Source organism: Carassius gibelio, chromosome B19 (genome assembly GCF_023724105.1).
Source record: "Carassius gibelio isolate Cgi1373 ecotype wild population from Czech Republic chromosome B19, carGib1.2-hapl.c, whole genome shotgun sequence".
In the NCBI taxonomy this organism is placed as follows: domain Eukaryota; kingdom Metazoa; phylum Chordata; class Actinopteri; order Cypriniformes; family Cyprinidae; genus Carassius; species Carassius gibelio.
Genome location: NC_068414.1, coordinates 4,910,502 through 5,191,519, shown reverse-complemented (window position 1 = coordinate 5,191,519; position 281,018 = coordinate 4,910,502). Strand labels below are relative to the sequence as shown.

The window sequence follows — 281,018 nt, the reverse complement described above, 5'->3', positions numbered from 1 at the left end:
GCCTTAAAAACACGACCTCTGCTGCATTGGCCGGGAATCGGACCCGGGTCTCCCGCGTGGCAGGCGAGAATTCTACCACTGAACCACCAATGCTCTATTTCTGCAAGAATTCTACGAATTTATGTGGAAAATGCATCTCTTCAACTGGGTAATATCGACCAATGCTAAAGCTGAACAACTGACAGACAAACTGATCAAGTTCCATGGGTATTTGATGAACTGATATGAGCAAAAGTGTCTCTGAGCAAAGGGGAGTGGGGGAGGTCAATATCAAAAGTGAGAGGCGTTAACTTCTGTGGCCACCAGCTCCCTTAAGAACCACAGGGCACCTCAGCCTCCTGGACTGCACCAGATTTGTCAGTTCTTGCTGGGAGTCATTACCCTGCTCTTCCAACAAGCCACTGTCCAACTGTGACCTTGTAGCGCTGTCTTGGGGATCTTACATTACTTACCTTGCAGTTTATTCCACTTTCATGCAGGTCAGCATTGACCCTGGACATTTTTCTTCTGGTGTTTTTTAGAGACAACAAACAGGTCAGTTTACTCTCATTGGTTTCTTTAAGCATGACCTTTCTTGCCTGCAGCCTTTTTATTGCCTTCAGGAGTTTTTCACAGGTGCATGAGCCATAATTGCTTGTACTTCGTTGAACAAACATGGAAAAGCATTGTCTAGAGTGCTTCCACTAGTTCCCTGTAAAACACTGATAAGTTGCCCACTTCTAAAGTAGCAAGATACACTGCTTTGCTTCTGCTGGGAATTGAACCTGGGTCTCCTGCGCGGGAAACAACAACTCTGACATTCAGCCACCAGTGAGTGAAGCTGCGCTGTACTCGTGGCTCTGGGGACAGCTGCCGCTTATGAAGAACGACTAACATGGCCTTAAAAACACGACCTCTGCTGCATTGGCCGGGAATCGGACCCGGGTCTCCCGCGTGGCAGGCGAGAATTCTACCACTGAACCACCAATGCTCTATTTCTGCCTGAATTCTACGAATTTATGTGGAAAATGCATCTCTTCAACTGGGTAATATCGACCAATGCTAAAGCTGAACAACTGACAGACAAACTGATCAAGTTCCATGGGTATTTGATGAACTGATATGAGCAAAAGTGTCTCTGAGCAAAGGGGAGTGGGGGAGGTCAATATCAAAAGTGAGAGGCGTTAACTTCTGTGGCCACCAGCTCCCTTAAGAACCACAGGGCACCTCAGCCTCCTGGACTGCACCAGATTTGTCAGTTCTTGCTGGGAGTCATTACCCTGCTCTTCCAACAAGCCACTGTCCAACTGTGACCTTGTAGCGCTGTCTTGGGGATCTTACATTACTTACCTTGCAGTTTATTCCACTTTCATGCAGGTCAGCATTGACCCTGGACATTTTTCTTCTGGTGTTTTTTAGAGACAACAAACAGGTCAGTTTACTCTCATTGGTTTCTTTAAGCATGACCTTTCTTGCCTGCAGCCTTTTTATTGCCTTCAGGAGTTTTTCACAGGTGCATGAGCCATAATTGCTTGTACTTCGTTGAACAAGCATGGAAAAGCATTGTCTAGAGTGCTTCCACTAGTTCCCTGTAAAACACTGATAAGTTGCCCACTTCTAAAGTAGCAAGATACACTGCTTTGCTTCTGCTGGGAATTGAACCTGGGTCTCCTGCGCGGGAAACAACAACTCTGACATTCAGCCACCAGTGAGAGAAGCTGCGCTGTGCTCGTGGCTCTGGGGACAGCTGCCGCTTATGAGGAACGACTAACATGGCCTTAAAAACACGACCTCTGCTGCATTGGCCGGGAATCGGACCCGGGTCTCCCGCGTGGCAGGCGAGAATTCTACCACTGAACCACCAATGCTCTATTTCTGCCTGAATTCTACGAATTTATGTGGAAAATGCATCTCTTCAACTGGGTAATATCGACCAATGCTAAAGCTGAACAACTGACAGACAAACTGATCAAGTTGCATGGGTATTTGATGAACTGATATGAGCAAAAGTGTCTCTGAGCAAAGGGGAGTGGGGGAGGTCAATATCAAAAGTGAGAGGCGTTAACTTCTGTGGCCACCAGCTCCCTTAAGAACCACAGGGCACCTCAGCCTCCTGGACTGCACCAGATTTGTCAGTTCTTGCTGGGAGTCATTACCCTGCTCTTCCAACAAGCCACTGTCCAACTGTGACCTTGTACCGCTGTCTTGGGGATCTTACATTACTTACCTTGCAGTTTATTCCACTTTCATGCAGGTCAGCATTGACCCTGGACATTTTTCTTCTGGTGTTTTTTAGAGACAACAAACAGGTCAGTTTACTCTCATTGGTTTCTTTAAGCATGACCTTTCTTGCCTGCAGCCTTTTTATTGCCTTCAGGAGTTTTTCACAGGTGCATGAGCCATAATTGCTTGTACTTCGTTGAACAAGCATGGAAAAGCATTGTCTAGAGTGCTTCCACTAGTTCCCTGTAAAACACTGATAAGTTGCCCACTTCTAAAGTAGCAAGATACACTGCTTTGCTTCTGCTGGGAATCGAACCTGGGTCTCCTGCGCGGGAAACAACAACTCTGACATTCAGCCACCAGTGAGAGAAGCTGCGCTGTGCTCGTGGCTCTGGGGACAGCTGCCGCTTATGAGGAACGACTAACATGGCCTTAAAAACACGACCTCTGCTGCATTGGCCGGGAATCGGACCCGGGTCTCCCGCGTGGCAGGCGAGAATTCTACCACTGAACCACCAATGCTCTATTTCTGCAAGAATTCTACGAATTTATGTGGAAAATGCATCTCTTCAACTGGGTAATATCGACCAATGCTAAAGCTGAACAACTGACAGACAAACTGATCAAGTTGCATGGGTATTTGATGAACTGATATGAGCAAAAGTGTCTCTGAGCAAAGGGGAGTGTGGGAGGTCAATATCAAAAGTGAGAGGCGTTAACTTCTGTGGCCACCAGCTCCCTTAAGAACCACAGGGCACCTCAGCCTCCTGGACTGCACCAGATTTGTCAGTTCTTGCTGGGAGTCATTACCCTGCTCTTCCAACAAGCCACTGTCCAACTGTGACCTTGTACCGCTGTCTTGGGGATCTTACATTACTTACCTTGCAGTTTATTCCACTTTCATGCAGGTCAGCATTGACCCTGGACATTTTTCTTCTGGTGTTTTTTAGAGACAACAAACAGGTCAGTTTACTCTCATTGGTTTCTTTAAGCATGACCTTTCTTGCCTGCAGCCTTTTTATTGCCTTCAGGAGTTTTTCACAGGTGCATGAGCCATAATTGCTTGTACTTCGTTGAACAAGCATGGAAAAGCATTGTCTAGAGTGCTTCCACTAGTTCCCTGTAAAACACTGATAAGTTGCCCACTTCTAAAGTAGCAAGATACACTGCTTTGCTTCTGCTGGGAATCGAACCTGGGTCTCCTGCGCGGGAAACAACAACTCTGACATTCAGCCACCAGTGAGAGAAGCTGCGCTGTGCTCGTGGCTCTGGGGACAGCTGCCGCTTATGAGGAACGACTAACATGGCCTTAAAAACACGACCTCTGCTGCATTGGCCGGGAATCGGACCCGGGTCTCCCACGTGGCAGGCGAGAATTCTACCACTGAACCACCAATGCTCTATTTCTGCAAGAATTCTACGAATTTATGTGGAAAATGCATCTCTTCAACTGGGTAATATCGACCAATGCTAAAGCTGAACAACTGACAGACAAACTGATCAAGTTCCATGGGTATTTGATGAACTGATATGAGCAAAAGTGTCTCTGAGCAAAGGGGAGTGGGGGAGGTCAATATCAAAAGTGAGAGGCGTTAACTTCTGTGGCCACCAGCTCCCTTAAGAACCACAGGGCACCTCAGCCTCCTGGACTGCACCAGATTTGTCAGTTCTTGCTGGGAGTCATTACCCTGCTCTTCCAACAAGCCACTGTCCAACTGTGACCTTGTAGCGCTGTCTTGGGGATCTTACATTACTTACCTTGCAGTTTATTCCACTTTCATGCAGGTCAGCATTGACCCTGGACATTTTTCTTCTGGTGTTTTTTAGAGACAACAAACAGGTCAGTTTACTCTCATTGGTTTCTTTAAGCATGACCTTTCTTGCCTGCAGCCTTTTTATTGCCTTCAGGAGTTTTTCACAGGTGCATGAGCCATAATTGCTTGTACTTCGTTGAACAAGCATGGAAAAGCATTGTCTAGAGTGCTTCCACTAGTTCCCTGTAAAACACTGATAAGTTGCCCACTTCTAAAGTAGCAAGATACACTGCTTTGCTTCTGCTGGGAATTGAACCTGGGTCTCCTGCACGGGAAACAACAACTCTGACATTCAGCCACCAGTGAGTGAAGCTGCGCTGTACTCGTGGCTCTGGGGACAGCTGCCGCTTATGAAGAACGACTAACATGGCCTTAAAAACACGACCTCTGCTGCATTGGCCGGGAATCGGACCCGGGTCTGCCGCGTGGCAGGCGAGAATTCTACCACTGAACCACCAATGCTCTATTTCTGCAAGAATTCTACGAATTTATGTGGAAAATGCATCTCTTCAACTGGGTAATATCGACCAATGCTAAAGCTGAACAACTGACAGACAAACTGATCAAGTTCCATGGGTATTTGATGAACTGATATGAGCAAAAGTGTCTCTGAGCAAAGGGGAGTGGGGGAGGTCAATATCAAAAGTGAGAGGCGTTAACTTCTGTGGCCACCAGCTCCCTTAAGAACCACAGGGCACCTCAGCCTCCTGGACTGCACCAGATTTGTCAGTTCTTGCTGGGAGTCATTACCCTGCTCTTCCAACAAGCCACTGTCCAACTGTGACCTTGTACCGCTGTCTTGGGGATCTTACATTACTTACCTTGCAGTTTATTCCACTTTCATGCAGGTCAGCATTGACCCTGGACATTTTTCTTCTGGTGTTTTTTAGAGACAACAAACAGGTCAGTTTACTCTCATTGGTTTCTTTAAGCATGACCTTTCTTGCCTGCAGCCTTTTTATTGCCTTCAGGAGTTTTTCACAGGTGCATGAGCCATAATTGCTTGTACTTCGTTGAACAAGCATGGAAAAGCATTGTCTAGAGTGCTTCCACTAGTTCCCTGTAAAACACTGATAAGTTGCCCACTTCTAAAGTAGCAAGATACACTGCTTTGCTTCTGCTGGGAATTGAACCTGGGTCTCCTGCGCGGGAAACAACAACTCTGACATTCAGCCACCAGTGAGAGAAGCTGCGCTGTGCTCGTGGCTCTGGGGACAGCTGCCGCTTATGAGGAACGACTAACATGGCCTTAAAAACACGACCTCTGCTGCATTGGCCGGGAATCGGACCCGGGTCTCCCGCGTGGCAGGCGAGAATTCTACCACTGAACCACCAATGCTCTATTTCTGCCTGAATTCTACGAATTTATGTAGAAAATGCATCTCTTCAACTGGGTAATATCGACCAATGCTAAAGCTGAACAACTGACAGACAAACTGATCAAGTTCCATGGGTATTTGATGAACTGATATGAGCAAAAGTGTCTCTGAGCAAAGGGGAGTGGGGGAGGTCAATATCAAAAGTGAGAGGCGTTAACTTCTGTGGCCACCAGCTCCCTTAAGAACCACAGGGCACCTCAGCCTCCTGGACTGCACCAGATTTGTCAGTTCTTGCTGGGAGTCATTACCCTGCTCTTCCAACAAGCCACTGTCCAACTGTGACCTTGTACCGCTGTCTTGGGGATCTTACATTACTTACCTTGCAGTTTATTCCACTTTCATGCAGGTCAGCATTGACCCTGGACATTTTTCTTGTGGTGTTTTTTAGAGACAACAAACAGGTCAGTTTACTCTCATTGGTTTCTTTAAGCATGACCTTTCTTGCCTGCAGCCTTTTTATTGCCTTCAGGAGTTTTTCACAGGTGCATGAGCCATAATTGCTTGTACTTCGTTGAACAAGCATGGAAAAGCATTGTCTAGAGTGCTTCCACTAGTTCCCTGTAAAACACTGATAAGTTGCCTACTTCTAAAGTAGCAAGATACACTGCTTTGCTTCTGCTGGGAATTGAACCTGGGTCTCCTGCGCGGGAAACAACAACTCTGACATTCAGCCACCAGTGAGTGAAGCTGCGCTGTACTCGTGGCTCTGGGGACAGCTGCCGCTTATGAAGAACGACTAACATGGCCTTAAAAACACGACCTCTGCTGCATTGGCCGGGAATCGGACCCGGGTCTCCCGCGTGGCAGGCGAGAATTCTACCACTGAACCACCAATGCTCTATTTCTGCCTGAATTCTACGAATTTATGTGGAAAATGCATCTCTTCAACTGGGTAATATCGACCAATGCTAAAGCTGAACAACTGACAGACAAACTGATCAAGTTCCATGGGTATTTGATGAACTGATATGAGCAAAAGTGTCTCTGAGCAAAGGGGAGTGGGGGAGGTCAATATCAAAAGTGAGAGGCGTTAACTTCTGTGGCCACCAGCTCCCTTAAGAACCACAGGGCACCTCAGCCTCCTGGACTGCACCAGATTTGTCAGTTCTTGCTGGGAGTCATTACCCTGCTCTTCCAACAAGCCACTGTCCAACTGTGACCTTGTAGCGCTGTCTTGGGGATCTTACATTACTTACCTTGCAGTTTATTCCACTTTCATGCAGGTCAGCATTGACCCTGGACATTTTTCTTCTGGTGTTTTTTAGAGACAACAAACAGGTCAGTTTACTCTCATTGGTTTCTTTAAGCATGACCTTTCTTGCCTGCAGCCTTTTTATTGCCTTCAGGAGTTTTTCACAGGTGCATGAGCCATAATTGCTTGTACTTCGTTGAACAAGCATGGAAAAGCATTGTCTAGAGTGCTTCCACTAGTTCCCTGTAAAACACTGATAAGTTGCCCACTTCTAAAGTAGCAAGATACACTGCTTTGCTTCTGCTGGGAATTGAACCTGGGTCTCCTGCGCGGGAAACAACAACTCTGACATTCAGCCACCAGTGAGAGAAGCTGCGCTGTGCTCGTGGCTCTGGGGACAGCTGCCGCTTATGAGGAACGACTAACATGGCCTTAAAAACACGACCTCTGCTGCATTGGCCGGGAATCGGACCCGGGTCTCCCGCGTGGCAGGCGAGAATTCTACCACTGAACCACCAATGCTCTATTTCTGCCTGAATTCTATGAATTTATGTGGAAAATGCATCTCTTCAACTGGGTAATATCGACCAATGCTAAAGCTGAACAACTGACAGACAAACTGATCAAGTTGCATGGGTATTTGATGAACTGATATGAGCAAAAGTGTCTCTGAGCAAAGGGGAGTGGGGGAGGTCAATATCAAAAGTGAGAGGCGTTAACTTCTGTGGCCACCAGCTCCCTTAAGAACCACAGGGCACCTCAGCCTCCTGGACTGCACCAGATTTGTCAGTTCTTGCTGGGAGTCATTACCCTGCTCTTCCAACAAGCCACTGTCCAACTGTGACCTTGTACCGCTGTCTTGGGGATCTTACATTACTTACCTTGCAGTTTATTCCACTTTCATGCAGGTCAGCATTGACCCTGGACATTTTTCTTCTGGTGTTTTTTAGAGACAACAAACAGGTCAGTTTACTCTCATTGGTTTCTTTAAGCATGACCTTTCTTGCCTGCAGCCTTTTTATTGCCTTCAGGAGTTTTTCACAGGTGCATGAGCCATAATTGCTTGTACTTCGTTGAACAAGCATGGAAAAGCATTGTCTAGAGTGCTTCCACTAGTTCCCTGTAAAACACTGATAAGTTGCCTACTTCTAAAGTAGCAAGATACACTGCTTTGCTTCTGCTGGGAATTGAACCTGGGTCTCCTGCGCGGGAAACAACAACTCTGACATTCAGCCACCAGTGAGTGAAGCTGCGCTGTACTCGTGGCTCTGGGGACAGCTGCCGCTTATGAAGAACGACTAACATGGCCTTAAAAACACGACCTCTGCTGCATTGGCCGGGAATCGGACCCGGGTCTCCCGCGTGGCAGGCGAGAATTCTACCACTGAACCACCAATGCTCTATTTCTGCCTGAATTCTACGAATTTATGTGGAAAATGCATCTCTTCAACTGGGTAATATCGACCAATGCTAAAGCTGAACAACTGACAGACAAACTGATCAAGTTCCATGGGTATTTGATGAACTGATATGAGCAAAAGTGTCTCTGAGCAAAGGGGAGTGGGGGAGGTCAATATCAAAAGTGAGAGGCGTTAACTTCTGTGGCCACCAGCTCCCTTAAGAACCACAGGGCACCTCAGCCTCCTGGACTGCACCAGATTTGTCAGTTCTTGCTGGGAGTCATTACCCTGCTCTTCCAACAAGCCACTGTCCAACTGTGACCTTGTAGCGCTGTCTTGGGGATCTTACATTACTTACCTTGCAGTTTATTCCACTTTCATGCAGGTCAGCATTGACCCTGGACATTTTTCTTCTGGTGTTTTTTAGAGACAACAAACAGGTCAGTTTACTCTCATTGGTTTCTTTAAGCATGACCTTTCTTGCCTGCAGCCTTTTTATTGCCTTCAGGAGTTTTTCACAGGTGCATGAGCCATAATTGCTTGTACTTCGTTGAACAAGCATGGAAAAGCATTGTCTAGAGTGCTTCCACTAGTTCCCTGTAAAACACTGATAAGTTGCCCACTTCTAAAGTAGCAAGATACACTGCTTTGCTTCTGCTGGGAATTGAACCTGGGTCTCCTGCGCGGGAAACAACAACTCTGACATTCAGCCACCAGTGAGAGAAGCTGCGCTGTGCTCGTGGCTCTGGGGACAGCTGCCGCTTATGAGGAACGACTAACATGGCCTTAAAAACACGACCTCTGCTGCATTGGCCGGGAATCGGACCCGGGTCTCCCGCGCCGCGGCCTTGAATTGTTTAGCTAAACGGCCCTAAACCGTTTCCCATTCATTCTCAATGGTAGTGCTAAACCACTACGGATGTAATATACTTTCGGCCGCTAGCGCTCTCGTGGCGCTCTTCCGGTTTTGGGCACCGCGGGAAGTTTGAATTCGCAGAAGAAGGAGAAGAAGAAAACACACAACAGCGATCGCCTCCGTTGTTAAATTCAACGCATTCTCAAGCGTCTATCAAAGGTAAGATACTTTACGTGATATCAGCTGACGTTTCGTTACCGTTAATGATGAAATCACGTTGGTAAACTTTGCTCGTTTCTAAACGGTTTACTATAGTTCAGCCTAGATAGATTTGTTTGCAAATTATGAATGAACATAGCCATGATTTACGTTTCTGTGTATTGTTTGTCATCATTAACATGTCATCTGTTGATTACAAGTTGAATTATGAATGAAGTAAACATTATTTTCACTTTTGTGATGAGATTACATGTATTCCACAGTTCAAAAATGTTTTCTGACTATGGTTTTACTATAGTAACCATGATTTAGCCATGTTATTTTAGTAGAATCACAACAATAAATGTACTATTGTTGTTATTGCATTGGCATTATATTTACAGGACAGTCATGAGACTTTAAATGAATATCAGTCTGCCAAGAACAGCAAGATTACTATAGTTTTACAATTAAACTGCATACAGTCTTACAGGATTTAAAAACTTTTATTTGTGAATATCATACAGTCCCAATGCTTACACACACACAGAGACACACACACACACACAAACACACACATACATATATATATATATATATATATAATATTATGTGCTTCAATGTAAGTATTATTTATGTGTGTGAGTGTGTTTGTTTGTGTCTGTAATATAGTTATAATTATTCTTTTTTTTTTAATATTGCTATATTGTTGTTGTTCTTTCAGAGAGCACTGCTTCTTCACTGATTGTGTCTTTGCTGTCATCTTTTCCTGGGACCCGAGCAGATCTTCAGTCAGAGACAGGTGAATATTTAACACATTAACAACAAACACACAAGAGTTCCTGCAGGTTTTAAAGTCTTAAAATGTCTTAATTTACCCTTACACAAATTAATGCCTTAAGAAAGTTTGAAAGGAATGAATGCAGTGCAGATATCTTTCAATCAATATGTAATTTATGATGCAAATGTAAAATGAAGTCTTGAAAAATGTAACACTAATTAAATGAGTTTACTAAGGAGCCTCGCACATGACATGCAGGAAAAAATATAAGGCTAAAACGTGTGTATGATTTACTAATTCATTCCCTCAATGTACTAAAACGTGCACACGATTACTATAGCGTTCCCTCGATTTACTATTGCCAGCAAATTAGTAAAGCATGCACACAATTTATTTATTTTTTTCTTGCATGTCATGTGCGGGGCTCCTTAGTTTACACTTAAAACAATAAAAAAATATTTGTCAATGATTTACTATAACTTTTCTTTGAATTTAGGTGACTTTTTTTCCCTAAATGGCAGATATTACTTCTTGTTATAATCACACAATTCTTTCAAACAAGTCTTTGTATTTCATGTAATTTTGTATCTCCAGTAAATGTATCTTTATTTAATAATATTTATGCATGTTCACTGGAAAACAAGGCAGCATGATTTTGCAGCATGATCTGAACGTACAGTAACATATGAAATGTTGTAGTGTCAAATTAAATTATGAATATCTGTTGGAAGTTGTGTTTTCAAACTCTGAAGTTAATACTACTATCCAGACATTTCCATTTACAGAACATATTTGTGTTTTTCCTCATTTGTTCCTCAAATTTGATTTGCTTGGTTTTAAAAAGGTCTTAACTTCACCTTCATAAACCTGAAGAAACTCTGTTTCCTTACACATTAAACTCAATATTCAGCTTGTTGTAGACCCCACTGGTTCTCTGTCTGTGTCCTCGCTGTCCTCATCTCATGGGTCTCATGTGGAGCCTCACTCTGAATGTTCATGATGCGTAAATTGATCACATGTTTCCCCTCTGTATAGGAGCTACATGTATGTCACCTCTGCATGTGCTGGCCGTACCTGACCTGTGAAGACTGCTGACAGGGTGTTTGTACTGGACAGCGAACGCTGAGCCTATCGACAACGTGCTTAATAAACACCACAGGAAGACATCCTAACAGCACGCTCCATATGAACACAAAACTACACGTCACATTATGTCAAGCACCTGACCACACTGCTGAACACCAGTTCTTCATTAAACATGACTGCAGAGAAGTAAACACCAGGATGTCATTCCAAGACTTTATGGAAATGGAGCACTTTAGACTGAACTGAAGGACACAAAGAAACGGGACTGCAAAAACACGAAAGGCCTGGAGATGAACACGTTGTTCACTTGTGCAGATTTTGTGAAATGGAACTTAGCCAGGATCCAAACAGTCCTCACACACACACACACACACACACAGGCTATCCTGAAATAAGTTCAAAAAAGTTTTTGAAAAAAAGTAAAGCTAAAGTCTTCTTTATTTACCAACATCAGGGCATTGAGAAAGAGGTGACCTGGAAAGAGTCTAAAGAAAAATACGAGATATTAATTTGCAGCTTATTTAGCAATATTTAACTCATGTATATACTGTATATTTTAATTTTTCAGTGTGAGATTGTAATATCTATTTATATTGTCAGAATTCTTTTTTCTATTTAATTATTTTGGCTTGATCTTAAAAGGTGCTAAAAGCATTTAATAAACACAACTGAAAAATACAAATTGCTTCACGAGTGCTGTTTCCACTTCGTATGACTAATATTTTACAGTGTCTATGGTTTTGAAAACTCTTACTTGATCAGTTATCTTAAGTGTGACTTACATTATTCCATCAATCAATTTTCACTCAGTACTTGAATATTACTCAGTTAAATTAAATTTTCTTCAATTTACATTTGAAAAGTAATTTAATATAACCATTTGTGTTTTTATATAATCATGTAATGTATACTAGCATTATTTTACTGTGTTTATTTTATATAATCCTTTGCTTTGTAATCCAAAAAGGAAAGACATAAATTTCAAAAACTTTGTAGCTGTAAGATGTTGTTAAATGTTAGATTTTTTTTATTTATTAAAAAGCATAAAGCTGAGTTTAATAATAGTTTAGACCTGTGTGAGTGGGATTCGAACCCCGGTCCAAATGAATGCATGAAAAAATCTGATTGGCTGTGATGTAATTTCCGCTCTTTGGCCAGCTGCTGCAGTCTGATTGGCTGTCAGCGCATGACAACTATTCGCGGCTGGCCCCCGCGTGGCAGGCGAGAATTCTACCACTGAACCACCAATGCTCTATTTCTGCCTGAATTCTACGAATTTATGTAGAAAATGCATCTCTTCAACTGGGTAATATCGACCAATGCTAAAGCTGAACAACTGACAGACAAACTGATCAAGTTCCATGGGTATTTGATGAACTGATATGAGCAAAAGTGTCTCTGAGCAAAGGGGAGTGGAGGAGGTCAATATCAAAAGTGAGAGGCGTTAACTTCTGTGGCCACCAGCTCCCTTATGAACCACAGGGCACCTCAGCCTCCTGGACTGCACCAGATTTGTCAGTTCTTGCTGGGAGTCATTACCCTGCTCTTCCAACAAGCCACTGTCCAACTGTGACCTTGTACCGCTGTCTTGGGGATCTTACATTACTTACCTTGCAGTTTATTCCACTTTCATGCAGATCAGCATTGACCCCCTGGACATTTTTCTTCTGGTGTTTTTTAGAGACAACAAACAGGTCAGTTTACTCTCATTGGTTTCTTTAAGCCTGACCTTTCTTGCCTGCAGCCTTTTTATTGCCTTCAGGAGTTTTTCACAGGTGCATGAGCCATAATTGCTTGTACTTCGTTGAACAAGCATGGAAAAGCATTGTCTAGAGTGCTTCCACTAGTTCCCTGTAAAACACTGATAAGTTGCCCACTTCTAAAGTAGCAAGATACACTGCTTTGCTTCTGCTGGGAATCGAACCTGGGTCTTCTGCGCGGGAAACAACATCTCTGACATTCAGCCACCAGTGAGTGAAGCTGCGCTGTGCTCATGGCTCTGGGGACAGCTGCCGCTTATGAAGAACGACTAACATGGCCTTAAAAACACGACCTCTGCTGCATTGGCCGGGAATCGGACCCGGGTCTCCCGCGTGGCAGGCGAGAATTCTACCACTGAACCACCAATGCTCTATTTCTGCAAGAATTCTACGAATTTATGTGGAAAATGCATCTCTTCAACTGGGTAATATCGACCAATGCTAAAGCTGAACAACTGACAGACAAACTGATCAAGTTCCATGGGTATTTGATGAACTGATATGAGCAAAAGTGTCTCTGAGCAAAGGGGAGTGGGGGAGGTCAATATCAAAAGTGAGAGGCGTTAACTTCTGTGGCCACCAGCTCCCTTAAGAACCACAGGGCACCTCAGCCTCCTGGACTGCACCAGATTTGTCAGTTCTTGCTGGGAGTCATTACCCTGCTCTTCCAACAAGCCACTGTCCAACTGTGACCTTGTAGCGCTGTCTTGGGGATCTTACATTACTTACCTTGCAGTTTATTCCACTTTCATGCAGGTCAGCATTGACCCTGGACATTTTTCTTCTGGTGTTTTTTAGAGACAACAAACAGGTCAGTTTACTCTCATTGGTTTCTTTAAGCATGACCTTTCTTGCCTGCAGCCTTTTTATTGCCTTCAGGAGTTTTTCACAGGTGCATGAGCCATAATTGCTTGTACTTCGTTGAACAAGCATGGAAAAGCATTGTCTAGAGTGCTTCCACTAGTTCCCTGTAAAACACTGATAAGTTGCCCACTTCTAAAGTAGCAAGATACACTGCTTTGCTTCTGCTGGGAATTGAACCTGGGTCTCCTGCGCGGGAAACAACAACTCTGACATTCAGCCACCAGTGAGAGAAGCTGCGCTGTGCTCGTGGCTCTGGGGACAGCTGCCGCTTATGAGGAACGACTAACATGGCCTTAAAAACACGACCTCTGCTGCATTGGCCGGGAATCGGACCCGGGTCTCCCGCGTGGCAGGCGAGAATTCTACCACTGAACCACCAATGCTCTATTTCTGCCTGAATTCTACGAATTTATGTAGAAAATGCATCTCTTCAACTGGGTAATATCGACCAATGCTAAAGCTGAACAACTGACAGACAAACTGATCAAGTTCCATGGGTATTTGATGAACTGATATGAGCAAAAGTGTCTCTGAGCAAAGGGGAGTGGAGGAGGTCAATATCAAAAGTGAGAGGCGTTAACTTCTGTGGCCACCAGCTCCCTTATGAACCACAGGGCACCTCAGCCTCCTGGACTGCACCAGATTTGTCAGTTCTTGCTGGGAGTCATTACCCTGCTCTTCCAACAAGCCACTGTCCAACTGTGACCTTGTACCGCTGTCTTGGGGATCTTACATTACTTACCTTGCAGTTTATTCCACTTTCATGCAGATCAGCATTGACCCCCTGGACATTTTTCTTCTGGTGTTTTTTAGAGACAACAAACAGGTCAGTTTACTCTCATTGGTTTCTTTAAGCCTGACCTTTCTTGCCTGCAGCCTTTTTATTGCCTTCAGGAGTTTTTCACAGGTGCATGAGCCATAATTGCTTGTACTTCGTTGAACAAGCATGGAAAAGCATTGTCTAGAGTGCTTCCACTAGTTCCCTGTAAAACACTGATAAGTTGCCCACTTCTAAAGTAGCAAGATACACTGCTTTGCTTCTGCTGGGAATCGAACCTGGGTCTTCTGCGCGGGAAACAACATCTCTGACATTCAGCCACCAGTGAGTGAAGCTGCGCTGTGCTCATGGCTCTGGGGACAGCTGCCGCTTATGAAGAACGACTAACATGGCCTTAAAAACACGACCTCTGCTGCATTGGCCGGGAATCGGACCCGGGTCTCCCGCGTGGCAGGCGAGAATTCTACCACTGAACCACCAATGCTCTATTTCTGCAAGAATTCTACGAATTTATGTGGAAAATGCATCTCTTCAACTGGGTAATATCGACCAATGCTAAAGCTGAACAACTGACAGACAAACTGATCAAGTTCCATGGGTATTTGATGAACTGATATGAGCAAAAGTGTCTCTGAGCAAAGGGGAGTGGGGGAGGTCAATATCAAAAGTGAGAGGCGTTAACTTCTGTGGCCACCAGCTCCCTTAAGAACCACAGGGCACCTCAGCCTCCTGGACTGCACCAGATTTGTCAGTTCTTGCTGGGAGTCATTACCCTGCTCTTCCAACAAGCCACTGTCCAACTGTGACCTTGTAGCGCTGTCTTGGGGATCTTACATTACTTACCTTGCAGTTTATTCCACTTTCATGCAGGTCAGCATTGACCCTGGACATTTTTCTTCTGGTGTTTTTTAGAGACAACAAACAGGTCAGTTTACTCTCATTGGTTTCTTTAAGCATGACCTTTCTTGCCTGCAGCCTTTTTATTGCCTTCAGGAGTTTTTCACAGGTGCATGAGCCATAATTGCTTGTACTTCGTTGAACAAGCATGGAAAAGCATTGTCTAGAGTGCTTCCACTAGTTCCCTGTAAAACACTGATAAGTTGCCCACTTCTAAAGTAGCAAGATACACTGCTTTGCTTCTGCTGGGAATTGAACCTGGGTCTCCTGCGCGGGAAACAACAACTCTGACATTCAGCCACCAGTGAGTGAAGCTGCGCTGTACTCGTGGCTCTGGGGACAGCTGCCGCTTATGAAGAACGACTAACATGGCCTTAAAAACACGACCTCTGCTGCATTGGCCGGGAATCGGACCCGGGTCTCCCGCGTGGCAGGCGAGAATTCTACCACTGAACCACCAATGCTCTATTTCTGCCTGAATTCTACGAATTTATGTGGAAAATGCATCTCTTCAACTGGGTAATATCGACCAATGCTAAAGCTGAACAACTGACAGACAAACTGATCAAGTTCCATGGGTATTTGATGAACTGATATGAGCAAAAGTGTCTCTGAGCAAAGGGGAGTGGGGGAGGTCAATATCAAAAGTGAGAGGCGTTAACTTCTGTGGCCACCAGCTCCCTTAAGAACCACAGGGCACCTCAGCCTCCTGGACTGCACCAGATTTGTCAGTTCTTGCTGGGAGTCATTACCCTGCTCTTCCAACAAGCCACTGTCCAACTGTGACCTTGTAGCGCTGTCTTGGGGATCTTACATTACTTACCTTGCAGTTTATTCCACTTTCATGCAGGTCAGCATTGACCCTGGACATTTTTCTTCTGGTGTTTTTTAGAGACAACAAACAGGTCAGTTTACTCTCATTGGTTTCTTTAAGCATGACCTTTCTTGCCTGCAGCCTTTTTATTGCCTTCAGGAGTTTTTCACAGGTGCATGAGCCATAATTGCTTGTACTTCGTTGAACAAGCATGGAAAAGCATTGTCTAGAGTGCTTCCACTAGTTCCCTGTAAAACACTGATAAGTTGCCCACTTCTAAAGTAGCAAGATACACTGCTTTGCTTCTGCTGGGAATTGAACCTGGGTCTCCTGCGCGGGAAACAACAACTCTGACATTCAGCCACCAGTGAGAGAAGCTGCGCTGTGCTCGTGGCTCTGGGGACAGCTGCCGCTTATGAGGAACGACTAACATGGCCTTAAAAACACGACCTCTGCTGCATTGGCCGGGAATCGGACCCGGGTCTCCCGCGTGGCAGGCGAGAATTCTACCACTGAACCACCAATGCTCTATTTCTGCCTGAATTCTACGAATTTATGTGGAAAATGCATCTCTTCAACTGGGTAATATCGACCAATGCTAAAGCTGAACAACTGACAGACAAACTGATCAAGTTGCATGGGTATTTGATGAACTGATATGAGCAAAAGTGTCTCTGAGCAAAGGGGAGTGGGGGAGGTCAATATCAAAAGTGAGAGGCGTTAACTTCTGTGGCCACCAGCTCCCTTAAGAACCACAGGGCACCTCAGCCTCCTGGACTGCACCAGATTTGTCAGTTCTTGCTGGGAGTCATTACCCTGCTCTTCCAACAAGCCACTGTCCAACTGTGACCTTGTACCGCTGTCTTGGGGATCTTACATTACTTACCTTGCAGTTTATTCCACTTTCATGCAGGTCAGCATTGACCCTGGACATTTTTCTTCTGGTGTTTTTTAGAGACAACAAACAGGTCAGTTTACTCTCATTGGTTTCTTTAAGCATGACCTTTCTTGCCTGCAGCCTTTTTATTGCCTTCAGGAGTTTTTCACAGGTGCATGAGCCATAATTGCTTGTACTTCGTTGAACAAGCATGGAAAAGCATTGTCTAGAGTGCTTCCACTAGTTCCCTGTAAAACACTGATAAGTTGCCCACTTCTAAAGTAGCAAGATACACTGCTTTGCTTCTGCTGGGAATCGAACCTGGGTCTCCTGCGCGGGAAACAACAACTCTGACATTCAGCCACCAGTGAGAGAAGCTGCGCTGTGCTCGTGGCTCTGGGGACAGCTGCCGCTTATGAGGAACGACTAACATGGCCTTAAAAACACGACCTCTGCTGCATTGGCCGGGAATCGGACCCGGGTCTCCCGCGTGGCAGGCGAGAATTCTACCACTGAACCACCAATGCTCTATTTCTGCAAGAATTCTACGAATTTATGTGGAAAATGCATCTCTTCAACTGGGTAATATCGACCAATGCTAAAGCTGAACAACTGACAGACAAACTGATCAAGTTGCATGGGTATTTGATGAACTGATATGAGCAAAAGTGTCTCTGAGCAAAGGGGAGTGGGGGAGGTCAATATCAAAAGTGAGAGGCGTTAACTTCTGTGGCCACCAGCTCCCTTAAGAACCACAGGGCACCTCAGCCTCCTGGACTGCACCAGATTTGTCAGTTCTTGCTGGGAGTCATTACCCTGCTCTTCCAACAAGCCACTGTCCAACTGTGACCTTGTACCGCTGTCTTGGGGATCTTACATTACTTACCTTGCAGTTTATTCCACTTTCATGCAGGTCAGCATTGACCCTGGACATTTTTCTTCTGGTGTTTTTTAGAGACAACAAACAGGTCAGTTTACTCTCATTGGTTTCTTTAAGCATGACCTTTCTTGCCTGCAGCCTTTTTATTGCCTTCAGGAGTTTTTCACAGGTGCATGAGCCATAATTGCTTGTACTTCGTTGAACAAGCATGGAAAAGCATTGTCTAGAGTGCTTCCACTAGTTCCCTGTAAAACACTGATAAGTTGCCCACTTCTAAAGTAGCAAGATACACTGCTTTGCTTCTGCTGGGAATCGAACCTGGGTCTCCTGCGCGGGAAACAACAACTCTGACATTCAGCCACCAGTGAGAGAAGCTGCGCTGTGCTCGTGGCTCTGGGGACAGCTGCCGCTTATGAGGAACGACTAACATGGCCTTAAAAACACGACCTCTGCTGCATTGGCCGGGAATCGGACCCGGGTCTCCCGCGTGGCAGGCGAGAATTCTACCACTGAACCACCAATGCTCTATTTCTGCAAGAATTCTACGAATTTATGTGGAAAATGCATCTCTTCAACTGGGTAATATCGACCAATGCTAAAGCTGAACAACTGACAGACAAACTGATCAAGTTGCATGGGTATTTGATGAACTGATATGAGCAAAAGTGTCTCTGAGCAAAGGGGAGTGGGGGAGGTCAATATCAAAAGTGAGAGGCGTTAACTTCTGTGGCCACCAGCTCCCTTAAGAACCACAGGGCACCTCAGCCTCCTGGACTGCACCAGATTTGTCAGTTCTTGCTGGGAGTCATTACCCTGCTCTTCCAACAAGCCACTGTCCAACTGTGACCTTGTACCACTGTCTTGGGGATCTTACATTACTTACCTTGCAGTTTATTCCACTTTCATGCAGGTCAGCATTGACCCTGGACATTTTTCTTCTGGTGTTTTTTAGAGACAACAAACAGGTCAGTTTACTCTCATTGGTTTCTTTAAGCATGACCTTTCTTGCCTGCAGCCTTTTTATTGCCTTCAGGAGTTTTTCACAGGTGCATGAGCCATAATTGCTTGTACTTCCTTGAACAAGCATGGAAAAGCATTGTCTAGAGTGCTTCCACTAGTTCCCTGTAAAACACTGATAAGTTGCCCACTTCTAAAGTAGCAAGATACACTGCTTTGCTTCTGCTGGGAATCGAACCTGGGTCTCCTGCGCGGGAAACAACAACTCTGACATTCAGCCACCAGTGAGAGAAGCTGCGCTGTGCTCGTGGCTCTGGGGACAGCTGCCGCTTATGAGGAACGACTAACATGGCCTTAAAAACACGACCTCTGCTGCATTGGCCGGGAATCGGACCCGGGTCTCCCACGTGGCAGGCGAGAATTCTACCACTGAACCACCAATGCTCTATTTCTGCAAGAATTCTACGAATTTATGTGGAAAATGCATCTCTTCAACTGGGTAATATCGACCAATGCTAAAGCTGAACAACTGACAGACAAACTGATCAAGTTGCATGGGTATTTGATGAACTGATATGAGCAAAAGTGTCTCTGAGCAAAGGGGAGTGGGGGAGGTCAATATCAAAAGTGAGAGGCGTTAACTTCTGTGGCCACCAGCTCCCTTAAGAACCACAGGGCACCTCAGCCTCCTGGACTGCACCAGATTTGTCAGTTCTTGCTGGGAGTCATTACCCTGCTCTTCCAACAAGCCACTGTCCAACTGTGACCTTGTACCGCTGTCTTGGGGATCTTACATTACTTACCTTGCAGTTTATTCCACTTTCATGCAGGTCAGCATTGACCCTGGACATTTTTCTTCTGGTGTTTTTTAGAGACAACAAACAGGTCAGTTTACTCTCATTGGTTTCTTTAAGCATGACCTTTCTTGCCTGCAGCCTTTTTATTGCCTTCAGGAGTTTTTCACAGGTGCATGAGCCATAATTGCTTGTACTTCGTTGAACAAGCATGGAAAAGCATTGTCTAGAGTGCTTCCACTAGTTCCCTGTAAAACACTGATAAGTTGCCCACTTCTAAAGTAGCAAGATACACTGCTCTGCTTCTGCTGGGAATTGAACCTGGGTCTCCTGCGCGGGAAACAACAACTCTGACATTCAGCCACCAGTGAGAGAAGCTGCGCTGTGCTCGTGGCTCTGGGGACAGCTGCCGCTTATGAGGAACGACTAACATGGCCTTAAAAACACGACCTCTGCTGCATTGGCCGGGAATCGGACCCGGGTCTCCCGCGTGGCAGGCGAGAATTCTACCACTGAACCACCAATGCTCTATTTCTGCCTGAATTCTACGAATTTATGTAGAAAATGCATCTCTTCAACTGGGTAATATCGACCAATGCTAAAGCTGAACAACTGACAGACAAACTGATCAAGTTCCATGGGTATTTGATGAACTGATATGAGCAAAAGTGTCTCTGAGCAAAGGGGAGTGGAGGAGGTCAATATCAAAAGTGAGAGGCGTTAACTTCTGTGGCCACCAGCTCCCTTATGAACCACAGGGCACCTCAGCCTCCTGGACTGCACCAGATTTGTCAGTTCTTGCTGGGAGTCATTACCCTGCTCTTCCAACAAGCCACTGTCCAACTGTGACCTTGTACCGCTGTCTTGGGGATCTTACATTACTTACCTTGCAGTTTATTCCACTTTCATGCAGGTCAGCATTGACCCTGGACATTTTTCTTCTGGTGTTTTTTAGAGACAACAAACAGGTCAGTTTACTCTCATTGGTTTCTTTAAGCATGACCTTTCTTGCCTGCAGCCTTTTTATTGCCTTCAGGAGTTTTTCACAGGTGCATGAGCCATAATTGCTTGTACTTCGTTGAACAAGCATGGAAAAGCATTGTCTAGAGTGCTTCCACTAGTTCCCTGTAAAACACTGATAAGTTGCCCACTTCTAAAGTAGCAAGATACACTGCTTTGCTTCTGCTGGGAATTGAACCTGGGTCTCCTGCGCGGGAAACAACAACTCTGACATTCAGCCACCAGTGAGAGAAGCTGCGCTGTGCTCGTGGCTCTGGGGACAGCTGCCGCTTATGAGGAACGACTAACATGGCCTTAAAAACACGACCTCTGCTGCATTGGCCGGGAATCGGACCCGGGTCTCCCGCGTGGCAGGCGAGAATTCTACCACTGAACCACCAATGCTCTATTTCTGCCTGAATTCTACGAATTTATGTAGAAAATGCATCTCTTCAACTGGGTAATATCGACCAATGCTAAAGCTGAACAACTGACAGACAAACTGATCAAGTTCCATGGGTATTTGATGAACTGATATGAGCAAAAGTGTCTCTGAGCAAAGGGGAGTGGAGGAGGTCAATATCAAAAGTGAGAGGCGTTAACTTCTGTGGCCACCAGCTCCCTTATGAACCACAGGGCACCTCAGCCTCCTGGACTGCACCAGATTTGTCAGTTCTTGCTGGGAGTCATTACCCTGCTCTTCCAACAAGCCACTGTCCAACTGTGACCTTGTACCGCTGTCTTGGGGATCTTACATTACTTACCTTGCAGTTTATTCCACTTTCATGCAGATCAGCATTGACCCCCTGGACATTTTTCTTCTGGTGTTTTTTAGAGACAACAAACAGGTCAGTTTACTCTCATTGGTTTCTTTAAGCCTGACCTTTCTTGCCTGCAGCCTTTTTATTGCCTTCAGGAGTTTTTCACAGGTGCATGAGCCATAATTGCTTGTACTTCGTTGAACAAGCATGGAAAAGCATTGTCTAGAGTGCTTCCACTAGTTCCCTGTAAAACACTGATAAGTTGCCCACTTCTAAAGTAGCAAGATACACTGCTTTGCTTCTGCTGGGAATCGAACCTGGGTCTTCTGCGCGGGAAACAACATCTCTGACATTCAGCCACCAGTGAGTGAAGCTGCGCTGTGCTCATGGCTCTGGGGACAGCTGCCGCTTATGAAGAACGACTAACATGGCCTTAAAAACACGACCTCTGCTGCATTGGCCGGGAATCGGACCCGGGTCTCCCGCGTGGCAGGCGAGAATTCTACCACTGAACCACCAATGCTCTATTTCTGCAAGAATTCTACGAATTTATGTGGAAAATGCATCTCTTCAACTGGGTAATATCGACCAATGCTAAAGCTGAACAACTGACAGACAAACTGATCAAGTTCCATGGGTATTTGATGAACTGATATGAGCAAAAGTGTCTCTGAGCAAAGGGGAGTGGGGGAGGTCAATATCAAAAGTGAGAGGCGTTAACTTCTGTGGCCACCAGCTCCCTTAAGAACCACAGGGCACCTCAGCCTCCTGGACTGCACCAGATTTGTCAGTTCTTGCTGGGAGTCATTACCCTGCTCTTCCAACAAGCCACTGTCCAACTGTGACCTTGTAGCGCTGTCTTGGGGATCTTACATTACTTACCTTGCAGTTTATTCCACTTTCATGCAGGTCAGCATTGACCCTGGACATTTTTCTTCTGGTGTTTTTTAGAGACAACAAACAGGTCAGTTTACTCTCATTGGTTTCTTTAAGCATGACCTTTCTTGCCTGCAGCCTTTTTATTGCCTTCAGGAGTTTTTCACAGGTGCATGAGCCATAATTGCTTGTACTTCGTTGAACAAGCATGGAAAAGCATTGTCTAGAGTGCTTCCACTAGTTCCCTGTAAAACACTGATAAGTTGCCCACTTCTAAAGTAGCAAGATACACTGCTTTGCTTCTGCTGGGAATTGAACCTGGGTCTCCTGCGCGGGAAACAACAACTCTGACATTCAGCCACCAGTGAGTGAAGCTGCGCTGTACTCGTGGCTCTGGGGACAGCTGCCGCTTATGAAGAACGACTAACATGGCCTTAAAAACACGACCTCTGCTGCATTGGCCGGGAATCGGACCCGGGTCTCCCGCGTGGCAGGCGAGAATTCTACCACTGAACCACCAATGCTCTATTTCTGCCTGAATTCTACGAATTTATGTGGAAAATGCATCTCTTCAACTGGGTAATATCGACCAATGCTAAAGCTGAACAACTGACAGACAAACTGATCAAGTTCCATGGGTATTTGATGAACTGATATGAGCAAAAGTGTCTCTGAGCAAAGGGGAGTGGGGGAGGTCAATATCAAAAGTGAGAGGCGTTAACTTCTGTGGCCACCAGCTCCCTTAAGAACCACAGGGCACCTCAGCCTCCTGGACTGCACCAGATTTGTCAGTTCTTGCTGGGAGTCATTACCCTGCTCTTCCAACAAGCCACTGTCCAACTGTGACCTTGTAGCGCTGTCTTGGGGATCTTACATTACTTACCTTGCAGTTTATTCCACTTTCATGCAGGTCAGCATTGACCCTGGACATTTTTCTTCTGGTGTTTTTTAGAGACAACAAACAGGTCAGTTTACTCTCATTGGTTTCTTTAAGCATGACCTTTCTTGCCTGCAGCCTTTTTATTGCCTTCAGGAGTTTTTCACAGGTGCATGAGCCATAATTGCTTGTACTTCGTTGAACAAGCATGGAAAAGCATTGTCTAGAGTGCTTCCACTAGTTCCCTGTAAAACACTGATAAGTTGCCCACTTCTAAAGTAGCAAGATACACTGCTTTGCTTCTGCTGGGAATTGAACCTGGGTCTCCTGCGCGGAAAACAACAACTCTGACATTCAGCCACCAGTGAGAGAAGCTGCGCTGTGCTCGTGGCTCTGGGGACAGCTGCCGCTTATGAGGAACGACTAACATGGCCTTAAAAACACGACCTCTGCTGCATTGGCCGGGAATCGGACCCGGGTCTCCCGCGTGGCAGGCGAGAATTCTACCACTGAACCACCAATGCTCTATTTCTGCCTGAATTCTACGAATTTATGTAGAAAATGCATCTCTTCAACTGGGTAATATCGACCAATGCTAAAGCTGAACAACTGACAGACAAACTGATCAAGTTCCATGGGTATTTGATGAACTGATATGAGCAAAAGTGTCTCTGAGCAAAGGGGAGTGGAGGAGGTCAATATCAAAAGTGAGAGGCGTTAACTTCTGTGGCCACCAGCTCCCTTATGAACCACAGGGCACCTCAGCCTCCTGGACTGCACCAGATTTGTCAGTTCTTGCTGGGAGTCATTACCCTGCTCTTCCAACAAGCCACTGTCCAACTGTGACCTTGTACCGCTGTCTTGGGGATCTTACATTACTTACCTTGCAGTTTATTCCACTTTCATGCAGATCAGCATTGACCCCCTGGACATTTTTCTTCTGGTGTTTTTTAGAGACAACAAACAGGTCAGTTTACTCTCATTGGTTTCTTTAAGCCTGACCTTTCTTGCCTGCAGCCTTTTTATTGCCTTCAGGAGTTTTTCACAGGTGCATGAGCCATAATTGCTTGTACTTCGTTGAACAAGCATGGAAAAGCATTGTCTAGAGTGCTTCCACTAGTTCCCTGTAAAACACTGATAAGTTGCCCACTTCTAAAGTAGCAAGATACACTGCTTTGCTTCTGCTGGGAATCGAACCTGGGTCTTCTGCGCGGGAAACAACATCTCTGACATTCAGCCACCAGTGAGTGAAGCTGCGCTGTGCTCATGGCTCTGGGGACAGCTGCCGCTTATGAAGAACGACTAACATGGCCTTAAAAACACGACCTCTGCTGCATTGGCCGGGAATCGGACCCGGGTCTCCCGCGTGGCAGGCGAGAATTCTACCACTGAACCACCAATGCTCTATTTCTGCAAGAATTCTACGAATTTATGTGGAAAATGCATCTCTTCAACTGGGTAATATCGACCAATGCTAAAGCTGAACAACTGACAGACAAACTGATCAAGTTCCATGGGTATTTGATGAACTGATATGAGCAAAAGTGTCTCTGAGCAAAGGGGAGTGGGGGAGGTCAATATCAAAAGTGAGAGGCGTTAACTTCTGTGGCCACCAGCTCCCTTAAGAACCACAGGGCACCTCAGCCTCCTGGACTGCACCAGATTTGTCAGTTCTTGCTGGGAGTCATTACCCTGCTCTTCCAACAAGCCACTGTCCAACTGTGACCTTGTAGCGCTGTCTTGGGGATCTTACATTACTTACCTTGCAGTTTATTCCACTTTCATGCAGGTCAGCATTGACCCTGGACATTTTTCTTCTGGTGTTTTTTAGAGACAACAAACAGGTCAGTTTACTCTCATTGGTATCTTTAAGCATGACCTTTCTTGCCTGCAGCCTTTTTATTGCCTTCAGGAGTTTTTCACAGGTGCATGAGCCATAATTGCTTGTACTTCGTTGAACAAGCATGGAAAAGCATTGTCTAGAGTGCTTCCACTAGTTCCCTGTAAAACACTGATAAGTTGCCCACTTCTAAAGTAGCAAGATACACTGCTTTGCTTCTGCTGGGAATTGAACCTGGGTCTCCTGCGCGGGAAACAACAACTCTGACATTCAGCCACCAGTGAGTGAAGCTGCGCTGTACTCGTGGCTCTGGGGACAGCTGCCGCTTATGAAGAACGACTAACATGGCCTTAAAAACACGACCTCTGCTGCATTGGCCGGGAATCGGACCCGGGTCTCCCGCGTGGCAGGCGAGAATTCTACCACTGAACCACCAATGCTCTATTTCTGCCTGAATTCTACGAATTTATGTGGAAAATGCATCTCTTCAACTGGGTAATATCGACCAATGCTAAAGCTGAACAACTGACAGACAAACTGATCAAGTTCCATGGGTATTTGATGAACTGATATGAGCAAAAGTGTCTCTGAGCAAAGGGGAGTGGGGGAGGTCAATATCAAAAGTGAGAGGCGTTAACTTCTGTGGCCACCAGCTCCCTTAAGAACCACAGGGCACCTCAGCCTCCTGGACTGCACCAGATTTGTCAGTTCTTGCTGGGAGTCATTACCCTGCTCTTCCAACAAGCCACTGTCCAACTGTGACCTTGTAGCGCTGTCTTGGGGATCTTACATTACTTACCTTGCAGTTTATTCCACTTTCATGCAGGTCAGCATTGACCCTGGACATTTTTCTTCTGGTGTTTTTTAGAGACAACAAACAGGTCAGTTTACTCTCATTGGTTTCTTTAAGCATGACCTTTCTTGCCTGCAGCCTTTTTATTGCCTTCAGGAGTTTTTCACAGGTGCATGAGCCATAATTGCTTGTACTTCGTTGAACAAGCATGGAAAAGCATTGTCTAGAGTGCTTCCACTAGTTCCCTGTAAAACACTGATAAGTTGCCCACTTCTAAAGTAGCAAGATACACTGCTTTGCTTCTGCTGGGAATTGAACCTGGGTCTCCTGCGCGGGAAACAACAACTCTGACATTCAGCCACCAGTGAGAGAAGCTGCGCTGTGCTCGTGGCTCTGGGGACAGCTGCCGCTTATGAGGAACGACTAACATGGCCTTAAAAACACGACCTCTGCTGCATTGGCCGGGAATCGGACCCGGGTCTCCCGCGTGGCAGGCGAGAATTCTACCACTGAACCACCAATGCTCTATTTCTGCCTGAATTCTACGAATTTATGTGGAAAATGCATCTCTTCAACTGGGTAATATCGACCAATGCTAAAGCTGAACAACTGACAGACAAACTGATCAAGTTGCATGGGTATTTGATGAACTGATATGAGCAAAAGTGTCTCTGAGCAAAGGGGAGTGGGGGAGGTCAATATCAAAAGTGAGAGGCGTTAACTTCTGTGGCCACCAGCTCCCTTAAGAACCACAGGGCACCTCAGCCTCCTGGACTGCACCAGATTTGTCAGTTCTTGCTGGGAGTCATTACCCTGCTCTTCCAACAAGCCACTGTCCAACTGTGACCTTGTACCGCTGTCTTGGGGATCTTACATTACTTACCTTGCAGTTTATTCCACTTTCATGCAGGTCAGCATTGACCCTGGACATTTTTCTTCTGGTGTTTTTTAGAGACAACAAACAGGTCAGTTTACTCTCATTGGTTTCTTTAAGCATGACCTTTCTTGCCTGCAGCCTTTTTATTGCCTTCAGGAGTTTTTCACAGGTGCATGAGCCATAATTGCTTGTACTTCGTTGAACAAGCATGGAAAAGCATTGTCTAGAGTGCTTCCACTAGTTCCCTGTAAAACACTGATAAGTTGCCCACTTCTAAAGTAGCAAGATACACTGCTTTGCTTCTGCTGGGAATCGAACCTGGGTCTTCTGCGCGGGAAACAACATCTCTGACATTCAGCCACCAGTGAGTGAAGCTGCGCTGTGCTCATGGCTCTGGGGACAGCTGCCGCTTATGAAGAACGACTAACATGGCCTTAAAAACACGACCTCTGCTGCATTGGCCGGGAATCGGACCCGGGTCTCCCGCGTGGCAGGCGAGAATTCTACCACTGAACCACCAATGCTCTATTTCTGCAAGAATTCTACGAATTTATGTGGAAAATGCATCTCTTCAACTGGGTAATATCGACCAATGCTAAAGCTGAACAACTGACAGACAAACTGATCAAGTTCCATGGGTATTTGATGAACTGATATGAGCAAAAGTGTCTCTGAGCAAAGGGGAGTGGGGGAGGTCAATATCAAAAGTGAGAGGCGTTAACTTCTGTGGCCACCAGCTCCCTTAAGAACCACAGGGCACCTCAGCCTCCTGGACTGCACCAGATTTGTCAGTTCTTGCTGGGAGTCATTACCCTGCTCTTCCAACAAGCCACTGTCCAACTGTGACCTTGTAGCGCTGTCTTGGGGATCTTACATTACTTACCTTGCAGTTTATTCCACTTTCATGCAGGTCAGCATTGACCCTGGACATTTTTCTTCTGGTGTTTTTTAGAGACAACAAACAGGTCAGTTTACTCTCATTGGTTTCTTTAAGCATGACCTTTCTTGCCTGCAGCCTTTTTATTGCCTTCAGGAGTTTTTCACAGGTGCATGAGCCATAATTGCTTGTACTTCGTTGAACAAGCATGGAAAAGCATTGTCTAGAGTGCTTCCACTAGTTCCCTGTAAAACACTGATAAGTTGCCCACTTCTAAAGTAGCAAGATACACTGCTTTGCTTCTGCTGGGAATTGAACCTGGGTCTCCTGCGCGGGAAACAACAACTCTGACATTCAGCCACCAGTGAGTGAAGCTGCGCTGTACTCGTGGCTCTGGGGACAGCTGCCGCTTATGAAGAACGACTAACATGGCCTTAAAAACACGACCTCTGCTGCATTGGCCGGGAATCGGACCCGGGTCTCCCGCGTGGCAGGCGAGAATTCTACCACTGAACCACCAATGCTCTATTTCTGCCTGAATTCTACGAATTTATGTGGAAAATGCATCTCTTCAACTGGGTAATATCGACCAATGCTAAAGCTGAACAACTGACAGACAAACTGATCAAGTTCCATGGGTATTTGATGAACTGATATGAGCAAAAGTGTCTCTGAGCAAAGGGGAGTGGGGGAGGTCAATATCAAAAGTGAGAGGCGTTAACTTCTGTGGCCACCAGCTCCCTTAAGAACCACAGGGCACCTCAGCCTCCTGGACTGCACCAGATTTGTCAGTTCTTGCTGGGAGTCATTACCCTGCTCTTCCAACAAGCCACTGTCCAACTGTGACCTTGTAGCGCTGTCTTGGGGATCTTACATTACTTACCTTGCAGTTTATTCCACTTTCATGCAGGTCAGCATTGACCCTGGACATTTTTCTTCTGGTGTTTTTTAGAGACAACAAACAGGTCAGTTTACTCTCATTGGTATCTTTAAGCATGACCTTTCTTGCCTGCAGCCTTTTTATTGCCTTCAGGAGTTTTTCACAGGTGCATGAGCCATAATTGCTTGTACTTCGTTGAACAAGCATGGAAAAGCATTGTCTAGAGTGCTTCCACTAGTTCCCTGTAAAACACTGATAAGTTGCCCACTTCTAAAGTAGCAAGATACACTGCTTTGCTTCTGCTGGGAATTGAACCTGGGTCTCCTGCGCGGGAAACAACAACTCTGACATTCAGCCACCAGTGAGTGAAGCTGCGCTGTACTCGTGGCTCTGGGGACAGCTGCCGCTTATGAAGAACGACTAACATGGCCTTAAAAACACGACCTCTGCTGCATTGGCCGGGAATCGGACCCGGGTCTCCCGCGTGGCAGGCGAGAATTCTACCACTGAACCACCAATGCTCTATTTCTGCCTGAATTCTACGAATTTATGTGGAAAATGCATCTCTTCAACTGGGTAATATCGACCAATGCTAAAGCTGAACAACTGACAGACAAACTGATCAAGTTCCATGGGTATTTGATGAACTGATATGAGCAAAAGTGTCTCTGAGCAAAGGGGAGTGGGGGAGGTCAATATCAAAAGTGAGAGGCGTTAACTTCTGTGGCCACCAGCTCCCTTAAGAACCACAGGGCACCTCAGCCTCCTGGACTGCACCAGATTTGTCAGTTCTTGCTGGGAGTCATTACCCTGCTCTTCCAACAAGCCACTGTCCAACTGTGACCTTGTAGCGCTGTCTTGGGGATCTTACATTACTTACCTTGCAGTTTATTCCACTTTCATGCAGGTCAGCATTGACCCTGGACATTTTTCTTCTGGTGTTTTTTAGAGACAACAAACAGGTCAGTTTACTCTCATTGGTTTCTTTAAGCATGACCTTTCTTGCCTGCAGCCTTTTTATTGCCTTCAGGAGTTTTTCACAGGTGCATGAGCCATAATTGCTTGTACTTCGTTGAACAAGCATGGAAAAGCATTGTCTAGAGTGCTTCCACTAGTTCCCTGTAAAACACTGATAAGTTGCCCACTTCTAAAGTAGCAAGATACACTGCTTTGCTTCTGCTGGGAATTGAACCTGGGTCTCCTGCGCGGGAAACAACAACTCTGACATTCAGCCACCAGTGAGAGAAGCTGCGCTGTGCTCGTGGCTCTGGGGACAGCTGCCGCTTATGAGGAACGACTAACATGGCCTTAAAAACACGACCTCTGCTGCATTGGCCGGGAATCGGACCCGGGTCTCCCGCGTGGCAGGCGAGAATTCTACCACTGAACCACCAATGCTCTATTTCTGCCTGAATTCTACGAATTTATGTGGAAAATGCATCTCTTCAACTGGGTAATATCGACCAATGCTAAAGCTGAACAACTGACAGACAAACTGATCAAGTTGCATGGGTATTTGATGAACTGATATGAGCAAAAGTGTCTCTGAGCAAAGGGGAGTGGGGGAGGTCAATATCAAAAGTGAGAGGCGTTAACTTCTGTGGCCACCAGCTCCCTTAAGAACCACAGGGCACCTCAGCCTCCTGGACTGCACCAGATTTGTCAGTTCTTGCTGGGAGTCATTACCCTGCTCTTCCAACAAGCCACTGTCCAACTGTGACCTTGTACCGCTGTCTTGGGGATCTTACATTACTTACCTTGCAGTTTATTCCACTTTCATGCAGGTCAGCATTGACCCTGGACATTTTTCTTCTGGTGTTTTTTAGAGACAACAAACAGGTCAGTTTACTCTCATTGGTTTCTTTAAGCATGACCTTTCTTGCCTGCAGCCTTTTTATTGCCTTCAGGAGTTTTTCACAGGTGCATGAGCCATAATTGCTTGTACTTCGTTGAACAAGCATGGAAAAGCATTGTCTAGAGTGCTTCCACTAGTTCCCTGTAAAACACTGATAAGTTGCCCACTTCTAAAGTAGCAAGATACACTGCTTTGCTTCTGCTGGGAATCGAACCTGGGTCTTCTGCGCGGGAAACAACATCTCTGACATTCAGCCACCAGTGAGTGAAGCTGCGCTGTGCTCATGGCTCTGGGGACAGCTGCCGCTTATGAAGAACGACTAACATGGCCTTAAAAACACGACCTCTGCTGCATTGGCCGGGAATCGGACCCGGGTCTCCCGCGTGGCAGGCGAGAATTCTACCACTGAACCACCAATGCTCTATTTCTGCAAGAATTCTACGAATTTATGTGGAAAATGCATCTCTTCAACTGGGTAATATCGACCAATGCTAAAGCTGAACAACTGACAGACAAACTGATCAAGTTCCATGGGTATTTGATGAACTGATATGAGCAAAAGTGTCTCTGAGCAAAGGGGAGTGGGGGAGGTCAATATCAAAAGTGAGAGGCGTTAACTTCTGTGGCCACCAGCTCCCTTAAGAACCACAGGGCACCTCAGCCTCCTGGACTGCACCAGATTTGTCAGTTCTTGCTGGGAGTCATTACCCTGCTCTTCCAACAAGCCACTGTCCAACTGTGACCTTGTAGCGCTGTCTTGGGGATCTTACATTACTTACCTTGCAGTTTATTCCACTTTCATGCAGGTCAGCATTGACCCTGGACATTTTTCTTCTGGTGTTTTTTAGAGACAACAAACAGGTCAGTTTACTCTCATTGGTTTCTTTAAGCATGACCTTTCTTGCCTGCAGCCTTTTTATTGCCTTCAGGAGTTTTTCACAGGTGCATGAGCCATAATTGCTTGTACTTCGTTGAACAAGCATGGAAAAGCATTGTCTAGAGTGCTTCCACTAGTTCCCTGTAAAACACTGATAAGTTGCCCACTTCTAAAGTAGCAAGATACACTGCTTTGCTTCTGCTGGGAATTGAACCTGGGTCTCCTGCGCGGGAAACAACAACTCTGACATTCAGCCACCAGTGAGTGAAGCTGCGCTGTACTCGTGGCTCTGGGGACAGCTGCCGCTTATGAAGAACGACTAACATGGCCTTAAAAACACGACCTCTGCTGCATTGGCCGGGAATCGGACCCGGGTCTCCCGCGTGGCAGGCGAGAATTCTACCACTGAACCACCAATGCTCTATTTCTGCCTGAATTCTACGAATTTATGTGGAAAATGCATCTCTTCAACTGGGTAATATCGACCAATGCTAAAGCTGAACAACTGACAGACAAACTGATCAAGTTCCATGGGTATTTGATGAACTGATATGAGCAAAAGTGTCTCTGAGCAAAGGGGAGTGGGGGAGGTCAATATCAAAAGTGAGAGGCGTTAACTTCTGTGGCCACCAGCTCCCTTAAGAACCACAGGGCACCTCAGCCTCCTGGACTGCACCAGATTTGTCAGTTCTTGCTGGGAGTCATTACCCTGCTCTTCCAACAAGCCACTGTCCAACTGTGACCTTGTAGCGCTGTCTTGGGGATCTTACATTACTTACCTTGCAGTTTATTCCACTTTCATGCAGGTCAGCATTGACCCTGGACATTTTTCTTCTGGTGTTTTTTAGAGACAACAAACAGGTCAGTTTACTCTCATTGGTTTCTTTAAGCATGACCTTTCTTGCCTGCAGCCTTTTTATTGCCTTCAGGAGTTTTTCACAGGTGCATGAGCCATAATTGCTTGTACTTCGTTGAACAAGCATGGAAAAGCATTGTCTAGAGTGCTTCCACTAGTTCCCTGTAAAACACTGATAAGTTGCCCACTTCTAAAGTAGCAAGATACACTGCTTTGCTTCTGCTGGGAATTGAACCTGGGTCTCCTGCGCGGGAAACAACAACTCTGACATTCAGCCACCAGTGAGAGAAGCTGCGCTGTGCTCGTGGCTCTGGGGACAGCTGCCGCTTATGAGGAACGACTAACATGGCCTTAAAAACACGACCTCTGCTGCATTGGCCGGGAATCAGACCCGGGTCTCCCGCGTGGCAGGCGAGAATTCTACCACTGAACCACCAATGCTCTATTTCTGCCTGAATTCTACGAATTTATGTAGAAAATGCATCTCTTCAACTGGGTAATATCGACCAATGCTAAAGCTGAACAACTGACAGACAAACTGATCAAGTTCCATGGGTATTTGATGAACTGATATGAGCAAAAGTGTCTCTGAGCAAAGGGGAGTGGAGGAGGTCAATATCAAAAGTGAGAGGCGTTAACTTCTGTGGCCACCAGCTCCCTTATGAACCACAGGGCACCTCAGCCTCCTGGACTGCACCAGATTTGTCAGTTCTTGCTGGGAGTCATTACCCTGCTCTTCCAACAAGCCACTGTCCAACTGTGACCTTGTACCGCTGTCTTGGGGATCTTACATTACTTACCTTGCAGTTTATTCCACTTTCATGCAGATCAGCATTGACCCCCTGGACATTTTTCTTCTGGTGTTTTTTAGAGACAACAAACAGGTCAGTTTACTCTCATTGGTTTCTTTAAGCCTGACCTTTCTTGCCTGCAGCCTTTTTATTGCCTTCAGGAGTTTTTCACAGGTGCATGAGCCATAATTGCTTGTACTTCGTTGAACAAGCATGGAAAAGCATTGTCTAGAGTGCTTCCACTAGTTCCCTGTAAAACACTGATAAGTTGCCCACTTCTAAAGTAGCAAGATACACTGCTTTGCTTCTGCTGGGAATCGAACCTGGGTCTTCTGCGCGGGAAACAACATCTCTGACATTCAGCCACCAGTGAGTGAAGCTGCGCTGTGCTCATGGCTCTGGGGACAGCTGCCGCTTATGAAGAACGACTAACATGGCCTTAAAAACACGACCTCTGCTGCATTGGCCGGGAATCGGACCCGGGTCTCCCGCGTGGCAGGCGAGAATTCTACCACTGAACCACCAATGCTCTATTTCTGCAAGAATTCTACGAATTTATGTGGAAAATGCATCTCTTCAACTGGGTAATATCGACCAATGCTAAAGCTGAACAACTGACAGACAAACTGATCAAGTTCCATGGGTATTTGATGAACTGATATGAGCAAAAGTGTCTCTGAGCAAAGGGGAGTGGGGGAGGTCAATATCAAAAGTGAGAGGCGTTAACTTCTGTGGCCACCAGCTCCCTTAAGAACCACAGGGCACCTCAGCCTCCTGGACTGCACCAGATTTGTCAGTTCTTGCTGGGAGTCATTACCCTGCTCTTCCAACAAGCCACTGTCCAACTGTGACCTTGTAGCGCTGTCTTGGGGATCTTACATTACTTACCTTGCAGTTTATTCCACTTTCATGCAGGTCAGCATTGACCCTGGACATTTTTCTTCTGGTGTTTTTTAGAGACAACAAACAGGTCAGTTTACTCTCATTGGTATCTTTAAGCATGACCTTTCTTGCCTGCAGCCTTTTTATTGCCTTCAGGAGTTTTTCACAGGTGCATGAGCCATAATTGCTTGTACTTCGTTGAACAAGCATGGAAAAGCATTGTCTAGAGTGCTTCCACTAGTTCCCTGTAAAACACTGATAAGTTGCCCACTTCTAAAGTAGCAAGATACACTGCTTTGCTTCTGCTGGGAATTGAACCTGGGTCTCCTGCGCGGGAAACAACAACTCTGACATTCAGCCACCAGTGAGTGAAGCTGCGCTGTACTCGTGGCTCTGGGGACAGCTGCCGCTTATGAAGAACGACTAACATGGCCTTAAAAACACGACCTCTGCTGCATTGGCCGGGAATCGGACCCGGGTCTCCCGCGTGGCAGGCGAGAATTCTACCACTGAACCACCAATGCTCTATTTCTGCCTGAATTCTACGAATTTATGTGGAAAATGCATCTCTTCAACTGGGTAATATCGACCAATGCTAAAGCTGAACAACTGACAGACAAACTGATCAAGTTCCATGGGTATTTGATGAACTGATATGAGCAAAAGTGTCTCTGAGCAAAGGGGAGTGGGGGAGGTCAATATCAAAAGTGAGAGGCGTTAACTTCTGTGGCCACCAGCTCCCTTAAGAACCACAGGGCACCTCAGCCTCCTGGACTGCACCAGATTTGTCAGTTCTTGCTGGGAGTCATTACCCTGCTCTTCCAACAAGCCACTGTCCAACTGTGACCTTGTAGCGCTGTCTTGGGGATCTTACATTACTTACCTTGCAGTTTATTCCACTTTCATGCAGGTCAGCATTGACCCTGGACATTTTTCTTCTGGTGTTTTTTAGAGACAACAAACAGGTCAGTTTACTCTCATTGGTTTCTTTAAGCATGACCTTTCTTGCCTGCAGCCTTTTTATTGCCTTCAGGAGTTTTTCACAGGTGCATGAGCCATAATTGCTTGTACTTCGTTGAACAAGCATGGAAAAGCATTGTCTAGAGTGCTTCCACTAGTTCCCTGTAAAACACTGATAAGTTGCCCACTTCTAAAGTAGCAAGATACACTGCTTTGCTTCTGCTGGGAATTGAACCTGGGTCTCCTGCGCGGGAAACAACAACTCTGACATTCAGCCACCAGTGAGAGAAGCTGCGCTGTGCTCGTGGCTCTGGGGACAGCTGCCGCTTATGAGGAACGACTAACATGGCCTTAAAAACACGACCTCTGCTGCATTGGCCGGGAATCGGACCCGGGTCTCCCGCGTGGCAGGCGAGAATTCTACCACTGAACCACCAATGCTCTATTTCTGCCTGAATTCTACGAATTTATGTGGAAAATGCATCTCTTCAACTGGGTAATATCGACCAATGCTAAAGCTGAACAACTGACAGACAAACTGATCAAGTTGCATGGGTATTTGATGAACTGATATGAGCAAAAGTGTCTCTGAGCAAAGGGGAGTGGGGGAGGTCAATATCAAAAGTGAGAGGCGTTAACTTCTGTGGCCACCAGCTCCCTTAAGAACCACAGGGCACCTCAGCCTCCTGGACTGCACCAGATTTGTCAGTTCTTGCTGGGAGTCATTACCCTGCTCTTCCAACAAGCCACTGTCCAACTGTGACCTTGTACCGCTGTCTTGGGGATCTTACATTACTTACCTTGCAGTTTATTCCACTTTCATGCAGGTCAGCATTGACCCTGGACATTTTTCTTCTGGTGTTTTTTAGAGACAACAAACAGGTCAGTTTACTCTCATTGGTTTCTTTAAGCATGACCTTTCTTGCCTGCAGCCTTTTTATTGCCTTCAGGAGTTTTTCACAGGTGCATGAGCCATAATTGCTTGTACTTCGTTGAACAAGCATGGAAAAGCATTGTCTAGAGTGCTTCCACTAGTTCCCTGTAAAACACTGATAAGTTGCCCACTTCTAAAGTAGCAAGATACACTGCTTTGCTTCTGCTGGGAATCGAACCTGGGTCTCCTGCGCGGGAAACAACAACTCTGACATTCAGCCACCAGTGAGAGAAGCTGCGCTGTGCTCGTGGCTCTGGGGACAGCTGCCGCTTATGAGGAACGACTAACATGGCCTTAAAAACACGACCTCTGCTGCATTGGCCGGGAATCGGACCCGGGTCTCCCGCGTGGCAGGCGAGAATTCTACCACTGAACCACCAATGCTCTATTTCTGCAAGAATTCTACGAATTTATGTGGAAAATGCATCTCTTCAACTGGGTAATATCGACCAATGCTAAAGCTGAACAACTGACAGACAAACTGATCAAGTTGCATGGGTATTTGATGAACTGATATGAGCAAAAGTGTCTCTGAGCAAAGGGGAGTGGGGGAGGTCAATATCAAAAGTGAGAGGCGTTAACTTCTGTGGCCACCAGCTCCCTTAAGAACCACAGGGCACCTCAGCCTCCTGGACTGCACCAGATTTGTCAGTTCTTGCTGGGAGTCATTACCCTGCTCTTCCAACAAGCCACTGTCCAACTGTGACCTTGTACCGCTGTCTTGGGGATCTTACATTACTTACCTTGCAGTTTATTCCACTTTCATGCAGGTCAGCATTGACCCTGGACATTTTTCTTCTGGTGTTTTTTAGAGACAACAAACAGGTCAGTTTACTCTCATTGGTTTCTTTAAGCATGACCTTTCTTGCCTGCAGCCTTTTTATTGCCTTCAGGAGTTTTTCACAGGTGCATGAGCCATAATTGCTTGTACTTCGTTGAACAAGCATGGAAAAGCATTGTCTAGAGTGCTTCCACTAGTTCCCTGTAAAACACTGATAAGTTGCCCACTTCTAAAGTAGCAAGATACACTGCTTTGCTTCTGCTGGGAATCGAACCTGGGTCTCCTGCGCGGGAAACAACAACTCTGACATTCAGCCACCAGTGAGAGAAGCTGCGCTGTGCTCGTGGCTCTGGGGACAGCTGCCGCTTATGAGGAACGACTAACATGGCCTTAAAAACACGACCTCTGCTGCATTGGCCGGGAATCGGACCCGGGTCTCCCGCGTGGCAGGCGAGAATTCTACCACTGAACCACCAATGCTCTATTTCTGCAAGAATTCTACGAATTTATGTGGAAAATGCATCTCTTCAACTGGGTAATATCGACCAATGCTAAAGCTGAACAACTGACAGACAAACTGATCAAGTTGCATGGGTATTTGATGAACTGATATGAGCAAAAGTGTCTCTGAGCAAAGGGGAGTGGGGGAGGTCAATATCAAAAGTGAGAGGCGTTAACTTCTGTGGCCACCAGCTCCCTTAAGAACCACAGGGCACCTCAGCCTCCTGGACTGCACCAGATTTGTCAGTTCTTGCTGGGAGTCATTACCCTGCTCTTCCAACAAGCCACTGTCCAACTGTGACCTTGTACCGCTGTCTTGGGGATCTTACATTACTTACCTTGCAGTTTATTCCACTTTCATGCAGGTCAGCATTGACCCTGGACATTTTTCTTCTGGTGTTTTTTAGAGACAACAAACAGGTCAGTTTACTCTCATTGGTTTCTTTAAGCATGACCTTTCTTGCCTGCAGCCTTTTTATTGCCTTCAGGAGTTTTTCACAGGTGCATGAGCCATAATTGCTTGTACTTCGTTGAACAAGCATGGAAAAGCATTGTCTAGAGTGCTTCCACTAGTTCCCTGTAAAACACTGATAAGTTGCCCACTTCTAAAGTAGCAAGATACACTGCTTTGCTTCTGCTGGGAATCGAACCTGGGTCTCCTGCGCGGGAAACAACAACTCTGACATTCAGCCACCAGTGAGAGAAGCTGCGCTGTGCTCGTGGCTCTGGGGACAGCTGCCGCTTATGAGGAACGACTAACATGGCCTTAAAAACACGACCTCTGCTGCATTGGCCGGGAATCGGACCCGGGTCTCCCACGTGGCAGGCGAGAATTCTACCACTGAACCACCAATGCTCTATTTCTGCAAGAATTCTACGAATTTATGTGGAAAATGCATCTCTTCAACTGGGTAATATCGACCAATGCTAAAGCTGAACAACTGACAGACAAACTGATCAAGTTGCATGGGTATTTGATGAACTGATATGAGCAAAAGTGTCTCTGAGCAAAGGGGAGTGGGGGAGGTCAATATCAAAAGTGAGAGGCGTTAACTTCTGTGGCCACCAGCTCCCTTAAGAACCACAGGGCACCTCAGCCTCCTGGACTGCACCAGATTTGTCAGTTCTTGCTGGGAGTCATTACCCTGCTCTTCCAACAAGCCACTGTCCAACTGTGACCTTGTACCGCTGTCTTGGGGATCTTACATTACTTACCTTGCAGTTTATTCCACTTTCATGCAGGTCAGCATTGACCCTGGACATTTTTCTTCTGGTGTTTTTTAGAGACAACAAACAGGTCAGTTTACTCTCATTGGTTTCTTTAAGCATGACCTTTCTTGCCTGCAGCCTTTTTATTGCCTTCAGGAGTTTTTCACAGGTGCATGAGCCATAATTGCTTGTACTTCGTTGAACAAGCATGGAAAAGCATTGTCTAGAGTGCTTCCACTAGTTCCCTGTAAAACACTGATAAGTTGCCCACTTCTAAAGTAGCAAGATACACTGCTTTGCTTCTGCTGGGAATTGAACCTGGGTCTCCTGCGCGGGAAACAACAACTCTGACATTCAGCCACCAGTGAGAGAAGCTGCGCTGTGCTCGTGGCTCTGGGGACAGCTGCCGCTTATGAGGAACGACTAACATGGCCTTAAAAACACGACCTCTGCTGCATTGGCCGGGAATCGGACCCGGGTCTCCCGCGTGGCAGGCGAGAATTCTACCACTGAACCACCAATGCTCTATTTCTGCAAGAATTCTACGAATTTATGTGGAAAATGCATCTCTTCAACTGGGTAATATCGACCAATGCTAAAGCTGAACAACTGACAGACAAACTGATCAAGTTCCATGGGTATTTGATGAACTGATATGAGCAAAAGTGTCTCTGAGCAAAGGGGAGTGGGGGAGGTCAATATCAAAAGTGAGAGGCGTTAACTTCTGTGGCCACCAGCTCCCTTAAGAACCACAGGGCACCTCAGCCTCCTGGACTGCACCAGATTTGTCAGTTCTTGCTGGGAGTCATTACCCTGCTCTTCCAACAAGCCACTGTCCAACTGTGACCTTGTAGCGCTGTCTTGGGGATCTTACATTACTTACCTTGCAGTTTATTCCACTTTCATGCAGGTCAGCATTGACCCTGGACATTTTTCTTCTGGTGTTTTTTAGAGACAACAAACAGGTCAGTTTACTCTCATTGGTTTCTTTAAGCATGACCTTTCTTGCCTGCAGCCTTTTTATTGCCTTCAGGAGTTTTTCACAGGTGCATGAGCCATAATTGCTTGTACTTCGTTGAACAAGCATGGAAAAGCATTGTCTAGAGTGCTTCCACTAGTTCCCTGTAAAACACTGATAAGTTGCCCACTTCTAAAGTAGCAAGATACACTGCTTTGCTTCTGCTGGGAATTGAACCTGGGTCTCCTGCGCGGGAAACAACAACTCTGACATTCAGCCACCAGTGAGTGAAGCTGCGCTGTACTCGTGGCTCTGGGGACAGCTGCCGCTTATGAAGAACGACTAACATGGCCTTAAAAACACGACCTCTGCTGCATTGGCCGGGAATCAGACCCGGGTCTCCCGCGTGGCAGGCGAGAATTCTACCACTGAACCACCAATGCTCTATTTCTGCCTGAATTCTACGAATTTATGTAGAAAATGCATCTCTTCAACTGGGTAATATCGACCAATGCTAAAGCTGAACAACTGACAGACAAACTGATCAAGTTCCATGGGTATTTGATGAACTGATATGAGCAAAAGTGTCTCTGAGCAAAGGGGAGTGGGGGAGGTCAATATCAAAAGTGAGAGGCGTTAACTTCTGTGGCCACCAGCTCCCTTAAGAACCACAGGGCACCTCAGCCTCCTGGACTGCACCAGATTTGTCAGTTCTTGCTGGGAGTCATTACCCTGCTCTTCCAACAAGCCACTGTCCAACTGTGACCTTGTACCGCTGTCTTGGGGATCTTACATTACTTACCTTGCAGTTTATTCCACTTTCATGCAGGTCAGCATTGACCCTGGACATTTTTCTTCTGGTGTTTTTTAGAGACAACAAACAGGTCAGTTTACTCTCATTGGTTTCTTTAAGCATGACCTTTCTTGCCTGCAGCCTTTTTATTGCCTTCAGGAGTTTTTCACAGGTGCATGAGCCATAATTGCTTGTACTTCGTTGAACAAGCATGGAAAAGCATTGTCTAGAGTGCTTCCACTAGTTCCCTGTAAAACACTGATAAGTTGCCCACTTCTAAAGTAGCAAGATACACTGCTTTGCTTCTGCTGGGAATCGAACCTGGGTCTCCTGCGCGGGAAACAACAACTCTGACATTCAGCCACCAGTGAGAGAAGCTGCGCTGTGCTCGTGGCTCTGGGGACAGCTGCCGCTTATGAGGAACGACTAACATGGCCTTAAAAACACGACCTCTGCTGCATTGGCCGGGAATCGGACCCGGGTCTCCCGCGCGGCAGGCAAGAAATCTACCACTGAACCACCAATGCTCTATTTCTGCAAGAATTCTACGAATTTATGTGGAAAATGCATCTCTTCAACTGGGTAATATCGACCAATGCTAAAGCTGAACAACTGACAGACAAACTGATCAAGTTCCATGGGTATTTGATGAACTGATATGAGCAAAAGTGTCTCTGAGCAAAGGGGAGTGGGGGAGGTCAATATCAAAAGTGAGAGGCGTTAACTTCTGTGGCCACCAGCTCCCTTAAGAACCACAGGGCACCTCAGCCTCCTGGACTGCACCAGATTTGTCAGTTCTTGCTGGGAGTCATTACCCTGCTCTTCCAACAAGCCACTGTCCAACTGTGACCTTGTAGCGCTGTCTTGGGGATCTTACATTACTTACCTTGCAGTTTATTCCACTTTCATGCAGGTCAGCATTGACCCTGGACATTTTTCTTCTGGTGTTTTTTAGAGACAACAAACAGGTCAGTTTACTCTCATTGGTTTCTTTAAGCATGACCTTTCTTGCCTGCAGCCTTTTTATTGCCTTCAGGAGTTTTTCACAGGTGCATGAGCCATAATTGCTTGTACTTCGTTGAACAAGCATGGAAAAGCATTGTCTAGAGTGCTTCCACTAGTTCCCTGTAAAACACTGATAAGTTGCCCACTTCTAAAGTAGCAAGATACACTGCTTTGCTTCTGCTGGGAATTGAACCTGGGTCTCCTGCGCGGGAAACAACAACTCTGACATTCAGCCACCAGTGAGAGAAGCTGCGCTGTGCTCGTGGCTCTGGGGACAGCTGCCGCTTATGAGGAACGACTAACATGGCCTTAAAAACACGACCTCTGCTGCATTGGCCGGGAATCGGACCCGGGTCTCCCGCGTGGCAGGCGAGAATTCTACCACTGAACCACCAATGCTCTATTTCTGCCTGAATTCTACGAATTTATGTGGAAAATGCATCTCTTCAACTGGGTAATATCGACCAATGCTAAAGCTGAACAACTGACAGACAAACTGATCAAGTTCCATGGGTATTTGATGAACTGATATGAGCAAAAGTGTCTCTGAGCAAAGGGGAGTGGGGGAGGTCAATATCAAAAGTGAGAGGCGTTAACTTCTGTGGCCACCAGCTCCCTTAAGAACCACAGGGCACCTCAGCCTCCTGGACTGCACCAGATTTGTCAGTTCTTGCTGGGAGTCATTACCCTGCTCTTCCAACAAGCCACTGTCCAACTGTGACCTTGTACCGCTGTCTTGGGGATCTTACATTACTTACCTTGCAGTTTATTCCACTTTCATGCAGGTCAGCATTGACCCTGGACATTTTTCTTCTGGTGTTTTTTAGAGACAACAAACAGGTCAGTTTACTCTCATTGGTTTCTTTAAGCATGACCTTTCTTGCCTGCAGCCTTTTTATTGCCTTCAGGAGTTTTTCACAGGTGCATGAGCCATAATTGCTTGTACTTCGTTGAACAAGCATGGAAAAGCATTGTCTAGAGTGCTTCCACTAGTTCCCTGTAAAACACTGATAAGTTGCCCACTTCTAAAGTAGCAAGATACACTGCTTTGCTTCTGCTGGGAATCGAACCTGGGTCTCCTGCGCGGGAAACAACAACTCTGACATTCAGCCACCAGTGAGAGAAGCTGCGCTGTGCTCGTGGCTCTGGGGACAGCTGCCGCTTATGAGGAACGACTAACATGGCCTTAAAAACACGACCTCTGCTGCATTGGCCGGGAATCGGACCCGGGTCTCCCACGTGGCAGGCGAGAATTCTACCACTGAACCACCAATGCTCTATTTCTGCAAGAATTCTACGAATTTATGTGGAAAATGCATCTCTTCAACTGGGTAATATCGACCAATGCTAAAGCTGAACAACTGACAGACAAACTGATCAAGTTGCATGGGTATTTGATGAACTGATATGAGCAAAAGTGTCTCTGAGCAAAGGGGAGTGGGGGAGGTCAATATCAAAAGTGAGAGGCGTTAACTTCTGTGGCCACCAGCTCCCTTAAGAACCACAGGGCACCTCAGCCTCCTGGACTGCACCAGATTTGTCAGTTCTTGCTGGGAGTCATTACCCTGCTCTTCCAACAAGCCACTGTCCAACTGTGACCTTGTACCGCTGTCTTGGGGATCTTACATTACTTACCTTGCAGTTTATTCCACTTTCATGCAGGTCAGCATTGACCCTGGACATTTTTCTTCTGGTGTTTTTTAGAGACAACAAACAGGTCAGTTTACTCTCATTGGTTTCTTTAAGCATGACCTTTCTTGCCTGCAGCCTTTTTATTGCCTTCAGGAGTTTTTCACAGGTGCATGAGCCATAATTGCTTGTACTTCGTTGAACAAGCATGGAAAAGCATTGTCTAGAGTGCTTCCACTAGTTCCCTGTAAAACACTGATAAGTTGCCCACTTCTAAAGTAGCAAGATACACTGCTTTGCTTCTGCTGGGAATTGAACCTGGGTCTCCTGCGCGGGAAACAACAACTCTGACATTCAGCCACCAGTGAGAGAAGCTGCGCTGTGCTCGTGGCTCTGGGGACAGCTGCCGCTTATGAGGAACGACTAACATGGCCTTAAAAACACGACCTCTGCTGCATTGGCCGGGAATCGGACCCGGGTCTCCCGCGTGGCAGGCGAGAATTCTACCACTGAACCACCAATGCTCTATTTCTGCAAGAATTCTACGAATTTATGTGGAAAATGCATCTCTTCAACTGGGTAATATCGACCAATGCTAAAGCTGAACAACTGACAGACAAACTGATCAAGTTCCATGGGTATTTGATGAACTGATATGAGCAAAAGTGTCTCTGAGCAAAGGGGAGTGGGGGAGGTCAATATCAAAAGTGAGAGGCGTTAACTTCTGTGGCCACCAGCTCCCTTAAGAACCACAGGGCACCTCAGCCTCCTGGACTGCACCAGATTTGTCAGTTCTTGCTGGGAGTCATTACCCTGCTCTTCCAACAAGCCACTGTCCAACTGTGACCTTGTAGCGCTGTCTTGGGGATCTTACATTACTTACCTTGCAGTTTATTCCACTTTCATGCAGGTCAGCATTGACCCTGGACATTTTTCTTCTGGTGTTTTTTAGAGACAACAAACAGGTCAGTTTACTCTCATTGGTTTCTTTAAGCATGACCTTTCTTGCCTGCAGCCTTTTTATTGCCTTCAGGAGTTTTTCACAGGTGCATGAGCCATAATTGCTTGTACTTCGTTGAACAAGCATGGAAAAGCATTGTCTAGAGTGCTTCCACTAGTTCCCTGTAAAACACTGATAAGTTGCCCACTTCTAAAGTAGCAAGATACACTGCTTTGCTTCTGCTGGGAATTGAACCTGGGTCTCCTGCACGGGAAACAACAACTCTGACATTCAGCCACCAGTGAGTGAAGCTGCGCTGTACTCGTGGCTCTGGGGACAGCTGCCGCTTATGAAGAACGACTAACATGGCCTTAAAAACACGACCTCTGCTGCATTGGCCGGGAATCGGACCCAGGTCTGCCGCGTGGCAGGCGAGAATTCTACCACTGAACCACCAATGCTCTATTTCTGCAAGAATTCTACGAATTTATGTGGAAAATGCATCTCTTCAACTGGGTAATATCGACCAATGCTAAAGCTGAACAACTGACAGACAAACTGATCAAGTTCCATGGGTTTTTGATGAACTGATATGAGCAAAAGTGTCTCTGAGCAAAGGGGAGTGGGGGAGGTCAATATCAAAAGTGAGAGGCGTTAACTTCTGTGGCCACCAGCTCCCTTAAGAACCACAGGGCACCTCAGCCTCCTGGACTGCACCAGATTTGTCAGTTCTTGCTGGGAGTCATTACCCTGCTCTTCCAACAAGCCACTGTCCAACTGTGACCTTGTACCGCTGTCTTGGGGATCTTACATTACTTACCTTGCAGTTTATTCCACTTTCATGCAGGTCAGCATTGACCCTGGACATTTTTCTTCTGGTGTTTTTTAGAGACAACAAACAGGTCAGTTTACTCTCATTGGTTTCTTTAAGCATGACCTTTCTTGCCTGCAGCCTTTTTATTGCCTTCAGGAGTTTTTCACAGGTGCATGAGCCATAATTGCTTGTACTTCGTTGAACAAGCATGGAAAAGCATTGTCTAGAGTGCTTCCACTAGTTCCCTGTAAAACACTGATAAGTTGCCCACTTCTAAAGTAGCAAGATACACTGCTTTGCTTCTGCTGGGAATTGAACCTGGGTCTCCTGCGCGGGAAACAACAACTCTGACATTCAGCCACCAGTGAGAGAAGCTGCGCTGTGCTCGTGGCTCTGGGGACAGCTGCCGCTTATGAGGAACGACTAACATGGCCTTAAAAACACGACCTCTGCTGCATTGGCCTTGAATCAGACCCGGGTCTCCCGCGTGGCAGGCGAGAATTCTACCACTGAACCACCAATGCTCTATTTCTGCCTGAATTCTACGAATTTATGTAGAAAATGCATCTCTTCAACTGGGTAATATCGACCAATGCTAAAGCTGAACAACTGACAGACAAACTGATCAAGTTCCATGGGTATTTGATGAACTGATATGAGCAAAAGTGTCTCTGAGCAAAGGGGAGTGGGGGAGGTCAATATCAAAAGTGAGAGGCGTTAACTTCTGTGGCCACCAGCTCCCTTAAGAACCACAGGGCACCTCAGCCTCCTGGACTGCACCAGATTTGTCAGTTCTTGCTGGGAGTCATTACCCTGCTCTTCCAACAAGCCACTGTCCAACTGTGACCTTGTACCGCTGTCTTGGGGATCTTACATTACTTACCTTGCAGTTTATTCCACTTTCATGCAGGTCAGCATTGACCCTGGACATTTTTCTTCTGGTGTTTTTTAGAGACAACAAACAGGTCAGTTTACTCTCATTGGTTTCTTTAAGCATGACCTTTCTTGCCTGCAGCCTTTTTATTGCCTTCAGGAGTTTTTCACAGGTGCATGAGCCATAATTGCTGGTACTTCGTTGAACAAGCATGGAAAAGCATTGTCTAGAGTGCTTCCACTAGTTCCCTGTAAAACACTGATAAGTTGCCCACTTCTAAAGTAGCAAGATACACTGCTTTGCTTCTGCTGGGAATCGAACCTGGGTCTCCTGCGCGGGAAACAACAACTCTGACATTCAGCCACCAGTGAGAGAAGCTGCGCTGTGCTCGTGGCTCTGGGGACAGCTGCCGCTTATGAGGAACGACTAACATGGCCTTAAAAACACGACCTCTGCTGCATTGGCCGGGAATCGGACCCGGGTCTCCCGCGCGGCAGGCAAGAAATCTACCACTGAACCACCAATGCTCTATTTCTGCAAGAATTCTACGAATTTATGTGGAAAATGCATCTCTTCAACTGGGTAATATCGACCAATGCTAAAGCTGAACAACTGACAGACAAACTGATCAAGTTCCATGGGTATTTGATGAACTGATATGAGCAAAAGTGTCTCTGAGCAAAGGGGAGTGGGGGAGGTCAATATCAAAAGTGAGAGGCGTTAACTTCTGTGGCCACCAGCTCCCTTAAGAACCACAGGGCACCTCAGCCTCCTGGACTGCACCAGATTTGTCAGTTCTTGCTGGGAGTCATTACCCTGCTCTTCCAACAAGCCACTGTCCAACTGTGACCTTGTACCGCTGTCTTGGGGATCTTACATTACTTACCTTGCAGTTTATTCCACTTTCATGCAGGTCAGCATTGACCCTGGACATTTTTCTTCTGGTGTTTTTTAGAGACAACAAACAGGTCAGTTTACTCTCATTGGTTTCTTTAAGCATGACCTTTCTTGCCTGCAGCCTTTTTATTGCCTTCAGGAGTTTTTCACAGGTGCATGAGCCATAATTGCTTGTACTTCGTTGAACAAGCATGGAAAAGCATTGTCTAGAGTGCTTCCACTAGTTCCCTGTAAAACACTGATAAGTTGCCCACTTCTAAAGTAGCAAGATACACTGCTTTGCTTCTGCTGGGAATCGAACCTGGGTCTAATGCGTGGGAAACAACATCTCTGACATTCAGCCACTAGTGAGTGAAGCTGCGCTGTGCTCATGGCTCTGGGGACAGCTGCCGCTTATGAAGAACGACTAACATGGCCTTAAAAACACGACCTCTGCTGCATTGGCCGGGAATCGGACCCGGGTCTCCCGCGTGGCAGGCGAGAATTCTACCACTGAACCACCAATGCTCTATTTCTGCAAGAATTCTACGAATTTATGTGGAAAATGCATCTCTTCAACTGGGTAATATCGACCAATGCTAAAGCTGAACAACTGACAGACAAACTGATCAAGTTCCATGGGTATTTGATGAACTGATATGAGCAAAAGTGTCTCTGAGCAAAGGGGAGTGGGGGAGGTCAATATCAAAAGTGAGAGGCGTTAACTTCTGTGGCCACCAGCTCCCTTAAGAACCACAGGGCACCTCAGCCTCCTGGACTGCACCAGATTTGTCAGTTCTTGCTGGGAGTCATTACCCTGCTCTTCCAACAAGCCACTGTCCAACTGTGACCTTGTACCGCTGTCTTGGGGATCTTACATTACTTACCTTGCAGTTTATTCCACTTTCATGCAGGTCAGCATTGACCCTGGACATTTTTCTTCTGGTGTTTTTTAGAGACAACAAACAGGTCAGTTTACTCTCATTGGTTTCTTTAAGCATGACCTTTCTTGCCTGCAGCCTTTTTATTGCCTTCAGGAGTTTTTCACAGGTGCATGAGCCATAATTGCTTGTACTTCGTTGAACAAGCATGGAAAAGCATTGTCTAGAGTGCTTCCACTAGTTCCCTGTAAAACACTGATAAGTTGCCTACTTCTAAAGTAGCAAGATACACTGCTTTGCTTCTGCTGGGAATTGAACCTGGGTCTCCTGCGCGGGAAACAACAACTCTGACATTCAGCCACCAGTGAGTGAAGCTGCGCTGTACTCGTGGCTCTGGGGACAGCTGCCGCTTATGAAGAACGACTAACATGGCCTTAAAAACACGACCTCTGCTGCATTGGCCGGGAATCGGACCCGGGTCTCCCGCGTGGCAGGCGAGAATTCTACCACTGAACCACCAATGCTCTATTTCTGCCTGAATTCTACGAATTTATGTGGAAAATGCATCTCTTCAACTGGGTAATATCGACCAATGCTAAAGCTGAACAACTGACAGACAAACTGATCAAGTTCCATGGGTATTTGATGAACTGATATGAGCAAAAGTGTCTCTGAGCAAAGGGGAGTGGGGGAGGTCAATATCAAAAGTGAGAGGCGTTAACTTCTGTGGCCACCAGCTCCCTTAAGAACCACAGGGCACCTCAGCCTCCTGGACTGCACCAGATTTGTCAGTTCTTGCTGGGAGTCATTACCCTGCTCTTCCAACAAGCCACTGTCCAACTGTGACCTTGTAGCGCTGTCTTGGGGATCTTACATTACTTACCTTGCAGTTTATTCCACTTTCATGCAGGTCAGCATTGACCCTGGACATTTTTCTTCTGGTGTTTTTTAGAGACAACAAACAGGTCAGTTTACTCTCATTGGTTTCTTTAAGCATGACCTTTCTTGCCTGCAGCCTTTTTATTGCCTTCAGGAGTTTTTCACAGGTGCATGAGCCATAATTGCTTGTACTTCGTTGAACAAGCATGGAAAAGCATTGTCTAGAGTGCTTCCACTAGTTCCCTGTAAAACACTGATAAGTTGCCCACTTCTAAAGTAGCAAGATACACTGCTTTGCTTCTGCTGGGAATTGAACCTGGGTCTCCTGCGCGGGAAACAACAACTCTGACATTCAGCCACCAGTGAGAGAAGCTGCGCTGTGCTCGTGGCTCTGGGGACAGCTGCCGCTTATGAGGAACGACTAACATGGCCTTAAAAACACGACCTCTGCTGCATTGGCCGGGAATCGGACCCGGGTCTCCCGCGTGGCAGGCGAGAATTCTACCACTGAACCACCAATGCTCTATTTCTGCCTGAATTCTACGAATTTATGTGGAAAATGCATCTCTTCAACTGGGTAATATCGACCAATGCTAAAGCTGAACAACTGACAGACAAACTGATCAAGTTCCATGGGTATTTGATGAACTGATATGAGCAAAAGTGTCTCTGAGCAAAGGGGAGTGGGGGAGGTCAATATCAAAAGTGAGAGGCGTTAACTTCTGTGGCCACCAGCTCCCTTAAGAACCACAGGGCACCTCAGCCTCCTGGACTGCACCAGATTTGTCAGTTCTTGCTGGGAGTCATTACCCTGCTCTTCCAACAAGCCACTGTCCAACTGTGACCTTGTACCGCTGTCTTGGGGATCTTACATTACTTACCTTGCAGTTTATTCCACTTTCATGCAGGTCAGCATTGACCCTGGACATTTTTCTTCTGGTGTTTTTTAGAGACAACAAACAGGTCAGTTTACTCTCATTGGTTTCTTTAAGCATGACCTTTCTTGCCTGCAGCCTTTTTATTGCCTTCAGGAGTTTTTCACAGGTGCATGAGCCATAATTGCTTGTACTTCGTTGAACAAGCATGGAAAAGCATTGTCTAGAGTGCTTCCACTAGTTCCCTGTAAAACACTGATAAGTTGCCCACTTCTAAAGTAGCAAGATACACTGCTTTGCTTCTGCTGGGAATCGAACCTGGGTCTAATGCGTGGGAAACAACATCTCTGACATTCAGCCACTAGTGAGTGAAGCTGCGCTGTGCTCATGGCTCTGGGGACAGCTGCCGCTTATGAAGAACGACTAACATGGCCTTAAAAACACGACCTCTGCTGCATTGGCCGGGAATCGGACCCGGGTCTCCCGCGTGGCAGGCGAGAATTCTACCACTGAACCACCAATGCTCTATTTCTGCAAGAATTCTACGAATTTATGTGGAAAATGCATCTCTTCAACTGGGTAATATCGACCAATGCTAAAGCTGAACAACTGACAGACAAACTGATCAAGTTCCATGGGTATTTGATGAACTGATATGAGCAAAAGTGTCTCTGAGCAAAGGGGAGTGGGGGAGGTCAATATCAAAAGTGAGAGGCGTTAACTTCTGTGGCCACCAGCTCCCTTAAGAACCACAGGGCACCTCAGCCTCCTGGACTGCACCAGATTTGTCAGTTCTTGCTGGGAGTCATTACCCTGCTCTTCCAACAAGCCACTGTCCAACTGTGACCTTGTACCGCTGTCTTGGGGATCTTACATTACTTACCTTGCAGTTTATTCCACTTTCATGCAGGTCAGCATTGACCCTGGACATTTTTCTTCTGGTGTTTTTTAGAGACAACAAACAGGTCAGTTTACTCTCATTGGTTTCTTTAAGCATGACCTTTCTTGCCTGCAGCCTTTTTATTGCCTTCAGGAGTTTTTCACAGGTGCATGAGCCATAATTGCTTGTACTTCGTTGAACAAGCATGGAAAAGCATTGTCTAGAGTGCTTCCACTAGTTCCCTGTAAAACACTGATAAGTTGCCTACTTCTAAAGTAGCAAGATACACTGCTTTGCTTCTGCTGGGAATTGAACCTGGGTCTCCTGCGCGGGAAACAACAACTCTGACATTCAGCCACCAGTGAGTGAAGCTGCGCTGTACTCGTGGCTCTGGGGACAGCTGCCGCTTATGAAGAACGACTAACATGGCCTTAAAAACACGACCTCTGCTGCATTGGCCGGGAATCGGACCCGGGTCTCCCGCGTGGCAGGCGAGAATTCTACCACTGAACCACCAATGCTCTATTTCTGCCTGAATTCTACGAATTTATGTGGAAAATGCATCTCTTCAACTGGGTAATATCGACCAATGCTAAAGCTGAACAACTGACAGACAAACTGATCAAGTTCCATGGGTATTTGATGAACTGATATGAGCAAAAGTGTCTCTGAGCAAAGGGGAGTGGGGGAGGTCAATATCAAAAGTGAGAGGCGTTAACTTCTGTGGCCACCAGCTCCCTTAAGAACCACAGGGCACCTCAGCCTCCTGGACTGCACCAGATTTGTCAGTTCTTGCTGGGAGTCATTACCCTGCTCTTCCAACAAGCCACTGTCCAACTGTGACCTTGTAGCGCTGTCTTGGGGATCTTACATTACTTACCTTGCAGTTTATTCCACTTTCATGCAGGTCAGCATTGACCCTGGACATTTTTCTTCTGGTGTTTTTTAGAGACAACAAACAGGTCAGTTTACTCTCATTGGTTTCTTTAAGCATGACCTTTCTTGCCTGCAGCCTTTTTATTGCCTTCAGGAGTTTTTCACAGGTGCATGAGCCATAATTGCTTGTACTTCGTTGAACAAGCATGGAAAAGCATTGTCTAGAGTGCTTCCACTAGTTCCCTGTAAAACACTGATAAGTTGCCCACTTCTAAAGTAGCAAGATACACTGCTTTGCTTCTGCTGGGAATTGAACCTGGGTCTCCTGCGCGGGAAACAACAACTCTGACATTCAGCCACCAGTGAGAGAAGCTGCGCTGTGCTCGTGGCTCTGGGGACAGCTGCCGCTTATGAGGAACGACTAACATGGCCTTAAAAACACGACCTCTGCTGCATTGGCCGGGAATCGGACCCGGGTCTCCCGCGTGGCAGGCGAGAATTCTACCACTGAACCACCAATGCTCTATTTCTGCCTGAATTCTATGAATTTATGTGGAAAATGCATCTCTTCAACTGGGTAATATCGACCAATGCTAAAGCTGAACAACTGACAGACAAACTGATCAAGTTGCATGGGTATTTGATGAACTGATATGAGCAAAAGTGTCTCTGAGCAAAGGGGAGTGGGGGAGGTCAATATCAAAAGTGAGAGGCGTTAACTTCTGTGGCCACCAGCTCCCTTAAGAACCACAGGGCACCTCAGCCTCCTGGACTGCACCAGATTTGTCAGTTCTTGCTGGGAGTCATTACCCTGCTCTTCCAACAAGCCACTGTCCAACTGTGACCTTGTACCGCTGTCTTGGGGATCTTACATTACTTACCTTGCAGTTTATTCCACTTTCATGCAGGTCAGCATTGACCCTGGACATTTTTCTTCTGGTGTTTTTTAGAGACAACAAACAGGTCAGTTTACTCTCATTGGTTTCTTTAAGCATGACCTTTCTTGCCTGCAGCCTTTTTATTGCCTTCAGGAGTTTTTCACAGGTGCATGAGCCATAATTGCTTGTACTTCGTTGAACAAGCATGGAAAAGCATTGTCTAGAGTGCTTCCACTAGTTCCCTGTAAAACACTGATAAGTTGCCCACTTCTAAAGTAGCAAGATACACTGCTTTGCTTCTGCTGGGAATCGAACCTGGGTCTCCTGCGCGGGAAACAACAACTCTGACATTCAGCCACCAGTGAGAGAAGCTGCGCTGTGCTCGTGGCTCTGGGGACAGCTGCCGCTTATGAGGAACGACTAACATGGCCTTAAAAACACGACCTCTGCTGCATTGGCCGGGAATCGGACCCGGGTCTCCCACGTGGCAGGCGAGAATTCTACCACTGAACCACCAATGCTCTATTTCTGCAAGAATTCTACGAATTTATGTGGAAAATGCATCTCTTCAACTGGGTAATATCGACCAATGCTAAAGCTGAACAACTGACAGACAAACTGATCAAGTTGCATGGGTATTTGATGAACTGATATGAGCAAAAGTGTCTCTGAGCAAAGGGGAGTGGGGGAGGTCAATATCAAAAGTGAGAGGCGTTAACTTCTGTGGCCACCAGCTCCCTTAAGAACCACAGGGCACCTCAGCCTCCTGGACTGCACCAGATTTGTCAGTTCTTGCTGGGAGTCATTACCCTGCTCTTCCAACAAGCCACTGTCCAACTGTGACCTTGTACCGCTGTCTTGGGGATCTTACATTACTTACCTTGCAGTTTATTCCACTTTCATGCAGGTCAGCATTGACCCTGGACATTTTTCTTCTGGTGTTTTTTAGAGACAACAAACAGGTCAGTTTACTCTCATTGGTTTCTTTAAGCATGACCTTTCTTGCCTGCAGCCTTTTTATTGCCTTCAGGAGTTTTTCACAGGTGCATGAGCCATAATTGCTTGTACTTCGTTGAACAAGCATGGAAAAGCATTGTCTAGAGTGCTTCCACTAGTTCCCTGTAAAACACTGATAAGTTGCCCACTTCTAAAGTAGCAAGATACACTGCTTTGCTTCTGCTGGGAATTGAACCTGGGTCTCCTGCGCGGGAAACAACAACTCTGACATTCAGCCACCAGTGAGAGAAGCTGCGCTGTGCTCGTGGCTCTGGGGACAGCTGCCGCTTATGAGGAACGACTACCATGGCCTTAAAAACACGACCTCTGCTGCATTGGCCGGGAATCGGACCCGGGTCTCCCGCGTGGCAGGCGAGAATTCTACCACTGAACCACCAATGCTCTATTTCTGCCTGAATTCTACAAATTTATGTAGAAAATGCATCTCTTCAACTGGGTAATATCGACCAATGCTAAAGCTGAACAACTGACAGACAAACTGATCAAGTTCCATGGGTATTTGATGAACTGATATGAGCAAAAGTGTCTCTGAGCAAAGGGGAGTGGAGGAGGTCAATATCAAAAGTGAGAGGCGTTAACTTCTGTGGCCACCAGCTCCCTTATGAACCACAGGGCACCTCAGCCTCCTGGACTGCACCAGATTTGTCAGTTCTTGCTGGGAGTCATTACCCTGCTCTTCCAACAAGCCACTGTCCAACTGTGACCTTGTACCGCTGTCTTGGGGATCTTACATTACTTACCTTGCAGTTTATTCCACTTTCATGCAGATCAGCATTGACCCCCTGGACATTTTTCTTCTGGTGTTTTTTAGAGACAACAAACAGGTCAGTTTACTCTCATTGGTTTCTTTAAGCCTGACCTTTCTTGCCTGCAGCCTTTTTATTGCCTTCAGGAGTTTTTCACAGGTGCATGAGCCATAATTGCTTGTACTTCGTTGAACAAGCATGGAAAAGCATTGTCTAGAGTGCTTCCACTAGTTCCCTGTAAAACACTGATAAGTTGCCCACTTCTAAAGTAGCAAGATACACTGCTTTGCTTCTGCTGGGAATCGAACCTGGGTCTTCTGCGCGGGAAACAACATCTCTGACATTCAGCCACCAGTGAGTGAAGCTGCGCTGTGCTCATGGCTCTGGGGACAGCTGCCGCTTATGAAGAACGACTAACATGGCCTTAAAAACACGACCTCTGCTGCATTGGCCGGGAATCGGACCCGGGTCTCCCGCGTGGCAGGCGAGAATTCTACCACTGAACCACCAATGCTCTATTTCTGCAAGAATTCTACGAATTTATGTGGAAAATGCATCTCTTCAACTGGGTAATATCGACCAATGCTAAAGCTGAACAACTGACAGACAAACTGATCAAGTTCCATGGGTATTTGATGAACTGATATGAGCAAAAGTGTCTCTGAGCAAAGGGGAGTGGGGGAGGTCAATATCAAAAGTGAGAGGCGTTAACTTCTGTGGCCACCAGCTCCCTTAAGAACCACAGGGCACCTCAGCCTCCTGGACTGCACCAGATTTGTCAGTTCTTGCTGGGAGTCATTACCCTGCTCTTCCAACAAGCCACTGTCCAACTGTGACCTTGTAGCGCTGTCTTGGGGATCTTACATTACTTACCTTGCAGTTTATTCCACTTTCATGCAGGTCAGCATTGACCCTGGACATTTTTCTTCTGGTGTTTTTTAGAGACAACAAACAGGTCAGTTTACTCTCATTGGTTTCTTTAAGCATGACCTTTCTTGCCTGCAGCCTTTTTATTGCCTTCAGGAGTTTTTCACAGGTGCATGAGCCATAATTGCTTGTACTTCGTTGAACAAGCATGGAAAAGCATTGTCTAGAGTGCTTCCACTAGTTCCCTGTAAAACACTGATAAGTTGCCCACTTCTAAAGTAGCAAGATACACTGCTTTGCTTCTGCTGGGAATTGAACCTGGGTCTCCTGCGCGGGAAACAACAACTCTGACATTCAGCCACCAGTGAGTGAAGCTGCGCTGTACTCGTGGCTCTGGGGACAGCTGCCGCTTATGAAGAACGACTAACATGGCCTTAAAAACACGACCTCTGCTGCATTGGCCGGGAATCGGACCCGGGTCTCCCGCGTGGCAGGCGAGAATTCTACCACTGAACCACCAATGCTCTATTTCAGCCTGAATTCTACGAATTTATGTGGAAAATGCATCTCTTCAACTGGGTAATATCGACCAATGCTAAAGCTGAACAACTGACAGACAAACTGATCAAGTTCCATGGGTATTTGATGAACTGATATGAGCAAAAGTGTCTCTGAGCAAAGGGGAGTGGGGGAGGTCAATATCAAAAGTGAGAGGCGTTAACTTCTGTGGCCACCAGCTCCCTTAAGAACCACAGGGCACCTCAGCCTCCTGGACTGCACCAGATTTGTCAGTTCTTGCTGGGAGTCATTACCCTGCTCTTCCAACAAGCCACTGTCCAACTGTGACCTTGTAGCGCTGTCTTGGGGATCTTACATTACTTACCTTGCAGTTTATTCCACTTTCATGCAGGTCAGCATTGACCCTGGACATTTTTCTTCTGGTGTTTTTTAGAGACAACAAACAGGTCAGTTTACTCTCATTGGTTTCTTTAAGCATGACCTTTCTTGCCTGCAGCCTTTTTATTGCCTTCAGGAGTTTTTCACAGGTGCATGAGCCATAATTGCTTGTACTTCGTTGAACAAGCATGGAAAAGCATTGTCTAGAGTGCTTCCACTAGTTCCCTGTAAAACACTGATAAGTTGCCCACTTCTAAAGTAGCAAGATACACTGCTTTGCTTCTGCTGGGAATTGAACCTGGGTCTCCTGCGCGGGAAACAACAACTCTGACATTCAGCCACCAGTGAGAGAAGCTGCGCTGTGCTCGTGGCTCTGGGGACAGCTGCCGCTTATGAGGAACGACTAACATGGCCTTAAAAACACGACCTCTGCTGCATTGGCCGGGAATCGGACCCGGGTCTCCCGCGTGGCAGGCGAGAATTCTACCACTGAACCACCAATGCTCTATTTCTGCCTGAATTCTACGAATTTATGTGGAAAATGCATCTCTTCAACTGGGTAATATCGACCAATGCTAAAGCTGAACAACTGACAGACAAACTGATCAAGTTGCATGGGTATTTGATGAACTGATATGAGCAAAAGTGTCTCTGAGCAAAGGGGAGTGGGGGAGGTCAATATCAAAAGTGAGAGGCGTTAACTTCTGTGGCCACCAGCTCCCTTAAGAACCACAGGGCACCTCAGCCTCCTGGACTGCACCAGATTTGTCAGTTCTTGCTGGGAGTCATTACCCTGCTCTTCCAACAAGCCACTGTCCAACTGTGACCTTGTACCGCTGTCTTGGGGATCTTACATTACTTACCTTGCAGTTTATTCCACTTTCATGCAGGTCAGCATTGACCCTGGACATTTTTCTTCTGGTGTTTTTTAGAGACAACAAACAGGTCAGTTTACTCTCATTGGTTTCTTTAAGCATGACCTTTCTTGCCTGCAGCCTTTTTATTGCCTTCAGGAGTTTTTCACAGGTGCATGAGCCATAATTGCTTGTACTTCGTTGAACAAGCATGGAAAAGCATTGTCTAGAGTGCTTCCACTAGTTCCCTGTAAAACACTGATAAGTTGCCCACTTCTAAAGTAGCAAGATACACTGCTTTGCTTCTGCTGGGAATCGAACCTGGGTCTCCTGCGCGGGAAACAACAACTCTGACATTCAGCCACCAGTGAGAGAAGCTGCGCTGTGCTCGTGGCTCTGGGGACAGCTGCCGCTTATGAGGAACGACTAACATGGCCTTAAAAACACGACCTCTGCTGCATTGGCCGGGAATCGGACCCGGGTCTCCCGCGTGGCAGGCGAGAATTCTACCACTGAACCACCAATGCTCTATTTCTGCAAGAATTCTACGAATTTATGTGGAAAATGCATCTCTTCAACTGGGTAATATCGACCAATGCTAAAGCTGAACAACTGACAGACAAACTGATCAAGTTGCATGGGTATTTGATGAACTGATATGAGCAAAAGTGTCTCTGAGCAAAGGGGAGTGGGGGAGGTCAATATCAAAAGTGAGAGGCGTTAACTTCTGTGGCCACCAGCTCCCTTAAGAACCACAGGGCACCTCAGCCTCCTGGACTGCACCAGATTTGTCAGTTCTTGCTGGGAGTCATTACCCTGCTCTTCCAACAAGCCACTGTCCAACTGTGACCTTGTACCGCTGTCTTGGGGATCTTACATTACTTACCTTGCAGTTTATTCCACTTTCATGCAGGTCAGCATTGACCCTGGACATTTTTCTTCTGGTGTTTTTTAGAGACAACAAACAGGTCAGTTTACTCTCATTGGTTTCTTTAAGCATGACCTTTCTTGCCTGCAGCCTTTTTATTGCCTTCAGGAGTTTTTCACAGGTGCATGAGCCATAATTGCTTGTACTTCGTTGAACAAGCATGGAAAAGCATTGTCTAGAGTGCTTCCACTAGTTCCCTGTAAAACACTGATAAGTTGCCCACTTCTAAAGTAGCAAGATACACTGCTTTGCTTCTGCTGGGAATCGAACCTGGGTCTCCTGCGCGGGAAACAACAACTCTGACATTCAGCCACCAGTGAGAGAAGCTGCGCTGTGCTCGTGGCTCTGGGGACAGCTGCCGCTTATGAGGAACGACTAACATGGCCTTAAAAACACGACCTCTGCTGCATTGGCCGGGAATCGGACCCGGGTCTCCCACGTGGCAGGCGAGAATTCTACCACTGAACCACCAAAGCTCTATTTCTGCAAGAATTCTACGAATTTATGTGGAAAATGCATCTCTTCAACTGGGTAATATCGACCAATGCTAAAGCTGAACAACTGACAGACAAACTGATCAAGTTGCATGGGTATTTGATGAACTGATATGAGCAAAAGTGTCTCTGAGCAAAGGGGAGTGGGGGAGGTCAATATCAAAAGTGAGAGGCGTTAACTTCTGTGGCCACCAGCTCCCTTAAGAACCACAGGGCACCTCAGCCTCCTGGACTGCACCAGATTTGTCAGTTCTTGCTGGGAGTCATTACCCTGCTCTTCCAACAAGCCACTGTCCAACTGTGACCTTGTACCGCTGTCTTGGGGATCTTACATTACTTACCTTGCAGTTTATTCCACTTTCATGCAGGTCAGCATTGACCCTGGACATTTTTCTTCTGGTGTTTTTTAGAGATAACAAACAGGTCAGTTTACTCTCATTGGTTTCTTTAAGCATGACCTTTCTTGCCTGCAGCCTTTTTATTGCCTTCAGGAGTTTTTCACAGGTGCATGAGCCATAATTGCTTGTACTTCGTTGAACAAGCATGGAAAAGCATTGTCTAGAGTGCTTCCACTAGTTCCCTGTAAAACACTGATAAGTTGCCCACTTCTAAAGTAGCAAGATACACTGCTTTGCTTCTGCTGGGAATCGAACCTGGGTCTCCTGCGCGGGAAACAACAACTCTGACATTCAGCCACCAGTGAGAGAAGCTGCGCTGTGCTCGTGGCTCTGGGGACAGCTGCCGCTTATGAGTAACGACTAACATGGCCTTAAAAACACGACCTCTGCTGCATTGGCCGGGAATCGGACCCGGGTCTCCCGCGTGGCAGGCGAGAATTCTACCACTGAACCACCAATGCTCTATTTCTGCAAGAATTCTACGAATTTATGTGGAAAATGCATCTCTTCAACTGGGTAATATCGACCAATGCTAAAGCTGAACAACTGACAGACAAACTGATCAAGTTGCATGGGTATTTGATGAACTGATATGAGCAAAAGTGTCTCTGAGCAAAGGGGAGTGGGGGAGGTCAATATCAAAAGTGAGAGGCGTTAACTTCTGTGGCCACCAGCTCCCTTAAGAACCACAGGGCACCTCAGCCTCCTGGACTGCACCAGATTTGTCAGTTCTTGCTGGGAGTCATTACCCTGCTCTTCCAACAAGCCACTGTCCAACTGTGACCTTGTACCGCTGTCTTGGGGATCTTACATTACTTACCTTGCAGTTTATTCCACTTTCATGCAGGTCAGCATTGACCCTGGACATTTTTCTTCTGGTGTTTTTTAGAGACAACAAACAGGTCAGTTTACTCTCATTGGTTTCTTTAAGCATGACCTTTCTTGCCTGCAGCCTTTTTATTGCCTTCAGGAGTTTTTCACAGGTGCATGAGCCATAATTGCTTGTACTTCGTTGAACAAGCATGGAAAAGCATTGTCTAGAGTGCTTCCACTAGTTCCCTGTAAAACACTGATAAGTTGCCCACTTCTAAAGTAGCAAGATACACTGCTTTGCTTCTGCTGGGAATCGAACCTGGGTCTCCTGCGCGGGAAACAACAACTCTGACATTCAGCCACCAGTGAGAGAAGCTGCGCTGTGCTCGTGGCTCTGGGGACAGCTGCCGCTTATGAGGAACGACTAACATGGCCTTAAAAACACGACCTCTGCTGCATTGGCCGGGAATCGGACCCGGGTCTCCCACGTGGCAGGCGAGAATTCTACCACTGAACCACCAATGCTCTATTTCTGCAAGAATTCTACGAATTTATGTGGAAAATGCATCTCTTCAACTGGGTAATATCGACCAATGCTAAAGCTGAACAACTGACAGACAAACTGATCAAGTTGCATGGGTATTTGATGAACTGATATGAGCAAAAGTGTCTCTGAGCAAAGGGGAGTGGGGGAGGTCAATATCAAAAGTGAGAGGCGTTAACTTCTGTGGCCACCAGCTCCCTTAAGAACCACAGGGCACCTCAGCCTCCTGGACTGCACCAGATTTGTCAGTTCTTGCTGGGAGTCATTACCCTGCTCTTCCAACAAGCCACTGTCCAACTGTGACCTTGTACCGCTGTCTTGGGGATCTTACATTACTTACCTTGCAGTTTATTCCACTTTCATGCAGGTCAGCATTGACCCTGGACATTTTTCTTCTGGTGTTTTTTAGAGACAACAAACAGGTCAGTTTACTCTCATTGGTTTCTTTAAGCATGACCTTTCTTGCCTGCAGCCTTTTTATTGCCTTCAGGAGTTTTTCACAGGTGCATGAGCCATAATTGCTTGTACTTCGTTGAACAAGCATGGAAAAGCATTGTCTAGAGTGCTTCCACTAGTTCCCTGTAAAACACTGATAAGTTGCCCACTTCTAAAGTAGCAAGATACACTGCTTTGCTTCTGCTGGGAATTGAACCTGGGTCTCCTGCGCGGGAAACAACAACTCTGACATTCAGCCACCAGTGAGAGAAGCTGCGCTGTGCTCGTGGCTCTGGGGACAGCTGCCGCTTATGAGGAACGACTAACATGGCCTTAAAAACACGACCTCTGCTGCATTGGCCGGGAATCGGACCCGGGTCTCCCGCGTGGCAGGCGAGAATTCTACCACTGAACCACCAATGCTCTATTTCTGCAAGAATTCTACGAATTTATGTGGAAAATGCATCTCTTCAACTGGGTAATATCGACCAATGCTAAAGCTGAACAACTGACAGACAAACTGATCAAGTTCCATGGGTATTTGATGAACTGATATGAGCAAAAGTGTCTCTGAGCAAAGGGGAGTGGGGGAGGTCAATATCAAAAGTGAGAGGCGTTAACTTCTGTGGCCACCAGCTCCCTTAAGAACCACAGGGCACCTCAGCCTCCTGGACTGCACCAGATTTGTCAGTTCTTGCTGGGAGTCATTACCCTGCTCTTCCAACAAGCCACTGTCCAACTGTGACCTTGTAGCGCTGTCTTGGGGATCTTACATTACTTACCTTGCAGTTTATTCCACTTTCATGCAGGTCAGCATTGACCCTGGACATTTTTCTTCTGGTGTTTTTTAGAGACAACAAACAGGTCAGTTTACTCTCATTGGTTTCTTTAAGCATGACCTTTCTTGCCTGCAGCCTTTTTATTGCCTTCAGGAGTTTTTCACAGGTGCATGAGCCATAATTGCTTGTACTTCGTTGAACAAGCATGGAAAAGCATTGTCTAGAGTGCTTCCACTAGTTCCCTGTAAAACACTGATAAGTTGCCCACTTCTAAAGTAGCAAGATACACTGCTTTGCTTCTGCTGGGAATTGAACCTGGGTCTCCTGCGCGGGAAACAACAACTCTGACATTCAGCCACCAGTGAGTGAAGCTGCGCTGTACTCGTGGCTCTGGGGACAGCTGCCGCTTATGAAGAACGACTAACATGGCCTTAAAAACACGACCTCTGCTGCATTGGCCGGGAATCGGACCCGGGTCTGCCGCGTGGCAGGCGAGAATTCTACCACTGAACCACCAATGCTCTATTTCTGCAAGAATTCTACGAATTTATGTGGAAAATGCATCTCTTCAACTGGGTAATATCGACCAATGCTAAAGCTGAACAACTGACAGACAAACTGATCAAGTTCCATGGGTATTTGATGAACTGATATGAGCAAAAGTGTCTCTGAGCAAAGGGGAGTGGGGGAGGTCAATATCAAAAGTGAGAGGCGTTAACTTCTGTGGCCACCAGCTCCCTTAAGAACCACAGGGCACCTCAGCCTCCTGGACTGCACCAGATTTGTCAGTTCTTGCTGGGAGTCATTACCCTGCTCTTCCAACAAGCCACTGTCCAACTGTGACCTTGTACCGCTGTCTTGGGGATCTTACATTACTTACCTTGCAGTTTATTCCACTTTCATGCAGGTCAGCATTGACCCTGGACATTTTTCTTCTGGTGTTTTTTAGAGACAACAAACAGGTCAGTTTACTCTCATTGGTTTCTTTAAGCATGACCTTTCTTGCCTGCAGCCTTTTTATTGCCTTCAGGAGTTTTTCACAGGTGCATGAGCCATAATTGCTTGTACTTCGTTGAACAAGCATGGAAAAGCATTGTCTAGAGTGCTTCCACTAGTTCCCTGTAAAACACTGATAAGTTGCCCACTTCTAAAGTAGCAAGATACACTGCTTTGCTTCTGCTGGGAATCGAACCTGGGTCTCCTGCGCGGGAAACAACAACTCTGACATTCAGCCACCAGTGAGAGAAGCTGCGCTGTGCTCGTGGCTCTGGGGACAGCTGCCGCTTATGAGGAACGACTAACATGGCCTTAAAAACACGACCTCTGCTGCATTGGCCGGGAATCGGACCCGGGTCTCCCACGTGGCAGGCGAGAATTCTACCACTGAACCACCAATGCTCTATTTCTGCAAGAATTCTACGAATTTATGTGGAAAATGCATCTCTTCAACTGGGTAATATCGACCAATGCTAAAGCTGAACAACTGACAGACAAACTGATCAAGTTGCATGGGTATTTGATGAACTGATATGAGCAAAAGTGTCTCTGAGCAAAGGGGAGTGGGGGAGGTCAATATCAAAAGTGAGAGGCGTTAACTTCTGTGGCCACCAGCTCCCTTAAGAACCACAGGGCACCTCAGCCTCCTGGACTGCACCAGATTTGTCAGTTCTTGCTGGGAGTCATTACCCTGCTCTTCCAACAAGCCACTGTCCAACTGTGACCTTGTACCGCTGTCTTGGGGATCTTACATTACTTACCTTGCAGTTTATTCCACTTTCATGCAGGTCAGCATTGACCCTGGACATTTTTCTTCTGGTGTTTTTTAGAGACAACAAACAGGTCAGTTTACTCTCATTGGTTTCTTTAAGCATGACCTTTCTTGCCTGCAGCCTTTTTATTGCCTTCAGGAGTTTTTCACAGGTGCATGAGCCATAATTGCTTGTACTTCGTTGAACAAGCATGGAAAAGCATTGTCTAGAGTGCTTCCACTAGTTCCCTGTAAAACACTGATAAGTTGCCCACTTCTAAAGTAGCAAGATACACTGCTTTGCTTCTGCTGGGAATTGAACCTGGGTCTCCTGCGCGGGAAACAACAACTCTGACATTCAGCCACCAGTGAGAGAAGCTGCGCTGTGCTCGTGGCTCTGGGGACAGCTGCCGCTTATGAGGAACGACTACCATGGCCTTAAAAACACGACCTCTGCTGCATTGGCCGGGAATCGGACCCGGGTCTCCCGCGTGGCAGGCGAGAATTCTACCACTGAACCACCAATGCTCTATTTCTGCCTGAATTCTACAAATTTATGTAGAAAATGCATCTCTTCAACTGGGTAATATCGACCAATGCTAAAGCTGAACAACTGACAGACAAACTGATCAAGTTCCATGGGTATTTGATGAACTGATATGAGCAAAAGTGTCTCTGAGCAAAGGGGAGTGGAGGAGGTCAATATCAAAAGTGAGAGGCGTTAACTTCTGTGGCCACCAGCTCCCTTATGAACCACAGGGCACCTCAGCCTCCTGGACTGCACCAGATTTGTCAGTTCTTGCTGGGAGTCATTACCCTGCTCTTCCAACAAGCCACTGTCCAACTGTGACCTTGTACCGCTGTCTTGGGGATCTTACATTACTTACCTTGCAGTTTATTCCACTTTCATGCAGATCAGCATTGACCCCCTGGACATTTTTCTTCTGGTGTTTTTTAGAGACAACAAACAGGTCAGTTTACTCTCATTGGTTTCTTTAAGCCTGACCTTTCTTGCCTGCAGCCTTTTTATTGCCTTCAGGAGTTTTTCACAGGTGCATGAGCCATAATTGCTTGTACTTCGTTGAACAAGCATGGAAAAGCATTGTCTAGAGTGCTTCCACTAGTTCCCTGTAAAACACTGATAAGTTGCCCACTTCTAAAGTAGCAAGATACACTGCTTTGCTTCTGCTGGGAATCGAACCTGGGTCTTCTGCGCGGGAAACAACATCTCTGACATTCAGCCACCAGTGAGTGAAGCTGCGCTGTGCTCATGGCTCTGGGGACAGCTGCCGCTTATGAAGAACGACTAACATGGCCTTAAAAACACGACCTCTGCTGCATTGGCCGGGAATCGGACCCGGGTCTCCCGCGTGGCAGGCGAGAATTCTACCACTGAACCACCAATGCTCTATTTCTGCAAGAATTCTACGAATTTATGTGGAAAATGCATCTCTTCAACTGGGTAATATCGACCAATGCTAAAGCTGAACAACTGACAGACAAACTGATCAAGTTCCATGGGTATTTGATGAACTGATATGAGCAAAAGTGTCTCTGAGCAAAGGGGAGTGGGGGAGGTCAATATCAAAAGTGAGAGGCGTTAACTTCTGTGGCCACCAGCTCCCTTAAGAACCACAGGGCACCTCAGCCTCCTGGACTGCACCAGATTTGTCAGTTCTTGCTGGGAGTCATTACCCTGCTCTTCCAACAAGCCACTGTCCAACTGTGACCTTGTAGCGCTGTCTTGGGGATCTTACATTACTTACCTTGCAGTTTATTCCACTTTCATGCAGGTCAGCATTGACCCTGGACATTTTTCTTCTGGTGTTTTTTAGAGACAACAAACAGGTCAGTTTACTCTCATTGGTTTCTTTAAGCATGACCTTTCTTGCCTGCAGCCTTTTTATTGCCTTCAGGAGTTTTTCACAGGTGCATGAGCCATAATTGCTTGTACTTCGTTGAACAAGCATGGAAAAGCATTGTCTAGAGTGCTTCCACTAGTTCCCTGTAAAACACTGATAAGTTGCCCACTTCTAAAGTAGCAAGATACACTGCTTTGCTTCTGCTGGGAATTGAACCTGGGTCTCCTGCGCGGGAAACAACAACTCTGACATTCAGCCACCAGTGAGTGAAGCTGCGCTGTACTCGTGGCTCTGGGGACAGCTGCCGCTTATGAAGAACGACTAACATGGCCTTAAAAACACGACCTCTGCTGCATTGGCCGGGAATCGGACCCGGGTCTGCCGCGTGGCAGGCGAGAATTCTACCACTGAACCACCAATGCTCTATTTCTGCAAGAATTCTATGAATTTATGTGGAAAATGCATCTCTTCAACTGGGTAATATCGACCAATGCTAAAGCTGAACAACTGACAGACAAACTGATCAAGTTCCATGGGTATTTGATGAACTGATATGAGCAAAAGTGTCTCTGAGCAAAGGGGAGTGGGGGAGGTCAATATCAAAAGTGAGAGGCGTTAACTTCTGTGGCCACCAGCTCCCTTAAGAACCACAGGGCACCTCAGCCTCCTGGACTGCACCAGATTTGTCAGTTCTTGCTGGGAGTCATTACCCTGCTCTTCCAACAAGCCACTGTCCAACTGTGACCTTGTACCGCTGTCTTGGGGATCTTACATTACTTACCTTGCAGTTTATTCCACTTTCATGCAGGTCAGCATTGACGCTGGACATTTTTCTTCTGGTGTTTTTTAGAGACAACAAACAGGTCAGTTTACTCTCATTGGTTTCTTTAAGCATGACCTTTCTTGCCTGCAGCCTTTTTATTGCCTTCAGGAGTTTTTCACAGGTGCATGAGCCATAATTGCTTGTACTTCGTTGAACAAGCATGGAAAAGCATTGTCTAGAGTGCTTCCACTAGTTCCCTGTAAAACACTGATAAGTTGCCCACTTCTAAAGTAGCAAGATACACTGCTTTGCTTCTGCTGGGAATTGAACCTGGGTCTCCTGCGTGGGAAACAACAACTCTGACATTCAGCCACCAGTGAGAGAAGCTGCGCTGTGCTCGTGGCTCTGGGGACAGCTGCCGCTTATGAGGAACGACTAACATGGCCTTAAAAACACGACCTCTGCTGCATTGGCCGGGAATCGGACCCGGGTCTCCCGCGTGGCAGGCGAGAATTCTACCACTGAACCACCAATGCTCTATTTCTGCAAGAATTCTACGAATTTATGTGGAAAATGCATCTCTTCAACTGGGTAATATCGACCAATGCTAAAGCTGAACAACTGACAGACAAACTGATCAAGTTCCATGGGTATTTGATGAACTGATATGAGCAAAAGTGTCTCTGAGCAAAGGGGAGTGGGGGAGGTCAATATCAAAAGTGAGAGGCGTTAACTTCTGTGGCCACCAGCTCCCTTAAGAACCACAGGGCACCTCAGCCTCCTGGACTGCACCAGATTTGTCAGTTCTTGCTGGGAGTCATTACCCTGCTCTTCCAACAAGCCACTGTCCAACTGTGACCTTGTACCGCTGTCTTGGGGATCTTACATTACTTACCTTGCAGTTTATTCCACTTTCATGCAGGTCAGCATTGACCCTGGACATTTTTCTTCTGGTGTTTTTTAGAGACAACAAACAGGTCAGTTTACTCTCATTGGTTTCTTTAAGCATGACCTTTCTTGCCTGCAGCCTTTTTATTGCCTTCAGGAGTTTTTCACAGGTGCATGAGCCATAATTGCTTGTACTTCGTTGAACAAGCATGGAAAAGCATTGTCTAGAGTGCTTCCACTAGTTCCCTGTAAAACACTGATAAGTTGCCCACTTCTAAAGTAGCAAGATACACTGCTTTGCTTCTGCTGGGAATCGAACCTGGGTCTCCTGCGTGGGAAACAACAACTCTGACATTCAGCCACCAGTGAGAGAAGCTGCGCTGTGCTCGTGGCTCTGGGGACAGCTGCCGCTTATGAGGAACGACTAACATGGCCTTAAAAACACGACCTCTGCTGCATTGGCCGGGAATCGGACCCGGGTCTCCCGCGTGGCAGGCGAGAATTCTACCACTGAACCACCAATGCTCTATTTCTGCAAGAATTCTACGAATTTATGTGGAAAATGCATCTCTTCAACTGGGTAATATCGACCAATGCTAAAGCTGAACAACTGACAGACAAACTGATCAAGTTCCATGGGTATTTGATGAACTGATATGAGCAAAAGTGTCTCTGAGCAAAGGGGAGTGGAGGAGGTCAATATCGAAAGTGAGAGGCGTTAACTTCTGTGGCCACCAGCTCCCTTATGAACCACAGGGCACCTCAGCCTCCTGGACTGCACCAGATTTGTCAGTTCTTGCTGGGAGTCATTACCCTGCTCTTCCAACAAGCCACTGTCCAACTGTGACCTTGTACCGCTGTCTTGGGGATCTTACATTACTTACCTTGCAGTTTATTCCACTTTCATGCAGATCAGCATTGACCCCCTGGACATTTTTCTTCTGGTGTTTTTTAGAGACAACAAACAGGTCAGTTTACTCTCATTGGTTTCTTTAAGCCTGACCTTTCTTGCCTGCAGCCTTTTTATTGCCTTCAGGAGTTTTTCACAGGTGCATGAGCCATAATTGCTTGTACTTCGTTGAACAAGCATGGAAAAGCATTGTCTAGAGTGCTTCCACTAGTTCCCTGTAAAACACTGATAAGTTGCCCACTTCTAAAGTAGCAAGATACACTGCTTTGCTTCTGCTGGGAATCGAACCTGGGTCTTCTGCGCGGGAAACAACATCTCTGACATTCAGCCACCAGTGAGTGAAGCTGCGCTGTGCTCATGGCTCTGGGGAAAGCTGCCGCTTATGAAGAACGACTAACATGGCCTTAAAAACACGACCTCTGCTGCATTGGCCGGGAATCGGACCCGGGTCTCCCGCGTGGCAGGCGAGAATTCTACCGCTGAACCACCAATGCTCTATTTCTGCAAGAATTCTATGAATTTATGTGGAAAATGCATCTCTTCAACTGGGTAATATCGACCAATGCTAAAGCTGAACAACTGACAGAGAAACTGATCAAGTTCCATGGGTATTTGATGAACTGATATGAGCAAAAGTGTCTCTGAGCAAAGGGGAGTGGGGGAGGTCAATATCAAAAGTGAGAGGCGTTAACTTCTGTGGCCACCAGCTCCCTTAAGAACCACAGGGCACCTCAGCCTCCTGGACTGCACCAGATTTGTCAGTTCTTGCTGGGAGTCATTACCCTGCTCTTCCAACAAGCCACTGTCCAACTATGACCTTGTAGCGCTGTCTTGGGGATCTTACATTACTTACCTTGCAGTTTATTCCACTTTCATGCAGGTCAGCATTGACCCTGGACATTTTTCTTCTGGTGTTTTTTAGAGACAACAAACAGGTCAGTTTACTCTCATTGGTTTCTTTAAGCATGACCTTTCTTGCCTGCAGCCTTTTTATTGCCTTCAGGAGTTTTTCACAGGTGCATGAGCCATAATTGCTTGTACTTCGTTGAACAAGCATGGAAAAGCATTGTCTAGAGTGCTTCCACTAGTTCCCTGTAAAACACTGATAAGTTGCCCACTTCTAAAGTAGCAAGATACACTGCTTTGCTTCTGCTGGGAATTGAACCTGGGTCTCCTGCGCGGGAAACAACAACTCTGACATTCAGCCACCAGTGAGAGAAGCTGCGCTGTGCTCGTGGCTCTGGGGACAGCTGCCGCTTATGAGGAACGACTAACATGGCCTTAAAAACACGACCTCTGCTGCATTTGCCGGGAATCGGACCCGGGTCTCCCGCGTGGCAGGCGAGAATTCTACCACTGAACCACCAATGCTCTATTTCTGCAAGAATTCTACGAATTTATGTGTAAAATGCATCTCTTCAACTGGGTAATATCGACCAATGCTAAAGCTGAACAACTGACAGACAAACTGATCAAGTTGCATGGGTATTTGATGAACTGATATGAGCAAAAGTGTCTCTGAGCAAAGGGGAGTGGGGGAGGTCAATATCAAAAGTGAGAGGCGTTAACTTCTGTGGCCACCAGCTCCCTTAAGAACCACAGGGCACCTCAGCCTCCTGGACTGCACCAGATTTGTCAGTTCTTGCTGGGAGTCATTACCCTGCTCTTCCAACAAGCCACTGTCCAACTGTGACCTTGTACCGCTGTCTTGGGGATCTTACATTACTTACCTTGCAGTTTATTCCACTTTCATGCAGGTCAGCATTGACCCTGGACATTTTTCTTCTGGTGTTTTTTAGAGACAACAAACAGGTCAGTTTACTCTCATTGGTTTCTTTAAGCATGACCTTTCTTGCCTGCAGCCTTTTTATTGCCTTCAGGAGTTTTTCACAGGTGCATGAGCCATAATTGCTTGTACTTCGTTGAACAAGCATGGAAAAGCATTGTCTAGAGTGCTTCCACTAGTTCCCTGTAAAACACTGATAAGTTGCCCACTTCTAAAGTAGCAAGATACACTGCTTTGCTTCTGCTGGGAATTGAACCTGGGTCTCCTGCGCGGGAAACAACAACTCTGACATTCAGCCACCAGTGAGAGAAGCTGCGCTGTGCTCGTGGCTCTGGGGACAGCTGCCGCTTATGAGGAACGACTAACATGGCCTTAAAAACACGACCTCTGCTGCATTGGCCGGGAATCGGACCCGGGTCTCCCGCGTGGCAGGCGAGAATTCTACCACTGAACCACCAATGCTCTATTTCTGCAAGAATTCTACGAATTTATGTGGAAAATGCATCTCTTCAACTGGGTAATATCGACCAATGCTAAAGCTGAACAACTGACAGACAAACTGATCAAGTTGCATGGGTATTTGATGAACTGATATGAGCAAAAGTGTCTCTGAGCAAAGGGGAGTGGGGGAGGTCAATATCAAAAGTGAGAGGCGTTAACTTCTGTGGCCACCAGCTCCCTTAAGAACCACAGGGCACCTCAGCCTCCTGGACTGCACCAGATTTGTCAGTTCTTGCTGGGAGTCATTACCCTGCTCTTCCAACAAGCCACTGTCCAACTGTGACCTTGTACCGCTGTCTTGGGGATCTTACATTACTTACCTTGCAGTTTATTCCACTTTCATGCAGGTCAGCATTGACCCTGGACATTTTTCTTCTGGTGTTTTTTAGAGACAACAAACAGGTCAGTTTACTCTCATTGGTTTCTTTAAGCATGATCTTTCTTGCCTGCAGCCTTTTTATTGCCTTCAGGAGTTTTTCACAGGTGCATGAGCCATAATTGCTTGTACTTCGTTGAACAAGCATAGAAAAGCATTGTCTAGAGTGATTCCACTAGTTCCCTGTAAAACACTGATAAGTTGCCCACTTCTAAAGTAGCAAGATACACTGCTTTGCTTCTGCTGGGAATTGAACCTGGGTCTCCTGCGCGGGAAACAACAACTCTGACATTCAGCCACCAGTGAGAGAAGCTGCGCTGTGCTCGTGGCTCTGGGGACAGCTGCCGCTTATGAGGAACGACTAACATGGCCTTAAAAACACGACCTCTGCTGCATTGGCCGGGAATCGGACCCGGGTCTCCCGCGTGGCAGGCGAGAATTCTACCACTGAACCACCAATGCTCTATTTCTGCCTGAATTCTACGAATTTATGTAGAAAATGCATCTCTTCAACTGGGTAATATCGACCAATGCTAAAGCTGAACAACTGACAGACAAACTGATCAAGTTCCATGGGTATTTGATGAACTGATATGAGCAAAAGTGTCTCTGAGCAAAGGGGAGTGGGGGAGGTCAATATCAAAAGTGAGAGGCGTTAACTTCTGTGGCCACCAGCTCCCTTAAGAACCACAGGGCACCTCAGCCTCCTGGACTGCACCAGATTTGTCAGTTCTTGCTGGGAGTCATTACCCTGCTCTTCCAACAAGCCACTGTCCAACTGTGACCTTGTACCGCTGTCTTGGGGATCTTACATTACTTACCTTGCAGTTTATTCCACTTTCATGCAGGTCAGCATTGACCCTGGACATTTTTCTTCTGGTGTTTTTTAGAGACAACAAACAGGTCAGTTTACTCTCATTGGTTTCTTTAAGCATGACCTTTCTTGCCTGCAGCCTTTTTATTGCCTTCAGGAGTTTTTCACAGGTGCATGAGCCATAATTGCTTGTACTTCGTTGAACAAGCATGGAAAAGCATTGTCTAGAGTGCTTCCACTAGTTCCCTGTAAAACACTGATAAGTTGCCCACTTCTAAAGTAGCAAGATACACTGCTTTGCTTCTGCTGGGAATCGAACCTGGGTCTCCTGCGCAGGAAACAACAACTCTGACATTCAGCCACCAGTGAGAGAAGCTGCGCTGTGCTCGTGGCTCTGGGGACAGCTGCCGCTTATGAGGAACGACTAACATGGCCTTAAAAACACGACCTCTGCTGCATTGGCCGGGAATCGGACCCGGGTCTCCCGCGCGGCAGGCAAGAAATCTACCACTGAACCACCAATGCTCTATTTCTGCAAGAATTCTACGAATTTATGTGGAAAATGCATCTCTTCAACTGGGTAATATCGACCAATGCTAAAGCTGAACAACTGACAGACAAACTGATCAAGTTCCATGGGTATTTGATGAACTGATATGAGCAAAAGTGTCTCTGAGCAAAGGGGAGTGGGGGAGGTCAATATCAAAAGTGAGAGGCGTTAACTTCTGTGGCCACCAGCTCCCTTAAGAACCACAGGGCACCTCAGCCTCCTGGACTGCACCAGATTTGTCAGTTCTTGCTGGGAGTCATTACCCTGCTCTTCCAACAAGCCACTGTCCAACTGTGACCTTGTACCGCTGTCTTGGGGATCTTACATTACTTACCTTGCAGTTTATTCCACTTTCATGCAGGTCAGCATTGACCCTGGACATTTTTCTTCTGGTGTTTTTTAGAGACAACAAACAGGTCAGTTTACTCTCATTGGTTTCTTTAAGCATGACCTTTCTTGCCTGCAGCCTTTTTATTGCCTTCAGGAGTTTTTCACAGGTGCATGAGCCATAATTGCTTGTACTTCGTTGAACAAGCATGGAAAAGCATTGTCTAGAGTGCTTCCACTAGTTCCCTGTAAAACACTGATAAGTTGCCCACTTCTAAAGTAGCAAGATACACTGCTTTGCTTCTGCTGGGAATCGAACCTGGGTCTAATGCGTGGGAAACAACATCTCTGACATTCAGCCACTAGTGAGTGAAGCTGCGCTGTGCTCATGGCTCTGGGGACAGCTGCCGCTTATGAAGAACGACTAACATGGCCTTAAAAACACGACCTCTGCTGCATTGGCCGGGAATCGGACCCGGGTCTCCCGCGTGGCAGGCGAGAATTCTACCACTGAACCACCAATGCTCTATTTCTGCCTGAATTCTACGAATTTATGTGGAAAATGCATCTCTTCAACTGGGTAATATCGACCAATGCTAAAGCTGAACAACTGACAGACAAACTGATCAAGTTCCATGGGTATTTGATGAACTGATATGAGCAAAAGTGTCTCTGAGCAAAGGGGAGTGGGGGAGGTCAATATCAAAAGTGAGAGGCGTTAACTTCTGTGGCCACCAGCTCCCTTAAGAACCACAGGGCACCTCAGCCTCCTGGACTGCACCAGATTTGTCAGTTCTTGCTGGGAGTCATTACCCTGCTCTTCCAACAAGCCACTGTCCAACTGTGACCTTGTACCGCTGTCTTGGGGATCTTACATTACTTACCTTGCAGTTTATTCCACTTTCATGCAGGTCAGCATTGACCCTGGACATTTTTCTTCTGGTGTTTTTTAGAGACAACAAACAGGTCAGTTTACTCTCATTGGTTTCTTTAAGCATGACCTTTCTTGCCTGCAGCCTTTTTATTGCCTTCAGGAGTTTTTCACATGTGCATGAGCCATAATTGCTTGTACTTCGTTGAACAAGCATGGAAAAGCATTGTCTAGAGTGCTTCCACTAGTTCCCTGTAAAACACTGATAAGTTGCCCACTTCTAAAGTAGCAAGATACACTGCTTTGCTTCTGCTGGGAATTGAACCTGGGTCTCCTGCGCGGGAAACAACAACTCTGACATTCAGCCACCAGTGAGTGAAGCTGCGCTGTACTCGTGGCTCTGGGGACAGCTGCCGCTTATGAAGAACGACTAACATGGCCTTAAAAACACGACCTCTGCTGCATTGGCCGGGAACCGGACCCGGGTCTCCCGCGTGGCAGGCGAGAATTCTACCACTGAACCACCAATGCTCTATTTCTGCCTGAATTCTACAAATTTATGTGGAAAATGCATCTCTTCAACTGGGTAATATCGACCAATGCTAAAGCTGAACAACTGACAGACAAACTGATCAAGTTCCATGGGTATTTGATGAACTGATATGAGCAAAAGTGTCTCTGAGCAAAGGGGAGTGGGGGAGGTCAATATCAAAAGTGAGAGGCGTTAACTTCTGTGGCCACCAGCTCCCTTAAGAACCACAGGGCACCTCAGCCTCCTGGACTGCACCAGATTTGTCAGTTCTTGCTGGGAGTCATTACCCTGCTCTTCCAACAAGCCACTGTCCAACTGTGACCTTGTAGCGCTGTCTTGGGGATCTTACATTACTTACCTTGCAGTTTATTCCACTTTCATGCAGGTCAGCATTGACCCTGGACATTTTTCTTCTGGTGTTTTTTAGAGACAACAAACAGGTCAGTTTACTCTCATTGGTTTCTTTAAGCATGACCTTTCTTGCCTGCAGCCTTTTTATTGCCTTCAGGAGTTTTTCACAGGTGCATGAGCCATAATTGCTTGTACTTCATTGAACAAGCATGGAAAAGCATTGTCTAGAGTGCTTCCACTAGTTCCCTGTAAAACACTGATAAGTTGCCCACTTCTAAAGTAGCAAGATACACTGCTTTGCTTCTGCTGGGAATTGAACCTGGGTCTCCTGCGCGGGAAACAACAACTCTGACATTCAGCCACCAGTGAGAGAAGCTGCGCTGTGCTCGTGGCTCTGGGGACAGCTGCCGCTTATGAGGAACGACTAACATGGCCTTAAAAACACGACCTCTGCTGCATTGGCCGGGAATCGGACCCGGGTCTCCCGCGTGGCAGGCGAGAATTCTACCACTGAACCACCAATGCTCTATTTCTGCCTGAATTCTATGAATTTATGTGGAAAATGCATCTCTTCAACTGGGTAATATCGACCAATGCTAAAGCTGAACAACTGACAGACAAACTGATCAAGTTGCATGGGTATTTGATGAACTGATATGAGCAAAAGTGTCTCTGAGCAAAGGGGAGTGGGGGAGGTCAATATCAAAAGTGAGAGGCGTTAACTTCTGTGGCCACCAGCTCCCTTAAGAACCACAGGGCACCTCAGCCTCCTGGACTGCACCAGATTTGTCAGTTCTTGCTGGGAGTCATTACCCTGCTCTTCCAACAAGCCACTGTCCAACTGTGACCTTGTACCGCTGTCTTGGGGATCCTACATTACTTACCTTGCAGTTTATTCCACTTTCATGCAGGTCAGCATTGACCCTGGACATTTTTCTTCTGGTGTTTTTTAGAGACAACAAACAGGTCAGTTTACTCTCATTGGTTTCTTTAAGCATGACCTTTCTTGCCTGCAGCCTTTTTATTGCCTTCAGGAGTTTTTCACAGGTGCATGAGCCATAATTGCTTGTACTTCGTTGAACAAGCATGGAAAAGCATTGTCTAGAGTGCTTCCACTAGTTCCCTGTAAAACACTGATAAGTTGCCCACTTCTAAAGTAGCAAGATACACTGCTTTGCTTCTGCTGGGAATTGAACCTGGGTCTCCTGCGCGGGAAACAACAACTCTGACATTCAGCCACCAGTGAGAGAAGCTGCGCTGTGCTCGTGGCTCTGGGGACAGCTGCCGCTTATGAGGAACGACTAACATGGCCTTAAAAACACGACCTCTGCTGCATTGGCCGGGAATCGGACCCGGGTCTCCCGCGTGGCAGGCGAGAATTCTACCACTGAACCACCAATGCTCTATTTCTGCAAGAATTCTACGAATTTATGTGGAAAATGCATCTCTTCAACTGGGTAATATCGACCAATGCTAAAGCTGAACAACTGACAGACAAACTGATCAAGTTGCATGGGTATTTGATGAACTGATATGAGCAAAAGTGTCTCTGAGCAAAGGGGAGTGGGGGAGGTCAATATCAAAAGTGAGAGGCGTTAACTTCTGTGGCCACCAGCTCCCTTAAGAACCACAGGGCACCTCAGCCTCCTGGACTGCACCAGATTTGTCAGTTCTTGCTGGGAGTCATTACCCTGCTCTTCCAACAAGCCACTGTCCAACTGTGACCTTGTACCGCTGTCTTGGGGATCTTACATTACTTACCTTGCAGTTTATTCCACTTTCATGCAGGTCAGCATTGACCCTGGACATTTTTCTTCTGGTGTTTTTTAGAGACAACAAACAGGTCAGTTTACTCTCATTGGTTTCTTTAAGCATGACCTTTCTTGCCTGCAGCCTTTTTATTGCCTTCAGGAGTTTTTCACAGGTGCATGAGCCATAATTGCTTGTACTTCGTTGAACAAGCATGGAAAAGCATTGTCTAGAGTGCTTCCACTAGTTCCCTGTAAAACACTGATAAGTTGCCCACTTCTAAAGTAGCAAGATACACTGCTTTGCTTCTGCTGGGAATTGAACCTGGGTCTCCTGCGCGGGAAACAACAACTCTGACATTCAGCCACCAGTGAGTGAAGCTGCGCTGTACTCGTGGCTCTGGGGACAGCTGCCGCTTATGAAGAACGACTAACATGGCCTTAAAAACACGACCTCTGCTGCATTGGCCGGGAATCGGACCCGGGTCTCCCGCGTGGCAGGCGAGAATTCTACCACTGAACCACCAATGCTCTATTTCTGCCTGAATTCTACGAATTTATGTGGAAAATGCATCTCTTCAACTGGGTAATATCGACCAATGCTAAAGCTGAACAACTGACAGACAAACTGATCAAGTTCCATGGGTATTTGATGAACTGATATGAGCAAAAGTGTCTCTGAGCAAAGGGGAGTGGGGGAGGTCAATATCAAAAGTGAGAGGCGTTAACTTCTGTGGCCACCAGCTCCCTTAAGAACCACAGGGCACCTCAGCCTCCTGGACTGCACCAGATTTGTCAGTTCTTGCTGGGAGTCATTACCCTGCTCTTCCAACAAGCCACTGTCCAACTGTGACCTTTTAGCGCTGTCTTGGGGATCTTACATTACTTACCTTGCAGTTTATTCCACTTTCATGCAGGTCAGCATTGACCCTGGACATTTTTCTTCTGGTGTTTTTTAGAGACAACAAACAGGTCAGTTTACTCTCATTGGTTTCTTTAAGCATGACCTTTCTTGCCTGCAGCCTTTTTATTGCCTTCAGGAGTTTTTCACAGGTGCATGAGCCATAATTGCTTGTACTTCGTTGAACAAGCATGGAAAAGCATTGTCTAGAGTGCTTCCACTAGTTCCCTGTAAAACACTGATAAGTTGCCCACTTCTAAAGTAGCAAGATACACTGCTTTGCTTCTGCTGGGAATTGAACCTGGGTCTCCTGCGCGGGAAACAACAACTCTGACATTCAGCCACCAGTGAGAGAAGCTGCGCTGTGCTCGTGGCTCTGGGGACAGCTGCCGCTTATGAGGAACGACTAACATGGCCTTAAAAACACGACCTCTGCTGCATTGGCCGGGAATCGGACCCGGGTCTCCCGCGTGGCAGGCGAGAATTCTACCACTGAACCACCAATGCTCTATTTCTGCCTGAATTCTACGAATTTATGTGGAAAATGCATCTCTTCAACTGGGTAATATCGACCAATGCTAAAGCTGAACAACTGACAGACAAACTGATCAAGTTGCATGGGTATTTGATGAACTGATATGAGCAAAAGTGTCTCTGAGCAAAGGGGAGTGGGGGAGGTCAATATCAAAAGTGAGAGGCGTTAACTTCTGTGGCCACCAGCTCCCTTAAGAACCACAGGGCACCTCAGCCTCCTGGACTGCACCAGATTTGTCAGTTCTTGCTGGGAGTCATTACCCTGCTCTTCCAACAAGCCACTGTCCAACTGTGACCTTGTACCGCTGTCTTGGGGATCTTACATTACTTACCTTGCAGTTTATTCCACTTTCATGCAGGTCAGCATTGACCCTGGACATTTTTCTTCTGGTGTTTTTTAGAGACAACAAACAGGTCAGTTTACTCTCATTGGTTTCTTTAAGCATGACCTTTCTTGCCTGCAGCCTTTTTATTGCCTTCAGGAGTTTTTCACAGGTGCATGAGCCATAATTGCTTGTACTTCGTTGAACAAGCATGGAAAAGCATTGTCTAGAGTGCTTCCACTAGTTCCCTGTAAAACACTGATAAGTTGCCCACTTCTAAAGTAGCAAGATACACTGCTTTGCTTCTGCTGGGAATTGAACCTGGGTCTCCTGCGCGGGAAACAACAACTCTGACATTCAGCCACCAGTGAGAGAAGCTGCGCTGTGCTCGTGGCTCTGGGGACAGCTGCCGCTTATGAGGAACGACTAACATGGCCTTAAAAACACGACCTCTGCTGCATTGGCCGGGAATCGGACCCGGGTCTCCCGCGTGGCAGGCGAGAATTCTACCACTGAACCACCAATGCTCTATTTCTGCAAGAATTCTACGAATTTATGTGGAAAATGCATCTCTTCAACTGGGTAATATCGACCAATGCTAAAGCTGAACAACTGACAGACAAACTGATCAAGTTGCATGGGTATTTGATGAACTGATATGAGCAAAAGTGTCTCTGAGCAAAGGGGAGTGGGGGAGGTCAATATCAAAAGTGAGAGGCGTTAACTTCTGTGGCCACCAGCTCCCTTAAGAACCACAGGGCACCTCAGCCTCCTGGACTGCACCAGATTTGTCAGTTCTTGCTGGGAGTCATTACCCTGCTCTTCCAACAAGCCACTGTCCAACTGTGACCTTGTACCGCTGTCTTGGGGATCTTACATTACTTACCTTGCAGTTTATTCCACTTTCATGCAGGTCAGCATTGACCCTGGACATTTTTCTTCTGGTGTTTTTTAGAGACAACAAACAGGTCAGTTTACTCTCATTGGTTTCTTTAAGCATGACCTTTCTTGCCTGCAGTCTTTTTATTGCCTTCAGGAGTTTTTCACAGGTGCATGAGCCATAATTGCTTGTACTTCGTTGAACAAGCATGGAAAAGCATTGTCTAGAGTGCTTCCACTAGTTCCCTGTAAAACACTGATAAGTTGCCCACTTCTAAAGTAGCAAGATACACTGCTTTGCTTCTGCTGGGAATTGAACCTGGGTCTCCTGCGCGGGAAACAACAACTCTGACATTCAGCCACCAGTGAGAGAAGCTGCGCTGTGCTCGTGGCTCTGGGGACAGCTGCCGCTTATGAGGAACGACTAACATGGCCTTAAAAACACGACCTCTGCTGCATTGGCCAGGAATCGGACCCGGGTCTCCCGCGTGGCAGGCGAGAATTCTACCACTGAACCACCAATGCTCTATTTCTGCCTGAATTCTACGAATTTATGTAGAAAATGCATCTCTTCAACTGGGTAATATCGACCAATGCTAAAGCTGAACAACTGACAGACAAACTGATCAAGTTCCATGGGTATTTGATGAACTGATATGAGCAAAAGTGTCTCTGAGCAAAGGGGAGTGGGGGAGGTCAATATCAAAAGTGAGAGGCGTTAACTTCTGTGGCCACCAGCTCCCTTAAGAACCACAGGGCACCTCAGCCTCCTGGACTGCACCAGATTTGTCAGTTCTTGCTGGGAGTCATTACCCTGCTCTTCCAACAAGCCACTGTCCAACTGTGACCTTGTACCGCTGTCTTGGGGATCTTACATTACTTACCTTGCAGTTTATTCCACTTTCATGCAGGTCAGCATTGACCCTGGACATTTTTCTTCTGGTGTTTTTTAGAGACAACAAACAGGTCAGTTTACTCTCATTGGTTTCTTTAAGCATGACCTTTCTTGCCTGCAGCCTTTTTATTGCCTTCAGGAGTTTTTCACAGGTGCATGAGCCATAATTGCTTGTACTTCGTTGAACAAGCATGGAAAAGCATTGTCTAGAGTGCTTCCACTAGTTCCCTGTAAAACACTGATAAGTTGCCCACTTCTAAAGTAGCAAGATACACTGCTTTGCTTCTGCTGGGAATTGAACCTGGGTCTCCTGCGCGGGAAACAACAACTCTGACATTCAGCCACCAGTGAGAGAAGCTGCGCTGTGCTCGTGGCTCTGGGGACAGCTGCCGCTTATGAGGAACGACTAACATGGCCTTAAAAACACGACCTCTGCTGCATTGGCCGGGAATCGGACCCGGGTCTCCCGCGCCGCGGCCTTGAATTGTTTAGCTAAACGGCCCTAAACCGTTTCCCATTCATTCTCAATGGTAGTGCTAAACCACTACGGATGTAATATACTTTCGGCCGCTAGCGCTCTCGTGGCGCTCTTCCGGTTTTGGGCACCGCGGGAAGTTTGAATTCGCAGAAGAAGGAGAAGAAGAAAACACACAACAGCGATCGCCTCCGTTGTTAAATTCAACGCATTCTCAAGCGTCTATCAAAGGTAAGATACTTTACGTGATATCAGCTGACGTTTCGTTACCGTTAATGATGAAATCACGTTGGTAAACTTTGCTCGTTTCTAAACGGTTTACTATAGTTCAGCCTAGATATATTTGTTTGCAAATTATGAATGAACATAGCCATGATTTACGTTTCTGTGTATTGTTTGTCATCATTAACATGTCATCTGTTGATTACAAGTTGAATTATGAATGAAGTAAACATTATTTTCACTTTTGTAATGAGATTACATGTATTCCACAGTTCAGAAATGTTTTCTGACTATGGTTTTACTATAGTAACCATGATTTAGCCATGTTATTTTAGTAGAATCACAACAATAAATGTACTATTGTTGTTATTGCATTGGCATTATATTTACAGGACAGTCATGAGACTTTAAATGAATGTCATTCTGCCAAGAACAGCAAGATTACTATAGTTTTACAATGAAACTGCATACAGTCTTATAGGATTTAAAAACTTTTATTTGTGAATATCATACAGTCCCAATGCTTACACACACACACAGAGACACACACACACACACACACATATATATATATATATATATATATATATATATATATATATATATATATATATATATATATATATATATAAAATATTATGTGTATCAATTTAAGTATTATTTATGTGTGTGAGTGTGTTTGTTCGTGTCTGTAATATAGTTATAATTATTCCTTTTTTTAATATTGCTATATTGTTGTTGTTCTTTCAGAGAGCACTGCTTCTTCACTGATTGTGTCTTTGCTGTCTTCTTTTCCTGGGACCCGAGCAGATCTTCAGTCAGAGACAGGTGAATATTTAACACATTAACAACAAACACACAAGAGTTCCTGCAGGTTTTAAAGTCTTAAAATGTCTTAATTTACCCTTACACAAATTAATGCCTTAAGAAAGTTTGAAAGGAATGAATCACTTCCTCTGAGTTTTGTCTTGTTTTCCAGTGCAGATATCTTTCAATCAATATGTAATTTATGATGCAAATGTAAAATAAAGTCTTGAAAAATGTAACACTAATTAAATGAGTTTACTAAGGAGCCTCGCACATGACATGCAGGAAAAAATATAAGGCTAAAACGTGTGTATGATTTACTAATTCATTCCCTCAATGTACTAAAACGTGCACACGATTACTATAGCGTTCCCTCGATTTACTATTGCCAGCAAATTAGTAAAGCATGCACACAATTTATTTATTTTTTTCTTGCATGTCATGTGCGGGGCTCCTTAGTTTACACTTAAAACAATAAAAAAATATTCGTCAATGATTTACTATAACTTTTCTTTGAATTTAGGTGACTTTTTTTCCCTAAATGGCAGATATTACTTCTTGTTATAATCACACAATTCTTTCAAACAAGTCTTTGTATTTCATGTAATTTTGTATCTCCAGTAAATGTATCTTTATTTTATAATATTTATGCATGTTCACTGGAAAACAAGGCAGCATGATTTTGCAGCATGATCTGAACGTACAGTAACATATGAAATGTTGTAGTGTCTGGGAGCAGAGGCTTTCAGTGTGTTTCTGTCAAATTAAATTATGAATATCTGTTGGAAGTTGTGTTTTCAAACTCTGAAGTTAATACTACTATCCAGACATTTCCATTTACAGAACATATTTGTGTTTTTCCTCATTTGTTCCTCAAATTTGATTTGCTTGGTTTTAAAAAGGTCTTAACTTCACCTTCATAAACCTGAAGAAACTGTTTCCTTACACATTAAACTCAATATTCAGCTTGTTGTAGACCCCACTGGTTCTCTGTCTGTGTCCTCGCTGTCCTCATCTCATGGGTCTCATGTGGAGCCTCACTCTGAATGTTCATGATGCGTAAATTGATCACATGTTTCCCCTCTGTATAGGAACTACATGTATGTCACCTCTGCATGTGCTGGCCGTACCTGACCTGTGAAGACTGCTGACAGGGTGTTTGTACTGGACAGCGAACGCTAAGCCTATCGACAACGTGCTTAATAAACACCACAGGAAGACATCCTAACAGCACGCTCCATATGACCACAAAACTACACGTCACATTATGTCAAGCACCTGACCACACTGCTGAACACCAGTTCTTCATTAAACACGACTGCAGAAAAGTAAACACCAGGATGTCATTCCAAGACTTTATGGAAATGGAGCACTTTAGACTGAACTGAAGGACACAAAGAAACAGGACTGCAAAAACACGAAAGGCCTGGAGATGAACACGTTGTTCACTTGTGCAGATTTTGTGAAATGGAACTTAGCCAGGATCCAAACAGTCCTCACACACACACACACACACACACAGGCTATCCTGAAATAAGTTCAAAAAAGTTTTTGAAAAAAAGTAAAGCTAAAGTCTTCTTTATTTACCAACATCAGGGCATTGAGAAAGAGGTGACCTGGAAAGAGTCTAAAGAAAAATACGAGATATTAATTTGCAGCTTATTTAGCAATATTTAACTCATGTATATACTGTATATTTTAATTTTTCAGTATGAGATTGTAATATCTATTTATATTGTCAGAATTCTTTTTTCTATTTAATTATTTTGGCTTTATCTTAAAAGGTGCTAAAAGCATTTAATAAACACAACTGAAAAATACAAATTGCTTCACGAGTGCTGTTTCCACTTCGTATGACTAATATTTTACAGTGTCTATGGTTTTGAAAACTCTTACTTGATCAGTTATCTTAAGTGTGACTTACATTATTCCATCAATCAATTTTCACTCAGTACTTGAATATTACTAAGTTAAATTAAATTTTCTTCAATTTACATTTGAAAAGTAATTTAATATAACCATTTGTGTTTTTATATAATCATGTAATGTATACTAGCATTATTTTACTGTGTTTATTTTATATAATCCTTTGCTTTGTAATCCAAAAAGGAAAGACATAAATTTCAAAAACTTTGTAGCTGTAAGATGTTGTTAAATGTTAGATTTTTTTTATTTATTAAAAAGCATAAAGCTGAGTTTAATAATAGTTTAGACCTGTGTGAGTGGGATTCGAACCCCGGTCCAAATGAATGCATGAAAAAATCTGATTGGCTGTGATGTAATTTCCGCTCTTTGGCCAGCTGCTGCAGTCTGATTGGCTGTCAGCGCATGACAACTATTCGCGGCTGGCCCCCGCGTGGCAGGCGAGAATTCTACCACTGAACCACCAATGCTCTATTTCTGCAAGAATTCTACGAATTTATGTGGAAAATGCATCTCTTCAACTGGGTAATATCGACCAATGCTAAAGCTGAACAACTGACAGACAAACTGATCAAGTTGCATGGGTATTTGATGAACTGATATGAGCAAAAGTGTCTCTGAGCAAAGGGGAGTGGGGGAGGTCAATATCAAAAGTGAGAGGCGTTAACTTCTGTGGCCACCAGCTCCCTTAAGAACCACAGGGCACCTCAGCCTCCTGGACTGCACCAGATTTGTCAGTTCTTGCTGGGAGTCATTACCCTGCTCTTCCAACAAGCCACTGTCCAACTGTGACCTTGTACCGCTGTCTTGGGGATCTTACATTACTTACCTTGCAGTTTATTCCACTTTCATGCAGGTCAGCATTGACCCTGGACATTTTTCTTCTGGTGTTTTTTAGAGACAACAAACAGGTCAGTTTACTCTCATTGGTTTCTTTAAGCATGACCTTTCTTGCCTGCAGCCTTTTTATTGCCTTCAGGAGTTTTTCACAGGTGCATGAGCCATAATTGCTTGTACTTCGTTGAACAAGCATGGAAAAGCATTGTCTAGAGTGCTTCCACTAGTTCCCTGTAAAACACTGATAAGTTGCCCACTTCTAAAGTAGCAAGATACACTGCTTTGCTTCTGCTGGGAATTGAACCTGGGTCTCCTGCGCGGGAAACAACAACTCTGACATTCAGCCACCAGTGAGAGAAGCTGCGCTGTGCTCGTGGCTCTGGGGACAGCTGCCGCTTATGAGGAACGACTAACATGGCCTTAAAAACACGACCTCTGCTGCATTGGCCGGGAATCGGACCCGGGTCTCCCGCGTGGCAGGCGAGAATTCTACCACTGAACCACCAATGCTCTATTTCTGCCTGAATTCTACGAATTTATGTAGAAAATGCATCTCTTCAACTGGGTAATATCGACCAATGCTAAAGCTGAACAACTGACAGACAAACTGATCAAGTTCCATGGGTATTTGATGAACTGATATGAGCAAAAGTGTCTCTGAGCAAAGGGGAGTGGGGGAGGTCAATATCAAAAGTGAGAGGCGTTAACTTCTGTGGCCACCAGCTCCCTTAAGAACCACAGGGCACCTCAGCCTCCTGGACTGCACCAGATTTGTCAGTTCTTGCTGGGAGTCATTACCCTGCTCTTCCAACAAGCCACTGTCCAACTGTGACCTTGTACCGCTGTCTTGGGGATCTTACATTACTTACCTTGCAGTTTATTCCACTTTCATGCAGGTCAGCATTGACCCTGGACATTTTTCTTCTGGTGTTTTTTAGAGACAACAAACAGGTCAGTTTACTCTCATTGGTTTCTTTAAGCATGACCTTTCTTGCCTGCAGCCTTTTTATTGCCTTCAGGAGTTTTTCACAGGTGCATGAGCCATAATTGCTTGTACTTCGTTGAACAAGCATGGAAAAGCATTGTCTAGAGTGCTTCCACTAGTTCCCTGTAAAACACTGATAAGTTGCCCACTTCTAAAGTAGCAAGATACACTGCTTTGCTTCTGCTGGGAATCGAACCTGGGTCTCCTGCGCGGGAAACAACAACTCTGACATTCAGCCACCAGTGAGAGAAGCTGCGCTGTGCTCGTGGCTCTGGGGACAGCTGCCGCTTATGAGGAACGACTAACATGGCCTTAAAAACACGACCTCTGCTGCATTGGCCGGGAATCGGACCCGGGTCTCCCGCGCGGCAGGCAAGAAATCTACCACTGAACCACCAATGCTCTATTTCTGCAAGAATTCTACGAATTTATGTGGAAAATGCATCTCTTCAACTGGGTAATATCGACCAATGCTAAAGCTGAACAACTGACAGACAAACTGATCAAGTTCCATGGGTATTTGATGAACTGATATGAGCAAAAGTGTCTCTGAGCAAAGGGGAGTGGGGGAGGTCAATATCAAAAGTGAGAGGCGTTAACTTCTGTGGCCACCAGCTCCCTTAAGAACCACAGGGCACCTCAGCCTCCTGGACTGCACCAGATTTGTCAGTTCTTGCTGGGAGTCATTACCCTGCTCTTCCAACAAGCCACTGTCCAACTGTGACCTTGTACCGCTGTCTTGGGGATCTTACATTACTTACCTTGCAGTTTATTCCACTTTCATGCAGGTCAGCATTGACCCTGGACATTTTTCTTCTGGTGTTTTTTAGAGACAACAAACAGGTCAGTTTACTCTCATTGGTTTCTTTAAGCATGACCTTTCTTGCCTGCAGCCTTTTTATTGCCTTCAGGAGTTTTTCACAGGTGCATGAGCCATAATTGCTTGTACTTCGTTGAACAAGCATGGAAAAGCATTGTCTAGAGTGCTTCCACTAGTTCCCTGTAAAACACTGATAAGTTGCCCACTTCTAAAGTAGCAAGATACACTGCTTTGCTTCTGCTGGGAATCGAACCTGGGTCTAATGCGTGGGAAACAACATCTCTGACATTCAGCCACTAGTGAGTGAAGCTGCGCTGTGCTCATGGCTCTGGGGACAGCTGCCGCTTATGAAGAACGACTAACATGGCCTTAAAAACACGACCTCTGCTGCATTGGCCGGGAATCGGACCCGGGTCTCCCGCGTGGCAGGCGAGAATTCTACCACTGAACCACCAATGCTCTATTTCTGCAAGAATTCTACGAATTTATGTGGAAAATGCATCTCTTCAACTGGGTAATATCGACCAATGCTAAAGCTGAACAACTGACAGACAAACTGATCAAGTTCCATGGGTATTTGATGAACTGATATGAGCAAAAGTGTCTCTGAGCAAAGGGGAGTGGGGGAGGTCAATATCAAAAGTGAGAGGCGTTAACTTCTGTGGCCACCAGCTCCCTTAAGAACCACAGGGCACCTCAGCCTCCTGGACTGCACCAGATTTGTCAGTTCTTGCTGGGAGTCATTACCCTGCTCTTCCAACAAGCCACTGTCCAACTGTGACCTTGTAGCGCTGTCTTGGGGATCTTACATTACTTACCTTGCAGTTTATTCCACTTTCATGCAGGTCAGCATTGACCCTGGACATTTTTCTTCTGGTGTTTTTTAGAGACAACAAACAGGTCAGTTTACTCTCATTGGTTTCTTTAAGCATGACCTTTCTTGCCTGCAGCCTTTTTATTGCCTTCAGGAGTTTTTCACAGGTGCATGAGCCATAATTGCTTGTACTTCGTTGAACAAGCATGGAAAAGCATTGTCTAGAGTGCTTCCACTAGTTCCCTGTAAAACACTGATAAGTTGCCCACTTCTAAAGTAGCAAGATACACTGCTTTGCTTCTGCTGGGAATTGAACCTGGGTCTCCTGCGCGGGAAACAACAACTCTGACATTCAGCCACCAGTGAGTGAAGCTGCGCTGTACTCGTGGCTCTGGGGACAGCTGCCACTTATGAAGAATGACTAACATGGCCTTAAAAACACGACCTCTGCTGCATTGGCCGGGAATCGGACCCGGGTCTCCCGCGTGGCAGGCGAGAATTCTACCACTGAACCACCAATGCTCTATTTCTGCCTGAATTCTACGAATTTATGTGGAAAATGCATCTCTTCAACTGGGTAATATCGACCAATGCTAAAGCTGAACAACTGACAGACAAACTGATCAAGTTCCATGGGTATTTGATGAACTGATATGAGCAAAAGTGTCTCTGAGCAAAGGGGAGTGGGGGAGGTCAATATCAAAAGTGAGAGGCGTTAACTTCTGTGGCCACCAGCTCCCTTAAGAACCACAGGGCACCTCAGCCTCCTGGACTGCACCAGATTTGTCAGTTCTTGCTGGGAGTCATTACCCTGCTCTTCCAACAAGCCACTGTCCAACTGTGACCTTTTAGCGCTGTCTTGGGGATCTTACATTACTTACCTTGCAGTTTATTCCACTTTCATGCAGGTCAGCATTGACCCTGGACATTTTTCTTCTGGTGTTTTTTAGAGACAACAAACAGGTCAGTTTACTCTCATTGGTTTCTTTAAGCATGACCTTTCTTGCCTGCAGCCTTTTTATTGCCTTCAGGAGTTTTTCACAGGTGCATGAGCCATAATTGCTTGTACTTCGTTGAACAAGCATGGAAAAGCATTGTCTAGAGTGCTTCCACTAGTTCCCTGTAAAACACTGATAAGTTGCCCACTTCTAAAGTAGCAAGATACACTGCTTTGCTTCTGCTGGGAATTGAACCTGGGTCTCCTGCGCGGGAAACAACAACTCTGACATTCAGCCACCAGTGAGAGAAGCTGCGCTGTGCTCGTGGCTCTGGGGACAGCTGCCGCTTATGAAGAACGACTAACATGGCCTTAAAAACACGACCTCTGCTGCATTGGCCGGGAATCGGACCCGGGTCTCCCGCGTGGCAGGCGAGAATTCTACCACTGAACCACCAATGCTCTATTTCTGCCTGAATTCTACGAATTTATGTGGAAAATGCATCTCTTCAACTGGGTAATATCGACCAATGCTAAAGCTGAACAACTGACAGACAAACTGATCAAGTTCCATGGGTATTTGATGAACTGATATGAGCAAAAGTGTCTCTGAGCAAAGGGGAGTGGGGGAGGTCAATATCAAAAGTGAGAGGCGTTAACTTCTGTGGCCACCAGCTCCCTTAAGAACCACAGGGCACCTCAGCCTCCTGGACTGCACCAGATTTGTCAGTTCTTGCTGGGAGTCATTACCCTGCTCTTCCAACAAGCCACTGTCCAACTGTGACCTTGTAGCGCTGTCTTGGGGATCTTACATTACTTACCTTGCAGTTTATTCCACTTTCATGCAGGTCAGCATTGACCCTGGACATTTTTCTTCTGGTGTTTTTTAGAGACAACAAACAGGTCAGTTTACTCTCATTGGTTTCTTTAAGCATGACCTTTCTTGCCTGCAGCCTTTTTATTGCCTTCAGGAGTTTTTCACAGGTGCATGAGCCATAATTGCTTGTACTTCGTTGAACAAGCATGGAAAAGCATTGTCTAGAGTGCTTCCACTAGTTCCCTGTAAAACACTGATAAGTTGCCCACTTCTAAAGTAGCAAGATACACTGCTTTGCTTCTGCTGGGAATTGAACCTGGGTCTCCTGCGCGGGAAACAACAACTCTGACATTCAGCCACCAGTGAGTGAAGCTGCGCTGTACTCGTGGCTCTGGGGACAGCTGCCGCTTATGAAGAACGACTAACATGGCCTTAAAAACACGACCTCTGCTGCATTGGCCGGGAATCGGACCCGGGTCTCCCGCGTGGCAGGCGAGAATTCTACCACTGAACCACCAATGCTCTATTTCTGCCTGAATTCTACGAATTTATGTGGAAAATGCATCTCTTCAACTGGGTAATATCGACCAATGCTAAAGCTGAACAACTGACAGACAAACTGATCAAGTTCCATGGGTATTTGATGAACTGATATGAGCAAAAGTGTCTCTGAGCAAAGGGGAGTGGGGGAGGTCAATATCAAAAGTGAGAGGCGTTAACTTCTGTGGCCACCAGCTCCCTTAAGAACCACAGGGCACCTCAGCCTCCTGGACTGCACCAGATTTGTCAGTTCTTGCTGGGAGTCATTACCCTGCTCTTCCAACAAGCCACTGTCCAACTGTGACCTTGTAGCGCTGTCTTGGGGATCTTACATTACTTACCTTGCAGTTTATTCCACTTTCATGCAGGTCAGCATTGACCCTGGACATTTTTCTTCTGGTGTTTTTTAGAGACAACAAACAGGTCAGTTTACTCTCATTGGTTTCTTTAAGCATGACCTTTCTTGCCTGCAGCCTTTTTATTGCCTTCAGGAGTTTTTCACAGGTGCATGAGCCATAATTGCTTGTACTTCGTTGAACAAGCATGGAAAAGCATTGTCTAGAGTGCTTCCACTAGTTCCCTGTAAAACACTGATAAGTTGCCCACTTCTAAAGTAGCAAGATACACTGCTTTGCTTCTGCTGGGAATTGAACCTGGGTCTCCTGCGCGGGAAACAACAACTCTGACATTCAGCCACCAGTGAGTGAAGCTGCGCTGTACTCGTGGCTCTGGGGACAGCTGCCGCTTATGAAGAACGACTAACATGGCCTTAAAAACACGACCTCTGCTGCATTGGCCGGGAATCGGACCCGGGTCTCCCGCGTGGCAGGCGAGAATTCTACCACTGAACCACCAATGCTCTATTTCTGCCTGAATTCTATGAATTTATGTGGAAAATGCATCTCTTCAACTGGGTAATATCGACCAATGCTAAAGCTGAACAACTGACAGACAAACTGATCAAGTTCCATGGGTATTTGATGAACTGATATGAGCAAAAGTGTCTCTGAGCAAAGGGGAGTGGGGGAGGTCAATATCAAAAGTGAGAGGCGTTAACTTCTGTGGCCACCAGCTCCCTTAAGAACCACAGGGCACCTCAGCCTCCTGGACTGCACCAGATTTGTCAGTTCTTGCTGGGAGTCATTACCCTGCTCTTCCAACAAGCCACTGTCCAACTGTGACCTTTTAGCGCTGTCTTGGGGATCTTACATTACTTACCTTGCAGTTTATTCCACTTTCATGCAGGTCAGCATTGACCCTGGACATTTTTCTTCTGGTGTTTTTTAGAGACAACAAACAGGTCAGTTTACTCTCATTGGTTTCTTTAAGCATGACCTTTCTTGCCTGCAGCCTTTTTATTGCCTTCAGGAGTTTTTCACAGGTGCATGAGCCATAATTGCTTGTACTTCGTTGAACAAGCATGGAAAAGCATTGTCTAGAGTGCTTCCACTAGTTCCCTGTAAAACACTGATAAGTTGCCCACTTCTAAAGTAGCAAGATACACTGCTTTGCTTCTGCTGGGAATTGAACCTGGGTCTCCTGCGCGGGAAACAACAACTCTGACATTCAGCCACCAGTGAGAGAAGCTGCGCTGTGCTCGTGGCTCTGGGGACAGCTGCCGCTTATGAGGAACGACTAACATGGCCTTAAAAACACGACCTCTGCTGCATTGGCCGGGAATCGGACCCGGGTCTCCCGCGTGGCAGGCGAGAATTCTACCACTGAACCACCAATGCTCTATTTCTGCCTGAATTCTACGAATTTATGTGGAAAATGCATCTCTTCAACTGGGTAATATCGACCAATGCTAAAGCTGAACAACTGACAGACAAACTGATCAAGTTGCATGGGTATTTGATGAACTGATATGAGCAAAAGTGTCTCTGAGCAAAGGGGAGTGGGGGAGGTCAATATCAAAAGTGAGAGGCGTTAACTTCTGTGGCCACCAGCTCCCTTAAGAACCACAGGGCACCTCAGCCTCCTGGACTGCACCAGATTTGTCAGTTCTTGCTGGGAGTCATTACCCTGCTCTTCCAACAAGCCACTGTCCAACTGTGACCTTGTACCGCTGTCTTGGGGATCTTACATTACTTACCTTGCAGTTTATTCCACTTTCATGCAGGTCAGCATTGACCCTGGACATTTTTCTTCTGGTGTTTTTTAGAGACAACAAACAGGTCAGTTTACTCTCATTGGTTTCTTTAAGCATGACCTTTCTTGCCTGCAGCCTTTTTATTGCCTTCAGGAGTTTTTCACAGGTGCATGAGCCATAATTGCTTGTACTTCGTTGAACAAGCATGGAAAAGCATTGTCTAGAGTGCTTCCACTAGTTCCCTGTAAAACACTGATAAGTTGCCCACTTCTAAAGTAGCAAGATACACTGCTTTGCTTCTGCTGGGAATTGAACCTGGGTCTCCTGCGCGGGAAACAACAACTCTGACATTCAGCCACCAGTGAGAGAAGCTGCGCCGTGCTCGTGGCTCTGGGGACAGCTGCCGCTTATGAGGAACGACTAACATGGCCTTAAAAACACGACCTCTGCTGCATTGGCCGGGAATCGGACCCGGGTCTCCCGCGTGGCAGGCGAGAATTCTACCACTGAACCACCAATGCTCTATTTCTGCAAGAATTCTACGAATTTATGTGGAAAATGCATCTCTTCAACTGGGTAATATCGACCAATGCTAAAGCTGAACAACTGACAGACAAACTGATCAAGTTGCATGGGTATTTGATGAACTGATATGAGCAAAAGTGTCTCTGAGCAAAGGGGAGTGGGGGAGGTCAATATCAAAAGTGAGAGGCGTTAACTTCTGTGGCCACCAGCTCCCTTAAGAACCACAGGGCACCTCAGCCTCCTGGACTGCACCAGATTTGTCAGTTCTTGCTGGGAGTCATTACCCTGCTCTTCCAACAAGCCACTGTCCAACTGTGACCTTGTACCGCTGTCTTGGGGATCTTACATTACTTACCTTGCAGTTTATTCCACTTTCATGCAGGTCAGCATTGACCCTGGACATTTTTCTTCTGGTGTTTTTTAGAGACAACAAACAGGTCAGTTTACTCTCATTGGTTTCTTTAAGCATGACCTTTCTTGCCTGCAGCCTTTTTATTGCCTTCAGGAGTTTTTCACAGGTGCATGAGCCATAATTGCTTGTACTTCGTTGAACAAGCATGGAAAAGCATTGTCTAGAGTGCTTCCACTAGTTCCCTGTAAAACACTGATAAGTTGCCCACTTCTAAAGTAGCAAGATACACTGCTTTGCTTCTGCTGGGAATTGAACCTGGGTCTCCTGCGCGGGAAACAACAACTCTGACATTCAGCCACCAGTGAGAGAAGCTGCGCTGTGCTCGTGGCTCTGGGGACAGCTGCCGCTTATGAGGAACGACTAACATGGCCTTAAAAACACGACCTCTGCTGCATTGGCCGGGAATCGGACCCGGGTCTCCCGCGTGGCAGGCGAGAATTCTACCACTGAACCACCAATGCTCTATTTCTGCAAGAATTCTACGAATTTATGTGGAAAATGCATCTCTTCAACTGGGTAATATCGACCAATGCTAAAGCTGAACAACTGACAGACAAACTGATCAAGTTGCATGGGTATTTGATGAACTGATATGAGCAAAAGTGTCTCTGAGCAAAGGGGAGTGGGGGAGGTCAATATCAAAAGTGAGAGGCGTTAACTTCTGTGGCCACCAGCTCCCTTAAGAACCACAGGGCACCTCAGCCTCCTGGACTGCACCAGATTTGTCAGTTCTTGCTGGGAGTCATTACCCTGCTCTTCCAACAAGCCACTGTCCAACTGTGACCTTGTACCGCTGTCTTGGGGATCTTACATTACTTACCTTGCAGTTTATTCCACTTTCATGCAGGTCAGCATTGACCCTGGACATTTTTCTTCTGGTGTTTTTTAGAGACAACAAACAGGTCAGTTTACTCTCATTGGTTTCTTTAAGCATGACCTTTCTTGCCTGCAGCCTTTTTATTGCCTTCAGGAGTTTTTCACAGGTGCATGAGCCATAATTGCTTGTACTTCGTTGAACAAGCATGGAAAAGCATTGTCTAGAGTGCTTCCACTAGTTCCCTGTAAAACACTGATAAGTTGCCCACTTCTAAAGTAGCAAGATACACTGCTTTGCTTCTGCTGGGAATTGAACCTGGGTCTCCTGCGCGGGAAACAACAACTCTGACATTCAGCCACCAGTGAGAGAAGCTGCGCTGTGCTCGTGGCTCTGGGGACAGCTGCCGCTTATGAGGAACGACTAACATGGCCTTAAAAACACGACCTCTGCTGCATTGGCCGGGAATCGGACCCGGGTCTCCCGCGTGGCAGGCGAGAATTCTACCACTGAACCACCAATGCTCTATTTCTGCTTGAATTCTACGAATTTATGTAGAAAATGCATCTCTTCAACTGGGTAATATCGACCAATGCTAAAGCTGAACAACTGACAGACAAACTGATCAAGTTCCATGGGTATTTGATGAACTGATATGAGCAAAAGTGTCTCTGAGCAAAGGGGAGTGGGGGAGGTCAATATCAAAAGTGAGAGGCGTTAACTTCTGTGGCCACCAGCTCCCTTAAGAACCACAGGGCACCTCAGCCTCCTGGACTGCACCAGATTTGTCAGTTCTTGCTGGGAGTCATTACCCTGCTCTTCCAACAAGCCACTGTCCAACTGTGACCTTGTACCGCTGTCTTGGGGATCTTACATTACTTACCTTGCAGTTTATTCCACTTTCATGCAGGTCAGCATTGACCCTGGACATTTTTCTTCTGGTGTTTTTTAGAGACAACAAACAGGTCAGTTTACTCTCATTGGTTTCTTTAAGCATGACCTTTCTTGCCTGCAGCCTTTTTATTGCCTTCAGGAGTTTTTCACAGGTGCATGAGCCATAATTGCTTGTACTTCGTTGAACAAGCATGGAAAAGCATTGTCTAGAGTGCTTCCACTAGTTCCCTGTAAAACACTGATAAGTTGCCCACTTCTAAAGTAGCAAGATACACTGCTTTGCTTCTGCTGGGAATTGAACCTGGGTCTCCTGCGCGGGAAACAACAACTCTGACATTCAGCCACCAGTGAGAGAAGCTGCGCTGTGCTCGTGGCTCTGGGGACAGCTGCCGCTTATGAGGAACGACTAACATGGCCTTAAAAACACGACCTCTGCTGCATTGGCCGGGAATCGGACCCGGGTCTCCCGCGTGGCAGGCGAGAATTCTACCACTGAACCACCAATGCTCTATTTCTGCAAGAATTCTACGAATTTATGTGGAAAATGCATCTCTTCAACTGGGTAATATCGACCAATGCTAAAGCTGAACAACTGACAGACAAACTGATCAAGTTGCATGGGTATTTGATGAACTGATATGAGCAAAAGTGTCTCTGAGCAAAGGGGAGTGGGGGAGGTCAATATCAAAAGTGAGAGGCGTTAACTTCTGTGGCCACCAGCTCCCTTAAGAACCACAGGGCACCTCAGCCTCCTGGACTGCACCAGATTTGTCAGTTATTGCTGGGAGTCATTACCCTGCTCTTCCAACAAGCCACTGTCCAACTGTGACCTTGTACCGCTGTCTTGGGGATCTTACATTACTTACCTTGCAGTTTATTCCACTTTCATGCAGGTCAGCATTGACCCTGGACATTTTTCTTCTGGTGTTTTTTAGAGACAACAAACAGGTCAGTTTACTCTCATTGGTTTCTTTAAGCATGACCTTTCTTGCCTGCAGCCTTTTTATTGCCTTCAGGAGTTTTTCACAGGTGCATGAGCCATAATTGCTTGTACTTCGTTGAACAAGCATGGAAAAGCACTGTCTAGAGTGCTTCCACTAGTTCCCTGTAAAACACTGATAAGTTGCCCACTTCTAAAGTAGCAAGATACACTGCTTTGCTTCTGCTGGGAATTGAACCTGGGTCTCCTGCGCGGGAAACAACAACTCTGACATTCAGCCACCAGTGAGAGAAGCTGCGCTGTGCTCGTGGCTCTGGGGACAGCTGCCGCTTATGAGGAACGACTAACATGGCCTTAAAAACACGACCTCTGCTGCATTGGCCGGGAATCGGACCCGGGTCTCCCGCGTGGCAGGCGAGAATTCTACCACTGAACCACCAATGCTCTATTTCTGCCTGAATTCTACGAATTTATGTAGAAAATGCATCTCTTCAACTGGGTAATATCGACCAATGCTAAAGCTGAACAACTGACAGACAAACTGATCAAGTTCCATGGGTATTTGATGAACTGATATGAGCAAAAGTGTCTCTGAGCAAAGGGGAGTGGGGGAGGTCAATATCAAAAGTGAGAGGCGTTAACTTCTGTGGCCACCAGCTCCCTTAAGAACCACAGGGCACCTCAGCCTCCTGGACTGCACCAGATTTGTCAGTTCTTGCTGGGAGTCATTACCCTGCTCTTCCAACAAGCCACTGTCCAACTGTGACCTTGTACCGCTGTCTTGGGGATCTTACATTACTTACCTTGCAGTTTATTCCACTTTCATGCAGGTCAGCATTGACCCTGGACATTTTTCTTCTGGTGTTTTTTAGAGACAACAAACAGGTCAGTTTACTCTCATTGGTTTCTTTAAGCATGACCTTTCTTGCCTGCAGCCTTTTTATTGCCTTCAGGAGTTTTTCACAGGTGCATGAGCCATAATTGCTTGTACTTCGTTGAACAAGCATGGAAAAGCATTGTCTAGAGTGCTTCCACTAGTTCCCTGTAAAACACTGATAAGTTGCCCACTTCTAAAGTAGCAAGATACACTGCTTTGCTTCTGCTGGGAATTGAACCTGGGTCTCCTGCGCGGGAAACAACAACTCTGACATTCAGCCACCAGTGAGAGAAGCTGCGCTGTGCTCGTGGCTCTGGGGACAGCTGCCGCTTATGAGGAACGACTAACATGGCCTTAAAAACACGACCTCTGCTGCATTGGCCGGGAATCGGACCCGGGTCTCCCGCGTGGCAGGCGAGAATTCTACCACTGAACCACCAATGCTCTATTTCTGCAAGAATTCTACGAATTTATGTGGAAAATGCATCTCTTCAACTGGGTAATATCGACCAATGCTAAAGCTGAACAACTGACAGACAAACTGATCAAGTTGCATGGGTATTTGATGAACTGATATGAGCAAAAGTGTCTCTGAGCAAAGGGGAGTGGGGGAGGTCAATATCAAAAGTGAGAGGCGTTAACTTCTGTGGCCACCAGCTCCCTTAAGAACCACAGGGCACCTCAGCCTCCTGGACTGCACCAGATTTGTCAGTTCTTGCTGGGAGTCATTACCCTGCTCTTCCAACAAGCCACTGTCCAACTGTGACCTTGTACCGCTGTCTTGGGGATCTTACATTACTTACCTTGCAGTTTATTCCACTTTCATGCAGGTCAGCATTGACCCTGGACATTTTTCTTCTGGTGTTTTTTAGAGACAACAAACAGGTCAGTTTACTCTCATTGGTTTCTTTAAGCATGACCTTTCTTGCCTGCAGCCTTTTTATTGCCTTCAGGAGTTTTTCACAGGTGCATGAGCCATAATTGCTTGTACTTCGTTGAACAAGCATGGAAAAGCATTGTCTAGAGTGCTTCCACTAGTTCCCTGTAAAACACTGATAAGTTGCCCACTTCTAAAGTAGCAAGATACACTGCTTTGCTTCTGCTGGGAATTGAACCTGGGTCTCCTGCGCGGGAAACAACAACTCTGACATTCAGCCACCAGTGAGAGAAGCTGCGCTGTGCTCGTGGCTCTGGGGACAGCTGCCGCTTATGAGGAACGACTAACATGGCCTTAAAAACACGACCTCTGCTGCATTGGCCGGGAATCGGACCCGGGTCTCCCGCGTGGCAGGCGAGAATTCTACCACTGAACCACCAATGCTCTATTTCTGCCTGAATTCTACGAATTTATGTGGAAAATGCATCTCTTCAACTGGGTAATATCGACCAATGCTAAAGCTGAACAACTGACAGACAAACTGATCAAGTTCCATGGGTATTTGATGAACTGATATGAGCAAAAGTGTCTCTGAGCAAAGGGGAGTGGGGGAGGTCAATATCAAAAGTGAGAGGCGTTAACTTCTGTGGCCACCAGCTCCCTTAAGAACCACAGGGCACCTCAGCCTCCTGGACTGCACCAGATTTGTCAGTTCTTGCTGGGAGTCATTACCCTGCTCTTCCAACAAGCCACTGTCCAACTGTGACCTTGTAGCGCTGTCTTGGGGATCTTACATTACTTACCTTGCAGTTTATTCCACTTTCATGCAGGTCAGCATTGACCCTGGACATTTTTCTTCTGGTGTTTTTTAGAGACAACAAACAGGTCAGTTTACTCTCATTGGTTTCTTTAAGCATGACCTTTCTTGCCTGCAGCCTTTTTATTGCCTTCAGGAGTTTTTCACAGGTGCATGAGCCATAATTGCTTGTACTTCGTTGAACAAGCATGGAAAAGCATTGTCTAGAGTGCTTCCACTAGTTCCCTGTAAAACACTGATAAGTTGCCCACTTCTAAAGTAGCAAGATACACTGCTTTGCTTCTGCTGGGAATTGAACCTGGGTCTCCTGCGCGGGAAACAACAACTCTGACATTCAGCCACCAGTGAGAGAAGCTGCGCTGTGCTCGTGGCTCTGGGGACAGCTGCCGCTTATGAGGAACGACTAACATGGCCTTAAAAACACGACCTCTGCTGCATTGGCCGGGAATCGGACCCGGGTCTCCCGCATGGCAGGCGAGAATTCTACCACTGAACCACCAATGCTCTATTTCTGCCTGAATTCTATGAATTTATGTGGAAAATGCATCTCTTCAACTGGGTAATATCGACCAATGCTAAAGCTGAACAACTGACAGACAAACTGATCAAGTTGCATGGGTATTTGATGAACTGATATGAGCAAAAGTGTCTCTGAGCAAAGGGGAGTGGGGGAGGTCAATATCAAAAGTGAGAGGCGTTAACTTCTGTGGCCACCAGCTCCCTTAAGAACCACAGGGCACCTCAGCCTCCTGGACTGCACCAGATTTGTCAGTTCTTGCTGGGAGTCATTACCCTGCTCTTCCAACAAGCCACTGTCCAACTGTGACCTTGTACCGCTGTCTTGGGGATCTTACATTACTTACCTTGCAGTTTATTCCACTTTCATGCAGGTCAGCATTGACCCTGGACATTTTTCTTCTGGTGTTTTTTAGAGACAACAAACAGGTCAGTTTACTCTCATTGGTTTCTTTAAGCATGACCTTTCTTGCCTGCAGCCTTTTTATTGCCTTCAGGAGTTTTTCACAGGTGCATGAGCCATAATTGCTTGTACTTCGTTGAACAAGCATGGAAAAGCATTGTCTAGAGTGCTTCCACTAGTTCCCTGTAAAACACTGATAAGTTGCCCACTTCTAAAGTAGCAAGATACACTGCTTTGCTTCTGCTGGGAATTGAACCTGGGTCTCCTGCGCGGGAAACAACAACTCTGACATTCAGCCACCAGTGAGAGAAGCTGCGCTGTGCTCGTGGCTCTGGGGACAGCTGCCGCTTATGAGGAACGACTAACATGGCCTTAAAAACACGACCTCTGCTGCATTGGCCGGGAATCGGACCCGGGTCTCCCGCGTGGCAGGCGAGAATTCTACCACTGAACCACCAATGCTCTATTTCTGCCTGAATTCTATGAATTTATGTGGAAAATGCATCTCTTCAACTGGGTAATATCGACCAATGCTAAAGCTGAACAACTGACAGACAAACTGATCAAGTTGCATGGGTATTTGATGAACTGATATGAGCAAAAGTGTCTCTGAGCAAAGGGGAGTGGGGGAGGTCAATATCAAAAGTGAGAGGCGTTAACTTCTGTGGCCACCAGCTCCCTTAAGAACCACAGGGCACCTCAGCCTCCTGGACTGCACCAGATTTGTCAGTTCTTGCTGGGAGTCATTACCCTGCTCTTCCAACAAGCCACTGTCCAACTGTGACCTTGTACCGCTGTCTTGGGGATCTTACATTACTTACCTTGCAGTTTATTCCACTTTCATGCAGGTCAGCATTGACCCTGGACATTTTTCTTCTGGTGTTTTTTAGAGACAACAAACAGGTCAGTTTACTCTCATTGGTTTCTTTAAGCATGACCTTTCTTGCCTGCAGCCTTTTTATTGCCTTCAGGAGTTTTTCACAGGTGCATGAGCCATAATTGCTTGTACTTCGTTGAACAAGCATGGAAAAGCATTGTCTAGAGTGCTTCCACTAGTTCCCTGTAAAACACTGATAAGTTGCCCACTTCTAAAGTAGCAAGATACACTGCTTTGCTTCTGCTGGGAATTGAACCTGGGTCTCCTGCGCGGGAAACAACAACTCTGACATTCAGCCACCAGTGAGAGAAGCTGCGCTGTGCTCGTGGCTCTGGGGACAGCTGCCGCTTATGAGGAACGACTAACATGGCCTTAAAAACACGACCTCTGCTGCATTGGCCGGGAATCGGACCCGGGTCTCCCGCGTGGCAGGCGAGAATTCTACCACTGAACCACCAATGCTCTATTTCTGCAAGAATTCTACGAATTTATGTGTAAAATGCATCTCTTCAACTGGGTAATATCGACCAATGCTAAAGCTGAACAACTGACAGACAAACTGATCAAGTTGCATGGGTATTTGATGAACTGATATGAGCAAAAGTGTCTCTGAGCAAAGGGGAGTGGGGGAGGTCAATATCAAAAGTGAGAGGCGTTAACTTCTGTGGCCACCAGCTCCCTTAAGAACCACAGGGCACCTCAGCCTCCTGGACTGCACCAGATTTGTCAGTTCTTGCTGGGAGTCATTACCCTGCTCTTCCAACAAGCCACTGTCCAACTGTGACCTTGTACCGCTGTCTTGGGGATCTTACATTACTTACCTTGCAGTTTATTCCACTTTCATGCAGGTCAGCATTGACCCTGGACATTTTTCTTCTGGTGTTTTTTAGAGACAACAAACAGGTCAGTTTACTCTCATTGGTTTCTTTAAGCATGACCTTTCTTGCCTGCAGCCTTTTTATTGCCTTCAGGAGTTTTTCACAGGTGCATGAGCCATAATTGCTTGTACTTCGTTGAACAAGCATGGAAAAGCATTGTCTAGAGTGCTTCCACTAGTTCCCTGTAAAACACTGATAAGTTGCCCACTTCTAAAGTAGCAAGATACACTGCTTTGCTTCTGCTGGGAATTGAACCTGGGTCTCCTGCGCGGGAAACAACAACTCTGACATTCAGCCACCAGTGAGAGAAGCTGCGCTGTGCTCGTGGCTCTGGGGACAGCTGCCGCTTATGAGGAACGACTAACATGGCCTTAAAAACACGACCTCTGCTGCATTGGCCGGGAATCGGACCCTGGTCTCCCGCGTGGCAGGCGAGAATTCTACCACTGAACCACCAATGCTCTATTTCTGCCTGAATTCTACGAATTTATGTAGAAAATGCATCTCTTCAACTGGGTAATATCGACCAATGCTAAAGCTGAACAACTGACAGACAAACTGATCAAGTTCCATGGGTATTTGATGAACTGATATGAGCAAAAGTGTCTCTGAGCAAAGGGGAGTGGGGGAGGTCAATATCAAAAGTGAGAGGCGTTAACTTCTGTGGCCACCAGCTCCCTTAAGAACCACAGGGCACCTCAGCCTCCTGGACTGCACCAGATTTGTCAGTTCTTGCTGGGAGTCATTACCCTGCTCTTCCAACAAGCCACTGTCCAACTGTGACCTTGTACCGCTGTCTTGGGGATCTTACATTACTTACCTTGCAGTTTATTCCACTTTCATGCAGGTCAGCATTGACCCTGGACATTTTTCTTCTGGTGTTTTTTAGAGACAACAAACAGGTCAGTTTACTCTCATTGGTTTCTTTAAGCATGACCTTTCTTGCCTGCAGCCTTTTTATTGCCTTCAGGAGTTTTTCACAGGTGCATGAGCCATAATTGCTTGTACTTCGTTGAACAAGCATGGAAAAGCATTGTCTAGAGTGCTTCCACTAGTTCCCTGTAAAACACTGATAAGTTGCCCACTTCTAAAGTAGCAAGATACACTGCTTTGCTTCTGCTGGGAATCGAACCTGGGTCTCCTGCGCGGGAAACAACAACTCTGACATTCAGCCACCAGTGAGAGAAGCTGCGCTGTGCTCGTGGCTCTGGGGACAGCTGCCGCTTATGAGGAACGACTAACATGGCCTTAAAAACACGACCTCTGCTGCATTGGCCGGGAATCGGACCCGGGTCTCCCGCGCGGCAGGCAAGAAATCTACCACTGAACCACCAATGCTCTATTTCTGCAAGAATTCTACGAATTTATGTGGAAAATGCATCTCTTCAACTGGGTAATATCGACCAATGCTAAAGCTGAACAACTGACAGACAAACTGATCAAGTTCCATGGGTATTTGATGAACTGATATGAGCAAAAGTGTCTCTGAGCAAAGGGGAGTGGGGGAGGTCAATATCAAAAGTGAGAGGCGTTAACTTCTGTGGCCACCAGCTCCCTTAAGAACCACAGGGCACCTCAGCCTCCTGGACTGCACCAGATTTGTCAGTTCTTGCTGGGAGTCATTACCCTGCTCTTCCAACAAGCCACTGTCCAACTGTGACCTTGTACCGCTGTCTTGGGGATCTTACATTACTTACCTTGCAGTTTATTCCACTTTCATGCAGGTCAGCATTGACCCTGGACATTTTTCTTCTGGTGATTTTTAGAGACAACAAACAGGTCAGTTTACTCTCATTGGTTTCTTTAAGCATGACCTTTCTTGCCTGCAGCCTTTTTATTGCCTTCAGGAGTTTTTCACAGGTGCATGAGCCATAATTGCTTGTACTTCGTTGAACAAGCATGGAAAAGCATTGTCTAGAGTGCTTCCACTAGTTCCCTGTAAAACACTGATAAGTTGCCCACTTCTAAAGTAGCAAGATACACTGCTTTGCTTCTGCTGGGAATCGAACCTGGGTCTAATGCGTGGGAAACAACATCTCTGACATTCAGCCACTAGTGAGTGAAGCTGCGCTGTGCTCATGGCTCTGGGGACAGCTGCCGCTTATGAAGAACGACTAACATGGCCTTAAAAACACGACCTCTGCTGCATTGGCCGGGAATCGGACCCGGGTCTCCCGCGTGGCAGGCGAGAATTCTACCACTGAACCACCAATGCTCTATTTCTGCAAGAATTCTACGAATTTATGTGGAAAATGCATCTCTTCAACTGGGTAATATCGACCAATGCTAAAGCTGAACAACTGACAGACAAACTGATCAAGTTCCATGGGTATTTGATGAACTGATATGAGCAAAAGTGTCTCTGAGCAAAGGGGAGTGGGGGAGGTCAATATCAAAAGTGAGAGGCGTTAACTTCTGTGGCCACCAGCTCCCTTAAGAACCACAGGGCACCTCAGGGTCCTGGACTGCACCAGATTTGTCAGTTCTTGCTGGGAGTCATTACCCTGCTCTTCCAACAAGCCACTGTCCAACTGTGACCTTGTACCGCTGTCTTGGGGATCTTACATTACTTACCTTGCAGTTTATTCCACTTTCATGCAGGTCAGCATTGACCCTGGACATTTTTCTTCTGGTGTTTTTTAGAGACAACAAACAGGTCAGTTTACTCTCATTGGTTTCTTTAAGCATGACCTTTCTTGCCTGCAGCCTTTTTATTGCCTTCAGGAGTTTTTCACAGGTGCATGAGCCATAATTGCTTGTACTTCGTTGAACAAGCATGGAAAAGCATTGTCTAGAGTGCTTCCACTAGTTCCCTGTAAAACACTGATAAGTTGCCCACTTCTAAAGTAGCAAGATACACTGCTTTGCTTCTGCTGGGAATTGAACCTGGGTCTCCTGCGCGGGAAACAACAACTCTGACATTCAGCCACCAGTGAGTGAAGCTGCGCTGTACTCGTGGCTCTGGGGACAGCTGCCGCTTATGAAGAACGACTAACATGGCCTTAAAAACACGACCTCTGCTGCATTGGCCGGGAATCGGACCCGGGTCTCCCGCGTGGCAGGCGAAAATTCTACCACTGAACCACCAATGCTCTATTTCTGCCTGAATTCTACGAATTTATGTGGAAAATGCATCTCTTCAACTGGGTAATATCGACCAATGCTAAAGCTGAACAACTGACAGACAAACTGATCAAGTTCCATGGGTATTTGATGAACTGATATGAGCAAAAGTGTCTCTGAGCAAAGGGGAGTGGGGGAGGTCAATATCAAAAGTGAGAGGCGTTAACTTCTGTGGCCACCAGCTCCCTTAAGAACCACAGGGCACCTCAGCCTCCTGGACTGCACCAGATTTGTCAGTTCTTGCTGGGAGTCATTACCCTGCTCTTCCAACAAGCCACTGTCCAACTGTGACCTTGTAGCGCTGTCTTGGGGATCTTACATTACTTACCTTGCAGTTTATTCCACTTTCATGCAGGTCAGCATTGACCCTGGACATTTTTCTTCTGGTGTTTTTTAGAGACAACAAACAGGTCAGTTTACTCTCATTGGTTTCTTTAAGCATGACCTTTCTTGCCTGCAGCCTTTTTATTGCCTTCAGGAGTTTTTCACAGGTGCATGAGCCATAATTGCTTGTACTTCGTTGAACAAGCATGGAAAAGCATTGTCTAGAGTGCTTCCACTAGTTCCCTGTAAAACACTGATAAGTTGCCCACTTCTAAAGTAGCAAGATACACTGCTTTGCTTCTGCTGGGAATTGAACCTGGGTCTCCTGCGCGGGAAACAACAACTCTGACATTCAGCCACCAGTGAGAGAAGCTGCGCTGTGCTCGTGGCTCTGGGGACAGCTGCCGCTTATGAGGAACGACTAACATGGCCTTAAAAACACGACCTCTGCTGCATTGGCCGGGAATCGGACCCGGGTCTCCCGCGTGGCAGGCGAGAATTCTACCACTGAACCACCAATGCTCTATTTCTGCCTGAATTCTATGAATTTATGTGGAAAATGCATCTCTTCAACTGGGTAATATCGACCAATGCTAAAGCTGAACAACTGACAGACAAACTGATCAAGTTGCATGGGTATTTGATGAACTGATATGAGCAAAAGTGTCTCTGAGCAAAGGGGAGTGGGGGAGGTCAATATCAAAAGTGAGAGGCGTTAACTTCTGTGGCCACCAGCTCCCTTAAGAACCACAGGGCACCTCAGCCTCCTGGACTGCACCAGATTTGTCAGTTCTTGCTGGGAGTCATTACCCTGCTCTTCCAACAAGCCACTGTCCAACTGTGACCTTGTACCGCTGTCTTGGGGATCTTACATTACTTACCTTGCAGTTTATTCCACTTTCATGCAGGTCAGCATTGACCCTGGACATTTTTCTTCTGGTGTTTTTTAGAGACAACAAACAGGTCAGTTTACTCTCATTGGTTTCTTTAAGCATGACCTTTCTTGCCTGCAGCCTTTTTATTGCCTTCAGGAGTTTTTCACAGGTGCATGAGCCATAATTGCTTGTACTTCGTTGAACAAGCATGGAAAAGCATTGTCTAGAGTGCTTCCACTAGTTCCCTGTAAAACACTGATAAGTTGCCCACTTCTAAAGTAGCAAGATACACTGCTTTGCTTCTGCTGGGAATTGAACCTGGGTCTCCTGCGCGGGAAACAACAACTCTGACATTCAGCCACCAGTGAGAGAAGCTGCGCTGTGCTCGTGGCTCTGGGGACAGCTGCCGCTTATGAGGAACGACTAACATGGCCTTAAAAACACGACCTCTGCTGCATTGGCCGGGAATCGGACCCGGGTCTCCCGCGTGGCAGGCGAGAATTCTACCACTGAACCACCAATGCTCTATTTCTGCAAGAATTCTACGAATTTATGTGTAAAATGCATCTCTTCAACTGGGTAATATCGACCAATGCTAAAGCTGAACAACTGACAGACAAACTGATCAAGTTGCATGGGTATTTGATGAACTGATATGAGCAAAAGTGTCTCTGAGCAAAGGGGAGTGGGGGAGGTCAATATCAAAAGTGAGAGGCGTTAACTTCTGTGGCCACCAGCTCCCTTAAGAACCACAGGGCACCTCAGCCTCCTGGACTGCACCAGATTTGTCAGTTCTTGCTGGGAGTCATTACCCTGCTCTTCCAACAAGCCACTGTCCAACTGTGACCTTGTACCGCTGTCTTGGGGATCTTACATTACTTACCTTGCAGTTTATTCCACTTTCATGCAGGTCAGCATTGACCCTGGACATTTTTCTTCTGGTGTTTTTTAGAGACAACAAACAGGTCAGTTTACTCTCATTGGTTTCTTTAAGCATGACCTTTCTTGCCTGCAGCCTTTTTATTGCCTTCAGGAGTTTTTCACAGGTGCATGAGCCATAATTGCTTGTACTTCGTTGAACAAGCATGGAAAAGCATTGTCTAGAGTGCTTCCACTAGTTCCCTGTAAAACACTGATAAGTTGCCCACTTCTAAAGTAGCAAGATACACTGCTTTGCTTCTGCTGGGAATTGAACCTGGGTCTCCTGCGCGGGAAACAACAACTCTGACATTCAGCCACCAGTGAGAGAAGCTGCGCTGTGCTCGTGGCTCTGGGGACAGCTGCCGCTTATGAGGAACGACTAACATGGCCTTAAAAACACGACCTCTGCTGCATTGGCCGGGAATCGGACCCTGGTCTCCCGCGTGGCAGGCGAGAATTCTACCACTGAACCACCAATGCTCTATTTCTGCCTGAATTCTACGAATTTATGTAGAAAATGCATCTCTTCAACTGGGTAATATCGACCAATGCTAAAGCTGAACAACTGACAGACAAACTGATCAAGTTCCATGGGTATTTGATGAACTGATATGAGCAAAAGTGTCTCTGAGCAAAGGGGAGTGGGGGAGGTCAATATCAAAAGTGAGAGGCGTTAACTTCTGTGGCCACCAGCTCCCTTAAGAACCACAGGGCACCTCAGCCTCCTGGACTGCACCAGATTTGTCAGTTCTTGCTGGGAGTCATTACCCTGCTCTTCCAACAAGCCACTGTCCAACTGTGACCTTGTACCGCTGTCTTGGGGATCTTACATTACTTACCTTGCAGTTTATTCCACTTTCATGCAGGTCAGCATTGACCCTGGACATTTTTCTTCTGGTGTTTTTTAGAGACAACAAACAGGTCAGTTTACTCTCATTGGTTTCTTTAAGCATGACCTTTCTTGCCTGCAGCCTTTTTATTGCCTTCAGGAGTTTTTCACAGGTGCATGAGCCATAATTGCTTGTACTTCGTTGAACAAGCATGGAAAAGCATTGTCTAGAGTGCTTCCACTAGTTCCCTGTAAAACACTGATAAGTTGCCCACTTCTAAAGTAGCAAGATACACTGCTTTGCTTCTGCTGGGAATCGAACCTGGGTCTCCTGCGCGGGAAACAACAACTCTGACATTCAGCCACCAGTGAGAGAAGCTGCGCTGTGCTCGTGGCTCTGGGGACAGCTGCCGCTTATGAGGAACGACTAACATGGCCTTAAAAACACGACCTCTGCTGCATTGGCCGGGAATCGGACCCGGGTCTCCCGCGCGGCAGGCAAGAAATCTACCACTGAACCACCAATGCTCTATTTCTGCAAGAATTCTACGAATTTATGTGGAAAATGCATCTCTTCAACTGGGTAATATCGACCAATGCTAAAGCTGAACAACTGACAGACAAACTGATCAAGTTCCATGGGTATTTGATGAACTGATATGAGCAAAAGTGTCTCTGAGCAAAGGGGAGTGGGGGAGGTCAATATCAAAAGTGAGAGGCGTTAACTTCTGTGGCCACCAGCTCCCTTAAGAACCACAGGGCACCTCAGCCTCCTGGACTGCACCAGATTTGTCAGTTCTTGCTGGGAGTCATTACCCTGCTCTTCCAACAAGCCACTGTCCAACTGTGACCTTGTACCGCTGTCTTGGGGATCTTACATTACTTACCTTGCAGTTTATTCCACTTTCATGCAGGTCAGCATTGACCCTGGACATTTTTCTTCTGGTGATTTTTAGAGACAACAAACAGGTCAGTTTACTCTCATTGGTTTCTTTAAGCATGACCTTTCTTGCCTGCAGCCTTTTTATTGCCTTCAGGAGTTTTTCACAGGTGCATGAGCCATAATTGCTTGTACTTCGTTGAACAAGCATGGAAAAGCATTGTCTAGAGTGCTTCCACTAGTTCCCTGTAAAACACTGATAAGTTGCCCACTTCTAAAGTAGCAAGATACACTGCTTTGCTTCTGCTGGGAATCGAACCTGGGTCTAATGCGTGGGAAACAACATCTCTGACATTCAGCCACTAGTGAGTGAAGCTGCGCTGTGCTCATGGCTCTGGGGACAGCTGCCGCTTATGAAGAACGACTAACATGGCCTTAAAAACACGACCTCTGCTGCATTGGCCGGGAATTGGACCCGGGTCTCCCGCGTGGCAGGCGAGAATTCTACCACTGAACCACCAATGCTCTATTTCTGCAAGAATTCTACGAATTTATGTGGAAAATGCATCTCTTCAACTGGGTAATATCGACCAATGCTAAAGCTGAACAACTGACAGACAAACTGATCAAGTTCCATGGGTATTTGATGAACTGATATGAGCAAAAGTGTCTCTGAGCAAAGGGGAGTGGGGGAGGTCAATATCAAAAGTGAGAGGCGTTAACTTCTGTGGCCACCAGCTCCCTTAAGAACCACAGGGCACCTCAGGGTCCTGGACTGCACCAGATTTGTCAGTTCTTGCTGGGAGTCATTACCCTGCTCTTCCAACAAGCCACTGTCCAACTGTGACCTTGTACCGCTGTCTTGGGGATCTTACATTACTTACCTTGCAGTTTATTCCACTTTCATGCAGGTCAGCATTGACCCTGGACATTTTTCTTCTGGTGTTTTTTAGAGACAACAAACAGGTCAGTTTACTCTCATTGGTTTCTTTAAGCATGACCTTTCTTGCCTGCAGCCTTTTTATTGCCTTCAGGAGTTTTTCACAGGTGCATGAGCCATAATTGCTTGTACTTCGTTGAACAAGCATGGAAAAGCATTGTCTAGAGTGCTTCCACTAGTTCCCTGTAAAACACTGATAAGTTGCCCACTTCTAAAGTAGCAAGATACACTGCTTTGCTTCTGCTGGGAATTGAACCTGGGTCTCCTGCGCGGGAAACAACAACTCTGACATTCAGCCACCAGTGAGTGAAGCTGCGCTGTACTCGTGGCTCTGGGGACAGCTGCCGCTTATGAAGAACGACTAACATGGCCTTAAAAACACGACCTCTGCTGCATTGGCCGGGAATCGGACCCGGGTCTCCCGCGTGGCAGGCGAAAATTCTACCACTGAACCACCAATGCTCTATTTCTGCCTGAATTCTACGAATTTATGTGGAAAATGCATCTCTTCAACTGGGTAATATCGACCAATGCTAAAGCTGAACAACTGACAGACAAACTGATCAAGTTCCATGGGTATTTGATGAACTGATATGAGCAAAAGTGTCTCTGAGCAAAGGGGAGTGGGGGAGGTCAATATCAAAAGTGAGAGGCGTTAACTTCTGTGGCCACCAGCTCCCTTAAGAACCACAGGGCACCTCAGCCTCCTGGACTGCACCAGATTTGTCAGTTCTTGCTGGGAGTCATTACCCTGCTCTTCCAACAAGCCACTGTCCAACTGTGACCTTGTAGCGCTGTCTTGGGGATCTTACATTACTTACCTTGCAGTTTATTCCACTTTCATGCAGGTCAGCATTGACCCTGGACATTTTTCTTCTGGTGTTTTTTAGAGACAACAAACAGGTCAGTTTACTCTCATTGGTTTCTTTAAGCATGACCTTTCTTGCCTGCAGCCTTTTTATTGCCTTCAGGAGTTTTTCACAGGTGCATGAGCCATAATTGCTTGTACTTCGTTGAACAAGCATGGAAAAGCATTGTCTAGAGTGCTTCCACTAGTTCCCTGTAAAACACTGATAAGTTGCCCACTTCTAAAGTAGCAAGATACACTGCTTTGCTTCTGCTGGGAATTGAACCTGGGTCTCCTGCGCGGGAAACAACAACTCTGACATTCAGCCACCAGTGAGAGAAGCTGCGCTGTGCTCGTGGCTCTGGGGACAGCTGCCGCTTATGAGGAACGACTAACATGGCCTTAAAAACACGACCTCTGCTGCATTGGCCGGGAATCGGACCCGGGTCTCCCGCGTGGCAGGCGAGAATTCTACCACTGAACCACCAATGCTCTATTTCTGCCTGAATTCTATGAATTTATGTGGAAAATGCATCTCTTCAACTGGGTAATATCGACCAATGCTAAAGCTGAACAACTGACAGACAAACTGATCAAGTTGCATGGGTATTTGATGAACTGATATGAGCAAAAGTGTCTCTGAGCAAAGGGGAGTGGGGGAGGTCAATATCAAAAGTGAGAGGCGTTAACTTCTGTGGCCACCAGCTCCCTTAAGAACCACAGGGCACCTCAGCCTCCTGGACTGCACCAGATTTGTCAGTTCTTGCTGGGAGTCATTACCCTGCTCTTCCAACAAGCCACTGTCCAACTGTGACCTTGTACCGCTGTCTTGGGGATCTTACATTACTTACCTTGCAGTTTATTCCACTTTCATGCAGGTCAGCATTGACCCTGGACATTTTTCTTCTGGTGTTTTTTAGAGACAACAAACAGGTCAGTTTACTCTCATTGGTTTCTTTAAGCATGACCTTTCTTGCCTGCAGCCTTTTTATTGCCTTCAGGAGTTTTTCACAGGTGCATGAGCCATAATTGCTTGTACTTCGTTGAACAAGCATGGAAAAGCATTGTCTAGAGTGCTTCCACTAGTTCCCTGTAAAACACTGATAAGTTGCCCACTTCTAAAGTAGCAAGATACACTGCTTTGCTTCTGCTGGGAATTGAACCTGGGTCTCCTGCGCGGGAAACAACAACTCTGACATTCAGCCACCAGTGAGAGAAGCTGCGCTGTGCTCGTGGCTCTGGGGACAGCTGCCGCTTATGAGGAACGACTAACATGGCCTTAAAAACACGACCTCTGCTGCATTGGCCGGGAATCGGACCCGGGTCTCCCGCGTGGCAGGCGAGAATTCTACCACTGAACCACCAATGCTCTATTTCTGCAAGAATTCTACGAATTTATGTGTAAAATGCATCTCTTCAACTGGGTAATATCGACCAATGCTAAAGCTGAACAACTGACAGACAAACTGATCAAGTTGCATGGGTATTTGATGAACTGATATGAGCAAAAGTGTCTCTGAGCAAAGGGGAGTGGGGGAGGTCAATATCAAAAGTGAGAGGCGTTAACTTCTGTGGCCACCAGCTCCCTTAAGAACCACAGGGCACCTCAGCCTCCTGGACTGCACCAGATTTGTCAGTTCTTGCTGGGAGTCATTACCCTGCTCTTCCAACAAGCCACTGTCCAACTGTGACCTTGTACCGCTGTCTTGGGGATCTTACATTACTTACCTTGCAGTTTATTCCACTTTCATGCAGGTCAGCATTGACCCTGGACATTTTTCTTCTGGTGTTTTTTAGAGACAACAAACAGGTCAGTTTACTCTCATTGGTTTCTTTAAGCATGACCTTTCTTGCCTGCAGCCTTTTTATTGCCTTCAGGAGTTTTTCACAGGTGCATGAGCCATAATTGCTTGTACTTCGTTGAACAAGCATGGAAAAGCATTGTCTAGAGTGCTTCCACTAGTTCCCTGTAAAACACTGATAAGTTGCCCACTTCTAAAGTAGCAAGATACACTGCTTTGCTTCTGCTGGGAATTGAACCTGGGTCTCCTGCGCGGGAAACAACAACTCTGACATTCAGCCACCAGTGAGAGAAGCTGCGCTGTGCTCGTGGCTCTGGGGACAGCTGCCGCTTATGAGGAACGACTAACATGGCCTTAAAAACACGACCTCTGCTGCATTGGCCGGGAATCGGACCCTGGTCTCCCGCGTGGCAGGCGAGAATTCTACCACTGAACCACCAATGCTCTATTTCTGCCTGAATTCTACGAATTTATGTAGAAAATGCATCTCTTCAACTGGGTAATATCGACCAATGCTAAAGCTGAACAACTGACAGACAAACTGATCAAGTTCCATGGGTATTTGATGAACTGATATGAGCAAAAGTGTCTCTGAGCAAAGGGGAGTGGGGGAGGTCAATATCAAAAGTGAGAGGCGTTAACTTCTGTGGCCACCAGCTCCCTTAAGAACCACAGGGCACCTCAGCCTCCTGGACTGCACCAGATTTGTCAGTTCTTGCTGGGAGTCATTACCCTGCTCTTCCAACAAGCCACTGTCCAACTGTGACCTTGTACCGCTGTCTTGGGGATCTTACATTACTTACCTTGCAGTTTATTCCACTTTCATGCAGGTCAGCATTGACCCTGGACATTTTTCTTCTGGTGTTTTTTAGAGACAACAAACAGGTCAGTTTACTCTCATTGGTTTCTTTAAGCATGACCTTTCTTGCCTGCAGCCTTTTTATTGCCTTCAGGAGTTTTTCACAGGTGCATGAGCCATAATTGCTTGTACTTCGTTGAACAAGCATGGAAAAGCATTGTCTAGAGTGCTTCCACTAGTTCCCTGTAAAACACTGATAAGTTGCCCACTTCTAAAGTAGCAAGATACACTGCTTTGCTTCTGCTGGGAATCGAACCTGGGTCTCCTGCGCGGGAAACAACAACTCTGACATTCAGCCACCAGTGAGAGAAGCTGCGCTGTGCTCGTGGCTCTGGGGACAGCTGCCGCTTATGAGGAACGACTAACATGGCCTTAAAAACACAACCTCTGCTGCATTGGCCGGGAATCGGACCCGGGTCTCCCGCGCGGCAGGCAAGAAATCTACCACTGAACCACCAATGCTCTATTTCTGCAAGAATTCTACGAATTTATGTGGAAAATGCATCTCTTCAACTGGGTAATATCGACCAATGCTAAAGCTGAACAACTGACAGACAAACTGATCAAGTTCCATGGGTATTTGATGAACTGATATGAGCAAAAGTGTCTCTGAGCAAAGGGGAGTGGGGGAGGTCAATATCAAAAGTGAGAGGCGTTAACTTCTGTGGCCACCAGCTCCCTTAAGAACCACAGGGCACCTCAGCCTCCTGGACTGCACCAGATTTGTCAGTTCTTGCTGGGAGTCATTACCCTGCTCTTCCAACAAGCCACTGTCCAACTGTGACCTTGTACCGCTGTCTTGGGGATCTTACATTACTTACCTTGCAGTTTATTCCACTTTCATGCAGGTCAGCATTGACCCTGGACATTTTTCTTCTAGTGATTTTTAGAGACAACAAACAGGTCAGTTTACTCTCATTGGTTTCTTTAAGCATGACCTTTCTTGCCTGCAGCCTTTTTATTGCCTTCAGGAGTTTTTCACAGGTGCATGAGCCATAATTGCTTGTACTTCGTTGAACAAGCATGGAAAAGCATTGTCTAGAGTGCTTCCACTAGTTCCCTGTAAAACACTGATAAGTTGCCCACTTCTAAAGTAGCAAGATACACTGCTTTGCTTCTGCTGGGAATCGAACCTGGGTCTAATGCGTGGGAAACAACATCTCTGACATTCAGCCACTAGTGAGTGAAGCTGCGCTGTGCTCATGGCTCTGGGGACAGCTGCCGCTTATGAAGAACGACTAACATGGCCTTAAAAACACGACCTCTGCTGCATTGGCCGGGAATCGGACCCGGGTCTCCCGCGTGGCAGGCGAGAATTCTACCACTGAACCACCAATGCTCTATTTCTGCAAGAATTCTACGAATTTATGTGGAAAATGCATCTCTTCAACTGGGTAATATCGACCAATGCTAAAGCTGAACAACTGACAGACAAACTGATCAAGTTCCATGGGTATTTGATGAACTGATATGAGCAAAAGTGTCTCTGAGCAAAGGGGAGTGGGGGAGGTCAATATCAAAAGTGAGAGGCGTTAACTTCTGTGGCCACCAGCTCCCTTAAGAACCACAGGGCACCTCAGGGTCCTGGACTGCACCAGATTTGTCAGTTCTTGCTGGGAGTCATTACCCTGCTCTTCCAACAAGCCACTGTCCAACTGTGACCTTGTACCGCTGTCTTGGGGATCTTACATTACTTACCTTGCAGTTTATTCCACTTTCATGCAGGTCAGCATTGACCCTGGACATTTTTCTTCTGGTGTTTTTTAGAGACAACAAACAGGTCAGTTTACTCTCATTGGTTTCTTTAAGCATGACCTTTCTTGCCTGCAGCCTTTTTATTGCCTTCAGGAGTTTTTCACAGGTGCATGAGCCATAATTGCTTGTACTTCGTTGAACAAGCATGGAAAAGCATTGTCTAGAGTGCTTCCACTAGTTCCCTGTAAAACACTGATAAGTTGCCCACTTCTAAAGTAGCAAGATACACTGCTTTGCTTCTGCTGGGAATTGAACCTGGGTCTCCTGCGCGGGAAACAACAACTCTGACATTCAGCCACCAGTGAGTGAAGCTGCGCTGTACTCGTGGCTCTGGGGACAGCTGCCGCTTATGAAGAACGACTAACATGGCCTTAAAAACACGACCTCTGCTGCATTGGCCGGGAATCGGACCCGGGTCTCCCGCGTGGCAGGCGAAAATTCTACCACTGAACCACCAATGCTCTATTTCTGCCTGAATTCTATGAATTTATGTGGAAAATGCATCTCTTCAACTGGGTAATATCGACCAATGCTAAAGCTGAACAACTGACAGACAAACTGATCAAGTTCCATGGGTATTTGATGAACTGATATGAGCAAAAGTGTCTCTGAGCAAAGGGGAGTGGGGGAGGTCAATATCAAAAGTGAGAGGCGTTAACTTCTGTGGCCACCAGCTCCCTTAAGAACCACAGGGCACCTCAGCCTCCTGGACTGCACCAGATTTGTCAGTTCTTGCTGGGAGTCATTACCCTGCTCTTCCAACAAGCCACTGTCCAACTGTGACCTTGTAGCGCTGTCTTGGGGATCTTACATTACTTACCTTGCAGTTTATTCCACTTTCATGCAGGTCAGCATTGACCCTGGACATTTTTCTTCTGGTGTTTTTTAGAGACAACAAACAGGTCAGTTTACTCTCATTGGTTTCTTTAAGCATGACCTTTCTTGCCTGCAGCCTTTTTATTGCTTTCAGGAGTTTTTCACAGGTGCATGAGCCATAATTGCTTGTACTTCGTTGAACAAGCATGGAAAAGCATTGTCTAGAGTGCTTCCACTAGTTCCCTGTAAAACACTGATAAGTTGCCCACTTCTAAAGTAGCAAGATACACTGCTTTGCTTCTGCTGGGAATTGAACCTGGGTCTCCTGCGCGGGAAACAACAACTCTGACATTCAGCCACCAGTGAGAGAAGCTGCGCTGTGCTCGTGGCTCTGGGGACAGCTGCCGCTTATGAGGAACGACTAACATGGCCTTAAAAACACGACCTCTGCTGCATTGGCCGGGAATCGGACCCGGGTCTCCCGCGTGGCAGGCGAGAATTCTACCACTGAACCACCAATGCTCTATTTCTGCCTGAATTCTATGAATTTATGTGGAAAATACATCTCTTCAACTGGGTAATATCGACCAATGCTAAAGCTGAACAACTGACAGACAAACTGATCAAGTTGCATGGGTATTTGATGAACTGATATGAGCAAAAGTGTCTCTGAGCAAAGGGGAGTGGGGGAGGTCAATATCAAAAGTGAGAGGCGTTAACTTCTGTGGCCACCAGCTCCCTTAAGAACCACAGGGCACCTCAGCCTCCTGGACTGCACCAGATTTGTCAGTTCTTGCTGGGAGTCATTACCCTGCTCTTCCAACAAGCCACTGTCCAACTGTGACCTTGTACCGCTGTCTTGGGGATCCTACATTACTTACCTTGCAGTTTATTCCACTTTCATGCAGGTCAGCATTGACCCTGGACATTTTTCTTCTGGTGTTTTTTAGAGACAACAAACAGGTCAGTTTACTCTCATTGGTTTCTTTAAGCATGACCTTTCTTGCCTGCAGCCTTTTTATTGCCTTCAGGAGTTTTTCACAGGTGCATGAGCCATAATTGCTTGTACTTCGTTGAACAAGCATGGAAAAGCATTGTCTAGAGTGCTTCCACTAGTTCCCTGTAAAACACTGATAAGTTGCCCACTTCTAAAGTAGCAAGATACACTGCTTTGCTTCTGCTGGGAATTGAACCTGGGTCTCCTGCGCGGGAAACAACAACTCTGACATTCAGCCACCAGTGAGAGAAGCTGCGCTGTGCTCGTGGCTCTGGGGACAGCTGCCGCTTATGAGGAACGACTAACATGGCCTTAAAAACACGACCTCTGCTGCATTGGCCGGGAATCGGACCCGGGTCTCCCGCGTGGCAGGCGAGAATTCTACCACTGAACCACCAATGCTCTATTTCTGCAAGAATTCTACGAATTTATGTGGAAAATGCATCTCTTCAACTGGGTAATATCGACCAATGCTAAAGCTGAACAACTGACAGACAAACTGATCAAGTTCCATGGGTATTTGATGAACTGATATGAGCAAAAGTGTCTCTGAGCAAAGGGGAGTGGGGGAGGTCAATATCAAAAGTGAGAGGCGTTAACTTCTGTGGCCACCAGCTCCCTTAAGAACCACAGGGCACCTCAGCCTCCTGGACTGCACCAGATTTGTCAGTTCTTGCTGGGAGTCATTACCCTGCTCTTCCAACAAGCCACTGTCCAACTGTGACCTTGTAGCGCTGTCTTGGGGATCTTACATTACTTACCTTGCAGTTTATTCCACTTTCATGCAGGTCAGCATTGACCCTGGACATTTTTCTTCTGGTGTTTTTTAGAGACAACAAACAGGTCAGTTTACTCTCATTGGTTTCTTTAAGCATGACCTTTCTTGCCTGCAGCCTTTTTATTGCCTTCAGGAGTTTTTCACAGGTGCATGAGCCATAATTGCTTGTACTTCGTTGAACAAGCATGGAAAAGCATTGTCTAGAGTGCTTCCACTAGTTCCCTGTAAAACACTGATAAGTTGCCCACTTCTAAAGTAGCAAGATACACTGCTTTGCTTCTGCTGGGAATTGAACCTGGGTCTCCTGCGCGGGAAACAACAACTCTGACATTCAGCCACCAGTGAGTGAAGCTGCGCTGTACTCGTGGCTCTGGGGACAGCTGCCGCTTATGAAGAACGACTAACATGGCTTTAAAAACACGACCTCTGCTGCATTGGCCGGGAATCGGACCCGGGTCTCCCGCGTGGCAGGCGAGAATTCTACCACTGAACCACCAATGCTCTATTTCTGCAAGAATTCTACGAATTTATGTGGAAAATGCATCTCTTCAACTGGGTAATATCGACCAATGCTAAAGCTGAACAACTGACAGACAAACTGATCAAGTTCCATGGGTATTTGATGAACTGATATGAGCAAAAGTGTCTCTGAGCAAAGGGGAGTGGGGGAGGTCAATATCAAAAGTGAGAGGCGTTAACTTCTGTGGCCACCAGCTCCCTTAAGAACCACAGGGCACCTCAGCCTCCTGGACTGCACCAGATTTGTCAGTTCTTGCTGGGAGTCATTACCCTGCTCTTCCAACAAGCCACTGTCCAACTGTGACCTTTTAGCGCTGTCTTGGGGATCTTACATTACTTACCTTGCAGTTTATTCCACTTTCATGCAGGTCAGCATTGACCCTGGACATTTTTCTTCTGGTGTTTTTTAGAGACAACAAACAGGTCAGTTTACTCTCATTGGTTTCTTTAAGCATGACCTTTCTTGCCTGCAGCCTTTTTATTGCCTTCAGGAGTTTTTCACAGGTGCATGAGCCATAATTGCTTGTACTTCGTTGAACAAGCATGGAAAAGCATTGTCTAGAGTGCTTCCACTAGTTCCCTGTAAAACACTGATAAGTTGCCCACTTCTAAAGTAGCAAGATACACTGCTTTGCTTCTGCTGGGAATTGAACCTGGGTCTCCTGCGCGGGAAACAACAACTCTGACATTCAGCCACCAGTGAGAGAAGCTGCGCTGTGCTCGTGGCTCTGGGGACAGCTGCCGCTTATGAGGAACGACTAACATGGCCTTAAAAACACGACCTCTGCTGCATTGGCCGGGAATCGGACCCGGGTCTCCCGCGTGGCAGGCGAGAATTCTACCACTGAACCACCAATGCTCTATTTCTGCCTGAATTCTACGAATTTATGTGGAAAATGCATCTCTTCAACTGGGTAATATCGACCAATGCTAAAGCTGAACAACTGACAGACAAACTGATCAAGTTGCATGGGTATTTGATGAACTGATATGAGCAAAAGTGTCTCTGAGCAAAGGGGAGTGGGGGAGGTCAATATCAAAAGTGAGAGGCGTTAACTTCTGTGGCCACCAGCTCCCTTAAGAACCACAGGGCACCTCAGCCTCCTGGACTGCACCAGATTTGTCAGTTCTTGCTGGGAGTCATTACCCTGCTCTTCCAACAAGCCACTGTCCAACTGTGACCTTGTACCGCTGTCTTGGGGATCTTACATTACTTACCTTGCAGTTTATTCCACTTTCATGCAGGTCAGCATTGACCCTGGACATTTTTCTTCTGGTGTTTTTTAGAGACAACAAACAGGTCAGTTTACTCTCATTGGTTTCTTTAAGCATGACCTTTCTTGCCTGCAGCCTTTTTATTGCCTTCAGGAGTTTTTCACAGGTGCATGAGCCATAATTGCTTGTACTTCGTTGAACAAGCATGGAAAAGCATTGTCTAGAGTGCTTCCACTAGTTCCCTGTAAAACACTGATAAGTTGCCCACTTCTAAAGTAGAAAGATACACTGCTTTGCTTCTGCTGGGAATTGAACCTGGGTCTCCTGCGCGGGAAACAACAACTCTGACATTCAGCCACCAGTGAGAGAAGCTGCGCTGTGCTCGTGGCTCTGGGGACAGCTGCCGCTTATGAGGAACGACTAACATGGCCTTAAAAACACGACCTCTGCTGCATTGGCCGGGAATCGGACCCGGGTCTCCCGCGTGGCAGGCGAGAATTCTACCACTGAACCACCAATGCTCTATTTCTGCCTGAATTCTACGAATTTATGTGGAAAATGCATCTCTTCAACTGGGTAATATCGACCAATGCTAAAGCTGAACAACTGACAGACAAACTGATCAAGTTGCATGGGTATTTGATGAACTGATATGAGCAAAAGTGTCTCTGAGCAAAGGGGAGTGGGGGAGGTCAATATCAAAAGTGAGAGGCGTTAACTTCTGTGGCCACCAGCTCCCTTAAGAACCACAGGGCACCTCAGCCTCCTGGACTGCACCAGATTTGTCAGTTCTTGCTGGGAGTCATTACCCTGCTCTTCCAACAAGCCACTGTCCAACTGTGACCTTGTACCGCTGTCTTGGGGATCTTACATTACTTACCTTGCAGTTTATTCCACTTTCATGCAGGTCAGCATTGACCCTGGACATTTTTCTTCTGGTGTTTTTTAGAGACAACAAACAGGTCAGTTTACTCTCATTGGTTTCTTTAAGCATGACCTTTCTTGCCTGCAGCCTTTTTATTGCCTTCAGGAGTTTTTCACAGGTGCATGAGCCATAATTGCTTGTACTTCGTTGAACAAGCATGGAAAAGCATTGTCTAGAGTGCTTCCACTAGTTCCCTGTAAAACACTGATAAGTTGCCCACTTCTAAAGTAGCAAGATACACTGCTTTGCTTCTGCTGGGAATTGAACCTGGGTCTCCTGCGCGGGAAACAACAACTCTGACATTCAGCCACCAGTGAGAGAAGCTGCGCTGTGCTCGTGGCTCTGGGGACAGCTGCCGCTTATGAGGAACGACTAACATGGCCTTAAAAACACGACCTCTGCTGCATTGGCCGGGAATCGGACCCGGGTCTCCCGCGTGGCAGGCGAGAATTCTACCACTGAACCACCAATGCTCTATTTCTGCCTGAATTCTACGAATTTATGTAGAAAATGCATCTCTTCAACTGGGTAATATCGACCAATGCTAAAGCTGAACAACTGACAGACAAACTGATCAAGTTCCATGGGTATTTGATGAACTGATATGAGCAAAAGTGTCTCTGAGCAAAGGGGAGTGGAGGAGGTCAATATCAAAAGTGAGAGGCGTTAACTTCTGTGGCCACCAGCTCCCTTATGAACCACAGGGCACCTCAGCCTCCTGGACTGCACCAGATTTGTCAGTTCTTGCTGGGAGTCATTACCCTGCTCTTCCAACAAGCCACTGTCCAACTGTGACCTTGTACCGCTGTCTTGGGGATCTTACATTACTTACCTTGCAGTTTATTCCACTTTCATGCAGGTCAGCATTGACCCTGGACATTTTTCTTCTGGTGTTTTTTAGAGACAACAAACAGGTCAGTTTACTCTCATTGGTTTCTTTAAGCATGACCTTTCTTGCCTGCAGCCTTTTTATTGCCTTCAGGAGTTTTTCACAGGTGCATGAGCCATAATTGCTTGTACTTCGTTGAACAAGCATGGAAAAGCATTGTCTAGAGTGCTTCCACTAGTTCCCTGTAAAACACTGATAAGTTGCCCACTTCTAAAGTAGCAAGATACACTGCTTTGCTTCTGCTGGGAATTGAACCTGGGTCTCCTGCGCGGGAAACAACAACTCTGACATTCAGCCACCAGTGAGAGAAGCTGCGCTGTGCTCGTGGCTCTGGGGACAGCTGCCGCTTATGAGGAACGACTAACATGGCCTTAAAAACACGACCTCTGCTGCATTGGCCGGGAATCGGACCCGGGTCTCCCGCGTGGCAGGCGAGAATTCTACCACTGAACCACCAATGCTCTATTTCTGCCTGAATTCTACGAATTTATGTGGAAAATGCATCTCTTCAACTGGGTAATATCGACCAATGCTAAAGCTGAACAACTGACAGACAAACTGATCAAGTTGCATGGGTATTTGATGAACTGATATGAGCAAAAGTGTCTCTGAGCAAAGGGGAGTGGGGGAGGTCAATATCAAAAGTGAGAGGCGTTAACTTCTGTGGCCACCAGCTCCCTTAAGAACCACAGGGCACCTCAGCCTCCTGGACTGCACCAGATTTGTCAGTTCTTGCTGGGAGTCATTACCCTGCTCTTCCAACAAGCCACTGTCCAACTGTGACCTTGTACCGCTGTCTTGGGGATCTTACATTACTTACCTTGCAGTTTATTCCACTTTCATGCAGGTCAGCATTGACCCTGGACATTTTTCTTCTGGTGTTTTTTAGAGACAACAAACAGGTCAGTTTACTCTCATTGGTTTCTTTAAGCATGACCTTTCTTGCCTGCAGCCTTTTTATTGCCTTCAGGAGTTTTTCACAGGTGCATGAGCCATAATTGCTTGTACTTCGTTGAACAAGCATGGAAAAGCATTGTCTAGAGTGCTTCCACTAGTTCCCTGTAAAACACTGATAAGTTGCCCACTTCTAAAGTAGCACGATACACTGCTTTGCTTCTGCTGGGAATTGAACCTGGGTCTCCTGCGCGGGAAACAACAACTCTGACATTCAGCCACCAGTGAGAGAAGCTGCGCTGTGCTCGTGGCTCTGGGGACAGCTGCCGCTTATGAGGAACGACTAACATGGCCTTAAAAACACGACCTCTGCTGCATTGGCCGGGAATCGACCCGGGTCTCCCGCGTGGCAGGCGAGAATTCTACCACTGAACCACCAATGCTCTATTTCTGCAAGAATTCTACGAATTTATGTGGAAAATGCATCTCTTCAACTGGGTAATATCGACCAATGCTAAAGCTGAACAACTGACAGACAAACTGATCAAGTTGCATGGGTATTTGATGAACTGATATGAGCAAAAGTGTCTCTGAGCAAAGGGGAGTGGGGGAGGTCAATATCAAAAGTGAGAGGCGTTAACTTCTGTGGCCACCAGCTCCCTTAAGAACCACAGGGCACCTCAGCCTCCTGGACTGCACCAGATTTGTCAGTTCTTGCTGGGAGTCATTACCCTGCTCTTCCAACAAGCCACTGTCCAACTGTGACCTTGTAGCGCTGTCTTGGGGATCTTACATTACTTACCTTGCAGTTTATTCCACTTTCATGCAGGTCAGCATTGACCCTGGACATTTTTCTTCTGGTGTTTTTTAGAGACAACAAACAGGTCAGTTTACTCTCATTGGTTTCTTTAAGCATGACCTTTCTTGCCTGCAGCCTTTTTATTGCCTTCAGGAGTTTTTCACAGGTGCATGAGCCATAATTGCTTGTACTTCGTTGAACAAGCATGGAAAAGCATTGTCTAGAGTGCTTCCACTAGTTCCCTGTAAAACACTGATAAGTTGCCCACTTCTAAAGTAGCAAGATACACTGCTTTGCTTCTGCTGGGAATTGAACCTGGGTCTCCTGCGCGGGAAACAACAACTCTGACATTCAGCCACCAGTGAGAGAAGCTGCGCTGTGCTCGTGGCTCTGGGGACAGCTGCCGCTTATGAGGAACGACTAACATGGCCTTAAAAACACGACCTCTGCTGCATTGGCCGGGAATCGGACCCGGGTCTCCCGCGTGGCAGGCGAGAATTCTACCACTGAACCACCAATGCTCTATTTCTGCCTGAATTCTACGAATTTATGTAGAAAATGCATCTCTTCAACTGGGTAATATCGACCAATGCTAAAGCTGAACAACTGACAGACAAACTGATCAAGTTCCATGGGTATTTGATGAACTGATATGAGCAAAAGTGTCTCTGAGCAAAGGGGAGTGGGGGAGGTCAATATCAAAAGTGAGAGGCGTTAACTTCTGTGGCCACCAGCTCCCTTAAGAACCACAGGGCACCTCAGCCTCCTGGACTGCACCAGATTTGTCAGTTCTTGCTGGGAGTCATTACCCTGCTCTTCCAACAAGCCACTGTCCAACTGTGACCTTGTAGCGCTGTCTTGGGGATCTTACATTACTTACCTTGCAGTTTATTCCACTTTCATGCAGGTCAGCATTGACCCTGGACATTTTTCCTCTGGTGTTTTTTAGAGACAACAAACAGGTCAGTTTACTCTCATTGGTTTCTTTAAGCATGACCTTTCTTGCCTGCAGCCTTTTTATTGCCTTCAGGAGTTTTTCACAGGTGCATGAGCCATAATTGCTTGTACTTCGTTGAACAAGCATGGAAAAGCATTGTCTAGAGTGCTTCCACTAGTTCCCTGTAAAACACTGATAAGTTGCCCACTTCTAAAGTAGCAAGATACACTGCTTTGCTTCTGCTGGGAATTGAACCTGGGTCTCCTGCGCGGGAAACAACAACTCTGACATTCAGCCACCAGTGAGAGAAGCTGCGCTGTGCTCGTGGCTCTGGGGACAGCTGCCGCTTATGAGGAACGACTAACATGGCCTTAAAAACACGACCTCTGCTGCATTGGCCGGGAATCGGACCCGGGTCTCCAGCGTGGCAGGCGAGAATTCTACCACTGAACCACCAATGCTCTATTTCTGCAAGAATTCTACGAATTTATGTGGAAAATGCATCTCTTCAACTGGGTAATATCGACCAATGCTAAAGCTGAACAACTGACAGACAAACTGATCAAGTTGCATGGGTATTTGATGAACTGATATGAGCAAAAGTGTCTCTGAGCAAAGGGGAGTGGGGGAGGTCAATATCAAAAGTGAGAGGCGTTAACTTCTGTGGCCACCAGCTCCTTTAAGAACCACAGGGCACCTCAGCCTCCTGGACTGCACCAGATTTGTCAGTTCTTGCTGGGAGTCATTACCCTGCTCTTCCAACAAGCCACTGTCCAACTGTGACCTTGTACCGCTGTCTTGGGGATCTTACATTACTTACCTTGCAGTTTATTCCACTTTCATGCAGGTCAGCATTGACCCTGGACATTTTTCTTCTGGTGTTTTTTAGAGACAACAAACAGGTCAGTTTACTCTCATTGGTTTCTTTAAGCATGACCTTTCTTGCCTGCAGCCTTTTTATTGCCTTCAGGAGTTTTTCACAGGTGCATGAGCCATAATTGCTTGTACTTCGTTGAACAAGCATGGAAAAGCATTGTCTAGAGTGCTTCCACTAGTTCCCTGTAAAACACTGATAAGTTGCCCACTTCTAAAGTAGCAAGATACACTGCTTTGCTTCTGCTGGGAATTGAACCTGGGTCTCCTGCGCGGGAAACAACAACTCTGACATTCAGCCACCAGTGAGAGAAGCTGCGCTGTGCTCGTGGCTCTGGGGACAGCTGCCGCTTATGAGGAACGACTAACATGGCCTTAAAAACACGACCTCTGCTGCATTGGCCGGGAATCGGACCCGGGTCTCCCGCGTGGCAGGCGAGAATTCTACCACTGAACCACCAATGCTCTATTTCTGCCTGAATTCTACGAATTTATGTAGAAAATGCATCACTTCAACTGGGTAATATCGACCAATGCTAAAGCTGAACAACTGACAGACAAACTGATCAAGTTCCATGGGTATTTGATGAACTGATATGAGCAAAAGTGTCTCTGAGCAAAGGGGAGTGGAGGAGGTCAATATCAAAAGTGAGAGGCGTTAACTTCTGTGGCCACCAGCTCCCTTATGAACCACAGGGCACCTCAGCCTCCTGGACTGCACCAGATTTGTCAGTTCTTGCTGGGAGTCATTACCCTGCTCTTCCAACAAGCCACTGTCCAACTGTGACCTTGTACCGCTGTCTTGGGGATCTTACATTACTTACCTTGCAGTTTATTCCACTTTCATGCAGGTCAGCATTGACCCTGGACATTTTTCTTCTGGTGTTTTTTAGAGACAACAAACAGGTCAGTTTACTCTCATTGGTTTCTTTAAGCATGACCTTTCTTGCCTGCAGCCTTTTTATTGCCTTCAGGAGTTTTTCACAGGTGCATGAGCCATAATTGCTTGTACTTCGTTGAACAAGCATGGAAAAGCATTGTCTAGAGTGCTTCCACTAGTTCCCTGTAAAACACTGATAAGTTGCCCACTTCTAAAGTAGCAAGATACACTGCTTTGCTTCTGCTGGGAATTGAACCTGGGTCTCCTGCGCGGGAAACAACAACTCTGACATTCAGCCACCAGTGAGAGAAGCTGCGCTGTGCTCGTGGCTCTGGGGACAGCTGCCGCTTATGAGGAACGACTAACATGGCCTTAAAAACACGACCTCTGCTGCATTGGCCGGGAATCGGACCCGGGTCTCCCGCGTGGCAGGCGAGAATTCTACCACTGAACCACCAATGCTCTATTTCTGCAAGAATTCTACGAATTTATGTGGAAAATGCATCTCTTCAACTGGGTAATATCGACCAATGCTAAAGCTGAACAACTGACAGACAAACTGATCAAGTTGCATGGGTATTTGATGAACTGATATGAGCAAAAGTGTCTCTGAGCAAAGGGGAGTGGGGGAGGTCAATATCAAAAGTGAGAGGCGTTAACTTCTGTGGCCACCAGCTCCCTTAAGAACCACAGGGCACCTCAGCCTCCTGGACTGCACCAGATTTGTCAGTTCTTGCTGGGAGTCATTACCCTGCTCTTCCAACAAGCCACTGTCCAACTGTGACCTTGTACCGCTGTCTTGGGGATCTTACATTACTTACCTTGCAGTTTATTCCACTTTCATGCAGGTCAGCATTGACCCTGGACATTTTTCTTCTGGTGTTTTTTAGAGACAACAAACAGGTCAGTTTACTCTCATTGGTTTCTTTAAGCATGACCTTTCTTGCCTGCAGCCTTTTTATTGCCTTCAGGAGTTTTTCACAGGTGCATGAGCCATAATTGCTTGTACTTCGTTGAACAAGCATGGAAAAGCATTGTCTAGAGTGCTTCCACTAGTTCCCTGTAAAACACTGATAAGTTGCCCACTTCTAAAGTAGCAAGATACACTGCTTTGCTTCTGCTGGGAATTGAACCTGGGTCTCCTGCGCGGGAAACAACAACTCTGACATTCAGCCACCAGTGAGAGAAGCTGCGCTGTGCTCGTGGCTCTGGGGACAGCTGCCGCTTATGAGGAACGACTAACATGGCCTTAAAAACACGACCTCTGCTGCATTGGCCGGGAATCGGACCCGGGTCTCCCGCGTGGCAGGCGAGAATTCTACCACTGAACCACCAATGCTCTATTTCTGCCTGAATTCTACGAATTTATGTAGAAAATGCATCTCTTCAACTGGGTAATATCGACCAATGCTAAAGCTGAACAACTGACAGACAAACTGATCAAGTTCCATGGGTATTTGATGAACTGATATGAGCAAAAGTGTCTCTGAGCAAAGGGGAGTGGGGGAGGTCAATATCAAAAGTGAGAGGCGTTAACTTCTGTGGCCACCAGCTCCCTTAAGAACCACAGGGCACCTCAGCCTCCTGGACTGCACCAGATTTGTCAGTTCTTGCTGGGAGTCATTACCCTGCTCTTCCAACAAGCCACTGTCCAACTGTGACCTTGTACCACTGTCTTGGGGATCTTACATTACTTACCTTGCAGTTTATTCCACTTTCATGCAGGTCAGCATTGACCCTGGACATTTTTCTTCTGGTGTTTTTTAGAGACAACAAACAGGTCACTTTACTCTCATTGGTTTCTTTAAGCATGACCTTTCTTGCCTGCAGCCTTTTTATTGCCTTCAGGAGTTTTTCACAGGTGCATGAGCCATAATTGCTTGTACTTCGTTGAACAAGCATGGAAAAGCATTGTCTAGAGTGCTTCCACTAGTTCCCTGTAAAACACTGATAAGTTGCCCACTTCTAAAGTAGCAAGATACACTGCTTTGCTTCTGCTGGGAATTGAACCTGGGTCTCCTGCGCGGGAAACAACAACTCTGACATTCAGCCACCAGTGAGAGAAGCTGCGCTGTGCTCGTGGCTCTGGGGACAGCTGCCGCTTATGAGGAACGACTAACATGGCCTTAAAAACACGACCTCTGCTGCATTGGCCGGGAATCGGACCCGGGTCTCCCGCGTGGCAGGCGAGAATTCTACCACTGAACCACCAATGCTCTATTTCTGCCTGAATTCTACGAATTTATGTAGAAAATGCATCTCTTCAACTGGGTAATATCGACCAATGCTAAAGCTGAACAACTGACAGACAAACTGATCAAGTTCCATGGGTATTTGATGAACTGATATGAGCAAAAGTGTCTCTGAGCAAAGGGGAGTGGAGGAGGTCAATATCAAAAGTGAGAGGCGTTAACTTCTGTGGCCACCAGCTCCCTTATGAACCACAGGGCACCTCAGCCTCCTGGACTGCACCAGATTTGTCAGTTCTTGCTGGGAGTCATTACCCTGCTCTTCCAACAAGCCACTGTCCAACTGTGACCTTGTACCGCTGTCTTGGGGATCTTACATTACTTACCTTGCAGTTTATTCCACTTTCATGCAGATCAGCATTGACCCCCTGGACATTTTTCTTCTGGTGTTTTTTAGAGACAACAAACAGGTCAGTTTACTCTCATTGGTTTCTTTAAGCCTGACCTTTCTTGCCTGCAGCCTTTTTATTGCCTTCAGGAGTTTTTCACAGGTGCATGAGCCATAATTGCTTGTACTTCGTTGAACAAGCATGGAAAAGCATTGTCTAGAGTGCTTCCACTAGTTCCCTGTAAAACACTGATAAGTTGCCCACTTCTAAAGTAGCAAGATACACTGCTTTGCTTCTGCTGGGAATCGAACCTGGGTCTTCTGCGCGGGAAACAACATCTCTGACATTCAGCCACCAGTGAGTGAAGCTGCGCTGTGCTCATGGCTCTGGGGACAGCTGCCGCTTATGAAGAACGACTAACATGGCCTTATAAACACGACCTCTGCTGCATTGGCCGGGAATCGGACCCGGGTCTCCCGCGTGGCAGGCGAGAATTCTACCACTGAACCACCAATGCTCTATTTCTGCAAGAATTCTACGAATTTATGTGGAAAATGCATCTCTTCAACTGGGTAATATCGACCAATGCTAAAGCTGAACAACTGACAGACAAACTGATCAAGTTCCATGGGTATTTGATGAACTGATATGAGCAAAAGTGTCTCTGAGCAAAGGGGAGTGGGGGAGGTCAATATCAAAAGTGAGAGGCGTTAACTTCTGTGGCCACCAGCTCCCTTAAGAACCACAGGGCACCTCAGCCTCCTGGACTGCACCAGATTTGTCAGTTCTTGCTGGGAGTCATTACCCTGCTCTTCCAACAAGCCACTGTCCAACTGTGACCTTGTAGCGCTGTCTTGGGGATCTTACATTACTTACCTTGCAGTTTATTCCACTTTCATGCAGGTCAGCATTGACCCTGGACATTTTTCTTCTGGTGTTTTTTAGAGACAACAAACAGGTCAGTTTACTCTCATTGGTTTCTTTAAGCATGACCTTTCTTGCCTGCAGCCTTTTTATTGCCTTCAGGAGTTTTTCACAGGTGCATGAGCCATAATTGCTTGTACTTCGTTGAACAAGCATGGAAAAGCATTGTCTAGAGTGCTTCCACTAGTTCCCTGTAAAACACTGATAAGTTGCCCACTTCTAAAGTAGCAAGATACACTGCTTTGCTTCTGCTGGGAATTGAACCTGGGTCTCCTGCGCGGGAAACAACAACTCTGACATTCAGCCACCAGTGAGTGAAGCTGCGCTGTACTCGTGGCTCTGGGGACAGCTGCCGCTTATGAAGAACGACTAACATGGCCTTAAAAACACGACCTCTGCTGCATTGGCCGGGAATCGGACCCGGGTCTCCCGCGTGGCAGGCGAGAATTCTACCACTGAACCACCAATGCTCTACTTCTGCCTGAATTCTACGAATTTATGTGGAAAATGCATCTCTTCAACTGGGTAATATCGACCAATGCTAAAGCTGAACAACTGACAGACAAACTGATCAAGTTCCATGGGTATTTGATGAACTGATATGAGCAAAAGTGTCTCTGAGCAAAGGGGAGTGGGGGAGGTCAATATCAAAAGTGAGAGGCGTTAACTTCTGTGGCCACCAGCTCCTTTAAGAACCACAGGGCACCTCAGCCTCCTGGACTGCACCAGATTTGTCAGTTCTTGCTGGGAGTCATTACCCTGCTCTTCCAACAAGCCACTGTCCAACTGTGACCTTGTAGCGCTGTCTTGGGGATCTTACATTACTTACCTTGCAGTTTATTCCACTTTCATGCAGGTCAGCATTGACCCTGGACATTTTTCTTCTGGTGTTTTTTAGAGACAACAAACAGGTCAGTTTACTCTCATTGGTTTCTTTAAGCATGACCTTTCTTGCCTGCAGCCTTTTTATTGCCTTCAGGAGTTTTTCACAGGTGCATGAGCCATAATTGCTTGTACTTCGTTGAACAAGCATGGAAAAGCATTGTCTAGAGTGCTTCCACTAGTTCCCTGTAAAACACTGATAAGTTGCCCACTTCTAAAGTAGCAAGATACACTGCTTTGCTTCTGCTGGGAATTGAACCTGGGTCTCCTGCGCGGGAAACAACAACTCTGACATTCAGCCACCAGTGAGAGAAGCTGCGCTGTGCTCGTGGCTCTGGGGACAGCTGCCGCTTATGAGGAACGACTAACATGGCCTTAAAAACACGACCTCTGCTGCATTGGCCGGGAATCGGACTCGGGTCTCCCGCGTGGCAGGCGAGAATTCTACCACTGAACCACCAATGCTCTATTTCTGCCTGAATTCTACGAATTTATGTGGAAAATGCATCTCTTCAACTGGGTAATATCGACCAATGCTAAAGCTGAACAACTGACAGACAAACTGATCAAGTTGCATGGGTATTTGATGAACTGATATGAGCAAAAGTGTCTCTGAGCAAAGGGGAGTGGGGGAGGTCAATATCAAAAGTGAGAGGCGTTAACTTCTGTGGCCACCAGCTCCCTTAAGAACCACAGGGCACCTCAGCCTCCTGGACTGCACCAGATTTGTCAGTTCTTGCTGGGAGTCATTACCCTGCTCTTCCAACAAGCCACTGTCCAACTGTGACCTTGTACCGCTGTCTTGGGGATCTTACATTACTTACCTTGCAGTTTATTCCACTTTCATGCAGGTCAGCATTGACCCTGGACATTTTTCTTCTGGTGTTTTTTAGAGACAACAAACAGGTCAGTTTACTCTCATTGGTTTCTTTAAGCATGACCTTTCTTGCCTGCAGCCTTTTTATTGCCTTCAGGAGTTTTTCACAGGTGCATGAGCCATAATTGCTTGTACTTCGTTGAACAAGCATGGAAAAGCATTGTCTAGAGTGCTTCCACTAGTTCCCTGTAAAACACTGATAAGTTGCCCACTTCTAAAGTAGCAAGATACACTGCTTTGCTTCTGCTGGGAAACAACAACTCTGACATTCAGCCACCAGTGAGAGAAGCTGCGCTGTGCTCGTGGCTCTGGGGACAGCTGCCGCTTATGAGGAACGACTAACATGGCCTTAAAAACACGACCTCTACTGCATTGGCAGGGAATCGGACCCGGGTCTCCCGCATGGCAGGCGAGAATTCTACCACTGAACCACCAATGCTCTATTTCTGCAAGAATTCTACGAATTTATGTGGAAAATGCATCTCTTCAACTGGGTAATATCGACCAATGCTAAAGCTGAACAACTGACAGACAAACTGATCAAGTTCCATGGGTATTTGATGAACTGATATGAGCAAAAGTGTCTCTGAGCAAAGGGGAGTGGGGGAGGTCAATATCAAAAGTGAGAGGCGTTAACTTCTGTGGCCACCAGCTCCCTTAAGAACCACAGGGCACCTCAGCCTCCTTGACTGCACCAGATTTGTCAGTTCTTGCTGGGAGTCATTACCCTGCTCTTCCAACAAGCCACTGTCCAACTGTGACCTTGTACCGCTGTCTTGGGGATCTTACATTACTTACCTTGCAGTTTATTCCACTTTCATGCAGGTCAGCATTGACCCTGGACATTTTTCTTCTGGTGTTTTTTAGAGACAACAAACAGGTCAGTTTACTCTCATTGGTTTCTTTAAGCATGACCTTTCTTGCCTGCAGCCTTTTTATTGCCTTCAGGAGTTTTTCACAGGTGCATGAGCCATAATTGCTTGTACTTCGTTGAACAAGCATGGAAAAGCATTGTCTAGAGTGCTTCCACTAGTTCCCTGTAAAACACTGATAAGTTGCCCACTTCTAAAGTAGCAAGATACACTGCTTAGCTTTTGCTGGGAATAGAACCTGGGTCTCCTGCGCGGGAAACAACAACTCTGACATTCAACCACCAGTGAGTGAAGCTGCGCTGTGCTCGTGCCTCTGGGGACAGCTGCCGCTTATGAAGAACGACTAACATGGCCTTAAAAACACGACCTTTGCTGCATTGGCCGGGAATCGGACCCGGGTCTCCCGCGTGTCAGGCGAGAATTCTACCACTGAACCACCAATGCTCTATTTCTGCAAGAATTCTACGAATTTATGTGGAAAATGCATCTCTTCAACTGGGTAATATCGACCAATGCTAAACCTGAACAACTGACAGACAAACTGATCAAGTTCCATGGGTATTTGATGAACTGATATGAGCAAAAGTGTCTCTGAGCAAAGGGGAGTGGGGGAGGTCAATATCAAAAGTGAGAGGCGTTAACTTCTGTGGCCACCAGCTCCCTTAAGAACCACAGGGCACCTCAGCCTCCTGGACTGCACCAGATTTGTCAGTTCTTGCTGGGAGTCATTACCCTGCTCTTCCAACAAGCCACTGTCCAACTGTGACCTTGTAGCGCTGTCTTGGGGATCTTACATTACTTACCTTGCAGTTTATTCCACTTTCATGCAGATCAGCATTGACCCCCTGGACATTTTTCTTCTGGTGTTTTTTAGAGACAACAAACAGGTCAGTTTACTCTCATTGGTTTCTTTAAGCCTGACCTTTCTTGCCTGCAGCCTTTTTATTGCCTTCAGGAGTTTTTCACAGGTGCATGAGCCATAATTGCTTGTACTTCGTTGAACAAGCATGGAAAAGCATTGTCTAGAGTGCTTCCACTAGTTCCCTGTAAAACACTGATAAGTTGCCCACTTCTAAAGTAGCAAGATACACTGCTTTGCTTCTGCTGGGAATCGAACCTGGGTCTAATGCGTGGGAAACAACATCTCTGACATTCAGCCACCAGTGAGTGAAGCTGCGCTGTGCTCATGGCTCTGGGGACAGCTGCCGCTTATGAAGAACGACTAACATGGCCTTAAAAACACGACCTCTGCTGCATTGGCCGGGAATCGGACCCGGGTCTCCCGCGTGGCAGGCGAGAATTCTACCACTGAACCACCAATGCTCTATTTCTGCAAGAATTCTACGAATTTATGTGGAAAATGCATCTCTTCAACTGGGTAATATCGACCAATGCTAAAGCTGAACAACTGACAGACAAACTGATCAAGTTCCATGGGTATTTGATGAACTGATATGAGCAAAAGTGTCTCTGAGCAAAGGGGAGTGGGGGAGGTCAATATCAAAAGTGAGAGGCGTTAACTTCTGTGGCCACCAGCTCCCTTAAGAACCACAGGGCACCTCAGCCTCCTGGACTGCACCAGATTTGTCAGTTCTTGCTGGGAGTCATTACCCTGCTCTTCCAACAAGCCACTGTCCAACTGTGACCTTGTAGCGCTGTCTTGGGGATCTTACATTACTTACCTTGCAGTTTATTCCACTTTCATGCAGGTCAGCATTGACCCTGGACATATTTCTTCTGGTGTTTTTTAGAGACAACAAACAGGTCAGTTTACTCTCACTGGTTTCTTTAAGCATGACCTTTCTTGCCTGCAGCCTTTTTATTGCCTTCAGGAGTTTTTCACAGGTGCATGAGCCATAATTGCTTGTACTTCGTTGAACAAGCATGGAAAAGCATTGTCTAGAGTGCTTCCACTAGTTCCCTGTAAAACACTGATAAGTTGCCCACTTCTAAAGTAGCAAGATACACTGCTTTGCTTCTGCTGGGAATCGAACCTGGGTCTCCTGCGCGGGAAACAACAACTCTGACATTCAGTCACCAGTGAGTGAAGCTGCGCTGTACTCGTGGCTCTGGGGACAGCTGCCGCTTATGAGGAACGACTAACATGGCCTTAAAAACACGACCTCTGCTGCATTGTCGGGGAATCGGACCCGGGTCTCCCGCGTGGCAGGCGAGAATTCTACCACTGAACCACCAATGCTCTATTTCTGCAAGAATTCTACGAATTTATGTGGAAAATGCATCTCTTCAACTGGGTAATATCGACCAATGCTAAAGCTGAACAACTGACAGACAAACTGATCAAGTTCCATGGGTATTTGATGAACTGATATGAGCAAAAGTGTCTCTGAGCAAAGGGGAGTGGGGGAGGTCAATATCAAAAGTGAGAGGCGTTAACTTCTGTGGCCACCAGCTCCCTTAAGAACCACAGGGCACCTCAGCCTCCTGGACTGCACCAGATTTGTCAGTTCTTGCTGGGAGTCATTACCCTGCTCTTCCAACAAGCCACTGTCCAACTGTGACCTTGTAGCGCTGTCTTGGGGATCTTACATTACTTACCTTGCAGTTTATTCCACTTTCATGCAGGTCAGCATTGACCCTGGACATTTTTCTTCTGGTGTTTTTTAGAGACAACAAACAGGTCAGTTTACTCTCACTGGTTTCTTTAAGCATGACCTTTCTTGCCTGCAGCCTTTTTATTGCCTTCAGGAGTTTTTCACAGGTGCATGAGCCATAATTGCTTGTACTTCGTTGAACAAGCATGGAAAAGCATTGTCTAGAATGCTTCCACTAGTTCCCAGTAAAACACTGATAAGTTGCCCACTTCTAAAGTAGCAAGATACACTGCTTTGCTTCTGCTGGGAATCGAACCTGGGTCTCCTGCGCGGGAAACAACAACTCTGACATTCAGCCACCAGTGAGAGAAGCTGCGCTGTGCTCGTGGCTCTGGGGACAGCTGCCGCTTATGAGGAACGACTAACATGGCCTTAAAAACACGACCTCTGCTGCATTGGCCGGGAATCGGACCCGGGTCTCCCCCGTGGCAGGCGAGAATTCTACCACTGAACCACCAATGCTCTATTTCTGCCTGAATTCTACGAATTTATGTAGAAAATGCATCTCTTCAACTGGGTAATATCGACCAATGCTAAAGCTGAACAACTGACAGACAAACTGATCAAGTTCCATGGGTATTTGATGAACTGATATGAGCAAAAGTGTCTCTGAGCAAAGGGGAGTGGGGGAGGTCAATATCAAAAGTGAGAGGCGTTAACTTCTGTGGCCACCAGCTCCCTTAAGAACCACAGGGCACCTCAGCCTCCTGGACTACACCAGATTTGTCAGTTCTTGCTGGGAGTCATTACCCTGCTCTTCCAACAAGCCACTGTCCAACTGTGACCTTGTAGCGCTGTCTTGGGGATCTTACATTACTTACCTTGCAGTTTATTCCACTTTCATGCAGGTCAGCATTGACCCTGGACATTTTTCTTCTGGTGTTTTTTAGAGACAACAAACAGGTCAGTTTACTCTCATTGGTTTCTTTAAGCATGACCTTTCTTGCCTGCAGCCTTTTTATTGCCTTCAGGAGTTTTTCACAGGTGCATGAGCCATAATTGCTTGTACTTCGTTGAACAAGCATGGAAAAGCATTGTCTAGAGTGCTTCCACTAGTTCCCTGTAAAACACTGATAAGTTGCCCACTTCTAAAGTAGCAAGATACACTGCTTTGCTTCTGCTGGGAATTGAACCTGGGTCTCCTGCGCGGGAAACAACAACTCTGACATTCAGCCACCAGTGAGAGAAGCTGCGCTGTGCTCGTGGCTCTGGGGACAGCTGCCGCTTATGAGGAACGACTAACATGGCCTTAAAAACACGACCTCTGCTGCATTGGCCGGGAATCGGACCCGGGTCTCCCGCGTGGCAGGCGAGAATTCTACCACTGAACCACCAATGCTCTATTTCTGCAAGAATTCTACGAATTTATGTGTAAAATGCATCTCTTCAACTGGGTAATATCGACCAATGCTAAAGCTGAACAACTGACAGACAAACTGATCAAGTTGCATGGGTATTTGATGAACTGATATGAGCAAAAGTGTCTCTGAGCAAAGGGGAGTGGGGGAGGTCAATATCAAAAGTGAGAGGCGTTAACTTCTGTGGCCACCAGCTCCCTTAAGAACCACAGGGCACCTCAGCCTCCTGGACTGCACCAGATTTGTCAGTTCTTGCTGGGAGTCATTACCCTGCTCTTCCAACAAGCCACTGTCCAACTGTGACCTTGTAGCGCTGTCTTGGGGATCTTACATTACTTACCTTGCAGTTTATTCCACTTTCATGCAGGTCAGCATTGACCCTGGACATTTTTCTTCTGGTGTTTTTTAGAGACAACAAACAGGTCAGTTTACTCTCATTGGTTTCTTTAAGCATGACCTTTCTTGCCTGCAGCCTTTTTATTGCCTTCAGGAGTTTTTCACAGGTGCATGAGCCATAATTGCTTGTACTTCGTTGAACAAGCATGGAAAAGCATTGTCTAGAGTGCTTCCACTAGTTCCCTGTAAAACACTGATAAGTTGCCCACTTCTAAAGTAGCAAGATACACTGCTTTGCTTCTGCTGGGAATTGAACCTGGGTCTCCTGCGCGGGAAACAACAACTCTGACATTCAGCCACCAGTGAGAGAAGCTGCGCTGTGCTCGTGGCTCTGGGGACAGCTGCCGCTTATGAGGAACGACTAACATGGCCTTAAAAACACGACCTCTGCTGCATTGGCCGGGAATCGGACCCGGGTCTCCCGCGTGGCAGGCGAGAATTCTACCACTGAACCACCAATGCTCTATTTCTGCAAGAATTCTACGAATTTATGTGGAAAATGCATCTCTTCAACTGGGTAATATCGACCAATGCTAAAGCTGAACAACTGACAGACAAACTGATCAAGTTGCATGGGTATTTGATGAACTGATATGAGCAAAAGTGTCTCTGAGCAAAGGGGAGTGGGGGAGGTCAATATCAAAAGTGAGAGGCGTTAACTTCTGTGGCCACCAGCTCCCTTAAGAACCACAGGGCACCTCAGCCTCCTGGACTGCACCAGATTTGTCAGTTCTTGCTGGGAGTCATTACCCTGCTCTTCCAACAAGCCACTGTCCAACTGTGACCTTGTACCGCTGTCTTGGGGATCTTACATTACTTACCTTGCAGTTTATTCCACTTTCATGCAGGTCAGCATTGACCCTGGACATTTTTCTTCTGGTGTTTTTTAGAGACAACAAACAGGTCAGTTTACTCTCATTGGTTTCTTTAAGCATGACCTTTCTTGCCTGCAGCCTTTTTATTGCCTTCAGGAGTTTTTCACAGGTGCATGAGCCATAATTGCTTGTACTTCGTTGAACAAGCATGGAAAAGCATTGTCTAGAGTGCTTCCACTAGTTCCCTGTAAAACACTGATAAGTTGCCCACTTCTAAAGTAGCAAGATACACTGCTTTGCTTCTGCTGGGAATTGAACCTGGGTCTCCTGCGCGGGAAACAACAACTCTGACATTCAGCCACCAGTGAGAGAAGCTGCGCTGTGCTCGTGGCTCTGGGGACAGCTGCCGCTTATGAGGAACGACTAACATGGCCTTAAAAACACGACCTCTGCTGCATTGGCCGGGAATCGGACCCGGGTCTCCCGCGTGGCAGGCGAGAATTCTACCACTGAACCACCAATGCTCTATTTCTGCCTGAATTCTACGAATTTATGTAGAAAATGCATCTCTTCAACTGGGTAATATCGACCAATGCTAAAGCTGAACAACTGACAGACAAACTGATCAAGTTCCATGGGTATTTGATGAACTGATATGAGCAAAAGTGTCTCTGAGCAAAGGGGAGTGGGGGAGGTCAATATCAAAAGTGAGAGGCGTTAACTTCTGTGGCCACCAGCTCCCTTAAGAACCACAGGGCACCTCAGCCTCCTGGACTGCACCAGATTTGTCAGTTCTTGCTGGGAGTCATTACCCTGCTCTTCCAACAAGCCACTGTCCAACTGTGACCTTGTACCGCTGTCTTGGGGATCTTACATTACTTACCTTGCAGTTTATTCCACTTTCATGCAGGTCAGCATTGACCCTGGACATTTTTCTTCTGGTGTTTTTTAGAGACAACAAACAGGTCAGTTTACTCTCATTGGTTTCTTTAAGCATGACCTTTCTTGCCTGCAGCCTTTTTATTGCCTTCAGGAGTTTTTCACAGGTGCATGAGCCATAATTGCTTGTACTTCGTTGAACAAGCATGGAAAAGCATTGTCTAGAGTGCTTCCACTAGTTCCCTGTAAAACACTGATAAGTTGCCCACTTCTAAAGTAGCAAGATACACTGCTTTGCTTCTGCTGGGAATCGAACCTGGGTCTCCTGCGCGGGAAACAACAACTCTGACATTCAGCCACCAGTGAGAGAAGCTGCGCTGTGCTCGTGGCTCTGGGGACAGCTGCCGCTTATGAGGAACGACTAACATGGCCTTAAAAACACGACCTCTGCTGCATTGGCCGGGAATCGGACCCGGGTCTCCCGCGCGGCAGGCAAGAAATCTACCACTGAACCACCAATGCTCTATTTCTGCAAGAATTCTACGAATTTATGTGGAAAATGCATCTCTTCAACTGGGTAATATCGACCAATGCTAAAGCTGAACAACTGACAGACAAACTGATCAAGTTCCATGGGTATTTGATGAACTGATATGAGCAAAAGTGTCTCTGAGCAAAGGGGAGTGGGGGAGGTCAATATCAAAAGTGAGAGGCGTTAACTTCTGTGGCCACCAGCTCCCTTAAGAACCACAGGGCACCTCAGCCTCCTGGACTGCACCAGATTTGTCAGTTCTTGCTGGGAGTCATTACCCTGCTCTTCCAACAAGCCACTGTCCAACTGTGACCTTGTACCGCTGTCTTGGGGATCTTACATTACTTACCTTGCAGTTTATTCCACTTTCATGCAGGTCAGCATTGACCCTGGACATTTTTCTTCTGGTGTTTTTTAGAGACAACAAACAGGTCAGTTTACTCTCATTGGTTTCTTTAAGCATGACCTTTCTTGCCTGCAGCCTTTTTATTGCCTTCAGGAGTTTTTCACAGGTGCATGAGCCATAATTGCTTGTACTTCGTTGAACAAGCATGGAAAAGCATTGTCTAGAGTGCTTCCACTAGTTCCCTGTAAAACACTGATAAGTTGCCCACTTCTAAAGTAGCAAGATACACTGCTTTGCTTCTGCTGGGAATCGAACCTGGGTCTAATGCGTGGGAAACAACATCTCTGACATTCAGCCACTAGTGAGTGAAGCTGCGCTGTGCTCATGGCTCTGGGGACAGCTGCCGCTTATGAAGAACGACTAACATGGCCTTAAAAACACGACCTCTGCTGCATTGGCCAGGAATCGGACCCGGGTCTCCCGCGTGGCAGGCGAGAATTCTACCACTGAACCACCAATGCTCTATTTCTGCAAGAATTCTACGAATTTATGTGGAAAATGCATCTCTTCAACTGGGTAATATCGACCAATGCTAAAGCTGAACAACTGACAGACAAACTGATCAAGTTCCATGGGTATTTGATGAACTGATATGAGCAAAAGTGTCTCTGAGCAAAGGGGAGTGGGGGAGGTCAATATCAAAAGTGAGAGGCGTTAACTTCTGTGGCCACCAGCTCCCTTAAGAACCACAGGGCACCTCAGCCTCCTGGACTGCACCAGATTTGTCAGTTCTTGCTGGGAGTCATTACCCTGCTCTTCCAACAAGCCACTGTCCAACTGTGACCTTGTAGCGCTGTCTTGGGGATCTTACATTACTTACCTTGCAGTTTATTCCACTTTCATGCAGGTCAGCATTGACCCTGGACATTTTTCTTCTGGTGTTTTTTAGAGACAACAAACAGGTCAGTTTACTCTCATTGGTTTCTTTAAGCATGACCTTTCTTGCCTGCAGCCTTTTTATTGCCTTCAGGAGTTTTTCACAGGTGCATGAGCCATAATTGCTTGTACTTCGTTGAACAAGCATGGAAAAGCATTGTCTAGAGTGCTTCCACTAGTTCCCTGTAAAACACTGATAAGTTGCCCACTTCTAAAGTAGCAAGATACACTGCTTTGCTTCTGCTGGGAATTGAACCTGGGTCTCCTGCGCGGGAAACAACAACTCTGACATTCAGCCACCAGTGAGTGAAGCTGCGCTGTACTCGTGGCTCTGGGGACAGCTGCCGCTTATGAAGAACGACTAACATGGCCTTAAAAACACGACCTCTGCTGCATTGGCCGGGAATCGGACCCGGGTCTCCCGCGTGGCAGGCGAGAATTCTACCACTGAACCACCAATGCTCTATTTCTGCCTGAATTCTACGAATTTATGTGGAAAATGCATCTCTTCAACTGGGTAATATCGACCAATGCTAAAGCTGAACAACTGACAGACAAACTGATCAAGTTCCATGGGTATTTGATGAACTGATATGAGCAAAAGTGTCTCTGAGCAAAGGGGAGTGGGGGAGGTCAATATCAAAAGTGAGAGGCGTTAACTTCTGTGGCCACCAGCTCCCTTAAGAACCACAGGGCACCTCAGCCTCCTGGACTGCACCAGATTTGTCAGTTCTTGCTGGGAGTCATTACCCTGCTCTTCCAACAAGCCACTGTCCAACTGTGACCTTGTAGCGCTGTCTTGGGGATCTTACATTACTTACCTTGCAGTTTATTCCACTTTCATGCAGGTCAGCATTGACCCTGGACATTTTTCTTCTGGTGTTTTTTAGAGACAACAAACAGGTCAGTTTACTCTCATTGGTTTCTTTAAGCATGACCTTTCTTGCCTGCAGCCTTTTTATTGCTTTCAGGAGTTTTTCACAGGTGCATGAGCCATAATTGCTTGTACTTCGTTGAACAAGCATGGAAAAGCATTGTCTAGAGTGCTTCCACTAGTTCCCTGTAAAACACTGATAAGTTGCCCACTTCTAAAGTAGCAAGATACACTGCTTTGCTTCTGCTGGGAATTGAACCTGGGTCTCCTGCGCGGGAAACAACAACTCTGACATTCAGCCACCAGTGAGAGAAGCTGCGCTGTGCTCGTGGCTCTGGGGACAGCTGCCGCTTATGAGGAACGACTAACATGGCCTTAAAAACACGACCTCTGCTGCATTGGCCGGGAATCGGACCCGGGTCTCCCGCGTGGCAGGCGAGAATTCTACCACTGAACCACCAATGCTCTATTTCTGCCTGAATTCTACGAATTTATGTGGAAAATGCATCTCTTCAACTGGGTAATATCGACCAATGCTAAAGCTGAACAACTGACAGACAAACTGATCAAGTTCCATGGGTATTTGATGAACTGATATGAGCAAAAGTGTCTCTGAGCAAAGGGGAGTGGGGGAGGTCAATATCAAAAGTGAGAGGCGTTAACTTCTGTGGCCACCAGCTCCCTTAAGAACCACAGGGCACCTCAGCCTCCTGGACTGCACCAGATTTGTCAGTTCTTGCTGGGAGTCATTACCCTGCTCTTCCAACCAGCCACTGTCCAACTGTGACCTTGTAGCGCTGTCTTGGGGATCTTACATTACTTACCTTGCAGTTTATTCCACTTTCATGCAGGTCAGCATTGACCCTGGACATTTTTCTTCTGGTGTTTTTTAGAGACAACAAACAGGTCAGTTTACTCTCATTGGTTTCTTTAAGCATGACCTTTCTTGCCTGCAGCCTTTTTATTGCCTTCAGGAGTTTTTCACAGGTGCATGAGCCATAATTGCTTGTACTTCGTTGAACAAGCATGGAAAAGCATTGTCTAGAGTGCTTCCACTAGTTCCCTGTAAAACACTGATAAGTTGCCCACTTCTAAAGTAGCAAGATACACTGCTTTGCTTCTGCTGGGAATCGAACCTGGGTCTCCTGCGCGGGAAACAACAACTCTGACATTCAGCCACCAGTGAGTGAAGCTGCGCTGTACTCGTGGCTCTGGGGACAGCTGCCGCTTATGAAGAACGACTAACATGGCCTTAAAAACACGACCTCTGCTGCATTGGCCGGGAATCGGACCCGGGTCTCCCGCGCCGCGGCCTTGAATTGTTTAGCTAAACGGCCCTAAACCGTTTCCCATTCATTCTCAATGGTAGTGCTAAACCACTACGGATGTAATATATTTCGGCCGCTAGCGCTCTCGTGGCGCTCTTCCGGTTTTCGGCACCGCGGGAAGTTTGAATTCGCAGAAGAAGGAGAAGAAGAAAACACACAACAGCGATCGGCTCCGTTGTTAAATTCAACGCATTCTCAAGCGTCTATCAAAGGTAAGATACTTTACGTGATATCAGCTGACGTTTCGTTACCGTTAATGATGAAATCACGTTGGTAAACTTTGCTCGTTTCTAAACGGTTTACTATAGTTCAGCCTAGATAGATTTGTTTGCAAATTATGAATGAACATAGCCATGATTTACGTTTCTGTGTATTGTTTGTCATCATTAACATGTCATCTGTTGATTACAATTTGAATTATGAATGAAGTAAACATTATTTTCACTTTTGTGATGAGATTACATGTATTCCACAGTTCAAAAATGTTTTCTGACTATGGTTTTACTATAGTAACCATGATTTAGCCATGTTATTTTAGTAGAATCACAACAATAAATGTACTATTGTTGTTATTGAATTGGCATTATATTTACAGGACAGTCATGAGACTTTAAATGAATATCAGTCTGCCAAGAACAGCAAGATTACTATAGTTTTACAATTAAACTGCATACAATCTTACAGGATTTAAAATCTTTTATTTGTGAATATCATACAGTCCCAATGCTTACACACACACAGAGACACACACACACATATATATATATATATATATATATATAATATTATGTGCTTCAATTTAAGTATTATTTATGTGTGTGAGTGTGTTTGTTTGTGTCTGTAATATAGTTATAATTATTCCTTTTTTTAATATTGCTATATTGTTGTTGTTCTTTCAGAGAGCACTGCTTCTTCACTGATTGTGTCTTTGCTGTCATCTTTTCCTGGGACCCGAGCAGATCTTCAGTCAGAGACAGGTGAATATTTAACACATTAACAACAAACACACAAGAGTTCCTGCAGGTTTTAAAGTCTTAAAATGTCTTAATTTACCCTTTCACAAATTAATGCCTTAAGAAAGTTTGAAAGGAATGAATCACTTCCTCTGAGTTTTGTCTTGTTTTCCAGTGCAGATATCTTTCAATCAATATGTAATTTATGATGCAAATGTAAAATGAAGTCTTGAAAAATGTAACACTAATTAAATGAGTTTACTAAGGAGCCTCGCACATGACATGCAGGAAAAAATATAAGGCTAAAACGTGTGTATGATTTACTAATTCATTCCCTCAATGTACTAAAATGTGCACTCGATTACTATAGCGTTCCCTCGATTTACTATTGCCAGCAAATGAGTAAAGCATGCACACAATTTATTTATTTTTTTCTTGCATGTCATGTGCGGGGCTCCTTAGTTTACACATAAAACAATAAAAAAATATTTGTCAATGATTTACTATAACTTTTCTTTGAATTTAGGTGACTTTTTTTCCCTAAATGGCAGATATTACTTCTTGTTATAATCAAACAATTCTTTCAAACAAGTCTTTGTATTTCATGTAATTTTGTATCTCCAGTAAATTTATCTTTATTTAATAATATTTATGCATGTTCACTGGAAAACAAGGCAGCATGATTTTGCAGCATGATCTGAACGTACAGTAACATATGAAATGTTGTAGTGTCTGGGAGCAGAGGCTTTCAGTGTGTTTCTGTCAAATTAAATTATGAATATCTGTTGGAAGTTGTGTTTTCAAACTCTGAAGTTAATACTACTATCCAGACATTTCCATTTACAGAACATATTTGTGTTTTTCCTCATTTGTTCCTCAAATTTGATTTGCTTGGTTTTAAAAAGGTCTTAACTTCACCTTCATAAACCTGAAGAAACTCTATTTCCTTACACATTAAACTCAATATTCAGCTTGTTGTAGACCCTACTGGTTCTCTGTCTGTGTCCTCGCTGTCCTCATCTCATGGGTCTCATGTGGAGCCTCACTCTGAATGTTCATGATGCAGAAATTGATCACATGTTTCCCCTCTGTATAGGAGCTACATGTTTGTCACCTCTGCATGTGCTGGCCGTACCTGACCTGTGAAGACTGCTGACAGGGTGTTTGTACTGGACAGCGAACGCTGAGCCTATCGACAACGTGCTTAATAAACACCACAGGAAGACATCCTAACAGCACGCTCCATATGACCACAAAACTACACGTCACATTATGTCAAGCACCTGACCACACTGCTGAACACCAGTTCTTCATTAAACACGACTGCAGAGAAGTAAACACCAGGATGTCATTCCAAGACTTTATGGAAATGGAGCACTTTAGACTGAACTGAAGGACACAAAGAAACGGGACTGCAAAAACACGAAAGGCCTGGAGATGAACACGTTGTTCACTTGTGCAGATTTTGTGAAATGGAACTTAGCCAGGATCCAAACAGTCCTCACACACACACACACACACACACACACACACAGGCTATCCTGAAATAAGTTCAAAAAATTTTTTGAAAAAAAGTAAAGCTAAAGTCTTCTTTATTTACCAACATCAGGGCATTGAGAAAGAGGTGACCTGGAAAGAGTCTAAAGAAAAATACGAGATATTAATTTGCAGCTTATTTAGCAATATTTAACTCATGTATATACTGTATATTTTAATTTTTCAGTGTGAGATTGTAATATCTATTTATATTGTCAGAATTCTTTTTTCTATTTAATTATTTTGGCTTGATCTTAAAAGGTGCTAAAAGCATTTAATAAACACAACTGAAAAATACAAATTGCTTCACGAGTGCTGTTTCCACTTCGTATGACTAATATTTTACAGTGTCTATGGTTTTGAAAACTCTTACTTGATCAGTTATCTTAAGTGTGACTTACATTATTCCATCAATCAATTTTCACTCAGTACTTGAATATTACTCAGTTAAATTAAATTTTCTTCAATTTACATTTGAAAAGTAATTTAATATAACCATTTGTGTTTTTATATAATCATGTAATGTATACTAGCATTATTTTACTGTGTTTATTTTATATAATCCTTTGCTTTGTAATCCAAAAAGGAAAGACATAAATTTCAAAAACTTTGTAGCTGTAAGGTGTTGTTAAATGTTAGATTTTTTTTATTTATTAAAAAGCATAAAGCTGAGTTTAATAATAGTTTAGACCTGTGTGAGTGGGATTCGAACCCCGGTCCAAATGAATGCATGAAAAAATCTGATTGGCTGTGATGTAATTTCCGCTCTTTGGCCAGCTGCTGCAGTCTGATTGGCTGTCAGCGCATGACAACTATTCGCGGCTGGCCCCCGCGCCCAAAGCGAGAATTATACCCCTAGACCAACGAGCCATCCCTCCGTGATTCAAGTTCAGAGCGTATGTGTACGTTCAGTTCAAAGTGACTAACACAGAGGTGTACAGAGGTATACAGAGGTATATGATGTCACACTTGTCCATGTGTGAAGACGTTGCGCAGCGCAAATCCGTGAACCAATGTTCCAAAGTGAAGTAAACTTCGACGGATTTCCCCTGCTCAGGGAGTGGGGAGCAATGAACACTGTGTAGGGACCATGTCAATCGCAAGGAGCTCACTTCTAATGAGCTGATTATCCAAATCAGGTGTGCTAACAAAAAGAGAAATGCAAAATATGCAGACCTTTGGGGAGCGAGGACTGGAATGGAGAACCGCTTCCTTATTCTTTAAGTCAGTGTGAGAAAAAGAGGTGAGAAGTTGTCTGCGTGACCCGAGTGATGCAAGGTGGTCTGCATAATACAAGAATCCGCACATGCATACTGGCGTAACAAGACCGAGAAGGTCCTTTAACACAAAAGCTAAATCTCTTTGTTAATTCGACAACACAATCGCGGCCAGTGCAAAGGTGCAAGCCCAGAGGAGGGACGGCCTCTTTGCATCAAGCCGGTCATTCGCAGCTATGCTCGTCATTCTTGAAAGGCCAGGGGAATTAGCTCAAATGGTAGAGCGCTCGCTTAGCATGCGAGAGGTAGCGGGATCGATGCCCGCATTCTCCAAGTTGGCTCCTGCCCTTTTACTCACACATCCCTAAATCAGTGGTTTTCAATCCTGTCCTGGAGGCATCCCTGCCCTGCACATTTTGCATTTCCCCTCATCTAACACACCAGTTTCAAATCATCAGCTCATTAATAGAGACTGCAAGACCTGATTTGGGTGTGTCTAATAAGGGAGACATACGAAATGTTCAGGACAGGGTTGCCTCCAGGAAAGGTTTGAAAACCATTGCCCTAAAGAGACCGACTGAGCACTGACGCAATGCTGCGACACTCCCACGTTAGCTTTTTTTGGGGCTCACAGCTGCCAAAAAGTATTTCAGACATGGTCCTGTGCAAATTGGTTGCAAAACATTGCCATTTTACACACAGTTCCCTAAAGCAGTGGTTTTCAAACCTGTCCTGGAGGCACCCCTGCCCTACACATTTTGAATGTTTCCCTCATCTATCACACCTGTTTCAAATCATCAGCTCATTAATAGAGACTGCAAGACCTTATTTGGGTGTGTCTAATAAGGCAGACAATCAAACTGTGCAGGGCAGGGGTGCCTCCAGGACAGGTTTGAGAACCAGTGCCCTAAAGAGACCGACTGGGCATCGATGCAATGCTGCCACAGTCTCTACGTTAGTTAATTTTTTTGGACTCAAAGCTGCCAAAAAGTATTTCAGACATGGTCCTGCGCAAATTGGTTGCAAAAAGTGGTCCCACCGCGATTTGAACTCGGATCACTGGATTCAGAGTGCTAACCATTACACCATGAAACCTTACCTGGAGCAGCCGTTGCTCACAGGGCCACAAAGACTGTCACCAGTGCCAACCTAGTGCTGTTTTTATCTTTTCCTGCGGCAAGAAAGCACACAGGTTCCACCGAGATTCGAACTCAGATCGCTGGATTCAAAGCCCAGAGTGCTGACCATTACACCATGGAACCGAAACTTCTTGTTTGGTGGCCAACTGGGAAACAGATAGCTCCGTGGCAGTGGGGAAGCAGTTATACAGAGAAGTTGGAACCCAGTGATTTTTGGTCACTGGCCCGCCTCAAAAAACGGAAAAGAGTGGGAGATTTTGCCGAAACCCGGGATCGAACCATGGACCTTTAGATCTTCAGTCTAACGCTCTCCCAACTGAGCTATTTCGGCCACAACAAGATCCTGCTTAGCAAGCAGGGATTTCAGTGAGATCACCCTACTCTTTGTCACAGGAGAAGAGCAGAGCAGAGATGAGCCCCCAGACAATAAAAACAGCTGGCCAGTACGGGGATCGAACCCCCGACCTTGGCGTTATTAGCACCACGCTCTAACCATCTGAGCTAACCGGCCTCCCTTAGCCATCTGTCTCTACCCGATTGAATAAAAAACTGCCTCAATGTTAGTGAACGCAATGAGACAACAAAGCTTCACGTTTTATCCCGACCAAGGGCTCGTCCGGGATTTGAACCAGGGACCTCTCGCACCCAAAGCGAGAATCATACCCCTAGACCAACGAGCCTTCCTGTGCTGGGCCGAGAAAAAAGAGCTACTGCAGCATCAATAAAAGAAGGAACATGAACTAACGTGGAAGCAATCAAAGACCTCGAGACAGTGTTAAAGGCTAACGAACGCAAGTTGGCCTCTTAACTGACCTAAAAATGTGGCTGTATCTAACATGTAGAGGGATGTTAGGGAGGACAGCTGAAACTGTCAGATGTCACTTAGACCAGCGGTTCTCAATTCCAGTCCTCGAGCCCCCTGCTCTTCAGATTTTGTATGTTTCTCGTATAGCTTCAGACATTTGTTCCATTCAAACGTAAGTGCCCTGAGAAGTGGACATCACATGACATCCCTCCGTGATTCAAGTTCAGAGCGTATGTGTACGTTCAGTTCAAAGTGACTAACACAGAGGTGTACAGAGGTATACAGAGGTATATGATGTCACACTTGTCCATGTGTGAAGACGTTGCGCAGCGCAAATCCGTGAACCAATGTTCCAAAGTGAAGTAAACTTCGACGGATTTCCCCTGCTCAGGGAGTGGGGAGCAATGAACACTGTGTAGGGACCATGTCAATCGCTGCGACACTCCCACGTTAGCTTTTTTTGGGGCTCACAGCTGCCAAAAAGTATTTCAGACATGGTCCTGTGCAAATTGGTTGCAAAACATTGCCATTTTACACACAGTTCCCTAAAGCAGTGGTTTTCAAACCTGTCCTGGAGGCACCCCTGCCCTACACATTTTGAATGTTTCCCTCATCTATCACACCTGTTTCAAATCATCAACTCATTGATAGAGACCGCAAGACCTTATTTGGGTGTGTCTAATAAGGCAGACAATCAAACTGTGCAGGGCAGGGGTGCCTCCAGGACAGGTTTGAGAACCAGTGCCCTAAAGAGACCGACTGGGCATCGATGCAATGCTGCCACAGTCTCTACGTTAGTTAATTTTTTTGGACTCAAAGCTGCCAAAAAGTATTTCAGACATGGTCCTGCGCAAATTGGTTGCAAAAAGTGGTCCCACCGCGATTTGAACTCGGATCACTGGATTCAGAGTGCTAACCATTACACCATGAAACCTTACCTGGAGCAGCCGTTGCTCACAGGGCCACAAAGACTGTCACCAGTGCCAACCTAGTGCTGTTTTTATCTTTTCCTGCGGCAAGAAAGCACACAGGTTCCACCGAGATTCGAACTCAGATCGCTGGATTCAAAGCCCAGAGTGCTGACCATTACACCATGGAACCGAAACTGCTTGTTTGGTGGCCAACTGGGAAACAGATAGCTCCGTGGCAGTGGGGAAGCAGTTATACAGAGAAGTTGGAACCCAGTGATTTTTGGTCACTGGCCCGCCTCAAAAAACGGAAAAGAGTGGGAGATTTTGCCGAAACCCGGGATCGAACCAGGGACCTTTAGATCTTCAGTCTAACGCTCTCCCAACTGAGCTATTTCGGCCACAACAAGCTCCTGCTTAGCAAGCAGGGATTTCAGTGAGATCACCCTACTCTTTGTCACAGGAGAAGAGCAGAGCAGAGATGAGCCCCCAGACAATAAAAACAGCTGGCCAGTACGGGGATCGAACCCGCGACCTTGGCGTTATTAGCACCACGCTCTAACCATCTGAGCTAACCGGCCTCCCTTAGCCATCTGTCTCTACCCGATTGAATAAAAAACTGCCTCAATGTTAGTGAACGCAATGAGACAACAAAGCTTCACGTTTTATCCCGACCACGGGCTCGTCCGGGATTTGAACCCGGGACCTCTCGCACCCAAAGCGAGAATCATACCCCTAGACCAACGAGCCTTCCTGTGCTGGGCCGAGAAAAAAGAGCTACTGCAGCATCAATAAAAGAAGGAACATGAACTAACGTGGAAGCAATCAAAGACCTCGAGACAGTGTTAAAGGCTAACGAACGCAAGTTGGCCTCTTAACTGACCTAAAAATGTGGCTGTATCTAACATGTAGAGGGATGTTAGGGAGGACAGCTGAAACTGTCAGATGTCACTTAGACCAGCGGTTCTCAATTCCAGTCCTCGAGCCCCCTGCTCTTCAGATTTTGTATGTTTCTCGTATAGCTTCAGACATTTGTTCCATTCAAACGTAAGTGCCCTGAGAAGTGGACATCACATGACATCCCTCCGTGATTCAAGTTCAGAGCGTATGTGTACGTTCAGTTCAAAGTGACTAACACAGAGGTGTACAGAGGTATACAGAGGTATATGATGTCACACTTGTCCATGTGTGAAGACGTTGCGCAGCGCAAATCCGTGAACCAATGTTCCAAAGTGAAGTAAACTTCGACGGATTTCCCCTGCTCAGGGAGTGGGGAGCAATGAACACTGTGTAGGGACCATGTCAATCGCAAGGAGCTCACTTCTAATGAGCTGATTATCCAAATCAGGTGTGCTAACAAAAAGAGAAATGCAAAATATGCAGACCTTTGGGGAGCGAGGACTGGAATGGAGAACCGCTTCCTTATTCTTTAAGTCAGTGTGAGAAAAAGAGGTGAGAAGTTGTCTGCGTGACCCAAGTGATGCAAGGTGGTCTGCATAATACAAGAATCCGCACATGCATACTGGCGTAACAAGACCGAGAAGGTCCTTTAACACAAAAGCTAAATCTCTTTGTTAATTCGACAACACAATCGCGGCCAGTGCAAAGGTGCAAGCCCAGAGGAGGGACGGTCTCTTTGCATCAAGCCGGTCATTCGCAGCTATGCTCGTCATTCTTGAAAGGCCAGGGGAATTAGCTCAAATGGTAGAGCGCTCGCTTAGCATGCGAGAGGTAGCGGGATCGATGCCCGCATTCTCCAAGTTGGCTCCTGCCCTTTTACTCACACATCCCTAAATCAGTGGTTTTCAATCCTGTCCTGGAGGCATCCCTGCCCTGCACATTTTGCATTTCCCCTCATCTAACACACCAGTTTCAAATCATCAGCTCATTAATAGAGACTGCAAGACCTGATTTGGGTGTGTCTAATAAGGGAGACATACGAAATGTTCAGGACAGGGTTGCCTCCAGGAAAGGTTTGAAAACCATTGCCCTAAAGAGACCGACTGAGCACTGACGCAATGCTGCGACACTCCCACGTTAGCTTTTTTTGGGGCTCACAGCTGCCAAAAAGTATTTCAGACATGGTCCTGTGCAAATTGGTTGCAAAACATTGCCATTTTACACACAGTTCCCTAAAGCAGTGGTTTTCAAACCTGTCCTGGAGGCACCCCTGCCCTACACATTTTGAATGTTTCCCTCATCTATCACACCTGTTTCAAATCATCAACTCATTGATAGAGACCACAAGACCTTATTTGGGTGTGTCTAATAAGGCAGACAATCAAACTGTGCAGGGCAGGGGTGCCTCCAGGACAGGTTTGAGAACCAGTGCCCTAAAGAGACCGACTGGGCATCGATGCAATGCTGCCACAGTCTCTACGTTAGTTAATTTTTTTGGACTCAAAGCTGCCAAAAAGTATTTCAGACATGGTCCTGCGCAAATTGGTTGCAAAAAGTGGTCCCACCGCGATTTGAACTCGGATCACTGGATTCAGAGTGCTAACCATTACACCATGAAACCTTACCTGGAGCAGCCGTTGCTCACAGGGCCACAAAGACTGTCACCAGTGCCAACCTAGTGCTGTTTTTATCTTTTCCTGCGGCAAGAAAGCACACAGGTTCCACCGAGATTCGAACTCAGATCGCTGGATTCAAAGCCCAGAGTGCTGACCATTACACCATGGAACCGAAACTGCTTGTTTGGTGGCCAACTGGGAAACAGATAGCTCCGTGGCAGTGGGGAAGCAGTTATACAGAGAAGTTGGAACCCAGTGATTTTTGGTCACTGGCCCGCCTCAAAAAACGGAAAAGAGTGGGAGATTTTGCCGAAACCCGGGATTGAACCAGGGACCTTTAGATCTTCAGTCTAACGCTCTCCCAACTGAGCTATTTCGGCCACAACAAGCTCCTGCTTAGCAAGCAGGGATTTCAGTGAGATCACCCTACTCTTTGTCACAGGAGAAGAGCAGAGCAGAGATGAGCCCCCAGACAATAAAAACAGCTGGCCAGTACGGGGATCGAACCCGCGACCTTGGCGTTATTAGCACCACGCTCTAACCATCTGAGCTAACCGGCCTCCCTTAGCCATCTGTCTCTACCCGATTGAATAAAAAACTGCCTCAATGTTAGTGAACGCAATGAGACAACAAAGCTTCACGTTTTATCCCGACCACGGGCTCGTCCGGGATTTGAACCCGGGACCTCTCGCACCCAAAGCGAGAATCATACCCCTAGACCAACGAGCCTTCCTGTGCTGGGCCGAGAAAAAAGAGCTACTGCAGCATCAATAAAAGAAGGAACATGAACTAACGTGGAAGCAATCAAAGACCTCGAGACAGTGTTAAAGGCTAACGAACGCAAGTTGGCCTCTTAACTGACCTAAAAATGTGGCTGTATCTAACATGTAGAGGGATGTTAGGGAGGACAGCTGAAACTGTCAGATGTCACTTAGACCAGCGGTTCTCAATTCCAGTCCTCGAGCCCCCTGCTCTTCAGATTTTGTATGTTTCTCGTATAGCTTCAGACATTTGTTCCATTCAAACGTAAGTGCCCTGAGAAGTGGACATCACATGACATCCCTCCGTGATTCAAGTTCAGAGCGTATGTGTACGTTCAGTTCAAAGTGACTAACACAGAGGTGTACAGAGGTATACAGAGGTATATGATGTCACACTTGTCCATGTGTGAAGACGTTGCGCAGCGCAAATCCGTGAACCAATGTTCCAAAGTGAAGTAAACTTCGACGGATTTCCCCTGCTCAGGGAGTGGGGAGCAATGAACACTGTGTAGGGACCATGTCAATCGCAAGGAGCTCACTTCTAATGAGCTGATTATCCAAATCAGGTGTGCTAACAAAGAGAGACATGCAAAATATGCAGACCTTTGGGGAGCGAGGACTGGAATGGAGATGCGCTTCCTTATTCTTTAAGTCAGTGTGAGAAAAAGAGGTGAGAAGTTGTCTGCGTGACCCCAGTGATGCAAGGTGGTCTGCATAATACAAGAATCCGCACATGCATACTGGCGTAACAAGACCGAGAAGGTCCTTTAACACAAAAGCTAAATCTCTTTGTTAATTCGACAACACAATCGCGGCCAGTGCAAAGGTGCAAGCCCAGAGGAGGGACGGTCTCTTTGCATCAAGCCGGTCATTCGCAGCTATGCTCGTCATTCTTGAAAGGCCAGGGGAATTAGCTCAAATGGTAGAGCGCTCGCTTAGCATGCGAGAGGTAGCGGGATCGATGCCCGCATTCTCCAAGTTGGCTCCTGCCCTTTTACTCACACATCCCTAAATCAGTGGTTTTCAATCCTGTCCTGGAGGCATCCCTGCCCTGCACATTTTGCATTTCCCCTCATCTACACACCAGTTTCAAATCATCAGCTCATTAATAGAGACTTCAAGACCTGATTTGGGTGTGTCTAATAAGGGAGACATACGAAATGTTCAGGACAGGGTTGCCTCCAGGAAAGGTTTGAAAACCATTGCCCTAAAGAGACCGACTGAGCACTGACGCAATACTGCGACACTCCCACGTTAGCTTTTTTTGGGGCTCACAGCTGCCAAAAAGTATTTCAGACATGGTCCTGTGCAAATTGGTTGCAAAACATTGCCATTTTACACACAGTTCCCTAAAGCAGTGGTTTTCAAACCTGTCCTGGAGGCACCCCTGCCCTACACATTTTGAATGTTTCCCTCATCTATCACACCTGTTTCAAATCATCAACTCATTGATAGAGACCGCAAGACCTTATTTGGGTGTGTCTAATAAGGCAGACAATCAAACTGTGCAGGGCAGGGGTGCCTCCAGGACAGGTTTGAGAACCAGTGCCCTAAAGAGACCGACTGGGCATCGATGCAATGCTGCCACAGTCTCTACGTTAGTTAATTTTTTTGGACTCAAAGCTGCCAAAAAGTATTTCAGACATGGTCCTGCGCAAATTGGTTGCAAAAAGTGGTCCCACCGCGATTTGAACTCGGATCACTGGATTCAGAGTGCTAACCATTACACCATGAAACCTTACCTGGAGCAGCCGTTGCTCACAGGGCCACAAAGACTGTCACCAGTGCCAACCTAGTGCTGTTTTTATCTTTTCCTGCGGCAAGAAAGCACACAGGTTCCACCGAGATTCGAACTCAGATCGCTGGATTCAAAGCCCAGAGTGCTGACCATTACACCATGGAACCGAAACTGCTTGTTTGGTGGCCAACTGGGAAACAGATAGCTCCGTGGCAGTGGGGAAGCAGTTATACAGAGAAGTTGGAACCCAGTGATTTTTGGTCACTGGCCCGCCTCAAAAAACGGAAAAGAGTGGGAGATTTTGCCGAAACCCGGGATCGAACCAGGGACCTTTAGATCTTCAGTCTAACGCTCTCCCAACTGAGCTATTTCGGCCACAACAAGCTCCTGCTTAGCAAGCAGGGATTTCAGTGAGATCACCCTACTCTTTGTCACAGGAGAAGAGCAGAGCAGAGATGAGCCCCCAGACAATAAAAACAGCTGGCCAGTACGGGGATCGAACCCGCGACCTTGGCGTTATTAGCACCACGCTCTAACCATCTGAGCTAACCGGCCTCCCTTAGCCATCTGTCTCTACCCGATTGAATAAAAAACTGCCTCAATGTTAGTGAACGCAATGAGACAACAAAGCTTCACGTTTTATCCCGACCACGGGCTCGTCCGGGATTTGAACCCGGGACCTCTCGCACCCAAAGCGAGAATCATACCCCTAGACCAACGAGCCTTCCTGTGCTGGGCCGAGAAAAAAGAGCTACTGCAGCATCAATAAAAGAAGGAACATGAACTAACGTGGAAGCAATCAAAGACCTCGAGACAGTGTTAAAGGCTAACGAACGCAAGTTGGCCTCTTAACTGACCTAAAAATGTGGCTGTATCCAACATGTAGAGGGATGTTAGGGAGGACAGCTGAAACTGTCAGATGTCACTTAGACCAGCGGTTCTCAATTCCAGTCCTCGAGCCCCCTGCTCTTCAGATTTTGTATGTTTCTCGTATAGCTTCAGACATTTGTTCCATTCAAACGTAAGTGCCCTGAGAAGTGGACATCACATGACATCCCTCCGTGATTCAAGTTCAGAGCGTATGTGTACGTTCAGTTCAAAGTGACTAACACAGAGGTGTACAGAGGTATACAGAGGTATATGATGTCACACTTGTCCATGTGTGAAGACGTTGCGCAGCCCAAATCCGTGAACCAATGTTCCAAAGTGAAGTAAACTTCGACGGATTTCCCCTGCTCAGGGAGTGGGGAGCAATGAACACTGTGTAGGGACCATGTCAATCGCAAGGAGCTCACTTCTAATGAGCTGATTATCCAAATCAGGTGTGCTAACAAAGAGAGACATGCAAAATATGCAGACCTTTGGGGAGCGAGGACTGGAATGGAGATGCGCTTCCTTATTCTTTAAGTCAGTGTGAGAAAAAGAGGTGAGAAGTTGTCTGCGTGACCCGAGTGATGCAAGGTGGTCTGCATAATACAAGAATCCGCACATGCATACTGGCGTAACAAGACCGAGAAGGTCCTTTAACACAAAAGCTAAATCTCTTTGTTAATTCGACAACACAATCGCGGCCAGTGCAAAGGTGCAAGCCCAGAGGAGGGACGGTCTCTTTGCATCAAGCCGGTCATTCGCAGCTATGCTCGTCATTCTTGAAAGGCCAGGGGAATTAGCTCAAATGGTAGAGCGCTCGCTTAGCATGCGAGAGGTAGCGGGATCGATGCCCGCATTCTCCAAGTTGGCTCCTGCCCTTTTACTCACACATCCCTAAATCAGTGGTTTTCAATCCTGTCCTGGAGGCATCCCTGCCCTGCACATTTTGCATTTCCCCTCATCTAACACACCAGTTTCAAATCATCAGCTCATTAATAGAGACTGCAAGACCTGATTTGGGTGTGTCTAATAAGGGAGACATACGAAATGTTCAGGACAGGGTTGCCTCCAGGAAAGGTTTGAAAACCATTGCCCTAAAGAGACCGACTGAGCACTGACGCAATGCTGCGACACTCCCACGTTAGCTTTTTTTGGGGCTCACAGCTGCCAAAAAGTATTTCAGACATGGTCCTGTGCAAATTGGTTGCAAAACATTGCCATTTTACACACAGTTCCCTAAAGCAGTGGTTTTCAAACCTGTCCTGGAGGCACCCCTGCCCTACACATTTTGAATGTTTCCCTCATCTATCACACCTGTTTCAAATCATCAACTCATTGATAGAGACCGCAAGACCTTATTTGGGTGTGTCTAATAAGGCAGACAATCAAACTGTGCAGGGCAGGGGTGCCTCCAGGACAGGTTTGAGAACCAGTGCCCTAAAGAGACCGACTGGGCATCGATGCAATGCTGCCACAGTCTCTACGTTAGTTAATTTTTTTGGACTCAAAGCTGCCAAAAAGTATTTCAGACATGGTCCTGCGCAAATTGGTTGCAAAAAGTGGTCCCACCGCGATTTGAACTCGGATCACTGGTTTCAGAGTGCTAACCATTACACCATGAAACCTTACCTGGAGCAGCCGTTGCTCACAGGGCCACAAAGACTGTCACCAGTGCCAACCTAGTGCTGTTTTTATCTTTTCCTGCGGCAAGAAAGCACACAGGTTCCACCGAGATTCGAACTCAGATCGCTGGATTCAAAGCCCAGAGTGCTGACCATTACACCATGGAACCGAAACTGCTTGTTTGGTGGCCAACTGGGAAACAGATAGCTCCGTGGCAGTGGGGAAGCAGTTATACAGAGAAGTTGGAACCCAGTGATTTTTGGTCACTGGCCCGCCTCAAAAAACGGAAAAGAGTGGGAGATTTTGCCGAAACCCGGGATCGAACCAGGGACCTTTAGATCTTCAGTCTAACGCTCTCCCAACTGAGCTATTTCGGCCACAACAAGCTCCTGCTTAGCAAGCAGGGATTTCAGTGAGATCACCCTACTCTTTGTCATAGGAGAAGAGCAGAGCAGAGATGAGCCCCCAGACAATAAAAACAGCTGGCCAGTACGGGGATCGAACCCGCGACCTTGGCGTTATTAGCACCACGCTCTAACCATCTGAGCTAACCGGCCTCCCTTAGCCATCTGTCTCTACCCGATTGAATAAAAAACTGCCTCAATGTTAGTGAACGCAATGAGACAACAAAGCTTCACGTTTTATCCCGACCAAGGGCTCGTCCGGGATTTGAACCCGGGACCTCTCGCACCCAAAGCGAGAATCATACCCCTAGACCAACGAGCCTTCCTGTGCTGGGCTGAGAAAAAAGAGCTACTGCAGCATCAATAAAAGAAGGAACATGAACTAACGTGGAAGCAATCAAAGACCTCGAGACAGTGTTAAAGGCTAACGAACGCAAGTTGGCCTCTTAACTGACCTAAAAATGTGGCTGTATCTAACATGTAGAGGGATGTTAGGGAGGACAGCTGAAACTGTCAGATGTCACTTAGACCAGCGGTTCTCAATTCCAGTCCTCGAGCCCCCTGCTCTTCAGATTTTGTATGTTTCTCGTATAGCTTCAGACATTTGTTCCATTCAAACGTAAGTGCCCTGAGAAGTGGACATCACATGACATCCCTCCGTGATTCAAGTTCAGAGCGTATGTGTACGTTCAGTTCAAAGTGACTAACACAGAGGTGTACAGAGGTATACAGAGGTATATGATGTCACACTTGTCCATGTGTGAAGACGTTGCGCAGCGCAAATCCGTGAACCAATGTTCCAAAGTGAAGTAAACTTCGACGGATTTCCCCTGCTCAGGGAGTGGGGAGCAATGAACACTGTGTAGGGACCATGTCAATCGCAAGGAGCTCACTTCTAATGAGCTGATTATCCAAATCAGGTGTGCTAACAAAGAGAGACATGCAAAATATGCAGACCTTTGGGAAGCGAGGACTGGAATGGAGATGCGCTTCCTTATTCTTTAAGTCAGTGTGAGAAAAAGAGGTGAGAAGTTGTCTGCGTGACCCGAGTGATGCAAGGTGGTCTGCATAATACAAGAATCCGCACATGCATACTGGCGTAACAAGACCGAGAAGGTCCTTTAACACAAAAGCTAAATCTCTTTGTTAATTCGACAACACAATCGCGGCCAGTGCAAAGGTGCAAGCCCAGAGGAGGGACGGCCTCTTTGCATCAAGCCGGTCATTCGCAGCTATGCTCGTCATTCTTGAAAGGCCAGGGGAATTAGCTCAAATGGTAGAGCGCTCGCTTAGCATGCGAGAGGTAGCGGGATCGATGCCCGCATTCTCCAAGTTGGCTCCTGCCCTTTTACTCACACATCCCTAAATCAGTGGTTTTCAATCCTGTCCTGGAGGCATCCCTGCCCTGCACATTTTGCATTTCCCCTCATCTAACACACCAGTTTCAAATCATCAGCTCATTAATAGAGACTGCAAGACCTGATTTGGGTGTGTCTAATAAGGGAGACATACGAAATGTTCAGGACAGGGTTGCCTCCAGGAAAGGTTTGAAAACCATTGCCCTAAAGAGACCGACTGAGCACTGACGCAATGCTGCGACACTCCCACGTTAGCTTTTTTTGGGGCTCACAGCTGCCAAAAAGTATTTCAGACATGGTCCTGTGCAAATTGGTTGCAAAACATTGCCATTTTACACACAGTTCCCTAAAGCAGTGGTTTTCAAACCTGTCCTGGAGGCACCCCTGCCCTACACATTTTGAATGTTTCCCTCATCTATCACACCTGTTTCAAATCATCAACTCATTGATAGAGACCGCAAGACCTTATTTGGGTGTGTCTAATAAGGCAGACAATCAAACTGTGCAGGGCAGGGGTGCCTCCAGGACAGGTTTGAGAACCAGTGCCCTAAAGAGACCGACTGGGCATCGATGCAAGGCTGCCACAGTCTCTACGTTAGTTAATTTTTTTGGACTCAAAGCTGCCAAAAAGTATTTCAGACATGGTCCTGCGCAAATTGGTTGCAAAAAGTGGTCCCACCGCGATTTGAACTCGGATCACTGGATTCAGAGTGCTAACCATTACACCATGAAACCTTACCTGGAGCAGCCGTTGCTCACAGGGCCACAAAGACTGTCACCAGTGCCAACCTAGTGCTGTTTTTATCTTTTCCTGCGGCAAGAAAGCAGACAGGTTCCACCGAGATTCGAACTCAGATCGCTGGATTCAAAGCCCAGAGTGCTGACCATTACACCATGGAACCGAAACTGCTTGTTTGGTGGCCAACTGGGAAACAGATAGCTCCGTGGCAGTGGGGAAGCAGTTATACAGAGAAGTTGGAACCCAGTGATTTTTGGTCACTGGCCCGCCTCAAAAAACGGAAAAGAGTGGGAGATTTTGCCGAAACCCGGGATCGAACCAGGGACCTTTAGATCTTCAGTCTAACGCTCTCCCAACTGAGCTATTTCGGCCACAACAAGCTCCTGCTTAGCAAGCAGGGATTTCAGTGAGATCACCCTACTCTTTGTCACAGGGGAAGAGCAGAGCAGAGATGAGCCCCCAGACAATAAAAACAGCTGGCCAGTACGGGGATCGAACCCGCGACCTTGGCGTTATTAGCACCACGCTCTAACCATCTGAGCTAACCGGCCTCCCTTAGCCATCTGTCTCTACCCGATTGAATAAAAAACTGCCTCAATGTTAGTGAACGCAATGAGACAACAAAGCTTCACGTTTTATCCCGACCAAGGGCTCGTCCGGGATTTGAACCCGGGACCTCTCGCACCCAAAGCGAGAATCATACCCCTAGACCAACGAGCCTTCCTGTGCTGGGCTGAGAAAAAAGAGCTACTGCAGCATCAATAAAAGAAGGAACATGAACTAACGTGGAAGCAATCAAAGACCTCGAGACAGTGTTAAAGGCTAACGAACGCAAGTTGGCCTCTTAACTGACCTAAAAATGTGGCTGTATCTAACATGTAGAGGGATGTTAGGGAGGACAGCTGAAACTGTCAGATGTCACTTAGACCAGCGGTTCTCAATTCCAGTCCTCGAGCCCCCTGCTCTTCAGATTTTGTATGTTTCTCGTATATCTTCAGACATTTGTTCCATTCAAACGTAAGTGCCCTGAGAAGTGGACATCACATGACATCCCTCCGTGATTCAAGTTCAGAGCGTATGTGTACGTTCAGTTCAAAGTGACTAACACAGAGGTGTACAGAGGTATACAGAGGTATATGATGTCACACTTGTCCATGTGTGAAGACGTTGCGCAGCGCAAATCCGTGAACCAATGTTCCAAAGTGAAGTAAACTTCGACGGATTTCCCCTGCTCAGGGAGTGGGGAGCAATGAACACTGTGTAGGGACCATGTCAATCGCAAGGAGCTCACTTCTAATGAGCTGATTATCCAAATCAGGTGTGCTAACAAAGAGAGACATGCAAAATATGCAGACCTTTGGGGAGCGAGGACTGGAATGGAGAACCGCTTCCTTATTCTTTAAGTCAGTGTGAGAAAAAGAGGTGAGAAGTTGTCTGCGTGACCCAAGTGATGCAAGGTGGTCTGCATAATACAAGAATCCGCACATGCATACTGGCGTAACAAGACCGAGAAGGTCCTTTAACACAAAAGCTAAATCTCTTTGTTAATTCGACAACACAATCGCGGCCAGTGCAAAGGTGCAAGCCCAGAGGAGGGACGGCCTCTTTGCATCAAGCCGGTCATTCGCAGCTATGCTCATCATTCTTGAAAGGCCAGGGGAATTAGCTCAAATGGTAGAGCGCTCGCTGCGCAATGGAAGGGGTCCAATCTTTGAGCCCCGCCCGCAAGCTGAAAAGACGCAGAACACGTGAAAATGCCGAAAGATTTCCCCTGCTGCAATACTCGGGGTATATTTCTCTTCGTTTTGAAGAGTTTTAATTACATGTGAGACAACTCTACCCTCCGCGGCCTGGATTCGAACCCGTGCTCTCTCGGATGAGCCGTGACGTCATATGTCCTCGACGTGTATTTTTAAGCATGCAATAAACCGAGACTTTTATTTTGTTATCTATGACACAATTGATTGATTTTATATTACATAGATTTGTGTGTGTGTATTATTTAAATGTTTGTGTTTAAATAAAATTAATAAAAAACGTTTCTTCAAATACGTTTTGTGTGTGTGGATATGATTTGATTGATATGATGTAGCAGATTTTTTTTATCTAATCAAAAAAATGTTCTATTAAAATTAGTACAAACACATACTGTACATACACAGAATATAAAAAGCACAATACGAAAGAGTGGGCCCAAGTAATATATACAAAATGTTTTATTAAAATGAACACACACACATACATACACACAATATAAAAAAAAATATGAAAAGAGTGGGCCCATATAATATAAACAATATTTATATATACAGGAAAGATATTATGTACTACTTATATTAAAAAATATATATGAAAAGAGTGGGCCCATATAATATATACAAAATATACACATTATTTACAATGGAGGCGGAGTTTGTCATTTATTTTGCCTGCCGCTGTTCTGCCAACCAATCATCTAAAGTTTTTCCATTAGAGGAGCGTGAGCAAAATGTGGCATTCCCATATCGGCTATGACCAAACTCTTTAGTTTTGGGCTGCCCACATTTGCTGCATGTGTTAAAAGTAACCCCTCGCACATACTTCCTCTTATGGACTCCGCTTTCCGTCTCCAGGGCCCGCCGGTGCCTGTTCCTCTGGGTGTAACGGGACACAGGAGCAGCAGGCACTGGAGCAGGCACTGGAGCAGGCACTGGAGCAGGGGCTGGAGCAGGCACTGGAGCAGGCACTTGAGCAGACACTGGAGCAGGCACTGGAGCAGGCACTGGAGCAGACACTGGAGCAGGCACTGGAGCAGACACTGGAGCAGGCACTGGAGCAGGCACTGGAGCAGACACTGGAGCAGGCACTGGAGCAGACACTGGAGCAGGCACTGGAGCAGGCACTTGAGCAGGCACTGGAGCAGGCACTGGAGCAGACACTGGAGCAGGCACTGGAGCAGGCACTGGAGCAGGCGGAGCTGGGCCTGGACCGGATGTCAAAGCACCAGCAGATGGAATCACTATTGACACAGTCATGTCTGGGTTAAAAACTAGTGTGCCTAACAGTGACCCAGGTGCTGAAATGGGCTGCACAACTCCTGCTGCTGTGGGGACGGGTGCGATAGGGCACTCCCTTTTGGCAGCAGCGGGCCGGCGACCCGGTCGCAGAATTGGAGCCTGTCCTTCTCGATTTGGCGGAAGGATAAATTGATGTTTTGGGCCTGATGTTGATGGCACGTCATCCAATTTTTCCCTCGGCAGAGGAAGCTGCACATCAGCCACATCTATTGGGTCAGATGGAGTCAGTCCCTGGACGAGGACACTCAATTCCTGATTCTTCTGCTGCCGTTGAAACCTGAAAGTAAATTACTTGTAAAATATATATATATATATATATATATATATATATGTGTGTGTGTGTGTGTGTGTGTGTGTGTGTGTGTGTGTACAGAAGTATTCAGTTCACTGGAACCAAATAATGTGCCTTGCTTACCACTGAATGAGTGTCCTCTGGTTCAGCTCAAACAGTTGTATCATTGTTTCATCCATCAGCCTTTGATTGTTAAGCACCAGCTCTCGGATGTGGTGGTAATCCGAAAGGATTTTAGACCACCTGGGGGTGGAAACTCCAGCCTTCTTGGTCGGTGACTTGTGTAAAGCACACAGCTTCATACAAATGGCCTCAACCAAGCGGCTGGTGCTGGGCCACTGTGCTGGACCCCCAGGATGTCCAATTAGACACCGTTTCACACTCTCCACACCCGGTGTGACTCCGGACCGCTTCGGTGCCTTAAAGCGCCCATGTGTCAGCTGAGGCTGATGTCGAGGCTGATAGTTGACCCGCTGTTTATCAACATCAGGGAGAGCGGTCCACAGCTGGATGGCCTCTGTAACCTGCAGGTCGGTGAGGTAAGGAGCCTCACGAAGACCCACCAGGAAACCAGCCAGATCCTGGACCTTGTCCCACCCAGCGATGCCATCAGGTCCAATGACTGCTCCCTAGTAAATGCAGATTAGTGTTAATATACACTTCCAGTCAAAAGCCTTTGAACAGAAATATTTTTGACATTTTTTAAAGAATTCTGCTCAACAAGCCTGCATTTATTTTATTCAAAATACAGCAAAAGCCATTATATTGTGAAATAATTTTACTATTTAAAATAAAAATGCTTTCTATTTGAATATAGTTTAAAGTGTAATTTATTCCTGTGATGCACAGCTGTATTTTCAGCATCATTCCTCCAGTCTTCAGTGTCACATGATCTTCAGAAATTTGTTGTTCTAGAAACCTTTTTTTATTGATATTATTATCAATATTTAAAACAGTTGTGTACATTTTGTTCAAGATTCTTTGATGAATAGAAGGATCCAAGATAAGAATTTATCTGTAATAAAAAGCTTTTTTAATATTATACACTATACCCTTCAAAAGTGTGGAGTCAGAACATTTAAATCATTATATATTTATTATTAAATTATAGAAATTAATACTTTTATTTAGCAAGGACGCATTAAATTGATGATAAAGACATTTATAATCTTACAATATACACTGAACTTTCTATTCATCAAAGAAACCTAAACAAAAATCTCTAGAAGCTATTTTTAACCTTATAATAATAATAATAAAGTAAAAAAAAAAAAAAAAAAAAAACTTGCTTGTAGTGTATGTGGAATAAAACGAGACTGAAACGAAATAAAGCCCTTAGAGTGTCGTACCTGAGCCTCGCCGGAGACACTGCTTCCAGTGTCAGATGTCTGTGACAGCACTGAAGAGGCAGGGGCGAGATGCTGTCCCTCTCCTCCAGATGATGTGGACGACTCAGCCAGTGATGCTGGGGACTGAGGCAGAGGCAAAGATGAGGGGGTGTTTCTGAGGCAGGGGTCATCCTCATACAGCACTGGAACTGTGATGTCCTCCATGCTCTCTTCCTCAAACCCCTCATCTAGCAGGTCCTGATCATCAACCTCCTCCACCAACCGGTCTTCCTCCTCTGGGTTCTGGAGCACTGGAGTCAGTGTTTTGCCAGTCTGGCTGTAAAGGTACTCGATTCCCAGCAATTCACCTACAATAATAAAATAATAAAAAAAGTGTTCTTAATAATTGATCAAGTACATTGGAGGCTCTAATACTCTAATAACTTAATAGAATATTGCAAAAGAAATAATTAAATGTCTTACCTGTATATGCTCCAGGAGGGCGATAGCGCTCATCCCAGGGCTTCCCAAAGACTGTTCGGCTAAGCCGGTCCACAGCCTCGCTCATGGCACTGCCATATGTCCGAATGGAGGACGCCCGTTTTATGGCGTCTTCCATTCGGTCATCATTCCAACGCATCAAGCCCTCAAGGAGATAGGCCTGAAAATGCGCATCGCTGGCACTGGTTCCTAAAAGTTAAATAATATAAAAAAAATATATAAAAAAGGGTTTTATATGTCACATATGTACAATATATGTACTACACATAAGGTGCTCTGAAGTAATTTGTATACTACATTTAATAGAGTTTTGTAACTATATTAAAAATGATTGTCACTTAGTCATGTGTTACTAGTGACTTGTTAGTAAAGACAGCTTTGTCAATGCTTATGACATTAAAAAGTATAATGTAGAGTGTGACATTTATTAATGCGGCATTACTTTAAAGTGATGGAAGCAGTTACAGTGCTTATATTTTCTACAGAAAAATGAATAATCCATATGCATGTAATACCTGGAATAAAACAGTTCAGGTGGAGGTGGAATGACTCCAAGGAGGTAGAGCCACGAGCACACCTGTAGCAGCACAGCTCCACGCCGCCTTTCTTCAGTGTCCCTGTCTTCATGTACAGCGGAAAGTCCTCTGGGTCTTGGATACACTGGACGTGCTTGCGCTGTTCCTTCCATATCTGCTGGATCCGTTCGTGGTCCAGCAGAGGAACTCCCAGGGTGTCCTTCCCATCCGCACTGTCAAACTGATCAATCAGTGACCCAATCAATCTGGTGGTCTCCTCCACCCCCCTGGTCCTCCTCCGGCAGTGCAGTGCCAACTGCACTGCCGGTGCACTGATGCGAGCACTGACCGCCTTTTCTGAGATGTGGCCAGTCTTCTTTGCCGCCAGGTCACCCTCTTTTGCGGAGCGAAGAGCAGCCACATCCTCTGGATCCCACTGAAAGATGCACGTGGACAGACGTGCCATGAAGATCCCATAGAGCGGATGAGCCTCTGTCGTGACACCTGCAGCAAATCGCCGCATGAAGTGCCAGATGTCGAGGCGCACTACAAGCTCATCCCACTCCAAAAACATGATCTTCACCCGCGATTGGCCGTACTGACTGCAGCAGTCCCTGTCCACGTACATCACTTTTGGGGCTGCCTCTCCTGCCTCTCGGTAGCGTTTCATCAGACCAGCTGCCATGGAGTCCAGTCCATGTCCCTCGGCAGCTGTCAGCACAGAGACAAGGACCTGGCCGTGTTCGTTTCTGACATTTGTGCACCAGGCAGCTGTTCCTGAAGCAGCACCGGCAAGTTTCTTTGTGACCTATTGGGAAAAATAAAAGAGTAAAAAAAATGTGCCATATCTGTGCCATATCCGTGCCATATCCATATCTGGCAAATTTCTGGATATAAACAGGGCTTTGATACCTTTTTTGTCGAATCCATCTTGAGAACACAGCCAAAGACAGATGTTAATTTGGCCTTGACCTCGTGCAGTCGCCCCAGAACATCCCTTGCATACACGGCTAACAGCCACTTAGGTTTAGGCAAAGCAGGTAAAAGTGGAGGATCAGCAAACACAGGAGGCTGCACAAGGGAGGACCTTGTGAATGGTTCACAGGCAGTCAGGTACTGCAAGACACGCTGTGTCCATGCCTCACTGTGCTGTTCCATCAGCTTCCTGTAAAGCTGAGTCACACTGTTGCCCAGTGTCCTCTCCCTCATCATCCTCAGCACCCGGTTGTCACATGAGTATCTAAGGAAACAACAGTATAATCATGCAAATTCTTTAGCTGGTAAAAAATAACCCACATAAAAGCACCTAATAATGAATGATTGTCATTATGAATTACCTGTATGTCAGCAAAGCTGGAAACTGACTGCGGTGGCCCATATCCAGCTGTCCTAGGATGTCCTTGGACCAGGCAGGATATTTCTTTTTGCAGCGTTTGCACTCCAGATACTCAGTGGCAAGGTCATACCACCCGTCGATGTCCAAGACCTTACGCACGGTACGGTAAATTCCTGCCGCAGTTAGTCTGTGCCTACCACAGTCTGGGCGAACACAGACGAGAGGAAATAACCACATCTTCAGCGGCATCCATAAGAAAAGGGGCCGACAGAAGAAGAGGTCAGGTGAGGCAGGGGGCTGAGTGTTTATTAAAGGGGGCTGAGGAGGATACCACCAAAGTTTCAGCTGGGACACTAGTTCTGGCTTGCCGGTTCGTGGGTTGGCCTTAAACAGTGTGTTCCGGATCCACTCATGCTGGAAAGGTGGAAGTTGATCTTTCCAGTGACTTGGAAGCTCAGCTGGTGGCCGGTGATGTGAAGGAGCTGGTGCCTTGGCAGTTTCCACTGATGGAGATGGAGCAGCACAGTCCTCTGAGTGAATAGTAAAAAAAACAATAAGGATGACTGTTGCATTTGATAGTAATATGCCATAAATGCAGCGCACAAATAGCCTGCAAAGCACAATTTTTGGACAAGTATTCATAATTATTATGTTATTTTTAGGAACGAGAGTGAAGAAAGTGGTACTAGTGTTAAGGAAGCACATAACCCAGCATACACTTTATTAATTTAAGGAGAATGGAATCAGTGCAGCTGACTGAGAATGAGGATCAGATGGAATGGAGGAAGGAAAATGTGGTGTGATGAATTAAGTGTAAAGCAACGAAGCCCACGGACATGAAGCATACACACAGATAGAGTAAGGAAAAACTGTTAACATTAGAACAATGAATCTCCACCATCCTGTCTGCTCAGGGGGAGATGAAGAGTGAGTGAGAAGAGCAAGCGGTGTGAAAAAGTTATCTAGTGATTATCTAACAACGGATAAGTTCGGAAACGCAAATAAATACACTGACACCTTTGGACATCCTTACGGTTTTGAAGAAGTGCACTCAAGAAAGCATCCCGCTTGAGGCATGACATGACATAATTCTGTATTGTAAACAAAAAATATTTTAAAATGTTGATTATTTTCCCCCAAGAAATAACGCTTCTCATTGTGTTTTACAAAACATTCTTGTAATATTTGCATTTGTGTCATATGCCACACCTGTATTTAGCTGTGCTTCACATTGTGATGCAGCAAATACCAGCTCCTCATCGTCATCTTCAGCAGTGGGAACGGACTTGCCTGGAGCACAAATGTTAAAACTATCATTGTGAACAATACACAGAGACAAACATATGTAAGATGGTGCTTACTTACCAGTAGCGAAAAGCTGTATCGGGGTCAAATGTTTGGCTGGGGGTTCTGCTGCTGGAGGAGGTAAAGTGGACTGCAATAATGGATCTGGAAACAGCAAGTTGACAAGTTTGCCATAATGATAAATTAATATATGAAGAAATGCTGTAGGTAAAATTCTATATTCACACTCCTACTCACAGGGTTTAGCTGGTGACGTGAGTTTTTTCGCCAGCTGTGAAGGAGACAAATTTTTGCCACGCGCCAACAGCGCTTTCACAGTTGCGGTCTTCTGTACACCAGTTTGGATAGGTGCAGGTGGAGGTGCAGTGGTTGCAGAAGCACTGGAGGTTGCAGCGTGAGGTGCAGGCTGACGTACGCTGGTGACCACAGCAGAAGCCCGTCTTTTCAGGACATATGTCTTGAAAATGGCCATGTTGGTTTTGGGCCTGGCATCTGCCTTAATGAGGTACCTGATGAGGGCTTGAGCCTCCTTGCTCTGGTCCTCATAAACATCTTTCATGGAGCGGCCCTGGAAGTCACCAAACTCCACCATCAAGCAGCCCTGGTCTCCAGTTGCCCGGGCTTCTGCCTGCATTTCCTGCTTCCTCTGATACTTTTCCACTTCTTCTGCCATCTCTCTAATTTGAGAAGTGTACTGTAGGAACAGTTGTTTATTTTGTGACAGGGGTGTTGTCTGCGCTGTCTCAGTGGAAATGCTGAGCACCAAATACACGGCATACCCCAGAGAGTTTTCCAGGAGCCATCTAAATCTCTGGCCCTGGTACTTCCCAAACTGAAGTTTGCAGTGAGCCAGTACTAAAAACTGGTCACTGGGGTCACTGGGGTCTCCACTGTTCCACTGTTCCGCCTCCGCCGAAGGCGCCATGAGGAGTCGGCTTGATGTTGCCGATTGCCGTTGAAAAGAGGGATATGCATACATTTTCTGAAATGAAAATCAGAAAAAGACTACTATCTTTTGCAATCTGAAAGACACCTGTATGTTAAGTGTGTAACAATAATTTAACAAGCTACGCATAAACTATATTACTGTGGTAATAAACTTGGCCATGACATAAACTGTCCTGAAGATGAGTTTTCTACAAAGGACAGGAATCCCTGACATATAAAATATGTAATGTCAGTATGAAGTCTGAAATTTCCTTTTATTTCCAATGCTTTCATCTTAAACCATGACTACACACACCAGGCTATAAAATATTACATTAAATATATAATACTTCAAAAGTGGTCATCTTACCCCAGGGTTACACCAGGTGCTTTTACCTCTTAAAATCTTTTTAAGTGTTTTTAACTTTCTGGTCTACCCAAATTAAAATGAGCACTATTCCCATATACTTTTGCTCATATGGATACATTTGGCCTTTTTTGTTTGTTTTTAGTTAAGACTCTCAATGTTTTATTTATAAAAAAGTCATTATTATATAATTTTAGAAAATATAAATGTATTTCTTGGTAAATGCATTTTTCCATATCTCCACAACAATTTGGTAACGATTTTTACAATCAAAATGTGTGTGTGTTATTATGTGTTATAACCAAATATAAATGTAAATAGTTTAATCGTTATTTTCATTCATAGGACCCAGAAACCATGACTTCTTAGACAATACACACATCATTGTTGACAGTAGCATAGCTTAATTAGCTGACGGTCGATAACTTTAACTTATCTGATCATTTATCATGTGAAAAGTTACAGGTTCACAGGTACTGAAGAAAGCATGAACTGTATGCTAGCTAGCTATACTGACACGATTCGTTTTCAAAAAATACACACTGTATATTAACCAATAATGACCAGTTTTCAATGAATGAAGTAATAGCCTTACCTTTAACAAAGATGACAATGACAACGACCGGCGATTGGTCAAAAGGAGGCCACGGGAGAGAAACGCGATTGGAGGAAAGTAAGCCCCGGAAGAGAAACTCGATTGATCAAAAGTAAGCCACAGGCAAAACGCGATTTGTCAAAAGTAAGCCACAGGCGAAACGCGATTTGTCAAAAGTAAGCCACAGGCGAAACGCGATTTGTCAAAAGTAAGCCACAAGCGAAACGCGATTTGTCAAAAGTAAGCCAACTACTGCTTTCCACCCACTGAGGCGAAGTAAGCCAAAAGTAAGCCCACATGAACCAATCGCATTTCACCTGTGGCTTACTTTTGACCAATCGCATTTCACCTGTGGCTTACTTTTGACCAATCGCGTTTCGCCTGTGGCTTACTTTTGATCAATCGCGTTTCTCTTCTGGGGCTTACTTTCCTCCAATCGCGTTTCTCTTCCGTTGCTTACTTTCCTCCAATCGCGTTTCTCTCCCGTGGCCTCCTTTTGACCAATCGCCGGTCATTGTTATTGTCATCTTTGTTAAAGGTAAGGCTGTTACTTCATTCATTGAAAACTGGTCATTATTTGTTCATATACAGTGTGTATTTTTGGAAAATGAATCGTGTCAGTATAGCTAGCTAGCATACAGTTCATGATAAATGATCAGATAAGTTAAAGTTATCGACCGTCAGCTAATTAAGCTATGCTACTGTCAACAATGATGTGTGTATTGTCTTAGAAGTCATGGTTTCTGGGCCCTTTGAATGAAAATAACGATTAAACTATTTACATTTATATTTGATAACAACACATAATAACACACACACATTTTAAATGTAAAAATCGTTACCAAATTGTTGTGGAGATATGGAAAACTGCATTTACCAAGAAATAAATTTATATTTTCTAAAATAAAGTAATAATAACTACTTTTTTTATAAATAAAACATTGAGAGTCTTAACTAAAAACAGCGAGTGACCTGTATTTTTGGGTGCTCTGCTCACAGCAGAGCTACATCGAAATGTCAAGAGCAGAATCAGTTTGACCGTCTGACAGCATGCTGCGAGAGGGCTTGCCACTGGTCATCGTCTGAATAGGCACTCTCTGCGTTTGACCACTTCGTGTTTATTTAGCCGGATGGGAAGGCAGCGCTTTCTTGTACGTGACGGGATGCAAATTCTTGAAGGCTCTCTTTAGTGACGGGTCCAAACAAAGATCTCATCTGCTCCTCTAGCCCTATCGGCGACTCGTGCACTTCGAGCCTTCTTAGTGACGGCGCAAGTTGCTGACTGCTGACTGCGTTAGTGGTATAGTGGTGAGCATAGCTGCCTTCCAAGCAGTTGACCCGGATTCGATTCCCGGCCAACGCATGTCCTTTGGCTCGGGCTGACGTCGAAGCAGAACTCCCTCTGTGACCTGTGCCTCCACCCAAAACTTTTGGATGGAATAATTTCGGATGGACCCATCATTAGCTGAAGTCGCATAACACTTGCAACACTACCCGTAGCAGGGGTCATTGTTTGGACTCTTTTTTTTTTTTTTTTTTTTTTTTTAATTGCGCTTTAAACAAAAAGTATTGTGTCAATGCAACTGAACAACATTTATTAGGAACACAGTGCGTCAAAAAGCAAAATGACAGTTAAAGGCATTTCGTTATTGAACTCTTTGATGACATCATTCAGCTAAGTTCAGTTTAAATAGTATCTGTGCAATAATTTGCAATCAAGTCAACGATATCGCTGTACATGAAGTGTCCCCAGCTCCGCCTGCCAGAAGCGACAGAGGCAAGAAACCAAAACTCGATCGGTGAAAGGATGGAGAAAAAACCCGGTGAGAAACCAGGCTCAGTCGGGGAGACAGTTCTCCCCTTGTCAGACGAAACAGGTAGATTAGCTCCAGGCTGCAGGAATGTCAGACTGTGCAGAAGAATCATCTGTTTCCTGTGGTCTTGTCCAGGTGGTCTTTACAGGGGATTTGTATCTGCGGCTCATCTAGTTGTCACGGTCTCCGCTGTGTTTCTGGGCCATAGAGGTCCTTTCTAGGTGTTGATCCACCATCTTCTCTGGATACGGACTGGATCCGGGTGACTGAAGCGGATACAGACTGGATCTGGTGGCTACGGTGACCTCGGAATAAGGGATTTCTTTAAAAGACTTTTTTTTTCATATAAGATTTTATCCAACTTTTCAGATAGAGGCATGAGAAAGAGATTGCCTTGATTGGGCTTTTGGTTATTATAGGCACTCTCTGCGTTTGACCACTTCGTGTTTATTTAGCCGGATGGGAAGGCAGCGCTTTCTTGTACGTGACGGGATGCAAATTCTTGAAGGCTCTCTTTAGTGACGGGTCCAAACAAAGATCTCATCTGCTCCTCTAGCCCTATCGGCGACTCGTGCACTTCGAGCCTTCTTAGTGACGGCGCAAGTTGCTGACTGCTGACTGCGTTGGTGGTATAGTGGTGAGCATAGCTGCCTTCCAAGCAGTTGACCCGGATTCGATTCCCGGCCAACGCATGTCCTTTGGCTCGGGCTGACGTCGAAGCAGAACTCCCTCTGTGACCTGTGCCTCCACCCAAAACTTTTGGATGGAATAATTTCGGATGGACCCATCATTAGCTGAAGTCGCATAACACTTGCAACACTACCCGTAGCAGGGGTCATTGTTTGGACTCTTTTTTTTTTTTTTTTTTTTTTTTTTAATTGCGCTTTAAACAAAAAGTATTGTGTCAATGCAACTGAACAACATTTATTAGGAACACAGTGCGTCAATAAAGCTACTGACTTCCGCCTGCGTTGGTGGTATAGTGGTGAGCATAGCTGCCTTCCAAGCAGTTGACCCGGGTTCGATTACCGGCCAACGCATGTCCTTTGGCTCGGGCTGACGTCGAAGCAGAACTCCTTCTGTGACCTGCGACTCCAACCAAACATTTTGGATGGATCATTCGGAAGACGAAAAGAACCAGCTCTCCCCGTCGGGGAATCGAACCCCGGTCTTCCGCGTGACAGGCGGAGATACTGTCCACTATACTAACGAGGAGCCGTGCATGCTGCCGTTTCCCCCCCAACTGACGGCACTGCACTGACATAACTAAACAATGCATGGCTTCTTCTGACGCAGACCCAGCCCTAGCACCGTAAAATTTCTGATGGACCCATCATTAGCTGAAGTCGCATAACACTTGGAACACTACCCGTAGCAGGGGTCATTGTTTGGACTTTTTTTTTTTTTTTTTTTTAAATTGCGCTTTAAACAAAAAGTATCGCGTCAATGCAACTGAACAACATTAATTAGGAACACAGTGCGTCAAAAAGCAAAATGACAGTTAAAGGCATTTCGTTATTGAACTCTTTGATGACATCATTCAGCTAAGTTCAGTTTAAATAGTATCTGTGCAATAATTTGCAATCAAGTCAACGATATCGCTGTACATGAAGTGTCCCCAGCTCCGCCTGCCAGAAGCGACAGAGGGAAGAAACCAAAACTCGATCGGTGAAAGGATGGAGAAAAAACCCGGTGAGAAACCAGGCTCAGTCGGGGAGACAGTTCTCCCCTTGTCAGACGAAACCAGTAGATCAGCTCCAGGCTGCAGGAATGTCAGACTGTGCAGAAGAATCATCTGTTTCCTGTGGACTTGTCCAGGTGGTCTTTACAGGGGATTTGTATCTGCGGCTCATCTAGTTGTCACGGTCTCCGCTGTGTTTCTGGGCCATAGAGGTCCTTTCTAGGTGTTGATCCACCATCTTCTCTGGATACGGACTGGATCCGGGTGACTGAAGCGGATACAGACTGGATCTGGTGGCTACGGTGAACTCGGAATAAGGGATTTCTTTAAAAGACTTTTTTTTTTCATATAAGATTTTATCCAACTTTTCAGATAGAGGCATGAGAAAGAGATTGCCTTGATTGGGCTTTTGGTTATTATAGGCACTCTCTGCGTTTGACCACTTCTTGTTTATTTAGCCAGATGGGAAGGCAGCGCTTTCTTGTACGTGACGGGATGCAAATTCTTGAAGGCTCTCTTTAGTGACGGGTCCAAACAAAGATCTCATCTGCTCCTCTAGCCCTATCGGCGACTCGTGCACTTCGAGCCTTCTTAGTGACGGCGCAAGTTGCTGACTGCGTTGGTGGTATAGTGGTGAGCATAGCTGCCTTCCAAGCAGTTGGAGAGAGCAGTGCGCATGTCCTTTGGCTCGGGCTGACGTCGAAGCAGAACTCCCTCTGTGACCTGTGCCTCCACCCAAAACTTTTGGATGGAATAATTTCGGATGGACCCATCATTAGCTGAAGTCGCATAACACTTGCAACACTACCCGTAGCAGGGGTCATTGTTTGGACTCTTTTTTTTTTTTTTTTTTTTTTTTTTTTTTAATTGCGCTTTAAACAAAAATTATTGTGTCAATGCAACTGAACAACATTTATTAGGAACACAGTGCGTCAAGAAAGCTACTGACTTCAGCCTGCGTTGGTGGTATAGTGGTGAGCATAGCTGCCTTCCAAGCAGTTGACCCGGATTCGATTCCCGGCCAACGCATGTCCTTTGGCTCGGGCTGACGTCGAAGCAGAACTCCCTCTGTGACCTGTGCCTCCACCCAAAACTTTTGGATGGAATAATTTCGGATGGACCCATCATTAGCTGAAGTCGCATAACACTTGCAACACTACCCGTAGCAGGGGTCATTGTTTGGACTTTTTTTTTTTTTTTTTATTGCGCTTTAAACAAAAAGTATTGTGTTAATGCAACTGAACAACATTTATTAGGAACACAGTGCGTCAAAAAGCAAAATGACTTAAACAAAGATCTTAAACAAAGATCTCATCTGCTCCTCTAGCCCTATCGGCGACTCGTGCACTTCGAGCCTTCTTAGTGACGGCGCAAGTTGCTGACTGCTGACTGCGTTGGTGGTATAGTGGTGAGCATAGCTGCCTTCCAAGCAGTTGACCCGGATTCGATTCCCGGCCAACGCATGTCCTTTGGCTCGGGCTGACGTCGAAGCAGAACTCCCTCTGTGACCTGTGCCTCCACCCAAAACTTTTGGATGGAATAATTTCGGATGGACCCATCATTAGCTGAAGTCGCATAACACTTGCAACACTACCCGTAGCAGGGGTCATTGTTTGGACTTTTTTTTTTTTTTTTTATTGCGCTTTAAACAAAAAGTATTGTGTTAATGCAACTGAACAACATTTATTAGGAACACTAGTTGCTAGTTGCAAGTTGCTGACTGCGTTGGTGGTATAGTGGGGTGCATAGCTGCCTTCCAAGCAGTTGGAGAGAACAGTGCGCATGTCCTTTGGCTCGGGCTGACGTCAAAGCAGAACTCCCTCTGTGACCTGTGCCTCCACCCAAAACTTTTGGATGGAATAATTTCGGATGGACCCATCATTAGCTGAAGTCGCATAACACTTGCAACACTACCTGTAGCAGGGGTCATTGTTTGGACTCTTTTTTTTTTTTTTTTTTTTTAATTGCGCTTTAAACAAAAAGTATTGTGTCAATGCAACTGAACAACATTTATTAGGAACACAGTGCGTCAATAAAGCTACTGACATCCGCCTGCGTTGGTGGTATAGTGGTGAGCATAGCTGCCTTCCAAGCAGTTGACCCGTGTTCGATTCCCGGCCAACGCATGTCCTTTGGCTCGGGCTGACGTCGAAGCAGAACTCCTTCTGTGACCTGCGACTCCAACCAAACATTTTGGATGGATCATTCGGAAGACTTATTTTTCATATAAGATTTTATCCAACTTTTCAGATAGAGGCATGAGAAAGAGATTGCCTTGATTGGGCTTTTGGTTATTGGTGGACCGAGAGGACTTTTTTGAGTTTTACTCCTCCCTTTTGGAGTAGGGGGGGGGGGGGGGGGTGCTGACGAAACACATGTGGGCAGGCATTGTCACCCTTGATGACCCTTGGCGAGCGTAGTAGTTTAACAGAGGCAGCGCACAGGCCCGAGGGTTTGGAGACACAGCTCGAGTTTCTCTTCATTGTCGCATAAATCTTTCGCCTTTTACTAAAGATTTCCGTGGAGGGGAACTTTTGAGAGTGACCTGTATTTTTGGGTGCTCTGCTCACAGCAGAGCTACATCGAAATGTCAAGAGCAGAATCAGTTTGACCGTCCGGCAGCATGCTGCGAGAGGGCTTGCCACTGGTCGTCGTCTGAATAGGCACTCTCTGCGTTTGACCACTTCGTGTTTATTTAGCCGGATGGGAAGGCAGCGCTTTCTTGTACGTGACGGGATGCAAATTCTTGAAGGCTCTCTTTAGTGACGGGTCTAAACAAAGATCTCATCTGCTCCTCTAGCCCTATCGGCGACTCGTGCACTTCGAGCCTTCTTAGTGACGGCGCAAGTTGCTGACTGCTGACTGCGTTGGTGGTATAGTGGTGAGCATAGCTGCCTTCCAAGCAGTTGACCCGGATTCGATTCCCGGCCAACGCATGTCCTTTGGCTCGGGCTGACGTCGAAGCAGAACTCCCTCTGTGACCTGTGCCTCCACCCAAAACTTTTGGATGGAATAATTTCGGATGGACCCATCATTAGCTGAAGTCGCATAACACTTGCAACACTACCCGTAGCAGGGGTCATTGTTTGGACTTTTTTTTTTTTTTTTTATTGCGCTTTAAACAAAAAGTATTGTGTTAATGCAACTGAACAACATTTATTAGGAACACAGTGCGTCAAAAAGCAAAATGACAGTTAAAGGCATTTCGTTATTGAACTCTTTGATGACATCATTCAGCTAAGTTCAGTTTAAATAGTATCTGTGCAATAATTTGCAATCAAGTCAACGATATCGCTGTACATGAAGTGTCCCCAGCTCCGCCTGCCAGAAGCGACAGAGGCAAGAAACCAAAACTCGATCGGTGAAAGGATGGAGAAAAAACCCGGTGAGAAACCAGGCTCAGTCGGGGAGACAGTTCTCCCCTTGTCAGACGAAACAGGTAGATTAGCTCCAGGCTGCAGGAATGTCAGACTGTGCAGAAGAATCATCTGTTTCCTGTGGTCTTGTCCAGGTGGTCTTTACAGGGGATTTGTATCTGCGGCTCATCTAGTTGTCACGGTCTCCGCTGTGTTTCTGGGCCATAGAGGTCCTTTCTAGGTGTTGATCCACCATCTTCTCTGGATACGGACTGGATCCGGGTGACTGAAGCGGATACAGACTGGATCTGGTGTCTACGGTGACCTCGGAATAAGGGATTTCTTTAAAAGACTTTTTTTTTCATATAAGATTTTATCCAACCTTTCAGATAGAGGCATGAGAAAGAGATTGCCTTGATTGGGCTTTTGGTTATTATAGGCACTCTCTGCGTTTGACCACTTCGTGTTTATTTAGCCGGATGGGAAGGCAGCGCTTTCTTGTACGTGACGGGATGCAAATTCTTGAAGGCTCTCTTTAGTGACGGGTCCAAACAAAGATCTCATCTGCTCCTCTAGCCCTATCGGCGACTCGTGCACTTCGAGCCTTCTTAGTGACGGCGCAAGTTGCTGACTGCTGACTGCGTTGGTGGTATAGTGGTGAGCATAGCTGCCTTCCAAGCAGTTGACCCGGATTCGATTCCCGGCCAACGCATGTCCTTTGGCTCGGGCTGACGTCGAAGCAGAACTCCCTCTGTGACCTGTGCCTCCACCCAAAACTTTTGGATGGAATAATTTCGGATGGACCCATCATTAGCTGAAGTCGCATAACACTTGCAACACTACCCGTAGCAGGGGTCATTGTTTGGACTCTTTTTTTTTTTTTTTTTTTTTTTAAATTGCGCTTTAAACAAAAAGTATCGCGTCAATGCAACTGAACAACATTTATTAGGAACACAGTGCGTCAATAAAGCTACTGACTTCAGCCTGCGTTGGTGGTATAGTGGTGAGCATAGCTGCCTTCCAAGCAGTTGACCCGGGTTCGATTCCCGGCCAACGCATGTCCTTTGGCTCGGGCTGACGTCGAAGCAGAACTCCTTCTGTGACCTGCGACTCCAACCAAACATTTTGGATGGATCATTCGGAAGACGAAAAGAACCAGCTCTCCCCGTCGGGGAATCGAACCCCGGTCTTCCGCGTGACAGGCGGAGATACTGTCCACTATACTAACGAGGAGCCGTGCATGCTGCCGTTTCCCCCCCAACTGACGGCACTGCACTGACATAACTAAACAATGCATGGCTTCTTCTGACGCAGACCCAGCCCTAGCACCGTAAAATTTCTGATGGACCCATCATTAGCTGAAGTCGCATAACACTTGGAACACTACCCGTAGCAGGGGTCATTGTTTGGACTCTTTTTTTTTTTTTTTTTTTTTTTAAATTGCGCTTTAAACAAAAAGTATCGCGTCAATGCAACTGAACAACATTAATTAGGAACACAGTGCGTCAAAAAGCAAAATGACAGTTAAAGGCATTTCGTTATTGAACTCTTTGATGACATCATTCAGCTAAGTTCAGTTTAAATAGTATCTGTGCAATAATTTGCAATCAAGTCAACGATATCGCTGTACATGAAGTGTCCCCAGCTCCGCCTGCCAGAAGCGACAGAGGGAAGAAACCAAAACTCGATCGGTGAAAGGATGGAGAAAAAACCCGGTGAGAAACCAGGCTCAGTCGGGGAGACAGTTCTCCCCTTGTCAGACGAAACCAGTAGATCAGCTCCAGGCTGCAGGAATGTCAGACTGTGCAGAAGAATCATCTGTTTCCTGTGGACTTGTCCAGGTGGTCTTTACAGGGGATTTGTATCTGCGGCTCATCTAGTTGTCACGGTCTCCGCTGTGTTTCTGGGCCATAGAGGTCCTTTCTAGGTGTTGATCCACCATCTTCTCTGGATACGGACTGGATCCGGGTGACTGAAGCGGATACAGACTGGATCTGGTGGCTACGGTGAACTCGGAATAAGGGATTTCTTTAAAAGACTTTTTTTTTCATATAAGATTTTATCCAACTTTTCAGATAGAGGCATGAGAAAGAGATTGCCTTGATTGGGCTTTTGGTTATTATAGGCACTCTCTGCGTTTGACCACTTCGTGTTTATTTAGCCGGATGGGAAGGCAGCGCTTTCTTGTACGTGACGGGATGCAAATTCTTGAAGGCTCTCTTTAGTGACGGGTCCAAACAAAGATCTCGTCTGCTCCTCTAGCCCTATCGGCGACTCGTGCACTTCGAGCCTTCTTAGTGACGGCACAAGTTGCTGACTGCTGACTGCGTTGGTGGTATAGTGGTGAGCATAGCTGCCTTCCAAGCAGTTGACCCGGATTCGATTCCCGGCCAACGCATGTCCTTTGGCTCGGGCTGACGTCGAAGCAGAACTCCCTCTGTGACCTGTGCCTCCACCCAAAACTTTTGGATGGAATAATTTCGGATGGACCCATCATTAGCTGAAGTCGCATAACACTTGCAACACTACCCGTAGCAGGGGTCATTGTTTGGACTCTTTTTTTTTTTTTTTTTTTTTTTTTTAATTGCGCTTTAAACAAAAAGTATTGTGTCAATGCAACTGAACAACATTTATTAGGAACACAGTGCGTCAATAAAGCTACTGACTTCCGCCTGCGTTGGTGGTATAGTGGTGAGCATAGCTGCCTTCCAAGCAGTTGACCCGGGTTCGATTCCCGGCCAACGCATGTCCTTTGGCTCGGGCTGACGTCGAAGCAGAACTCCTTCTGTGACCTGCGACTCCAACCAAACATTTTGGATGGATCATTCGGAAGACGAAAAGAACCAGCTCTCCCCGTCGGGGAATCGAACCCCGGTCTTCCGCGTGACAGGCGGAGATACTGTCCACTATACTAACGAGGAGCCGTGCATGCTGCAGTTTCCCCCCCAACTGACGGCACTGCACTGACATAACTAAACAATGCATGGCTTCTTCTGACGCAGACCCAGCCCTAGCACCGTAAAATTTCTGATGGACCCATCATTAGCTGAAGTCGCATAACACTTGGAACACTACCCGTAGCAGGGGTCATTGTTTGGACTCTTTTTTTTTTTTTTTTTTTTAAATTGCGCTTTAAACAAAAAGTATCGCGTCAATGCAACTGAACAACATTAATTAGGAACACAGTGCGTCAAAAAGCAAAATGACAGTTAAAGGCATTTCGTTATTTAACTCTTTGATGACATCATTCAGCTAAGTTCAGTTTAAATAGTATCTGTGCAATAATTTGCAATCAAGTCAACGATATCGCTGTACATGAAGTGTCCCCAGCTCCGCCTGCCAGAAGCGACAGAGGGAAGAAACCAAAACTCGATCGGTGAAAGGATGGAGAAAAAACCCGGTGAGAAACCAGGCTCAGTCGGGGAGACAGTTCTCCCCTTGTCAGACGAAACCAGTAGATCAGCTCCAGGCTGCAGGAATGTCAGACTGTGCAGAAGAATCATCTGTTTCCTGTGGACTTGTCCAGGTGGTCTTTACAGGGGATTTGTATCTGCGGCTCATCTAGTTGTCACGGTCTCCGCTGTGTTTCTGGGCCATAGAGGTCCTTTCTAGGTGTTGATCCACCATCTTCTCTGGATACGGACTGGATCCGGGTGACTGAAGCGGATACAGACTGGATCTGGTGGCTACGGTGAACTCGGAATAAGGGATTTCTTTAAAAGACTTTTTTTTTCATATAAGATTTTATCCAACTTTTCAGATAGAGGCATGAGAAAGAGATTGCCTTGATTGGGCTTTTGGTTATTGGTGGACAGAGAGGACTTTTTTGAGTTTTACTCCTCCCTTTTGGAGTAGGGGGGGGGGTGCTGACGAAACACATGTGGGCAGGCATTGTCACCCTTGATGACCCTTGGCGAGCGTAGTAGTTTAACAGAGGCAGCGCACAGGCCCGAGGGTTTGGAGACACAGCTCAAGTTTCTCTTCATTGTCGCATAAATCTTTCGCCTTTTACTAAAGATTTCCGTGGAGGGGAACTTTTGAGAGTGACCTGTATTTTTGGGTGCTCTGCTCACAGCAGAGCTACATCGAAATGTCAAGAGCAGAATCAGTTTGACCGTCCGGCAGCATGCTGCGAGAGGGCTTGCCACTGGTCGTCGTGCGTCAATAAAGCTACTGACTTCTGCCTGCGTTGGTGGTATAGTGGTGAGCATAGCTGCCTTCCAAGCAGTTGACCCGGGTTCGATTCCCGGCCAACGCATGTCCTTTGGCTCGGGCTGACGTCGAAGCAGAACTCCTTCTGTGACCTGCCACTCCAACCAAACATTTTGGATGGATCATTCGGAAGACGAAAAGAACCAGCTCTCCCCGTCGGGGAATCGAACCCCGGTCTTCTGCGTGACAGGCGGAGATACTGTCCACTATACTAACGAGGAGACGTGCATGCTGCCGTTTCCCCCCCAACTGACGGCACTGCACTGACATAACTAAACAATGCATGGCTTCTTCTGACGCAGACCCAGCCCTAGCACCGTAAAATTTCTGATGGACCCATCATTAGCTGAAGTCGCATAACACTTGGAACACTACCCGTAGCAGGGGTCATTGTTTGGACTCTTTTTTTTTCTTTTTTTTTTAAATTGCGCTTTAAACAAAAAGTATTGCGTCAATGCAACTGAACAACATTAATTAGGAACACAGTGCGTCAAAAAGCAAAATGACAGTTAAAGGCATTTCGTTATTGAACTCTTTGATGACATCATTCAGCTAAGTTCAGTTTAAATAGTATCTGTGCAATAATTTGCAATCAAGTCAACGATATCGCTGTACATGAAGTGTCCCCAGCTCCGCCTGCCAGAAGCGACAGAGGGAAGAAACCAAAACTCGATCGGTGAAAGGATGGAGAAAAAACCCGGTGAGAAACCAGGCTCAGTCGGGGAGACAGTTCTCCCCTTGTCAGACGAAACCAGTAGATCAGCTCCAGGCTGCAGGAATGTCAGACTGTGCAGAAGAATCATCTGTTTCCTGTGGTCTTGTCCAGGTGGTCTTTACAGGGGATTTGTATCTGCGGCTCATCTAGTTGTCACGGTCTCCGCTGTGTTTCTGGGCCATAGAGGTCCTTTCTAGGTGTTGATCCACCATCTTCTCTGGATACGGACTGGATCCGAGTGACTGAAGCGGATACAGACTGGATCTGGTGGCTACGGTGACCTCGGAATAAGGGATTTCTTTAAAAGCCTTTTTTTTCATATAAGATTTTATCCAACTTTTCAGATAGAGGCATGAGAAAGAGATTGCCTTGATTGGGCTTTTGGTTATTGGTGGACAGAGAGGACTTTTTTGAGTTTTACTCCTCCCTTTTGGAGTAGGGGGGGGGGGGGTGCTGACGAAACACATGTGGGCAGGCATTGTCACCCTTGATGACCCTTGGCGAGCGTAGTAGTTTAACAGAGGCAGCGCACAGGCCCGAGGGTTTGGAGACACAGCTCGAGTTTCTCTTCATTGTCGCATAAATCTTTCGCCTTTTACTAAAGATTTCCGTGGAGGGGAACTTTTGAGAGTGACCTGTATTTTTGGGTGCTCTGCTCACAGCAGAGCTACATCGAAATGTCAAGAGCAGAATCAGTTTGACCCTCCGACAGCATGCTGCGAGAGGGCTTGCCACTGGTCGTCGTCTGAATAGGCACTCTCTGCGTTTGACCACTTCGTGTTTATTTAGCCGGATGGGAAGGCAGCGCTTTCTTGTACGTGACGGGATGCAAATTCTTGAAGGCTCTCTTTAGTGACGGGTCCAAACAAAGATCTCATCTGCTCCTCTAGCCCTATCGGCGACTCGTGCACTTCGAGCCTTCTTAGTGACGGCGCAAGTTGCTGACTGCTGACTGCGTTGGTGGTATAGTGGTGAGCATAGCTGCCTTCCAAGCAGTTGACCCGGATTCGATTCCCGGCCAACGCATGTCCTTTGGCTCGGGCTGACGTCGAAGCAGAACTCCCTCTGCGACCTGTGCCTCCACCCAAAACTTTTGGATGGAATAATTTCGGATGGACCCATCATTAGCTGAAGTCGCATAACACTTGCAACACTACCCGTAGCAGGGGTCATTGTTTGGACTCTTTTTTTTTTTTTTTTTTTTTTTTTTTAATTGCGCTTTAAACAAAAAGTATTGTGTCAATGCAACTGAACAACATTTATTAGGAACACAGTGCGTCAATAAAGCTACTGACTTCCGCCTGCGTTGGTGGTATAGTGGTGAGCATAGCTGCCTTCCAAGCAGTTGACCCGGGTTCGATTCCCGGCCAACGCATGTCCTTTGGCTCGGGCTGACGTCGAAGCAGAACTCCTTCTGTGACTTGCGACTCCAACCAAACATTTTGGATGGATCATTCGGAAGACGAAAACAACCAGCTCTCCCCGTCGGGGAATCGAACCCCGGTCTTCCGCGTGACAGGCGGAGATACTGTCCACTATACTAACGAGGAGCCGTGCATGCTGCAGTTTCCCCCCCAACTGACGGCACTGCACTGACATAACTAAACAATGCATGGCTTCTTCTGACGCAGACCCAGCCCTAGCACCGTAAAATTTCTGATGGACCCATCATTAGCTGAAGTCGCATAACACTTGGAACACTACCCGTAGCAGGGGTCATTGTTTGGACTCTTTTTTTTTTTTTTTTTTTTAAATTGCGCTTTAAACAAAAAGTATCGCGTCAATGCAACTGAACAACATTAATTAGGAACACAGTGCGTCAAAAAGCAAAATGACAGTTAAAGGCATTTCGTTATTGAACTCTTTGATGACATCATTCAGCTAAGTTCAGTTTAAATAGTATCTGTGCAATAATTTGCAATCAAGTCAACGATATCGCTGTACATGAAGTGTCCCCAGCTCCGCCTGCCAGAAGCGACAGAGGGAAGAAACCAAAACTCGATCGGTGAAAGGATGGAGAAAAAACCCGGTGAGAAACCAGGCTCAGTCGGGGAGACAGTTCTCCCCTTGTCAGACGAAACCAGTAGATCAGCTCCAGGCTGCAGGAATGTCAGACTGTGCAGAAGAATCATCTGTTTCCTGTGGACTTGTCCAGGTGGTCTTTACAGGGGATTTGTATCTGCGGCTCATCTAGTTGTCACGGTCTCCGCTGTGTTTCTGGGCCATAGAGGTCCTTTCTAGGTGTTGATCCACCATCTTCTCTGGATACGGACTGGATCCGGGTGACTGAAGCGGATACAGACTGGATCTGGTGGCTACGGTGAACTCGGAATAAGGGATTTCTTTAAAAGACTTTTTTTTTCATATAAGATTTTATCCAACTTTTCAGATAGAGGCATGAGAAAGAGATTGCCTTGATTGGGCTTTTGGTTATTGGTGGACAGAGAGGACTTTTTTGAGTTTTACTCCTCCCTTTTGGAGTAGGGGGGGGGGGTGCTGACGAAACACATGTGGGCAGGCATTGTCACCCTTGATGACCCTTGGCGAGCGTAGTAGTTTAACAGAGGCAGCGCACAGGCCCGAGGGTTTGGAGACACAGCTCAAGTTTCTCTTCATTGTCGCATAAATCTTTCGCCTTTTACTAAAGATTTCCGTGGAGGGGAACTTTTGAGAGTGACCTGTATTTTTGGGTGCTCTGCTCACAGCAGAGCTACATCGAAATGTCAAGAGCAGAATCAGTTTGACCGTCCGGCAGCATGCTGCGAGAGGGCTTGCCACTGGTCGTCGTCTGAATAGGCACTCTCTGCGTTTGACCACTTCGTGTTTATTTAGCCGGATGGGAAGGCAGCGCTTTCTTGTACGTGACGGGATGCAAATTCTTGAAGGCTCTCTTTAGTGACGGGTCCAAACAAAGATCTCATCTGCTCCTCTAGCCCTATCGGCGACTCGTGCACTTCGAGCCTTCTTAGTGACGGCGCAAGTTGCTGACTGCTGACTGCGTTGGTGGTATAGTGGTGAGCATAGCTGCCTTCCAAGCAGTTGACCCGGATTCGATTCCCGGCCAACGCTTGTCCTTTGGCTCGGGCTGACGTCGAAGCAGAACTCCCTCTGTGACCTGTGCCTCCACCCAAAACTTTTGGATGGAATAATTTCGGATGGACCCATCATTAGCTGAAGTCGCATAACACTTGCAACACTACCCGTAGCAGGGGTCATTGTTTGGACTCTTTTTTTTTTTTTTTTTTTTTTTTTTTTAATTGCGCTTTAAACAAAAAGTATTGTGTCAATGCAACTGAACAACATTTATTAGGAACACAGTGCGTCAATAAAGCTACTGACTTCCGCCTGCGTTGGTGGTATAGTGGTGAGCATAGCTGCCTTCCAAGCAGTTGACCCGGGTTCGATTCCCGGCCAACGCATGTCCTTTGGCTCGGGCTGACGTCGAAGCAGAACTCCTTCTGTGACCTGCCACTCCAACCAAACATTTTGGATGGATCATTCGGAAGACGAAAAGAACCAGCTCTCCCCGTCGGGGAATCGAACCCCAGTCTTCCGCGTGACAGGCGGAGATACTGTCCACTATACTAACGAGGAGACATGCATGCTGCCGTTTCCCCCCTAACTGACGGCACTGCACTGACATAACTAAACAATGCATGGCTTCTTCTGACGCAGACCCAGCCCTAGCACCGTAAAATTTCTGATGGACCCATCATTAGCTGAAGTCGCATAACACTTGGAACACTACCCGTAGCAGGGGTCATTGTTTGGACTCTTTTTTTTTTTTTTTTTTTTTTAATTGCGCTTTAAACAAAAAGTATTGCGTCAATGCAACTGAACAACATTAATTAGGAACACAGTGCGTCAAAAAGCAAAATGACAGTTAAAGGCATTTCGTTATTGAACTCTTTGATGACATCATTCAGCTAAGTTCAGTTTAAATAGTATCTGTGCAATAATTTGCAATCAAGTCAACGATATCGCTGTACATGAAGTGTCCCCAGCTCCGCCTGCCAGAAGCGACAGAGGGAAGAAACCAAAACTCGATCGGTGAAAGGATGGAGAAAAAACCCGGTGAGAAACCAGGCTCAGTCGGGGAGACAGTTCTCCCCTTGTCAGACGAAACCAGCAGATCAGCTCCAGGCTGCAGGAATGTCAGACTGTGCAGAAGAATCATCTGTTTCCTGTGGTCTTGTCCAGGTGGTCTTTACAGGGGATTTGTATCTGCGGCTCATCTAGTTGTCACGGTCTCCGCTGTGTTTCTGGGCCATAGAGGTCCTTTCTAGGTGTTGATCCACCATCTTCTCTGGATACGGACTGGATCCGAGTGACTGAAGCGGATACAGACTGGATCTGGTGGCTACGGTGACCTCGGAATAAGGGATTTCTTTAAAAGACTTTTTTTTTCATATAAGATTTTATCCAACTTTTCAGATAGAGGCATGAGAAAGAGATTGCCTTGATTGGGCTTTTGGTTATTGGTGGACAGAGAGGACTTTTTTGAGTTTTACTCCTCCCTTTTGGAGTAGGGGGGGGGGGGGGGGGGGTGCTGACGAAACACATGTGGGCAGGCATTGTCACCCTTGATGACCCTTGGCGAGCGTAGTAGTTTAACAGAGGCAGCGCACAGGCCCGAGGGTTTGGAGACACAGCTCGAGTTTCTCTTCATTGTCGCATAAATCTTTCGCCTTTTACTAAAGATTTCCGTGGAGGGGAACTTTTGAGAGTGACCTGTATTTTTGGGTGCTCTGCTCACAGCAGAGCTACATCGAAATGTCAAGAGCAGAATCAGTTTGACCCTCCGACAGCATGCTGCGAGAGGGCTTGCCACTGGTCGTCGTCTGAATAGGCACTCTCTGCGTTTGACCACTTCGTGTTTATTTAGCCGGATGGGAAGGCAGCGCTTTCTTGTACGTGACGGGATGCAAATTCTTGAAGGCTCTCTTTAGTGACGGGTCCAAACAAAGATCTCATCTGCTCCTCTAGCCCTATCGGCGACTCGTGCACTTCGAGCCTTCTTAGTGACGGCGCAAGTTGCTGACTGCTGACTGCGTTGGTGGTATAGTGGTGAGCATAGCTGCCTTCCAAGCAGTTGACCCGGATTCGATTCCCGGCCAACGCATGTCCTTTGGCTCGGGCTGACGTCGAAGCAGAACTCCCTCTGTGACCTGTGCCTCCACCCAAAACTTTTGGATGGAATAATTTCGGATGGACCCATCATTAGCTGAAGTCGCATAACACTTGCAACACTACCCGTAGCAGGGGTCATTGTTTGGACTCTTTTTTTTTTTTTTTTTTTTTAATTGCGCTTTAAACAAAAAGTATTGTGTCAATGCAACTGAACAACATTAATTAGGAACACAGTGCGTCAAAAAGCAAAATGACAGTTAAAGGCATTTCGTTATTGAACTCTTTGATGACATCATTCAGCTAAGTTCAGTTTAAATAGTATCTGTGCAATAATTTGCAATCAAGTCAACGATATCGCTGTACATGAAGTGTCCCCAGCTCCGCCTGCCAGAAGCGACAGAGGGAAGAAACCAAAACTCGATCGGTGAAAGGATGGAGAAAAAACCCGGTGAGAAACCAGGCTCAGTCGGGGAGACAGTTCTCCCCTTGTCAGACAAAACCAGTAGATCAGCTCCAGGCTGCAGGAATGTCAGACTGTGCAGAAGAATCATCTGTTTCCTGTGGTCTTGTCCAGGTGGTCTTTACAGGGGATTTGTATCTGCGGCTCATCTAGTTGTCACGGTCTCCGCTGTGTTTCTGGGCCATAGAGGTCCTTTCTAGGTGTTGATCCACCATCTTCTCTGGATACGGACTGGATCCGATTGACTGAAGCGGATACAGACTGGATCTGGTGGCTACGGTGACCTCGGAATAAGGGATTTCTTTAAAAGACTTTTTTTTTCATATAAGATTTTATCCAACTTTTCAGATAGAGGCATGAGAAAGAGATTGCCTTGATTGGGCTTTTGGTTATTGGTGGACCGAGAGGACTTTTTTGAGTTTTACTCCTCCCTTTTGGAGTGGGGGGGGGGTGCTGATGAAACACATGTGGGCAGGCATTGTCACCCTTGATGACCCTTGGCGAGCGTAGTAGTTTAACAGAGGCAGCGCACAGGCCCGAGGGTTTGGAGACACAGCTCGAGTTTCTCTTCATTGTCGCATAAATCTTTCGCCTTTTACTAAAGATTTCCGTGGAGGGGAACTTTTGCGAGTGACCTGTATTTTTGGGTGCTCTGCTCACAGCAGAGCTACATCGAAATGTCAAGAGCAGAATCAGTTTGCTGCGAGAGGGCTTGCCACTGGTCATCGTCTGAATAGGCACTCTCTGCGTTTGACCACTTCGTGTTTATTTAGCCGGATGGGAAGGCAGCGCTTTCTTGTACGTGACGGGATGCAAATTCTTGAAGGCTCTCTTTAGTGACGGGTCCAAACAAAGATCTCATCTGCTCCTCTAGCCCTATCGGCGACTCGTGCACTTCGAGCCTTCTTAGTGACGGCGCAAGTTGCTGACTGCTGACTGCGTTGGTGGTATAGTGGTGAGCATAGCTGCCTTCCAAGCAGTTGACCCGGATTCGATTCCCGGCCAACGCATGTCCTTTGGCTCGGGCTGACGTCGAAGCAGAACTCCCTCTGTGACCTGTGCCTCCACCCAAAACTTTTGGATGGAATAATTTCGGATGGACCCATCATTAGCTGAAGTCGCATAACACTTGCAACACTACCCGTAGCAGGGGTCATTGTTTGGACTCTTTTTTTTTTTTTTTTTTTTTTTTTTTTAATTGCGCTTTAAACAAAAAGTATTGTGTCAATGCAACTGAACAACATTTATTAGGAACACAGTGCGTCAAAAAGCAAAATGACAGTTAAAGGCATTTCGTTATTGAACTCTTTGATGACATCATTCAGCTAAGTTCAGTTTAAATAGTATCTGTGCAATAATTTGCAATCAAGTCAACGATATCGCTGTACATGAAGTGTCCCCAGCTCCGCCTGCCAGAAGCGACAGAGGCAAGAAACCAAAACTCGATCGGTGAAAGGATGGAGAAAAAACCCGGTGAGAAACCAGGCTCAGTCGGGGAGACAGTTCTCCCCTTGTCAGACGAAACAGGTAGATCAGCTCCAGGCTGCAGGAATGTCAGACTGTGCAGAAGAATCATCTGTTTCCTGTGGTCTTGTCCAGTTGGTCTTTACAGGGGATTTGTATCTGCGGCTCATCTAGTTGTCACGGTCTCCGCTGTGTTTCTGGGCCATAGAGGTCCTTTCTAGGTGTTGATCCACCATCTTCTCTGGATACGGACTGGATCCGGGTGACTGAAGCGGATACAGACTGGATTTGGTGGCTACGGTGACCTCGGAATAAGGGATTTCTTTAAAATACTTTTTTTTTCATATAAGATTTTATCCAACTTTTCAGATAGAGGCATGAGAAAGAGATTGCCTTGATTGGGCTTTTGGTTATTATAGGCACTCTCTGCGTTTGACCACTTCGTGTTTATTTAGCCGGATGGGAAGGCAGCGCTTTCTTGTACGTGACGGGATGCAAATTCTTGAAGGCTCTCTTTAGTGACGGGTCCAAACAAAGATCTCATCTGCTCCTCTAGTCCTATCGGCGACTCGTGCACTTCGAGCCTTCTTAGTGACGGCGCAAGTTGCTGACTGCTGACTGCGTTGGTGGTATAGTGGGGTGCATAGCTGCCTTCCAAGCAGTTGACCCGGGATTCGATTCCCGGCCAACGCATATGCTTTGGCTCGGGCAGACGTCGAAGCAGAACTCCCTCTGTGACCTGTGCCTCCACCCAAAACTTTTGGATGGAATAATTTCGGATGGACCCATCATTAGCTGAAGTCGCATAACACTTGCAACACTACCGGTAGCAGGGGTCATTGTTTGGACTCTTTTTTTTTTTTTTTTTTTTTTTTTAATTGCGCTTTAAACAAAAAGTATTGTGTCAATGCAACTGAACAACATTTATTAGGAACACAGTGCGTCAATAAAGCTACTGACTTCCGCCTGCGTTGGTGGTATAGTGGTGAGCATAGCTGCCTTCCAAGCAGTTGACCCGGGTTCGATTCCCGGCCAACGCATGTCCTTTGGCTCGGGCTGACGTCGAAGCAGAACTCCTTCTGTGACCTGCGACTCCAACCAAACATTTTGGATGGATCATTCGGAAGACGAAAAGAACCAGCTCTCCCCGTCGGGGAATCGAACCCCGGTCTTCCGCGTGACAGGCGGAGATACTGTCCACTATACTAACGAGGAGCCGTGCATGCTGCAGTTTCCCCCCCAACTGACGGCACTGCACTGACATAACTAAACAATGCATGGCTTCTTCTGACGCAGACCCAGCCCTAGCACCGTAAAATTTCTGATGGACCCATCATTAGCTGAAGTCGCATAACACTTGGAACACTACCCGTAGCAGGGGTCATTGTTTGGACTCTTTTTTTTTTTTTTTTTTTAAATTGCGCTTTAAACAAAAAGTATCGCGTCAATGCAACTGAACAACATTAATTAGGAACACAGTGCGTCAAAAAGCAAAATGACAGTTAAAGGCATTTCGTTATTGAACTCTTTGATGACATCATTCAGCTAAGTTCAGTTTAAATAGTATCTGTGCAATAATTTGCAATCAAGTCAACGATATCGCTGTACATGAAGTGTCCCCAGCTCCGCCTGCCAGAAGCGACAGAGGGAAGAAACCAAAACTCGATCGGTGAAAGGATGGAGAAAAAACCCGGTGAGAAACCAGGCTCAGTCGGGGAGACAGTTCTCCCCTTGTCAGACGAAACCAGTAGATCAGCTCCAGGCTGCAGGAATGTCAGACTGTGCAGAAGAATCATCTGTTTCCTGTGGTCTTGTCCAGGTGGTCTTTACAGGGGATTTGTATCTGCGGCTCATCTAGTTGTCACGGTCTCCGCTGTGTTTCTGGGCCATAGAGGTCCTTTCTAGGTGTTGATCCACCATCTTCTCTGGATACGGACTGGATCCGAGTGACTGAAGCGGATACAGACTGGATCTGGTGGCTACGGTGACCTCGGAATAAGGGATTTCTTTAAAAGCCTTTTTTTTCATATAAGATTTTATCCAACTTTTCAGATAGAGGCATGAGAAAGAGATTGCCTTGATTGGGCTTTTGGTTATTGGTGGACAGAGAGGACTTTTTTGAGTTTTACTCCTCCCTTTTGGAGTAGGGGGGGGGGGGGGGGTGCTGACGAAACACATGTGGGCAGGCATTGTCACCCTTGATGACCCTTGGCGAGCGTAGTAGTTTAACAGAGGCAGCGCACAGGCCCGAGGGTTTGGAGACACAGCTCGAGTTTCTCTTCATTGTCGCATAAATCTTTCGCCTTTTACTAAAGATTTCCGTGGAGGGGAACTTTTGAGAGTGACCTGTATTTTTGGGTGCTCTGGTCACAGCAGAGCTACATCGAAATGTCAAGAGCAGAATCAGTTTGACCCTCCGACAGCATGCTGCGAGAGGGCTTGCCACTGGTCGTCGTCTGAATAGGCACTCTCTGCGTTTGACCACTTCGTGTTTATTTAGCCGGATGGGAAGGCAGCGCTTTCTTGTACGTGACGGGATGCAAATTCTTGAAGGCTCTCTTTAGTGACGGGTCCAAACAAAGATCTCATCTGCTCCTCTAGCCCTATCGGCGACTCGTGCACTTCGAGCCTTCTTAGTGACGGCGCAAGTTGCTGACTGCTGACTGTGTTGGTGGTATAGTGGTGAGCATAGCTGCCTTCCAAGCAGTTGACCCGGATTCGATTCCCGGCCAACGCATGTCCTTTGGCTCGGGCTGACGTCGAAGCAGAACTCCCTCTGCGACCTGTGCCTCCACCCAAAACTTTTGGATGGAATAATTTCGGATGGACCCATCATTAGCTGAAGTCGCATAACACTTGCAACACTACCCGTAGCAGGGGTCATTGTTTGGACTCTTTTTTTTTTTTTTTTTTTTTTTTTTAATTGCGCTTTAAACAAAAAGTATTGTGTCAATGCAACTGAACAACATTTATTAGGAACACAGTGCGTCAATAAAGCTACTGACTTCCGCCTGCGTTGGTGGTATAGTGGTGAGCATAGCTGCCTTCCAAGCAGTTGACCCGGGTTCGATTCCCGGCCAACGCATGTCCTTTGGCTCGGGCTGACGTCGAAGCAGAACTCCTTCTGTGACCTGCGACTCCAACCAAACATTTTGGATGGATCATTCGGAAGACGAAAACAACCAGCTCTCCCCGTCGGGGAATCGAACCCCGGTCTTCCGCGTGACAGGCGGAGATACTGTCCACTATACTAACGAGGAGCCGTGCATGCTGCAGTTTCCCCCCCAACTGACGGCACTGCACTGACATAACTAAACAATGCATGGCTTCTTCTGACGCAGACCCAGCCCTAGCACCGTAAAATTTCTGATGGACCCATCATTAGCTGAAGTCGCATAACACTTGGAACACTACCCGTAGCAGGGGTCATTGTTTGGACTCTTTTTTTTTTTTTTTTTTTTAAATTGCGCTTTAAACAAAAAGTATCGCGTCAATGCAACTGAACAACATTAATTAGGAACACAGTGCGTCAAAAAGCAAAATGACAGTTAAAGGCATTTCGTTATTGAACTCTTTGATGACATCATTCAGCTAAGTTCAGTTTAAATAGTATCTGTGCAATAATTTGCAATCAAGTCAACGATATCGCTGTACATGAAGTGTCCCCAGCTCCGCCTGCCAGAAGCGACAGAGGGAAGAAACCAAAACTCGATCGGTGAAAGGATGGAGAAAAAACCCGGTGAGAAACCAGGCTCAGTCGGGGAGACAGTTCTCCCCTTGTCAGACGAAACCAGTAGATCAGCTCCAGGCTGCAGGAATGTCAGACTGTGCAGAAGAATCATCTGTTTCCTGTGGACTTGTCCAGGTGGTCTTTACAGGGGATTTGTATCTGCGGCTCATCTAGTTGTCACGGTCTCCGCTGTGTTTCTGGGCCATAGAGGTCCTTTCTAGGTGTTGATCCACCATCTTCTCTGGATACGGACTGGATCCGGGTGACTGAAGCGGATACAGACTGGATCTGGTGGCTACGGTGAACTCGGAATAAGGGATTTCTTTAAAAGACTTTTTTTTTCATATAAGATTTTATCCAACTTTTCAGATAGAGGCATGAGAAAGAGATTGCCTTGATTGGGCTTTTGGTTATTGGTGGACAGAGAGGACTTTTTTGAGTTTTACTCCTCCCTTTTGGAGTAGGGGGGGGGGGGGTGCTGACGAAACACATGTGGGCAGTCATTGTCACCCTAGATGACCCTTGGCGAGCGTAGTAGTTTAACAGAGGCAGCGCACAGGCCCGAGGGTTTGGAGACACAGCTCAAGTTTCTCTTCATTGTCGCATAAATTTTTCGCCTTTTACTAAAGATTTCCGTGGAGGGGAACTTTTGAGAGTGACCTGTATTTTTGGGTGCTCTGCTCACAGCAGAGCTACATCGAAATGTCAAGAGCAGAATCAGTTTGACCGTCCGGCAGCATGCTGCGAGAGGGCTTGCCACTGGTCGTCGTCTGAATAGGCACTCTCTGCGTTTGACCACTTCGTGTTTATTTAGCCGGATGGGAAGGCAGCGCTTTCTTGTACGTGACGGGATGCAAATTCTTGAAGGCTCTCTTTAGTGACGGGTCCAAACAAAGATCTCATCTGCTCCTCTAGCCCTATCGGCGACTCGTGCACTTCGAGCCTTCTTAGTGACGGCGCAAGTTGCTGACTGCTGACTGCGTTGGTGGTATAGTGGTGAGCATAGCTGCCTTCCAAGCAGTTGACCCGGATTCGATTCCCGGCCAACGCATGTCCTTTGGCTCGGGCTGACGTCGAAGCAGAACTCCCTCTGTGACCTGTGCCTCCACCCAAAACTTTTGGATGGAATAATTTCGGATGGACCCATCATTAGCTGAAGTCGCATAACACTTGCAACACTACCCGTAGCAGGGGTCATTGTTTGGACTCTTTTTTTTTTTTTTTTTTTTTTTTTTTTTAATTGCGCTTTAAACAAAAAGTATTGTGTCAATGCAACTGAACAACATTTATTAGGAACACAGTGCGTCAATAAAGCTACTGACTTCCGCCTGCGTTGGTGGTATAGTGGTGAGCATAGCTGCCTTCCAAGCAGTTGACCCGGGTTCGATTCCCGGCCAACGCATGTCCTTTGGCTCGGGCTGACGTCGAAGCAGAACTCCTTCTGTGACCTGCCACTCCAACCAAACATTTTGGATGGATCATTCGGAAGACGAAAAGAACCAGCTCTCCCCGTCGGGGAATCGAACCCCAGTCTTCCGCGTGACAGGCGGAGATACTGTCCACTATACTAACGAGGAGACGTGCATGCTGCCGTTTCCCCCCTAACTGACGGCACTGCACTGACATAACTAAACAATGCATGGCTTCTTCTGACGCAGACCCAGCCCTAGCACCGTAAAATTTCTGATGGACCCATCATTAGCTGAAGTCGCATAACACTTGGAACACTACCCGTAGCAGGGGTCATTGTTTGGACTCTTTTTTTTTCTTTTTTTTTTAAATTGCGCTTTAAACAAAAAGTATTGCGTCAATGCAACTGAACAACATTAATTAGGAACACAGTGCGTCAAAAAGCAAAATGACAGTTAAAGGCATTTCGTTATTGAACTCTTTGATGACATCATTCAGCTAAGTTCAGTTTAAATAGTATCTGTGCAATAATTTGCAATCAAGTCAACGATATCGCTGTACATGAAGTGTCCCCAGCTCCGCCTGCCAGAAGCGACAGAGGGAAGAAACCAAAACTCGATCGGTGAAAGGATGGAGAAAAAACCCGGTGAGAAACCAGGCTCAGTCGGGGAGACAGTTCTCCCCTTGTCAGACGAAACCAGTAGATCAGCTCCAGGCTGCAGGAATGTCAGACTGTGCAGAAGAATCATCTGTTTCCTGTGGTCTTGTCCAGGTGGTCTTTACAGGGGATTTGTATCTGCGGCTCATCTAGTTGTCACGGTCTCCGCTGTGTTTCTGGGCCATAGAGGTCCTTTCTAGGTGTTGATCCACCATCTTCTCTGGATACGGACTGGATCCGAGTGACTGAAGCGGATACAGACTGGATCTGGTGGCTACGGTGACCTCGGAATAAGGGATTTCTTTAAAAGACTTTTTTTTTCATATAAGATTTTATCCAACTTTTCAGATAGAGGCATGAGAAAGAGATTGCCTTGATTGGGCTTTTGGTTATTGGTGGACAGAGAGGACTTTTTTGAGTTTTACTCCTCCCTTTTGGAGTAGGGGGGGGGGGTGCTGAAGAAAACACATGTGGGCAGGCATTGTCACCCTTGATGACCCTTGGCGAGCGTAGTAGTTTAACAGAGGCAGCGCACAGGCCCGAGGGTTTGGAGACACAGCTCGAGTTTCTCTTCATTGTCGCATAAATCTTTCGCCTTTTACTAAAGATTTCCGTGGAGGGGAACTTTTGAGAGTGACCTGTATTTTTGGGTGCTCTGCTCACAGCAGAGCTACATCGAAATGTCAAGAGCAGAATCAGTTTGACCCTCCGACAGCATGCTGCGAGAGGGCTTGCCACTGGTCGTCGTCTGAATAGGCACTCTCTGCGTTTGACCACTTCGTGTTTATTTAGCCGGATGGGAAGGCAGCGCTTTCTTGTACGTGACGGGATGCAAATTCTTGAAGGCTCTCTTTAGTGACGGGTCCAAACAAAGATCTCATCTGCTCCTCTAGCCCTATCGGCGACTCGTGCACTTCGAGCCTTCTTAGTGACGGCGCAAGTTGCTGACTGCTGACTGCGTTGGTGGTATAGTGGTGAGCATAGCTGCCTTCCAAGCAGTTGACCCGGATTCGATTCCCGGCCAATGCATGTCCTTTGGCTCGGGCTGACGTCGAAGCAGAACTCCCTCTGCGACCTGTGCCTCCACCCAAAACTTTTGGATGGAATAATTTCGGATGGACCCATCATTAGCTGAAGTCGCATAACACTTGCAACACTACCCGTAGCAGGGGTCATTGTTTGGACTCTTTTTTTTTTTTTTTTTTTTTTTTTTAATTGCGCTTTAAACAAAAAGTATTGTGTCAATGCAACTGAACAACATTTATTAGGAACACAGTGCGTCAATAAAGCTACTGACTTCCGCCTGCGTTGGTGGTATAGTGGTGAGCATAGCTGCCTTCCAAGCAGTTGACCCGGGTTCGATTCCCGGCCAACGCATGTCCTTTGGCTCGGGCTGACGTCGAAGCAGAACTCCTTCTGTGACCTGCGACTCCAACCAAACATTTTGGATGGATCATTCGGAAGACGAAAACAACCAGCTCTCCCCGTCGGGGAATCGAACCCCGGTCTTCCGCGTGACAGGCAGAGATACTGTCCACTATACTAACGAGGAGCCGTGCATGCTGCAGTTTCCCCCCCAACTGACGGCACTGCACTGACATAACTAAACAATGCATGGCTTCTTCTGACGCAGACCCAGCCCTAGCACCGTAAAATTTCTGATGGACCCATCATTAGCTGAAGTCGCATAACACTTGGAACACTACCCGTAGCAGGGGTCATTGTTTGGACTCTTTTTTTTTTTTTTTTTTTTTAAATTGCGCTTTAAACAAAAAGTATCGCGTCAATGCAACTGAACAACATTAATTAGGAACACAGTGCGTCAAAAAGCAAAATGACAGTTAAAGGCATTTCGTTATTGAACTCTTTGATGACATCATTCAGCTAAGTTCAGTTTAAATAGTATCTGTGCAATAATTTGCAATCAAGTCAACGATATCGCTGTACATGAAGTGTCCCCAGCTCCGCCTGCCAGAAGCGACAGAGGGAAGAAACCAAAACTCGATCGGTGAAAGGATGGAGAAAAAACCCGGTGAGAAACCAGGCTCAGTCGGGGAGACAGTTCTCCCCTTGTCAGACGAAACCAGTAGATCAGCTCCAGGCTGCAGGAATGTCAGACTGTGCAGAAGAATCATCTGTTTCCTGTGGACTTGTCCAGGTGGTCTTTACAGGGGATTTGTATCTGCGGCTCATCTAGTTGTCACGGTCTCCGCTGTGTTTCTGGGCCATAGAGGTCCTTTCTAGGTGTTGATCCACCATCTTCTCTGGATACGGACTGGATCCGGGTGACTGAAGCGAATACAGACTGGATCTGGTGGAGACTTTTTTTTTTCATATAAGATTTTATCCAACTTTTCAGATAGAGGCATGAGAAAGAGATTGCCTTGATTGGGCTTTTCGTTATTGGTGGACAGAGAGGACTTTTTTGAGTTTTACTCCTCCCTTTTGGAGTAGGGGGGGGGGGGGGTGCTGACGAAACACATGTGGGCAGGCATTGTCACCCTTGATGACCCTTGGCGAGCGTAGTAGTTTAACAGAGGCAGCGCACAGGCCCGAGGGTTTGGAGACACAGCTCGAGTTTCTCTTCATTGTCGCATAAATCTTTCGCCTTTTACTAAAGATTTCCGTGGAGGGGAACTTTTGAGAGTGACCTGTATTTTTGGGTGCTCTGCTCACAGCAGAGCTACATCGAAATGTCAAGAGCAGAATCAGTTTGACCGTCCGGCAGCATGCTGCGAGTGGGCTTGCCACTGGTCGTCATCTGAATAGGCACTCTCTGCGTTTGACCACTTCGTGTTTATTTAGCCGGATGGGAAGGCAGCGCTTTCTTGTACGTGACGGGATGCAAATTCTTGAAGGCTCTCTTTAGTGACGGGTCCAAACAAAGATCTCATCTGCTCCTCTAGCCCTATCGGCGACTCGTGCACTTCGAGCCTTCTTAGTGACGGCGCAAGTTGCTGACTGCTGACTGCGTTGGTGGTATAGTGGTGAGCATAGCTGCCTTCCAAGCAGTTGACCCGGATTCGATTCCCGGCCAACGCATGTCCTTTGGCTCGGGCTGACGTCGAAGCAGAACTCCCTCTGTGACCTGTGCCTCCACCCAAAACTTTTGGATGGAATAATTTCGGATGGACCCATCATTAGCTGAAGTCGCATAACACTTGCAACACTACCCGTAGCAGGGGTCATTGTTTGGACTCTTTTTTTTTTTTTAATTGCTACGCTTTGCGCTTTAAACAAAAAGTATTGTGTCAATGCAACTGAACAACATTAATTAGGAACACAGTGCGTCAAAAAGCAAAATGACAGTTAAAGGCATTTCGTTATTGAACTCTTTGATGACATCATTCAGCTAAGTTCAGTTTAAATAGTATCTGTGCAATAATTTGCAATCAAGTCAACGATATCGCTGTACATGAAGTGTCCCCAGCTCCGCCTGCCAGAAGCGACAGAGGGAAGAAACCAAAACTCGATCGGTGAAAGGATGGAGAAAAAAGCCGGTGAGAAACCAGGCTCAGTCGGGGAGACAGTTCTCCCCTTGTCAGACGAAACCAGCAGATCAGCTCCAGGCTGCAGGAATGTCAGACTGTGCAGAAGAATCATCTGTTTCCTGTGGTCTTGTCCAGGTGGTCTTTACAGGGGATTTGTATCTGCGGCTCATCTAGTTGTCACGGTCTCCGCTGTGTTTTGGACTCTTTTTTTTTTTTTTTTTTTTTTAATTGCGCTTTAAACAAAAAGTATTGTGTCAATGCAACTGAACAACATTTATTAGGAACACAGTGCGTCAATAAAGCTACTTACTTCCGCCTGCGTTGGTGGTATAGTGGTGAGCATAGCTGCCTTCCAAGCAGTTGACCCGGGTTCGATTCCCGGTCAACGCATGTCCTTTGGCTCGGGCTGACTTCGAAGCAGAACTCCTTCTGTGACCTGCGACTCCAACCAAACATTTTGGATGGATCATTCGGAAGACGAAAAGAACCAGCTCTCCCCGTCGGGGAATCGAACCCCGGTCTTCCGCGTGACAGGCGGAGATACGGTCCACTATACTAACGAGGAGCCGTGCATGCTGCCGTTTCCCCCCCAACTGACGGCACTGCACTGACATAACTAAACAATGCATGGCTTCTTCTGACGCAGACCCAGCCCTAGCACCGTAAAATTTCTGATGGACCCATCATTAGCTGAAGTCGCATAACACTTGGAACACTACCCGTAGCAGGGGTCATTCTTTGGACTCTTTTTTTTTTTTTTTTTTTTTTTTTAAATTGCGCTTTAAACAAAAAGTATTGCGTCAATGCAACTGAACAACATTAATTAGGAACACAGTGCGTCAAAAAGCAAAATGACAGTTAAAGGCATTTCGTTATTGAACTCTTTGATGACATCATTCAGCTAAGTTCAGTTTAAATAGTATCTGTGCAATAATTTGCAATCAAGTCAACGATATCGCTGTGCATGAAGTGTCCCCAGCTCCGCCTGCCAGAAGCGACAGAGGGAAGAAACCAAAACTCGATCGGTGAAAGGATGGAGAAAAAACCCGGTGAGAAACCAGGCTCAGTCGGGGAGACAGTTCTCCCCTTGTCAGACGAAACCAGTAGATCAGCTCCAGGCTGCAGGAATGTCAGACTGTGCAGAAGAATCATCTGTTTCCTGTGGTCTTGTCCAGGTGGTCTTTACAGGGGATTTGTATCTGCGGCTCATCTAGTTGTCACGGTCTCCGCTGTGTTTTGGACTCTTTTTTTTTTTTTTTTTTTTTTTAATTGCGCTTTAAACAAAAAGTATTGTGTCAATGCAACTGAACAACATTTATTAGGAACACAGTGCGTCAATAAAGCTACTTACTTCCGCCTGCGTTGGTGGTATAGTGGTGAGCATAGCTGCCTTCCAAGCAGTTGACCCGGGTTCGATTCCCGGCCAACGCATGTCCTTTGGCTCGGGCTGACGTCGAAGCAGAACTCCTTCTGTGACCTGCGACTCCAACCAAACATTTTGGATGGATCATTCGGAAGACGAAAAGAACCAGCTCTCCCCGTCGGGGAATCGAACCCCGGTCTTCCGCGTGACAGGCGGAGATACGGTCCACTATACTAACGAGGAGCCGTGCATGCTGCCGTTTCCCCCCCAACTGACGGCACTGCACTGACATAACTAAACAATGCATGGCTTCTTCTGACGCAGACCCAGCCCTAGCACCGTAAAATTTCTGATGGACCCATCATTAGCTGAAGTCGCATAACACTTGGAACACTACCCGTAGCAGGGGTCATTCTTTGGACTCTTTTTTTTTTTTTTTTTTTTTTTTTAAATTGCGCTTTAAACAAAAAGTATTGCGTCAATGCAACTGAACAACATTAATTAGGAACACAGTGCGTCAAAAAGCAAAATGACAGTTAAAGGCATTTCGTTATTGAACTCTTTGATGACATCATTCAGCTAAGTTCAGTTTAAATAGTATCTGTGCAATAATTTGCAATCAAGTCAACGATATCGCTGTACATGAAGTGTCCCCAGCTCCGCCTGCCAGAAGCGACAGAGGGAAGAAACCAAAACTCGATCGGTGAAAGGATGGAGAAAAAACCCGGTGAGAAACCAGGCTCAGTCGGGGAGACAGTTCTCCCCTTGTCAGACGAAACCAGTAGATCAGCTCCAGGCTGCAGGAATGTCAGACTGTGCAGAAGAATCATCTGTTTCCTGTGGTCTTGTCCAGGTGGTCTTTACAGGGGATTTGTATCTGCGGCTCATCTAGTTGTCACGGTCTCCGCTGTGTTTCTGGGCCATAGAGGTCCTTTCTAGGTGTTGATCCACCATCTTCTCTGGATACGGACTGGATCCGATTGACTGAAGCGGATACAGACTGGATCTGGTGGCTACGGTGACCTCGGAATAAGGGATTTCTTTAAAAGACTTTTTTTTTCATATAAGATTTTATCCAACTTTTCAGATAGAGGCATGAGAAAGAGATTGCCTTGATTGGACTTTTGGTTATTGGTGGACCGAGAGGACTTTTTTGAGTTTTACTCCTCCCTTTTGGAGTAGGGGGGGGGGGGGGTGCTGACGAAACACATGTGGGCAGGCATTGTCACCCTTGATGACCCTTGGCGAGCGTAGTAGTTTAACAGAGGCAGCGCACAGGCCCGAGGGTTTGGATACACAGCTCGAGTTTCTCTTCATTGTCGCATAAATCTTTCGCCTTTTACTAAAGATTTCCGTGGAGGGGAACTTTTGCGAGTGACCTGTATTTTTGGGTGCTCTGCTCACAGCAGAGCTACATCGAAATGTCAAGAGCAGAATCAGTTTGACCGTCCGGCAGCATGCTGCGAGAGGGCTTGCCACTGGTCATCGTCTGAATAGGCACTCTCTGCGTTTGACCACTTCGTGTTTATTTAGCCGGATGGGAAGGCAGCGCTTTCTTGTACGTGACGGGATGCAAATTCTTGAAGGCTCTCTTTAGTGACGGGTCCAAACAAAGATCTCATCTGCTCCTCTAGCCCTATCGGCGACTCGTGCACTTCGAGCCTTCTTAGTGACGGCGCAAGTTGCTGACTGCTGACTGCGTTGGTGGTATAGTGGTGAGCATAGCTGCCTTCCAAGCAGTTGACCCGGATTCGATTCCCGGCCAACGCATGTCCTTTGGCTCGGGCTGACGTCGAAGCAGAACTCCCTCTGTGACCTGTGCCTCCACCCAAAACTTTTGGATGGAATAATTTCGGATGGACCCATCATTAGCTGAAGTCGCATAACACTTGCAACACTACCCGTAGCAGGGGTCATTGTTTGGACTCTTTTTTTTTTTTTTTTTTTTAATTGCGCTTTAAACAAAAAGTATTGTGTCAATGCAACTGAACAACATTAATTAGGAACACAGTGCGTCAAAAAGCAAAATGACAGTTAAAGGCATTTCGTTATTGAACTCTTTGATGACATCATTCAGCTAAGTTCAGTTTAAATAGTATCTGTGCAATAATTTGCAATCAAGTCAACGATATCGCTGTACATGAAGTGTCCCCAGCTCCGCCTGCCAGAAGCGACAGAGGGAAGAAACCAAAACTCGATCGGTGAAAGGATGGAGAAAAAACCCGGTGAGAAACCAGGCTCAGTCGGGGAGACAGTTCTCCCCTTGTCAGACGAAACCAGTAGATCAGCTCCAGGCTGCAGGAATGTCAGACTGTGCAGAAGAATCATCTGTTTCCTGTGGTCTTGTCCAGGTGGTCTTTACAGGGGATTTGTATCTGCGGCTCATCTAGTTGTCACGGTCTCCGCTGTGTTTCTGGGCCATAGAGGTCCTTTCTAGGTGTTGATCCACCATCTTCTCTGGATACGGACTGGATCCGATTGACTGAAGCGGATACAGACTGGATCTGGTGGCTACGGTGACCTCGGAATAAGGGATTTCTTTAAAAGACTTTTTTTTTCATATAAGATTTTATCCAACTTTTCAGATAGAGGCATGAGAAAGAGATTGCCTTGATTGGACTTTTGGTTATTGGTGGACCGAGAGGACTTTTTTGAGTTTTACTCCTCCCTTTTGGAGTAGGGGGGGGGGGGGTGCTGACGAAACACATGTGGGCAGGCATTGTCACCCTTGATGACCCTTGGCGAGCGTAGTAGTTTAACAGAGGCAGCGCACAGGCCCGAGGGTTTGGATACACAGCTCGAGTTTCTCTTCATTGTCGCATAAATCTTTCGCCTTTTACTAAAGATTTCCGTGGAGGGGAACTTTTGCGAGTGACCTGTATTTTTGGGTGCTCTGCTCACAGCAGAGCTACATCGAAATGTCAAGAGCAGAATCAGTTTGACCGTCCGGCAGCATGCTGCGAGAGGGCTTGCCACTGGTCATCGTCTGAATAGGCACTCTCTGCGTTTGACCACTTCGTGTTTATTTAGCCGGATGGGAAGGCAGCGCTTTCTTGTACGTGACGGGATGCAAATTCTTGAAGGCTCTCTTTAGTGACGGGTCCAAACAAAGATCTCATCTGCTCCTCTAGCCCTATCGGCGACTCGTGCACTTCGAGCCTTCTTAGTGACGGCGCAAGTTGCTGACTGCTGACTGCGTTGGTGGTATAGTGGTGAGCATAGCTGCCTTCCAAGCAGTTGACCCGGATTCGATTCCCGGCCAACGCATGTCCTTTGGCTCGGGCTGACGTCGAAGCAGAACTCCCTCTGTGACCTGTGCCTCCACCCAAAACTTTTGGATGGAATAATTTCGGATGGACCCATCATTAGCTGAAGTCGCATAACACTTGCAACACTACCCGTAGCAGGGGTCATTGTTTGGACTCTTTTTTTTTTTTTAATTGCTACGCTTTGCGCTTTAAACAAAAAGTATTGTGTCAATGCAACTGAACAACATTAATTAGGAACACAGTGCGTCAAAAAGCAAAATGACAGTTAAAGGCATTTCGTTATTGAACTCTTTGATGACATCATTCAGCTAAGTTCAGTTTAAATAGTATCTGTGCAATAATTTGCAATCAAGTCAACGATATCGCTGTACATGAAGTGTCCCCAGCTCCGCCTGCCAGAAGCGACAGAGGGAAGAAACCAAAACTCGATCGGTGAAAGGATGGAGAAAAAAGCCGGTGAGAAACCAGGCTCAGTCGGGGAGACAGTTCTCCCCTTGTCAGACGAAACCAGCAGATCAGCTCCAGGCTGCAGGAATGTCAGACTGTGCAGAAGAATCATCTGTTTCCTGTGGTCTTGTCCAGGTGGTCTTTACAGGGGATTTGTATCTGCGGCTCATCTAGTTGTCACGGTCTCCGCTGTGTTTTGGACTCTTTTTTTTTTTTTTTTTTTTTTAATTGCGCTTTAAACAAAAAGTATTGTGTCAATGCAACTGAACAACATTTATTAGGAACACAGTGCGTCAATAAAGCTACTTACTTCCGCCTGCGTTGGTGGTATAGTGGTGAGCATAGCTGCCTTCCAAGCAGTTGACCCGGGTTCGATTCCCGGTCAACGCATGTCCTTTGGCTCGGGCTGACTTCGAAGCAGAACTCCTTCTGTGACCTGCGACTCCAACCAAACATTTTGGATGGATCATTCGGAAGACGAAAAGAACCAGCTCTCCCCGTCGGGGAATCGAACCCCGGTCTTCCGCGTGACAGGCGGAGATACGGTCCACTATACTAACGAGGAGCCGTGCATGCTGCCGTTTCCCCCCCAACTGACGGCACTGCACTGACATAACTAAACAATGCATGGCTTCTTCTGACGCAGACCCAGCCCTAGCACCGTAAAATTTCTGATGGACCCATCATTAGCTGAAGTCGCATAACACTTGGAACACTACCCGTAGCAGGGGTCATTCTTTGGACTCTTTTTTTTTTTTTTTTTTTTTTTTTAAATTGCGCTTTAAACAAAAAGTATTGCGTCAATGCAACTGAACAACATTAATTAGGAACACAGTGCGTCAAAAAGCAAAATGACAGTTAAAGGCATTTCGTTATTGAACTCTTTGATGACATCATTCAGCTAAGTTCAGTTTAAATAGTATCTGTGCAATAATTTGCAATCAAGTCAACGATATCGCTGTGCATGAAGTGTCCCCAGCTCCGCCTGCCAGAAGCGACAGAGGGAAGAAACCAAAACTCGATCGGTGAAAGGATGGAGAAAAAACCCGGTGAGAAACCAGGCTCAGTCGGGGAGACAGTTCTCCCCTTGTCAGACGAAACCAGTAGATCAGCTCCAGGCTGCAGGAATGTCAGACTGTGCAGAAGAATCATCTGTTTCCTGTGGTCTTGTCCAGGTGGTCTTTACAGGGGATTTGTATCTGCGGCTCATCTAGTTGTCACGGTCTCCGCTGTGTTTTGGACTCTTTTTTTTTTTTTTTTTTTTTTTAATTGCGCTTTAAACAAAAAGTATTGTGTCAATGCAACTGAACAACATTTATTAGGAACACAGTGCGTCAATAAAGCTACTTACTTCCGCCTGCGTTGGTGGTATAGTGGTGAGCATAGCTGCCTTCCAAGCAGTTGACCCGGGTTCGATTCCCGGCCAACGCATGTCCTTTGGCTCGGGCTGACGTCGAAGCAGAACTCCTTCTGTGACCTGCGACTCCAACCAAACATTTTGGATGGATCATTCGGAAGACGAAAAGAACCAGCTCTCCCCGTCGGGGAATCGAACCCCGGTCTTCCGCGTGACAGGCGGAGATACGGTCCACTATACTAACGAGGAGCCGTGCATGCTGCCGTTTCCCCCCCAACTGACGGCACTGCACTGACATAACTAAACAATGCATGGCTTCTTCTGACGCAGACCCAGCCCTAGCACCGTAAAATTTCTGATGGACCCATCATTAGCTGAAGTCGCATAACACTTGGAACACTACCCGTAGCAGGGGTCATTCTTTGGACTCTTTTTTTTTTTTTTTTTTTTTTTTTAAATTGCGCTTTAAACAAAAAGTATTGCGTCAATGCAACTGAACAACATTAATTAGGAACACAGTGCGTCAAAAAGCAAAATGACAGTTAAAGGCATTTCGTTATTGAACTCTTTGATGACATCATTCAGCTAAGTTCAGTTTAAATAGTATCTGTGCAATAATTTGCAATCAAGTCAACGATATCGCTGTACATGAAGTGTCCCCAGCTCCGCCTGCCAGAAGCGACAGAGGGAAGAAACCAAAACTCGATCGGTGAAAGGATGGAGAAAAAACCCGGTGAGAAACCAGGCTCAGTCGGGGAGACAGTTCTCCCCTTGTCAGACGAAACCAGTAGATCAGCTCCAGGCTGCAGGAATGTCAGACTGTGCAGAAGAATCATCTGTTTCCTGTGGTCTTGTCCAGGTGGTCTTTACAGGGGATTTGTATCTGCGGCTCATCTAGTTGTCACGGTCTCCGCTGTGTTTCTGGGCCATAGAGGTCCTTTCTAGGTGTTGATCCACCATCTTCTCTGGATACGGACTGGATCCGATTGACTGAAGCGGATACAGACTGGATCTGGTGGCTACGGTGACCTCGGAATAAGGGATTTCTTTAAAAGACTTTTTTTTTCATATAAGATTTTATCCAACTTTTCAGATAGAGGCATGAGAAAGAGATTGCCTTGATTGGACTTTTGGTTATTGGTGGACCGAGAGGACTTTTTTGAGTTTTACTCCTCCCTTTTGGAGTAGGGGGGGGGGGGGGTGCTGACGAAACACATGTGGGCAGGCATTGTCACCCTTGATGACCCTTGGCGAGCGTAGTAGTTTAACAGAGGCAGCGCACAGGCCCGAGGGTTTGGATACACAGCTCGAGTTTCTCTTCATTGTCGCATAAATCTTTCGCCTTTTACTAAAGATTTCCGTGGAGGGGAACTTTTGCGAGTGACCTGTATTTTTGGGTGCTCTGCTCACAGCAGAGCTACATCGAAATGTCAAGAGCAGAATCAGTTTGACCGTCCGGCAGCATGCTGCGAGAGGGCTTGCCACTGGTCATCGTCTGAATAGGCACTCTCTGCGTTTGACCACTTCGTGTTTATTTAGCCGGATGGGAAGGCAGCGCTTTCTTGTACGTGACGGGATGCAAATTCTTGAAGGCTCTCTTTAGTGACGGGTCCAAACAAAGATCTCATCTGCTCCTCTAGCCCTATCGGCGACTCGTGCACTTCGAGCCTTCTTAGTGACGGCGCAAGTTGCTGACTGCTGACTGCGTTGGTGGTATAGTGGTGAGCATAGCTGCCTTCCAAGCAGTTGACCCGGATTCGATTCCCGGCCAACGCATGTCCTTTGGCTCGGGCTGACGTCGAAGCAGAACTCCCTCTGTGACCTGTGCCTCCACCCAAAACTTTTGGATGGAATAATTTCGGATGGACCCATCATTAGCTGAAGTCGCATAACACTTGCAACACTACCCGTAGCAGGGGTCATTGTTTGGACTCTTTTTTTTTTTTTTTTTTTTAATTGCGCTTTAAACAAAAAGTATTGTGTCAATGCAACTGAACAACATTAATTAGGAACACAGTGCGTCAAAAAGCAAAATGACAGTTAAAGGCATTTCGTTATTGAACTCTTTGATGACATCATTCAGCTAAGTTCAGTTTAAATAGTATCTGTGCAATAATTTGCAATCAAGTCAACGATATCGCTGTACATGAAGTGTCCCCAGCTCCGCCTGCCAGAAGCGACAGAGGGAAGAAACCAAAACTCGATCGGTGAAAGGATGGAGAAAAAACCCGGTGAGAAACCAGGCTCAGTCGGGGAGACAGTTCTCCCCTTGTCAGACGAAACCAGTAGATCAGCTCCAGGCTGCAGGAATGTCAGACTGTGCAGAAGAATCATCTGTTTCCTGTGGTCTTGTCCAGGTGGTCTTTACAGGGGATTTGTATCTGCGGCTCATCTAGTTGTCACGGTCTCCGCTGTGTTTCTGGGCCATAGAGGTCCTTTCTAGGTGTTGATCCACCATCTTCTCTGGATACGGACTGGATCCGATTGACTGAAGCGGATACAGACTGGATCTGGTGGCTACGGTGACCTCGGAATAAGGGATTTCTTTAAAAGACTTTTTTTTTCATATAAGATTTTATCCAACTTTTCAGATAGAGGCATGAGAAAGAGATTGCCTTGATTGGACTTTTGGTTATTGGTGGACCGAGAGGACTTTTTTGAGTTTTACTCCTCCCTTTTGGAGTAGGGGGGGGGGGGGGTGCTGACGAAACACATGTGGGCAGGCATTGTCACCCTTGATGACCCTTGGCGAGCGTAGTAGTTTAACAGAGGCAGCGCACAGGCCCGAGGGTTTGGATACACAGCTCGAGTTTCTCTTCATTGTCGCATAAATCTTTCGCCTTTTACTAAAGATTTCCGTGGAGGGGAACTTTTGCGAGTGACCTGTATTTTTGGGTGCTCTGCTCACAGCAGAGCTACATCGAAATGTCAAGAGCAGAATCAGTTTGACCGTCCGGCAGCATGCTGCGAGAGGGCTTGCCACTGGTCATCGTCTGAATAGGCACTCTCTGCGTTTGACCACTTCGTGTTTATTTAGCCGGATGGGAAGGCAGCGCTTTCTTGTACGTGACGGGATGCAAATTCTTGAAGGCTCTCTTTAGTGACGGGTCCAAACAAAGATCTCATCTGCTCCTCTAGCCCTATCGGCGACTCGTGCACTTCGAGCCTTCTTAGTGACGGCGCAAGTTGCTGACTGCTGACTGCGTTGGTGGTATAGTGGTGAGCATAGCTGCCTTCCAAGCAGTTGACCCGGATTCGATTCCCGGCCAACGCATGTCCTTTGGCTCGGGCTGACGTCGAAGCAGAACTCCCTCTGTGACCTGTGCCTCCACCCAAAACTTTTGGATGGAATAATTTCGGATGGACCCATCATTAGCTGAAGTCGCATAACACTTGCAACACTACCCGTAGCAGGGGTCATTGTTTGGACTCTTTTTTTTTTTTTTTTTTTTAATTGCGCTTTAAACAAAAAGTATTGTGTCAATGCAACTGAACAACATTAATTAGGAACACAGTGCGTCAAAAAGCAAAATGACAGTTAAAGGCATTTCGTTATTGAACTCTTTGATTGACATCATTCAGCTAAGTTCAGTTTAAATAGTATCTGTGCAATAATTTGCAATCAAGTCAACGATATCGCTGTACATGAAGTGTCCCCAGCTCCGCCTGCCAGAAGCGACAGAGGGAAGAAACCAAAACTCGATCGGTGAAAGGATGGAGAAAAAACCCGGTGAGAAACCAGGCTCAGTCGGGGAGACAGTTCTCCCCTTGTCAGACGAAACCAGTAGATCAGCTCCAGGCTGCAGGAATGTCAGACTGTGCAGAAGAATCATCTGTTTCCTGTGGTCTTGTCCAGGTGGTCTTTACAGGGGATTTGTATCTGCGGCTCATCTAGTTGTCACGGTCTCCGCTGTGTTTCTGGGCCATAGAGGTCCTTTCTAGGTGTTGATCCACCATCTTCTCTGGATACGGACTGGATCCGATTGACTGAAGCGGATACAGACTGGATCTGGTGGCTACGGTGACCTCGGAATAAGGGATTTCTTTAAAAGACTTTTTTTTTCATATAAGATTTTATCCAACTTTTCAGATAGAGGCATGAGAAAGAGATTGCCTTGATTGGACTTTTGGTTATTGGTGGACCGAGAGGACTTTTTTGAGTTTTACTCCTCCCTTTTGGAGTAGGGGGGGGGGGGTGCTGACGAAACACATGTGGGCAGGCATTGTCACCCTTGATGACCCTTGGCGAGCGTAGTAGTTTAACAGAGGCAGCGCACAGGCCCGAGGGTTTGGATACACAGCTCGAGTTTCTCTTCATTGTCGCATAAATCTTTCGCCTTTTACTAAAGATTTCCGTGGAGGGGAACTTTTGCGAGTGACCTGTATTTTTGGGTGCTCTGCTCACAGCAGAGCTACATCGAAATGTCAAGAGCAGAATCAGTTTGACCGTCCGGCAGCATGCTGCGAGAGGGCTTGCCACTGGTCATCGTCTGAATAGGCACTCTCTGCGTTTGACCACTTCGTGTTTATTTAGCCGGATGGGAAGGCAGCGCTTTCTTGTACGTGACGGGATGCAAATTCTTGAAGGCTCTCTTTAGTGACGGGTCCAAACAAAGATCTCATCTGCTCCTCTAGCCCTATCGGCGACTCGTGCACTTCGAGCCTTCTTAGTGACGGCGCAAGTTGCTGACTGCTGACTGCGTTGGTGGTATAGTGGTGAGCATAGCTGCCTTCCAAGCAGTTGACCCGGATTCGATTCCCGGCCAACGCATGTCCTTTGGCTCGGGCTGACGTCGAAGCAGAACTCCCTCTGTGACCTGTGCCTCCACCCAAAACTTTTGGATGGAATAATTTCGGATGGACCCATCATTAGCTGAAGTCGCATAACACTTGCAACACTACCCGTAGCAGGGGTCATTGTTTGGACTCTTTTTTTTTTTTTAATTGCTACGCTTTGCGCTTTAAACAAAAAGTATTGTGTCAATGCAACTGAACAACATTAATTAGGAACACAGTGCGTCAAAAAGCAAAATGACAGTTAAAGGCATTTCGTTATTGAACTCTTTGATGACATCATTCAGCTAAGTTCAGTTTAAATAGTATCTGTGCAATAATTTGCAATCAAGTCAACGATATCGCTGTACATGAAGTGTCCCCAGCTCCGCCTGCCAGAAGCGACAGAGGGAAGAAACCAAAACTCGATCGGTGAAAGGATGGAGAAAAAAGCCGGTGAGAAACCAGGCTCAGTCGGGGAGACAGTTCTCCCCTTGTCAGACGAAACCAGCAGATCAGCTCCAGGCTGCAGGAATGTCAGACTGTGCAGAAGAATCATCTGTTTCCTGTGGTCTTGTCCAGGTGGTCTTTACAGGGGATTTGTATCTGCGGCTCATCTAGTTGTCACGGTCTCCGCTGTGTTTTGGACTCTTTTTTTTTTTTTTTTTTTTTTAATTGCGCTTTAAACAAAAAGTATTGTGTCAATGCAACTGAACAACATTTATTAGGAACACAGTGCGTCAATAAAGCTACTTACTTCCGCCTGCGTTGGTGGTATAGTGGTGAGCATAGCTGCCTTCCAAGCAGTTGACCCGGGTTCGATTCCCGGTCAACGCATGTCCTTTGGCTCGGGCTGACTTCGAAGCAGAACTCCTTCTGTGACCTGCGACTCCAACCAAACATTTTGGATGGATCATTCGGAAGACGAAAAGAACCAGCTCTCCCCGTCGGGGAATCGAACCCCGGTCTTCCGCGTGACAGGCGGAGATACGGTCCACTATACTAACGAGGAGCCGTGCATGCTGCCGTTTCCCCCCCAACTGACGGCACTGCACTGACATAACTAAACAATGCATGGCTTCTTCTGACGCAGACCCAGCCCTAGCACCGTAAAATTTCTGATGGACCCATCATTAGCTGAAGTCGCATAACACTTGGAACACTACCCGTAGCAGGGGTCATTCTTTGGACTCTTTTTTTTTTTTTTTTTTTTTTTTTAAATTGCGCTTTAAACAAAAAGTATTGCGTCAATGCAACTGAACAACATTAATTAGGAACACAGTGCATCAAAAAGCAAAATGACAGTTAAAGGCATTTCGTTATTGAACTCTTTGATGACATCATTCAGCTAAGTTCAGTTTAAATAGTATCTGTGCAATAATTTGCAATCAAGTCAACGATATCGCTGTGCATGAAGTGTCCCCAGCTCCGCCTGCCAGAAGCGACAGAGGGAAGAAACCAAAACTCGATCGGTGAAAGGATGGAGAAAAAACCCGGTGAGAAACCAGGCTCAGTCGGGGAGACAGTTCTCCCCTTGTCAGACGAAACCAGTAGATCAGCTCCAGGCTGCAGGAATGTCAGACTGTGCAGAAGAATCATCTGTTTCCTGTGGTCTTGTCCAGGTGGTCTTTACAGGGGATTTGTATCTGCGGCTCATCTAGTTGTCACGGTCTCCGCTGTGTTTTGGACTCTTTTTTTTTTTTTTTTTTTTTTTAATTGCGCTTTAAACAAAAAGTATTGTGTCAATGCAACTGAACAACATTTATTAGGAACACAGTGCGTCAATAAAGCTACTTACTTCCGCCTGCGTTGGTGGTATAGTGGTGAGCATAGCTGCCTTCCAAGCAGTTGACCCGGGTTCGATTCCCGGCCAACGCATGTCCTTTGGCTCGGGCTGACGTCGAAGCAGAACTCCTTCTGTGACCTGCGACTCCAACCAAACATTTTGGATGGATCATTCGGAAGACGAAAAGAACCAGCTCTCCCCGTCGGGGAATCGAACCCCGGTCTTCCGCGTGACAGGCGGAGATACGGTCCACTATACTAACGAGGAGCCGTGCATGCTGCCGTTTCCCCCCCAACTGACGGCACTGCACTGACATAACTAAACAATGCATGGCTTCTTCTGACGCAGACCCAGCCCTAGCACCGTAAAATTTCTGATGGACCCATCATTAGCTGAAGTCGCATAACACTTGGAACACTACCCGTAGCAGGGGTCATTCTTTGGACTCTTTTTTTTTTTTTTTTTTTTTTTTTAAATTGCGCTTTAAACAAAAAGTATTGCGTCAATGCAACTGAACAACATTAATTAGGAACACAGTGCGTCAAAAAGCAAAATGACAGTTAAAGGCATTTCGTTATTGAACTCTTTGATGACATCATTCAGCTAAGTTCAGTTTAAATAGTATCTGTGCAATAATTTGCAATCAAGTCAACGATATCGCTGTACATGAAGTGTCCCCAGCTCCGCCTGCCAGAAGCGACAGAGGGAAGAAACCAAAACTCGATCGGTGAAAGGATGGAGAAAAAACCCGGTGAGAAACCAGGCTCAGTCGGGGAGACAGTTCTCCCCTTGTCAGACGAAACCAGTAGATCAGCTCCAGGCTGCAGGAATGTCAGACTGTGCAGAAGAATCATCTGTTTCCTGTGGTCTTGTCCAGGTGGTCTTTACAGGGGATTTGTATCTGCGGCTCATCTAGTTGTCACGGTCTCCGCTGTGTTTCTGGGCCATAGAGGTCCTTTCTAGGTGTTGATCCACCATCTTCTCTGGATACGGACTGGATCCGATTGACTGAAGCGGATACAGACTGGATCTGGTGGCTACGGTGACCTCGGAATAAGGGATTTCTTTAAAAGACTTTTTTTTTCATATAAGATTTTATCCAACTTTTCAGATAGAGGCATGAGAAAGAGATTGCCTTGATTGGACTTTTGGTTATTGGTGGACCGAGAGGACTTTTTTGAGTTTTACTCCTCCCTTTTGGAGTAGGGGGGGGGGGGGGTGCTGACGAAACACATGTGGGCAGGCATTGTCACCCTTGATGACCCTTGGCGAGCGTAGTAGTTTAACAGAGGCAGCGCACAGGCCCGAGGGTTTGGATACACAGCTCGAGTTTCTCTTCATTGTCGCATAAATCTTTCGCCTTTTACTAAAGATTTCCGTGGAGGGGAACTTTTGCGAGTGACCTGTATTTTTGGGTGCTCTGCTCACAGCAGAGCTACATCGAAATGTCAAGAGCAGAATCAGTTTGACCGTCCGGCAGCATGCTGCGAGAGGGCTTGCCACTGGTCATCGTCTGAATAGGCACTCTCTGCGTTTGACCACTTCGTGTTTATTTAGCCGGATGGGAAGGCAGCGCTTTCTTGTACGTGACGGGATGCAAATTCTTGAAGGCTCTCTTTAGTGACGGGTCCAAACAAAGATCTCATCTGCTCCTCTAGCCCTATCGGCGACTCGTGCACTTCGAGCCTTCTTAGTGACGGCGCAAGTTGCTGACTGCTGACTGCGTTGGTGGTATAGTGGTGAGCATAGCTGCCTTCCAAGCAGTTGACCCGGATTCGATTCCCGGCCAACGCATGTCCTTTGGCTCGGGCTGACGTCGAAGCAGAACTCCCTCTGTGACCTGTGCCTCCACCCAAAACTTTTGGATGGAATAATTTCGGATGGACCCATCATTAGCTGAAGTCGCATAACACTTGCAACACTACCCGTAGCAGGGGTCATTGTTTGGACTCTTTTTTTTTTTTTTTTTTTTAATTGCGCTTTAAACAAAAAGTATTGTGTCAATGCAACTGAACAACATTAATTAGGAACACAGTGCGTCAAAAAGCAAAATGACAGTTAAAGGCATTTCGTTATTGAACTCTTTGATGACATCATTCAGCTAAGTTCAGTTTAAATAGTATCTGTGCAATAATTTGCAATCAAGTCAACGATATCGCTGTACATGAAGTGTCCCCAGCTCCGCCTGCCAGAAGCGACAGAGGGAAGAAACCAAAACTCGATCGGTGAAAGGATGGAGAAAAAACCCGGTGAGAAACCAGGCTCAGTCGGGGAGACAGTTCTCCCCTTGTCAGACGAAACCAGTAGATCAGCTCCAGGCTGCAGGAATGTCAGACTGTGCAGAAGAATCATCTGTTTCCTGTGGTCTTGTCCAGGTGGTCTTTACAGGGGATTTGTATCTGCGGCTCATCTAGTTGTCACGGTCTCCGCTGTGTTTCTGGGCCATAGAGGTCCTTTCTAGGTGTTGATCCACCATCTTCTCTGGATACGGACTGGATCCGATTGACTGAAGCGGATACAGACTGGATCTGGTGGCTACGGTGACCTCGGAATAAGGGATTTCTTTAAAAGACTTTTTTTTTCATATAAGATTTTATCCAACTTTTCAGATAGAGGCATGAGAAAGAGATTGCCTTGATTGGACTTTTGGTTATTGGTGGACCGAGAGGACTTTTTTGAGTTTTACTCCTCCCTTTTGGAGTAGGGGGGGGGGGGGTGCTGACGAAACACATGTGGGCAGGCATTGTCACCCTTGATGACCCTTGGCGAGCGTAGTAGTTTAACAGAGGCAGCGCACAGGCCCGAGGGTTTGGATACACAGCTCGAGTTTCTCTTCATTGTCGCATAAATCTTTCGCCTTTTACTAAAGATTTCCGTGGAGGGGAACTTTTGCGAGTGACCTGTATTTTTGGGTGCTCTGCTCACAGCAGAGCTACATCGAAATGTCAAGAGCAGAATCAGTTTGACCGTCCGGCAGCATGCTGCGAGAGGGCTTGCCACTGGTCATCGTCTGAATAGGCACTCTCTGCGTTTGACCACTTCGTGTTTATTTAGCCGGATGGGAAGGCAGCGCTTTCTTGTACGTGACGGGATGCAAATTCTTGAAGGCTCTCTTTAGTGACGGGTCCAAACAAAGATCTCATCTGCTCCTCTAGCCCTATCGGCGACTCGTGCACTTCGAGCCTTCTTAGTGACGGCGCAAGTTGCTGACTGCTGACTGCGTTGGTGGTATAGTGGTGAGCATAGCTGCCTTCCAAGCAGTTGACCCGGATTCGATTCCCGGCCAACGCATGTCCTTTGGCTCGGGCTGACGTCGAAGCAGAACTCCCTCTGTGACCTGTGCCTCCACCCAAAACTTTTGGATGGAATAATTTCGGATGGACCCATCATTAGCTGAAGTCGCATAACACTTGCAACACTACCCGTAGCAGGGGTCATTGTTTGGACTCTTTTTTTTTTTTTTTTTTTTAATTGCGCTTTAAACAAAAAGTATTGTGTCAATGCAACTGAACAACATTAATTAGGAACACAGTGCGTCAAAAAGCAAAATGACAGTTAAAGGCATTTCGTTATTGAACTCTTTGATGACATCATTCAGCTAAGTTCAGTTTAAATAGTATCTGTGCAATAATTTGCAATCAAGTCAACGATATCGCTGTACATGAAGTGTCCCCAGCTCCGCCTGCCAGAAGCGACAGAGGGAAGAAACCAAAACTCGATCGGTGAAAGGATGGAGAAAAAACCCGGTGAGAAACCAGGCTCAGTCGGGGAGACAGTTCTCCCCTTGTCAGACGAAACCAGTAGATCAGCTCCAGGCTGCAGGAATGTCAGACTGTGCAGAAGAATCATCTGTTTCCTGTGGTCTTGTCCAGGTGGTCTTTACAGGGGATTTGTATCTGCGGCTCATCTAGTTGTCACGGTCTCCGCTGTGTTTCTGGGCCATAGAGGTCCTTTCTAGGTGTTGATCCACCATCTTCTCTGGATACGGACTGGATCCGATTGACTGAAGCGGATACAGACTGGATCTGGTGGCTACGGTGACCTCGGAATAAGGGATTTCTTTAAAAGACTTTTTTTTTCATATAAGATTTTATCCAACTTTTCAGATAGAGGCATGAGAAAGAGATTGCCTTGATTGGGCTTTTGGTTATTGGTGGACAGAGAGGACTTTTTTGAGTTTTACTCCTCCCTTTTGGAGTAGGGGGGGGGGGGGGTGCTGACGAAACACATGTGGGCAGGCATTGTCACCCTTGATGACCCTTGGCGAGCGTAGTAGTTTAACAGAGGCAGCGCACAGGCCCGAGGGTTTGGAGACACAGCTCGAGTTTCTCTTCATTGTCGCATAAATCTTTCGCCTTTTACTAAAGATTTCCGTGGAGGGGAACTTTTGCGAGTGACCTGTATTTTTGGGTGCTCTGCTCACAGCAGAGCTACATCGAAATGTCAAGAGCAGAATCAGTTTGACCCTCCGACAGCATGCTGCGAGAGGGCTTGCCACTGGTCGTCGTCTGAATAGGCACTCTCTGCGTTTGACCACTTCGTGTTTATTTAGCCGGATGGGAAGGCAGCGCTTTCTTGTACGTGACGGGATGCAAATTCTTGAAGGCTCTCTTTAGTGACGGGTCCAAACAAAGATCTCATCTGCTCCTCTAGCCCTATCGGCGACTCGTGCACTTCGAGCCTTCTTAGTGACGGCGCAAGTTGCTGACTGCTGACTGCGTTGGTGGTATAGTGGTGAGCATAGCTGCCTTCCAAGCAGTTGACCCCGGATTCGATTCCCGGCCAACGCATATGCTTTGGCTCGGGCTGACGTCGAAGCAGAACTCCCTCTGTGTTTGGACTCTTTTTTTTTTTTTTTTTTTTTTTTAATTGCGCTTTAAACAAAAAGTATTGTGTCAATGCAACTGAACAACATTTATTAGGAACACAGTGCGTCAATAAAGCTACTTACTTCCGCCTGCGTTGGTGGTATAGTGGTGAGCATAGCTGCCTTCCAAGCAGTTGACCCGGGTTCGATTCCCGGCCAACGCATGTCCTTTGGCTCGGGCTGACGTCGAAGCAGAACTCCTTCTGTGACCTGCGACTCCAACCAAACATTTTGGATGGATCATTCGGAAGACGAAAAGAACCAGCTCTCCCCGTCGGGGAATCGAACCCCGGTCTTCCGCGTGACAGGCGGAGATACGGTCCACTATACTAACGAGGAGCCGTGCATGCTGCCGTTTCCCCCCCAACTGACGGCACTGCACTGACATAACTAAACAATGCATGGCTTCTTCTGACGCAGACCCAGCCCTAGCACCGTAAAATTTCTGATGGACCCATCATTAGCTGAAGTCGCATAACACTTGGAACACTACCCGTAGCAGGGGTCATTCTTTGGACTCTTTTTTTTTTTTTTTTTTTTTTTTTAAATTGCGCTTTAAACAAAAAGTATTGCGTCAATGCAACTGAACAACATTAATTAGGAACACAGTGCGTCAAAAAGCAAAATGACAGTTAAAGGCATTTCGTTATTGAACTCTTTGATGACATCATTCAGCTAAGTTCAGTTTAAATAGTATCTGTGCAATAATTTGCAATCAAGTCAACGATATCGCTGTACATGAAGTGTCCCCAGCTCCGCCTGCCAGAAGCGACAGAGGGAAGAAACCAAAACTCGATCGGTGAAAGGATGGAGAAAAAACCCGGTGAGAAACCAGGCTCAGTCGGGGAGACAGTTCTCCCCTTGTCAGACGAAACCAGTAGATCAGCTCCAGGCTGCAGGAATGTCAGACTGTGCAGAAGAATCATCTGTTTCCTGTGGTCTTGTCCAGGTGGTCTTTACAGGGGATTTGTATCTGCGGCTCATCTAGTTGTCACGGTCTCCGCTGTGTTTCTGGGCCATAGAGGTCCTTTCTAGGTGTTGATCCACCATCTTCTCTGGATACGGACTGGATCCGATTGACTGAAGCGGATACAGACTGGATCTGGTGGCTACGGTGACCTCGGAATAAGGGATTTCTTTAAAAGACTTTTTTTTTCATATAAGATTTTATCCAACTTTTCAGATAGAGGCATGAGAAAGAGATTGCCTTGATTGGGCTTTTGGTTATTGGTGGACAGAGAGGACTTTTTTGAGTTTTACTCCTCCCTTTTGGAGTAGGGGGGGGGGGGTGCTGACGAAACACATGTGGGCAGGCATTGTCACCCTTGATGACCCTTGGCGAGCGTAGTAGTTTAACAGAGGCAGCGCACAGGCCCGAGGGTTTGGAGACACAGCTCGAGTTTCTCTTCATTGTCGCATAAATCTTTCGCCTTTTACTAAAGATTTCCGTGGAGGGGAACTTTTGCGAGTGACCTGTATTTTTGGGTGCTCTGCTCACAGCAGAGCTACATCGAAATGTCAAGAGCAGAATCAGTTTGACCCTCCGACAGCATGCTGCGAGAGGGCTTGCCACTGGTCGTCGTCTGAATAGGCACTCTCTGCGTTTGACCACTTCGTGTTTATTTAGCCGGATGGGAAGGCAGCGCTTTCTTGTACGTGACGGGATGCAAATTCTTGAAGGCTCTCTTTAGTGACGGGTCCAAACAAAGATCTCATCTGCTCCTCTAGCCCTATCGGCGACTCGTGCACTTCGAGCCTTCTTAGTGACGGCGCAAGTTGCTGACTGCTGACTGCGTTGGTGGTATAGTGGTGAGCATAGCTGCCTTCCAAGCAGTTGACCCCGGATTCGATTCCCGGCCAACGCATATGCTTTGGCTCGGGCTGACGTCGAAGCAGAACTCCCTCTGTGTTTGGACTCTTTTTTTTTTTTTTTTTTTTTTTTAATTGCGCTTTAAACAAAAAGTATTGTGTCAATGCAACTGAACAACATTTATTAGGAACACAGTGCGTCAATAAAGCTACTTACTTCCGCCTGCGTTGGTGGTATAGTGGTGAGCATAGCTGCCTTCCAAGCAGTTGACCCGGGTTCGATTCCCGGCCAACGCATGTCCTTTGGCTCGGGCTGACGTCGAAGCAGAACTCCTTCTGTGACCTGCGACTCCAACCAAACATTTTGGATGGATCATTCGGAAGACGAAAAGAACCAGCTCTCCCCGTCGGGGAATCGAACCCCGGTCTTCCGCGTGACAGGCGGAGATACGGTCCACTATACTAACGAGGAGCCGTGCATGCTGCCGTTTCCCCCCCAACTGACGGCACTGCACTGACATAACTAAACAATGCATGGCTTCTTCTGACGCAGACCCAGCCCTAGCACCGTAAAATTTCTGATGGACCCATCATTAGCTGAAGTCGCATAACACTTGGAACACTACCCGTAGCAGGGGTCATTCTTTGGACTCTTTTTTTTTTTTTTTTTTTTTTTTTAAATTGCGCTTTAAACAAAAAGTATTGCGTCAATGCAACTGAACAACATTAATTAGGAACACAGTGCGTCAAAAAGCAAAATGACAGTTAAAGGCATTTCGTTATTGAACTCTTTGATGACATCATTCAGCTAAGTTCAGTTTAAATAGTATCTGTGCAATAATTTGCAATCAAGTCAACGATATCGCTGTACATGAAGTGTCCCCAGCTCCGCCTGCCAGAAGCGACAGAGGGAAGAAACCAAAACTCGATCGGTGAAAGGATGGAGAAAAAACCCGGTGAGAAACCAGGCTCAGTCGGGGAGACAGTTCTCCCCTTGTCAGACGAAACCAGTAGATCAGCTCCAGGCTGCAGGAATGTCAGACTGTGCAGAAGAATCATCTGTTTCCTGTGGTCTTGTCCAGGTGGTCTTTACAGGGGATTTGTATCTGCGGCTCATCTAGTTGTCACGGTCTCCGCTGTGTTTCTGGGCCATAGAGGTCCTTTCTAGGTGTTGATCCACCATCTTCTCTGGATACGGACTGGATCCGATTGACTGAAGCGGATACAGACTGGATCTGGTGGCTACGGTGACCTCGGAATAAGGGATTTCTTTAAAAGACTTTTTTTTTCATATAAGATTTTATCCAACTTTTCAGATAGAGGCATGAGAAAGAGATTGCCTTGATTGGACTTTTGGTTATTGGTGGACCGAGAGGACTTTTTTGAGTTTTACTCCTCCCTTTTGGAGTAGGGGGGGGGGGGGGTGCTGACGAAACACATGTGGGCAGGCATTGTCACCCTTGATGACCCTTGGCGAGCGTAGTAGTTTAACAGAGGCAGCGCACAGGCCCGAGGGTTTGGAGACACAGCTCGAGTTTCTCTTCATTGTCGCATAAATCTTTCGCCTTTTACTAAAGATTTCCGTGGAGGGGAACTTTTGCGAGTGACCTGTATTTTTGGGTGCTCTGCTCACAGCAGAGCTACATCGAAATGTCAAGAGCAGAATCAGTTTGACCGTCCGGCAGCATGCTGCGAGAGGGCTTGCCACTGGTCATCGTCTGAATAGGCACTCTCTGCGTTTGACCACTTCGTGTTTATTTAGCCGGATGGGAAGGCAGCGCTTTCTTGTACGTGACGGGATGCAAATTCTTGAAGGCTCTCTTTAGTGACGGGTCCAAACAAAGATCTCATCTGCTCCTCTAGCCCTATCGGCGACTCGTGCACTTCGAGCCTTCTTAGTGACGGCGCAAGTTGCTGACTGCTGACTGCGTTGGTGGTATAGTGGTGAGCATAGCTGCCTTCCAAGCAGTTGACCCGGATTCGATTCCCGGCCAACGCATGTCCTTTGGCTCGGGCTGACGTCGAAGCAGAACTCCCTCTGTGACCTGTGCCTCCACCCAAAACTTTTGGATGGAATAATTTCGGATGGACCCATCATTAGCTGAAGTCGCATAACACTTGCAACACTACCCGTAGCAGGGGTCATTGTTTGGACTCTTTTTTTTTTTTTTTTTTTTTAATTGCGCTTTAAACAAAAAGTATTGTGTCAATGCAACTGAACAACATTAATTAGGAACACAGTGCGTCAAAAAGCAAAATGACAGTTAAAGGCATTTCGTTATTGAACTCTTTGATGACATCATTCAGCTAAGTTCAGTTTAAATAGTATCTGTGCAATAATTTGCAATCAAGTCAACGATATCGCTGTACATGAAGTGTCCCCAGCTCCGCCTGCCAGAAGCGACAGAGGGAAGAAACCAAAACTCGATCGGTGAAAGGATGGAGAAAAAACCCGGTGAGAAACCAGGCTCAGTCGGGGAGACAGTTCTCCCCTTGTCAGACGAAACCAGTAGATCAGCTCCAGGCTGCAGGAATGTCAGACTGTGCAGAAGAATCATCTGTTTCCTGTGGTCTTGTCCAGGTGGTCTTTACAGGGGATTTGTATCTGCGGCTCATCTAGTTGTCACGGTCTCCGCTGTGTTTCTGGGCCATAGAGGTCCTTTCTAGGTGTTGATCCACCATCTTCTCTGGATACGGACTGGATCCGATTGACTGAAGCGGATACAGACTGGATCTGGTGGCTACGGTGACCTCGGAATAAGGGATTTCTTTAAAAGACTTTTTTTTCATATAAGATTTTATCCAACTTTTCAGATAGAGGCATGAGAAAGAGATTGCCTTGATTGGGCTTTTGGTTATTGGTGGACAGAGAGGACTTTTTTGAGTTTTACTCCTCCCTTTTGGAGTAGGGGGGGGGGTGCTGACGAAACACATGTGGGCAGGCATTGTCACCCTTGATGACCCTTGGCGAGCGTAGTAGTTTAACAGAGGCAGCGCACAGGCCCGAGGGTTTGGAGACACAGCTCGAGTTTCTCTTCATTGTCGCATAAATCTTTCGCCTTTTACTAAAGATTTCCGTGGAGGGGAACTTTTGCGAGTGACCTGTATTTTTGGGTGCTCTGCTCACAGCAGAGCTACATCGAAATGTCAAGAGCAGAATCAGTTTGACCCTCCGACAGCATGCTGCGAGAGGGCTTGCCACTGGTCGTCGTCTGAATAGGCACTCTCTGCGTTTGACCACTTCGTGTTTATTTAGCCAGATGGGAAGGCAGCGCTTTCTTGTACGTGACGGGATGCAAATTCTTGAAGGCTCTCTTTAGTGACGGGTCCAAACAAAGATCTCATCTGCTCCTCTAGCCCTATCGGCGACTCGTGCACTTCGAGCCTTCTTAGTGACGGCGCAAGTTGCTGACTGCTGACTGCGTTGGTGGTATAGTGGTGAGCATAGCTGCCTTCCAAGCAGTTGACCCCGGATTCGATTCCCGGCCAACGCATATGCTTTGGCTCGGGCTGACGTCGAAGCAGAACTCCCTCTGTGTTTGGACTCTTTTTTTTTTTTTTTTTTTTTTAATTGCGCTTTAAACAAAAAGTATTGTGTCAATGCAACTGAACAACATTTATTAGGAACACAGTGCGTCAATAAAGCTACTTACTTCCGCCTGCGTTGGTGGTATAGTGGTGAGCATAGCTGCCTTCCAAGCAGTTGACCCGGGTTCGATTCCCGGCCAACGCATGTCCTTTGGCTCGGGCTGACGTCGAAGCAGAACTCCTTCTGTGACCTGCGACTCCAACCAAACATTTTGGATGGATCATTCGGAAGACGAAAAGAACCAGCTCTCCCCGTCGGGGAATCGAACCCCGGTCTTCCGCGTGACAGGCGGAGATACGGTCCACTATACTAACGAGGAGCCGTGCATGCTGCCGTTTCCCCCCCAACTGACGGCACTGCACTGACATAACTAAACAATGCATGGCTTCTTCTGACGCAGACCCAGCCCTAGCACCGTAAAATTTCTGATGGACCCATCATTAGCTGAAGTCGCATAACACTTGGAACACTACCCGTAGCAGGGGTCATTCTTTGGACTCTTTTTTTTTTTTTTTTTTTTTTTTTTAAATTGCGCTTTAAACAAAAAGTATTGCGTCAATGCAACTGAACAACATTAATTAGGAACACAGTGCGTCAAAAAGCAAAATGACAGTTAAAGGCATTTCGTTATTGAACTCTTTGATGACATCATTCAGCTAAGTTCAGTTTAAATAGTATCTGTGCAATAATTTGCAATCAAGTCAACGATATCGCTGTACATGAAGTGTCCCCAGCTCCGCCTGCCAGAAGCGACAGAGGGAAGAAACCAAAACTCGATCGGTGAAAGGATGGAGAAAAAACCCGGTGAGAAACCAGGCTCAGTCGGGGAGACAGTTCTCCCCTTGTCAGACGAAACCAGTAGATCAGCTCCAGGCTGCAGGAATGTCAGACTGTGCAGAAGAATCATCTGTTTCCTGTGGTCTTGTCCAGGTGGTCTTTACAGGGGATTTGTATCTGCGGCTCATCTAGTTGTCACGGTCTCCGCTGTGTTTCTGGGCCATAGAGGTCCTTTCTAGGTGTTGATCCACCATCTTCTCTGGATACGGACTGGATCCGATTGACTGAAGCGGATACAGACTGGATCTGGTGGCTACGGTGACCTCGGAATAAGGGATTTCTTTAAAAGACTTTTTTTTTCATATAAGATTTTATCCAACTTTTCAGATAGAGGCATGAGAAAGAGATTGCCTTGATTGGACTTTTGGTTATTGGTGGACCGAGAGGACTTTTTTGAGTTTTACTCCTCCCTTTTGGAGTAGGGGGGGGGGGTGCTGACGAAACACATGTGGGCAGGCATTGTCACCCTTGATGACCCTTGGCGAGCGTAGTAGTTTAACAGAGGCAGCGCACAGGCCCGAGGGTTTGGAGACACAGCTCGAGTTTCTCTTCATTGTCGCATAAATCTTTCGCCTTTTACTAAAGATTTCCGTGGAGGGGAACTTTTGCGAGTGACCTGTATTTTTGGGTGCTCTGCTCACAGCAGAGCTACATCGAAATGTCAAGAGCAGAATCAGTTTGACCGTCCGGCAGCATGCTGCGAGAGGGCTTGCCACTGGTCATCGTCTGAATAGGCACTCTCTGCGTTTGACCACTTCGTGTTTATTTAGCCGGATGGGAAGGCAGCGCTTTCTTGTACGTGACGGGATGCAAATTCTTGAAGGCTCTCTTTAGTGACGGGTCCAAACAAAGATCTCATCTGCTCCTCTAGCCCTATCGGCGACTCGTGCACTTCGAGCCTTCTTAGTGACGGCGCAAGTTGCTGACTGCTGACTGCGTTGGTGGTATAGTGGTGAGCATAGCTGCCTTCCAAGCAGTTGACCCGGATTCGATTCCCGGCCAACGCATGTCCTTTGGCTCGGGCTGACGTCGAAGCAGAACTCCCTCTGTGACCTGTGCCTCCACCCAAAACTTTTGGATGGAATAATTTCGGATGGACCCATCATTAGCTGAAGTCGCATAACACTTGCAACACTACCCGTAGCAGGGGTCATTGTTTGGACTCTTTTTTTTTTTTTTTTTTTTTTAATTGCGCTTTAAACAAAAAGTATTGTGTCAATGCAACTGAACAACATTAATTAGGAACACAGTGCGTCAAAAAGCAAAATGACAGTTAAAGGCATTTCGTTATTGAACTCTTTGATGACATCATTCAGCTAAGTTCAGTTTAAATAGTATCTGTGCAATAATTTGCAATCAAGTCAACGATATCGCTGTACATGAAGTGTCCCCAGCTCCGCCTGCCAGAAGCGACAGAGGGAAGAAACCAAAACTCGATCGGTGAAAGGATGGAGAAAAAACCCGGTGAGAAACCAGGCTCAGTCGGGGAGACAGTTCTCCCCTTGTCAGACGAAACCAGTAGATCAGCTCCAGGCTGCAGGAATGTCAGACTGTGCAGAAGAATCATCTGTTTCCTGTGGTCTTGTCCAGGTGGTCTTTACAGGGGATTTGTATCTGCGGCTCATCTAGTTGTCACGGTCTCCGCTGTGTTTCTGGGCCATAGAGGTCCTTTCTAGGTGTTGATCCACCATCTTCTCTGGATACGGACTGGATCCGATTGACTGAAGCGGATACAGACTGGATCTGGTGGCTACGGTGACCTCGGAATAAGGGATTTCTTTAAAAGACTTTTTTTTTCATATAAGATTTTATCCAACTTTTCAGATAGAGGCATGAGAAAGAGATTGCCTTGATTGGGCTTTTGGTTATTGGTGGACAGAGAGGACTTTTTTGAGTTTTACTCCTCCCTTTTGGAGTAGGGGGGGGGGGGGGGGTGCTGACGAAACACATGTGGGCAGGCATTGTCACCCTTGATGACCCTTGGCGAGCGTAGTAGTTTAACAGAGGCAGCGCACAGGCCCGAGGGTTTGGAGACACAGCTCGAGTTTCTCTTCATTGTCGCATAAATCTTTCGCCTTTTACTAAAGATTTCCGTGGAGGGGAACTTTTGCGAGTGACCTGTATTTTTGGGTGCTCTGCTCACAGCAGAGCTACATCGAAATGTCAAGAGCAGAATCAGTTTGACCCTCCGACAGCATGCTGCGAGAGGGCTTGCCACTGGTCGTCGTCTGAATAGGCACTCTCTGCGTTTGACCACTTCGTGTTTATTTAGCCAGATGGGAAGGCAGCGCTTTCTTGTACGTGACGGGATGCAAATTCTTGAAGGCTCTCTTTAGTGACGGGTCCAAACAAAGATCTCATCTGCTCCTCTAGCCCTATCGGCGACTCGTGCACTTCGAGCCTTCTTAGTGACGGCGCAAGTTGCTGACTGCTGACTGCGTTGGTGGTATAGTGGTGAGCATAGCTGCCTTCCAAGCAGTTGACCCCGGATTCGATTCCCGGCCAACGCATATGCTTTGGCTCGGGCTGACGTCGAAGCAGAACTCCCTCTGTGTTTGGACTCTTTTTTTTTTTTTTTTTTTTTTTAATTGCGCTTTAAACAAAAAGTATTGTGTCAATGCAACTGAACAACATTTATTAGGAACACAGTGCGTCAATAAAGCTACTTACTTCCGCCTGCGTTGGTGGTATAGTGGTGAGCATAGCTGCCTTCCAAGCAGTTGACCCGGGTTCGATTCCCGGCCAACGCATGTCCTTTGGCTCGGGCTGACGTCGAAGCAGAACTCCTTCTGTGACCTGCGACTCCAACCAAACATTTTGGATGGATCATTCGGAAGACGAAAAGAACCAGCTCTCCCCGTCGGGGAATCGAACCCCGGTCTTCCGCGTGACAGGCGGAGATACGGTCCACTATACTAACGAGGAGCCGTGCATGCTGCCGTTTCCCCCCCAACTGACGGCACTGCACTGACATAACTAAACAATGCATGGCTTCTTCTGACGCAGACCCAGCCCTAGCACCGTAAAATTTCTGATGGACCCATCATTAGCTGAAGTCGCATAACACTTGGAACACTACCCGTAGCAGGGGTCATTCTTTGGACTCTTTTTTTTTTTTTTTTTTTTTTTTTTAAATTGCGCTTTAAACAAAAAGTATTGCGTCAATGCAACTGAACAACATTAATTAGGAACACAGTGCGTCAAAAAGCAAAATGACAGTTAAAGGCATTTCGTTATTGAACTCTTTGATGACATCATTCAGCTAAGTTCAGTTTAAATAGTATCTGTGCAATAATTTGCAATCAAGTCAACGATATCGCTGTACATGAAGTGTCCCCAGCTCCGCCTGCCAGAAGCGACAGAGGGAAGAAACCAAAACTCGATCGGTGAAAGGATGGAGAAAAAACCCGGTGAGAAACCAGGCTCAGTCGGGGAGACAGTTCTCCCCTTGTCAGACGAAACCAGTAGATCAGCTCCAGGCTGCAGGAATGTCAGACTGTGCAGAAGAATCATCTGTTTCCTGTGGTCTTGTCCAGGTGGTCTTTACAGGGGATTTGTATCTGCGGCTCATCTAGTTGTCACGGTCTCCGCTGTGTTTCTGGGCCATAGAGGTCCTTTCTAGGTGTTGATCCACCATCTTCTCTGGATACGGACTGGATCCGATTGACTGAAGCGGATACAGACTGGATCTGGTGGCTACGGTGACCTCGGAATAAGGGATTTCTTTAAAAGACTTTTTTTTTCATATAAGATTTTATCCAACTTTTCAGATAGAGGCATGAGAAAGAGATTGCCTTGATTGGGCTTTTGGTTATTGGTGGACCGAGAGGACTTTTTTGAGTTTTACTCCTCCCTTTTGGAGTGGGGGGGGGGGGGTACTGATGAAACACATGTGGGCAGGCATTGTCACCCTTGATGACCCTTGGCGAGCGTAGTAGTTTAACAGAGGCAGCGCACAGGCCCGAGGGTTTGGAGACACAGCTCGAGTTTCTCTTCATTGTCGCATAAATCTTTCGCCTTTTACTAAAGATTTTCGTGGAGGGGAACTTTTGCGAGTGACCTGTATTTTTGGGTGCTCTGCTCACAGCAGAGCTACATCGAAATGTCAAGAGCAGAATCAGTTTGCTGCGAGAGGGCTTGCCACTGGTCATCGTCTGAATAGGCACTCTCTGCGTTTGACCGCTTCGTGTTTATTTAGCCGGATGGGAAGGCAGCGCTTTCTTGTACGTGACGGGATGCAAATTCTTGAAGGCTCTCTTTAGTGACGGGTCCAAACAAAGATCTCATCTGCTCCTCTAGCCCTATCGGCGACTCGTGCACTTCGAGCCTTCTTAGTGACGGCGCAAGTTGCTGACTGCTGACTGCGTTGGTGGTATAGTGGTGAGCATAGCTGCCTTCCAAGCAGTTGACCCGGATTCGATTCCCGGCCAACGCATGTCCTTTGGCTCGGGCTGACGTCGAAGCAGAACTCCCTCTGTGACCTGTGCCTCCACCCAAAACTTTTGGATGGAATAATTTCGGATGGACCCATCATTAGCTGAAGTCGCATAACACTTGCAACACTACCCGTAGCAGGGGTCATTGTTTGGACTCTTTTTTTTTTTTTTTTTTTTAATTGCGCTTTAAACAAAAAGTATTGTGTCAATGCAACTGAACAACATTTATTAGGAACACAGTGCGTCAAAAAGCAAAATGACAGTTAAAGGCATTTCGTTATTGAACTCTTTGATGACATCATTCAGCTAAGTTCAGTTTAAATAGTATCTGTGCAATAATTTGCAATCAAGTCAACGATATCGCTGTACATGAAGTGTCCCCAGCTCCGCCTGCCAGAAGCGACAGAGGCAAGAAACCAAAACTCGATCGGTGAAAGGATGGAGAAAAAACCCGGTGAGAAACCAGGCTCAGTCGGGGAGACAGTTCTCCCCTTGTCAGACGAAACAGGTAGATCAGCTCCAGGCTGCAGGAATGTCAGACTGTGCAGAAGAATCATCTGTTTCCTGTGGTCTTGTCCAGTTGGTCTTTACAGGGGATTTGTATCTGCGGCTCATCTAGTTGTCACGGTCTCCGCTGTGTTTCTGGGCCATAGAGGTCCTTTCTAGGTGTTGATCCACCATCTTCTCTGGATACGGACTGGATCCGGGTGACTGAAGCGGATACAGACTGGATTTGGTGGCTACGGTGACCTCGGAATAAGGGATTTCTTTAAAATACTTTTTTTTTCATATAAGATTTTATCCAACTTTTCAGATAGAGGCATGAGAAAGAGATTGCCTTGATTGGGCTTTTGGTTATTATAGGCACTCTCTGCGTTTGACCACTTCGTGTTTATTTAGCCGGATGGGAAGGCAGCGCTTTCTTGTACGTGACGGGATGCAAATTCTTGAAGGCTCTCTTTAGTGACGGGTCCAAACAAAGATCTCATCTGCTCCTCTAGCCCTATCGGCGACTCGTGCACTTCGAGCCTTCTTAGTGACGGCGCAAGTTGCTGACTGCTGACTGCGTTGGTGGTATAGTGGGGTGCATAGCTGCCTTCCAAGCAGTTGACCCGGGATTCGATTCCCGGCCAACGCATATGCTTTGGCTCGGGCTGACGTCGAAGCAGAACTCCCTCTGTGACCTGTGCCTCCACCCAAAACTTTTGGATGGAATAATTTCGGATGGACCCATCATTAGCTGAAGTCGCATAACACTTGCAACACTACCGGTAGCAGGGGTCATTGTTTGGACTCTTTTTTTTTTTTTTTTTTTTTTTTAATTGCGCTTTAAACAAAAAGTATTGTGTCAATGCAACTGAACAACATTTATTAGGAACACAGTGCGTCAATAAAGCTACTGACTTCCGCTTGCGTTGGTGGTATAGTGGTGAGCATAGCTGCCTTCCAAGCAGTTGACCCGGGTTCGATTCCCGGCCATCGCATGTCCTTTGGCTCGGGCTGACGTGGAAGCAGAACTCCTTCTGTGACCTGCGACTCCAACCAAACATTTTGGATGGATCATTCGGAAGACGAAAAGAACCAGCTCTCCCCGTCGGGGAATCGAACCCCGGTCTTCCGCGTGACAGGCGGAGATACTGTCCACTATACTAACGAGGAGCCGTGCATGCTGCCGTTTCCCCCCCAACTGACGGCACTGCACTGACATAACTAAACAATGCATGGCTTCTTCTGACGCAGACCCAGCCCTAGCACCGTAAAATTTCTGATGGACCCATCATTAGCTGAAGTCGCATAACACTTGGAACACTACCCGTAGCAGGGGTCATTGTTTGGACTCTTTTTTTTTTTTTTTTTTTTTAAATTGCGCTTTAAACAAAAAGTATTGCGTCAATGCAACTGAACAACATTAATTAGGAACACAGTGCGTCAAAAAGCAAAATTACAGTTAAAGGCATTTCGTTATTGAACTCTTTGATGACATCATTCAGCTAAGTTCAGTTTAAATAGTATCTGTGCAATAATTTGCAATCAAGTCAACGATATCGCTGTACATGAAGTGTCCCCAGCTCCGCCTGCCAGAAGCGACAGAGGGAAGAAACCAAAACTCGATCGGTGAAAGGATGGAGAAAAAACCCGGTGAGAAACCAGGCTCAGTCGGGGAGACAGTTCTCCCCTTGTCAGACGAAACCAGTAGATCAGCTCCAGGCTGCAGGAATGTCAGACTGTGCAGAAGAATCATCTGTTTCCTGTGGTCTTGTCCAGGTGGTCTTTACAGGGGATTTGTATCTGCGGCTCATCTAGTTGTCACGGTCTCCGCTGTGTTTCTGGGCCATAGAGGTCCTTTCTAGGTGTTGATCCACCATCTTCTCTGGATACGGACTGGATCCGATTGACTGAAGCGGATACAGACTGGATCTGGTGGCTACGGTGACCTCGGAATAAGGGATTTCTTTAAAAGACTTTTTTTTCATATAAGATTTTATCCAACTTTTCAGATAGAGGCATGAGAAAGAGATTGCCTTGATTGGGCTTTTGGTTATTGGTGGACCGAGAGGACTTTTTTGAGTTTTACTCCTCCCTTTTAGAGTAGGGGGGGGGGGGGCTGACGAAACACATGTGGGCAGGCATTGTCACCCTTGATGACCCTTGGCGAGCGTAGTAGTTTAACAGAGGCAGCGCACAGGCCCGAGGGTTTGGAGACACAGCTCGAGTTTCTCTTCATTGTCGCATAAATCTTTCGCCTTTTACTAAAGATTTCCGTGGAGGGGAACTTTTGCGAGTGACCTGTATTTTTGGGTGCTCTGCTCACAGCAGAGCTACATTGAAATGTCAAGAGCAGAATCAGTTTGACCGTCCGGCAGCATGCTGCGAGAGGGCTTGCCACTGGTCATCGTCTGAATAGGCACTCTCTGCGTTTGACCACTTCGTGTTTATTTAGCCGGATGGGAAGGCAGCGCTTTCTTGTACGTGACGGGATGCAAATTCTTGAAGGCTCTCTTTAGTGACGGGTCCAAACAAAGATCTCATCTGCTCCTCTAGCCCTATCGGCGACTCGTGCACTTCGAGCCTTCTTAGTGACGGCGCAAGTTGCTGACTGCTGACTGCGGACTGCGTTGGTGGTATAGTGGTGAGCATAGCTGCCTTCCAAGCAGTTGACCCGGATTCGATTCCCGGCCAACGCATGTCCTTTGGCTCGGGCTGACGTCGAAGCAGAACTCCCTCTGTGACCTGTGCCTCCACCCAAAACTTTTGGATGGAATAATTTCGGATGGACCCATCATTAGCTGAAGTCGCATAACACTTGGAACACTACCCGTAGCAGGGGTCATTCTTTGGACTCTTTTTTTTTTTTTTTTTTTTTTTTTAAATTGCGCTTTAAACAAAAAGTATTGCGTCAATGCAACTGAACAACATTAATTAGGAACACAGTGCGTCAAAAAGCAAAATGACAGTTAAAGGCATTTCGTTATTGAACTCTTTGATGACATCATTCAGCTAAGTTCAGTTTAAATAGTATCTGTGCAATAATTTGCAATCAAGTCAACGATATCGCTGTACATGAAGTGTCCCCAGCTCCGCCTGCCAGAAGCGACAGAGGGAAGAAACCAAAACTCGATCGGTGAAAGGATGGAGAAAAAACCCGGTGAGAAACCAGGCTCAGTCGGGGAGACAGTTCTCCCCTTGTCAGACGAAACCAGTAGATCAGCTCCAGGCTGCAGGAATGTCAGACTGTGCAGAAGAATCATCTGTTTCCTGTGGTCTTGTCCAGGTGGTCTTTACAGGGGATTTGTATCTGCGGCTCATCTAGTTGTCACGGTCTCCGCTGTGTTTCTGGGCCATAGAGGTCCTTTCTAGGTGTTGATCCACCATCTTCTCTGGATACGGACTGGATCCGATTGACTGAAGCGGATACAGACTGGATCTGGTGGCTACGGTGACCTCGGAATAAGGGATTTCTTTAAAAGACTTTTTTTTTCATATAAGATTTTATCCAACTTTTCAGATAGAGGCATGAGAAAGAGATTGCCTTGATTGGACTTTTGGTTATTGGTGGACCGAGAGGACTTTTTTGAGTTTTACTCCTCCCTTTTGGAGTAGGGGGGGGGGGGGTGCTGACGAAACACATGTGGGCAGGCATTGTCACCCTTGATGACCCTTGGCGAGCGTAGTAGTTTAACAGAGGCAGCGCACAGGCCCGAGGGTTTGGATACACAGCTCGAGTTTCTCTTCATTGTCGCATAAATCTTTCGCCTTTTACTAAAGATTTCCGTGGAGGGGAACTTTTGCGAGTGACCTGTATTTTTGGGTGCTCTGCTCACAGCAGAGCTACATCGAAATGTCAAGAGCAGAATCAGTTTGACCGTCCGGCAGCATGCTGCGAGAGGGCTTGCCACTGGTCATCGTCTGAATAGGCACTCTCTGCGTTTGACCACTTCGTGTTTATTTAGCCGGATGGGAAGGCAGCGCTTTCTTGTACGTGACGGGATGCAAATTCTTGAAGGCTCTCTTTAGTGACGGGTCCAAACAAAGATCTCATCTGCTCCTCTAGCCCTATCGGCGACTCGTGCACTTCGAGCCTTCTTAGTGACGGCGCAAGTTGCTGACTGCTGACTGCGTTGGTGGTATAGTGGTGAGCATAGCTGCCTTCCAAGCAGTTGACCCGGATTCGATTCCCGGCCAACGCATGTCCTTTGGCTCGGGCTGACGTCGAAGCAGAACTCCCTCTGTGACCTGTGCCTCCACCCAAAACTTTTGGATGGAATAATTTCGGATGGACCCATCATTAGCTGAAGTCGCATAACACTTGCAACACTACCCGTAGCAGGGGTCATTGTTTGGACTCTTTTTTTTTTTTTTTTTTTTAATTGCGCTTTAAACAAAAAGTATTGTGTCAATGCAACTGAACAACATTAATTAGGAACACAGTGCGTCAAAAAGCAAAATGACAGTTAAAGGCATTTCGTTATTGAACTCTTTGATGACATCATTCAGCTAAGTTCAGTTTAAATAGTATCTGTGCAATAATTTGCAATCAAGTCAACGATATCGCTGTACATGAAGTGTCCCCAGCTCCGCCTGCCAGAAGCGACAGAGGGAAGAAACCAAAACTCGATCGGTGAAAGGATGGAGAAAAAACCCGGTGAGAAACCAGGCTCAGTCGGGGAGACAGTTCTCCCCTTGTCAGACGAAACCAGTAGATCAGCTCCAGGCTGCAGGAATGTCAGACTGTGCAGAAGAATCATCTGTTTCCTGTGGTCTTGTCCAGGTGGTCTTTACAGGGGATTTGTATCTGCGGCTCATCTAGTTGTCACGGTCTCCGCTGTGTTTCTGGGCCATAGAGGTCCTTTCTAGGTGTTGATCCACCATCTTCTCTGGATACGGACTGGATCCGATTGACTGAAGCGGATACAGACTGGATCTGGTGGCTACGGTGACCTCGGAATAAGGGATTTCTTTAAAAGACTTTTTTTTTCATATAAGATTTTATCCAACTTTTCAGATAGAGGCATGAGAAAGAGATTGCCTTGATTGGACTTTTGGTTATTGGTGGACCGAGAGGACTTTTTTGAGTTTTACTCCTCCCTTTTGGAGTAGGGGGGGGGGGGGTGCTGACGAAACACATGTGGGCAGGCATTGTCACCCTTGATGACCCTTGGCGAGCGTAGTAGTTTAACAGAGGCAGCGCACAGGCCCGAGGGTTTGGATACACAGCTCGAGTTTCTCTTCATTGTCGCATAAATCTTTCGCCTTTTACTAAAGATTTCCGTGGAGGGGAACTTTTGCGAGTGACCTGTATTTTTGGGTGCTCTGCTCACAGCAGAGCTACATCGAAATGTCAAGAGCAGAATCAGTTTGACCGTCCGGCAGCATGCTGCGAGAGGGCTTGCCACTGGTCATCGTCTGAATAGGCACTCTCTGCGTTTGACCACTTCGTGTTTATTTAGCCGGATGGGAAGGCAGCGCTTTCTTGTACGTGACGGGATGCAAATTCTTGAAGGCTCTCTTTAGTGACGGGTCCAAACAAAGATCTCATCTGCTCCTCTAGCCCTATCGGCGACTCGTGCACTTCGAGCCTTCTTAGTGACGGCGCAAGTTGCTGACTGCTGACTGCGTTGGTGGTATAGTGGTGAGCATAGCTGCCTTCCAAGCAGTTGACCCGGATTCGATTCCCGGCCAACGCATGTCCTTTGGCTCGGGCTGACGTCGAAGCAGAACTCCCTCTGTGACCTGTGCCTCCACCCAAAACTTTTGGATGGAATAATTTCGGATGGACCCATCATTAGCTGAAGTCGCATAACACTTGCAACACTACCCGTAGCAGGGGTCATTGTTTGGACTCTTTTTTTTTTTTTAATTGCTACGCTTTGCGCTTTAAACAAAAAGTATTGTGTCAATGCAACTGAACAACATTAATTAGGAACACAGTGCGTCAAAAAGCAAAATGACAGTTAAAGGCATTTCGTTATTGAACTCTTTGATGACATCATTCAGCTAAGTTCAGTTTAAATAGTATCTGTGCAATAATTTGCAATCAAGTCAACGATATCGCTGTACATGAAGTGTCCCCAGCTCCGCCTGCCAGAAGCGACAGAGGGAAGAAACCAAAACTCGATCGGTGAAAGGATGGAGAAAAAAGCCGGTGAGAAACCAGGCTCAGTCGGGGAGACAGTTCTCCCCTTGTCAGACGAAACCAGCAGATCAGCTCCAGGCTGCAGGAATGTCAGACTGTGCAGAAGAATCATCTGTTTCCTGTGGTCTTGTCCAGGTGGTCTTTACAGGGGATTTGTATCTGCGGCTCATCTAGTTGTCACGGTCTCCGCTGTGTTTTGGACTCTTTTTTTTTTTTTTTTTTTTTTAATTGCGCTTTAAACAAAAAGTATTGTGTCAATGCAACTGAACAACATTTATTAGGAACACAGTGCGTCAATAAAGCTACTTACTTCCGCCTGCGTTGGTGGTATAGTGGTGAGCATAGCTGCCTTCCAAGCAGTTGACCCGGGTTCGATTCCCGGTCAACGCATGTCCTTTGGCTCGGGCTGACTTCGAAGCAGAACTCCTTCTGTGACCTGCGACTCCAACCAAACATTTTGGATGGATCATTCGGAAGACGAAAAGAACCAGCTCTCCCCGTCGGGGAATCGAACCCCGGTCTTCCGCGTGACAGGCGGAGATACGGTCCACTATACTAACGAGGAGCCGTGCATGCTGCCGTTTCCCCCCCAACTGACGGCACTGCACTGACATAACTAAACAATGCATGGCTTCTTCTGACGCAGACCCAGCCCTAGCACCGTAAAATTTCTGATGGACCCATCATTAGCTGAAGTCGCATAACACTTGGAACACTACCCGTAGCAGGGGTCATTCTTTGGACTCTTTTTTTTTTTTTTTTTTTTTTTTTAAATTGCGCTTTAAACAAAAAGTATTGCGTCAATGCAACTGAACAACATTAATTAGGAACACAGTGCATCAAAAAGCAAAATGACAGTTAAAGGCATTTCGTTATTGAACTCTTTGATGACATCATTCAGCTAAGTTCAGTTTAAATAGTATCTGTGCAATAATTTGCAATCAAGTCAACGATATCGCTGTGCATGAAGTGTCCCCAGCTCCGCCTGCCAGAAGCGACAGAGGGAAGAAACCAAAACTCGATCGGTGAAAGGATGGAGAAAAAACCCGGTGAGAAACCAGGCTCAGTCGGGGAGACAGTTCTCCCCTTGTCAGACGAAACCAGTAGATCAGCTCCAGGCTGCAGGAATGTCAGACTGTGCAGAAGAATCATCTGTTTCCTGTGGTCTTGTCCAGGTGGTCTTTACAGGGGATTTGTATCTGCGGCTCATCTAGTTGTCACGGTCTCCGCTGTGTTTTGGACTCTTTTTTTTTTTTTTTTTTTTTTTAATTGCGCTTTAAACAAAAAGTATTGTGTCAATGCAACTGAACAACATTTATTAGGAACACAGTGCGTCAATAAAGCTACTTACTTCCGCCTGCGTTGGTGGTATAGTGGTGAGCATAGCTGCCTTCCAAGCAGTTGACCCGGGTTCGATTCCCGGCCAACGCATGTCCTTTGGCTCGGGCTGACGTCGAAGCAGAACTCCTTCTGTGACCTGCGACTCCAACCAAACATTTTGGATGGATCATTCGGAAGACGAAAAGAACCAGCTCTCCCCGTCGGGGAATCGAACCCCGGTCTTCCGCGTGACAGGCGGAGATACGGTCCACTATACTAACGAGGAGCCGTGCATGCTGCCGTTTCCCCCCCAACTGACGGCACTGCACTGACATAACTAAACAATGCATGGCTTCTTCTGACGCAGACCCAGCCCTAGCACCGTAAAATTTCTGATGGACCCATCATTAGCTGAAGTCGCATAACACTTGGAACACTACCCGTAGCAGGGGTCATTCTTTGGACTCTTTTTTTTTTTTTTTTTTTTTTTTTAAATTGCGCTTTAAACAAAAAGTATTGCGTCAATGCAACTGAACAACATTAATTAGGAACACAGTGCGTCAAAAAGCAAAATGACAGTTAAAGGCATTTCGTTATTGAACTCTTTGATGACATCATTCAGCTAAGTTCAGTTTAAATAGTATCTGTGCAATAATTTGCAATCAAGTCAACGATATCGCTGTACATGAAGTGTCCCCAGCTCCGCCTGCCAGAAGCGACAGAGGGAAGAAACCAAAACTCGATCGGTGAAAGGATGGAGAAAAAACCCGGTGAGAAACCAGGCTCAGTCGGGGAGACAGTTCTCCCCTTGTCAGACGAAACCAGTAGATCAGCTCCAGGCTGCAGGAATGTCAGACTGTGCAGAAGAATCATCTGTTTCCTGTGGTCTTGTCCAGGTGGTCTTTACAGGGGATTTGTATCTGCGGCTCATCTAGTTGTCACGGTCTCCGCTGTGTTTCTGGGCCATAGAGGTCCTTTCTAGGTGTTGATCCACCATCTTCTCTGGATACGGACTGGATCCGATTGACTGAAGCGGATACAGACTGGATCTGGTGGCTACGGTGACCTCGGAATAAGGGATTTCTTTAAAAGACTTTTTTTTTCATATAAGATTTTATCCAACTTTTCAGATAGAGGCATGAGAAAGAGATTGCCTTGATTGGACTTTTGGTTATTGGTGGACCGAGAGGACTTTTTTGAGTTTTACTCCTCCCTTTTGGAGTAGGGGGGGGGGGGGGTGCTGACGAAACACATGTGGGCAGGCATTGTCACCCTTGATGACCCTTGGCGAGCGTAGTAGTTTAACAGAGGCAGCGCACAGGCCCGAGGGTTTGGATACACAGCTCGAGTTTCTCTTCATTGTCGCATAAATCTTTCGCCTTTTACTAAAGATTTCCGTGGAGGGGAACTTTTGCGAGTGACCTGTATTTTTGGGTGCTCTGCTCACAGCAGAGCTACATCGAAATGTCAAGAGCAGAATCAGTTTGACCGTCCGGCAGCATGCTGCGAGAGGGCTTGCCACTGGTCATCGTCTGAATAGGCACTCTCTGCGTTTGACCACTTCGTGTTTATTTAGCCGGATGGGAAGGCAGCGCTTTCTTGTACGTGACGGGATGCAAATTCTTGAAGGCTCTCTTTAGTGACGGGTCCAAACAAAGATCTCATCTGCTCCTCTAGCCCTATCGGCGACTCGTGCACTTCGAGCCTTCTTAGTGACGGCGCAAGTTGCTGACTGCTGACTGCGTTGGTGGTATAGTGGTGAGCATAGCTGCCTTCCAAGCAGTTGACCCGGATTCGATTCCCGGCCAACGCATGTCCTTTGGCTCGGGCTGACGTCGAAGCAGAACTCCCTCTGTGACCTGTGCCTCCACCCAAAACTTTTGGATGGAATAATTTCGGATGGACCCATCATTAGCTGAAGTCGCATAACACTTGCAACACTACCCGTAGCAGGGGTCATTGTTTGGACTCTTTTTTTTTTTTTTTTTTTTAATTGCGCTTTAAACAAAAAGTATTGTGTCAATGCAACTGAACAACATTAATTAGGAACACAGTGCGTCAAAAAGCAAAATGACAGTTAAAGGCATTTCGTTATTGAACTCTTTGATGACATCATTCAGCTAAGTTCAGTTTAAATAGTATCTGTGCAATAATTTGCAATCAAGTCAACGATATCGCTGTACATGAAGTGTCCCCAGCTCCGCCTGCCAGAAGCGACAGAGGGAAGAAACCAAAACTCGATCGGTGAAAGGATGGAGAAAAAACCCGGTGAGAAACCAGGCTCAGTCGGGGAGACAGTTCTCCCCTTGTCAGACGAAACCAGTAGATCAGCTCCAGGCTGCAGGAATGTCAGACTGTGCAGAAGAATCATCTGTTTCCTGTGGTCTTGTCCAGGTGGTCTTTACAGGGGATTTGTATCTGCGGCTCATCTAGTTGTCACGGTCTCCGCTGTGTTTCTGGGCCATAGAGGTCCTTTCTAGGTGTTGATCCACCATCTTCTCTGGATACGGACTGGATCCGATTGACTGAAGCGGATACAGACTGGATCTGGTGGCTACGGTGACCTCGGAATAAGGGATTTCTTTAAAAGACTTTTTTTTTCATATAAGATTTTATCCAACTTTTCAGATAGAGGCATGAGAAAGAGATTGCCTTGATTGGACTTTTGGTTATTGGTGGACCGAGAGGACTTTTTTGAGTTTTACTCCTCCCTTTTGGAGTAGGGGGGGGGGGGGTGCTGACGAAACACATGTGGGCAGGCATTGTCACCCTTGATGACCCTTGGCGAGCGTAGTAGTTTAACAGAGGCAGCGCACAGGCCCGAGGGTTTGGATACACAGCTCGAGTTTCTCTTCATTGTCGCATAAATCTTTCGCCTTTTACTAAAGATTTCCGTGGAGGGGAACTTTTGCGAGTGACCTGTATTTTTGGGTGCTCTGCTCACAGCAGAGCTACATCGAAATGTCAAGAGCAGAATCAGTTTGACCGTCCGGCAGCATGCTGCGAGAGGGCTTGCCACTGGTCATCGTCTGAATAGGCACTCTCTGCGTTTGACCACTTCGTGTTTATTTAGCCGGATGGGAAGGCAGCGCTTTCTTGTACGTGACGGGATGCAAATTCTTGAAGGCTCTCTTTAGTGACGGGTCCAAACAAAGATCTCATCTGCTCCTCTAGCCCTATCGGCGACTCGTGCACTTCGAGCCTTCTTAGTGACGGCGCAAGTTGCTGACTGCTGACTGCGTTGGTGGTATAGTGGTGAGCATAGCTGCCTTCCAAGCAGTTGACCCGGATTCGATTCCCGGCCAACGCATGTCCTTTGGCTCGGGCTGACGTCGAAGCAGAACTCCCTCTGTGACCTGTGCCTCCACCCAAAACTTTTGGATGGAATAATTTCGGATGGACCCATCATTAGCTGAAGTCGCATAACACTTGCAACACTACCCGTAGCAGGGGTCATTGTTTGGACTCTTTTTTTTTTTTTTTTTTTTAATTGCGCTTTAAACAAAAAGTATTGTGTCAATGCAACTGAACAACATTAATTAGGAACACAGTGCGTCAAAAAGCAAAATGACAGTTAAAGGCATTTCGTTATTGAACTCTTTGATGACATCATTCAGCTAAGTTCAGTTTAAATAGTATCTGTGCAATAATTTGCAATCAAGTCAACGATATCGCTGTACATGAAGTGTCCCCAGCTCCGCCTGCCAGAAGCGACAGAGGGAAGAAACCAAAACTCGATCGGTGAAAGGATGGAGAAAAAACCCGGTGAGAAACCAGGCTCAGTCGGGGAGACAGTTCTCCCCTTGTCAGACGAAACCAGTAGATCAGCTCCAGGCTGCAGGAATGTCAGACTGTGCAGAAGAATCATCTGTTTCCTGTGGTCTTGTCCAGGTGGTCTTTACAGGGGATTTGTATCTGCGGCTCATCTAGTTGTCACGGTCTCCGCTGTGTTTCTGGGCCATAGAGGTCCTTTCTAGGTGTTGATCCACCATCTTCTCTGGATACGGACTGGATCCGATTGACTGAAGCGGATACAGACTGGATCTGGTGGCTACGGTGACCTCGGAATAAGGGATTTCTTTAAAAGACTTTTTTTTTCATATAAGATTTTATCCAACTTTTCAGATAGAGGCATGAGAAAGAGATTGCCTTGATTGGGCTTTTGGTTATTGGTGGACAGAGAGGACTTTTTTGAGTTTTACTCCTCCCTTTTGGAGTAGGGGGGGGGGGGGGTGCTGACGAAACACATGTGGGCAGGCATTGTCACCCTTGATGACCCTTGGCGAGCGTAGTAGTTTAACAGAGGCAGCGCACAGGCCCGAGGGTTTGGAGACACAGCTCGAGTTTCTCTTCATTGTCGCATAAATCTTTCGCCTTTTACTAAAGATTTCCGTGGAGGGGAACTTTTGCGAGTGACCTGTATTTTTGGGTGCTCTGCTCACAGCAGAGCTACATCGAAATGTCAAGAGCAGAATCAGTTTGACCCTCCGACAGCATGCTGCGAGAGGGCTTGCCACTGGTCGTCGTCTGAATAGGCACTCTCTGCGTTTGACCACTTCGTGTTTATTTAGCCGGATGGGAAGGCAGCGCTTTCTTGTACGTGACGGGATGCAAATTCTTGAAGGCTCTCTTTAGTGACGGGTCCAAACAAAGATCTCATCTGCTCCTCTAGCCCTATCGGCGACTCGTGCACTTCGAGCCTTCTTAGTGACGGCGCAAGTTGCTGACTGCTGACTGCGTTGGTGGTATAGTGGTGAGCATAGCTGCCTTCCAAGCAGTTGACCCCGGATTCGATTCCCGGCCAACGCATATGCTTTGGCTCGGGCTGACGTCGAAGCAGAACTCCCTCTGTGTTTGGACTCTTTTTTTTTTTTTTTTTTTTTTTTAATTGCGCTTTAAACAAAAAGTATTGTGTCAATGCAACTGAACAACATTTATTAGGAACACAGTGCGTCAATAAAGCTACTTACTTCCGCCTGCGTTGGTGGTATAGTGGTGAGCATAGCTGCCTTCCAAGCAGTTGACCCGGGTTCGATTCCCGGCCAACGCATGTCCTTTGGCTCGGGCTGACGTCGAAGCAGAACTCCTTCTGTGACCTGCGACTCCAACCAAACATTTTGGATGGATCATTCGGAAGACGAAAAGAACCAGCTCTCCCCGTCGGGGAATCGAACCCCGGTCTTCCGCGTGACAGGCGGAGATACGGTCCACTATACTAACGAGGAGCCGTGCATGCTGCCGTTTCCCCCCCAACTGACGGCACTGCACTGACATAACTAAACAATGCATGGCTTCTTCTGACGCAGACCCAGCCCTAGCACCGTAAAATTTCTGATGGACCCATCATTAGCTGAAGTCGCATAACACTTGGAACACTACCCGTAGCAGGGGTCATTCTTTGGACTCTTTTTTTTTTTTTTTTTTTTTTTTTAAATTGCGCTTTAAACAAAAAGTATTGCGTCAATGCAACTGAACAACATTAATTAGGAACACAGTGCGTCAAAAAGCAAAATGACAGTTAAAGGCATTTCGTTATTGAACTCTTTGATGACATCATTCAGCTAAGTTCAGTTTAAATAGTATCTGTGCAATAATTTGCAATCAAGTCAACGATATCGCTGTACATGAAGTGTCCCCAGCTCCGCCTGCCAGAAGCGACAGAGGGAAGAAACCAAAACTCGATCGGTGAAAGGATGGAGAAAAAACCCGGTGAGAAACCAGGCTCAGTCGGGGAGACAGTTCTCCCCTTGTCAGACGAAACCAGTAGATCAGCTCCAGGCTGCAGGAATGTCAGACTGTGCAGAAGAATCATCTGTTTCCTGTGGTCTTGTCCAGGTGGTCTTTACAGGGGATTTGTATCTGCGGCTCATCTAGTTGTCACGGTCTCCGCTGTGTTTCTGGGCCATAGAGGTCCTTTCTAGGTGTTGATCCACCATCTTCTCTGGATACGGACTGGATCCGATTGACTGAAGCGGATACAGACTGGATCTGGTGGCTACGGTGACCTCGGAATAAGGGATTTCTTTAAAAGACTTTTTTTTTCATATAAGATTTTATCCAACTTTTCAGATAGAGGCATGAGAAAGAGATTGCCTTGATTGGGCTTTTGGTTATTGGTGGACAGAGAGGACTTTTTTGAGTTTTACTCCTCCCTTTTGGAGTAGGGGGGGGGGGGGTGCTGACGAAACACATGTGGGCAGGCATTGTCACCCTTGATGACCCTTGGCGAGCGTAGTAGTTTAACAGAGGCAGCGCACAGGCCCGAGGGTTTGGAGACACAGCTCGAGTTTCTCTTCATTGTCGCATAAATCTTTCGCCTTTTACTAAAGATTTCCGTGGAGGGGAACTTTTGCGAGTGACCTGTATTTTTGGGTGCTCTGCTCACAGCAGAGCTACATCGAAATGTCAAGAGCAGAATCAGTTTGACCCTCCGACAGCATGCTGCGAGAGGGCTTGCCACTGGTCGTCGTCTGAATAGGCACTCTCTGCGTTTGACCACTTCGTGTTTATTTAGCCGGATGGGAAGGCAGCGCTTTCTTGTACGTGACGGGATGCAAATTCTTGAAGGCTCTCTTTAGTGACGGGTCCAAACAAAGATCTCATCTGCTCCTCTAGCCCTATCGGCGACTCGTGCACTTCGAGCCTTCTTAGTGACGGCGCAAGTTGCTGACTGCTGACTGCGTTGGTGGTATAGTGGTGAGCATAGCTGCCTTCCAAGCAGTTGACCCCGGATTCGATTCCCGGCCAACGCATATGCTTTGGCTCGGGCTGACGTCGAAGCAGAACTCCCTCTGTGTTTGGACTCTTTTTTTTTTTTTTTTTTTTTTTTAATTGCGCTTTAAACAAAAAGTATTGTGTCAATGCAACTGAACAACATTTATTAGGAACACAGTGCGTCAATAAAGCTACTTACTTCCGCCTGCGTTGGTGGTATAGTGGTGAGCATAGCTGCCTTCCAAGCAGTTGACCCGGGTTCGATTCCCGGCCAACGCATGTCCTTTGGCTCGGGCTGACGTCGAAGCAGAACTCCTTCTGTGACCTGCGACTCCAACCAAACATTTTGGATGGATCATTCGGAAGACGAAAAGAACCAGCTCTCCCCGTCGGGGAATCGAACCCCGGTCTTCCGCGTGACAGGCGGAGATACGGTCCACTATACTAACGAGGAGCCGTGCATGCTGCCGTTTCCCCCCCAACTGACGGCACTGCACTGACATAACTAAACAATGCATGGCTTCTTCTGACGCAGACCCAGCCCTAGCACCGTAAAATTTCTGATGGACCCATCATTAGCTGAAGTCGCATAACACTTGGAACACTACCCGTAGCAGGGGTCATTCTTTGGACTCTTTTTTTTTTTTTTTTTTTTTTTTTAAATTGCGCTTTAAACAAAAAGTATTGCGTCAATGCAACTGAACAACATTAATTAGGAACACAGTGCGTCAAAAAGCAAAATGACAGTTAAAGGCATTTCGTTATTGAACTCTTTGATGACATCATTCAGCTAAGTTCAGTTTAAATAGTATCTGTGCAATAATTTGCAATCAAGTCAACGATATCGCTGTACATGAAGTGTCCCCAGCTCCGCCTGCCAGAAGCGACAGAGGGAAGAAACCAAAACTCGATCGGTGAAAGGATGGAGAAAAAACCCGGTGAGAAACCAGGCTCAGTCGGGGAGACAGTTCTCCCCTTGTCAGACGAAACCAGTAGATCAGCTCCAGGCTGCAGGAATGTCAGACTGTGCAGAAGAATCATCTGTTTCCTGTGGTCTTGTCCAGGTGGTCTTTACAGGGGATTTGTATCTGCGGCTCATCTAGTTGTCACGGTCTCCGCTGTGTTTCTGGGCCATAGAGGTCCTTTCTAGGTGTTGATCCACCATCTTCTCTGGATACGGACTGGATCCGATTGACTGAAGCGGATACAGACTGGATCTGGTGGCTACGGTGACCTCGGAATAAGGGATTTCTTTAAAAGACTTTTTTTTTCATATAAGATTTTATCCAACTTTTCAGATAGAGGCATGAGAAAGAGATTGCCTTGATTGGACTTTTGGTTATTGGTGGACCGAGAGGACTTTTTTGAGTTTTACTCCTCCCTTTTGGAGTAGGGGGGGGGGGGGGTGCTGACGAAACACATGTGGGCAGGCATTGTCACCCTTGATGACCCTTGGCGAGCGTAGTAGTTTAACAGAGGCAGCGCACAGGCCCGAGGGTTTGGAGACACAGCTCGAGTTTCTCTTCATTGTCGCATAAATCTTTCGCCTTTTACTAAAGATTTCCGTGGAGGGGAACTTTTGCGAGTGACCTGTATTTTTGGGTGCTCTGCTCACAGCAGAGCTACATCGAAATGTCAAGAGCAGAATCAGTTTGACCCTCCGACAGCATGCTGCGAGAGGGCTTGCCACTGGTCGTCGTCTGAATAGGCACTCTCTGCGTTTGACCACTTCGTGTTTATTTAGCCGGATGGGAAGGCAGCGCTTTCTTGTACGTGACGGGATGCAAATTCTTGAAGGCTCTCTTTAGTGACGGGTCCAAACAAAGATCTCATCTGCTCCTCTAGCCCTATCGGCGACTCGTGCACTTCGAGCCTTCTTAGTGACGGCGCAAGTTGCTGACTGCTGACTGCGTTGGTGGTATAGTGGTGAGCATAGCTGCCTTCCAAGCAGTTGACCCCGGATTCGATTCCCGGCCAACGCATATGCTTTGGCTCGGGCTGACGTCGAAGCAGAACTCCCTCTGTGTTTGGACTCTTTTTTTTTTTTTTTTTTTTTTTTAATTGCGCTTTAAACAAAAAGTATTGTGTCAATGCAACTGAACAACATTTATTAGGAACACAGTGCGTCAATAAAGCTACTTACTTCCGCCTGCGTTGGTGGTATAGTGGTGAGCATAGCTGCCTTCCAAGCAGTTGACCCGGGTTCGATTCCCGGCCAACGCATGTCCTTTGGCTCGGGCTGACGTCGAAGCAGAACTCCTTCTGTGACCTGCGACTCCAACCAAACATTTTGGATGGATCATTCGGAAGACGAAAAGAACCAGCTCTCCCCGTCGGGGAATCGAACCCCGGTCTTCCGCGTGACAGGCGGAGATACGGTCCACTATACTAACGAGGAGCCGTGCATGCTGCCGTTTCCCCCCCAACTGACGGCACTGCACTGACATAACTAAACAATGCATGGCTTCTTCTGACGCAGACCCAGCCCTAGCACCGTAAAATTTCTGATGGACCCATCATTAGCTGAAGTCGCATAACACTTGGAACACTACCCGTAGCAGGGGTCATTCTTTGGACTCTTTTTTTTTTTTTTTTTTTTTTTTTAAATTGCGCTTTAAACAAAAAGTATTGCGTCAATGCAACTGAACAACATTAATTAGGAACACAGTGCGTCAAAAAGCAAAATGACAGTTAAAGGCATTTCGTTATTGAACTCTTTGATGACATCATTCAGCTAAGTTCAGTTTAAATAGTATCTGTGCAATAATTTGCAATCAAGTCAACGATATCGCTGTACATGAAGTGTCCCCAGCTCCGCCTGCCAGAAGCGACAGAGGGAAGAAACCAAAACTCGATCGGTGAAAGGATGGAGAAAAAACCCGGTGAGAAACCAGGCTCAGTCGGGGAGACAGTTCTCCCCTTGTCAGACGAAACCAGTAGATCAGCTCCAGGCTGCAGGAATGTCAGACTGTGCAGAAGAATCATCTGTTTCCTGTGGTCTTGTCCAGGTGGTCTTTACAGGGGATTTGTATCTGCGGCTCATCTAGTTGTCACGGTCTCCGCTGTGTTTCTGGGCCATAGAGGTCCTTTCTAGGTGTTGATCCACCATCTTCTCTGGATACGGACTGGATCCGATTGACTGAAGCGGATACAGACTGGATCTGGTGGCTACGGTGACCTCGGAATAAGGGATTTCTTTAAAAGACTTTTTTTTTCATATAAGATTTTATCCAACTTTTCAGATAGAGGCATGAGAAAGAGATTGCCTTGATTGGACTTTTGGTTATTGGTGGACCGAGAGGACTTTTTTGAGTTTTACTCCTCCCTTTTGGAGTAGGGGGGGGGGGGGGTGCTGACGAAACACATGTGGGCAGGCATTGTCACCCTTGATGACCCTTGGCGAGCGTAGTAGTTTAACAGAGGCAGCGCACAGGCCCGAGGGTTTGGAGACACAGCTCGAGTTTCTCTTCATTGTCGCATAAATCTTTCGCCTTTTACTAAAGATTTCCGTGGAGGGGAACTTTTGCGAGTGACCTGTATTTTTGGGTGCTCTGCTCACAGCAGAGCTACATCGAAATGTCAAGAGCAGAATCAGTTTGACCGTCCGGCAGCATGCTGCGAGAGGGCTTGCCACTGGTCATCGTCTGAATAGGCACTCTCTGCGTTTGACCACTTCGTGTTTATTTAGCCGGATGGGAAGGCAGCGCTTTCTTGTACGTGACGGGATGCAAATTCTTGAAGGCTCTCTTTAGTGACGGGTCCAAACAAAGATCTCATCTGCTCCTCTAGCCCTATCGGCGACTCGTGCACTTCGAGCCTTCTTAGTGACGGCGCAAGTTGCTGACTGCTGACTGCGTTGGTGGTATAGTGGTGAGCATAGCTGCCTTCCAAGCAGTTGACCCGGATTCGATTCCCGGCCAACGCATGTCCTTTGGCTCGGGCTGACGTCGAAGCAGAACTCCCTCTGTGACCTGTGCCTCCACCCAAAACTTTTGGATGGAATAATTTCGGATGGACCCATCATTAGCTGAAGTCGCATAACACTTGCAACACTACCCGTAGCAGGGGTCATTGTTTGGACTCTTTTTTTTTTTTTTTTTTTTTAATTGCGCTTTAAACAAAAAGTATTGTGTCAATGCAACTGAACAACATTAATTAGGAACACAGTGCGTCAAAAAGCAAAATGACAGTTAAAGGCATTTCGTTATTGAACTCTTTGATGACATCATTCAGCTAAGTTCAGTTTAAATAGTATCTGTGCAATAATTTGCAATCAAGTCAACGATATCGCTGTACATGAAGTGTCCCCAGCTCCGCCTGCCAGAAGCGACAGAGGGAAGAAACCAAAACTCGATCGGTGAAAGGATGGAGAAAAAACCCGGTGAGAAACCAGGCTCAGTCGGGGAGACAGTTCTCCCCTTGTCAGACGAAACCAGTAGATCAGCTCCAGGCTGCAGGAATGTCAGACTGTGCAGAAGAATCATCTGTTTCCTGTGGTCTTGTCCAGGTGGTCTTTACAGGGGATTTGTATCTGCGGCTCATCTAGTTGTCACGGTCTCCGCTGTGTTTCTGGGCCATAGAGGTCCTTTCTAGGTGTTGATCCACCATCTTCTCTGGATACGGACTGGATCCGATTGACTGAAGCGGATACAGACTGGATCTGGTGGCTACGGTGACCTCGGAATAAGGGATTTCTTTAAAAGACTTTTTTTTCATATAAGATTTTATCCAACTTTTCAGATAGAGGCATGAGAAAGAGATTGCCTTGATTGGGCTTTTGGTTATTGGTGGACAGAGAGGACTTTTTTGAGTTTTACTCCTCCCTTTTGGAGTAGGGGGGGGGGGTGCTGACGAAACACATGTGGGCAGGCATTGTCACCCTTGATGACCCTTGGCGAGCGTAGTAGTTTAACAGAGGCAGCGCACAGGCCCGAGGGTTTGGAGACACAGCTCGAGTTTCTCTTCATTGTCGCATAAATCTTTCGCCTTTTACTAAAGATTTCCGTGGAGGGGAACTTTTGCGAGTGACCTGTATTTTTGGGTGCTCTGCTCACAGCAGAGCTACATCGAAATGTCAAGAGCAGAATCAGTTTGACCCTCCGACAGCATGCTGCGAGAGGGCTTGCCACTGGTCGTCGTCTGAATAGGCACTCTCTGCGTTTGACCACTTCGTGTTTATTTAGCCAGATGGGAAGGCAGCGCTTTCTTGTACGTGACGGGATGCAAATTCTTGAAGGCTCTCTTTAGTGACGGGTCCAAACAAAGATCTCATCTGCTCCTCTAGCCCTATCGGCGACTCGTGCACTTCGAGCCTTCTTAGTGACGGCGCAAGTTGCTGACTGCTGACTGCGTTGGTGGTATAGTGGTGAGCATAGCTGCCTTCCAAGCAGTTGACCCCGGATTCGATTCCCGGCCAACGCATATGCTTTGGCTCGGGCTGACGTCGAAGCAGAACTCCCTCTGTGTTTGGACTCTTTTTTTTTTTTTTTTTTTTTTTAATTGCGCTTTAAACAAAAAGTATTGTGTCAATGCAACTGAACAACATTTATTAGGAACACAGTGCGTCAATAAAGCTACTTACTTCCGCCTGCGTTGGTGGTATAGTGGTGAGCATAGCTGCCTTCCAAGCAGTTGACCCGGGTTCGATTCCCGGCCAACGCATGTCCTTTGGCTCGGGCTGACGTCGAAGCAGAACTCCTTCTGTGACCTGCGACTCCAACCAAACATTTTGGATGGATCATTCGGAAGACGAAAAGAACCAGCTCTCCCCGTCGGGGAATCGAACCCCGGTCTTCCGCGTGACAGGCGGAGATACGGTCCACTATACTAACGAGGAGCCGTGCATGCTGCCGTTTCCCCCCCAACTGACGGCACTGCACTGACATAACTAAACAATGCATGGCTTCTTCTGACGCAGACCCAGCCCTAGCACCGTAAAATTTCTGATGGACCCATCATTAGCTGAAGTCGCATAACACTTGGAACACTACCCGTAGCAGGGGTCATTCTTTGGACTCTTTTTTTTTTTTTTTTTTTTTTTTTTAAATTGCGCTTTAAACAAAAAGTATTGCGTCAATGCAACTGAACAACATTAATTAGGAACACAGTGCGTCAAAAAGCAAAATGACAGTTAAAGGCATTTCGTTATTGAACTCTTTGATGACATCATTCAGCTAAGTTCAGTTTAAATAGTATCTGTGCAATAATTTGCAATCAAGTCAACGATATCGCTGTACATGAAGTGTCCCCAGCTCCGCCTGCCAGAAGCGACAGAGGGAAGAAACCAAAACTCGATCGGTGAAAGGATGGAGAAAAAACCCGGTGAGAAACCAGGCTCAGTCGGGGAGACAGTTCTCCCCTTGTCAGACGAAACCAGTAGATCAGCTCCAGGCTGCAGGAATGTCAGACTGTGCAGAAGAATCATCTGTTTCCTGTGGTCTTGTCCAGGTGGTCTTTACAGGGGATTTGTATCTGCGGCTCATCTAGTTGTCACGGTCTCCGCTGTGTTTCTGGGCCATAGAGGTCCTTTCTAGGTGTTGATCCACCATCTTCTCTGGATACGGACTGGATCCGATTGACTGAAGCGGATACAGACTGGATCTGGTGGCTACGGTGACCTCGGAATAAGGGATTTCTTTAAAAGACTTTTTTTTTCATATAAGATTTTATCCAACTTTTCAGATAGAGGCATGAGAAAGAGATTGCCTTGATTGGACTTTTGGTTATTGGTGGACCGAGAGGACTTTTTTGAGTTTTACTCCTCCCTTTTGGAGTAGGGGGGGGGGGGTGCTGACGAAACACATGTGGGCAGGCATTGTCACCCTTGATGACCCTTGGCGAGCGTAGTAGTTTAACAGAGGCAGCGCACAGGCCCGAGGGTTTGGAGACACAGCTCGAGTTTCTCTTCATTGTCGCATAAATCTTTCGCCTTTTACTAAAGATTTCCGTGGAGGGGAACTTTTGCGAGTGACCTGTATTTTTGGGTGCTCTGCTCACAGCAGAGCTACATCGAAATGTCAAGAGCAGAATCAGTTTGACCGTCCGGCAGCATGCTGCGAGAGGGCTTGCCACTGGTCATCGTCTGAATAGGCACTCTCTGCGTTTGACCACTTCGTGTTTATTTAGCCGGATGGGAAGGCAGCGCTTTCTTGTACGTGACGGGATGCAAATTCTTGAAGGCTCTCTTTAGTGACGGGTCCAAACAAAGATCTCATCTGCTCCTCTAGCCCTATCGGCGACTCGTGCACTTCGAGCCTTCTTAGTGACGGCGCAAGTTGCTGACTGCTGACTGCGTTGGTGGTATAGTGGTGAGCATAGCTGCCTTCCAAGCAGTTGACCCGGATTCGATTCCCGGCCAACGCATGTCCTTTGGCTCGGGCTGACGTCGAAGCAGAACTCCCTCTGTGACCTGTGCCTCCACCCAAAACTTTTGGATGGAATAATTTCGGATGGACCCATCATTAGCTGAAGTCGCATAACACTTGCAACACTACCCGTAGCAGGGGTCATTGTTTGGACTCTTTTTTTTTTTTTTTTTTTTTTAATTGCGCTTTAAACAAAAAGTATTGTGTCAATGCAACTGAACAACATTAATTAGGAACACAGTGCGTCAAAAAGCAAAATGACAGTTAAAGGCATTTCGTTATTGAACTCTTTGATGACATCATTCAGCTAAGTTCAGTTTAAATAGTATCTGTGCAATAATTTGCAATCAAGTCAACGATATCGCTGTACATGAAGTGTCCCCAGCTCCGCCTGCCAGAAGCGACAGAGGGAAGAAACCAAAACTCGATCGGTGAAAGGATGGAGAAAAAACCCGGTGAGAAACCAGGCTCAGTCGGGGAGACAGTTCTCCCCTTGTCAGACGAAACCAGTAGATCAGCTCCAGGCTGCAGGAATGTCAGACTGTGCAGAAGAATCATCTGTTTCCTGTGGTCTTGTCCAGGTGGTCTTTACAGGGGATTTGTATCTGCGGCTCATCTAGTTGTCACGGTCTCCGCTGTGTTTCTGGGCCATAGAGGTCCTTTCTAGGTGTTGATCCACCATCTTCTCTGGATACGGACTGGATCCGATTGACTGAAGCGGATACAGACTGGATCTGGTGGCTACGGTGACCTCGGAATAAGGGATTTCTTTAAAAGACTTTTTTTTTCATATAAGATTTTATCCAACTTTTCAGATAGAGGCATGAGAAAGAGATTGCCTTGATTGGGCTTTTGGTTATTGGTGGACAGAGAGGACTTTTTTGAGTTTTACTCCTCCCTTTTGGAGTAGGGGGGGGGGGGGGGGTGCTGACGAAACACATGTGGGCAGGCATTGTCACCCTTGATGACCCTTGGCGAGCGTAGTAGTTTAACAGAGGCAGCGCACAGGCCCGAGGGTTTGGAGACACAGCTCGAGTTTCTCTTCATTGTCGCATAAATCTTTCGCCTTTTACTAAAGATTTCCGTGGAGGGGAACTTTTGCGAGTGACCTGTATTTTTGGGTGCTCTGCTCACAGCAGAGCTACATCGAAATGTCAAGAGCAGAATCAGTTTGACCCTCCGACAGCATGCTGCGAGAGGGCTTGCCACTGGTCGTCGTCTGAATAGGCACTCTCTGCGTTTGACCACTTCGTGTTTATTTAGCCAGATGGGAAGGCAGCGCTTTCTTGTACGTGACGGGATGCAAATTCTTGAAGGCTCTCTTTAGTGACGGGTCCAAACAAAGATCTCATCTGCTCCTCTAGCCCTATCGGCGACTCGTGCACTTCGAGCCTTCTTAGTGACGGCGCAAGTTGCTGACTGCTGACTGCGTTGGTGGTATAGTGGTGAGCATAGCTGCCTTCCAAGCAGTTGACCCCGGATTCGATTCCCGGCCAACGCATATGCTTTGGCTCGGGCTGACGTCGAAGCAGAACTCCCTCTGTGTTTGGACTCTTTTTTTTTTTTTTTTTTTTTTTAATTGCGCTTTAAACAAAAAGTATTGTGTCAATGCAACTGAACAACATTTATTAGGAACACAGTGCGTCAATAAAGCTACTTACTTCCGCCTGCGTTGGTGGTATAGTGGTGAGCATAGCTGCCTTCCAAGCAGTTGACCCGGGTTCGATTCCCGGCCAACGCATGTCCTTTGGCTCGGGCTGACGTCGAAGCAGAACTCCTTCTGTGACCTGCGACTCCAACCAAACATTTTGGATGGATCATTCGGAAGACGAAAAGAACCAGCTCTCCCCGTCGGGGAATCGAACCCCGGTCTTCCGCGTGACAGGCGGAGATACGGTCCACTATACTAACGAGGAGCCGTGCATGCTGCCGTTTCCCCCCCAACTGACGGCACTGCACTGACATAACTAAACAATGCATGGCTTCTTCTGACGCAGACCCAGCCCTAGCACCGTAAAATTTCTGATGGACCCATCATTAGCTGAAGTCGCATAACACTTGGAACACTACCCGTAGCAGGGGTCATTCTTTGGACTCTTTTTTTTTTTTTTTTTTTTTTTTTTAAATTGCGCTTTAAACAAAAAGTATTGCGTCAATGCAACTGAACAACATTAATTAGGAACACAGTGCGTCAAAAAGCAAAATGACAGTTAAAGGCATTTCGTTATTGAACTCTTTGATGACATCATTCAGCTAAGTTCAGTTTAAATAGTATCTGTGCAATAATTTGCAATCAAGTCAACGATATCGCTGTACATGAAGTGTCCCCAGCTCCGCCTGCCAGAAGCGACAGAGGGAAGAAACCAAAACTCGATCGGTGAAAGGATGGAGAAAAAACCCGGTGAGAAACCAGGCTCAGTCGGGGAGACAGTTCTCCCCTTGTCAGACGAAACCAGTAGATCAGCTCCAGGCTGCAGGAATGTCAGACTGTGCAGAAGAATCATCTGTTTCCTGTGGTCTTGTCCAGGTGGTCTTTACAGGGGATTTGTATCTGCGGCTCATCTAGTTGTCACGGTCTCCGCTGTGTTTCTGGGCCATAGAGGTCCTTTCTAGGTGTTGATCCACCATCTTCTCTGGATACGGACTGGATCCGATTGACTGAAGCGGATACAGACTGGATCTGGTGGCTACGGTGACCTCGGAATAAGGGATTTCTTTAAAAGACTTTTTTTTTCATATAAGATTTTATCCAACTTTTCAGATAGAGGCATGAGAAAGAGATTGCCTTGATTGGGCTTTTGGTTATTGGTGGACCGAGAGGACTTTTTTGAGTTTTACTCCTCCCTTTTGGAGTGGGGGGGGGGGGGTACTGATGAAACACATGTGGGCAGGCATTGTCACCCTTGATGACCCTTGGCGAGCGTAGTAGTTTAACAGAGGCAGCGCACAGGCCCGAGGGTTTGGAGACACAGCTCGAGTTTCTCTTCATTGTCGCATAAATCTTTCGCCTTTTACTAAAGATTTTCGTGGAGGGGAACTTTTGCGAGTGACCTGTATTTTTGGGTGCTCTGCTCACAGCAGAGCTACATCGAAATGTCAAGAGCAGAATCAGTTTGCTGCGAGAGGGCTTGCCACTGGTCATCGTCTGAATAGGCACTCTCTGCGTTTGACCGCTTCGTGTTTATTTAGCCGGATGGGAAGGCAGCGCTTTCTTGTACGTGACGGGATGCAAATTCTTGAAGGCTCTCTTTAGTGACGGGTCCAAACAAAGATCTCATCTGCTCCTCTAGCCCTATCGGCGACTCGTGCACTTCGAGCCTTCTTAGTGACGGCGCAAGTTGCTGACTGCTGACTGCGTTGGTGGTATAGTGGTGAGCATAGCTGCCTTCCAAGCAGTTGACCCGGATTCGATTCCCGGCCAACGCATGTCCTTTGGCTCGGGCTGACGTCGAAGCAGAACTCCCTCTGTGACCTGTGCCTCCACCCAAAACTTTTGGATGGAATAATTTCGGATGGACCCATCATTAGCTGAAGTCGCATAACACTTGCAACACTACCCGTAGCAGGGGTCATTGTTTGGACTCTTTTTTTTTTTTTTTTTTTTAATTGCGCTTTAAACAAAAAGTATTGTGTCAATGCAACTGAACAACATTTATTAGGAACACAGTGCGTCAAAAAGCAAAATGACAGTTAAAGGCATTTCGTTATTGAACTCTTTGATGACATCATTCAGCTAAGTTCAGTTTAAATAGTATCTGTGCAATAATTTGCAATCAAGTCAACGATATCGCTGTACATGAAGTGTCCCCAGCTCCGCCTGCCAGAAGCGACAGAGGCAAGAAACCAAAACTCGATCGGTGAAAGGATGGAGAAAAAACCCGGTGAGAAACCAGGCTCAGTCGGGGAGACAGTTCTCCCCTTGTCAGACGAAACAGGTAGATCAGCTCCAGGCTGCAGGAATGTCAGACTGTGCAGAAGAATCATCTGTTTCCTGTGGTCTTGTCCAGTTGGTCTTTACAGGGGATTTGTATCTGCGGCTCATCTAGTTGTCACGGTCTCCGCTGTGTTTCTGGGCCATAGAGGTCCTTTCTAGGTGTTGATCCACCATCTTCTCTGGATACGGACTGGATCCGGGTGACTGAAGCGGATACAGACTGGATTTGGTGGCTACGGTGACCTCGGAATAAGGGATTTCTTTAAAATACTTTTTTTTTCATATAAGATTTTATCCAACTTTTCAGATAGAGGCATGAGAAAGAGATTGCCTTGATTGGTCTTTTGGTTATTATAGGCACTCTCTGCGTTTGACCACTTCGTGTTTATTTAGCCGGATGGGAAGGCAGCGCTTTCTTGTACGTGACGGGATGCAAATTCTTGAAGGCTCTCTTTAGTGACGGGTCCAAACAAAGATCTCATCTGCTCCTCTAGCCCTATCGGCGACTCGTGCACTTCGAGCCTTCTTAGTGACGGCGCAAGTTGCTGACTGCTGACTGCGTTGGTGGTATAGTGGGGTGCATAGCTGCCTTCCAAGCAGTTGACCCGGGATTCGATTCCCGGCCAACGCATATGCTTTGGCTCGGGCTGACGTCGAAGCAGAACTCCCTCTGTGACCTGTGCCTCCACCCAAAACTTTTGGATGGAATAATTTCGGATGGACCCATCATTAGCTGAAGTCGCATAACACTTGCAACACTACCGGTAGCAGGGGTCATTGTTTGGACTCTTTTTTTTTTTTTTTTTTTTTTTTAATTGCGCTTTAAACAAAAAGTATTGTGTCAATGCAACTGAACAACATTTATTAGGAACACAGTGCGTCAATAAAGCTACTGACTTCCGCTTGCGTTGGTGGTATAGTGGTGAGCATAGCTGCCTTCCAAGCAGTTGACCCGGGTTCGATTCCCGGCCATCGCATGTCCTTTGGCTCGGGCTGACGTGGAAGCAGAACTCCTTCTGTGACCTGCGACTCCAACCAAACATTTTGGATGGATCATTCGGAAGACGAAAAGAACCAGCTCTCCCCGTCGGGGAATCGAACCCCGGTCTTCCGCGTGACAGGCGGAGATACTGTCCACTATACTAACGAGGAGCCGTGCATGCTGCCGTTTCCCCCCCAACTGACGGCACTGCACTGACATAACTAAACAATGCATGGCTTCTTCTGACGCAGACCCAGCCCTAGCACCGTAAAATTTCTGATGGACCCATCATTAGCTGAAGTCGCATAACACTTGGAACACTACCCGTAGCAGGGGTCATTGTTTGGACTCTTTTTTTTTTTTTTTTTTTTTAAATTGCGCTTTAAACAAAAAGTATTGCGTCAATGCAACTGAACAACATTAATTAGGAACACAGTGCGTCAAAAAGCAAAATTACAGTTAAAGGCATTTCGTTATTGAACTCTTTGATGACATCATTCAGCTAAGTTCAGTTTAAATAGTATCTGTGCAATAATTTGCAATCAAGTCAACGATATCGCTGTACATGAAGTGTCCCCAGCTCCGCCTGCCAGAAGCGACAGAGGGAAGAAACCAAAACTCGATCGGTGAAAGGATGGAGAAAAAACCCGGTGAGAAACCAGGCTCAGTCGGGGAGACAGTTCTCCCCTTGTCAGACGAAACCAGTAGATCAGCTCCAGGCTGCAGGAATGTCAGACTGTGCAGAAGAATCATCTGTTTCCTGTGGTCTTGTCCAGGTGGTCTTTACAGGGGATTTGTATCTGCGGCTCATCTAGTTGTCACGGTCTCCGCTGTGTTTCTGGGCCATAGAGGTCCTTTCTAGGTGTTGATCCACCATCTTCTCTGGATACGGACTGGATCCGATTGACTGAAGCGGATACAGACTGGATCTGGTGGCTACGGTGACCTCGGAATAAGGGATTTCTTTAAAAGACTTTTTTTTCATATAAGATTTTATCCAACTTTTCAGATAGAGGCATGAGAAAGAGATTGCCTTGATTGGGCTTTTGGTTATTGGTGGACCGAGAGGACTTTTTTGAGTTTTACTCCTCCCTTTTAGAGTAGGGGGGGGGGGGGCTGACGAAACACATGTGGGCAGGCATTGTCACCCTTGATGACCCTTGGCGAGCGTAGTAGTTTAACAGAGGCAGCGCACAGGCCCGAGGGTTTGGAGACACAGCTCGAGTTTCTCTTCATTGTCGCATAAATCTTTCGCCTTTTACTAAAGATTTCCGTGGAGGGGAACTTTTGCGAGTGACCTGTATTTTTGGGTGCTCTGCTCACAGCAGAGCTACATTGAAATGTCAAGAGCAGAATCAGTTTGACCGTCCGGCAGCATGCTGCGAGAGGGCTTGCCACTGGTCATCGTCTGAATAGGCACTCTCTGCGTTTGACCACTTCGTGTTTATTTAGCCGGATGGGAAGGCAGCGCTTTCTTGTACGTGACGGGATGCAAATTCTTGAAGGCTCTCTTTAGTGACGGGTCCAAACAAAGATCTCATCTGCTCCTCTAGCCCTATCGGCGACTCGTGCACTTCGAGCCTTCTTAGTGACGGCGCAAGTTGCTGACTGCTGACTGCGGACTGCGTTGGTGGTATAGTGGTGAGCATAGCTGCCTTCCAAGCAGTTGACCCGGATTCGATTCCCGGCCAACGCATGTCCTTTGGCTCGGGCTGACGTCGAAGCAGAACTCCCTCTGTGACCTGTGCCTCCACCCAAAACTTTTGGATGGAATAATTTCGGATGGACCCATCATTAGCTGAAGTCGCATAACACTTGCAACACTACCCGTAGCAGGGGTCATTGTTTGGACTCTTTTTTTTTTTCTTTTTTTTTTATTGCGCTTTAAACAAAAAGTATTGTTTCAATGCAACTGAACAACATTTATTAGGAACACAGTGCGTCAAAAAGCAAAATGACAGTTAAAGGCATTTCGTTATTGAACTCTTTGATGACATCATTCAGCTAAGTTCAGTTTAAATAGTATCTGTGCAATAATTTGCAATCAAGTCAACGATATCGCTGTACATGAAGTGTCCCCAGCTCCGCCTGCCAGAAGCGACAGAGGCAAGAAACCAAAACTCGATCGGTGAAAGGATGGAGAAAAAACCCGGTGAGAAACCAGGCTCAGTCGGGGAGACAGTTCTCCCCTTGTCAGACGAAACAGGTAGATCAGCTCCAGGCTGCAGGAATGTCAGACTGTGCAGAAGAATCATCTGTTTCCTGTGGTCTTGTCCAGTTGGTCTTTACAGGGGATTTGTATCTGCGGCTCATCTAGTTGTCACGGTCTCCGCTGTGTTTCTGGGCCATAGAGGTCCTTTCTAGGTGTTGATCCACCATCTTCTCTGGATACGGACTGGATCCGGGTGACTGAAGCGGATACAGACTGGATCTGGTGGCTACGGTGACCTCGGAATAAGGGATTTCTTTAAAAGACTTTTTTTTTCATATAAGATTTTATCCAACTTTTCAGATAGAGGCATGAGAAAGAGATTGCCTTGATTGGGCTTTTGGTTATTATAGGCACTCTCTGCGTTTGACCACTTCGTGTTTATTTAGCCGGATGGGAAGGCAGCGCTTTCTTGTACGTGACGGGATGCAAATTCTTGAAGGCTCTCTTTAGTGACGGGTCCAAACAAAGATCTCATCTGCTCCTCTAGCCCTATCGGCGACTCGTGCACTTCGAGCCTTCTTAGTGACGGCGCAAGTTGCTGACTGCTGACTGCGTTGGTGGTATATTGGTGAGCATAGCTGCCTTCCAAGCAGTTGACCCCGGATTCGATTCCCAGCCAACGCATATGCTTTGGCTCGGGCTGACGTCGAAGCAGAACTCCCTCTGTGTTTGGACTCTTCTTTTTTTTTTTTTTTTTTTTTAATTGCGCTTTAAACAAAAAGTATTGCGTCAATGCAACTGAACAACATTAATTAGGAACACAGTGCGTCAAAAAGCAAAATGACAGTTAAAGGCATTTCGTTATTGAACTCTTTGATGACATCATTCAGCTAAGTTCAGTTTAAATAGTATCTGTGCAATAATTTGCAATCAAGTCAACGATATCGCTGTACATGAAGTGTCCCCAGCTCCGCCTGCCAGAAGCGACAGAGGGAAGAAACCAAAACTCGATCGGTGAAAGGATGGAGAAAAAACCCGGTGAGAAACCAGGCTCAGTCGGGGAGACAGTTCTCCCCTTGTCAGACGAAACCAGTAGATCAGCTCCAGGCTGCAGGAATGTCAGACTGTGCAGAAGAATCATCTGTTTCCTGTGGTCTTGTCCAGGTGGTCTTTACAGGGGATTTGTATCTGCGGCTCATCTAGTTGTCACGGTCTCCGCTGTGTTTCTGGGCCATAGAGGTCCTTTCTAGGTGTTGATCCACCATCTTCTCTGGATACGGACTGGATCCGATTGACTGAAGCGGATACAGACTGGATCTGGTGGCTACGGTGACCTCGGAATAAGGGATTTCTTTAAAAGACTTTTTTTTTCATATAAGATTTTATCCAACTTTTCAGATAGAGGCATGAGAAAGAGATTGCCTTGATTGGGCTTTTGGTTATTGGTGGACCGAGAGGACTTTTTTGAGTTTTACTCCTCCCTTTTGGAGTAGGGGGGGGGGGGTGCTGACGAAACACATGTGGGCAGGCATTGTCACCCTTGATGACCCTTGGCGAGCGCAGTAGTTTAACAGAGGCAGCGCACAGGCCCGAGGGTTTGGAGACACAGCTCGAGTTTCTCTTCATTGTCGCATAAATCTTTCGCCTTTTACTAAAGATTTTCGTGGAGGGGAACTTTTGCGAGTGACCTGTATTTTTGGGTGCTCTGCTCACAGCAGAGCTACATCGAAATGTCAAGAGCAGAATCAGTTTGACCGTCCGTCCGCCACTGGTCATCGTCTGAATAGGCACTCTCTGCGTTTGACCACTTCGTGTTTATTTAGCCGGATGGGAAGGCAGCGCTTTCTTGTACGTGACGGGATGCAAATTCTTGAAGGCTCTCTTTAGTGACGGGTCCAAACAAAGATCTCATCTGCTCCTCTAGCCCTATCGGCGACTCGTGCACTTCGAGCCTTCTTAGTGACGGCGCAAGTTGCTGACTGCTGACTGCGTTGGTGGTATAGTGGTGAGCATAGCTGCCTTCCAAGCAGTTGACCCGGATTCGATTCCCGGCCAACGCATGTCCTTTGGCTCGGGCTGACGTCGAAGCAGAACTCCCTCTGTGACCTGTGCCTCCACCCAAAACTTTTGGATGGAATAATTTCGGATGGACCCATCATTAGCTGAAGTCTCATAACACTTGCAACACTACCCGTAGCAGGGGTCATTGTTTGGACTCTTTTTTTTTTTCTTTTTTTTTTATTGCGCTTTAAACAAAAAGTATTGTTTCAATGCAACTGAACAACATTTATTAGGAACACAGTGCGTCAAAAAGCAAAATGACAGTTAAAGGCATTTCGTTATTGAACTCTTTGATGACATCATTCAGCTAAGTTCAGTTTAAATAGTATCTGTGCAATAATTTGCAATCAAGTCAACGATATCGCTGTACATGAAGTGTCCCCAGCTCCGCCTGCCAGAAGCGACAGAGGCAAGAAACCAAAACTCGATCGGTGAAAGGATGGAGAAAAAACCCGGTGAGAAACCAGGCTCAGTCGGGGAGACAGTTCTCCCCTTGTCAGACGAAACAGGTAGATCAGCTCCAGGCTGCAGGAATGTCAGACTGTGCAGAAGAATCATCTGTTTCCTGTGGTCTTGTCCAGTTGGTCTTTACAGGGGATTTGTATCTGCGGCTCATCTAGTTGTCACGGTCTCCGCTGTGTTTCTGGGCCATAGAGGTCCTTTCTAGGTGTTGATCCACCATCTTCTCTGGATACGGACTGGATCCGGGTGACTGAAGCGGATACAGACTGGATCTGGTGGCTACGGTGACCTCGGAATAAGGGATTTCTTTAAAAGACTTTTTTTTTCATATAAGATTTTATCCAACTTTTCAGATAGAGGCATGAGAAAGAGATTGCCTTGATTGGGCTTTTGGTTATTATAGGCACTCTCTGCGTTTGACCACTTCGTGTTTATTTAGCCGGATGGGAAGGCAGCGCTTTCTTGTACGTGACGGGATGCAAATTCTTGAAGGCTCTCTTTAGTGACGGGTCCAAACAAAGATCTCATCTGCTCCTCTAGCCCTATCGGCGACTCGTGCACTTCGAGCCTTCTTAGTGACGGCGAAAGTTGCTGACTGCTGACTGCGTTGGTGGTATAGTGGTGAGCATAGCTGCCTTCCAAGCAGTTGACCCCGGATTCGATTCCCGGCCAACGCATATGCTTTGGCTCGGGCTGACGTCGAAGCAGAACTCCCTCTGTGTTTGGACTCTTCTTTTATTTTTATTTTTTTTTAATTGCGCTTTAAACAAAAAGTATTGCGTCAATGCAACTGAACAACATTAATTAGGAACACAGTGCGTCAAAAAGCAAAATGACAGTTAAAGGCATTTCGTTATTGAACTCTTTGATGACATCATTCAGCTAAGTTCAGTTTAAATAGTATCTGTGCAATAATTTGCAATCAAGTCAACGATATCGCTGTACATGAAGTGTCCCCAGCTCCGCCTGCCAGAAGCGACAGAGGGAAGAAACCAAAACTCGATCGGTGAAAGGATGGAGAAAAAACCCGGTGAGAAACCAGGCTCAGTCGGGGAGACAGTTCTCCCCTTGTCAGACGAAACCAGTAGATCAGCTCCAGGCTGCAGGAATGTCAGACTGTGCAGAAGAATCATCTGTTTCCTGTGGTCTTGTCCAGGTGGTCTTTACAGGGGATTTGTATCTGCGGCTCATCTAGTTGTCACGGTCTCCGCTGTGTTTCTGGGCCATAGAGGTCCTTTCTAGGTGTTGATCCACCATCTTCTCTGGATACGGACTGGATCCGATTGACTGAAGCGGATACAGACTGGATCTGGTGGCTACGGTGACCTCGGAATAAGGGATTTCTTTAAAAGACTTTTTTTTTCATATAAGATTTTATCCAACTTTTCAGATAGAGGCATGAGAAAGAGATTGCCTTGATTGGGCTTTTGGTTATTGGTGGACCGAGAGGACTTTTTTGAGTTTTACTCCTCCCTTTTGGAGTAGGGGGGGGGGGGGGGTGCTGACGAAACACATGTGGGCAGGCATTGTCACCCTTGATGACCCTTGGCGAGCGCAGTAGTTTAACAGAGGCAGCGCACAGGCCCGAGGGTTTGGAGACACAGCTCGAGTTTCTCTTCATTGTCGCATAAATCTTTCGCCTTTTACTAAAGATTTCCGTGGAGGGGAACTTTTGCGAGTGACCTGTATTTTTGGGTGCTCTGCTCACAGCAGAGCTACATCGAAATGTCAAGAGCAGAATCAGTTTGACCGTCCGTCCGCCACTGGTCATCGTCTGAATAGGCACTCTCTGCGTTTGACCACTTCGTGTTTATTTAGCCGGATGGGAAGGCAGCGCTTTCTTGTACGTGACGGGATGCAAATTCTTGAAGGCTCTCTTTAGTGACGGGTCCAAACAAAGATCTCATCTGCTCCTCTAGCCCTATCGGCGACTCGTGCACTTCGAGCCTTCTTAGTGACGGCGCAAGTTGCTGACTGCTGACTGCGTTGGTGGTATAGTGGTGAGCATAGCTGCCTTCCAAGCAGTTGACCCGGATTCGATTCCCGGCCAACGCATGTCCTTTGGCTCGGGCTGACGTCGAAGCAGAACTCCCTCTGTGACCTGTGCCTCCACCCAAAACTTTTGGATGGAATAATTTCGGATGGACCCATCATTAGCTGAAGTCGCATAACACTTGCAACACTACCCGTAGCAGGGGTCATTGTTTGGACTCTTTTTTTTTTTCTTTTTTTTTTATTGCGCTTTAAACAAAAAGTATTGTTTCAATGCAACTGAACAACATTTATTAGGAACACAGTGCGTCAAAAAGCAAAATGACAGTTAAAGGCATTTCGTTATTGAACTCTTTGATGACATCATTCAGCTAAGTTCAGTTTAAATAGTATCTGTGCAATAATTTGCAATCAAGTCAACGATATCGCTGTACATGAAGTGTCCCCAGCTCCGCCTGCCAGAAGCGACAGAGACAAGAAACCAAAACTCAATCGGTGAAAGGATGGAGAAAAAACCCGGTGAGAAACCAGGCTCAGTCGGGGAGACAGTTCTCCCCTTGTCAGACGAAACAGGTAGATCAGCTCCAGGCTGCAGGAATGTCAGACTGTGCAGAAGAATCATCTGTTTCCTGTGGTCTTGTCCAGTTGGTCTTTACAGGGGATTTGTATCTGCGGCTCATCTAGTTGTCACGGTCTCCGCTGTGTTTCTGGGCCATAGAGGTCCTTTCTAGGTGTTGATCCACCATCTTCTCTGGATACGGACTGGATCCGGGTGACTGAAGCGGATACAGACTGGATCTGGTGGCTACGGTGACCTCGGAATAAGGGATTTCTTTAAAAGACTTTTTTTTCATATAAGATTTTATCCAACTTTTCAGATAGAGGCATGAGAAAGAGATTGCCTTGATTGGGCTTTTGGTTATTATAGGCACTCTCTGCGTTTGACCACTTCGTGTTTATTTAGCCGGATGGGAAGGCAGCGCTTTCTTGTACGTGACGGGATGCAAATTCTTGAAGGCTCTCTTTAGTGACGGGTCCAAACAAAGATCTCATCTGCTCCTCTAGCCCTATCGGCGACTCGTGCACTTCGAGCCTTCTTAGTGACGGCGCAAGTTGCTGACTGCTGACTGCGTTGGTGGTATAGTGGTGAGCATAGCTGCCTTCCAAGCAGTTGACCCCGGATTCGATTCCCGGCCAACGCATATGCTTTGGCTCGGGCTGACGTCGAAGCAGAACTCCCTCTGTGTTTGGACTCTTCTTTTTTTTTTTTTTTTTTTAATTGCGCTTTAAACAAAAAGTATTGTGTCAATGCAACTGAACAACATTTATTAGGAACACAGTGCGTCAATAAAGCTACTTACTTCCGCCTGCGTTGGTGGTATAGTGGTGAGCATAGCTGCCTTCCAAGCAGTTGACCCGGGTTCGATTCCCGGCCAACGCATGTCCAAACATTTTGGATGGATCATTCGGAAGACGAAAAGAACCAGCTCTCCCCGTCGGGGAATCGAACCCCGGTCTTCCGCGTGACAGGCGGAGATACGGTCCACTATACTAACGAGGAGCCGTGCATGCTGCCGTTTCCCCCCCAACTGACGGCACTGCACTGACATAACTAAACAATGCATGGCTTCTTCTGACGCAGACCCAGCCCTAGCACCGTAAAATTTCTGATGGACCCATCATTAGCTGAAGTCGCATAACACTTGGAACACTACCCGTAGCAGGGGTCATTGTTTGGACTCTTTTTTTTTTTTTTTTTTTTTTTTTTAATTGCGCTTTAAACAAAAAGTATTGCGTCAATGCAACTGAACAACATTAATTAGGAACACAGTGCGTCAAAAAGCAAAATGACAGTTAAAGGCATTTCGTTATTGAACTCTTTGATGACATCATTCAGCTAAGTTCAGTTTAAATAGTATCTGTGCAATAATTTGCAATCAAGTCAACGATATCGCTGTACATGAAGTGTCCCCAGCTCCGCCTGCCAGAAGCGACAGAGGGAAGAAACCAAAACTCGATCGGTGAAAGGATGGAGAAAAAACCCGGTGAGAAACCAGGCTCAGTCGGGGAGACAGTTCTCCCCTTGTCAGACGAAACCAGTAGATCAGCTCCAGGCTGCAGGAATGTCAGACTGTGCAGAAGAATCATCTGTTTCCTGTGGTCTTGTCCAGGTGGTCTTTACAGGGGATTTGTATCTGCGGCTCATCTAGTTGTCACGGTCTCCGCTGTGTTTCTGGGCCATAGAGGTCCTTTCTAGGTGTTGATCCACCATCTTCTCTGGATACGGACTGGATCCGATTGACTGAAGCGGATACAGACTGGATCTGGTGGCTACGGTGACCTCGGAATAAGGGATTTCTTTAAAAGACTTTTTTTTTCATATAAAATTTTATCCAATTTTTCAGATAGAGGCATGAGAAAGAGATTGCCTTGATTGGGCTTTTGGTTATTGGTGGACCGAGAGGACTTTTTTGAGTTTTACTCCTCCCTTTTGGAGTAGGGGGGGGGGGGTGCTGACGAAACACATGTGGGCAGGCATTGTCACCCTTGATGACCCTTGGCGAGCGTAGTAGTTTAACAGAGGCAGCGCACAGGCCCGAGGGTTTGGAGACACAGCTCGAGTTTCTCTTCATTGTCGCATAAATCTTTCGCCTTTTACTAAAGATTTCCGTGGAGGGGAACTTTTGCGAGTGACCTGTATTTTTGGGTGCTCTGCTCACAGCAGAGCTACATCGAAATGTCAAGAGCAGAATCAGTTTAACCGTCCGGCAGCATGCTGCGAGAGGGCTTGCCACTGGTCGTCGTCTGAATAGGCACTCTCTGCGTTTGACCACTTCGTGTTTATTTAGCCGGATGGGAAGGCAGCGCTTTCTTGTACGTGACGGGATGCAAATTCTTGAAGGCTCTCTTTAGTGACGGGTCCAAACAAAGATCTCATCTGCTCCTCTAGCCCTATCGGCGACTCGTGCACTTCGAGCCTTCTTAGTGACGGCGCAAGTTGCTGACTGCTGACTGCGTTGGTGGTATAGTGGTGAGCATAGCTGCCTTCCAAGCAGTTGACCCGGATTCGATTCCCGGCCAACGCATGTCCTTTGGCTCGGGCTGACGTCGAAGCAGAACTCCCTCTGTGACCTGTGCCTCCACCCAAAACTTTTGGATGGAATAATTTCGGATGGACCCATCATTAGCTGAAGTCGCATAACACTTGCAACACTACCCGTAGCAGGGGTCATTGTTTGGACTCTTTTTTTTTTTCTTTTTTTTTATTGCGCTTTAAACAAAAAGTATTGTTTCAATGCAACTGAACAACATTTATTAGGAACACAGTGCGTCAAAAAGCAAAATGACAGTTAAAGGCATTTCGTTATTGAACTCTTTGATGACATCATTCAGCTAAGTTCAGTTTAAATAGTATCTGTGCAATAATTTGCAATCAAGTCAACGATATCGCTGTACATGAAGTGTCCCCAGCTCCGCCTGCCAGAAGCGACAGAGGCAAGAAACCAAAACTCGATCGGTGAAAGGATGGAGAAAAAACCCGGTGAGAAACCAGGCTCAGTCGGGGAGACAGTTCTCCCCTTGTCAGACGAAACAGGTAGATCAGCTCCAGGCTGCAGGAATGTCAGACTGTGCAGAAGAATCATCTGTTTCCTGTGGTCTTGTCCAGTTGGTCTTTACAGGGGATTTGTATCTGCGGCTCATCTAGTTGTCACGGTCTCCGCTGTGTTTCTGGGCCATAGAGGTCCTTTCTAGGTGTTGATCCACCATCTTCTCTGGATACGGACTGGATCCGGGTGACTGAAGCGGATACAGACTGGATCTGGTGGCTACGGTGACCTCGGAATAAGGGATTTCTTTAAAAGACTTTTTTTTTCATATAAGATTTTATCCAACTTTTCAGATAGAGGCATGAGAAAGAGATTGCCTTGATTGGGCTTTTGGTTATTATAGGCACTCTCTGCGTTTGACCACTTCGTGTTTATTTAGCCGGATGGGAAGGCAGCGCTTTCTTGTACGTGACGGGATGCAAATTCTTGAAGGCTCTCTTTAGTGACGGGTCCAAACAAAGATCTCATCTGCTCCTCTAGCCCTATCGGCGACTCGTGCACTTCGAGCCTTCTTAGTGACGGCGCAAGTTGCTGACTGCTGACTGCGTTGGTGGTATAGTGGTGAGCATAGCTGCCTTCCAAGCAGTTGACCCCGGATTCGATTCCCGGCCAACGCATATGCTTTGTCTCGGGCTGACGTCGAAGCAGAACTCCCTCTGTGTTTGGACTCTTCTTTTTTTTTTTTTTTTTTTAATTGCGCTTTAAACAAAAAGTATTGCATCAATGCAACTGAACAACATTAATTAGGAACACAGTGCGTCAAAAAGCAAAATGACAGTTAAAGGCATTTCGTTATTGAACTCTTTGATGACATCATTCAGCTAAGTTCAGTTTAAATAGTATCTGTGCAATAATTTGCAATCAAGTCAACGATACCGCTGTACATGAAGTGTCCCCAGCTCCGCCTGCCAGAAGCGACAGAGGGAAGAAACCAAAACTCGATCGGTGAAAGGATGGAGAAAAAACCCGGTGAGAAACCAGGCTCAGTCGGGGAGACAGTTCTCCCCTTGTCAGACGAAACCAGTAGATCAGCTCCAGGCTGCAGGAATGTCAGACTGTGCAGAAGAATCATCTGTTTCCTGTGGTCTTGTCCAGGTGGTCTTTACAGGGGATTTGTATCTGCGGCTCATCTAGTTGTCACGGTCTCCGCTGTGTTTCTGGGCCATAGAGGTCCTTTCTAGGTGTTGATCCACCATCTTCTCTGGATACGGACTGGATCCGATTGACTGAAGCGGATACAGACTGGATCTGGTGGCTACGGTGACCTCGGAATAAGGGATTTCTTTAAAAGACTTTTTTTTTCATATAAGATTTTATCCAACTTTTCAGATAGAGGCATGAGAAAGAGATTGTCTTGATTGGGCTTTTGGTTATTGGTGGACCGAGAGGACTTTTTTGAGTTTTACTCCTCCCTTTTGGAGTGGGGGGGGGGGGGGGGGTGCTGACGAAACACATGTGGGCAGGCATTGTCACCCTTGATGACCCTTGGCGAGCGTAGTAGTTTAACAGAGGCAGCGCACAGGCCCGAGGGTTTGGAGACACAGCTCGAGTTTCTCTTCATTGTCGCATAAATCTTTCGCCTTTTACTAAAGATTTCCGTGGAGGGGAACTTTTGCGAGTGACCTGTATCTTTGGGTGCTCTGCTCACAGCAGAGCTACATCGAAATGTCAAGAGCAGAATCAGTTTGACCGTCCGGCAGCATGCTGCGAGAGGGCTTGCCACTGGTCATCGTCTGAATAGGCACTCTCTGCGTTTGACCACTTCGTGTTTATTTAGCCGGATGGGAAGGCAGCGCTTTCTTGTACGTGACGGGATGCAAATTCTTGAAGGCTCTCTTTAGTGACGGGTCCAAACAAAGATCTCATCTGCTCCTCTAGCCCTATCGGCGACTCGTGCACTTCGAGCCTTCTTAGTGACGGCGCAAGTTGCTGACTGCTGACTGCGTTGGTGGTATAGTGGTGAGCATAGCTGCCTTCCAAGCAGTTGACCCGGATTCGATTCCCGGCCAACGCATGTCCTTTGGCTCGGGCTGACGTCGAAGCAGAACTCCCTCTGTGACCTGTGCCTCCACCCAAAACTTTTGGATGGAATAATTTCGGATGGACCCATCATTAGCTGAAGTCGCATAACACTTGCAACACTACCCGTAGCAGGGGTCATTGTTTGGACTCTTTTTTTTTTTTTTTTTTTTTTTTTTAATTGCGCTTTAAACAAAAAGTATTGTGTCAATGCAACTGAACAACATTTATTAGGAACACAGTGCGTCAAAAAGCAAAATGACAGTTAAAGGCATTTCGTTATTGAACTCTTTGATGACATCATTCAGCTAAGTTCAGTTTAAATAGTATCTGTGCAATAATTTGCAATCAAGTCAACGATATCGCTGTACATGAAGTGTCCCCAGCTCCGACTGCCAGAAGCGACAGAGGGAAGAAACCAAAACTCGATCGGTGAAAGGATGGAGAAAAAACCCGGTGAGAAACCAGGCTCAGTCGGGGAGACAGTTCTCCCCTTGTCAGACGAAACCGGTAGATCAGCTCCAGGCTGCAGGAATGTCAGACTGTGCAGAAGAATCATCTGTTTCCTGTGGTCTTGTCCAGGTGGTCTTTACAGGGGATTTGTATCTGCGGCTCATCTAGTTGTCACGGTCTCCGCTGTGTTTCTGGGCCATAGAGGTCCTTTCTAGGTGTTGATCCACCATCTTCTCTGGATACGGACTGGATCCGGGTGACTGAAGCGGATACAGACTGGATTTGGTGGCTACGGTGACCTCGGAATAAGGGATTTCTTTAAAATACTTTTTTTTTCATATAAGATTTTATCCAACTTTTCAGATAGAGGCATGAGAAAGAGATTGCCTTGATTGGGCTTTTGGTTATTATAGGCACTCTCTGCGTTTGACCACTTCGTGTTTATTTAGCCGGATGGGAAGGCAGCGCTTTCTTGTACGTGACGGGATGCAAATTCTTGAAGGCTCTCTTTAGTGACGGGTCCAAACAAAGATCTCATCTGCTCCTCTAGCCCTATCGGCGACTCGTGCACTTCGAGCCTTCTTAGTGACGGCGCAAGTTGCTGACTGCTGACTGCGTTGGTGGTATAGTGGGGTGCATAGCTGCCTTCCAAGCAGTTGACCCGGGATTCGATTCCCGGCCAACGCATATGCTTTGGCTCGGGCTGACTTTGAAGCAGAACTCCCTCTGTGACCTGTGCCTCCACCCAAAACTTTTGGATGGAATAATTTCGGATGGACCCATCATTAGCTGAAGTCGCATAACACTTGCAACACTACCGGTAGCAGGGGTCATTGTTTGGACTCTTTTTTTTTTTTTTTTTTTTTTTAATTGCGCTTTAAACAAAAAGTATTGTGTCAATGCAACTGAACAACATTTATTAGGAACACAGTGCGTCAATAAAGCTACTGACTTCCGCTTGCGTTGGTGGTATAGTGGTGAGCATAGCTGCCTTCCAAGCAGTTGACCCGGGTTCGATTCCCGGCCAACGCATGTCCTTTGGCTCGGGCTGACGTCGAAGCAGAACTCCTTCTGTGACCTGCGACTCCAACCAAACATTTTGGATGGATCATTCGGAAGACGAAAAGAACCAGCTCTCCCCGTCGGGGAATCGAACCCCGGTCTTCCGCGTGACAGGCGGAGATACTGTCCACTATACTAACGAGGAGCCGTGCATGCTGCCGTTTCCCCCCCAACTGACGGCACTGCACTGATATAACTAAACAATGCATGGCTTCTTCTGACGCAGACCCAGCCCTAGCACCGTAAAATTTCTGATGGACCCATCATTAGCTGAAGTCGCATAACACTTGGAACACTACCCGTAGCAGGGGTCATTGTTTGGACTCTTTTTTTTTTTTTTTAAATTGCGCTTTAAACAAAAAGTATTGCGTCAATGCAACTGAACAACATTAATTAGGAACACAGTGCGTCAAAAAGCAAAATGACAGTTAAAGGCATTTCGTTATTGAACTCTTTGATGACATCATTCAGCTAAGTTCAGTTTAAATAGTATCTGTGCAATAATTTGCAATCAAGTCAACGATATCGCTGTACATGAAGTGTCCCCAGCTCCGCCTGCCAGAAGCGACAGAGGGAAGAAACCAAAACTCGATCGGTGAAAGGATGGAGAAAAAACCCGGTGAGAAACCAGGCTCAGTCGGGGAGACAGTTCTCCCCTTGTCAGACGAAACCAGTAGATCAGCTCCAGGCTGCAGGAATGTCAGACTGTGCAGAAGAATCATCTGTTTCCTGTGGTCTTGTCCAGGTGGTCTTTACAGGGGATTTGTATCTGCGGCTCATCTAGTTGTCACGGTCTCCGCTGTGTTTCTGGGCCATAGAGGTCCTTTCTAGGTGTTGATCCACCATCTTCTCTGGATACGGACTGGATCCGATTGACTGAAGCGGATACAGACTGGATCTGGTGGCTACGGTGACCTCGGAATAAGGGATTTCTTTAAAAGACTTTTTTTTTTCATATAAGATTTTATCCAACTTTTCAGATAGAGGCATGAGAAAGAGATTGCCTTGATTGGGCTTTTGGTTATTGGTGGACCGAGAGGACTTTTTTGAGTTTTACTCCTCCCTTTTGGAGTGGGGGGGGGGGTGCTGACGAAACACATGTGGGCAGGCATTGTCACCCTTGATGACCCTTGGCGAGCGTAGTAGTTTAACAGAGGCAGCGCACAGGCCCGAGGGTTTGGAGAAACAGCTCGAGTTTCTCTTCATTGTCGCATAAATCTTTCGCCTTTTACTAAAGATTTCCGGCAGCATGCTGCGAGAGGGCTTGCCACTGGTCATCGTCTGAATAGGCACTCTCTGCGTTTGACCACTTCGTGTTTATTTAGCCGGATGGGAAGGCAGCGCTTTCTTGTACGTGACGGGATGCAAATTCTTGAAGGCTCTCTTTAGTGACGGGTCCAAACAAAGATCTCATCTGCTCCTCTAGCCCTATCGGCGACTCGTGCACTTCGAGCCTTCTTAGTGACGGCGCAAGTTGCTGACTGCTGACTGCGTTGGTGGTATAGTGGTGAGCATAGCTGCCTTCCAAGCAGTTGACCCGGATTCGATTCCCGGCCAACGCATGTCCTTTGGCTCGGGCTGACGTCGAAGCAGAACTCCCTCTGTGACCTGTGCCTCCACCCAAAACTTTTGGATGGAATAATTTCGGATGGACCCATCATTAGCTGAAGTCGCATAACACTTGCAACACTACCCGTAGCAGGGGTCATTGTTTGGACTCTTTTTTTTATTTTTATTTTTTTTTTAATTGCGCTTTAAACAAAAAGTATTGTGTCAATGCAACTGAACAACATTTATTAGGAACACAGTGCGTCAAAAAGCAAAATGACAGTTAAAGGCATTTCGTTATTGAACTCTTTGATGACATCATTCAGCTAAGTTCAGTTTAAATAGTATCTGTGCAATAATTTGCAATCAAGTCAACGATATCGCTGTACATGAAGTGTCCCCAGCTCCGCCTGCCAGAAGCGACAGAGGGAAGAAACCAAAACTCGATCGGTGAAAGGATGGAGAAAAAACCCGGTGAGAAACCAGGCTCAGTCGGGGAGACAGTTCTCCCCTTGTCAGACGAAACCAGTAGATCAGCTCCAGGCTGCAGGAATGTCAGACTGTGCAGAAGAATCATCTGTTTCCTGTGGTCTTGTCCAGGTGGTCTTTACAGGGGATTTGTATCTGCGGCTCATCTAGTTGTCACGGTCTCCGCTGTGTTTCTGGGCCATAGAGGTCCTTTCTAGGTGTTGATCCACCATCTTCTCTGGATACGGACTGGATCCGATTGACTGAAGCGGATACAGACTGGATCTGGTGGCTACGGTGACCTCGGAATAAGGGATTTCTTTAAAAGACTTTTTTTTTTCATGTAAGATTTTATCCAACTTTTCAGATAGAGGCATGAGAAAGAGATTGCCTTGATTGGGCTTTTGGTTATTGGTGGACCGAGAGGACTTTTTTGAGTTTTACTCCTCCCTTTTGGAGTGGGGGGGGGGGGGTGCTGACGAAACACATGTGGGCAGGCATTGTCACCCTTGATGACCCTTGGCGAGCGTAGTAGTTTAACAGAGGCAGCGCACAGGCCCGAGGGTTTGGAGAAACAGCTCGAGTTTCTCTTCATTGTCGCATAAATCTTTCGCCTTTTACTAAAGATTTCCGGCAGCATGCTGCGAGAGGGCTTGCCACTGGTCATCGTCTGAATAGGCACTCTCTGCGTTTGACCACTTCGTGTTTATTTAGCCGGATGGGAAGGCAGCGCTTTCTTGTACGTGACGGGATGCAAATTCTTGAAGGCTCTCTTTAGTGACGGGTCCAAACAAAGATCTCATCTGCTCCTCTAGCCCTATCGGCGACTCGTGCACTTCGAGCCTTCTTAGTGACGGCGCAAGTTGCTGACTGCTGACTGCGTTGGTGGTATAGTGGTGAGCATAGCTGCCTTCCAAGCAGTTGACCCCGGATTCGATTCCCGGCCAACGCATATGCTTTGGCTCGGGCTGACGTCGAAGCAGAACTCCCTCTGTGACCTGTGCCTCCACCCAAAATTTTTGGATGGAATAATTTCGGATGGACCCATCATTAGCTGAAGTCGCATAACACTTGCAACACTACCGGTAGCAGGGGTCATTGTTTGGACTCTTTTTTTTTTTTTTTTTTTTTTTAATTGCGCTTTAAACAAAAAGTATTGTGTCAATGCAACTGAACAACATTTATTAGGAACACAGTGCGTCAATAAAGCTACTGACTTCCGCCTGCGTTGGTGGTATAGTGGTGAGCATAGCTGCCTTCCATGCAGTTGACCCGGGTTCGATTCCCGGCCAACGCATGTCCTTTGGCTCGGGCTGACGTCGAAGCAGAACTCCTTCTGTGACCTGCGACTCCAACCAAACTTTTTGGATGGATCATTCGGAAGACGAAAAGAACCAGCTCTCCCCGTCGGGGAATCGAACCCCGGTCTTCCGCGTGACAGGCGGAGATACTGTCCACTATACTAACGAGGAGCCGTGCATGCTGCCGTTTCCCCCCAACTGACGGCACTGCACTGACATAACTAAACAATGCATGGCTTCTTCTGACGCAGACCCAGCCCTAGCACCGTAAAATTTCTGATGGACCCATCATTAGCTGAAGTCGCATAACACTTGGAACACTACCCGTAGCAGGGGTCATTGTTTGGACTCTTTTTTTTTTTTTTAAATTGCGCTTTAAACAAAAAGTATTGCGTCAATGCAACTGAACAACATTAATTAGGAACACAGTGCGTCAAAAAGCAAAATGACAGTTAAAGGCATTTCGTTATTGAACTCTTTGATGACATCATTCAGCTAAGTTCAGTTTAAATAGTATCTGTGCAATAATTTGCAATCAAGTCAACGATATCGCTGTACATGAAGTGTCCCCAGCTCCGCCTGCCAGAAGCGACAGAGGGAAGAAACCAAAATTCGATCGGTGAAAGGATGGAGAAAAAACCCGGTGAGAAACCAGGCTCAGTCGGGGAGACAGTTCTCCCCTTGTCAGACGAAACCAGTAGATCAGCTCCAGGCTGCAGGAATGTCAGACTGTGCAGAAGAATCATCTGTTTCCTGTGGTCTTGTCCAGGTGGTCTTTACAGGGGATTTGTATCTGCGGCTCATCTAGTTGTCACGGTCTCCGCTGTGTTTCTGGGCCATAGAGGTCCTTTCTAGGTGTTGATCCACCATCTTCTCTGGATACGGACTGGATCCGATTGACTGAAGCGGATACAGACTGGATCTGGTGGCTACGGTGACCTCGGAATAAGGGATTTCTTTAAAAGACTTTTTTTTTTCATATAAGATTTTATCCAACTTTTCAGATAGAGGCATGAGAAAGAGATTGCCTTGATTGGGCTTTTGGTTATTGGTGGACCGAGAGGACTTTTTTGAGTTTTACTCCTCCCTTTTGGAGTGGGGGGGGGGGGGGTGCTGACGAAACACATGTGGGCAGGCATTGTCACCCTTGATGACCCTTGGCGAGCGTAGTAGTTTAACAGAGGCAGCGCACAGGCCCGAGGGTTTGGAGACACAGCTCGAGTTTCTCTTCATTGTCGCATAAATCTTTCGCCTTTTACTAAAGATTTCCGGCAGCATGCTGCGAGAGGGCTTGCCACTGGTCATCGTCTGAATAGGCACTCTCTGCGTTTGACCACTTCGTGTTTATTTAGCCGGATGGGAAGGCAGCGCTTTCTTGTACGTGACGGGATGCAAGTTCTTGAAGGCTCTCTTTAGTGACGGGTCCAAACAAAGATCTCATCTGCTCCTCTAGCCCTATCGGCGACTCGTGCACTTCGAGCCTTCTTAGTGACGGCGCAAGTTGCTGACTGCTGACTGCGTTGGTGGTATAGTGGTGAGCATAGCTGCCTTCCAAGCAGTTGACCCGGATTCGATTCCCGGCCAACGCATGTCCTTTGGCTCGGGCTGACGTCGAAGCAGAACTCCCTCTGTGACCTGTGCCTCCACCCAAAACTTTTGGATGGAATAATTTCGGATGGACCCATCATTAGCTGAAGTCGCATAACACTTGCAACACTACCCGTAGCAGGGGTCATTGTTTGGACTCTTTTTTTTATTTTTATTTTTTTTTTAATTGCGCTTTAAACAAAAAGTATTGTGTCAATGCAACTGAACAACATTTATTAGGAACACAGTGCGTCAAAAAGCAAAATGACAGTTAAAGGCATTTCGTTATTGAACTCTTTGATGACATCATTCAGCTAAGTTCAGTTTAAATAGTATCTGTGCAATAATTTGCAATCAAGTCAACGATATCGCTGTACATGAAGTGTCCCCAGCTCCGCCTGCCAGAAGCGACAGAGGGAAGAAACCAAAACTCGATCGGTGAAAGGATGGAGAAAAAACCCGGTGAGAAACCAGGCTCAGTCGGGGAGACAGTTCTCCCCTTGTCAGACGAAACCAGTAGATCAGCTCCAGGCTGCAGGAATGTCAGACTGTGCAGAAGAATCATCTGTTTCCTGTGGTCTTGTCCAGGTGGTCTTTACAGGGGATTTGTATCTGCGGCTCATCTAGTTGTCACGGTCTCCGCTGTGTTTCTGGGCCATAGAGGTCCTTTCTAGGTGTTGATCCACCATCTTCTCTGGATACGGACTGGATCCAGGTGACTGAAGCGGATACAGACTGGATCTGGTGGCTACGGTGACCTCGGAATAAGGGATTTCTTTAAAAGACTTTTTTTTCATATAAGATTTTATCCAACTTTTCAGATAGAGGCATGAGAAAGAGATTGCCTTGATTGGGCTTTTGGTTATTATAGGCACTCTCTGCGTTTGACCACTTCGTGTTTATTTAGCCGGATGGGAAGGCAGCGCTTTCTTGTACGTGACGGGATGCAAATTCTTGAAGGCTCTCTTTAGTGACGGGTCCAAACAAAGATCTCATCTGCTCCTCTAGCCCTATCGGCGACTCGTGCACTTCGAGCCTTCTTAGTGACGGCGCAAGTTGCTGACTGCTGACTGCGTTGGTGGTATAGTGGTGAGCATAGCTGCCTTCCAAGCAGTTGACCCCGGATTCGATTCCCGGCCAACGCATATGCTTTGGCTCGGGCTGACGTCGAAGCAGAACTCCCTCTGTGACCTGTGCCTCCACCCAAAACTTTTGGATGGAATAATTTCGGATGGACCCATCATTAGCTGAAGTCGCATAACACTTGGAACACTACCCGTAGCAGGGGTCATTGTTTGGACTCTTTTTTTTTTTTTTTAAATTGCGCTTTAAACAAAAAGTATTGCGTCAATGCAACTGAACAACATTAATTAGGAACACAGTGCGTCAAAAAGCAAAATGACAGTTAAAGGCATTTCGTTATTGAACTCTTTGATGACATCATTCAGCTAAGTTCAGTTTAAATAGTATCTGTGCAATAATTTGCAATCAAGTCAACGATATCGCTGTACATGAAGTGTCCCCAGCTCCGCCTGCCAGAAGCGACAGAGGGAAGAAACCAAAATTCGATCGGTGAAAGGATGGAGAAAAAACCCGGTGAGAAACCAGGCTCAGTCGGGGAGACAGTTCTCCCCTTGTCAGACGAAACCAGTAGATCAGCTCCAGGCTGCAGGAATGTCAGACTGTGCAGAAGAATCATCTGTTTCCTGTGGTCTTGTCCAGGTGGTCTTTACAGGGGATTTGTATCTGCGGCTCATCTAGTTGTCACGGTCTCCGCTGTGTTTCTGGGCCATAGAGGTCCTTTCTAGGTGTTGATCCACCATCTTCTCTGGATACGGACTGGATCCGATTGACTGAAGCGGATACAGACTGGATCTGGTGGCTACGGTGACCTCGGAATAAGGGATTTCTTTAAAAGACTTTTTTTTTTCATATAAGATTTTATCCAACTTTTCAGATAGAGGCATGAGAAAGAGATTGCCTTGATTGGGCTTTTGGTTATTGGTGGACCGAGAGGACTTTTTTGAGTTTTACTCCTCCCTTTTGGAGTGGGGGGGGGGGGGGGGTGCTGACGAAACACATGTGGGCAGGCATTGTCACCCTTGATGACCCTTGGCGAGCGTAGTAGTTTAACAGAGGCAGCGCACAGGCCCGAGGGTTTGGAGACACAGCTCGAGTTTCTCTTCATTGTCGCATAAATCTTTCGCCTTTTACTAAAGATTTCCGGCAGCATGCTGCGAGAGGGCTTGCCACTGGTCATCGTCTGAATAGGCACTCTCTGCGTTTGACCACTTCGTGTTTATTTAGCCGGATGGGAAGGCAGCGCTTTCTTGTACGTGACGGGATGCAAGTTCTTGAAGGCTCTCTTTAGTGACGGGTCCAAACAAAGATCTCATCTGCTCCTCTAGCCCTATCGGCGACTCGTGCACTTCGAGCCTTCTTAGTGACGGCGCAAGTTGCTGACTGCTGACTGCGTTGGTGGTATAGTGGTGAGCATAGCTGCCTTCCAAGCAGTTGACCCGGATTCGATTCCCGGCCAACGCATGTCCTTTGGCTCGGGCTGACGTCGAAGCAGAACTCCCTCTGTGACCTGTGCCTCCACCCAAAACTTTTGGATGGAATAATTTCGGATGGACCCATCATTAGCTGAAGTCGCATAACACTTGCAACACTACCCGTAGCAGGGGTCATTGTTTGGACTCTTTTTTTTATTTTTATTTTTTTTTTAATTGCGCTTTAAACAAAAAGTATTGTGTCAATGCAACTGAACAACATTTATTAGGAACACAGTGCGTCAAAAAGCAAAATGACAGTTAAAGGCATTTCGTTATTGAACTCTTTGATGACATCATTCAGCTAAGTTCAGTTTAAATAGTATCTGTGCAATAATTTGCAATCAAGTCAACGATATCGCTGTACATGAAGTGTCCCCAGCTCCGCCTGCCAGAAGCGACAGAGGGAAGAAACCAAAACTCGATCGGTGAAAGGATGGAGAAAAAACCCGGTGAGAAACCAGGCTCAGTCGGGGAGACAGTTCTCCCCTTGTCAGACGAAACCAGTAGATCAGCTCCAGGCTGCAGGAATGTCAGACTGTGCAGAAGAATCATCTGTTTCCTGTGGTCTTGTCCAGGTGGTCTTTACAGGGGATTTGTATCTGCGGCTCATCTAGTTGTCACGGTCTCCGCTGTGTTTCTGGGCCATAGAGGTCCTTTCTAGGTGTTGATCCACCATCTTCTCTGGATACGGACTGGATCCGGGTGACTGAAGCGGATACAGACTGGATCTGGTGGCTACGGTGACCTCGGAATAAGGGATTTCTTTAAAAGACTTTTTTTTCATATAAGATTTTATCCAACTTTTCAGATAGAGGCATGAGAAAGAGATTGCCTTGATTGGGCTTTTGGTTATTATAGGCACTCTCTGCGTTTGACCACTTCGTGTTTATTTAGCCGGATGGGAAGGCAGCGCTTTCTTGTACGTGACGGGATGCAAATTCTTGAAGGCTCTCTTTAGTGACGGGTCCAAACAAAGATCTCATCTGCTCCTCTAGCCCTATCGGCGACTCGTGCACTTCGAGCCTTCTTAGTGACGGCGCAAGTTGCTGACTGCTGACTGCGTTGGTGGTATAGTGGTGAGCATAGCTGCCTTCCAAGCAGTTGACCCGGATTCGATTCCCGGCCAACGCATGTCCTTTGGCTCGGGCTGACGTCGAAGCAGAACTCCCTCTGTGACCTGTGCCTCCACCCAAAACTTTTGGATGGAATAATTTCGGATGGACCCATCATTAGCTGAAGTCGCATAACACTTGCAACACTACCGGTAGCAGGGGTCATTGTTTGGACTCTTTTTTTTTTTTTTTTTTTTTTTAATTGCCCTTTAAACAAAAAGTATTTTGTCAATGCAACTGAACAACATTTATTAGGAACACAGTGCGTCAATAAAGCTACTGACTTCCGCCTGCGTTGGTGGTATAGTGGTGAGCATAGCTGCCTTCCAAGCAGTTGACCCGGGTTCGATTCCCGGCCAACGCATGTCCTTTGGCTCGGGCTGACGTCGAAGCAGAACTCCTTCTGTGACCTGCGACTCCAACCAAACTTTTTGGATGGATCATTCGGAAGACGAAAAGAACCAGCTCTCCCCGTCGGGGAATCGAACCCCGGTCTTCCGCGTGACAGGCGGAGATACTGTCCACTATACTAACGAGGAGCCGTGCATGCTGCCGTTTCCCCCCCAACTGACGGCACTGCACTGACATAACTAAACAATGCATGGCTTCTTCTGACGCAGACCCAGCCCTAGCACCGTAAAATTTCTGATGGACCCATCATTAGCTGAAGTCGCATAACACTTGGAACACTACCCGTAGCAGGGGTCATTGTTTGGACTCTTTTTTTTTTTTTTTTTTTTTTTTAAATTGCGCTTTAAACAAAAAGTATTGCGTCAATGCAACTGAACAACATTAATTAGGAACACAGTGCGTCAAAAAGCAAAATGACAGTTAAAGGCATTTCGTTATTGAACTCTTTGATGACATCATTCAGCTAAGTTCAGTTTAAATAGTATCTGTGCAATAATTTGCAATCAAGTCAACGATATCGCTGTACATGAAGTGTCCCCAGCTCCGCCTGCCAGAAGCGACAGAGGGAAGAAACCAAAATTCGATCGGTGAAAGGATGGAGAAAAAACCCGGTGAGAAACCAGGCTCAGTCGGGGAGACAGTTCTCCCCTTGTCAGACGAAACCAGTAGATCAGCTCCAGGCTGCAGGAATGTCAGACTGTGCAGAAGAATCATCTGTTTCCTGTGGTCTTGTCCAGGTGGTCTTTACAGGGGATTTGTATTTGCGGCTCATCTAGTTGTCACGGTCTCCGCTGTGTTTCTGGGCCATAGAGGTCCTTTCTAGGTGTTGATCCACCATCTTCTCTGGATACGGACTGGATCCGATTGACTGAAGCGGATACAGACTGGATCTGGTGGCTACGGTGACCTCGGAATAAGGGATTTCTTTAAAAGACTTTTTTTTTTCATATAAGATTTTATCCAACTTTTCAGATAGAGGCATGAGAAAGAGATTGCCTTGATTGGGCTTTTGGTTATTGGTGGACCGAGAGGACTTTTTTGAGTTTTACTCCTCCCTTTTGGAGTGGGGGGGGGGGGGGGGGGTGCTGACGAAACACATGTGGGCAGGCATTGTCACCCTTGATGACCCTTGGCGAGCGTAGTAGTTTAACAGAGGCAGCGCACAGGCCCGAGGGTTTGGAGACACAGCTCGAGTTTCTCTTCATTGTCGCATAAATCTTTCGCCTTTTACTAAAGATTTCCGGCAGCATGCTGCGAGAGGGCTTGCCACTGGTCATCGTCTGAATAGGCACTCTCTGCGTTTGACCACTTCGTGTTTATTTAGCCGGATGGGAAGGCAGCGCTTTCTTGTACGTGACGGGATGCAAGTTCTTGAAGGTTCTCTTTAGTGACGGGTCCAAACAAAGATCTCATCTGCTCCTCTAGCCCTATCGGCGACTCGTGCACTTCGAGCCTTCTTAGTGACGGCGCAAGTTGCTGACTGCTGACTGCGTTGGTGGTATAGTGGTGAGCATAGCTGCCTTCCAAGCAGTTGACCCGGATTCGATTCCCGGCCAACGCATGTCCTTTGGCTCGGGCTGACGTCGAAGCAGAACTCCCTCTGTGACCTGTGCCTCCACCCAAAACTTTTGGATGGAATAATTTCGGATGGACCCATCATTAGCTGAAGTCGCATAACACTTGCAACACTACCCGTAGCAGGGGTCATTGTTTGGACTCTTTTTTTTATTTTTATTTTTTTTTTAATTGCGCTTTAAACAAAAAGTATTGTGTCAATGCAACTGAACAACATTTATTAGGAACACAGTGCGTCAAAAAGCAAAATGACAGTTAAAGGCATTTCGTTATTGAACTCTTTGATGACATCATTCAGCTAAGTTCAGTTTAAATAGTATCTGTGCAATAATTTGCAATCAAGTCAACGATATCGCTGTACATGAAGTGTCCCCAGCTCCGCCTGCCAGAAGCGACAGAGGGAAGAAACCAAAACTCGATCGGTGAAAGGATGGAGAAAAAACCCGGTGAGAAACCAGGCTCAGTCGGGGAGACAGTTCTCCCCTTGTCAGACGAAACCAGTAGATCAGCTCCAGGCTGCAGGAATGTCAGACTGTGCAGAAGAATCATCTGTTTCCTGTGGTCTTGTCCAGGTGGTCTTTACAGGGGATTTGTATCTGCGGCTCATCTAGTTGTCACGGTCTCCGCTGTGTTTCTGGGCCATAGAGGTCCTTTCTAGGTGTTGATCCACCATCTTCTCTGGATACGGACTGGATCCGGGTGACTGAAGCGGATACAGACTGGATCTGGTGGCTACGGTGACCTCGGAATAAGGGATTTCTTTAAAAGACTTTTTTTTCATATAAGATTTTATCCAACTTTTCAGATAGAGGCATGAGAAAGAGATTGCCTTGATTGGGCTTTTGGTTATTATAGGCACTCTCTGCGTTTGACCACTTCGTGTTTATTTAGCCGGATGGGAAGGCAGCGCTTTCTTGTACGTGACGGGATGCAAATTCTTGAAGGCTCTCTTTAGTGACGGGTCCAAACAAAGATCTCATCTGCTCCTCTAGCCCTATCGGCGACTCGTGCACTTCGAGCCTTCTTAGTGACGGCGCAAGTTGCTGACTGCTGACTGCGTTGGTGGTATAGTGGTGAGCATAGCTGCCTTCCAAGCAGTTGACCCGGATTCGATTCCCGGCCAACGCATGTCCTTTGGCTCGGGCTGACGTCGAAGCAGAACTCCCTCTGTGACCTGTGCCTCCACCCAAAACTTTTGGATGGAATAATTTCGGATGGACCCATCATTAGCTGAAGTCGCATAATACTTGCAACACTACCCGTAGCAGGGGTCATTGTTTGGACTCTTTTTTTTATTTTTATTTTTTTTTTAATTGCGCTTTAAACAAAAAGTATTGTGTCAATGCAACTGAACAACATTTATTAGGAACACAGTGCGTCAAAAAGCAAAATGACAGTTAAAGGCATTTCGTTATTGAACTCTTTGATGACATCATTCAGCTAAGTTCAGTTTAAATAGTATCTGTGCAATAATTTGCAATCAAGTCAACGATATCGCTGTACATGAAGTGTCCCCAGCTCCGCCTGCCAGAAGCGACAGAGGGAAGAAACCAAAACTCGATCGGTGAAAGGATGGAGAAAAAACCCGGTGAGAAACCAGGCTCAGTCGGGGAGACAGTTCTCCCCTTGTCAGACGAAACCAGTAGATCAGCTCCAGGCTGCAGGAATGTCAGACTGTGCAGAAGAATCATCTGTTTCCTGTGGTCTTGTCCAGGTGGTCTTTACAGGGGATTTGTATCTGCGGCTCATCTAGTTGTCACGGTCTCCGCTGTGTTTCTGGGCCATAGAGGTCCTTTCTAGGTGTTGATCCACCATCTTCTCTGGATACGGACTGGATCCGGGTGACTGAAGCGGATACAGACTGGATCTGGTGGCTACGGTGACCTCGGAATAAGGGATTTCTTTAAAAGACTTTTTTTTTCATATAAGATTTTATCCAACTTTTCAGATAGAGGCATGAGAAAGAGATTGCCTTGATTGGGCTTTTGGTTATTATAGGCACTCTCTGCGTTTGACCACTTCGTGTTTATTTAGCCGGATGGGAAGGCAGCGCTTTCTTGTACGTGACGGGATGCAAATTCTTGAAGGCTCTCTTTAGTGACGGGTCCAAACAAAGATCTCATCTGCTCCTCTAGCCCTATCGGCGACTCGTGCACTTCGAGCCTTCTTAGTGACGGCGCAAGTTGCTGACTGCTGACTGCGTTGGTGGTATAGTGGTGAGCATAGCTGCCTTCCAAGCAGTTGACCCCGGATTCGATTCCCGGCCAACGCATATGCTTTGGCTCGGGCTGACGTCGAAGCAGAACTCCCTCTGTGACCTGTGCCTCCACCCAAAACTTTTGGATGGAATAATTTCGGATGGACCCATCATTAGCTGAAGTCGCATAACACTTGCAACACTACCGGTAGCAGGGGTCATTGTTTGGACTCTTTTTTTTTTTTTTTTTTTTTTTAATTGCCCTTTAAACAAAAAGTATTTTGTCAATGCAACTGAACAACATTTATTAGGAACACAGTGCGTCAATAAAGCTACTGACTTCCGCCTGCGTTGGTGGTATAGTGGTGAGCATAGCTGCCTTCCAAGCAGTTGACCCGGGTTCGATTCCCGGCCAACGCATGTCCTTTGGCTCGGGCTGACGTCGAAGCAGAACTCCTTCTGTGACCTGCGACTCCAACCAAACTTTTTGGATGGATCATTCGGAAGACGAAAAGAACCAGCTCTCCCCGTCGGGGAATCGAACCCCGGTCTTCCGCGTGACAGGCGGAGATACTGTCCACTATACTAACGAGGAGCCGTGCATGCTGCCGTTTCCCCCCCAACTGACGGCACTGCACTGACATAACTAAACAATGCATGGCTTCTTCTGACGCATACCCAGCCCTAGCACCGTAAAATTTCTGATGGACCCATCATTAGCTGAAGTCGCATAACACTTGGAACACTACCCGTAGCAGGGGTCATTGTTTGGACTCTTTTTTTTTTTTTTTAAATTGCGCTTTAAACAAAAAGTATTGCGTCAATGCAACTGAACAACATTAATTAGGAACACAGTGCGTCAAAAAGCAAAATGACAGTTAAAGGCATTTCGTTATTGAACTCTTTGATGACATCATTCAGCTAAGTTCAGTTTAAATAGTATCTGTGCAATAATTTGCAATCAAGTCAACGATATCGCTGTACATGAAGTGTCCCCAGCTCCGCCTGCCAGAAGCGACAGAGGGAAGAAACCAAAACTCGATCGGTGAAAGGATGGAGAAAAAACCCGGTGAGAAACCAGGCTCAGTCGGGGAGACAGTTCTCCCCTTGTCAGACGAAACCAGTAGATCAGCTCCAGGCTGCAGGAATGTCAGACTGTGCAGAAGAATCATCTGTTTCCTGTGGTCTTGTCCAGGTGGTCTTTACAGGGGATTTGTATCTGCGGCTCATCTAGTTGTCACGGTCTCCGCTGTGTTTCTGGGCCATAGAGGTCCTTTCTAGGTGTTGATCCACCATCTTCTCTGGATACGGACTGGATCCGATTGACTGAAGCGGATACAGACTGGATCTGGTGGCTACGGTGACCTCGGAATAAGGGATTTCTTTAAAAGACTTTTTTTTTTCATATAAGATTTTATCCAACTTTTCAGATAGAGGCATGAGAAAGAGATTGCCTTGATTGGGCTTTTGGTTATTGGTGGACCGAGAGGACTTTTTTGAGTTTTACTCCTCCCTTTTGGAGTGGGGGGGGGGGGGGGGTGCTGACGAAACACATGTGGGCAGGCATTGTCACCCTTGATGACCCTTGGCGAGCGTAGTAGTTTAACAGAGGCAGCGCACAGGCCCGAGGGTTTGGAGACACAGCTCGAGTTTCTCTTCATTGTCGCATAAATCTTTCGCCTTTTACTAAAGATTTCCGGCAGCATGCTGCGAGAGGGCTTGCCACTGGTCATCGTCTGAATAGGCACTCTCTGCGTTTGACCACTTCGTGTTTATTTAGCCGGATGGGAAGGCAGCGCTTTCTTGTACGTGACGGGATGCAAATTCTTGAAGGCTCTCTTTAGTGACGGGTCCAAACAAAGATCTCATCTGCTCCTCTAGCCCTATCGGCGACTCGTGCACTTCGAGCCTTCTTAGTGACGGCGCAAGTTGCTGACTGCTGACTGCGTTGGTGGTATAGTGGTGAGCATAGCTGCCTTCCAAGCAGTTGACCCGGATTCGATTCCCGGCCAACGCATGTCCTTTGGCTCGGGCTGACGTCGAAGCAGAACTCCCTCTGTGACCTGTGCCTCCACCCAAAACTTTTGGATGGAATAATTTCGGATGGACCCATCATTAGCTGAAGTCGCATAACACTTGCAACACTACCCGTAGCAGGGGTCATTGTTTGGACTCTTTTTTTTATTTTTATTTTTTTTTTAATTGCGCTTTAAACAAAAAGTATTGTGTCAATGCAACTGAACAACATTTATTAGGAACACAGTGCGTCAAAAAGCAAAATGACAGTTAAAGGCATTTCGTTATTGAACTCTTTGATGACATCATTCAGCTAAGTTCAGTTTAAATAGTATCTGTGCAATAATTTGCAATCAAGTCAACGATATCGCTGTACATGAAGTGTCCCCAGCTCCGCCTGCCAGAAGCGACAGAGGGAAGAAACCAAAACTCGATCGGTGAAAGGATGGAGAAAAAACCCGGTGAGAAACCAGGCTCAGTCGGGGAGACAGTTCTCCCCTTGTCAGACGAAACCAGTAGATCAGCTCCAGGCTGCAGGAATGTCAGACTGTGCAGAAGAATCATCTGTTTCCTGTGGTCTTGTCCAGGTGGTCTTTACAGGGGATTTGTATCTGCGGCTCATCTAGTTGTCACGGTCTCCGCTGTGTTTCTGGGCCATAGAGGTCCTTTCTAGGTGTTGATCCACCATCTTCTCTGGATACGGACTGGATCCGGGTGACTGAAGCGGATACAGACTGGATCTGGTGGCTACGGTGACCTCGGAATAAGGGATTTCTTTAAAAGACTTTTTTTTCATATAAGATTTTATCCAACTTTTCAGATAGAGGCATGAGAAAGAGATTGCCTTGATTGGGCTTTTGGTTATTATAGGCACTCTCTGCGTTTGACCACTTCGTGTTTATTTAGCCGGATGGGAAGGCAGCGCTTTCTTGTACGTGACGGGATGCAAATTCTTGAAGGCTCTCTTTAGTGACGGGTCCAAACAAAGATCTCATCTGCTCCTCTAGCCCTATCGGTGACTCGTGCACTTCGAGCCTTCTTAGTGACGGCGCAAGTTGCTGACTGCTGACTGCGTTGGTGGTATAGTGGTGAGCATAGCTGCCTTCCAAGCAGTTGACACCGGATTCGATTCCCGGCCAACGCATATGCTTTGGCTCGGGCTGACGTCGAAGCAGAACTCCCTCTGTGACCTGTGCCTCCACCCAAAACTTTTGGATGGAATAATTTCGGATGGACCCATCATTAGCTGAAGTCGCATAACACTTGCAACACTACCGGTAGCAGGGGTCATTGTTTGGACTCTTTTTTTTTTTTTTTTTTTTTTTTTAATTGCGCTTTAAACAAAAAGTATTTTGTCAATGCAACTGAACAACATTTATTAGGAACACAGTGCGTCAATAAAGCTACTGACTTCCGCCTGCGTTGGTGGTATAGTGGTGAGCATAGCTGCCTTCCAAGCAGTTGACTCGGGTTCGATTCCCGGCCAACGCATGTCCTTTGGCTCGGGCTGACGTCGAAGCAGAACTCCTTCTGTGACCTGCGACTCCAACCAAACTTTTTGGATGGATCATTCGGAAGACGAAAAGAACCAGCTCTCCCCGTCGGGGAATCGAACCCCGGTCTTCCGCGTGACAGGCGGAGATACTGTCCACTATACTAACGAGGAGCCGTGCATGCTGCCGTTTCCCCCCCAACTGACGGCACTGCACTGACATAACTAAACAATGCATGGCTTCTTCTGACGCAGACCCAGCCCTAGCACCGTAAAATTTCTGATGGACCCATCATTAGCTGAAGTCGCATAACACTTGGAACACTACCCGTAGCAGGGGTCATTGTTTGGACTCTTTTATTTATTTATTTTTTTTTTTAAATTGCGCTTTAAACAAAAAGTATTGCGTCAATGCAACTGAACAACATTAATTAGGAACACAGTGCGTCAAAAAGCAAAATGACAGTTAAAGGCATTTCGTTATTGAACTCTTTGATGACATCATTCAGCTAAGTTCAGTTTAAATAGTATCTGTGCAATAATTTGCAATCAAGTCAACGATATCGCTGTACATGAAGTGTCCCCAGCTCCGCCTGCCAGAAGCGACAGAGGGAAGAAACCAAAACTCGATCGGTGAAAGGATGGAGAAAAAACCCGGTGAGAAACCAGGCTCAGTCGGGGAGACAGTTCTCCCCTTGTCAGACGAAACCAGTAGATCAGCTCCAGGCTGCAGGAATGTCAGACTGTGCAGAAGAATCATCTGTTTCCTGTGGTCTTGTCCAGGTGGTCTTTACAGGGGATTTGTATCTGCGGCTCATCTAGTTGTCACGGTCTCCGCTGTGTTTCTGGGCCATAGAGGTCCTTTCTAGGTGTTGATCCACCATCTTCTCTGGATACGGACTGGATCCGATTGACTGAAGCGGATACAGACTGGATCTGGTGGCTACGGTGACCTCGGAATAAGGGATTTCTTTAAAAGCCTTTTTTTTTCATATAAGATTTTATCCAACTTTTCAGATAGAGGCATGAGAAAGAGATTGCCTTGATTGGGCTTTTGGTTATTGGTGGACCGAGAGGACTTTTTTGAGTTTTACTCCTCCCTTTTGGAGTGGGGGGGGGGGGGGGTGCTGACGAAACACATGTGGGCAGGCATTGTCACCCTTGATGACCCTTGGCGAGCGTAGTAGTTTAACAGAGGCAGCGCACAGGCCCGAGGGTTTGGAGACACAGCTCGAGTTTCTCTTCATTGTCGCATAAATCTTTCGCCTTTTACTAAAGATTTCCGGCAGCATGCTGCGAGAGGGCTTGCCACTGGTCATCGTCTGAATAGGCACTCTCTGCGTTTGACCACTTCGTGTTTATTTAGCCGGATGGGAAGGCAGCGCTTTCTTGTACGTGACGGGATGCAAATTCTTGAAGGCTCTCTTTAGTGACGGGTCCAAACAAAGATCTCATCTGCTCCTCTAGCCCTATCGGCGACTCGTGCACTTCGAGCCTTCTTAGTGACGGCGCAAGTTGCTGACTGCTGACTGCGTTGGTGGTATAGTGGTGAGCATAGCTGCCTTCCAAGCAGTTGACCCGGATTCGATTCCCGGCCAACGCATGTCCTTTGGCTCGGGCTGACGTCGAAGCAGAACTCCCTCTGTGACCTGTGCCTCCACCCAAAACTTTTGGATGGAATAATTTCGGATGGACCCATCATTAGCTGAAGTCGCATAACACTTGCAACACTACCCGTAGCAGGGGTCATTGTTTGGACTCTTTTTTTTATTTTTATTTTTTTTTTTAATTGCGCTTTAAACAAAAAGTATTGTGTCAATGCAACTGAACAACATTTATTAGGAACACAGTGCGTCAAAAAGCAAAATGACAGTTAAAGGCATTTCGTTATTGAACTCTTTGATGACATCATTCAGCTAAGTTCAGTTTAAATAGTATCTGTGCAATAATTTGCAATCAAGTCAACGATATCGCTGTACATGAAGTGTCCCCAGCTCCGCCTGCCAGAAGCGACAGAGGGAAGAAACCAAAACTCGATCGGTGAAAGGATGGAGAAAAAACCCGGTGAGAAACCAGGCTCAGTCGGGGAGACAGTTCTCCCCTTGTCAGACGAAACCAGTAGATCAGCTCCAGGCTGCAGGAATGTCAGACTGTGCAGAAGAATCATCTGTTTCCTGTGGTCTTGTCCAGGTGGTCTTTACAGGGGATTTGTATCTGCGGCTCATCTAGTTGTCACGGTCTCCGCTGTGTTTCTGGGCCATAGAGGTCCTTTCTAGGTGTTGATCCACCATCTTCTCTGGATACGGACTGGATCCGGGTGACTGAAGCGGATACAGACTGGATCTGGTGGCTACGGTGACCTCGGAATAAGGGATTTCTTTAAAAGACTTTTTTTTCATATAAGATTTTATCCAACTTTTCAGATAGAGGCATGAGAAAGAGATTGCCTTGATTGGGCTTTTGGTTATTATAGGCACTCTCTGCGTTTGACCACTTCGTGTTTATTTAGCCGGATGGGAAGGCAGCGCTTTCTTGTACGTGACGGGATGCAAATTCTTGAAGGCTCTCTTTAGTGACGGGTCCAAACAAAGATCTCATCTGCTCCTCTAGCCCTATCGGTGACTCGTGCACTTCGAGCCTTCTTAGTGACGGCGCAAGTTGCTGACTGCTGACTGCGTTGGTGGTATAGTGGTGAGCATAGCTGCCTTCCAAGCAGTTGACCCCGGATTCGATTCCCGGCCAACGCATATGCTTTGGCTCGGGCTGACGTCGAAGCAGAACTCCCTCTGTGACCTGTGCCTCCACCCAAAACTTTTGGATGGAATAATTTCGGATGGACCCATCATTAGCTGAAGTCGCATAACACTTGCAACACTACCGGTAGCAGGGGTCATTGTTTGGACTCTTTTTTTTTTTTTTTTTTTTTTTTAATTGCGCTTTAAACAAAAAGTATTTTGTCAATGCAACTGAACAACATTTATTAGGAACACAGTGCGTCAATAAAGCTACTGACTTCCGCCTGCGTTGGTGGTATAGTGGTGAGCATAGCTGCCTTCCAAGCAGTTGACTCGGGTTCGATTCCCGGCCAACGCATGTCCTTTGGCTCGGGCTGACGTCGAAGCAGA

General features: G+C 46.5%; 2 long non-coding RNA genes, 72 other non-coding genes and 7 pseudogenes across 76 annotated transcripts in view; 56 read left to right on the top strand and 25 right to left on the bottom strand.

Annotated features, from left to right (window-relative positions):
* Window positions 1–11,217, top strand: part of LOC127979065 (uncharacterized) — a 232,327-nt gene extending 221,110 nt beyond the window's left edge. For 2 of the 3 annotated variants that reach the window (XR_008158707.1, XR_008158708.1), the window contains exons 2-3: window positions 9,766–9,843; window positions 10,858–11,217. This is a non-coding gene — a long non-coding RNA (uncharacterized LOC127979065). Of the gene's footprint in view, window positions 1–8,795; window positions 9,063–9,765; window positions 9,844–10,857 lie in introns of those variants that run through there. The other variant, XR_008158706.1, reaches the window with a different exon arrangement.
* Window positions 11,218–77,884: 66,667 nt separating this feature from the next.
* On the top strand, window positions 77,885–80,708 carry LOC127979071 (uncharacterized). The gene is made up of 3 exons (XR_008158719.1): window positions 77,885–78,149; window positions 78,891–78,968; window positions 80,039–80,708. It is a non-coding gene; the product is annotated as an uncharacterized LOC127979071 (long non-coding RNA).
* Window positions 80,709–127,725: 47,017 nt separating this feature from the next.
* trnav-gac (transfer RNA valine (anticodon GAC)) lies at window positions 127,726–127,796 on the bottom strand. Its single transcript has one exon. It is a non-coding gene; the product is annotated as a tRNA-Val (tRNA).
* Window positions 127,797–141,397: 13,601 nt separating this feature from the next.
* trnaa-agc (transfer RNA alanine (anticodon AGC)) lies at window positions 141,398–141,470 on the top strand. Its single transcript has one exon. It is a non-coding gene; the product is annotated as a tRNA-Ala (tRNA).
* An 857-nt stretch (window positions 141,471–142,327) lies between these two features.
* On the bottom strand, window positions 142,328–142,399 carry trnaq-uug (transfer RNA glutamine (anticodon UUG)). The gene has a single exon. It is a non-coding gene; the product is annotated as a tRNA-Gln (tRNA).
* Window positions 142,400–142,534: 135 nt separating this feature from the next.
* On the bottom strand, window positions 142,535–142,607 carry trnaf-gaa (transfer RNA phenylalanine (anticodon GAA)). Its single transcript has one exon. It is a non-coding gene; the product is annotated as a tRNA-Phe (tRNA).
* Window positions 142,608–142,713: 106 nt separating this feature from the next.
* trnai-aau (transfer RNA isoleucine (anticodon AAU)) lies at window positions 142,714–142,787 on the bottom strand. Its single transcript has one exon. It is a non-coding gene; the product is annotated as a tRNA-Ile (tRNA).
* A 97-nt stretch (window positions 142,788–142,884) lies between these two features.
* On the bottom strand, window positions 142,885–142,956 carry trnap-ugg (transfer RNA proline (anticodon UGG)). The gene has a single exon. It is a non-coding gene; the product is annotated as a tRNA-Pro (tRNA).
* A 1,154-nt stretch (window positions 142,957–144,110) lies between these two features.
* Window positions 144,111–144,182, bottom strand: trnaq-uug (transfer RNA glutamine (anticodon UUG)). Its single transcript has one exon. It is a non-coding gene; the product is annotated as a tRNA-Gln (tRNA).
* Window positions 144,183–144,317: 135 nt separating this feature from the next.
* Window positions 144,318–144,390, bottom strand: trnaf-gaa (transfer RNA phenylalanine (anticodon GAA)). Its single transcript has one exon. It is a non-coding gene; the product is annotated as a tRNA-Phe (tRNA).
* A 106-nt stretch (window positions 144,391–144,496) lies between these two features.
* On the bottom strand, window positions 144,497–144,570 carry trnai-aau (transfer RNA isoleucine (anticodon AAU)). Its single transcript has one exon. It is a non-coding gene; the product is annotated as a tRNA-Ile (tRNA).
* Window positions 144,571–144,667: 97 nt separating this feature from the next.
* trnap-ugg (transfer RNA proline (anticodon UGG)) lies at window positions 144,668–144,739 on the bottom strand. The gene has a single exon. It is a non-coding gene; the product is annotated as a tRNA-Pro (tRNA).
* A 936-nt stretch (window positions 144,740–145,675) lies between these two features.
* trnaa-agc (transfer RNA alanine (anticodon AGC)) lies at window positions 145,676–145,748 on the top strand. The gene has a single exon. It is a non-coding gene; the product is annotated as a tRNA-Ala (tRNA).
* Window positions 145,749–146,605: 857 nt separating this feature from the next.
* trnaq-uug (transfer RNA glutamine (anticodon UUG)) lies at window positions 146,606–146,677 on the bottom strand. Its single transcript has one exon. It is a non-coding gene; the product is annotated as a tRNA-Gln (tRNA).
* Window positions 146,678–146,812: 135 nt separating this feature from the next.
* trnaf-gaa (transfer RNA phenylalanine (anticodon GAA)) lies at window positions 146,813–146,885 on the bottom strand. Its single transcript has one exon. It is a non-coding gene; the product is annotated as a tRNA-Phe (tRNA).
* A 106-nt stretch (window positions 146,886–146,991) lies between these two features.
* Window positions 146,992–147,065, bottom strand: trnai-aau (transfer RNA isoleucine (anticodon AAU)). The gene has a single exon. It is a non-coding gene; the product is annotated as a tRNA-Ile (tRNA).
* Window positions 147,066–147,162: 97 nt separating this feature from the next.
* On the bottom strand, window positions 147,163–147,234 carry trnap-ugg (transfer RNA proline (anticodon UGG)). The gene has a single exon. It is a non-coding gene; the product is annotated as a tRNA-Pro (tRNA).
* Window positions 147,235–148,170: 936 nt separating this feature from the next.
* trnaa-agc (transfer RNA alanine (anticodon AGC)) lies at window positions 148,171–148,243 on the top strand. Its single transcript has one exon. It is a non-coding gene; the product is annotated as a tRNA-Ala (tRNA).
* An 856-nt stretch (window positions 148,244–149,099) lies between these two features.
* Window positions 149,100–149,171, bottom strand: trnaq-uug (transfer RNA glutamine (anticodon UUG)). The gene has a single exon. It is a non-coding gene; the product is annotated as a tRNA-Gln (tRNA).
* Window positions 149,172–149,306: 135 nt separating this feature from the next.
* trnaf-gaa (transfer RNA phenylalanine (anticodon GAA)) lies at window positions 149,307–149,379 on the bottom strand. The gene has a single exon. It is a non-coding gene; the product is annotated as a tRNA-Phe (tRNA).
* A 106-nt stretch (window positions 149,380–149,485) lies between these two features.
* On the bottom strand, window positions 149,486–149,559 carry trnai-aau (transfer RNA isoleucine (anticodon AAU)). The gene has a single exon. It is a non-coding gene; the product is annotated as a tRNA-Ile (tRNA).
* Window positions 149,560–149,656: 97 nt separating this feature from the next.
* trnap-ugg (transfer RNA proline (anticodon UGG)) lies at window positions 149,657–149,728 on the bottom strand. The gene has a single exon. It is a non-coding gene; the product is annotated as a tRNA-Pro (tRNA).
* A 936-nt stretch (window positions 149,729–150,664) lies between these two features.
* On the top strand, window positions 150,665–150,737 carry trnaa-agc (transfer RNA alanine (anticodon AGC)). The gene has a single exon. It is a non-coding gene; the product is annotated as a tRNA-Ala (tRNA).
* An 857-nt stretch (window positions 150,738–151,594) lies between these two features.
* Window positions 151,595–151,666, bottom strand: trnaq-uug (transfer RNA glutamine (anticodon UUG)). Its single transcript has one exon. It is a non-coding gene; the product is annotated as a tRNA-Gln (tRNA).
* Window positions 151,667–151,801: 135 nt separating this feature from the next.
* trnaf-gaa (transfer RNA phenylalanine (anticodon GAA)) lies at window positions 151,802–151,874 on the bottom strand. The gene has a single exon. It is a non-coding gene; the product is annotated as a tRNA-Phe (tRNA).
* A 106-nt stretch (window positions 151,875–151,980) lies between these two features.
* On the bottom strand, window positions 151,981–152,054 carry trnai-aau (transfer RNA isoleucine (anticodon AAU)). Its single transcript has one exon. It is a non-coding gene; the product is annotated as a tRNA-Ile (tRNA).
* Window positions 152,055–152,151: 97 nt separating this feature from the next.
* Window positions 152,152–152,223, bottom strand: trnap-ugg (transfer RNA proline (anticodon UGG)). Its single transcript has one exon. It is a non-coding gene; the product is annotated as a tRNA-Pro (tRNA).
* Window positions 152,224–153,159: 936 nt separating this feature from the next.
* On the top strand, window positions 153,160–153,232 carry trnaa-agc (transfer RNA alanine (anticodon AGC)). The gene has a single exon. It is a non-coding gene; the product is annotated as a tRNA-Ala (tRNA).
* An 857-nt stretch (window positions 153,233–154,089) lies between these two features.
* Window positions 154,090–154,161, bottom strand: trnaq-uug (transfer RNA glutamine (anticodon UUG)). Its single transcript has one exon. It is a non-coding gene; the product is annotated as a tRNA-Gln (tRNA).
* Window positions 154,162–154,296: 135 nt separating this feature from the next.
* On the bottom strand, window positions 154,297–154,369 carry trnaf-gaa (transfer RNA phenylalanine (anticodon GAA)). Its single transcript has one exon. It is a non-coding gene; the product is annotated as a tRNA-Phe (tRNA).
* A 106-nt stretch (window positions 154,370–154,475) lies between these two features.
* Window positions 154,476–154,549, bottom strand: trnai-aau (transfer RNA isoleucine (anticodon AAU)). Its single transcript has one exon. It is a non-coding gene; the product is annotated as a tRNA-Ile (tRNA).
* Window positions 154,550–154,646: 97 nt separating this feature from the next.
* On the bottom strand, window positions 154,647–154,718 carry trnap-ugg (transfer RNA proline (anticodon UGG)). The gene has a single exon. It is a non-coding gene; the product is annotated as a tRNA-Pro (tRNA).
* Window positions 154,719–170,178: 15,460 nt separating this feature from the next.
* On the top strand, window positions 170,179–170,294 carry LOC127980098 (U5 spliceosomal RNA). The gene has a single exon (XR_008159136.1). It is a non-coding gene; the product is annotated as a U5 spliceosomal RNA (small nuclear RNA).
* Window positions 170,295–175,037: 4,743 nt separating this feature from the next.
* Window positions 175,038–175,153, top strand: LOC127979982 (U5 spliceosomal RNA). Its single transcript, XR_008159025.1, has one exon. It is a non-coding gene; the product is annotated as a U5 spliceosomal RNA (small nuclear RNA).
* Window positions 175,154–176,551: 1,398 nt separating this feature from the next.
* Window positions 176,552–176,667, top strand: LOC127980097 (U5 spliceosomal RNA). Its single transcript, XR_008159135.1, has one exon. It is a non-coding gene; the product is annotated as a U5 spliceosomal RNA (small nuclear RNA).
* Window positions 176,668–178,594: 1,927 nt separating this feature from the next.
* On the top strand, window positions 178,595–178,710 carry LOC127979981 (U5 spliceosomal RNA). Its single transcript, XR_008159024.1, has one exon. It is a non-coding gene; the product is annotated as a U5 spliceosomal RNA (small nuclear RNA).
* A 1,937-nt stretch (window positions 178,711–180,647) lies between these two features.
* Window positions 180,648–180,763, top strand: LOC127980095 (U5 spliceosomal RNA). The gene has a single exon (XR_008159133.1). It is a non-coding gene; the product is annotated as a U5 spliceosomal RNA (small nuclear RNA).
* Window positions 180,764–182,142: 1,379 nt separating this feature from the next.
* LOC127980712 (U5 spliceosomal RNA) lies at window positions 182,143–182,257 on the top strand. The gene has a single exon (XR_008159722.1). It is a non-coding gene; the product is annotated as a U5 spliceosomal RNA (small nuclear RNA).
* A 3,059-nt stretch (window positions 182,258–185,316) lies between these two features.
* Window positions 185,317–185,432, top strand: LOC127980419 (U5 spliceosomal RNA). The gene has a single exon (XR_008159445.1). It is a non-coding gene; the product is annotated as a U5 spliceosomal RNA (small nuclear RNA).
* Window positions 185,433–187,360: 1,928 nt separating this feature from the next.
* On the top strand, window positions 187,361–187,476 carry LOC127980899 (U5 spliceosomal RNA). Its single transcript, XR_008159900.1, has one exon. It is a non-coding gene; the product is annotated as a U5 spliceosomal RNA (small nuclear RNA).
* A 1,930-nt stretch (window positions 187,477–189,406) lies between these two features.
* On the top strand, window positions 189,407–189,522 carry LOC127980092 (U5 spliceosomal RNA). The gene has a single exon (XR_008159132.1). It is a non-coding gene; the product is annotated as a U5 spliceosomal RNA (small nuclear RNA).
* Window positions 189,523–191,419: 1,897 nt separating this feature from the next.
* On the top strand, window positions 191,420–191,535 carry LOC127980091 (U5 spliceosomal RNA). The gene has a single exon (XR_008159131.1). It is a non-coding gene; the product is annotated as a U5 spliceosomal RNA (small nuclear RNA).
* A 3,467-nt stretch (window positions 191,536–195,002) lies between these two features.
* Window positions 195,003–195,117, top strand: LOC127980711 (U5 spliceosomal RNA). The gene has a single exon (XR_008159721.1). It is a non-coding gene; the product is annotated as a U5 spliceosomal RNA (small nuclear RNA).
* Window positions 195,118–196,499: 1,382 nt separating this feature from the next.
* LOC127980709 (U5 spliceosomal RNA) lies at window positions 196,500–196,614 on the top strand. Its single transcript, XR_008159720.1, has one exon. It is a non-coding gene; the product is annotated as a U5 spliceosomal RNA (small nuclear RNA).
* Window positions 196,615–200,081: 3,467 nt separating this feature from the next.
* On the top strand, window positions 200,082–200,196 carry LOC127980708 (U5 spliceosomal RNA). The gene has a single exon (XR_008159719.1). It is a non-coding gene; the product is annotated as a U5 spliceosomal RNA (small nuclear RNA).
* Window positions 200,197–201,579: 1,383 nt separating this feature from the next.
* Window positions 201,580–201,694, top strand: LOC127980707 (U5 spliceosomal RNA). Its single transcript, XR_008159718.1, has one exon. It is a non-coding gene; the product is annotated as a U5 spliceosomal RNA (small nuclear RNA).
* A 1,382-nt stretch (window positions 201,695–203,076) lies between these two features.
* LOC127980706 (U5 spliceosomal RNA) lies at window positions 203,077–203,191 on the top strand. Its single transcript, XR_008159717.1, has one exon. It is a non-coding gene; the product is annotated as a U5 spliceosomal RNA (small nuclear RNA).
* Window positions 203,192–206,658: 3,467 nt separating this feature from the next.
* On the top strand, window positions 206,659–206,773 carry LOC127980705 (U5 spliceosomal RNA). The gene has a single exon (XR_008159716.1). It is a non-coding gene; the product is annotated as a U5 spliceosomal RNA (small nuclear RNA).
* A 1,382-nt stretch (window positions 206,774–208,155) lies between these two features.
* LOC127980704 (U5 spliceosomal RNA) lies at window positions 208,156–208,270 on the top strand. The gene has a single exon (XR_008159714.1). It is a non-coding gene; the product is annotated as a U5 spliceosomal RNA (small nuclear RNA).
* A 1,383-nt stretch (window positions 208,271–209,653) lies between these two features.
* On the top strand, window positions 209,654–209,768 carry LOC127980702 (U5 spliceosomal RNA). The gene has a single exon (XR_008159712.1). It is a non-coding gene; the product is annotated as a U5 spliceosomal RNA (small nuclear RNA).
* Window positions 209,769–211,595: 1,827 nt separating this feature from the next.
* On the top strand, window positions 211,596–211,710 carry LOC127980701 (U5 spliceosomal RNA). Its single transcript, XR_008159711.1, has one exon. It is a non-coding gene; the product is annotated as a U5 spliceosomal RNA (small nuclear RNA).
* Window positions 211,711–213,539: 1,829 nt separating this feature from the next.
* LOC127980700 (U5 spliceosomal RNA) lies at window positions 213,540–213,654 on the top strand. Its single transcript, XR_008159710.1, has one exon. It is a non-coding gene; the product is annotated as a U5 spliceosomal RNA (small nuclear RNA).
* A 1,379-nt stretch (window positions 213,655–215,033) lies between these two features.
* LOC127980698 (U5 spliceosomal RNA) lies at window positions 215,034–215,148 on the top strand. Its single transcript, XR_008159709.1, has one exon. It is a non-coding gene; the product is annotated as a U5 spliceosomal RNA (small nuclear RNA).
* Window positions 215,149–216,973: 1,825 nt separating this feature from the next.
* On the top strand, window positions 216,974–217,088 carry LOC127980697 (U5 spliceosomal RNA). The gene has a single exon (XR_008159708.1). It is a non-coding gene; the product is annotated as a U5 spliceosomal RNA (small nuclear RNA).
* A 1,387-nt stretch (window positions 217,089–218,475) lies between these two features.
* On the top strand, window positions 218,476–218,590 carry LOC127980696 (U5 spliceosomal RNA). Its single transcript, XR_008159707.1, has one exon. It is a non-coding gene; the product is annotated as a U5 spliceosomal RNA (small nuclear RNA).
* Window positions 218,591–220,417: 1,827 nt separating this feature from the next.
* LOC127981014 (U5 spliceosomal RNA) lies at window positions 220,418–220,532 on the top strand. The gene has a single exon (XR_008160008.1). It is a non-coding gene; the product is annotated as a U5 spliceosomal RNA (small nuclear RNA).
* A 3,048-nt stretch (window positions 220,533–223,580) lies between these two features.
* Window positions 223,581–223,695, top strand: LOC127980695 (U5 spliceosomal RNA). The gene has a single exon (XR_008159706.1). It is a non-coding gene; the product is annotated as a U5 spliceosomal RNA (small nuclear RNA).
* Window positions 223,696–225,090: 1,395 nt separating this feature from the next.
* On the top strand, window positions 225,091–225,205 carry LOC127980694 (U5 spliceosomal RNA). The gene has a single exon (XR_008159705.1). It is a non-coding gene; the product is annotated as a U5 spliceosomal RNA (small nuclear RNA).
* A 1,382-nt stretch (window positions 225,206–226,587) lies between these two features.
* On the top strand, window positions 226,588–226,702 carry LOC127980693 (U5 spliceosomal RNA). The gene has a single exon (XR_008159704.1). It is a non-coding gene; the product is annotated as a U5 spliceosomal RNA (small nuclear RNA).
* A 3,467-nt stretch (window positions 226,703–230,169) lies between these two features.
* LOC127980692 (U5 spliceosomal RNA) lies at window positions 230,170–230,284 on the top strand. Its single transcript, XR_008159703.1, has one exon. It is a non-coding gene; the product is annotated as a U5 spliceosomal RNA (small nuclear RNA).
* Window positions 230,285–231,666: 1,382 nt separating this feature from the next.
* LOC127980690 (U5 spliceosomal RNA) lies at window positions 231,667–231,781 on the top strand. The gene has a single exon (XR_008159701.1). It is a non-coding gene; the product is annotated as a U5 spliceosomal RNA (small nuclear RNA).
* A 1,383-nt stretch (window positions 231,782–233,164) lies between these two features.
* LOC127980689 (U5 spliceosomal RNA) lies at window positions 233,165–233,279 on the top strand. Its single transcript, XR_008159700.1, has one exon. It is a non-coding gene; the product is annotated as a U5 spliceosomal RNA (small nuclear RNA).
* A 1,828-nt stretch (window positions 233,280–235,107) lies between these two features.
* Window positions 235,108–235,222, top strand: LOC127980688 (U5 spliceosomal RNA). Its single transcript, XR_008159699.1, has one exon. It is a non-coding gene; the product is annotated as a U5 spliceosomal RNA (small nuclear RNA).
* Window positions 235,223–237,051: 1,829 nt separating this feature from the next.
* LOC127980687 (U5 spliceosomal RNA) lies at window positions 237,052–237,166 on the top strand. Its single transcript, XR_008159698.1, has one exon. It is a non-coding gene; the product is annotated as a U5 spliceosomal RNA (small nuclear RNA).
* A 1,829-nt stretch (window positions 237,167–238,995) lies between these two features.
* LOC127980686 (U5 spliceosomal RNA) lies at window positions 238,996–239,110 on the top strand. The gene has a single exon (XR_008159697.1). It is a non-coding gene; the product is annotated as a U5 spliceosomal RNA (small nuclear RNA).
* A 1,380-nt stretch (window positions 239,111–240,490) lies between these two features.
* Window positions 240,491–240,605, top strand: LOC127980685 (U5 spliceosomal RNA). Its single transcript, XR_008159696.1, has one exon. It is a non-coding gene; the product is annotated as a U5 spliceosomal RNA (small nuclear RNA).
* Window positions 240,606–242,432: 1,827 nt separating this feature from the next.
* On the top strand, window positions 242,433–242,547 carry LOC127980684 (U5 spliceosomal RNA). Its single transcript, XR_008159695.1, has one exon. It is a non-coding gene; the product is annotated as a U5 spliceosomal RNA (small nuclear RNA).
* A 1,387-nt stretch (window positions 242,548–243,934) lies between these two features.
* On the top strand, window positions 243,935–244,049 carry LOC127980682 (U5 spliceosomal RNA). Its single transcript, XR_008159694.1, has one exon. It is a non-coding gene; the product is annotated as a U5 spliceosomal RNA (small nuclear RNA).
* Window positions 244,050–245,876: 1,827 nt separating this feature from the next.
* LOC127981013 (U5 spliceosomal RNA) lies at window positions 245,877–245,991 on the top strand. The gene has a single exon (XR_008160007.1). It is a non-coding gene; the product is annotated as a U5 spliceosomal RNA (small nuclear RNA).
* A 3,048-nt stretch (window positions 245,992–249,039) lies between these two features.
* On the top strand, window positions 249,040–249,154 carry LOC127980681 (U5 spliceosomal RNA). The gene has a single exon (XR_008159693.1). It is a non-coding gene; the product is annotated as a U5 spliceosomal RNA (small nuclear RNA).
* A 2,427-nt stretch (window positions 249,155–251,581) lies between these two features.
* Window positions 251,582–251,696, top strand: LOC127981012 (U5 spliceosomal RNA). The gene has a single exon (XR_008160006.1). It is a non-coding gene; the product is annotated as a U5 spliceosomal RNA (small nuclear RNA).
* Window positions 251,697–254,099: 2,403 nt separating this feature from the next.
* LOC127980680 (U5 spliceosomal RNA) lies at window positions 254,100–254,214 on the top strand. The gene has a single exon (XR_008159692.1). It is a non-coding gene; the product is annotated as a U5 spliceosomal RNA (small nuclear RNA).
* A 2,889-nt stretch (window positions 254,215–257,103) lies between these two features.
* Window positions 257,104–257,218, top strand: LOC127980678 (U5 spliceosomal RNA). The gene has a single exon (XR_008159690.1). It is a non-coding gene; the product is annotated as a U5 spliceosomal RNA (small nuclear RNA).
* A 2,421-nt stretch (window positions 257,219–259,639) lies between these two features.
* Window positions 259,640–259,754, top strand: LOC127980945 (U5 spliceosomal RNA). The gene has a single exon (XR_008159943.1). It is a non-coding gene; the product is annotated as a U5 spliceosomal RNA (small nuclear RNA).
* Window positions 259,755–262,839: 3,085 nt separating this feature from the next.
* Window positions 262,840–262,875, top strand: LOC127981064 (uncharacterized; annotated as a pseudogene).
* Window positions 262,876–264,244: 1,369 nt separating this feature from the next.
* LOC127981063 (uncharacterized) lies at window positions 264,245–264,280 on the top strand (annotated as a pseudogene).
* Window positions 264,281–266,183: 1,903 nt separating this feature from the next.
* LOC127981062 (uncharacterized) lies at window positions 266,184–266,219 on the top strand (annotated as a pseudogene).
* Window positions 266,220–268,725: 2,506 nt separating this feature from the next.
* Window positions 268,726–268,761, top strand: LOC127981061 (uncharacterized; annotated as a pseudogene).
* A 3,059-nt stretch (window positions 268,762–271,820) lies between these two features.
* LOC127981060 (uncharacterized) lies at window positions 271,821–271,856 on the top strand (annotated as a pseudogene).
* A 4,192-nt stretch (window positions 271,857–276,048) lies between these two features.
* On the top strand, window positions 276,049–276,084 carry LOC127981058 (uncharacterized; annotated as a pseudogene).
* Window positions 276,085–279,142: 3,058 nt separating this feature from the next.
* Window positions 279,143–279,178, top strand: LOC127981057 (uncharacterized; annotated as a pseudogene).
* Window positions 279,179–281,018: the final 1,840 nt, after the last annotated feature.